Source organism: Cupressus sempervirens, chromosome 9, assembly GCF_028749045.1.
Source record: "Cupressus sempervirens isolate cs-2001-9-10 chromosome 9, ASM2874904v1, whole genome shotgun sequence".
NCBI classification, from domain to species: domain Eukaryota; kingdom Viridiplantae; phylum Streptophyta; class Pinopsida; order Cupressales; family Cupressaceae; genus Cupressus; species Cupressus sempervirens.
Genome location: NC_143126.1, coordinates 689,077,871 through 689,366,228, shown reverse-complemented (window position 1 = coordinate 689,366,228; position 288,358 = coordinate 689,077,871). Strand labels below are relative to the sequence as shown.

Below are 288,358 nucleotides of genomic sequence, written 5' to 3'. Positions count from 1 at the left end.
ATACATAAGTATATGAGGTTGAAACTATGAAAGAACCAAAATAATAAAAATCATTTGTATACTTTTATGAAAGTATGCCTACTGAAAGATGCTACAAATAAATAACAAGTTTCAGCAACTGTCGAGTCACACCCCATGAATGTTGAGTTACATTTAGGAACCAAGCTATATTCAGATACCAAGTTATAGAATGAAGTTGAAGCACATTCTAATTTTGAGATTAGTGTACATGAAAGAGATGTTTAACTACTTGATAGAGACGTACACAATGACTCTGAAGCTAAGAGACAAATAGAAGAAACTAGAGCTAAACCAAGATTGTCCAAATATGTGAAGAGACATCATCCTGCTACACAAATCATTGGAGATAAAGATGCTAAACCAATGACAAGAAATAGATTGAGAGATGATACATGTTTTTTGAGTATGAAGGAACCCAAATCATTGAGAGATGCATTAGAAGATGTAGACTAGAGTAAATCCATGGAAGAAGAGATTGAAGAAATTGAGAAAAAATATAGACATAGAGTCTAATTGCTAGACTAGAAGATAAAAATTTGATTGGCACTAAGTGGGTATTTAGAAACAAGCTAGATGAAAATGGTGAAGTGACAAGAAATAAAGCAAGATTAGTTTGCAAGGGATGTGCACAAGAGGAAGGAATTGACTATGGAGATACATTTCCTCTTATTGCTAGGTTAGAAGGAGTAAGAGCTCTACTTTCTTATTCTGCATACAAAGATTTCAAAGTTTATCAAATGGATGTTAAATCTACATTTCTAAATGGCATATCAAAGGAAGAAGTTTACATAGAATATCAAAAATATTTTGTTGATGTTAACCATAAGAATATGGTATGTAGACAACACAAAGCTCCATATAGTTTGAAACAAGCACCAAGAGCATGGTATGAGAGACTTCATAACTATCTTGTGAAGATGGGATTTGAAAGGACTGATGATAACATCAATTTATTCATGAAGATAGAGAAAGGTAATGGTATTTTGTTATCTAATTTTTTTGTTGATGATATCATATTTGGAGGTCAAGATGCTTTATGTAAAGATTTTGCAAATCAAATGAAGCTAGAATTTGATGCATCTTTTTTTTGGAGAGATCAATTTTTTTGTTGGTTTTCAAGTATATTAGATGAAATATGGTATATACATCACTCAATCAAAGTATGTGAAAGAAATATTGAAGAATTTTGGATTGGAGGATTCCAAACTAGTAAGCACACCTATGGTGATAAGACACAAGTTGTCAAAGAATGATGATTTAGCTGAGGTAAATCAAACATTGTATATGTCTATGATTGGAAAATTCCAATATGTAGAACATAGCAGACCTGACATTACATTATCTATAGGGATAGTTGGAAGATTCTCTACTAATCTTAGGGAAAATCACTTGATGGTTGTAAAGAGAATAATGAGATATCTAAAAGGAATACAAGACTTTTGTCTATACTATAAGAAGAATGAGAAATTTGAATTAAGAGCCTACACTAATGCTGATTGGGCTGAAACATTGATGATAGAAAGAGCACCAGTGGGGGAGCATTTTTCTTAGGAAAAAGCTTGGTTACATAGACTAGCAAGAAACAAAATTGTACTTCACAATCTACTACTAAAGCTAACTATGTTGCTGCTATTGTAAATTGTACAAACATTGTATGGATCAAATATCTACTCAAAGGTATGAAGGAAGATATCATAGAATCAATGATACTTTATTGTGATAATACAAGTGCTATCAATATATCAAAGAATCCAGTGATGCACACAAAGCCTAAGGACATTGCAATCAATTATCATTACTTGAGAGAGTTAGTTCAAGATAAAGAGGTGAATATGGAACGTGTCAACACAAAAAAGAAAATTGCTAATATCTTCACGAAAGCATTACCTAAGGATGCTCATGAGTATCTAAGAGGTAAACTAGGGGCAATACCCCTATCAAAGGCTATCTAAGTAACAAGAGGAGTTCCTTGCATCAAACTTGTTCATGTTCATATATTACACATTGATGTAGAGGATCTTACTTTAGGAGTTGCCTAAAGTAATCAAAGAGATGAAACTTCAAATTAGTCACAAGTAAGGTAATAGAGGGAGAAAACTAAACAAATTGAAGAAGCTTATATATGTATGTTAAGATGAAAATTTTTTGGCATAAGTCTTTGGCATTGTTGTCAAAGAGGGATAGATTGACTAATCAAGAGGGAGAAAGTTACTAATCTTAAAGAGGTATAGATTCATTGGTTAGAAGGAGAAAGGAAAGATAATTGGAGAGATTTTCTGATCTAAGAGGGAGAGAATTGTTGAAGGAGATAATTGTTGATCAGGAAAACAAGGAGGGAGAAATTTTAAAGAGGGAGAAATCCTAACATCTGCCTAGTAAGAGGGAGATATAAGAAGAAACTCAGAGGAATTTATAAGAAAGAGTTTTGTAACCTAATCAGAAGATAAAAGTTGTTGATAGAGGGAGAGATTTCAATGCAAGGAATTATTTTCTTTTTGGTATTTTGATTGATCTTACTATTTTAACCTAGTTAGTTTGGTTGAGCAAGGTGTTTTCTATTTGGTTGATCATTTTGGTTTACCATCAATGCCAAAGAGGGAGATTGTTGATAACAGATTGAAGAATCTAATCAAAGAGGGAGACTGTAAAGGGAGATTGTTGAGAACATGCAAATATGACCAATATGCTTCAATCATTATTTTTTCATTGATGTCGAACCTGCTAGTTATGGGTGAGATAATTTCTTTTATGAATTAAGTAATATCACTTAGTTGATTGATGAAGAAGATTTGATCAAAATATGTAACAATAGCACCTAGAGGAAAGGTTGAGTGATGATTATGTGAAGGAGTACAAGAATCAATTAAGACAGTGATAACATGATGAATTGATAATCTACTTAAGGTTACAAAGGTTGGTTATACTAAAAAAAATTTAGAAGAATAAGTTACACAAAGTTTGTCTACCAAGCTTGATCAAGTTGATAGTAGGTGTAGAGAAAAGTCAGTGTAAGCTAAGCAAAAAATTAGATGGAGTCGAGTAAATTCTTATTCTAGTGTATGCCAAGCAGAATAGTGGATGCCAAGTAAAGTTTAGTTGATGCTAAGCACCAGTAAACTTTAGTTCATGCCAAGTGATTTTACAGAGGATGTCAAGCAATTTAGTATGTGTCAAGAATTAGAAGAAATATAGTGTTGAGCAGTTGCATTATTTAAAAGACCATGAATTTGATGTATCTAAGCTAACAAGTTTGATTTCTTGGATTATGTGAACTAGATGGAAGATAAGATTGATGAGCTAGAGGCACAAAATTCAAGGTAAACTATTTTTAGGTGAATTCAAAGAGGATTCAAGAAGAAGTCTCTAGAAGAGATATGGAATGTGGGGTAGATTCATTGTATCCTAACTAATCCATCCAACCCCTAAATTGAATGATGGAGAATGAGTGGCAAAAGATCTTAATTTCCTATTTATAGGAATGGTTGGTCATGAAGTAAGGTTGTCATGTGTGCAAACCTAAGGAGGTCAAGGAGACAAGGGTTTTGCTTCATCAAGTGACCTAAGAGAAGAGTCCACAATGACATGTTAAGAAAGAAGGCTTAAGAATATGAATACTTTAAGGGTGAACAAGCTACTAGAGCTGCAATGAGTCAAAGCCAAGCAAAATGGAGGACTGAAACAATGATCTATAATCTATAAATGAAGTTGTAAGTTATTGTTAGATCAAAGCCTTATTATTACTCTCTAAAAATTGTACCAGTCTAAGGTAAATCCTTTGGATTAAGGTTAACCTAACAATCATTTGTAAATCCTTTAAATGGGTGACATTTCAAGTGAATGGCCTAAAGTCATCTAAGAAGGCTCACTTATAACAGGGTGATTGAAATCCTTTAATAGGGTCACATTTAACTATGTGTATTATAACTTTTAATAGGGTTGGCCTTTCATAGGGCATCACTTTAGAAGAGTGACAAAGAGTAGCATGTTATTGGTGGGTTTTCCCATATAGGGTTTCCACATAAATTATTGTGTCAAGTGTGTTGATGAATCTTCTATGTTTCATGTTTACATTTCTGCAAGTAGATTTGATAGTAACCTACAAGATTTTAATGATTGCATAATCTTATGGATGCATGCATGAAGTTAAATGTTTTGTGGGTTCACTAAGCTATGAAAAGTTTTATTTATACATCTGGACCTTGGATAACTAATTCACCCCCCACCCCCCTAGTTATTCTAAAGTATTCTAACATTTTATGTCAAAGAGGGAGACTTTTGTATCTTAGAAGGAAAGTATTCAAATGATAGAATTTATAGTAAAGATGGAGAAATTGACAAAAATACACAACAAAGTGATGACAGATGTAAGACAGAATATTGATTTGGAAGCTACTGAGACAAATCCATACAAAATCATAGAGGGAGTTGGTATGGAAGAGAATCAAAATGCAACTAAGGATATTATCAAATTGCTCATACTATTATCACTGTATGTTGACATGTTGTGTTTCCACCAATTTCAAAGAGGGATATTGTTGGAAATAATTATTAAATTGTATGTTTCCATTGATGTTACACAAATTTTAGTATTAACTGAGCAATGAAGAACTTGTAGTATTAACCAAGCATATTTAGTATTAACTGAGCAGACATACAATGAAGGGCATTCGATGTTAGTTGAGTGGTCAAGCATCAAAGGAATTCTAGTATTAACTAAGTGGTTGGGCATCAAAGGACTTCTAGTGTTAACCAAGTGATCAATCATAGTATTGACCAAGTGTCAACAAATTACACATGTCTATTAATTAACTAATTGAGGCTGACTATTTGGATTTTTAATTGTTAGTTAAAAGTGTATTGAAGCCAACTTGACAAAGCTTAATATATATAAGAAAGGTCAAATAGTGAGGATAAGACAAGTAATAAAATATTGTGGAATAAGATGGAGTTTCGATTGAAGGGAACGATAGATTAGGATAGTGTGGAAGATAAACTACAAAGAATATTTTGACTAGTAAGAATCCAGAGGTCAAGCTAGAAAAAAGCTCTAAATCTGAAAAAGAATTGACTTCATTAATCAAATAAAATTATTTTATCTTCTAACCATTGTAGTAGTGAAGAAATCTCTTAATAGAGTTGACTTATCAATCATATTGTAAATCCTTTAACAAGGTGATATTTTAATATTGAAGTGTTTGAAGACCTCTAATCAGGCCACTCCTAACATGGTGATCTAAATCCTCTAACAAGGTCATACTTAATAGTATGTATTGTAACCTTTAATAGGGTTGCTCCTAATAGGGCTCACTTTAGAAAAGTGCAAAATATTGTAACTAGTTGCATAGTATCTTTCCCAAATTGGGTTTCCATGTTAAATATTCATTTCATCTATGTTCATGTTATTTTCTTTATGCTTTATGTTTTACAACTAAGTCACTAAAGGTTTAAATAGATTAGTATTCATAAGACTATTTTGTTAACTGAGTTAAAACAAATACTTAGATTTAACTAAGTTGGATAAAGAATTGTATTATCAGTGAAAATTTTGATTTAACATCTAGGGACAGGGAATTATTTTGGTGGTAACTGATTCACCCCTCCACTCTCAGTTACTCTCTTCATTTCCAACAATTTTGTATATGGATTTATGTATTTTTATATATATTTGCATCATTTATCTATGGATGTGTGTGTGTGTGTGTGTGTGTGTGTGTCTGTGTGTGTGTGTGTCTGTGTGTGTGTGTGTGTGTGTGTGTGTGTGTGTGTGTGTGTGTGTGTGTGTGTGTGTGTCATTTATCTACACATGGATATACATTTAATATATTATAGTATTGTTCAATTTATTGTGCATGTGCATATTGCATGTTTATATGGATATCATTCATTTTGACCATGTTTAGTAAATTCAATTCAAATGTACTAATTTGTGAAGAATATTTTATCTACCTTTTGTACAAAATATAATCCTATGTTTAATTTGAAATTTTATACTATGTTTAATTTGAAATGATGTTTAACTTATTGTCTATACTAGGACCCCTAATTTAGGCCTAGGAAAATGAGTGCCTTTTCAAATTAAACATATGAAATATTGACTATAAAATCTTGAAAACTCTAATAAGTCTCATAATATTTCCCTATTTAGACAAATCCATGGTCAATTTGGTCCTATGCACCCATCTACTAATGAAATCCCCAAATTTGGCTTAAGACCCTCACTAAACCTTAGCAAACTAGGGTATCTTCAATCTACTCATTCCTAATGTTTCTAGAACTCAAAAAAAATTTAAATAGAATCTATAAGGTATGAATTAAATGTTCCAAACATTAAATAGGGTCCTCCTTCAAGAATATTTCCTATTGCTATAACATACCCCTCAAAATGGCACTTAATGTACCTTAGGGGATGCTTTAAGACATAGTGGTCATGAATTTTATAGGGAATTTGTACTTAAAACATGGGTGTTAATAGTATTTAATCTCCCACCCATAGATAATGACACTGAAAATTGATGCCATGATCAACAATTTGAAAGTTACACAGTAATGCACCAATGAATTAAGGTACACTGAAAGCTTTAGCATTAGGAAAGATCGTTGTGCCAAATTCAAATAGAATTGGATCTCTCCAAATGAGATATGTTATTATATACCTTGACATCACCATCCTATAGCATTTGACAATTTATTGATAATCCTCACAACCTCTGAGTTATGACCCTCATAAGATCGATCTCCAAACACACTTAGTGCATCTTGGAGACACTTCAATGTAGGGTGGTCACAAAAGTTCTAGGCTCTCCATGGTCAAAAAAAGGGTGTCACTATAGTTCACCTGACTATATGAGGACTAAGGAAACTAAAAATTATATTCCATAATTAATGCTTTGAAGCTTAAGAAGTGATGCACCAATGAAGTGAGGTATACTGCAAGCTTTAGCATCAGGCGAGATTGGTGTGCTAAATTCAAAGAGAATATGATCTTTTTCAAATAAGAAAGGTCATTGTGGATGTCAACATCACTATCATATACCATTTTTTGGTTCACTAATAACCCTCATGAGCTCTGAGTTATGACCCTCAGAAGATTGATCTCCAAATGCACTTAGTGCATCTTAGAGACACTTCAATGCAGGGTGGTCACGAGTGTTCTAGGCTCTCAAAGGTTGAAACAAGAGTATCATTATGTTTCACCCATCCATCCAAAGCTAAAAAAACTAAAAATTTGAAACACAATCAATGTCTTTAAAGTTACACTTTGATGCACCAAATAAACTGAGGTGCATTGCAAGTTTTGACATCAAGAAAGATTTGTGTGCCAAATTCAAATAGAATGTGATCTCTCCAAACTGCAAGAGATTATTATAGATATCAACATTAACATCCTAGAGAATTTGAAAATTTATTGATAATCCTCACAAGCTCCAAGTTACTACCCTTGGAAGATCAATCTCCTAATGCACTTAGTGCATCTTGGAGAAACTTCAATGTAGGGTGGTCACAAATGTTATAGACTCTATGTGGTTGAAATAGGGTTGTTACTAGGGTTCACTCATCCATCTAGAGATAAAAAACTTGACAATTTGATGCCATGATAAATGGTTTGAAAGTTATACAGTGATGCACCAAAGAACTAAGGTACATTGCAAGTTTTGACATCAGGAAAGATCATTGTGTAAAATTCAAATGGAATTGGATCTCTCCAAACTGAGAGAGATTATTTTAGACCTCAACATCATTTTCCTATAGAATTTGATAGTTTATTGATAACCCTTATGAGCTCTATGGTATGACCCTCGGAAGTTTGATCTCCAAACACACTTAGTGCACTTAGATACTCCTCAATTGACAAGTTTTTACAATAATTATAATTTGTGTCAATATTACATCAATCACACTATCAAATTTGTAAAGATTACCAATATTAATTAGATGAATTTAAAACATCATTTTTAGCTCCCTCTATTGTATTTGTTCATTTTGAATTCTTAGACCACTTTGATTGTTAGAGAATATTTTGACAAAATATATTAAATCAATGAGTTCATATTTATAATATCTCATGTAGTTCATCATCATTACATCATCACAAAACTACCAAAAATCCTAGTGTCCCAAGTATAATATAATTATCTTCATTCCACTCCTTATTTGGTTTCTATCATCATGTGTTGCTACTCTTGATGATGTACAACTATATTCCAATATCATGCAAAATATCAGTATTATCTAGGCATAATAATAAGTAGATTAATAATGTAATATTCTTGTTATAAAATAAATAATAAAATTAAAATTTTGTAATAGGCTGATTGATTTAATATATCTTAGACCCATTTTTATTTTTGTTTCCATAGTTTGTGTCGTCGTTGGCTATCTTTGTACACCCTTGGAAAAGCTTCCCAATGGGTATTTAAGCATAGCATGTAGGAAGTCTGTAGGTATACATTCTCTATTATTTTCTCTATACTATGAATTCTTGTTGGGATTCTCTATTGTTAACCATTTCAAAAGTGAAAGATCTTCCCTATTTGGCTCGTGTAGTTTCAATGGGATTTAACCCTCACCCTATTTCATTGCCTGTACTACTTTTCTCGAATCTGGCAAATTGAAGCACCATCTTCTGGTTCAAATCTACATTTTTGTTTGGCATTGATTAATAATCTCGATTAGTAGTGTTGAAATATTCAAAATGGGAAGAGTACTTCTGAGAGGGGGGGGGTGAATCAGAAGTACTACACAAACAAAAGTACTACACTTTTGACCTTTTTAACTCCTTTAAAACAAATAACTAAAAATAAACTACATGCATGTAAACATATTAAATAAACATAAAGAAAACACATGCATCAACACACATTGCACCAAATTTGGTAACCCAAAAACCCTCTAGGAATAAGAAGGTAAAACTAAGGTGGGATGATACCCACAAAAATTATTGCAACATTAATTGTTTGACCACTTCTAATGGTCTGCCCTGTTAAAGGCTTTACACTGTGTAAATATGACTTGGTAAAAGGATTTAAAAACACTTTACATGAAGTTTTACCCTATTTAAGGATTTATTCACCTCTTCAAAGGATCTACAAAATATTTGTTAAGCTAACCTATCATCATAGGGTTTTCACTATCTAATACAATGACTAAAGAGTATTAGAAACCTTTTGACCTGATTGCTTACAATCTTCAATTATTGATTTTAGGCACTTGACTACCCATTTTGATGTGATCTTTGCTTACTCTGATATCTATTCATAGCCCTTGTTCAGTTTTGATCAATTGGATGTGTAATTGCTGCTCAATTCACTAAGTTTGTGATGCCCTTGTTGTTTTCCCTATTTTGCAATTTTTCTTATTTTCTTAGCAACTTCCTTTTTACTTCTCTTTAGCAACATAAAATCATGGGGTCTAAGCCTTCTTATAAAGACTTCATAGACTTAGGGTTAGGTATGGATCTACAATCCATATTGAATCTTGAATTCCTGCTCATTCCTTGCATTTTTTCATTAGTTGCATGCCTTCTCCATTTTTCTAATTGGTTGCATAATTTAATGCATAGAAAATATAAAAGCTTTTTTCTTATCCTTATTGTCCTTCTAAATCCTTTTATGTCAGCTCCAAAAATGGTTTACATCTAAGTTTGTAAGGGCAAAAACTCATATGTTGATTTTGTGTTACTCGGCACATACTGGACTACTGGTGCTCGACACATATACTATCCTGCTTTGCTCGACACCTATTGCATTTTGTCTTCCTCAATACATGTATGACTATGGTTCACTTGGCATATGAATCTTTCTGACCTTCTCGACATCAACTATGACTTGACACCTATATATCACTCGGTACTTATATAATGCTCGACACCTAAAGTCCCTCAACACCTGTTAGAATCCTAAATCAGCACATATTGTAGCTTGGCATACATAGTGTACTTGGCTTAAATATCAAAAGTTGTTAAGTGTATTGACACTCAAATGTCAAAACCATTCTAAGACCAACAATCTCCCCCTTTAACATGAGTGTCAAAAAAACTTAAATAAACATTATTCATCTATCCTTATGAGTACCTTGTCCACAAAATTTCAAAATTTATTCAAAATTTGTTCAAAATACCTTATAACTCCCCTTGAGCTAATTGTGCCTTGACATTCTTGCAACCAAAATTCTTGTGCTGATTGTGCCTAAAGTTCTTTGACTTTACCTTGTACCTATGTGCTAAGTTGTTTTGTTTACTCTGTCTATACTAGCTGATTTTGTTCATATCTCCCCCAAAACATTATATCTCCCTCATACACATTATGACTCATCTCCTCCCTTTTTGGCTATCTATAATTAATTCTTTTATTCTCCAAAAGAATGAATAAAATGTAATCAAAACTTAGTATTCTATAACTCCTCCAATATCCTTTTATTATTTCTCCCCCTTTTTGACACTGATGTCAAAGGGATCTAAGGAGTAATACCATATTTCACCAAAAATGTTCTATTTACCTCCATTATCATTTTCAGAGCTGCATCCCAATTCTCCAAAGCAATGTCTAGTGACTTGTGTTGGATAGCAGTCTTTGTAGCAAGATGTACAAGTCCATCTAATGTAGAAAGATTTAGATCTTTCTTTAAGATAGTTTTAGCATAGACTTGCTCTTTTTAGAGGACCTCCAAATGTGGGGTTATGGAGGATTGTATCTCCATTAGTTTGGCCTTTATATTGGCCTCTTCACTAGCTAATGTAACTAATTCTCTTTGAGTGTGGAGTGATTGGGAAAAATGCTTCTCACTTTGAGTTGGATCTCTTGGAATTTGCATGCTAGAAATCTTCAAATTTCTCTCCAAGCTCAATATCCTTTAACTTGTTTCTTGTGTGAAGTTGGAAAAATCACACAACTTTTTGTACAATGAGAAAATCTTCTCAAGTATAGCTTTGACCTTGTCAATTTTCTTGGCCAAATCTACTTGTTCAAGTGCTATACCACTTGATATTTTCTCATTCACCTTCCCCTAAAATTTCCTTTCAGACCATTCCATAAGTTTAACATTTGTTTCCTAGTCTACACTAGTCACCTAGTCAACTATATCAGATAGTTGTTCTATTATGGGTTTTGCTTTATCTGGTGACTGCAAGCTAAAGGCATCCATAAAGATGTCCTTAATTTTATGTAGTGCTTACTTGTGTTTATACTCTTTTTTGAGTGTTTCCTGCCTCTTCCTTCTGTTTAAAGCATCTTGTATTTTAGTGATTTGCTCCATTGTGATAGTTTTAGAGTCATATTCATGTATTACAATGTATTCATCTAGCTAATTAGGGTCTCCATAGTGAATTACCCTAGCCACTTGGGTTGAGCTTGAGCCTAGTGTGGAGATCTGCAAAGGAATGACTTCAGTGCTCAGCTTCTGAAGGGTTTTTGTAGGAGTGCCTATCTTTGGTAGTTCTACCAATGTTTAAATAGCAACCTATTCCTTTTCTTTTGATGGATCCTCCTTCTCATCATATTTCCTTTCTTTTATACTTGGCTTCTATGAAGTATCACCTTCTGCTATAGGTGGTGGAAGCATCAAAATTTTAGTGCTAGTAGCTATATAGGTGAAAGGTGGTTCCTTTGGTTTTACCTTTTCTCTTTGTGGTTCTCCTACTACCTTTTGTAGCTCATATACACTCACCAATATAGGGTTTGTGCATAACTATGCTTATAGAGTGGATTGCTAAAGGATCTTGGAGAGATCCTCTATAGTTAAGGGATTGATGTTCTGAGCTAAATTGTCAAGAATATCCTTGATAGTTATTGTGTCTGCAAGTGTGATGGTTGCATGAGGAGGGGTAGGAGGTGGAATTTTTGTGTCTTTCACACTCTATTCCTCTTCTTGCTACTATTTAGCTATTGCCATATCTTGTTCCTTTTTTGTTTCTTCCTCCTCACCTTTTTCTTTGTCCTCCTTAACTTTCTTATCTTCCTCCTCTTTCTTATTTTCTTCATCTTCTTTTGATGTTTCTTCCTCTTGCTTCTTTTCCTCTCCTTTCTTCTTTCTATTTTCTTTTCCTCTATCTTCTCCTTGGTACTAGCCTCTACCTTATTTGCTTCCTCTTCCTTTTCATCAATTATCTTTAAAATTGTTTTCCACAATTGTGTGGATTTATTTACTGCATCCTCAATCTTGTTTTGTAGGATGTTGAAGGCTCTATACTTAGGTGCAAATTTTCCACCATGTTTCTTATTGGCCTTTGTTATTTGACATCTTTTTGAGGTCGAACTTTACTTGAGCTAAGGTAGACTCTCTAATCTCCTTTTCCATTTTCAGACAATAATGCCATTTATTCTCAATTATCTCATATAGCTCTCTACGCATGGTATTGTCTAGCTCTAGGGGTGTATTCTTAAACTTAGCCATCATGGCATATACTAATTCCTCTATTCTATTTTTCTTTTCTCTATTTAGCTTATTGAGATCAATGTTTTTCAAGTCATTCAAATCTGTATTTCTAACATTTTCACAAATTTTGTCTATAGAAAATTTGGGAGGATGACTTACCACTCTAAATTGGCTGATATCTTCTGATTCTGTTCTTTCCTCATCATATATATCTAGCTATTCCAAATACTTTCTTCTCTTATTTAGTACTTCATCAGGCTATTTAGTGGCCTTCTTTTTTTCTTTTGTTGCCTCTTTGGCCTTTTGTGTGGATGTCCTTGTACTAGCTCTTGTTGCTAGTGCTAGCTTGGCTTGTGCAGGCTTAGTGACATTCTTGGGTTTGGGCCGAGCTGGAGGCTAAATTTTAGCCTTTCTTTTCTTTTTCTTAGGTAGTGTAGGTGTTTCCTTGGCTTCTTCTTCCTCAACACCTTCCTCCTTGTCTTCTCTTGAGCCCTAGGTCAGCTCTATTGGGCCTTGCCCTTGTTCTTCTTCTTCTTCACTTTCTCCTTCTACTTCTTCTTCTTCTTCACCACCTACTTCTCCTTCAATATTTTCTCTAAATTTATTATTTATATTATTTACTAATTTATCTTTCCTCTTAATAATAAAGGTTGTCTTTAATTCAATTTCAACCTTTGATTTGACAACATCATATGTGCCAAAGTGAGGAGCTTCCTTATCTATTTCTTCTACAAGAAATGTTTTGATTGCTGCTAAGGCTTCATCTATATCAAGCTCATATCCTAATGGCCTTAGCCATCTTACTCTTGGAATAGCTTCTTGGATGTAGGTATAATCAATGTCAACCAAAAAACATATGTCATTGATGTGTTTGTCCACTAGGGAAACTGGTATTCTCACCCTTTGATTCATGGATTTCTTAAAATCCTCAAAATATCTTGTCATTTGGGCCTCAAAGTTGTCACCCATCTAATCAATGAATTCATTGATTTGTGTAATTGCAGTTTTTTTGGGGTTCCAATTCATCTTTCTAATAGAAGAAAATTCTTCCATAACATAAAAGAATATACACATAAGAACTAAACCAAATTTGCATTGAGCACCTTTTGATCTCCTTATTGCTCCTAGGTTTTCATGTATTCGCTACAACATTAGTTTTGATAGGTCATATGTGTGATATTTCTTTACCAGTTTATAAGTTACGTCAATAGCTATACATATCACATTGTTCAATCTACTGGATTGATAGAATTTATGAGAAATCACTCTCACTACAAAATCTAGAAGAGGATCAATTATAGTATCAATAGTCATACCCCTCTTCTTCTATTTGGCTCTTGTATTGCTTTCAATGATCTCTTTTAAATCACTGTGCAAGGTCTTAGGCCAATCTAGGGTTGGGAAACCTGTAACCCTATGCACTATCCTTTTAGTAATCTTTACTAATCTTATTTCCAACCACAAACATCCATTGTGAATTTTGCTTAAAAAAATTTGTATCCATTCAGTTTTGAATCTTGTAGGTTAAACTAGGGCATTGATCAAACCCTTTTTCTTGACTATTTGGAATTCATCTTTAGAATTTCATTTTCACACAATTTTTCATAGGCTTGGAATATTTCAAGATCACATACTACTCTTATCCTATAGTTATAACACTTCCTCACATCTTGTACCATGACAAATTTTGGTGGAATGATGGATAATGTGCTAGCTGGATCATTTTTGTAGGTGACTTCATGGATTGGTCTAAATTTTGGTTGTTTTATCTCATTACTAACTAGCTAAACCTCATGACCTTCTTTTCCTTTGGGGTTTCTTGAACTAGAAGCCATTATACTGAACTAGGGTTTCAAATATGTTTAAAACTTCAACACTACATAGCTCAGCACTTGTTAAATACCTTAGATCATCGAAATTTATTCTAAATCACTAATGAGATCGATGCAAATGGCTTCAAAATTGTTCTATGATTGCCCCTACTCTTTTCTCATCTTTGCTCTATGTTTGAATGACATGTAAATGATTATAATTTGACCTTATATCTGTCAAAACCTAGCATTAAATGCTTAGTGTATACAATTGTAAACTTGGCACTTGAAGGTTTCACCATGGCTCGGCTCCCATTGTATTTTGTTTACTCAGCTTCCACAAGTTTTCTACTTCACTCAACTTTAATTATCTACTCAGTCATTATTAGAAACTTGGCATCCATTGGAGCTTTACTTGGCATCTGAGGATAGTTTAGCAAAAACTTCAATATTTGACTTGGCATCTTTGCTCATGCTAATTTCTCTTTTGCAGTATTTCTTTCTCTTTGAACTAATGTATGATATGGCTTTGTATATTAGTCCAATACACCTATTCTTGCTTAGTTGGATGAGATGTGATCACTTGACCTCTTGGGTGAAGTGATACCTCCATTTGATGTGTTGCACTCATCTTTCTTCTTCCAAGTTTTGTTCATTTTCCCTCTAATATGTTCAACATCAACCTTCTCTTTTCCTTTGTTGACTTCTATCTTGAGTGCTTTTGACTTTGTTTGGAAATTCCTACTGATACGACCAATCTTCAAGCAATTGAAACATGTAGTTTGACTTAACCATCTACTATAATTCCCTTTAAAATGTGTCCTTGTGCATTTTTTAGGAATGTGTCCATACTCCTGACAATAGTGATAGCTATACCTAGTGTTGTAATCCTAGTTGTAGTGATGACCATGGTTCTTTCCCTTTGTAGGCTGATTGGGTGCCCACATAAGCTTTGATATAGATTCAAATGCTCTATTTCCATACTTTTTGTAGTTGTAGCAATGTCCTTCAAATCTTGGTGTCCTTATGGTCTTGGTTTTACATTCTTGTGCTTGATATCCTTGTTTTTTGCACTCATGACAAAAGCTTGGATTTGTAGGCTTAACATGTTGATGACTATTCTTGATCCTACATACATTAGAGGTTTGTCCCCTCTTATCATAGAAATGACAAGTAGGTTTAGTGTTCATACCTTTGTTACTCATTTCTTCTATAATCTTGGATGACTCTCCTTGCTCAGTGCTGGTGTAACCAAGTCCTGAAGTATCATTGCTAGCCCTTGGTGATTTTAGTAATTGCTCAAAGTACTTGATAGCCTCATTAGGTTTTTTTAAGCTTTATGCTATCTCTTTCTCTCTTTTCAATTCATTTTGTAATTGCTCATTTTGCATTCTCAAGGTGGAAATCTCAATGTCTTTCATATTCAACTCATGATGTGCATTCATCATCTGACTTAAGGTATCCAGCTCCATGTTTGAGATTCTTTCAAACTCAATTGTCTTCTCCTCCATTCTATTGGTAAGATTTCTCTTATCATCTTCTATCATGATCTTTTCTTCAATAGCTTTCTTTTTTTGTTCAGTTACTTCACAAAGCATTATGGCTTGTGACTCTTTTTCAAGCTTGAGTAATCTATTTTCTTCAACTTGTGCTCTATTTTTCTCCATCAATTCAGCTATTGTTGTTAGGATTAAACTATAGATAGAAATAACAATTACATGCAAATATAACCAATAATAGAAAATAATAGATCACATAGAAAATAACACAAGACACCAAGATTTAACGTGGTTCACCCAATCCCTAGGCTATGTCCACCAAACAATCAATCTGATATTATTACGATCTAGTGATTATAACCTGATTACAATCTGTAATCCCTTATAGCTAAATACTATTGCAAGAACCAATTTTAAATTGCCACTATAAAACAACCCTAACCCTAAGCCCTTTTATGCAAGTATTAAACCAATTTAGGGTTACTACATGTCAGCCATAAATTGGTGAATATTAGCCATTACTTACGAATGGCGAATCTATGAATAAGTATGTACAGTACTTTCCTGATCAGTCACCACAAACTAACAATTATTGTATCAAATTCTTTGGAGTCTCCATTAGAAAACACTTGTGTGCTATCAATCTCCTTGTAATGTATGCCATTTTCAGTTATGGTTATATCCTTCCTTCTTTTGAAGGACTTTCTCAATTCCTCTCTTGCTTCCTTCAATTTGTGTAGAGCGAGGTGCACATTAATCATCTAATTGTCTATGATCTTCCCAACTTTGAAAACTTCCATCTTCAGATCTTTTCTCTAAGCTGTTAGGCTTCTCCTTGTGAGAATCTTGTGCTCTGATACCAATGTTGAAATATTCAAAATGGGAAGAGTACTTCTGAGGAGGGGTGGGGGGTGGTGAATCAGAAGTACTACACAATTATAAGTACTACACTTTTAACCTTTTTAACTCCTTCAAAACAAATAACTAAAAGTAAAATGTATGAATGTAAACATATTAAATAAACATAAAGTAAACACATGCATCAATACACATAACACCAGATTTGGTAACCCAAAAACCCTCAAAGAATAAGAAGGTAAAACTGGGGTGGGGATGATACCCACAAAAATCACTGCAACAATAATTGTTTGACCACTTCTGATGGTTTTCCCTGTGAAAGGCTTGCCCTATTAAAGGCTTTACACTCTATCAATAGTGACCTAGTTAAAGTATTTACAAGCACTTTACATGAAGTGTCACCCTGTTAAAGGATTTAGTCACCTCTTCAAAGGATCTACAAAATAGCTATTAAGCTAACTATCATCATAGGATTTTCACTATATAATACAATGACTAAAGAGTATTAGAAACCTTTTGACCTGATTTCTTACAATCTTTAATTGCTGATTTTAGGCACTTGACTACTCATTCTAATATGATCCTTTCTTGGTCTGATATTTGTTTGTAGCCCTTGTTTAGTTCTAATCAACTAGATGTATAATTGTTGCTCAATTCACTAAGTCTTTGATGCCCCTGGTTTTTTCCCTATTCTACAATTTTTCTTATTTGTTTAGCAACTTCCTTTTTACTTCTCTTTAGCAAGATAAAATCATGGGGTCTAAGCCTTCTTATAAAGACTTCATAGAATTAGGGTTAGGTATGGATCTACAGTCCATATTGAATCTTGAATTCTTGCTCATTCCTTGCATTTTTTTCATTGGTTGCATGCCTTCTCCATTTTTTTGATTGGTTGCATGTTGATTACATAGGAAATATAAAAGATTTGTTCTTATCCTTATCTTCCTTCGAAATCCTTTTATGTTGGCTCCAAAAATGGTTTACATTTGAGTTTGTGAGGGCACAAACTCATATGTTGATTTTGTGTTACTGGGCACATACTAGACTACTGGTGCTTGGCACATATACTATCCTACTTTGCTCAACACCTATTGCATTTTGTCTTTCTTAGGACATGTATGACTCTAGTTCACTCAGCATATGAAGCTTTTTAACTTTCTCAGCATCAACTATGACTTGGCACCTATATATCACTTGACACCTGTATAATGCTCGGCACCTAAAGTCACTCGGCTCCTGTTGGAATCCTAACTCGACACATGTTGTAGCTCAGCATACATAGTGTACATGGCTTCAATATAAAAAGTGGTTAAGTTTATTGACAGCCAAATGTCAAAACCATTCTAAGACCAAAAAGTAGTTTATGGTGTATAACAAGACTAGTCTCCCCTCCATACTCCATCTACAACTCACAACCTTCATACCATTTTCACATCACCTACCTGTACGACCCCTAGAACTCAGTCAAATCAGACTTCATCCAATTGTATGACATTCTTTTATAGACTTCATGGCCTTCCATACATCTATTGTATGGCCTCCACTACATATCCTACGGCTTCCACATAACATCCATACGGTTCCCCTCCCCTTCTACCATATGACCTTCATTTTATTCTCCCTACAATACTGTATGGACCCACCCTCTATTCATCGCACTTGGAAATCATACCATATGACCTACTAATTAACTCCACTTGTCTTACCATACAGCCATCACAGGGTTGGACAATATACCGTATAGCTACTATCTCTTGTCTCTTCACCCTTCAAGCAATGGGCTACACACACTAAACCACACGAAAGTCTTCCTACATTGTATGTACAGTGCCATTCATCTCCACCAATTGAAATTTGATCAAATGAAGGATAAAAATCCCCTACACAAAGAGCACATAGTGAAGCGGAATACTACAAGTAACCAAAACTCTATCATAAGTTAATTGAATTTAAACAACATATTAATTGTCTCACCAAATCATTATGAACAAAAGAACATTTGAAGTAAATACACCTAATCTAGTGCTCGTATAGGGTCTTCTCTTTGCTTGAGGGTCTCTAATGGGGCTTCATGATCAACATTACTAATAGTAATAATTTATTTAACTTTTGATATTGATGCTTCAACAACTTTAAATTTTCTGCTATAATGGTGTGTGAATATATGAAAAATGTTTTGTTCTTCTCATAGTCTTTGAATGGAGGAATTCCATTTTATCTAAGCATGTATGTTCATAGACATGTTCCAACAACAATTGAACCATTAGGATTTTTGAATCCATCATCATATGTAATCAATTTTGCTAGCTTTTTTCTACCTCTTACACAACATTCTAACCAATAATCTAATTTCTCACCATTCCCCTTTAGTGCAACCAATGCAAATACATGTATTGGCTAAAGAAGATATGATAGATGGTTGTACTCAACTGAACTTTCCATGTCATCATTTCTAATAGAGAGCATGAGAAACAATGGAATAAGATAATGTAGAACCCATATATCTACCCACTCAATCATCTCATAGTGATCTTAGTCACATTGAAAATAACTCAAACACGAGCAAGCTAGTTGTCATGTCCAAATGGTAAATGTACTACAATCAAAGCTCTAGAATGAATGCATTTTTGAAGAATCTCTAATAGTAGCACAATCCAATCCATCACCTATGGATCCCTCCTAAATCAGCCAAAAGGTCCTACACACTATTGAATCAAGAATTCCCCCCCTCTCCATGATAATGTTAAACTAAACCAATCAAATTTACAATGAGAATCGAGAAGCTCCACACCTAAAATTTTGAATTGCTCCTTAACTAGAGCTCTCTTCACACATGCCCTTTCTCTATCATGTTCCCCTTTCCCATGGCCAAACTAAAAAAAAAATCCAAATATGAGGCACAACCCTCTCTATGTGTATCCTACAAAACCAATCAAACATGCAAGCATTCTTGAATTGACCTGTGTAGTTATCTCACCAAATGATATGTCTATCCATAGAAACAACATGCTCTGTTAAATTAATTTTTGAAACAATGTTGCACAAACTCATCAGAGTGAGATCTATCATTCCTCATGTAAAAATGGTAGTCTCTAATTATCTTTTGATTCTCTTCTACACTATTAGGTGCATGTGTTGTTGGAAATCTGATTGAAAAAGCTCATTGTTGAAGATCAAAGAGGGAGATTGTTGTTAATAGAATGTTTTCAATCATTATTTTTTCATTAATGTCAAACCTGCTATTTGTAGGAATGCCATTTGCTTATAAGATACAAGTACTATCACTTAGTTGATTGATGAATAGGATTTGATCAACAAGATGTAACAAGAGTACCTAAAGGAAAGGTTGAGTTATGATGTTGTAATGAAGTGTAAGGATCAATTAAGACAATGGCTAAATGATGTACTAATAATATACTCAAAGATATAGAGGTTGGTCAACTTAGAAACATTGGAGGAAGAAGTTGTAACAAGATTGATTGTAAAGCTTGACCTAAGTTCATTAGTGGGTGTCGAGCAAGCTAGTTGAAGCCAAGAAAATTCTCATTTGGAGCTGAGTAATAGGAACTATAATGTGTGTCAAGTGATCTTTAAGTGCTAAGTGAAGTTCAGGTGCTGAGCATTAGAAAATCCTAGTTGGTATCAAGTGATCTTTAGGTGCCGAGCATCAGGAAAAATGCAGTTGATGTCGAGTAACACAGTATGTGTTGAGCACCAATATTTCAATGGTTTCAAGCTACTACATTATTTTAAATGACAAAGATTCACCAAATCTGAGCCAACAAAGTGGTTATCTTGAATTTTGTGAACTAGTTGGAGGATAAGGATGATGAGCTAGTGGCATAGAATTCTATGTAAACTATTTTTGGATGAATTCAAAAGGATTATTCAAAAAATTTCTAGAGGAAACAAAATATGGGTTAGAGAGAATGAATCCTACCTAATCCATATAAATTGAAATTAAAAAATGAAAGAATCGAGTGGGAAAAGGAACTCCAAGATTTCTATTTAAGGATTCATAGAACAAGAAGAAAATGTTGTTGATGTTGTTATTGCCGAAGTGCCAAATTGCAAAGTGGTTAGAAGGGTGTCAAGGAGAAGACATCTAGGAGAAGGAAGAGCACAGAAGCTCTACTTCTACAAGTGGTCAAGAAGAGATGATTGCACTGGTACATTAAGCATGAAGACTCAAGGAGACTAATCTTGAAAGGAGGGAAAGCTGTCAAGAGTTGTAGTGATTGAAGGCCAAGCAATGAGAAGAGCTAAAGAGTGATTTGAGATTTGCAAGTTCAATTGTATGTTGTAATCAAGTCAAAATTCTTAATTTTTACTTTCTAGCAATTGTATCAGTTAGGATGGAGGTAAAATCCTATGGAATTAGGTTGGTCTAACAACCATTTGTAAATCCTTTAATAGGGTGGCATTCCAAGTGAATGTTCTAAAGTCCTCTAACTAGGTCCACTTCTAACAGGGTGGTTAAATCCTCTAACACGGTCACATTTAGTAGTGTGTTGTAAGCCTTTAACAGGGAAGATCTTTCACAGGGCATTTTTTTAGAAGAGTGAGAATTGAGTAGCATGTTACTAGTGATTTTTCCCAAATTGGGTTTCCATGTAAATCACTTTGTTATGTGTTGATTTCTTATGTGTTATGTTTGCATGTTGATTTATAATGACTTGTTGATTAGAAAAGTTAATGCTTGGATGAATGTATGGTTGAATGGGCTCACTACACTTAGTGAAAAAGTTTGAATTGGACATTTGGACCTTGAATAACTGATTCACCCCCCCTCTCAGTTATTCTAAAGCATTTTTAGCAATTGGTATTAGAGCCATCTACTGATTTAGTTTCAAGGTACTAGAAGCAGGAAGATCAAGATTTCCAAGAGAGAAGTTCCCAAGCTCAACAAAGAAAACTTTGCTACATGGAAGAGTCTAATGAAATTGCACCTTGGATCAATAGGTGACTATGCACAAACCTCAATTGGAATAGAACATGTAAATCCAGTAGGACCTCTTACTGCAGATGATTTGAGCAAAAGGAAGGAGCACAATCAAGTAATGTTGGATATTGTCTCTGCACTTAGCTATGTAGAATATGATGATATCAAAGATTGTGATATTACATTCAAAATGTGGAAAGCTCTAATAGATATCTATGGAGGAGACCAGAATGTCTAGATAGCAAAGAGAGAAAACCTAAGAGGGAAGTTTGATGACATGAAAATGGAGGAAGGTGAAAATGATGCTCAATATGCTGCTAGAATAAAAGAAGTGGTAAGTGCAATAAGAAATCTAGGTGGTCAATTGGAAGAAGAAATTTTCATTAGAAAATACTTAAGAACTCTACTCCCTATTTATGCTATTAGAGCTTTAGCCATCCAAGAGCTAAGGTGTGTACAAGGAAATACACTAACCTTTAAAGGAATAGTGGGAAGACTTACCACATTTGAGTTATCCAATTTTGATAACTACAGATCTAAGAACCTTAAATATAATTTCAAGGCCAAGATGATTATAAAAGACACTGAGGAGGAGACATCAAGAAAGAAGAGAAGAAAAGAAAAACATGCATCAAGTGATAGTAGCACAGGTGAGGAAGATGTGAAATAGTTGGAAGCGCTACTAGCAAGAAGATTCCATAGAGGCAAAGGTAAATTCAAAGGTAAGATTGGTATCATATTTTTCAATTGTAATGAAGTAGGTCATATTGTTGCAAGATGCACACAGAAGAAGAACTAAAAAGAAGGAAACAAGTACAAGAACAAGAGAGAAGATTATAGCAAAGATTATAAGGAAAAAGGGAAAAGATGCTACATTGTTGAAGAAGATTCTAATGAGAATGATGATAATTAGTCTATTTTGCCATGAAGGATGAATCAAATAGAGATGAAGATGAAGCAATAGTATTGGTTACCTATGTGAACAAGAATGACAAGTGGATCATAGATAGTGGATGCTCACATCACATGATAGCAGATAAAAGTAAGTTTATTACCTTTACTCAATATGATGGAAATAGTGTTAGATTTTGTAATGATGCTCCATGTCAAATCAAAGGAAAAGGTTCTATTAAAATCACATAGAAAATTTCATGTGATAATGCATACTATGTTGAAGGATTGAACTACAACTTGTTGAGTGTATCATAGTTAGGCAATGTAGGTTGTAAAGTAGAATTTGGAAACAAAACTGCCAAGATCCATGACACTGATGAAAATCTGATAGAAAAAGGTGAACAAACTAGGAGTAATCTATATTACCTAGATATGGAAGATGAAACTTGTCTTATTGTTAAACTTGATGATGTATGGTTGTGGCATAAAAGACTGTTTAATGTTAATTTTGATAATTTGATTAGCATCAGCAAGAAGAAGAAGGTTAGAGGATTGCCCAAATTGAAGAAACTTGACAACATAATGTGCAAACAATGTCAACTAGGGAAGATGACTAAGTCTAGTTTTAAAAGAAAAACATACGCTTCCAAAGAAGTCCTAGAGTTAGTCCATATAGACTTATGTGGTCCAATAGAAGTACAAAGCTACCTACGAGACAAATACATAATGTTATTTGTAGACGACTATTCAAGGATGATGATTGTTATGTTTTTAAAGCACAAATCTGATGCATTTCAAATGTTTAAGTGGTATTTGGCCAGAGTTGAGAAGGAAATAGGAAAGAATTTGAAATGCCTAAGGTTAGACGAAGGAGGTGAGTTTACATCAAAAGATTTTGAGACATTCTACAATGACAAAGGCATCAAAAGACAAACATCAGCACCAAGGACTCCACCACGGAATGGTATTGCTGAAAGAAGGAATAGATCAGTGATTGATTGTGCTAGAACATTGATGATGGAGAAAAATGTTGCACTAAAGTACTAGAGAGAAGCTATAAGAATTATTGTTTATATCCTAAATAGAGTCCAAGTCAAGAAATGTGCAAATGCAACACCTTTTGAACTATGGTATGGTCATTCACCTAATGTAAAAAATTTCAAAGTCTTTGGTTGTAAATGCTATATTCTTAAAGATACTAGAAATGGAAAGTTTGATGCAAAAGGTGATGAAGGAATATTCCTTGGATACTCCACTATAAGCAAAGCATATAAGCATTTGAACACTAACACTAACAAGATTGTGGAGACTGCAAATGCAAATTTTGATGAGCATGCATAAGTTCAAGTTGATGAGTCCAACCAATCAGAGGATTATAGATTCTTTGTTTACTTCTATGAAGGAATGACTATTGAAGACAATGTTCTAAATCAAGTTGAGAATCAACAACAAATTTTAGTATTAGTCGAGTCATAGCCATTGAATGTTGAGCTACATTCAAAAGTTGAGCTACAAAATGTAGAAAATACACATTTTGATTCTAAAAATAGTATACATGAGAGGAATGATGAAATATCATATGGAGAAGAGAAAAATGACTATGAAGTTGAAGGATCAAACATGGAGAGAAGGACAGAACCAAGGTTACCCAAATATGTAAGAAGACGTCACCCTGCTAATCAAATCATTTGTGATAAGGATGCCAGACCAATGACAAGGAATAGACTAAGGAATGAATCATGTCTACTAAGCAAGGTTGAACCTAAAATAGTGAAGGATGTACTACAAGATGATGACTGGTATAAAGCTGTGGAAGAGGAGATAGATCAGATTGAGAACAAAACCTAGACCCTAGTTCCTTGACCAGCTGATAAGAATATAATTGGTACCAAATGGGTGTTTAGGAAAAAACTTGATGAGAATGGTGAGATAACAAGAAACAAAGCTAGACTAGTTTGCAAAGGCTATGCACAAGAAGAAGGACTAGATTATGGGGAAACATTTTCCCCTATTGCAAGAATGGAAGGAGTAAGGACACTACTTGCATATGCTACTTACAAGGTTTCAAAGTTTACCAAATGGATGTCAAGTGTACTTTTTAAAATGGTATACTGGAAGTGGAAGTCTACATTGAACAACCAAAGGGATTTTTTAATGACAAGAACAAGGATATGGTCTACAAACTGCACAAGGCACTTTATGGATTGAAGCAAGCACCTAGAGCATGGTATGAGAGACTACACAAATATCTTGTGAAAATAGGATTTGAGAGAAAAGATGACAAAAATAACTTGTATATCAAAGATGAAAAAGGTATAGATATTTTGATATTATAAATCTTTGTTGATGATATAATATTTGGAGGAAAAGATGCTCTATGCAAAGATTTTGCTTATCAAATGAAGCATGAGTTTGAGATGTCAATGTTTGGAGAAATCAAATTCTTTGTTGGATTGTAATTACATCAATTGAAGCATGAAATATTTTTTACCCAAAATAAATACATCAAGGAGATACTCAAAATATTTTGATTAGAATAGTCAAAACTAGTCAGCACACCAATGGAAATTGGACACAAGCTATCCAAGAATGATGAGTCTCCTAAAGTAAATCAAACATTGTATAGATCAATGATTGGAAAGTTGCAATATGTTTTACATAGTAGACCAAACATTACATTAGCTATTGGAATAGTGGCAAAAAAATTTGCAAATCCAAGAGAAAATCACTTAATGGTAGTGAAGAGAATATTGAGGTATCTAAAAGGAACTGATGACTTTGGTTTGTACTAAAAGAGGAGTGAAAATTTTGAGCTAAGACCTGACACTAATGTAGATTGGGGAGGTAACATTGATGATAGAAAAAGCACCAGTGGAGGAGCACTTTTCTTGGAAAAATATTGATTACACAGACCAACAAAAAGCAAAGGTGTACATCACCGTCCACTGCTGAAGTTGAATATGTTGTAGCTGCTATCAATTGCACCAATATTTTATGGATCAAACATTTGCTACAAGGTATGAAGGAAGAAGTAAATGAACCTATGATAATTTATTATGACAATACAAGTACTATCAATGTATCAAAGAACCCTATAATGCTTAGCATCAGGAAAAATGTGCCAATCATCAGGAAAAATGTGCCAATCATCAGGAAAAATGTAGTTTATGTTGAGTAACACAATATGTGTTGAGCACCAGTATTTCAATAGTGTCGAGCTGCTACATTATTTTAAATGACAAAGATTTTCCAAATCTGAGTTGGCAAAGTGGTTACCTTGAATTTTATGAACCAGTTGGAGGATAAGGATGATGAACTAGTGTCACAGAATTCTATGTAAACCATTTTTGGGCAAATTCAAAAGGACTATTCAAGAAGTTTCTAGAGAAAACAAAATATGGGTTAAATACAATGAATCCTACCTAATCCATAAGAATTGAAATTAAAAAATGGAAGAATTGAGTAGGAAAAGGAACTCCAAGATTTCTATTTAAGGAGTCATAGACCAAGAAGAAAATGTTGCTGATGTTGTTACTACTGAAGTCGTTAGAAGGATGTCAAGGAGAAGACATCTAGGAGAAGAAAGAGCACAGAGGATCTACTTCTACAAGTGGTCAAGAAGAGATGATTACACTGGTGCATTGAGCTTGAAGACTCAAGGAGACTAAGCTTGAAAGGAGGGAAAGCTATTAAGAGTTACAGTGATTGAAGGCCAGGCAATGAGAAGAGCTGAAGAGTGATATGAGATCTACAAGTTCAATTGTATGCTATAATTAGGTCAAAATCCCTAATTTTTACTCTCTAGCAATTATATCAGTTAGGATGGACTTAGCTTGGCCTAACATCCATTTGTAAATCCTTTAACAAGGTGGCATTCCAAGTTAATGTTCTAAAGTCCTCTAATCAGGCCTACTTCTAACAAGGTGGTTAAATCCTCTAACAAGGTAACATTTAATAGTGTGTTGTAAGCCTTTCATAGGGCATCACTTCATAAGAGTGAGAATTGAGTAGCATGTTACTGGTGGTTTTTCCCAAATTGAGTTTTCATGTAAATCATTGTGTTATGTGTTGATTTCTTATGTGTTATGCTTGCATGTTGATTTATAATAACTTGCTGATTAGAAAAGTTAATGCTTGGATGAATGTATGGTTGAATGGGCTCACTACACTTAGTGAAAAAGTTTGAATTGGACATTTGGACCTTGAATAACTGATTCACACCCCCCCCCCCCCTCTCTTAGTTATTCTAAAGCATTTCTAACATGTGTATATGTTATGTGGAGAAAAATTATAATCTAAATGGAGTTGCAATATTGAGATTGTGTCTCATTTTGGGTCTACAATGTATAGTTCTATGAAAAGTCAACAATTGATATAATAGTGACAATGAAAAAATTATCTTTATACATTATAAATTTTTGATCCAACCACTGAGACCTGTGACTATGGCTTGCATACCTCTAAAAAAGATTTTTCTTAAAAATTGAAATAAAATCAATCACACTTACTTCTTTTGCAACCAACTGAAATCTAGAGTCCTCATTTCCACTCTCCAATGTGTATTTCACTATTTCATATACCTCTTTTGTACCATTATCCTAACAAGATCTTGTTCATGCCCCTCATTGAAACACATTATAAATTAGATAAACCACCACATTATGAACACTTCTCATTTTTGTAAAAGAAATAACCATCAACTATAGGATATAAAAATTAATTTAGTAAGTCTCTTGATGATTTTGGAAGCCCACTAGCACTAGAACTCTCCAACATTTCATTACTAAGAAAATGTTAAGTAGAATGGATGGATCGTAATAGTTCATGGTGAATAGAAAACTCCATGTGATATTTGCAACTTGTATTTCAAGTTTTAAGTGGCACACAATAAAATGGTTGAAGGATCCAAAAGCCCTTTGTCATACATCCAATCTTTAATGTCTCTCACTGAATTGTCTAAACAACATAGTTTTACTTACCTCCAATTAAATTCAACATGTCCTTAGCATTTGGTGAGACTCTTGAGCTAGAGTGCCAAAATTTTGTAATTTCTTGCATCACATCATTGGTTAGATTCTTATTGAAACATGAAAATCTCCCACCATAAGCACATGTACCATTTTGAATAGGTTAATTAATTCTCTCTTATAGCAAGTGCTCTTCTCAAAGTATTATTATTTAGGTTCAAGTCAGCCCAAGTTTGTCTCATATATCTACCCTTTCTCAAATGATGACTTACCAAAGAGATTGTAATAACCCTTCAAGCATATCACTTTTCTTTCTCCTTGTTATTTTTCCAAATGCTATTGAGAGCATTGAAATGATTCTTCACAATAATAGAATTTCTTTCCATTTTTTTGTTGACATGAATGTTCAATCTGGCAAGCATAGGTCTCATCTTTTGCATCTTTAACAAGTGCACAAAAAGTTGATATTGCTCCACCACTATCTTGTTGCAAAAAAACCATCTCATATAGTTTTGAAGCCTATAACCAAATGACTTTTTTTATTTCTTCCCTTTAAAATTTCTTATAATGGTTTCATCAATTTCAATTAACCACTTTGGTGTTCTGGGAGGACCTTCATTTCAGTTATAATTAGGAGACATGTAGGGTTCTTGTGCATTTTCATTTTTCATATTTTCAATCTTGACATTAACTTTATCAATTGGTACAATTTCATTCTCCACATTTTCAATCCCAGTATTGTCATTATGAATTGATACATCTTCATTCTCCAACTAAACATATTCATTTTAAAACTTTATAATTTCACCTTCGATCAATACATTGTCAACTTGATTGATTTTTGACATACCTTGTCTCTTCCTTCCATGATTTTTCCTATCTCTTTCCCTATAGGCTTCAATATCTTCATTTGACACCTTCATTTAGTGTTTAGCATTTTGACAACTTTTTCTCCCCATTAAAAAAACAATTAGGGGCACCTTATTGAGTAATTTAGTCACCTTTTGAAACAATGTGCCCCAAACCCTTTTTTTATTTTTTTGGAACAACATTGTTGAAACTTGAGAAAAATATTTTTAAAATGCAATTGTCGGGTCTCTAATTATAGAGAATAATTTGGTAAAAGTTCATTAGTAAAATGGATCATGTACCCGATATAGGATTATATACTTGAAATATGCACATAAATAATGGAGGCAAATAAAGTGGGGACATTTTTTAGAGGGACCAATTTTTGTATGGGACATGTTTTACTATTATTATTTATATTATAATATATATTAGTATAAATAATATAATGCATTAGTATTTAGTATTAGTATAGTATAATATATATTAGTATTTGTTATATGTATTACTATTTAGTATCAGATTATTGTAATATAAATTTATATATATTATGATTATATATTATTTATATATTAGTATTTATTATATAATATTATATATCTTATAAGTATATATTAAATTTATATAAATTAGTATTTATTCTCTAGTAAATATTATATATTAATAATATTCACCTACTTACATGACAAGATGTGTTCCTAGGGGTGTAATGCATGTTGTGTTCCAATGGGTCAAAAGGGTCCTTAGGTTACCCTATGACCCCTTTTAACCATTCACATGACAACATGTCCTCCTAGGGGTGTTACGATACCTAAGGACATGCATGTTTTGTTCTAATGGGTTGAAAGTGGTAATAGGTTACCCTATTACCCCTTTTGACCATTCACATGACAATATGTGTTCGTAGGGGTGCTAGGACCCCTAGGGACATATATGTTGTGTTTGAATGGGTAATAAGGGGTTGTATCTTACCCTATGACGCCTTTCAAATATTCACATGTTAACATTCATTTTATTTTCAATGGATCATAAGGGGTTGTAGCTTACCTATGACCCCTCTCAACCATTCACATTACAACATGTGTTCCTAGCGGTCCTAGGACCCTTAGGGACATGCAAGTTTTTTTTCAATGGGTTGAAAGTGGTTGTAAGTTATCCTATAACCCTTTTCAACCTTCACATGACAACATGTGTGACATGTATGTTGTGTTCCAATGAGTTGAAAGGGTATGTAGGTTACCCTATGACCCCTTTCAACCATTTACATGACAATATGTATTCCTAGGGGTCCTAGGACCACCAAGGACATGCATATTGTGTTCCAATGGGTCAAAAGAGGTTGTAGGTTACCCTATGGCCAATTTAAACCATTCACATGACAACGTGTGTTCTTAGAGGTCCTAGGACCCCTAGAGACATGCATGTTCTATTTAGAAGTGTTGAAAGGGGACTTAGGTTACCCTATGACCCATTTTAACCATTCACATGATAACATGTGCTCATAGGGGTTCTAGGACCCCTAGTGACATGCATGTTGTGTTACAATGGGTTTAGAGGGGTGTAGGTTATCCTATAACCCATTTTGATCATTCACATGACAAAATGTGTTCTTAGGGGTCCTAGGACTCCTATTCCAATGGGTCAAAAGGGGTTGTAAGTTACCCTATGACCCCTTTCAACAATTAACATGACAACATGTGTTTCTAGGGGTCCTAGATCCCCAAGGGACATCCACATTTTGTTCCAATGGATCGAAAGGGCTTGTAGGTGTTAGCATGAATGCTAATGCTATGGGGGAGCATTGCAAAACATTGATATGATGTATTTATTACCATGTTTGTCATTGATGACAATATAGTAATAAGTTTGTAAAGATTGACAGAGTAGCAAACTATGGTTTTTGTATTAAGGAAAATATAGCACTTATTTTCTTATGCATAGTATCCAGTGCATACTATAGTATGTCTTTGTTACAAGGGTAAGTGTATAGAACCTGAATTGACACTATATAAAAGATATGCTTGATCCATAGAGAACCATATGGAAACAAAGTATTAGGAAAGTAGTCCTTATTGTATGATTGCTATAGTTCATTACAATTGTGGTGAAGGGTCACATAGTTAACTAGAGATAGTATACTAATCATTGATGATGTTAGAGAGTGTGCATGTATAGATTTTGCACATGTAAAAGTTTGTGTATAACTGTGAGCTGACAACATTAATTAAATGTTTATTTCATTTAATTAACATGTGGAAAGTTGACTCAAGGATTTATTATTTAGCATGGTATAAAGGAAAGATATTTTTTGTGTTTTACATTTAGTGAGTAGAGAAGACTTGCAAATTCTTGAGCAAAAAAGTGATACAAAAGCAGAGTGACCTACCTATACATATAAGTGACCTTAAGGGTTATTGTTACTAAGTATAGAGTTCTAGATTTGATTGCATAATCTGAAGGAGAAGGAGTCTAACATATTGGATAGAGGAAGAAGTAAAATCTTGTTACACATATATTATTCTAAAAGGAATAGTACTAAGGTCAATTGGATAGTGAGTTCATTGATCTAATCCTGAAGCTATTTGGACAATGGGTTCAGTTGCCTTCCACAACTCTTGACAAAGTTGGAATCTTGTAACAGGGATTCAAAGTCTCCTAACAAGGACTCTTTGTACTAAATGTTGTAATAGACTCCTAATAGGCTCTATCCTCTAACAAGGAATATTCATATTAGTACATCATTTTGTGGGCATCATTCCCACCAGGGTTTTCCCTTTGATCAAGGGTTTTCCTAGTCAACATATATGGTGGAATTGTTTATGAGCATCTCTTTATGGTTGTTGTTTACTTTGGTTGAATTTTCAAGATTGTTTAAGAGGATAAATGTTTTAAATTTTCATATAAATGATTTAACCCCCCCCCCCCCCCCCCCCCCACCAACCCCCTTCTCAGTTATATTGGTGAACTATGTTTCTAGCAATTGGTATTCTATTGTTTCTAACAATTGGTATTAGAGCCTTAGGTCCTTGAAGAAAAAGTTTAATAACTTTGGGAGATCCATGGCAAACATGTTAAAAAAGGAAAGTCTAAGATTTGATGGCACAAATTATGATAGTTGGAAGGATAAAATGAAAACTCATCTTTTGTGCATGATTCCAAGATGTTGGCTTATAACCAAGGCATCAAAAAATATTGCGGAACAAGACAATCTTGAAAGTTGTATCGAGGAGAAAATAGAGGTATTTATGTGCAACATAAGGGAAAGAGAAGAAATATTGTTAGTTCTACCTAAAAGTTAACATAGTCAAGTTAAACAACTCAAGACATCTCATGAAATTTGGAAAAATTTAGAAGCTAATTATGAGGGTGATACACATGCAAAAAAGAGTTAGATTACAAAATTTGGATTGCACATTGCAAGATGCTAGAATGATGGAAGATGAATATGTAAGAAGCTATACTGGAAAAATATCTAAGATTTTTGTAGGAATCACATCTCTTAGTCGAAAGAAATATGATCATGAAGTATTATGGAAGATCTTGAAAAGTCTGACACCACCTTTCAAGACAATAATACAAATGATTCAATTGATGATACCTTATACTACTAATTTCACCAAAGAAATATTGCTTGGTAGATTGGAAGCTATAGAATTTGATCTGAAACAATCTGGAGAATTAGCAAAAGTTGAGACAACATTTAGTGCATTAAATATTAAATCTCATCTAGAAACAAACATAAAAGTGCAAGGAGGCATTGCTAGCAGTAGCATGTCTATTGAGGAAAAGATCCAAGGAGTGGCTCTTCTTATGGAAAGATAAAAAGATGGTAAGAATATATTTAAATGTTGGACATGTAATGAATATGACCATTATGCATCTAAGTTTCCTAAAAGAGAAAGGAAGTATAAGGGAAGATTCAAATCTAGAAGACCTAGAAATTGTTTATATGCTAATGAAATAGAAGAAGAAGAAGAATCTAATCAAAACAAAAGTGAAGTTGAATTAGGATTCATAGCTATAAAGGAGGATGATCTTGATAGAGAGAGCAGAAAAGAAAGAGCACTGATTTCATAAGTTGAAATGAAATATTAGATCATTGATAGTGGTTGTTCACATCACATGACTAGTGATATGAGAAAATTTGTCAAATTCAGAAGTCATGATGGAGAAATTGTCCAAGTAGGGAACAATGTAGCCTATCACATTATAGAAATTGGATCTATCATAATTGATGGTAAAAAAAATAATGATGATGTTTATTTTGTTGATGGACTAATACATAACTTGTTAAGTGTTGGACAACTCATGGACAAAGGCTACCAATTATAGTTTGGTAATGACACATGCATCATCAAGGATACGAAAGGAAAATTGCTTACTACTGGCACAAGAACTAGAGGTAATGTATTTCAATTAAACACCACTGAAATAACATGTTTAGTAACTAAAGTTGATAACAGTTGGTTATGGCATAGAAAATTTTGTCCCATAAACTTTGATAACATTGTGAAAGCTAGTAATACACTTATTGTGAGAGATTTACCTAAGATCACTAAGCCCACTAACATTATTTGTAAGGAATGTATCTTGGCTAAGTAGAAGAAAATTTCATTTCCTATCAAGTAGTTTAGTACTACACAAAAGTTAGAATTGGTTCATACAGATTTGAGTGGTCCCACAAGAACAAGAGGATTCTATGGAGAGAGGTATTTTATGATTTTTGTTGATGATTTTACCAGAATGATGTGAGTAGCTTTTCTTAAAGAAAAATTAGAAGAATTTGAGAAATTTAGGATATTCAAAAACAATGTAGAGAATGAATTTGGATTTAAAATCAAGAGCTTAAAATCTAATAGAGTAGGATAATTCAATATCTACTATGAAGAACATGGAATCAGGAAACAATTATCTTCACCTCATTCACCTAAGCAGAATGGGATTGCTGAAAGAAGAAATGGATCAATTGTTGAAGCAGCAAGAGCTATGTTATTCAAGAATGATGTACCAAAGACTTTTTGGAGAGAAGAAATCAATACAGTAGTATACACACTAAACAGAGTATAGATTAGAAAAGACATGTAGAAAAAACCTTATGATTTATGGTATGGTTACTCACCATCAATCAAATATTTTACAATATTTGGAAGCAAATGCTACATCAAAAGAGATGATGATATTGATAAGTTTTATCCAAGGAGTGATGAAGGTATGTTTCTTAGCTATTCATTAAAAATTAAAGCTTATAAATGTTTCAACTATAGAAAAAAAATTATGGTAGAGTGTACAAATGTGAGAATAGATGAAAATTTTGGCACTAAAGAGAAGATGATGGATTATAACTCTAATGAAGATCATTATTCTAAGATGACCAATAGGTATAATGAATTATTTCTCAAGACAAAGAATGACTTGCATAATAATGTGCAAACTAAAGAAGTAAGAGAAGAACAGAGCATATTACCTAAAATAAGAGTTGAAGTAGTAACTCCTACACCAAATAAGAATGTGATAAGAAATAATCATGTTGATCAGATAATAGGAAGTAAAGAAAAAGGAGTAATGACAAGAAGCAAAATCAATGAAGAACTATGCCTAATATCTCAAGTAGAACCAAAAAGCGTAGATGAAGCAATCATGGATGATCATTGGATAAAAGAAATGGAGGAATAACTTCAAAAAATAATAAAAAATGACACAGGAATTAGTTCCTAGACCCAAGGAAAAAAATGTGATTGGCACAAAGTGGGTATTCAGAAATAAAATGAATGAACAAGGAGAAGTAATAAGAAACAAAGCAAGACTAGCATGCAAAGGCTACTCTCAACAAGAAGGAATTGACTATGAGGAAACATATGCACCTATAGCAAGAATGGAAGTAGTCAGAATGTTCTTGACATATGCAAAAAATAAAAATTTCAAAGTATATCAGATGGATGTTAAGTCAGCATTCTTGAATGGAGAACTTGAAGAAGAAGTTTATATTGAGCAACTAGAAGGTTTTCCTTTGATAGTATAGAAGGATATGATTTGTAGATTAAAGAAAGCCTTGTATGGATTAAAGCAAGCACCTAGAACTTGGTATGCAAGGTTGGATAAATACCTAACAAAACTTGGATTTGCCAAAGGAATAACAAATAGCAACATGTACTTGAAAAAAATAGAAAATGGTTTGTTGATAATCATTGTATTTGTTGATGATATCATTTTTGGAGGAAATGAAGAAGCCAATAACAAATTCTTAGAAGATATGAAGAATGAATTTGAGATGAGCATGATAGGAGAAATGAAATTTTTCTTAGGATTGCAAATTGTTCAAAACAAGGAAGGTATCTTTATTTCTCAGACCAAGTATTTGAAAGATTTGCTGAAAATATTTGGACTAGAAAATTGTAAACCTGTTGCAACTCCTATGGTAATTGGTCATGAGTTATCAAGAAAGGATGAGACACCTACTATTGAACAAAAGAAGTAAGATCTATGATTAGAGGATTGCAATATCTAACTCATAGTAGACTAGATATAGCTAATGTAGTTGGAATTGTGGCAAGATTTCAAGCTGATCCTAAAGAATATCACTACATAGTTGTAAAAGGATATTTAGATATCTAAGAGGGACATCTAATTATGGCATTTGGTATGAAAAAATTAATGATTTTACTCTTTGCACTTATATTGATTCTGATTGGGCTACAGATATGGATGATAGGAAAAGCACCAATGGAGGAGCATTCTTTCTTGGTGGAAGACTAGTTTCTTGGCTCAGCAAGAAAAAAGATTGTGCTTGACAAAGTACTACAGAGGCAAAGTATGTTGTAGTAGCAAATAACTCTAATCAAGTTATAATGATGAAGCAGATGATGGACATTGGAATTACATTCAAAGAACCTATTATTATTTAATGTTATAATATAGTAAGCATGTCTAAGAATACTATTTTTCATTCTATGACTAAGCACATCTCTATAAAGTATCATGTGTTGAGAGAGAATGTTTTAGAGAAAGAAATCATATTGAAATATATTAATACTAAGGAAAAAATTGTAGACATTTTCATAAAGGCCTTGCCAAAGGACACATTTGATTATCTAAAAAATATGCTTGGGGTTATACCCCTACCTGCTTCTGAATAGAAGATGCAAAAGTGCATCAGTCCAAGGTACATAGCACCATTGTTAGACTAGATTGAATGTTGATGCTTCCTCAATCGGGGAGTATTTGTGATGAACACAATCAACAAAGGACTCTTGGTAATTGGTAATTGTTATGCAATAGTTTCTTTAGACACTTGAGTTGTTTATGAATTTATATACAAAAGTTTTTAAGCAACAAATTGGCTTGTGCTCGTGCTGATAAATTATTGTATGTTGAAGAAATTGAACCATTTTTGTATTATCTTTGACATTGATGTCAATGGGGGAGAAAGTGACATGAAAAATATTCTATGTAGTTCAATTGAGAAGAAAGTATAGCATAATGATATTCTTGGAACTTAGAATTTTTTAATCTATGTTGCCATCAATGCCAAAGGGGGAGATTGTTAGCATGAATGCTAATTCTATGGGGGAGCATTGAAGAACATTGATATGATGTATTTATAACTATGTTTTTCATTGATGACAACATAGTAATAAGTTTGTAAAGATTGACAGAGCAGCAAATTGTGATTTTTATATTGAGGACAATATATCGCTTATCTACTTTTGCATAGTATCTAGTGCATACTACAATGTCTTTGTTACAAGGGTAAGTGCATAGAACCTAAATCAATAGTGTACAAAAGATATGATTGATTCATAGAGAACCATATGGAAACAAAGTATTAGGAAAGTAGTTCTTATTGTATGATTGCTATAGTTCATTACAATTGTAGTGAAGGGTTGCACAATTAACTGGAGATAGTATACTAACCATTGATGATGCCAGAGAGTGTGCATGTATAGAAGTCACACATGTGAAATTTTGTGTATAACTATGATCTAACAACATTAATTAAATGTATATTTCATTTAATTGATGTGTGGAAAGCTGACTCAAGGATTTATTATTGAGCATGGTATAAAGGAAAGATTTTTTCCATAGTTACATATAGTGAGTAGAGAAGACTTGTAAATTGTTGAGAAAAAAAGTGATACAAAAGAAGAGTGACTAACTATGCATGTAAGTGACCTTAAGGGTTATTGTTACCGAGTATAAAGTTCTAGACCTGATTGCATGATCTAAAGATGAAGGAGTCTGAACACTAGATAGAGGAAGAAGTAAAAGCTTGTTACACATCTATTATTCTAAAAGGAATAGTACCAAGGTCAATTGGATAGTGGGCTCATTGATTTGATCTTGAAGCTGTTTGGATAGTGGATTTAGCTACCTTCTACAACTCCTAAAAAAGTTGGAATCTCCTAACAAGGATTCAAAGTCTCCTAATAGGGTTCATCCTCTAACAAGGAATATTCATATTAGTACATCAGTTTGTGGGCATCATTTCCACTAGGGTTTTCCCTCTAATCAACGATTTTTCTAGTCTACATATCTAGTGTAATTGTTTATGAGCATCTCTTTATGGTTGTTGTTTACTTTAGTTGAATGGTCAAGATTGTTTAAGAGGATAAATGTTTTAAACTATCATATAATTGATTCATGCCGCCCTCCCCCAATTATATTGGTGGACTATTGTTTCTAATAGTAGGTTACTGTATGATCCCTTTCAACCATTCACATGACAACATGTGTTCCTAGGGGTCCTAGGTGATGCAAGAGCATCTAGTGGTGTAAGGGAAATCCTATTCACCCAAAAATATGCTTAGTGTTAGTTTCTATTTAAAGTGTTTTCACTTCTAGATACCCATTTGGGTCAAATAAAGATTCCAACTCTCATAGCTCCACTACTAATTTTTTGAGTTAGAGTTTTTGAGCACCTTGGGATATGTGCCAATGTAGAAAATAGGTAATTTTTTAATTGATCCATAATTATAATGAGTTAGAGGGTGTAATTTGGAGGGATGATTATACTTGTAATTTAAATCACTCTAGAAAAAGAATCAAGTTAAAAGGCTTTACAGTTTTAATATAGATATGCTCTGATACCACTGACAAAGGGCCACACCACCCTAAGCTAGTCCAGATCCACACTCTGGTAGAAACCTCCAAGATTTCAACTTGTGCTCGCAAGCCACCAAGCAACCTCCTTGTTTCTAAACTGTAGTCACTAGCTTTTTTCCAACTTTATCCAAGATCCAAGTGTAAACTGCCTCACATTCGGCGCTTTGTCTACACACTCACAAGTCCATCACAATCTTACTGTAAACTGCCTCACATTCGGTGTTTTGTCCACAGACTCAGGAAAACTCACTCTTCACTTCCTCCTTCTCTTTCACACCTTGAAGCCTTCACACTTTCCAACTTTCCTTCCAACGCTTCTCCTTCCCGAGCTTCTCCTGCTCAAGCTTGCACTTCTCAAGCTTCTACTTCTCAAGCTTCTCCTTGAGCTTCTCCAAGCTTGATTAGAAATGCTTATATGCCTTGCTTAAATAGGCACTTACCACCCCATGCATAACTTATCCACAAGCTTCTAGAATTCCTCCACAACCTTTTACAACTTCCACAACCTTCTACAATATCCACAACTTTCTACAATATTCATAACTTTCTAGAATTCTACCCACACACCTCGATAAATGGAATGAGAACCATTTATTTTTTATATTTTCTATTATGCCACCTATGCACCTTGAAAATAAAAATCCTCTTTTTCTTTCTTTTCTCCTTTTTAATTTTTTTTATTATTTCTCCTCTAATTTTTTTCACTTTCTCTCTCCTCCAAATTTTTTTTTTTTTTTTTTTCAAATTTTTGTTTTTTTTTTTCCAATAATTTTTCCATGCAAGATGCTCCCACATCAGACTCCCCCAGTAGATAGAAAAGTGTGTCCCACACTTTGAAACCAAAAGTAAGATCTACGACCATCTTCATTTTCACCAAAGGCTTCCACCTCAATAGGGACAACAAAACCACCATGCAAATCTTCCACACCAACATCTCAACCATCCAATCAACAAGCTCATGCCCAAGAACAAACTGAATGTAATGCTTCATTAACAAACTCCCATTCACATCAACAACTAGTGTGTCCATACCAGCAATAAAAAACTCCACATCAGCATCCACATGTACATTTCCATCAACACATGCCAAACTTTCAACACTAGCAACCTCATTGCTCACAAAAAGATGCTCTGCAATACATAACTCACCTCCAACAACTAGATCATCCATGACCAAGTGCTCTACAACATACAAGTAACCACCAGCATCAACTGGATCATCCATGACCAAGTGCTCTACAACATATAAGTCACCACCAGCATCAACTAGATCATCCATGACCAAATGCTCTGCAGTCTCCATGTCAGACTCAACCAACTGATCATCAAAACCAACCTCTATCCCAACATCAACAACATTAGGAATATCTTCAGCAACAACCTCTAGTTGCTCTGCAGGTTCTGCATCAGACTCCACAATCTGATCAACAAAACCATCCTCTTCCACCTGAACTTCTTAGCTTGATCAGCCAATCTAGCATCCAACTAAGAAATCATCTTAGAAAAATTCCTCTCCACTATATCATGGATTTTCGCAATCATCTTAGGGTCCAATCCTCTTGGAGCCATCTTCCAAGATCTTCGTAAACTCTCTACAACAAATCCTTCCCATGCTCCTTGTGACAACCAAATTGTTTGCAAGTCAGATCGTAACCTGCCACCTCGCACAAACAATCAGGAACCACATCACAAGTCTAGGACAATGGATCTGCAATCCACCAGCTCTCTATGATCATGCATCAACAAGTCCAGTCTTCCATCTCTACATCCATAAATCCATCTACATGTCCTCCCAAGGTCTTAGTGCAAACTACCTCAGCTTCGACGATCTATTTACACGCTCAGGAACTCCCACTCTGATAAACTTCACCCAACCAAGGTCCTGGTACAAATTGCCTCACACTTCGGTGATCTGCTTGTACACTCAGGAACTCCTGCTCTGATAAATTTCACCCAACCAAGGTCCTAGTACAAACTGCCTCACAAGTCGGCAATCTGCTTGTACACTCAAGATCTCCTGCTCTGATACCACTAATGTAGATACGCTCTGATACCACTGATGAAGGTACACTCTGATACCACTGACAAAGGGCCACACCACCCTAAGCTAGTCCAGATCCACACTCTGGTAGAAACCTCTAAAATCTCAACTTGTGCTCGCAAGCCACCAAGCAACCTCCTTGTTTCTAAACCGTAGTCACTAGCTTTTTTTCCAACTTTATCCAAGATCCAAGTGTAAACTACCTCACATTCGGTGCTCTATCTACACACTCACAAGTCCATCACAATCCTGCTGTAAACTACCTCACATTCAGCACTCTGTCCACAGACTCAGGAAAACTCACTCTTCACTTCCTCCTTCTCTTTCACACCTTGAAGCCTTCACACTTTCCAACTTTCCTTCCAATGCTTCTCCTTCCTAAGCTTCTCCTCCTCAAGCTTCCACTTCTCAAGCTTCTCCTTGAGCTTCTCCAAGCTTTATTAGAAATGCTCATATGCCTTGCTTAAATAGGCACTTAACACCCCATGCATGACTTATCCACAAGCTTCTAGAATTCCTCCACAACCTTTTACAACTTCCACAACCTTCTACAATATCCACAACTTTCTACAATATTCATAACTTTCTAGAATTCTACCCACACACCTCAATAAATGGAATGACAACCATTTATTTTTTATATTTTCTATTATGCCACCTACGCACCTCGAAAATAGAAATCCTCTTTTTCTTTCTTTTCTCCTTTTTAATTTTTTTTTATTATTTCTCCTCTAATTTTTGTCACTTTCTCTCTCCTGCAAATTTTTTTTTTTTTCAAATTTTTTTTTATTTTCCCCCAATAATTTTTCCATGCAAGATGCTCCTGCATCAAATTTGAAGGTTATTGCAGTTCTAAGTTTCTTGGAGACCTCCTAAGAGTGCTTCAAAGTCAAATTTGAGGTACTAAATGGCTTTGTACAGGACCAAAAAATGGGGGACAAGCAAAGCTATTTCATAGGGCTATAGAGTTCTTAGAGATATTTTTGGAAATGTAAACAATTCATTAATCGAAGTCCCAAATCAAAAGTTATGCCTCTTGAAAGTTGGACTACCATTTCTGGATTCTTCTAATTTTACACCGACTTCTAACATATTTTCTAGAACCTTCCATTTTGGTGGTGGATGCCAAATAGAATATTCTAAATTTTATTCCTAACCCTAAACCTAATTTGGGTTACTTAAGGTTACTTTTGGCATTGTAAAGGTAGTTTTTGGTGGAGTTTGGGAGAAGGTATTGTGAGAAGGGTTTTCTCTAGAATTTGATAACATTGTAAGCCCATAGGGCATGCCATGGAGTCTATTTTGGTTGTGTTGAATGTAGTAGCACAAAATTTTTGATAATAATATTCCTCTTTTCTTATTGCATTAATTTTTGTTTTGGGTTGTGTCCTCATCAAGTGGTATCAAAGCAGGTTTTCCTGAGTGTGTAGACAAAGCGCCGACTATGAGGCAGTTTGCACCAAGATTGTGTGGTTGTGGGTTTTGATACAAGAAGATGCCTCCATGAAGGGAGCATGGTGGAAGGGCTGAATTTATTTCTCCTAAGGTTAGAGCCCTCCAGAGATAAGGCCAAGCATTGTGGGAGGAGATCCATAGAGGGATGAATGTTGTCATAGGAGACAAAAGTGAGGAAGAAAATGAAGAAGGAAATATTGGGCAGGAAGGGGAAGGGGACATAGAAGTCCTAAACCAGGTAGAGAAGAGGCTTTTTAGGGCCATTTCCAAGCTTGGAAAAATACCTAAAATCAACATCTTCATGTTTTTAGGAAATCTAAACTCGGATGAGTTAATCAACTAGATTAATGAGTTGGAGGAATATTTTGAGTATGAGGATATCGGGGACCCTAATAGGGTTAAGTTTGAGAAGGCCAAAATGAAAGGCCATGCCAAAATCTAGTGGTAAGAGGTTCAGTTGGAAGAAATAGAATAGGAAAGGAGAAAATCACAAGATGGGATTGCATGGTGTACAAACTAAAGAAGCAGTTCATTCCTATTGATTACAAGCTTGATTTGTTCAAAAGGATGCAAGGGTTAAAGAAAGTGATAAAATTTGTCAAGGAATACATAAAGGAATATTACTGAGTCCTTATTAGGGCAAGGCATGCAAAAAAAAAATGAGGAGAAGGTTGTCTATTACCTTAGTGGGTTAAGACCTAGCATTCAAGAGGAGTTAAGCCTAGTTAGAATGACTAGAATTAAAGAGGCATAACAATTTTCCTTGCAAGTTGAGGAGAAGCTAAACAAAAATTTTTATGGAAGACAAAGAGGGCAAGGAGGACGGAGCGATGGCAGGTCATTTGGAGGCTGAAATGAGAACTAGAAGAAAAATGAAGATGTGAGTACTAGCAAAACTCAGAGAAATGAAGATTTCAACCACTCCCATGATCAAAACTTTGGAGATAAGAGAGGAAGAGGTAGAGGATGTGGATAAGGTTTAGGAAAAGGAGGCTTTTGTGGTACCTATTTTCATTGTAATGAAGAAGGTCATCATGCCTTCAAATTCTCTTAATGCCAAGGAAGGATAGATAAGAGATCTTATGATCAAGCAAGGGTTTCTCATGTGGATGATGATGCATAGTCATCACATTCAAAGGATTCAAAAAGATGAGAGGTTCTAGTTAATGAAAAGGTCTTACTAAGTGGTGAGACTAAACCTAGACAAAGGAGGAGTTTGTTTTGTACTAGGTGCAAGTGTGAGGGTAAATGTTGTGATGTGATTATTGACGATGGAAGCATTGACAACTTGTTGTCAGAGGAGATGGTCTCAAAGCTAAAGCTCAAGAGGGAGAAACACCCCCAACCCTATCGAATTGCTTGGGTGTAGGATGATCATAAGATCTTGGTTAGTGAGAAATACTTGGTAAAGTTCAAGATTGGGAGTTACCATGATGAGGCTCTCTATGACATCATTCCAATGGATGTCTACCATTTATTGTTGGGAATCATGGCAGTTTGATAGGAGTGCTATACATGATGGTCATGCAAGTACTTACTCTTTAAAAAAGGATGGAGTTTGCCACAAATTGAAGCCCTTGATAAAGGAGGGTGAAAAGGTATGCAATAATGCTAGGGTATGTCTTGTTGATGGAAGAAAATTTTTGGATGGCATGAAACATCAGCTTATGTGTTATGCTTTAAATCCTAGAAAAGATAAGGAAGGTAGTAGTGAAATTCCACTTGAAGTTTCAAGTCTATTAAGTGATTATGGATATTTCATCTCTAATAATTTTCTAGAAGGGTTGCCACCAATAATGAAAATCATTCATCAAATATATTTAGTCCCTAAAGCTAGTTTTCCTAACAAGGCTACTCATAGAATGATTTCTAATGAGACTAAGGCAATAAACAAACAAGTTTAGGAGCTATTGAGGAAAGGTTTGATTTGAGAGAGTCTAAGTCCATATGCAATACCTATAGTACTAGCACCAAAGAAGGATGGAGAGTGGAAAATGTGTATAGACTCTCGGGCCATAAATAGAATAACCATCAAGTATCGATATCCTTTGCCAAGAATGGATGATCTTATGGATTGTTTGAGTGGAGCTCAGTACTTCACAAAGATAGCTCTCAAGAGTGGTTATCACCACATATAGATAGAAGAGGGAGATGAGTGGAAGAGTACATTCAAGACCAAGGATGGTCTATATGAGTGGTTAGTCATGCCCTTTGGACTGACCAATGTGCCAAGCACCTTCATGCGGCTTATGAATGAGGTATTAAAGAATATTTTGGGAAAATTTGTTATTGTCTATCTGGATGATATTTTTATTTTCAGCGTGTCTTTGGATGAACATTTATTGCACATTCATAGTTTCCTTGAAAGGTTGAGGGAAGAGAAATTGTTGATTAATATGAAGACGTGTAGCTTTGTCAAAAGGGAGTTAGTCTATTTGGGGTTTTTTGTATCAGTTGAAGGTCTCAAAATAGACCTAAAGAGGGTGAAGGTCATCTTGGAATGGCCTACTCCAAGTTCTGCCACTAAGGTGAGGTCATTCCATGGTCTAGCTTATTTTTTTAAGAAGTTCATTAGGAATTTGAGTAGTATATGTGCACCCCTAACTAAAATAATGAGTTCAAGTGGACTATAGGAGCTGCAAGGAGTCTTGAATTTTTGAAGAAAAAGGTGATAGAGAAACCTATATTGGCACTTCTTGATTTCAACAAAGTGTTTCAAGTGGATTGTGATGCTAGTGGTAGTGCTATTCGGGTTGTGTTAAGCCAACAAGGTAAGCCTATTGCCTATTTTAGTGAAAAATTGAATGATGCAAATAAGAACTATTCCACTTATGATTAGGAGTTATATGCAATAGTTTAGGCCTTATAGAAATGGAAGCATTATTTGTTGCCAAATGAATTTTTTTCATATACTGATCACAAGGAATTATAGTACTTAAATAGCCAAGGTAAATTGAATTAGAGACATTTGAAATGGGTAGAGTTCATGCAAAGCTATACATTTGTATTGAAACATAGAAGCGATAGGTCTAATAGGGTTGCAGATGCATTAAGTCAGAGACAATTTTTGTTGACAGTAATGCAGGTTAAAGTGGTTGGGTTTGATGAACTCATGAATCTATACCCTAAGGACTTTGACTTTGTAAAGGCCTAGAAGGCTTGTAAAGAACCTATTACTCTAGATAGGATAAGGTGGCTAGATTACATGATTCAAGATGGTATGTTGTTCAAGGGAAGTCAATTGTGTATTCCAAGAAGTCTTTTGAGGGAGAACTTGATCAAGGAGAAGCACAGTGGAGGGATGGTAGGACACTTTGGTAGAGATAAGACCATTTCTATTATTAAAGAACATTATTTTTGGCCTCAATTATCACAAGATGTGAAGAAGTTTGTGCAAAGTTGTCAAGTATGTCAAATAGACAAAGGATTTAGTCAAATATTTGACTCTATCAGTGATTGCATGTTCCATTGAAGCCTTGGGAGGACATAAGTATGGATTTTTTTCTTCGATTGCCAAGGACACAAAGGGGTAATGACTCAATGTTTGTGGTGGTTGACAAATTCTCCAAGATGGCACATTTCATTCCATGCCACAAGACTTATGATGCAATGCATATTACAGATTTTTTTTTCAGAGAGGTGGTAAGGCTAGATGGTCTCCCAAAAAGTACTTTTTCTGACAAAGATACTAAATTTGTTGGGTATTTCTAGAGGACTTTGTGGAAGAAGCTGAAGATAGAATTGAAGTTTAGTTCTGCACATCATCCGTAGATTGATGGACAAATAGAAGTAGTAAATAGAAGTCTGGGCAATTTGCTGAGGTGTTTGGTAGGAGATAAGCCCAAGGGATGGGATTTGATTCTACCACAAGTAGAATTTTCTTACAATAATTTTTTGAATAGGAGTACTGGTAAATCACCATTCCAAATTGTGTATGGGAGTAATCCAAGGACTGCACTAGAGCTAAGGAGGATGGAGTAAGGGGAGAGGACAAGTGCTGAGGTAGATGACTTTGGTGAACATGTGAAGAATCTACATGAGGAGTTGTGAGCACATATTACCAAGATGAACCTACAATATAAGGCTAGAGCAGATCAAAAAAGGAGACATAAGGAGTTCTAGGTTGGGGATCTAGTTATGGTATACTTGAGGAAGGAAAAATTTCTAGTGGGTACCTACAACAAGCTGAAGATGAAGAAATTTGGCCCACTACAAAATTTTGAAGAAACATGATTCAGGGAATGCATATGAGGTGGAGCTACTAGATGGGATTCACATTTCTCCTATTTTTAATATTATAGACTTGAAAAAATATCATGATGATGGTGTAGATGAGGAGTTGATGCTAGAATCATGTCCAATTCCTACTTCTTTAAAGGAAGAGATTTAAGAAATTCTGGATAGTCATGTGGGTTGTAGTACCAAAAATAGACAATATGAAGAATACCTAGTGAAGTGGAAAGGATGACCAATAGAAGACTCAACTGGGATATCCACAATAGAGGTTGCCCATTTGGGTTTTCCTCTACTAGCTATAAAGTGACAGGGTCTATCATATCCCCATTTTAAGATAGAATTTTAATAATTACTAAATAATACAATATTATTAAATAAATAATAAAGTTATATTAAAATTAATACTAAAATATAAAACAAGAAAATATTATTTATTCAATCTATTATATTAATAAAATAATATTTAGTATGATATTTTAAATAACTAAAAAATAATAAAATTTCAATGAGTAAAGAAATAAAGAAAATTAAATACAAGAGACAATATTGTAGAAAATATGTTAACTTTCTAAATACAATTTAATAATAAATAAAATAAACACAAATAAGTAAGTAAATAAATAATATAACATAGAATAATATAAATTAACTAAATCTAATAAAAAGTCAAAAGATGTTTAACAAATAGACATGACTTCTTAAAATTAAGATATAAAAGAGGAGAGTTTATTTTAGAGAGCAGGAAAAAAAAGAGGAAGAGAAGAGAGGAGTTCAAAAAGGGAAAATGGAAGAGGGAAGTAATATGAAGAAAATAAGGAAGTGACTTTTTTAAAAAGTATCAATGATATTGAAATGATGTGTACCTTTTGAAAGGGTCATAATTATGAACAGTTGCGACTCTTCAAAAATATTGTGATTATAAAGTATTGAGATTTTTCCAAAGGATTTTAGTTATGAAGGTAAGAAAGGTATGTTTATGAATTATATTTGTTTAATTATGTTTATAAATTTATTTATGAACAATACTTGTGGATAATATTGTCTAAGCTCATGGGGTTAACACCATGGATATTAATATTACTCATAGCATGGAGCATATGAGATATTTAAGATCTCTATTGTCTGCCATGGTCGAGAATTAATGTTACTCATAGCATGGAGCATGCAAGATATTTAAGATCTCCATTGTCTGTCATGGCTGAGTGTCGATATCATAGCATGGAGCATGTGAGATATTTAAGATCTCCATAGTCCTCAATGGCTGATAATCGACCTACCAGAATATTTTGAAGTTGTCAACATATGCATGTGAGTAGCCTTATATAGAAGATGTCCATCCAAGAAGAATCTTAAGGGGTGCACTTCCTAGAAGACGGCAAGGTAGTTATGAGCTAGGAAGCCCGACTTGAAGATGTCCTTAAGATTGAGGTTAAATTAGAAGGTAGAGTAATATAGTTAGTTTTATTATTACTGTGACTCTAATATTTATTTTATAGGTATTACTTGTCCCTAACTAACCCTATTAGTGGGGGCATTACAAGGTCACTTTTCAATCTACCCTGGGTGTTTGATGCAGGAGCATCCAGTGGTGTAAGGGCAATCCTTTATCACCCAAAAATATGCTTAGTGTTAGTTTCTATTTTTTTTTTAAAATCATTTTTTGATACCCATTTTGGTTAGATAAAGATTCCAACTCTCATAGCTCCACTATTGATTTTTTGGGTTAGAGTTTTTGAGCACCTTGGGATATGTGCCAATGTAGAAAATACGTTATTTTGTAATTGAGCAATAATTATAATGAGTTAGAGGGTGTAAGTTGGAGGGATGATTATACTTTTAATTTAAATAACTCTAGAAAATTAATCATGTCAAAAGACTTTATAGTTTGAAAGTTATTGCACTTTTAAGTTGTATGGAGACCTCCGAAGAGTACTTGAAAGTCAAAATTGAGGTACTAAATGGCCTCGTACGGGCCCAAAAATGGAGGAAAAATGAAGATGATCCATAGGGCTATAGAGCACTTGGAGAGATTTCTAGAAATGTAAAAAATTTGTCAATTGATGTCCTAAATCAAAAGTTATGCCTCCCAAAAGTTGGACTACCATTTCTAGATTCTTCTAATTTTACACCGACTTCTGACATGTTTTCTAGAACCTTCCATTTTTGTGGTGGATGCCACATGGCATATCCTAAATTATATTCCTAACCCTAAACCTAATTCAAGTTACTTAACATCACTTTTGGCATTGTAAAGGTAGTTTTTGGTGGAGTTTGGAAGAAGGTACTGTGAGAAGGGTTTTCTCTAGAATTTGATAACATTGTAAACCCATAGGGCATGTCGTGGAGTCTATTTTTGTTGTACTAAAAGTAGTAGCATATCATTACTGATAATAATATTCCCCTTTTCTTGTTGCATTTATTTTTGTCTTGGGTTGTGTCCTCATCACTAGGACTCCTAGGGAAATGCATGTTGTGTTTCTAGGGGTCCTAGGGCTCCTACGGACATGCTTATTGTGTTCCAATTGGTTGATAGGGGTCATAGCTTACCCTTTTTTTGAGATAATGGGTGTCGCACAAATTGCATAATATTTTTATATTGTATTATTTTATTTTATTATGTAATGTTGCACCTAGATGGACATGCAACATGTAAAGATTCCCATGGGATATACTTGATGAGTTGTATTGTAACATTGTGATAATATTTCATGTAATTATTTAATATTGGGAAAAAGAATAAAATGCCCAATATTAAATGTGAGGTCAATGGGTTAGGTAGCACATGATTTATGTAATACAACTTGGTGGTTTTGTGAGACTTGCTACTATATAAGCAACCACAAGGGTAGTTGTTGTAGAGTGAGAAAAGAAAGAGTCGAGCAGGACAAGGCTTGTTAGATTAGCTAAGGGAGAATTTGTGAAGGTTGGAAGCATGGCATGGGATGTGTGGATTCATGCTTGTTCACATAGATTTCTTTGTGGTGGCTATGGCTTTGAAGGCTTCCATGGTTGTATTGCAATGGTATTTTTTGTTGAATAATACATGGTGATGGATGCTTTTAGAGGCTGGATTTTTTTTCCTCAATGAGGGTTTCTCAGGGTATATCTTGTGTCACAATTTTTGTGGGTATGTTGTCTATTCTCTTACATGTGAATTTTCCTTCCCTATTTATTTTAGATCTATTATGGGTTATGTGGAAATGGTTATATTATTCTCTATTGCAAGTTTCCTTACAAGTGGTATCAAAGCTATGCTTTTATTATTGTAACCCTAGATTGAATCCATGGGAATGCATAAGAGGATAAAAGAAAGGACAAGATATATGAGTTGTTAATTGCATATTTGAGGGTTTTGTGTTTGTTTTTATTATGGGATGTTGGTAGATTTTGGGCATGTAAAATTGTTGGACAAAAGGGTTTTTTGGATGTTTCATTTAAATGAGGGTTTTAGGAGGGAGCTTACAAAAATGACCTAGGTAAAAACAGACCTCGTCATTGAATCCAGGTTGACATTTTCATAAATTTTGATATATAATATGCCCTAGTTTAGAGGAAATCAAAGAGTTTTTTAGTTTTAGCCCATGATGGCCATCAAATTTAATCTCGTCCAAATTTTTGTCACCAAAAAAAATGCAGTGAAATTGGTTAAAAGATTGTCTTAGTAAAATGACCATAACTTTCTCTTAGGATATTGGATTTCAGACTTCTTATAGGCATTGGAAAGCTAATTCAAAGCACTGCAGCTTGATATAGGTTTAGTTCTATGATTTTGATATTTGGTTAGATTTTAAGATCCCTAAAGTCATATGTTATTTATTTTGAGCACAAATTAGGGCATAACTTGGGCATATGGAGTTAGATTTTGGACTTCAAGTAGTCAACGAAAAGCTCTTCACATTGGTTCAGATTTGGTGTAGGTTTGGCATGATTTATTTGGTCATATATTGATCTAAATAGTTTATAGATATATTTTGACTATGGTAACATTATGAGATTATGGCATTGAAGATTTAAGATTTGATGTCATTCTATACTCAGTTCATTATTCAGATTGGTCTCATAATGATATGTTTATTAGTATTTGGTTTGGATATGTATGATGACTTATTGGATCTACAAGTTTTGCAGTATTATAAGCAGTCTATACTTATAGGTTGCATTTATAGCTTCGTTATGGTTTGTCTTTGCCCATTGATCTTTCATTATTGATGCATATTCAGATTGGTGGCTTGGATTTGGGTTGTCTATGCCCTGAGCCACATGATTTGATAATTTTTTCTTTATGTAGAAGGGATGAGATGTTGTTATTAGGAACAATCATGGTGGAGGATTGTGGTTGACTATTTTATGCTTATAGGTTGGACATATTGAGAGTTAGTTGCTCGATTTATGGATGTGATCATGGTGTTATAGATTTTTGCATGACATGATTAGATATATAGGTACATCCTTGATGTTCATTGGTTTGGATTCCTAATTTGGTTATGGTGGTATATCTTCTCGGTTGAGGGTCATGGTTATTTGGTTTTCTTTTGAGAAGCTCATGATGTGCATTTTGAGTTCTTTGATGGTTTGATGCCTTGGTTGATTCTCATGGTTAGAGGATTGTTTTTCATCATGATGTCATGGATAGCTTGCATACATAGTTTAGTGGGAGCTTGTGATTGATGGGGTGATAGTATAGGATTAATTCCTAGTATGGTTTGTATCTTTTTAGTTTGGAGATCTTGGTTTCATTTGGTACTAACACTTTGGTTGTGTGAGTGTAGACCTAGAGGATCTTCATGTATGAGATGGATGTTATGATGCCATAGGTGACTTGGTACCATGGTTGAGTAGGAGTTCTTGGCATTGATATATTTATTGAGTGTTTGCAAATGTTGGAGGTTTGTCTTAGATCTTGTTGATGCAGAAGAATTTTTGACATTTCCATGGTGCACTTGCTATCTTCATGGTTTGTGAAGATGGTTAGATCTTAAGGACTCATTGAGTTCTTGGTTTTCTTCATGGTGTATGGAGATGATTACATCTTGAGGACTCACAAGTTTCTTGATAAGGTATGGTTTATGCTTTAAATTGACATGTTATCCTTGGTATGAGGATGGTTTCATTATTATGTCACAGTATACTCTTGATACGTGTTTAGAGTTTTGACATGTTATGTTCATGTGAAGCATGTTATCTCTTTGGTTGAGATGGTTAGATCATGTTGTCATGTTTATGTTCCTGAGGCCATGGTTGGAACTTTGAAATTGATCTTGATTTAGTTTCTAGGTATTGAGTACACTGATCATAAGTTGGATACTTCATGATAGTTCTATGTTGCATTTGGAGTTGGCATGGATTGATTGGTTATAGGTGTTCATGGGTACTTAGAGATGGTGGTGATGCTGATTTCTCTTGGATTAGAGAAGTATTTGTTAGGATGGTTGATGGTTTTAGCAGGAAGTCCGAGGGGCAGTCACCTAATATGGACTTGAGAGGAGATTTTTCTTAGATGAGTCTTAGTTTGAGACTTGGATATCTTGATGAGCATTCTCATTCCCCACTCTTGGTCTACTTGACAGTTTGCTACTTGAGAGGTATAGCCCGTTGTTTTTTCTCAAGTGCATTATATTTATGCTTGTCTTTCATGGATATGGATCTTGAGCTACATTACATGAGTTAGTTCTAGAGGGTTCATTTGAAAGATGGTTTAGCATTGGTTATCTCCCTATGAATATGTTGTTATGTTGGTTTGAGTTTGGGAGATGGTTTTATATTGGGCATATTCCTTAGTTTAGGAATGGTTTATGAGTTTGATCTTCTTATGAGAGGCTTATATCCATGATTAGTTATATGGTATGGTTTGGGTGTTTTTGAGGCTTCTTGTTGGGGTTTTGTATGGAGGAGATCATGCTTGCACAATTTATATCTAGAGGTTTGTGTAGAAGGATTTGATACAAGTTATGATTTGCATGGTTTCTCTGGTCTTGGTTATTTTCTTGGCTATTAAGTTTCACTTACATTGGATTTGGGATTTGTTAGATATTGTGATTACTAGTTTGTGATCATGTATGTCATGTGAGAGATGACATGGTTATTCCTTTATCTCTTTCCTCTGCTAGTTGTGGAGAATTTGGGATACTATTGGAGACTTGTTATACCTTTGGAGGTATGGGTAGTTGGATGGGTTTGGCACTTTCTGTAGGTGTTATTTCAGCTATGGATATTTTGACAACTACAGATATATGTTATTACCTTTGGATTAGGTTTTTTGTGCTTGGCATTTTATTTGGTACAAGATTTTATGATTTTCTATAGCAATAAGTTGGGTGGCTTTCTCTTTGGATGGCTTCTATGTATGTCCAATGGCAGTGGCATAATAGGATGTGAGATCATTCATGTTTGAGATGCTGGATACTTTGATTTTGTTGCAGGTACCTAGATAGAGCACTTGGTGTACTTTGATCCATGATGGTGGATGTGTTGGGAGGGATTGTTCCCTTATTCATTTATGTGGCTACGGATTGACCCTATGCAATGTATACAACAAGTGAGAGATTATTGAGATAATGGGTGTTGCACACATTGCATAATATTGTTATATTGTATTATTTTATTTTATTATGTAATGTTGCACCTAGATGGATGTGCAACATGTAAAGATTCCCATGGGATATACTTGATGAGTTGTATTGTAACATTGTCATAATATTTCATGTAATTATTTAATATTGGGGTAAAGAATTAAATGCCCAATATTAAATGTGGGGTCAGTGGGTTAGGTAGCACATGGTTTATGTAATACCACTTGGTGGTTTTGTGGGACTTGCTTCTATATAAGTAGCCACAAGGGTAGTTGTTGTAGAGTGAGAAAGGAAAGAGTTAAGTAGGACAAGGCTTGTCAGATTAGCCAAGGGAGCATTTGTGAAGGTTGGAAGCATGGCATGGGATGTGTAGATTCATGCTTGTTTAAATGGATTGCTTGATGGTGGCTATGGCTTTGAAGGCTTCCATGGTTGTATTGTAATGGTATTTTTTTATGAATAATACATGGTGATGGATGCTTTTAGAGGCTAGATTTTTTTTTCTCAATGAGGGTTTCCCAAAGTATATTTTGTCTCACAATTTTTGTGGGTATGTTGTCTATTCTCTTGTATGTGGATTTTTCTTCCCTATTTATTTTAGATCTATTATGGGTTATGTGGAAATGGTTATATTATTCTCTATTGCAAGTTTCCTTACACCTATGACCCCTTTCAACCATTCACATGTCAATATGTGATCCTAGCAGTCCTAGGACCCCTAGGGACATGCAGTTTATGTTCAAATGGGTCATAAGGGGTAACTTACCCTATGACCCCTTTTAGCCAATCACATGAAAACATGCATTCCTAGGGTTTTTAGACCCTTATAGACATGCATTTTGTGTTTTGATGGGTGGAAAGGGGTCATAGGTTACCCTATGACCCTCTTTCACCATTCACATGACAACATGTGTTCTGAGGGGTCGTAGAACCTCTAGGAACATGCATGTTGTGTTACAATGGGTTGAAAGGGGTCCTAGGTTACCCTATGACCCCTTTCAACCATTTACATGACAACATGTATTCTTAGGGGTTTGAAATTGCATGTTATGTTCCAATGGGTCAAAAAGGGTTGTAAGTTACCCTATGGCCCCTTCTGACCATTCACATGATAACATTTGTTCCTAGGGTTTCGAGGAACCTTATGGACATGAAAATTGTGTTCCAATGGGCCAAAAAGAATTTTAGGTTACCCTATGACCCCTTTTGACCACTCCTATGAAAAAATGTGTTCCTAGGGGTCCTAGGACCCCTAAGGTCATACATATTATGTTTTAATGAGTAGAAAGGGGTTGTAGGGGACATACTTATTGTATCTATTTTATATTTTATAATTATTATTATATATTAGTAATATTCACCTACTCACATGATAACATGTGTTCCTAGGGATCCCAAAACCCCTAAGGACATACATGTTGTGTACGAATGGGTTATAAGCAGTCATAGGTCACCCTATGACCCCTTTTGACCATTTACATGACAACATGTGTTCTTAGGGGTCCAAGGTCTCCTACAGGCATTCATGTTATGCTCTATTGGGTCAAAAGAGGTTGTAGGTTACCCTATGACCTCTTTTGACCATTCACATGACAACATGTGTTTTGACCCTAGGAACATGCTTGTTGTGTTATAATGGGTCAAAAGGGGTTGTAAGTTACATTATGATCCCTTTCAAACATTCACATGACAACATGACACATGATTACATATGACGACTTAGTTTGATCGAATATAATATAATATTAAATAAATTTATGTTTATTTAATAAAATATATTAGACTATATAGAAATTTCTAGTACAATGTTAATATATATTATAGTAGATATATTTAATAATATATTTACAATACTATATATATGTAGACAATATTTATAATACTATATTTAATATATAATACTATAGATAAGATAGAACACTATATAATAATATACAATATTATGATCCTAATATACTATGTAATTAAATTTAATACTATATATAATATTATTATTATAATATTTATTATATAATATATAATCATTAAAATACAAAATAATAATATTCATATATTATTATATCTTAAATATGAACACTAATCAAACATAATTGAATATGTTTAAAGAACTTTAGGTTTTAAATGTATAATGTGGTCTCAACTTTCTCAAATTTGAAATTTTAAGTTTTTCTGCCACTTTTTGGGCATTGGAAACTTGATCATGTACCCAAAAAAAATTGGTACTCAATTTGGTTTTGTATACAATTAGGCTTGGTATTTACCAAGCCTATTTGGTCATGTTGATCTCAGATTGGTTTTGACAAGTGAGTGTCAACACACTTAAACCATTTACTTAGTTCATGCCAAACTAGTAATACATGTCAAGAACAATATGTAAATGTTAGAGCATATTGAGTTGCAATGAGTACTGAGTCACTCATGTGCCGAGTCGCTTTAGTGTCGAGCAGATAGACCATGCTGAGTGAATTCAAGTGTCGAGTAAATAGTGGATGCCAAGTAGTATAGGTGTCGAGTCAGAAGAAGAAATACAATATATGCCGAGAATCAGTGACTTCATGTGTCGAGTAACACACTTTGGACATATTTTTTTGTTATGGCACAAAAAACTATGTAAACCATTTCTGAGCCAACTTAAGAATAGACTATGATCTTTTGGAGATAAGGATGAATCTATATGCAAATTCCCTATGCAATTACATGCAACCAATCAAAAAATGGGAAGGTTTAAGTAGAAAAATGGATGAATCTCAAACTTAGATTCATACCTAACCCTAAGCCACCAGAGTCCTCTTAAGGAGGATGAAGCCCTAAATTTTTAGCGAGTGTACAAGGGGTCAATGATTAAATTAGAAGAGTGAACAAGATAGTTTGCAGAGCATTCAAGGTGACTTAGATATAAGAGTGAATTGCAGAATTAGTTAAGTGAAGAATAGAGGATAGAGAAGGATATAGCATTGATACATCAGATCATGAAGGATCAATTAGAGATTTTGTAGAGGTGATCTATTATCAGGCAAGCAAGTGCCAACCGCAAAATATATGCTAAGATATTTTAACAGGTGATTTCAATTAAATCTCTTAATAGAGTAGTCCTAACAAGCTATATGAAATCCTTTAATAGGATGCTTACTTAATTGTAAGTTAAAGTCCTCTAACTAGGCACTCTTCTAACAGGGTGTCAAAATCCTCTAAAAAGGTGGGACTTAATAGTCTTTGTAAGCCTTTAATAGGGCATACCATGATTCATGATCAAACCATTGTAACCTTCATTGGATACACTTTCTTATTGGACTAGTGTAGATTTGTGGGTGTCATCCCCACCCCAATTTTACCTTCTCACCCGTAGGGTTTTTGGGTTATCATATCTGGTGTTATGCATGTTTGATTACATGTTTACATGATTGATGCATATTCTTTACATGTTATTTCAGTATATTAATGCATGTGAAATGGTGAAAGTTTTATGGGTCCAAGTTTAAAATCCTAATTCACCCCCCCTCCCCTTGCCTCAGAAGTTTACTTTCTTCCCACTTGTACTTCCAATAATTGATATCAGAGCCTTGTTCTCTAAAAGAGAAGCTTTGCAACTTAGAGGAACGATTTTGAAATAAAAGTCCACAAGTTGGGAAAGACCATTGTGAATCAAGAGATTGAAATACATCTCATATTACATCAACTAAATGAGGCAAGAGAGGAATTAAAGAAATCCTTGAAGAGGAGGAAAGAGATTGTTGTTGTAGAGAATATGACACTATACAAAGAAATAGACACTACCAAGATATTTGCAGATGGTAACTCCAATGAATTTGATGCGGTAGTTGCAAATCTAATGGAAAAGAATAGAACCCAAGCTAAGGAAATCAGAAATCTTGAGCTAGAGCAAGAATCACAAGCTATACTACTATGTGAGGTGACTAAATAGAAGAAGAAAGCCATGGAAGACAAAGCCATGATTGAAGAAGACAAAAGAATTATGGCAAATAGATTGGAAGAGAATTCAACAGAGTTAACCAAGATCTCCAACATGCAATTGGACACTCTAAGTCAAATTATGAATGTCAACTATGAACTGAATGTCAAGGATACTGAGATAACTACATTGAAGTTGTAGAATGAATAATTGAAAAATGACTTGAGAAGAGAAAAGGAATTTTTTGAAAGTTTCAACAAGCCAAATGAAGCCATCAAATACTTTGAGCAATTACTAAGATCTCCTAGATCCAACAAAGATACATTAGGATTGGGTTACATAAGCACTGAAGAAGGAAAATCATCCAAAGTTTCTGAAGAGAGGAACATCAAAGGTAAGAACTCCAAACCTACTTGTCATAATTGTGATAAGAAAGAACATACTGCTAATATGTGCAAGAACAAGAATACAAATCAGAATTTCAATCCTAAGAACATGACTCATTGTCATAAGTGCAACAAACAAGGTCATTAGGCACATGAATGTAGAACTAAGACCATTCAAAAAAAAAGATTTAAAGGATACTACTACACTGTTAGAAGTATGGACATAGAGCTTTTCAATGCAAATTCAAATCCATATGGTCATCAAACAAGCCATCAAAGGTAAGAAATAATGAAAACCTTTATAATTTGGATTATAATACAAGATATAGCTATCACTATTGTCAAGAATATGGACATGTCCCTTAGAATTTTTTTAAGACACACTTCAGTGGTAACTACAAAATGTGGTTGAGTCCAACTACATGTTTTAGTTGTTTGAATACTTGTCACATTGGTAAGTATTGTCCAATTAGGTCAAAGGCACCAAGTTGTGAATTTGATAAAGGTAAAGGCAAGGCAGATGTTGAACACATTAGAGATGAGATGAACAAGACATAGAAAAAGAAGAATGATTGTAGCACATCAAATGGAGAAGGGATCACTTCACCCAGTGGGTCAAGTGATCACAGCTCATCAAACTAAACAATCAAGAGGTATGTGGGACTGATATACAAGTGTTTAAGAATACATCAATTCCAAAAAGGAGACAGTATTGAAAAGACCACATTAGCATGAATAAAGATGCAAGATGTTGTTGTCAATTCAAGCTAAATATTTAAACTTTTCATGATTTTGCCAAGCATGAAATGTTTTATGTGTATGTTGAGTGGAATGCTAGTTGATGTTGAGCTACAAGACTATCTAGTTGATGTTAGACTTGTAGTAGCTATCGAGTGATTGTAATATCAATGGATGATGAGTGATTCCAAAAATGGTTGATGCTAAGCTTACATCTATACAAGAACTAAGCATTAATTGCAAGGTTTTCAAAGGATATATGATCATTTTTTGCTCATTGTTAACCTTTTTTATTTCAAGCAAGAGGGAGAAGAGTGAATGGAAATTCAAAATCTTATCCAAGGCACTTGCAGAGAATTTTATAGTGATCTCACACCAGTTCTTTGGATTTCACAAGTTGAGCTATGCGGTTTTACTTTGCATAAACCCTAGTTTGACAAATGGCATCTAGCTCAAAAAATGTAGAAAGGAAAGAGGTTTTGAATGTTCAGCTTGTTAGTGCCGATAGTGGCATGTTGTGATGGTTAAGTTTTTGTGTTGTTATCCTTGCCATCAAGATTCAAATCTAATGGGGATGATGTCCTCTATTTGTGGCCTCACTGGTTCATAGCTCTAGGTCAAATCATTTAACCTTCTTTTTGAAAAAAAATGTTTACCTTGTTAGTAATGAAGTTAAACAACCTGTATTTAAGGCCATTCATGACATAGCTTACAAACAAGATCCTTCTAGCGCTTTATCTATGATCCCACCAAATGTTATAATGGTGCAAGATGTAAGAAGATGTTATAATTGTAAAATTGGTAGCATTGGGGATTTAGAAATCAGAGAATCATATGATAGGTTATATGAAAATGGTATTCTAAAGGAAGAGTATAAAATCATTGAGAAGAAGGGCTTAACGCATACGCTAGATTTTCCTAGTATATTTAAGACTAAATGGATTAGAATTGTGTTGAGTCAAATACATGATGGATCTTTATGGCTGGAAAGTGGACCAATTAAAATTACCAAAAGAATAATTCATAGGGTTACTAGCTACCCAACCCTAGATCAGCCCAAGACTCTAAGGAGTTATTCCAAGGAAGTAATAGAGAAAAATGGAATAAAAGAGGCATGACAATAGATACTATTGCTGATCCATTTTTGAACTTTTTTGTAAGGGTAATTTCTCATCAATTCTATCAATCAAGTAGATTGAATAGTGTACCCTGCATTGTTGTAGATGTTGGATACAAAATTGTGAAGAAAGATCATATTTATGATTTGGCTGAGCTTCAACTCCAACAACTAATGGAAAATCTTGGAGCAATCAGGAAGACCAAGAGTACTCAATGTAAATTTGTTTCAATTCTAGTTTGCATATTCTTCTATGTACATAATACATTTCTCTCTTTTGGTATAGTAGGATGGAAGACAAATAGGTCAATTGCAGAAATAGATCAATGAATTCATTGAACAGATGGGAAAAAACATTGAGACACTGATGACTAGTTATTTTGAAGATTTCAAGAAATCAATGAAGCAAAGAATGAGGATACCTATTTCATTGGTTGAGAAAAATTATAATGATATATGTTTTCTAGTTGATTTTGATTACACTTTTGTACAAGCTGCCACACTAAGGGTTAGATGGTTAAGGCCACTTGGGTATGAGATTAATGTTGATGAAGCATCAGTAACCATCACAACACTCCTAGAAGAAGAAATTGACAAAAGTGCAAAGATATTTGGCAACTATGAAATGGTAAAATCAAATATTAACATGGAGTTGAAAACTACTTCCACACTCAAAAAGAAAGATAAACTAGTCAAGAAGCTGAAAGTGAAATTCGGAGAAGGTGCAAATGAGGAAGAAAATGAAGAAGATGAAGAGGATGAATAGGAGGAACAAGAACAAACTTAATCACCTCTTACATTAACTCAAGGCATGGGAGAGGATAAGGAAGAAGAGGAAACAAAAGGTGTCAAGTGAGAAGAAGTTGAGGAAGCACCCACTTATGTCAAGCCAAAGAAGAGAAAGACTAAGACACAACTAGTGGTAAAGGCAAAGAAAAATGTTAAACCAAGTCTAGCCAAGCCAAAAACACCTACCACCAGAGCAAGCACATGAGAAACAACACAGAAGGCCAAGGAGAAGTCCAAGAAAACTAAGAAAGGTGGCTAAATGAAAAAGAAGCAAATAAGAAAATATGTTACACAACCTAATTTAGATGAAGAAAGGATTGATCAGATGATATAAGCCAATTCAAAGTGGGTAAGTCACAACCCACTTTCTAATCTTGAAAATTTGTGTGAAAATGTCAAGAATAATGTAGATTTGTCTGGTTTAAAGCATATTGATTTTGAGAAACTTGAGAAAGAAGAAAAGAATCTAGTAGAAGAAGCCCTATATACAATGATGTCAAAATTTAAGACAACACCATTAGAATTTTCCAGCTCAGTACCCAAGAAACTATATGACATAGTTGAGCAAAAACGGCATTATTTTGTAAATTTGGAAAAATAAATAAGTGAAACCACTTTAGCCCAAGTAATGCCAGAACTAACAAAAGGGTAGATATCTAAGGCTAATAAGAAATATTTTGTTAGTTTACACCTAAATATAGAGCCTTTAGAATTCTTCAAAATAATATTGAAGATGTGGTAAAGAAATCAACCCAAATATGGAAACTTAGCTATGGGTTGACCACTGTTAAACAAGGAGAAGTTGATCCCTCTAAAGGTAAACTTGATGATGAAGAGGATGAAAATGATGATGATGATGACAAAGAAAAGGATGATAAGGAAGATTATATAGTGGGGGAAAAAATTTAAAAGCACTGATCATAACGCAACAACTGAACAACATCAAGATGAACAGAGTGTGTAGGATACACAAGTGTCAAGTGTCAGTCCCCCTTATGACATAGTCAAGTCTACTGAAACTATTATTGTTAAGTATGTCTCTAATCTTTCATCTCAAAACATCAATCCCTCAATTGCAAAAGACTTGAAGAAGATATTCGACCAATCTACACTACAAGCCAAGCTATGTGATAATCTAGTTTTGGTCAGTATAGATGAGCTCCAAAAATTAGTAAGTGATGTCACAGGGGACAAGGTGAATCCATTAGAACCACCTTCTATCATCCCTTTAGTTACTCAAGTACAACCTTTGACCCAAACAACAATAGATACATCTACTAAGGTTGATACATTTGTTAAAATTGACATAGTTTAGTAGAAGTAGACTACAAAAGAAGAAAAAGACATTACTATTGGACAAGAGGAAGCATGATAGATATATTCATTTGTACCTAAAGCACAAGGACAAGGTTCTAGTCATGTCATTGTAATAGACAAGAGAAAATTTGAAGTGAGTGTGCAAACACCTAAGGTAAAGGAGCAGGAAGCCATCCAAGCATTGGTAACTCTACCAATATCTAGCACTCCACCTAAATAAACTCTTCAGAAGCTAAGCATAGAAGCTATACCATTGCAAATCTCAATGCCAAGCCCTAGCTCTTCAAAAGTTGAAAATGTAATTCACTATGGAGATATCACTCTTGATGAAGAGATTGTTATACCTAAGTTTGATTATGATACAATGGCAATAGACCAAATAGGCATTTTTCAACAAGCCTTAGAGAAGAAAAATCATCAAGAAATGCTTAGGAGAGAACACAAGCAGAAGCAAGCACTTTAAGACATTAAAAACATCTTTCTGGATGCATTTAGTCTAGCAAATCTTAAAGAAACTAGCCACTACTAGAACAACTATCAAATATAGTGGAAAAGGTCAATAATGAAGACATTGATACTGATGCTAAACTCTTAGAATGGTTTGAAAAGAAATTCCAGAGAAAGGTAAATGAAAATATATCTGGTGATATAGCACTCACTCAAGTTGCATTGGAAACAAAGGTTGAGGATGTGAAGAAGGTACTTGAGAATATATTCTCATTGTACACCAAATTGTGGGACCCTACACTCTTCACCCAGAAACTAGACATCATATTCTAAGCTAGGAGAGAAATCTCAACATATCAAGTACAAGGTTACCTCATAACCCTGCTCATAGTGAGAAGCATTTTCATACATTGCTTCAGACACAAAGTCAATTAGATATGCTAATAGGAGAATAGGCTATCATAAGAACAAAATTGACATGTATAAGGAGTCCCTCACCCCACACATGGAAATACTACACAAGGAACTATGTTATTCTAAGACTCTACTGAAGAAAGAACCCAATCTTTCTACCTTAGATGGCCTAGTACACCGTGCTACAGAGCTTGCTATCTAGATTAAGTCGTTGGATGTTGCATGTGACAACTAGGGTGTAGCTCTTAAAATCATAATGGAAGTCCATAAATCATTTCTGGACAAACACACTATACATGTATAGCCCATTTGACATAAGTGTCAAAAAGGGGGAGAATAAATAACATTGGACATCAAGGGAGATATAAAGAAAGGGGGAGAAATATAGAAAGGAAGATAAAGCAAAGGAGCACATAGTATGAACAAAGGGGGAGTCTAGTAATAAAGTTATATCATTGGGGTGATATACATTTTTGAGATATTTTTGAGATTCATTTTTGGAAAGAAAAAGTAGTAAATAGATACATATATCAGCTATGACAAAGGATATCAAATGAAAGAGTATCAAAAATAGGACATTGAAGTTAGAAAGGGGCACAAATTTTTGGATACAAAATAGACACATTAACTTAGGAGGAGTTATTAATTTTGAGGTATATAGGTTATTGCAAAATTTTGAAGTTTTGTATTTAAGTCGAGCCATGGATATGTTATGCTCAAGAAGTTAAGTAGAATATTGTATATTTTAGCATTTTTGACACTCATGTCAAAGGGGGAGATTGTTGATCTTAGATTGGTTTTGACAAGTGAGTGTCAACACACTTAAACCATTTACTTAGTTCATACTAAACTAGTAATACATGCTGAGCACAACATGTAAATGTTAGACCATGTCAAGTTACAATGAGTGTTGAGTCACTCATGTGCTAAGTCACTCTAGTGCCAAGTAGATAGACCATACCAAGTGAATTCAAGTGCCAAGTAAATAGTGGATGTCGAGCAGTACAGGTGTTGAGTCAAAATAAAAAATGCAATATATGTCGAGCATCAATGACTTCATGTGCTGAGTAACATAGTTTGGACATATATGTTTGTAATGGTACAAACAACTATGTAAACCATTTTTTATCCGACTTAAGAATAGACTATGATCTTTTGGAGATAAGGATGAATCTATATGCAGATTCCCTATGAAATTACATGCAACCAATTAGAAAATGGGAAGGTTTAAGTGGAAAAATGGATAAATCTTAGCTGTATATTCATACCTAACCCTAAGACACTAGAATCTTCTTAAGGAGGATGAAGCCCTAAATTCTTAGTGAGTGTACAAGTAGTGAATGATCAAATTGGAAGAGTGAACAAGACAATTTGTAGAGCATTCAAGGTGACTTAGATGTAAGAGTGAATTGTAGAATTAGTTAAGTGAAGAACAGAGGATAGAGAAGGATATAGCATTGATACATTAGATTGTGAAGGATCAATCAGAGATTATGTAGAGGTGATCTATTATCAGGCAAGCAAGTGCCAACCATAGGATCTATGTTGAGACATTTTAACAAGTGATTTCATTTAAATCTCTTTTAACAGAGTAGTCATAATAGGCTATATGAAATTCTTTAATAGGGTGCTTACTTAATTGTAAGTTGAAGTCCTCTAACCAGGCACACTTCTAACAGGGTGTTGAAATCCTCTAACAAGGTGGGACTTAACAATCTTTGTAAGCCTTTAACAGGGCAGGCCTTTTACAGGGCAGACCATGATTCATGGTCAAACCATTTTAGCCTTCATTGGATACACTTTATTGCTGCAATAGTGAAGATCTTTGGGTGTCATCGCCACCCCAATTTTACCTTCTCACTTGGAGGGTTTCTAAGTAATCATATTTGGTGTTATGTGTGTGTTTGATTACAAGTTTACATGATTGATGCATATGCTTTACATGTTATTTTAGAATATTAATGCATGTGATGTATGAATGGTGAAAGTTTTATGGGTCCAAGTTTGAACTCCTGATTCACCCCCCTCCCTCAGAAATTTACTTTCTTCCCACTTGTAATTCCAATAGGTCAATTTAGAAAAAGTGTTTGAGCCATGTTTATTTGATGATTCTTTTTTCATCCAAATGTAATGAAATGAAAAGGGTTTGTTGTAAACACTCTCAAGATTCCATCGATATAATTTATGTCAAATTATGAGTTTGATAAGTATTTAATAGTTAATTTCTATAAAGATATCTATGAATTGTTAATTGGCATACCGATTGAAAAATGACTATAACTTTCAAATGGTATAACATTTTTGAAATAAAAAATTTGCATCACATTCTATGCTTTTCCTACTATAAGGAAAAAAAAAATTAAAAATTTTTGTAAAATTTTGAATTAATTAAGGTGGTCAAACATGAGAGTTGTTTATTTTGCAAATGTTATAGTAGAAAAAATCATAATTAATTATTATTTGGAATAAAAATACCCAAAAATATGCATCCCATCCAAGCATGAGTCTAATTCTTATATCTAGAATTATATTAAAAAATATTATCATTTTATTTTGATTAAGGTAGTCAAACATACATCTACTTTTAATTTTTGTCCTAAAATTTTCATAGTACTACATTAAAATACAAAATTTTGACCAATCAAATTATTATTTTTTAGATAAGGCCTAGTAGTTTACAAACTAAATTCAATTTCCTACAAATTCTTTTCATAAAATTTTTGATATAAAGTTCATAACTACTTCAAAATAATGTGTTAAGTTGACATAACCTTGATTTGCTAATTTTGCACTACCACTTAAGGCCATAGTTTGGTTGACAACAATCCTTCACATAACCTGATAGAATTTTAGGGGTTGACCCCACAATGGAATTTTAAAAAAAAAATTGTTACAAGTCATGTCTATACAACATCCCATGTTCAAACCCCTTTCTTGCAAAAATGAGATCATGTAATGATGGATTTGTTCATGGTGGAGACGTATATCATCGTTGTGTTCATGTCAACCTATGTTAGGAGTGATCACAGACTTTGTAGTTGATCTACGATGTAGTGTGATAGTTTTGCTAATGGCATGGTTTCCCTACTAGGGTTCTTTCTTGCAAGTCTTGATTGATGGTTTTGAGGATTAGTTCCTTCTAATTTTGGCCTCACTAGTTCATAGATCCAATCAAAAGAAAAATATTACCAATAACAAAAAATGATACAATTTAAGAAAATACAAATTATTATAATTCAAAATATTTTTATCATTCATTTTTAGAATTTTATAGTATTGTAGAGATTGTTTATGAGATTCAACTCAATGGAATATAAAATGAGTATTTAAAAGAGAGTTGATGTTATTTTAACTCTAATTGAGTAATCTAACTTCTCATAAATGATGAACTTTAATTTTCTTTTAAATCTTGTCTTCACCTATTTCTATATGAACTCATTTCAAATAGTGTTTTTCCTTTTTTTTGGTTCTATAACATTAAATTCTATTAATAGAAAAGATAGTTTTACATTCGAGAACCATCTAATGATAGTATGTGAAAACCATGGTTCTATCAAATCTTCAACATCAATACCCCACCCAAACCCCTCCTAGTTGCCCACCAAAAAAATCAAGGGAAGAACCCTTAAAGCACATAGGCCCCAAAAATAGCTAATCCCAAACATACTAGACCACACAAACATAATCAATACAATAATCTAGAAAGGTATAGTATGCACAACCAAAAATTAATGCCATAGAGGAGGCTTCAATTAGGTAGTAGCCTCCTTTCTTATAAATTTGGAGATGTAGCCATCATTATTCATAGTAGAAACCATCCCATGGCCCCATCCATGTAGATGATAGTTATAGATCAAGGAGTCATCCATACTGTAGACCAAAAATTCTTCACCATGAACCCTCTTTGAACCTTGGGCAAGATTTTCCTTTTCTTTTATGATCTCAGGAAGAATTTTCCTCCTAAGCATTGGTCTATCATCCTCACCAATAAGAGTTGTCAATCTTAAAGGTATGGATTTTCATTTAACTCTCCTATTCTTGACCGCACCCTTGGCTTTGTCGTAGTTTGTGATAAAGGATCACACTTTCTCCCATCCCACATGTGCCTTTGGAAGTGTGTCCCATGGTGGAGATGATAAAAAAATTATGAGGGGTTGAATTGGGGTGTCCCAACACCCACCATTTTCCAAGGGCCCTCTTTTATGTCTAATCCAACCCCCAAGATGGCTTATTCGATGATTTTTTCTAATCCTCCAAACCATTTCAGCTCCAAGCAAGCTTAAGCTATTTCTTTCACCTCCTCCTTGCTTGTTCTAACTATCAAGCCCATGACCAAGAATAGTGAGGCCTCCTCTACATTGAAACATGGCCTCCATCCAGCATCTAGGAACTCAAGCCCAAACATCATCCTAACTGCCTCCATGAATTTGACATCTTTGAATTTAAGTAAATTGCCCAATCATATGAATTGAATGTTCTTGTCAAATCCCAAGACTTACCCCTCTAATTTAAGTATAAATTTGCCTCCTTTTGACCTCCTAGATGTCTATCTTATTTTGAAAAGAAAAGAAGGCCTTTAGGCTCTAAATCATCTTCAGGGATTTTAGAAGTTTGAGCTCTGATGCCAGAAAATCATTAGGACCTTCACATGTGATTAAGGTAAATTATTTCCTAGCTGCCAAAGCACATGAACCTAATTTTGGAGGTTTCAAAAATGGTTGAAAATATTCAAAATATTATGCTTTTGAACCATGACCTCATCATCCCCATAATGTAATTCATTTTCTTACTGATCCCACCCCCATCCCTATAATTTATGTTATTAGGTTGTGTAGAGGGTCGATAGGCTATCCAAATCATGAGATGAGATCCTTTGAAAATCTTCAAAAATATTTGCATTATGTTCACATGCATCAAATTTTGATAGCTGATCAGAAATGATGTTGGCTTCCCTTAGGTCATGTGAAACTTTAAAGTCTTTGAACCCCTCCAAGAGGAATCATTTTTTGTTAATGTGTCTATCCAAGTGTCATTCCTTCAATTCCCCTTTCACGATGCCCCAAAAAATCACTTGTGAGTCACCTTTAGATGAATTTTATGCACCCCAAAATTCAACCCAAGCAAGGTTGCTTCAATTGTTGTAAGGCATTCTCCCTAGTTGTTAGTGTCGTCCACTATTTTTTTTGCTAACATTTCTACAATGCTTCCATCCTTACTTCTAACTACTTCCCTAACACCTAAGATTCTTGGGTTTCCTTTAGAAGCCTCATCAAAATTAATCATTATCCATCTAGTATATAGTGGTTTCTATTCAACATTTTCTTGATTGGAATTGAGGGGCTTAGCTCCCCCCTATCCCATTGCTAAGCCTAAATTCAATCAAAGTTCATTCCTTTTTTATCTAAGAACCCATCTAATTAAATGGGGCTCATTTTGGATTAGTTGTACAAGCCTCATTGGAGACTAGTTTAGAGATTAAATTTTTCATTCTGGATAGAAATGTGGTACTGTCTTCAGCCTTATTTTGGAAAGTTTTTCTATTTTGTTCATTCAAGAGTGCCCATAGAGTGGTGAAAGGAATGATGTTCCAAATCAGAACAAAGGTGGATACTTGGTTCTTTAGTGTCTATGATGCAAGTTAGTCCTTTAATCTATTAGGCATTGGGTCTTACCAGTTCATTTTTTTTTAATTCAACTACCATGCTTTTTGTGGATATTCATAGTGTAAAAGAGATGACCAATTGTCTCTTATGCCTTAGAGCATAGGGCACACCTAAAAGGACCAGAAAAATAAATTTTCATTAGTTTTTCTCCTGTTAGCACATGCCCATTTCTAGTTATCCATGTGAAGGCTCCACCCTTAGGCATACATGAAGTTTTCTAGCATAGATTTTTTTACCATTCAATGTCCCTCAGTATTGATGGGGATATCTAATTGTTTCACAAGAGCTCTTCTAGCTCTTCCTAAGACCTATCCTTGTGCCTTTTTAGGGTACTTTCTTTACCCCACTCTGAGATCACTACTAAGATCCCTATCCCTTTTACAACTCTCCACCAATTTCGAACTTCAAGCTATACCTTAATTCCTTCCTAGTGCACTCATGAGCACAATTAACCATTCTTCCTCCTAGACTATTCTTGGGACTAGGAATATGTTTCCTCTTTATTCATTGCTATGTTTCAATCATCCTTGATCCATCCTAATCGTTTCTCACTTGGATTTCTTATCGATTTCTTTCTTTGCTATTTTTAGGCCTTGTAGCCTTTTTGCCCTAATTAGGTCTCCTAGAAACTAGCTTTCTTGGTTTTCACACAAATTACCTTAACAAGCCACTAAACCAATTATGGATTCTTCCTACCACCTGTCAAGAAAAAAATATTTATTAGGTCTTAGATCCTAACACTATCCATACATTGGATTTCCTCCAAACCCCTATTTTCAAGGGTTTCTAAGGCATGTGAACCAATTCGAATTATTTTCTTTCAACAAGTGCATCATAGGTCTTCCCTACACTCCTCCTTTCTTGTACATATCCAAGACACATGTCCCTTCACTTTCACACTCTTAGATTGGCACATCCAATCCATTTAGCAAGCCCTCTTGCTATTGTTCTAAACAAACATCTAGGCAAAATGCCTCTGCACTCACCTAGGGCTTGGAATTAAAAAATAGTTTATCTACAACCCATGACTCAAAATCTTATGTTTAGACAATTTAAAAAGTCTCCTACTTGATTCCAAGAGGCCATGGAAGTTCAAACATAGGAAATCAAGTAGGATACATTTTTGCACAACTGGCTTTGAACCAAGTAGTGAATCAGTAAGACACAAGAATTTAACAAAATTATAACTAGCCTAAGAAATCAAAAAAACTAGTGCTACAAAAATTAAGAACACAAGAATTAATAAAATCTCAATGCATTAACTTAGTTCTTTCAATCCATTAATCACTGGTGATAAGGCTTTGTCATACAATTTTAGACTTTTCTTGCTCTTTCCAATTTCACAATCCATTCACTAACTATTAGATTAGGTTTAGAGTGGTCTTATATATATCACCCCCAAATGTCTAGACTCTTAGCTTTGGGTTTGGGCACCATTAAAGCCCTTTTCCAATTTTCAGGAAAAGTTGTCATGAGCAACTTTAACATCTTTTACAATTTTGCAAAACCATTCACCTCATTGGCTCAACTTGACTCCAAACCATTACTTAAGACCTTAAAACAACCAAAAAAATCAAAAACTACAAAATTATTCCACTTTGGGGTCTTGGTCAAAGTTGGACCCTTTGGTTGACTTTCTAGGACTTAAATGCCTAGGTCCTAAGAGATCACTCAAACCCCTTAACTCCACTCATCCCTAAGCTATCCACACACACACACAAATCAACTTGTGACTTCATAGCTTAGTCCTTTTTAATTGGTAGTTGGATAAGAAAACCAACAAGCCAAAAATGTATTGAATACCTTAAGGTGCTTTTGCACCATTCTCCCCCTGCAACAAACAAGTTAGGGAACCTGTGGTGTTAAGAACTCCTCACTGATTCCATGCTTCTTGAAGTCACTCTCAGCTATCTAGTTAGCCTCTAACTCTAGTTTATCTCTCCACTTCACCAAGTTTTCCATGTGTATCTTGTGCCTAGTTTTCTTTTTCACCCTAGAATCCAAAATCTTCTCAGTTTATGGCTTGATCTAATCAAGTACCTTGAGTTCCTCCATATCCCTATTCACTTCAGTACTATATTGTTCATCCTCCATCTTTGGTCCTTTTTATTTGATCAAATACTATTAAATATGGGAGAAATGGACATCTCCTTGGGTAGTTCCACCTTGTAGGAATTTGGTCCATATTTGGCCAACACCTTGCATGGTCCAATCCTTCTCATCCATAGCTTTCTTGGTATACCCTTCTGTAATCTAGCTTTGTTCAAGAATACCATCACTAAATCACCTACCTCAAGCTACATATCTCTTCTCCCTTCATCTCTCTTAGCTTTCAATTATTTTTTTCCTCCATTAGAGTTTTCTTTACCTACTCATGTACATCTCTCATTGACTGAGAAAAGTCATCAGCATGACCACTAATTCCTTCATAACCCTTCAAGTCTCTTGATCTCAATTACACCTCTTGGATGTGTTGCCCCACTTTTCACCATATACCAATTTTTCAAAGTGGAAAATAAACTAATGTCATTTTTTGTCAAAATCAGGTCAATAGGTCTTTCCTCTTTAGGTGCTGAGTTTCTTCATCAAGTTTTCATCTTTTCCCTTCTCTCGTGTCACATATAGCCTGGTTGGGTATTTCTTGATTGTCATGACTCTTAAGGGTAGTTTATAGCCATACTCAATGGAGATTCTCAAATTTTTCTATATCATTTGACTTTCTTGCAGCTCATTTGATCTAGAGATAGAGAAAATTGAATTGGCGAAAAATCAAGTTTTGGCTTCTCCTCGGCGGGTTTTCGCACCCCGAAGGAGAATTTTTGCAAAGACTGGAAAATGCTATTTGTAAGCTTTACTAAAGTAAAGTGAATCATATTATGGAAGGATCATTTAGATGATGTCATGATTTCATAATGAGAATCATTTTTAAGTCAAAAAAATGATCGAAATAGTGATTGGCAAAAAATCTGAAAAGAGCTTCTCCGTGGCGAGTTTCGAAGTCGAAAGTCAATTTTTCGCAAAGGTTTTTATAAAAGGGTAAAATGATGTAGTGGGTCCCACTCTTCATCGGTGAAGCTACTTTTATGTTTTTTGAAGGCTTTATATAAAAGGGGTTAAGACAAAGAAATAAAAGAAAGGCAGAAGCAAAAAATCAGAAATTGGCTTCTCCACTGCGAGTTTTCTACCCTCGAAGGCCATTTTCCACATTTGAGGAAAAATCATCCCTGCAAGCATGGTAAGTATGTGAATTGATTGTGGATTTTTTGGGGCAAGGAAATAGAAGCAAATCAATGAATTGATAGGGTTTTTGCAAGTAGAATTGAGTTAAGCATATTTTTCCCTAGGAAGTACTTCATTCTTGTTTTTTCGAAAGATGGGTGAAAATAGAAAGTAAACCAGTAATTAATGAAATTTACCATTGAGCCAATAGAAATAGTGAAAAGAAAAGGATAAATCCATTAGAACCCTTATATTCACCAATCCAATGGATTCACCCTTGAATTTGCTCATGTGGTGGGGTTTATGAAATTCAATGGGAAAATCTAGGGTTGTGCTATAAAGAGGGATGTAACAGATTTTCAAACTACCATTTTACTATTATACTATTGTATTGGATATTGCCTTCAGTAATTTTCAAAGTTACAAAGTTTTCTTCTTATATCCTTTGCGATTGTTTGAATTTTTTTTATCATACATTAAACAAGATGGCAACAAGATTCGCAGGTTTCGATGGATTGGGTGGAATTAAGTCGACGTGGTCGACTATCACAAATACTTCACTTCGTTCTACAATATGCAAAATTTTCAAAGGAGATTAAGAGCAGAGCCAGTTCATCCCATAACAAAGAAACTTCAAGGAATCGGATTAGTGGAAGCAGCTGGGTTTCCTATAGCGGTACAAGCCCCAGAGTTGATTTTGGAATGCATCAATCATTACAACTTGGATACAAAGAAGATTCTATTGCCCGACCAAATGGTCTTGATTTCAATTGATCGCCAAGTAGTAGTGAATTGTTTGCAGATTCCAGAATGGGAGGAGTTCTCTGATTTAATGATGGGAGAAGCTATGTTTGAATTCTCTTTGAAGAAGATGGTCTAGAGGAAGGAGATCATGCAGTCTTGGTTTCAAAGGCTAAGGGGAGCTAAGAGTAAAGTCCCTAAACCTCTTTTTAGTACAAACCTCAAACCAAAAATTGTTGACATTTTGGTTCTATTGCATTGACTCAAAGGTGAGGTAGAAGCCTTTAATTTTGTAGAGCAGTATTTCTTTTTGTTGCAAGTTATTTTCTTAGACACACAGTATATTGACTGGGTGTATGAGATCAGTGATCATCTTTCTAGGGCTCTTAGTGCAGCTAAGTTTTATAATTCATTTCATATGTCCTCTTTCCTGATATACATGTTATCTTCTCTTCAATTATGGCCAGGACTCCCTAGAATTGAGAATTTTCTTGATAATGTAAAAAGTTACAAGTTTTGTCTATGCTTGCAATTACAGAATAGTTATGCAGAATATATCTGGGTAAATGATGCATTCACCATGAGGATTTGTAGAGAGCTCCAAGGGTATCCAGAGCAGAGGTTTAGTCCAGAAGCGATGGCAGCCATTAGCCAATTTGGAAGTTATTTCATTCAGTTCTCATCATTTTCTTATTTGCATCTTACAATGTTTGATGGATTTCCACTGAAGTTTCCCAGGTATCCAGATGATATGATTGTGCTTGTGGAGATCGTGAGGCAAGCAATCCTAGTAAATGTGTTGAGCACCAGCCTGAAGAAGAAGGGTTATGAATTCCCTATAAAATTTGGATCATATAGTTGTGAGACCAGATCAGATGCAAAGAATATACTTAAAGCATTCAAAAGCAAATACAAATTGGAAGAGTATGAAGTAGTAAGGCCCATGTTTGATCCAAATGGATATGCCAGAGATGTGCTTCAAATTTGAAGTGTAATCAAACATGTGACAACCATGGAGGATTATTGGGCAGATTGTATGAATGAATTGGAGAGTCGAGATCATGCATTTGCTAGATTTGCAATTGATCAGGTAAAGACATATGGTATAAATTTAGATGTAGAAGGACTAGAAGATGATGGTCAAAATATGTACAGTAATACATATTTGACTAAGTTGAGGAATACTCCCATTAGTTTTGAACCATATGTTGACATAGAAGAAGACTTTGATGTCATGATGGCAAGAATTATCAAAAGGACTGGGAAGTGGGTTGAGTAGATAGCTAAGAAAGGCTGGAGCAAGAGCAAAACTACTCAAGCCTCTCCACCTACAGCTACTCTTGCTTCATCTAAAAGTGCCACACCTAGTGCTACTACCACAACTACTCAAGGACCAACCCAATCCACAGGAGGAGGTGATCAACTCTCAGAGAAGAATGTTCCAATAGTCCCAACCTGTCAAGGTGGATCACTACTAGCCATTGGAGCTCAAGCTGAAGCTGAAAAAGAAATGGAAGAGCAGAAAGATGGATCTCCTACTCTAGTCTCATCTCCACATGCCACTCTACCCCCATCTCCTCAGCCTTCTCCAACCACATCTCCTCATGGTACCCTTGTCTTATCCCCTCATCATAGCCCTACTTCATTTGTAAGTGCTCCTGTTCTAAAGCCCGTTGGTTCTCCCATTCAAATAGTAGAGATTGGAGATGATAAAAATAGTAGTAGTGAATCCATTGAGTCTGATGAAGTTGTAAAGAAAACTCAAGAAGAAGAGAAAGCTCCAAGTTCATCTTGGCTTCTTTCTCAAGATCTGAAGAACCTCTTTTCTGCAAGTACAGTGGCAATGACTCCAGTAAAGAAGAAAATCTTCAGCATTGAATCACTTGGGATAGCCTCCAAAGTGATTAGTACAGAGTCCTTGCTCGAGGATACTTTGGAGAAGAAGAGGAAAAGAAAAGATGAAAGTATTTCCTCAAAGGATGTTGTATCTCAAGCAGTGCACTCAGGATCTACCATAGTGAAAGCTAAAAAGAAAAAGACCTTGTCAATATTGGGACAAGATCCAGAAACAGGGCACTTAACTATGGAGGTAGAAAAACCAAACAAGGTAGGGAGAATTCATTATATGATGCCAAAGGACTTCACTTTGCATTCAATTGATCTTGGAGAGGTTAGACATGATACAAAAGTAGGCCTATGGAAATCAGGTAATGAGGTGATAGAAGAGCAACTGGAGAACCTCAAGTTGTCAAAGATCAGAATGAAAGCTGAAATGGAAGAGTTAAGAAGTTTTATCATGCAATTAGTTGTTCCATTGGAAACTATCACTAATGTGCTTGCTACTGAAAATCCTTCAACAGAAGAGGTAAAAGCTTTCATATCGCAGCTCCAGAAAGATAGGCATTTTGGCCAAATTGGAAAGGAATGGATCAAGAAACTCAATGTAGATGGAGTTTCCCTAATTGGCCAAATTGGAAATATTATCCTTTGACTAGAAATTGAAAAGGATAATATTACATCTAACAATAATATCTTGGCTGGAGAAAGGGTGAGGTGTATAGATTGCATTTCTCTCCAGGAGATGGTTATTTAGATGAAAGCAAAGGATGCAGTTGAAGCAAAGATTCTAAAGAAAGGAAATGAACCCCTAAATGAATGGCTCTAGAGTATGAAATTCAAGCTGGAAATGATTCAAGAAGCTGAGAAGGGACCTAGAGAAATATGGGACAAAGCAAAGAAGACCTAAGACAGAGCATTTGAGCTCATGCGAGGATTGCACACTAAGTCACAAACTAGTGGGCAAGGGAAATCCTTTATTAATGTAGAAGTGATGAAGAATAATTTCTCTACATATTTGAGTAATTTGTCTAGGATAGCTTCAAGCAGTCAAAACAGAGTGACAAAACTATAAACACTTGGCAGATGTGTGCACATGGCTGCTGAAGAAGTGACAAGTCAGCTGAATGAAGTAAAAGAACTAGCTCTAGAACATTCAAGGTGGCTTTTGAGATTCACCAACGTACAAGTACCCAATCATGAAGAATTGATTCTCATCATGGTGGCTGCTAAAACATATAGGACGAAAATTGAAAAGGGGAAGGAGTCCAAGTGATTCAGACTACCCCCTTTTTATTTTCTGTTGTAAATTTTGAAATCTTTTTTAATGTTTTGATATGATAAATTGGCATCTTGTCATTTGCCATCTAGAGAAGATGAACCAATTAATATTCCTATTGTAATGGTCATCTCTCAAATCCTATATGTATGAAATTCAATGATTAATGAAATGTCAGCAAAATTTTGGTGTGAAGTACTATTTGTTGCAGAGCCAATTGAATGGTATTTTATTTCAATCATTTTTCGCTCCAGTATGTGTTGTGATTAGTTAGTATTTCCTTTTTGTTTTACAGAGAACTAAGGAAGAACAGAGTTTCATTTCCCCTATTTTCCAGAATACAAATGAATGTAATAAGTATTGTTATAATTCATTTGATGAAAGGATTCTATTAGTTTTTCCCAATTTATCAATCTTAGTTTAGATTTGAATTTCAACTTAATCTAGTCTTATGCAAATAGATTTATGGATTCATAAGAGGTGTGGATACATGAATCTGTTTCAGTATTTGGAAGTCTTTCTTGCTTGAATGATGTTCTAGTTAGGCTTAATTTGGTTTGTCTCTTCTGCTCTCGGGTTAAAAGCATACCCTATATTGGTTTTAGCAATAAAACACAATTCCTTGAACATCATTCACATAGGGAGCTATACCTACCAATTTAGAGAGAATGGCTTTTCAACTGTTGTAAATAGATATTGTTTGTAACATTACTACTATCCACAAAACCAATAAAAAGGAATTCCAAAAACAAGTATAAAGTACGCAATTTTTTTTTTATATAACTCCTCTTATTACTAGTACAAGTACACAGATTTTGCCATTCTCAAACTGAAAGCCTCAAAATAAATGAAAACATCATCCAAATATGATTCCATAAAGATTTTAAAACATATTGAGTTTAGTACAATAATGAAGTACAATCTCATCCTTAAATGCCTATGTCTAAATATATACCCTACAAGCAAATGAATAATGATTCAGGAAGAACTTCATTAAGCATCTTTAGCTACTTGTAAACTCGAAGCACCTAGAAACACACAAGAAGCAACACAAAACAAAAGAGGGATTAGTACACACTGAGTTGAATAGCGTAATCCACCTGCATGCATGTTAGACCAAACATATACATAACCATAATGCAGATATATCCATTTTACTACAACATAGTGTAGTTCCAAAATTAATATGCAAGAAGTAACCCTTTACTTATTATTGCAAAATTAAACTCGCACTAAGAATAACATGTAAATGAAACATATATATATTGAGGTGTCATTGTTATGGCACTAAGATTTTGCATCCATGTATGGTATGCTCATAGTCGATGCATAACGGTATTCTCTATTATACTTTTCAATGACAGAATAGAGATATGCCTTGTTCTCCGTACTTAACCATATAGGTTTAAGTCATAGGTAAGGCCAATTATCTTTTAATATGTAATTAACCCACCCAATTCATTTTAAAGTTTTCACTAAATTAATTAACTGAATAGGATAAACCAAATTCAGCCACCCCGATATACGTTCATCACAGCTATTCCTATTAAAAAAACACATCAAACAAATGTTCTAAGAATGTACATGCTACAGATATAAATCAGTATTCAATATGATACTACATCCTTTAATCTATTTGAACACATCTTATTCTACCTATTCCAAAGATAAAATTTAGATTACTATAACAACAAAAACAAATACTATAATAATAAGAACTCATAAATACAATTAAACTAACACATTAATTTAATGATATTTACTAATCTTAATACTATACTATTTAACCCTGCTATCATAATAATCTACATTTAACCTATGAAACAACAAAATAGTAAGTTCAAAGTACAGCTGATACTTTTGCTTTGAAAATCAATTTCATCAACATATATCATAACTGGAACTTAATTTAAAATCAACTTTCCATTTTAATAGTGACCAAAGAACAGATCTGATACCCAATTAAAACAGAGTATAACTATTTAAGTAAAAACAATTCCATTTCATTTTAAACATAATGACTGTATTAAAATACTTCGAAATACCATATTAACATCACTGACAGTTTCTACATGATCAAATTCAATCAATGTTTCAATAGAGATCAACAATAAATTTTGCCATTCAAGATAACTATACAACTAAATCCCTAATGATTTCAGGTCTACCAGCAATATATATTTCCTCATAATAAAATATTCCCTGATTAAGCTATAACAGCATTATATAACATCACGAATCATTCAACAAATGATTGTTCATACAAAATCCATGAATTCACAAATTTTTACAAACTAATTACCAAAATGTCGATGCCAAAATATTTTAAAGTTTCATGATAACCATATGACAAAATGTTGATACCACAGTTTCCTATAGCTGTTTGACACCTTGACTATGTTCGACACAACACAACTACACATAGTCACTAATACACCATTCGACACATTTATTATACATTATCTAACAATAGCAACCCATATCTATTATTGTCTATCGAATATCTAATTTAATATTTTGTCTCTATTTGTTTTCCACAACCCAACAATGATCGAACCCGACTACTATAAAACTGTTTGAAAAAATGTTTAAATCGAGTATCAACTGCTAACTGATATCATAATCAAAATTTCATGACCCAATATCAATGCCATACCAATTTCCATTGAACAATATTAACTGCGAATCAATATAATGGTCAGCCAAAGTTTCCAAAGTCTGCTAAAGCCAACAAACAATATTATGCTCGAGCCTTAGTTTATGATACAATATCTACTGATAATCTTGCCTAAGAATAACCAATCGATACCCTAGCATAAAAGATATTACACTTACTATTGACTAAATAATCTGAGCCAAAACTTATGAATGTATATCATATTATAACTCTTACTATTTCAATCTAAATAAACAAGTTTAAATTCCATGATACTGTTTGATGAAAGGTCTCAGTTCTATACCAAGTGAATTAACATTATTAACGTCTCAAGCAAATTGTTTGACAAAATGCCTCAGTTCTTGACTATGACCATGAGCTCAAATTTAAAATGAACTCAAAACTGAGACCAAACCCTTCATATCTTAATTACACAAGAGAGATTTGATACATAGAAGCTCACAGAGTTCGATAGAAGGTTTTACAACATATCTATGTCATTATAAAATCCACCCACATACTAACTTTTCGTGAGCTTGAATATCTCACACAGATCAACTCTTAGGAAAGACACGAGTGTAAAAAGAAAAAACCATAACCAATTCGTATAAACTCAATGCAAGTATAACATATCTAAAAACTGCTTTTAACAAACAGGCCGAGTACTAAAACCCACAACATCAAACACAGAGAAGAACACACATACAGATCCTCAAGTTTATATAAAACTTGAAATGGAAAGACCTATTTTAAACAACAAATACACCCTACCCGCAACCAAACATGAATATTTATAGAGCTTGACACCTCCAAATGCCCAGACCTGCGAATACCCATACTTGGGTATCGATAGGTATGTATTGTTTTAAAACACAGATCTCCTGTTTCCTTCAACAACTAACACCACAGAATAGTAAAAGATGAGTTAAAAATGCCTCCTACCTCAGATTGCTGAAGGTGAAATGCACAACTTGAACTCTGCACTAAAACTTGTTGTCGAAGTCCAAAATGCAAAGTCCAAACCACACTTCCCAGCAATGAACACTGACCAACAGGAATGAAATTTGATAATGAAATTTTGCAAAGAAAACAATAGAATTTCCTGCTGTGTGAAATAAAACCCTATTTAGCCCCATAAGACAATATCTCCTTCCAACTAAAACCTTGCATACTATCGACCCTTTAGCAACCAATCACAAGTGGAATGCATACTCAAAACAAAAATGCCAAAATAGCATCATTTCTTCCACAAAGCCCAACTTGCAAGGATATGGTGACTGAGCACTTTAGTGCCATTAAAACCCCACTATCAAATGGCATTCAAGAGACTTAACTCTACAAAGAGTCGTGTATATGGCAGTTCACTATCACCGCCATGTATTTGGCAAGGTACAATGCATAAATATCCCTGAGTTTGCATTCGAAACCCATAAGGGTTTTAGGGAATTATAAACCTCAATTAAAATAACCAAAAACATTTGATATAAATAACATAAGCAATAAGTATATAAGATTAGCCATGGGTTTAAACCCTTCTCAAAATACAATAAAAATATATTCTAATACCATTAGGGTATTTAACCCTTTTAATACAAAAGAATATATGTTTGAAAATCAATCTAATTAAAATTCCATAAACATACTAAGATAAATAACCCCACTAATATCACAAATCAAGAGTTAATAAAACTAGGGTTAAATTCTCCATAATAATTTCAAATGAATGAATGCTCAGTAGATAAAACTATATACATATACAATGTAAAGTTCAGCCTCATGAAAACATTTGATACCCTAACATCATATATTCTTATATGCATGTTTTCAAACTGTAAAACTTAAATTTAATTAAGAAATTTAAACATTTAATCCTTCCAAGCAATCTAATTTATGCAACCAGAAATGTCAGGTATATAAAACCTCTCAATTAACATAATAAAATCATAAGTCGTCTGAAAAATCTAAATAGAGTAATTCTGATACTGAATACACACTCAACAAAAGTTTTATGTTCTACTAAACAGAATATAACCAAGTTCTGACTGAATAATCAACGTATCAAACTGAAAGAAACTAGATCATAGATAAGTCCTAAAAAGTAGAATAACCAGTAGAAGTGGTCAGGCATGACACCCTCCCCCACTAAGCTTTGACTTTCTCCTAGAATTCAGCAAATAAGTGCGGATGAGTTGTTCTCATCATTTCAATATCCTCCTAGGTAGCAAATGTTTCTTCATTGGGGTCCCATAGGACTTTTACCTGCCTTATTTCTCTTTCTCTTAAACTCATAGTTTTGCTTTGCGTAATCTGCACTGGTTCCAGCATGATTTGACCATCCAAAATTTGCTTATGCAATATCAGGAATATCAGGAATATACTTATGCAATACAGAAACATACTTATGCAATACGTGAGCAATATCAGGAATATACTTATGCAATATGTTTACATGAAAAACATTATGAATGTGTGAAAGACTTGGTGGCAAGGCAAGTTTTTAGGCAACAGGTCCAATCCGTTCCATAATTTCAAATGGACCTACAAATCGTGGTGCTAATTTGGACCCCTTTCCAAAGCGAATAGGACTTTTACATGCTCTAACTCGAAGAAACACTTTATCACCTACTAAGAATTGATGGTCAATCATATGCTTATCAGCATACTTCTTTTGTCTATCTTGAGCAGTAATAAGGTGTTCTGTGATCCTCTTAACCTATTGCTCCAAAACTAGCAACATATTAGGTCCTAGAAGAGTCCTGTCCTCCAAATTGTCCCAGCTGGGAGGTGTCCTACAAGGTCTACCATACAATGCTTGAAATGGTGCCATACATATGGAACTGTGATATCCATTGTTATACGCAAACTGTACCAAGTGTAGATACTCTTCCCATTTATTCTGTCTATCCATTACGTACATCCTAAGCATGTCTTCCAGAATCTGGTTGGCACGTTCAGTTTGTCCGTCTGTCTCTAGATGATAAGCTGAACTAAAATTCAGCTAAGTACCTAACTCTTGCTGCATGGATCTCCATAAAGATGAAGTAAACATTGGATCCCTATCAGAAATAATCTTTTTAGGAATTTTGTGTAACTTAACTATCTGTTCCATATAAACTTTGGCAACAGTTGCTGCATTATAGGATGATCTAACCGGAATAAAATGAGCAACCTTCAAAAATCAATCTACTACCACCATAATAGCATCATTCCTACGAGATGTAATAGGCAATCCAGTTATAAAATCTATAGAGATGGTGTCCCATTTTCATTCTGGAATACTTTGTGGCTGTAATAGTCTTGTAGGTTGCTGATGTTCAGCCTTAACTCGCTGACATTCCAAACAATGAGCCACAAAGTCTATTATGTCTCTCTTCATTTTAGGCCAATAATAATGTTGCTTAAGATCAGCATGCATTTTATTGACACCTGGATGAGCCGAATATGGTGCTTTGTGAGCCTCCAAGATAACTAGATTTCTCAAATCACCCAACTCAGGAATGTACACACTCCCTCTATACAGCAGAAAACCTTCAAGATTCACTAAATACCCCTCAAAATGTCCTTCCAAGATGTTGTCACTGTCCATAATAGCCTTAACATCCTGAAACCAATGATCTGTGAAAAGATTATGTAAGATCTTATCCTTAAGATCCATTGAAAGAATCAAAGAAGATAATTTATGTCACCTTCTGCTAAGTGCATCAGCAACCATGTTCTCCTTTCCTTACACATACTTAATCTCAAAGTCATATTCACACAGGAACTCCATCCATCTTCGCTGCCTAGCATTGAGGTCTGGTTGTGTGAAAAGATACTGAAGGCTTTGATGGTCAGAATGTAACTCAAAACATTGACCCAAAAGAAAATTCTGCCACTTAGTCAAAGCATGCATAATCGCAGCAAGTTTGAGATCATGAGTAGGGTAATTCACCTCATGACTCTTTAGCTTTCTAGATTCATAAGCAATAACACGTCCATCCTGAAACAACACTGCTCCTATGCCATCCAAAGATGCATCAGTACAAACCATGAACTCCGTAGTAGAATTTGGGACTGCCAGAACCGGTGCACTGGTCAAACATTCCTTAAGTTTCTGAAATGCTACCTCACACTCCTCTGTCCACACAAATTTCTTCCCTTTTCTTTGAAGAGATGTGATAGAATGTGCTATTTTGGAAAAATTTGACACAAATTTACGGTAATAGCTTGCTAAGCCCAGGAAACTTCGAACCTCAAAAACATTTGAAGGTGCTGGCCAATCTATAATAGCCCAAATTTTAGATGGATCTATAGAAATTCCATCCCCTGAAATGATATGTCCTAAGTAGGAAATCTCCGATTTGAATAATTCGCACTTTTTAGGATTGGCATACAGACTGTGCTTACGGAGACATTCTAAAACTTGCTCTAATTGTTGCTCATGCTCCTCAACAGAGTTAGAATACACCAAAATATCATCCAAAAAAACCACTATGAACTTGTCTAGGTAAGTTCTAAACACACCATTCATTAGGCTCATGAAGACAGAAGGTGCATTTGTCAACCCAAAAGGTACTACCGTGAATTCGTAGTGTCCATACCTGGTGCGAAAAGTTGTCTTATGAATGTCAGCTTCCTGGATTCTAAGTTGATGATACTTGAATTTCAGATCAATTTTTGAAAAGACTCAGGCACCCTTGACCTGGTCAAACAAGTCATCAATTCTAGGCAAAGGATACCTCTTCTTAATAGTGACCTTGTTTAACTGTCTATAATCGATACAAAGTCTTAAGGAGCTGTCTTTCTTCTTGACAAAGATCACAGGAGCATCCCAAGGTGAAACACTAGGATGAACCAAACCTTTCTCCAAAAGCTCTTCCAACTGAAAGTTAAGTTTGACCAGGTCTTGAGCTGTCATTCTGTATGGAGTCTTGGAAATTGATTCTGTTCTTGGCACTAAATCAATTCGAAAATCAATTTCTCTCCTTGAAGGTATTCTAGGAATCTCCTCAACAAAAACATCTGAAAAATTTTGCAAGGTTGGATGATCGAGAGAAGAACTTCTAACCGTAGAATCTTCTAAATCATTTACCAAAATGGCAAACAAATTGTAGCCTTTTCGAGCACACCTTGCCAATTGCTTGGCAAAAATTGTCCACAAAGAGATGGGTCTCTTGATTCCCACAATAACTCTAGCTAATCCAAGATCATCTACACAACTGATTTAATTATCCTTACAATCTATAACTACTTGATGTTGATCTAACCAATCCATCCCAAAAACTATGTCATACGATCCTAAAGGTATAACCCTAAGGTTCGCTGAAGTAGAAAAGGATTTCATATGAATCTTACAGTCAAGAGCAACAATATCAACATTCACCTTGGATCCTGACGCTAACTCCACTTGCCATCTGTCCCTTGCCCTAACCACAAAAATTCCACTATTTGCAACTAAAGTAGAAGAAATAAGTGAGTCTATAGCTCCAGAGTCAAATAAAATAGATACTTTCATACCTTGAGTATTACCCTGTGCTTCAATAACCGTGTTTTAGTGTTCAACTTGCTTATGATCCAGGGTTGCAAAGATATGGTGGTTCCTGGCAAAATCACCAATTGTCACTTCAAACCTAGTTGGCTTAGGTCCAACCTTCGGCTTATCCCAATTAGGACACTGAGACTGATAATGACCTATCTATCTGCAATGAAAACAATCAACAGATTTCTTGAATCCCAAGATTTGACCTGAAGGATTAGGAAATGGCTTATTACTCTGCACACTCTGAGGTGGTTGAAATGGTTTAGGCTGTTCTGAACCCTTGGAGTTCTTATTGAACTTTCTCTTCTTGAATTTCCCACCTAAAAATCCTAATTTTGAACTACCTTGTGGAGGCTTTTGATTCCTGCTGACATCCGGAGTAGGTGGATTCATGCTAGTTTTGTATGAAGCCCCATGATATCCAAACTTCATCTCAATCAGCTTTTCTCACTTCGAAGCTTCCTGCATAGTCAAAGGTCAAAAAGTTTTCACTTCCTCCCCAATCTTGGGCAAAAGTCCTCTGATGAAGTGTTGTATCATGGCCTTATCATTTTCAGCCCACCCAAAAAACTTCTTAAGCTCGTAGAACCTATGTTCATAAGCTTCCACTATAGAGCCAGACTATATAATTTGAAAGAACTCCTTAGCATGGGCCTGACGCCAATATTCTAACATGAACCTCTCCTTAAAACCCTCAACAAAGAGTTCCCAAGAACTAGAGAGATATCAATGCCCAGCTTCTCCAACTCCTGCTCCCATCGCAAGGAACCAAATCCTCTTAAATGCATAACTGTCCATCTTACTTTCACGTTACTCAAGTAATGGTGTAAGAAAAAGCATCACTCAATGTTTAGTAGCCAAGCTTCTGTCACTGTACCCTATTTCATACCATAAAATAACGGTCCTTTCATCTTGGAAAGATCCTTGAGCTGAGCTCTTGCCATTGGGTCTTCCTCTATAGGAAGGTTAATACCTTGCACAAGAGGTCTTCTATAATTCACTCCCCCACTAGGAATCTAGTTATTAGCCTCAATATTATCGAGACATTCCAGTATCCTCTGAAGTATCATAGCTTGATCTGCCTAATTATTTTTGTTGTTTCAAACCCCAGCATTCTGATCAAATTGATCATTCCCAGCAAAATTTTGGTGCCTAGGACCTCTACCATGGCCCCTGCCCTTGCCTCGACCTCTGCCAGCAAGGTTATCCTTAGGAATACCATGTCCTCAAATTCCTCTAGTGACAGGAGGCATGATAGCAACCTAAAAACAAAAATCTATTAATACACATCGATAACGGGTTAAACCCTATAACCCAAGAGTCCTGGTTATTCTAAACCAGGCTCTGATACCAAATGTAACACTACTACTATCCACAAAACCAATAAAAAGGATAAAGTACGCAATATTTTTTTTTATATATAACTCCTCTTATTACTAGTACAAGTACATAGATTGTGCCATTCTCAAACTGAAAACCTCAAAATACATGAAAACATCATCCAAATATGATTCCATAAAGATTCTAAAACATATTGAGTTCAGTACAATAATGAAGTACAATCTCATCCTTAAATGCCTATGTCCAAATATGGACCCTACAAGCAAATGAATAATGATTCAAGAAGAGCTTCATTAAGCATCTTTAGCTACTTGTAAACTCAAAGCACCTGGAAACACATAGGAAGCAACACAAAACAAAAGAGGGCTCAGTACACATTGAGTTGAATAGCATAATCGACCTGCATGCATGTTAGACCAAACATATACATAACCATAATGCAGATATCCATTTTACTACAACATAGTGTAGTTCCAAAATTAATACGCAAGAAGTAAACCTTTACTTATTATTGCAAAATTAAACTCGCACTAAGAATAACATGTAAATGAAACATATATATACTGAGGTATCATTGTTATGGCACTAAGATTCTGCATCCATGTATGGTATGCTCATAGTCAACGCATAATGGTATTCTCTATTATACTTGTCAATGATAGAATAGAGATATGCCTTGTTCTCTGTACTTAACCATATAGGTTTAAGTCATAGGTAAGGCCAATTATCTTTTAATATGCAATTAACCCACCCAATTCATTTTAAAGTTTTCACTGAATTAATTAACGGAATAGGATAAAACAAATTCAGCCACCCCGATATACGTTCATCACAACTATTCCTAATAAAAAACACATCAAACAAATGTTCTAAGAATGTACATGCTACAGATATAAATCAGTATTTAACATGATACTACATCCTTTAATCTATTTGAACACATCTTATTCTACCTATTCCAAAGATAAAATTTAGATTACTATAACAACAGAAACAAATACTATAATAATAAGAACTCATAAATACAATTAAAATTACACATTAATTTAACGATATTTACTAATCTTAATACTATACTATTTAACCCATCTGTCATAATAATCTACATTTAACCTATGAAACAACAAAGTAGTAAGATCAAAGTATAGCTAATACGTTTGCTTTGAAAATCAATTTCATCAACATATATCATAACTAAAACTTAATTTAAAATCAACTTTCCATTTTAATAGTGACCAAAGAACAGATCCGATACCAATTAAAATAGAGTATAACTATTTAAGTAAAAAGAATTCCATTTCATTTTAAACATAATGACTGTATTAAAATACTTCGAAATACCATATTAACACCACTGATAGTTTCTACATGATCAAATTCAATCAATGTTTCAACAGAGATCAACAATAAATTTTGTCATTCAAGATAACTATACAACTAAATCCCTGATGATTTCAGGTCTACCAGCAATATATATTTCCTCATAATAAAATATTCCATGATTAAGCTATAATAACATTATATAAAATCACGAATCATTCAACAAATGGTTGTTCATACAAAATCCATGAATTCCCAAATTTTAACAAACTAATTACCAAAATGTGGATGCCAAAATATTTTAAAGTTTCATGATAACCATATGACAAAATGTCGATACCACAGTTTCCTATAGTTGTTTGACACCTTGACTATGTTTGACACAACACAACTACGCATAGTCACTAATACACCATTCGACACATTTACTATACATTATCTAACAATAGCAACCCATATCTATTATTGTCTATCGAATATCTAATTTAATATTCTGTCTCTATTTGTTTTCCACAACCCAACAATGATCGAACCCAACTACTATAGAACTGTTTGACAAAATGTTTAAATCGAGTATCAACTGTTGAATGATATCATAATCAAAAGTTCATGACCCAATATCGATGCCATACCAATTTCCATTGAACAATATTAACTGTGAATCAATATAATGGTCAGCCAAAGTTTCCAAAGTCTGTTAAAGCCAACAAACAATATTATGCTTGAGCCTTAGTTTATGATAGAATATCTACTAATAATCTTGTCTAAGAATAACCAATTGATACCCTAGCATAAAAGATATTACACTTACTGTTGACTAAATAATCCGAGCCTAAACTTATGAACGTATATCATATTATAACTCTTACTATTTCAATCTAAATAAACAAGTTTAAATTCCATGATACTGTTCAATGAAAGGTCTCAGTTCTATACCAAGTGAATTAACATTATTAACATCTCAAGAACACCATTTGACAAAATGCCTCAGTTCTTGACTGTGACCATGAGCTCGAATTTAAAATGAACTCAAAATTGAGACCAAACCCTTCATGTCTTAATTACACAAGAAAGCTTTGATACATAGAAGCTCACAAAGTTTGATAGAAGGTTTTACAACATATATATATCATTATAAAATCCACCCACATACTAACTGTCGTGAGCTTGAATATCTCACACAGCTTGACTCTTAGGAAAGACATGGGTGTAAAAAGAAAAAACCATAACCCAATTCGTATAAACTCAATGCAAGTATAACATATCTAAAAAATACTTTTACCAAATAGGTCGAGTACTAAAACCCACAACATCAAACACAGAGAAAAAAACACATACAAATCCTCAAATTTATATAAAACTTGAAATGGAAAGACATATTTTAAACAACAGATACACCCTACCCACAACCAAACATGAATATTTACAGAGCTCGGCACCTCCAAATGCCCAGACCTGCGAATACCCATACTTGGGTATCGATAGGTATGTATTTTTTTAAAACACAGATCTCTTATTTCCTTCAACAACTAACACCATAGAATAGTAAAAGATGAGTTAGAAATGCCCCCTACCTCAGATTGTTGAAGGTGAAATGCACAACTCAAACTCTGCACTAAAACTTTCTTTCGAAGTCCAAAATGCAAAGTCCAAACCAATGAACACTTCCTAGCAATGAACACTAACCAACAGGAATGAAATTTGATAATGAAATTTTGTAGAGAAAACAATAGAATTTCTTGCTATGTGAAATAAAACCCTATTCAGCCCCATAAGACAATATCTCCTTCCAACTAAAACCCTGCATATTGCCAACCCTTCAGCAACCAATCACAGGTGGAATGCATACTCAGAACAAAAATGCCAAAATAGTGGCATTTCTTCCACAAAGCCCAACTTGCAAGGATATGGTGACTAAGAACTTCAGTGTCATTAAAACCCCACTATCAAATGGCATTCAAGAGACTTAACTCTGCAAAGAGCCATGTATACGGCAGTTCACTATCACCGCCATGTATTTGGCAAGGTACAATTCATAAATATCCCTGAGTTTGCATTCGAAACCCATAAGGGTTTTAGGGAATTATAAACCTCAATTAAAATAACCAAAAACATTTGATATAAATAACATAAGCAATAAGTATATAAGATTAGCCACGGGTTTAAACCCTTCTCAAAACACAATAAAAATATATTCTAATACCATTAGGGTATTTAACCCTTTTAATACAAAAGAATATATGTTTGAAAATCAATATAATTAAAATTTCATAAACATACTAAGATAAATAACCCCACTAATATCACAAATCAAGAGTTAATAAAACTAGGGTTAAATTCTTCGTAATAATTTCAAATGAATGAATGCTCAGCAGATAAAACTATATACATATACAATGTAAAGTTCAACCTCATGAAAACATTTGATACCCTAACATCATATATTCTTATATGCATGTTTTCAAACTATAAAACTTAAATTTAAATTAAGAACTTTAAATGTTTAATCCTTCCAAGCAATCTAATTTATGCAACCAAAAATGTTAGGTATATAAAACCTCTCAATTAACATAATAAAATCATAAGTCATCTGACAAATCTAAATAGAGTAATTCTGATACTGAATACACACTCAACAAAACTTTTATGTTCTACTAAACAGAATATAACCAAGTTCTGACTGAATAATCAACGTATCAAACTGAAAGAAACTAGATCACAGCTAAGTCTTAGAAAGCAGAATAACCACTAGAAGTGGTTAGGCATGACATTTTTCATCATTCAGGCATTAAGAGTCATATCTTCAGAAGAAAAAAGAGAAGGAAAAATCTATTTACCAACAGGATGTAACCCATATACCACTTCAAATGGACTTCTACCTGTAGTTTTGTTTGTACTGTCATTGTAAGAAAATTCTTCTTGAGGAATGACTTGCTCCCATCCATGTCCATACTCATTAGTCAAACACCTCAGCAAGTTACCAAGTACCTTGTTGACTACCCTTCTCTAACCATCTATTTGGGGATGGTAGGCAGATCTATGAGACAAGTTGGTTCCTAACCTCTTCCAGAAATGGCCCATAAACTTCACATCCCTATGTGCCACTATGCTCATGGGTAAGCCATGTATCCTAACTATCTCCTTTAAGAAAAGGTGGGCAATGTGACTAGCATCATGTGTTATTTTGCATGGAGTAAAATGACCCATCTTAATGAACCTGTCCACCACCACAAACACGTTGTCCAAACTAGTAGATGTTCTAGGTAGGCCTACTATAAAGTCCATGTTGATGCACTCCCAAGGCCTACTTGGGATGGGTAATAGTTGATAGACACCTACATTTGATGATGTCTCTTTTGCCTTCTAACAGACTCCACACTACTCCACATATCTCCTTACATATTTTTGCATCTTAGGCCAATAGTAGAACCTTTCTACTAAGTATAGGGTCTTGTTCAACCCAAAGTGTCCACTCAAACTCCCATTATGTTTTTCTTGACTAAGATTCTCCCTCATAGAGCCTCTTAGGACACACAATTGTTTTCCCTTGAATAGTAATCCACTCTACAATGTGTTGTCAACATATTCACTATGAAAATGGTTATCAAATTTAGTGCATATCTTATGGATCTCTGAGAAGTCTACATCCCCTTTGTAAAGGTCTTTGAATTCCTCAACTCTAATGCTCTACAACTAGATCTCTTGAACAATGAGGAATCTCCTGCTAGGTGCATCGACAAACTTGATATGCCTCAAACTCAACTTGTCTTGGTTGTTGATATAACTTAGGGCTTGGTTATCAGTATAAACCACAAACTCCTTAGGAAAAAGGTAACCTCTCCACTTTTTAAGGGATTTTACTAAAGCATATAGTTCTAAGTCATAGGATGAATAACTAGACTTGGCCTCATTCAACCTTTCACTAAAGAATTTCATTGGCCTACCTTCCTAACTCAGGACTACACCCACTACAATGTTACTTGCATCAAATTCTACTATGAATGGTTTATCAAAACTAGGCAATACTAGTATAGGTTGGGTAGCCACTTCCTTCTTCAATCTCTCAAAACCTAGATTAGCTTCCTTGATCCACACAAATTTTTTTTTGAGTCCTCCTTTTATGGTGTCAAGGACTGGTACAAAAATTTCACTGAATCTTCTTACAAACTTCCTGTAAAACTAAGCCAGCCCATGAAAACTTCTAACTTCAATCATTGTCCTAGGAGTAGGCCAACTTAAAATGGCTTCAACCTTGTTCTTGTCCATCTTCAATTTGCCTTGTGATACCTCAAATCCTAGATAGACTAGTTCTTACTTCATGAACTCACTCTTTTCAAGGTTTATGTTGAGCTTTTCCTCTTGGAGTTTCCTTCACACAAGTTCCAAGTGTTTCATGTGTTCTTCTTTGGTTTTACTAAAAATGAGAATACCATATAAGTAGACTACGAAAAAAACTCCTATGTAATCCTTTAGAACCTCATTCATTACCCTCAAAAAGGTACTAGGTGCTTTTGTAAGCCCAAATGGCATCACTAACCACTCATATAACCCCTCTATAGTCTTAAAAATTGATGTCCATTCATCTCCCTCTTTCATTCTAATCTGATAGTATCCACTTTTTAAATCAATCTTAGAGAAGTATTTAGCACTCCCTAAGCAATCCATTAAATCCTTTATTCTAGGAATAGGAAACCTATATCTAATAGTTGTCCTATTTATTTCCCTAGAATTAGTACACATTCTCCACTTACCTCATTTTTTAGGAGCCAACACCACTAGAGCAACACATGGTCTTATACTTTTCCTGATTAGACCTTGATCAAAAAGCTCTTGCACTTTCCTTGCTATCTCCTTATTATGTTCTAGTGTCATTTTGTATGCAACCTTGTTAGGCAATGATGCCCCTAGCACAAAATCAATTCAATGGATGATTGCTCTCTTTGGTGGCAATTTAGTTGGTGTACCTTCACAAATGATGTCCTTGAACTAACCTAGTAGTTGCTTCACCTTTTTTGGCATGGGTGATTGTTTAGGCACCTCCTCCTCCCTTGGTTTCACTAGTATGTCATAGCCAAATCCTTCCTTCTTTATATCCTTTAGGTACTCTTTTCCACTCATAGAGAGTGCATTGGATTCTACTTTCTCTACTACATCTTCTTCCATCAAAGACTAGATCTTATAACTTACTCAATTCTTCTTGAATGGGTTTTTATTCTTCTTACCATTGTGTACTGCCTCCCTGTCATATTGCCATGGTCTACCAAGAAAAAAATGGCATGCATCCATAGGTAGCACATCACAAAGTATCATATCTTAGTACTTCCCTATGGTGAGCTCAATCCATACTTGTTCATTAACCAATATGTTATGCCCCCTAGTCAATTAGGTGACTTTGTATGGACATTCATGGGGTATCTTAGTAAGTTTCAACTTCTGAACTACCTCCTTTGAAATGACATTATTAGTAAATCCTAAATCAATTATGACCCTACATACCTTGCCTAGTATCTTGCACTTGACCCTAAAAGAGCCCTTCTTTGCTTATGCTCATTTTTGGTAGGTTCTTTGATCAATATCCTCCTCAACATGGCATTCTCTCCTCTCTTTGAATCTAGGCTCACCTTTGACTTTTTTGGACAATCCTCTTCTTGGACATAGGCAATCTTTTTCTCTCTTTGTGAAGGTGATGGTTTATCAGGACACCTATAAGATGGGTGACCCAACTGCCCACAATTGTAACACTTCATGGAAGAAAGGTATGAAATTCGTCCAAATCCACCTGATCTTCCTCTTCCACTATTGTAAGAACTTCTACCCCTACCATATCCACCTCTATGATTGGACTTATGCCCTTTCTCTAAAAACTTGGATTCACCTTGGCCCTTATTTTCATTGCTTCTTCCACTTAAACCACCCCTTTGAGCACCTCTAGTGTCTCTACCTCTTCCTCTAGCCCTGATATTAGAATCTTGATTTTTTCTTGATTTTTTCTTCCACTTTAATAGCCATTTGATAACAACTATGAAGGGTAGTTAGTGTAAAGAGACTCAACTCTTCTTGAATGTTCCATCTAAGTCCATTTAGGTACCTTTCCACTTTAATGCTTTCAAGTTCTTGGACTCTAGATCTCAGGCTTAGTTTTTGGAACTCTTTTTGTATAAGAAGCTACATCTAGGTCTCTTTGTTTGAGATTTTTCCTCTTCTTATTAATTGGATGTCATAATCCTCAGGTAGGTAATTCTCTTTCACTTTGGCCACCATAGCTTTCCTGTTTGTTATTGGTTTCTTTCCTTCCTTCTCTATTTCTTCTTGCAAGAATTTCCACTAGTTTAGTTCTTGTCCTCTTAGCCTTGATTTGGCTATCTTGACCTTTTGAGGATTGCTATTCCATCACATTCAAAATGATTTTCCATACCCTCAATCCACTCCATAACCAACTCTACATCCATTCTTCCAGTAAATATAGGAATTCCTTCTAGTACTTTTCCACTTAGTGCCTTCATTGCTTTTAGAAAAGGTTCCTCTGCTAATGGAGGATTTTGTTCTAGCTTTGTTTTCTCTTGTACTTGATTCTTTCCATTGTCCTTATCCACTTCTAATTTCTCTTTCCTCTTGTCTACAAGTACATTGTGGTAAGTGGGTATAAGAGAGAGTTGAAATGTACATAAAGAACCCATAGAAGGAGGTATAATCAAAATTCCTCCAAGACTAATATGTGTAGGATTGACATTTAGTGTAAATATGACCATAATTTTTGGAGTTTAAGTAAGCATATTAAGAAATGGTGTTGGTATAGGAATGGAATAGTCATCATGATTAGTAGGATTGAAGATATTAAAAGCTTTGACACAACTTTGATTGACAAGATATTAACATTCATAATATGTGAGATTTCATACAATACATCTACACCATGTTCATCAATTTGAATCATCATCCTCAACCCTTCCAACAATGAGATTGCATCAATGTCTAACTTTTCTTAACTCATCCACCATTCAAATTTTGACAAATCATTGATGAAAAATTCTCGATTGGTTAGGAGATACTCATATTAGGAAGTTATACTCATCATAAGAAGTGTGTGTGAAGAATGGTTCTCAATAATGTTAAGTATTTCATGTTTAGGCTTAAAGGCTTAACCTTAATTCCCATGGAAAATATTAGTTGACTTGGGCTATGTGTCATTAGTATTTAAATGTCAAAAATCCATAAGTCTATAACTTCTTTTTATGTGGATACTAGATGTGAGGCTGAAGCTAAATAAGTAAAAGATGTCTAAACAACACAAATTCTTAATAAATTGGCCCTTTGAACATTGAATAAAATGAAACATATATTAAAGCAATTCATATCAATAAGATCAAATTATCCAAAATGGAACTAAGCAAAATGTAAGATACGTTGGATTCACCAAAATATGATGACGATGGGAATAAGTGAGAGCTAGTCTATGCATACAAACTAGGATTTTAAGACCTATTTTCCAATTAGCATTAAATTGGAAGGAGAATGATCCACTTGGCCTAAGACGTTGAGACACAAAGTGAATTTAGTGAAAATTACTACACAATTATGGAAGGTCAATGAAAGATCTAGTGTAAAATGAGAAAAAATAATGATTTTTTATGTTAAGGAAGTAGCGAAGTGGGAGATGAATTTGGGAAAAGATTTAGGAAGTAGATATTGTTACCAACATTTAGAATTAATTTTGGACAAGAGTAGAGATAATTTGTTGGAGAAATATTCTCCCAAGGCTAAATCAACTAGGGCAACCCACTCTCTATAGTTTCAAATGTAATAACTTGTAGACTGTAAATATTTGAATGTTTGATCTATATATATTATCTTCTGTGTACAACCTATTCTTGCAAATAGAATAGAAATAAATTATTGAGCAGAAAGGAATTTACATATTAGTTTTAGAATTAACCATGAAATTGGTACTTAATTACAATAAAAATAAAAGCATGTTGTTGTTTAACAAGGCTAGACCTCAAATTTATTTTATATATAGATAACTTTAACAAGTTTTAAATTATATATCAATGGATGCATATATAGTTTTAAAACATATATATATAGTGCACACACATGATATAGGCTTTTCCCAACTTTTTTTGTTCACTCAGTCACTCTATTTTGTTATTCTTCTATTTATTACTTTGGTTAATTTTATTATACCTTATTTGCTTGGTTAGTTGACATTGTCAAATTTTCAACTTAGTTTCTTGTTGTCTTTTTTTTCTGTTCCTTTATTTATTTATTCCCCCTCTTTTCTAACTTTTTTCTTCCTCCTCCTCACTTTGTATGATTACCTTATCCCTCTTTTATTCTTCGTGAGTGAGGCTTAGTCTACACATTTTACCATTCTATTTTTGCATTCTCTCATTATGATGATGGATCGCATAGTGTGGTCTGAAACATCGATGCTAAAAATTATATACATAATCAAATCCAGAAATAGATCATGTATTTCAAAAAAGGATTGTGGAAACCTGATAAAATTCATGTCGTATACCTTCATAGACCTTCTTTATATTTAAATGCTCATAAAGATGCTGATATTGAATTTTTGGAGTTGACTTTAGGAAAAGATCACAAATGTCATCATGAATGCATAGATCTAAAAATTACTCCTTGACTTCAATAATGTTGATGATTGATCTCTTTCTCTTGAAGACTTGAATGCTCAAAGGAAAAATTGAGTCGGTGGGCTCTTTTCAAAATAAAAGAGGATAACAGTTTTAATACCTCATCGAGCATTTTTGGGTGTTGAGTTTGGAGCAATATAACACAATTTTAAAGTTTTTGTTTCTACAAGCTTATAACTAAGAAATTTAAATTTGGGCCTAGATAGGTAGGAGTGGATCACTTGAGGTGACCTACTCCCCCCAGTGTGAGCTCAAATTGAGACCTAAGGTCCAAAATTGGAGGATGCTAGGATTAAATTTGAGATAGAGATAAACCAATCATACTAGGCATGAGAGGCTAAGAATGCCAAATTAGGGCCTAGGCAAGTAATAAGTTGTATAGGGATGCAATTCATGATGCTACACTTTACTTCCAAATTTCCCAAAGACATGAAAGGAGAAGTTTGATCCACATACCCTAAACAAAAAGATGCTCAAATGGGCTAATGTTCTAGCTATCCATAAACCTCTTGATAGTTTATGGGTAACCCAATTGAAAGAAAAAGAGGGGAAAAATTGTATCAAACACCCTATGCATAAGAACAATGAAAATAATATGCTTATCACTTTCTAAATTTTCATAGCATAAGATACATATGTTAACAAAAATAAGTCCTCTCTTACTTAGATTATCATTGGCAAGCATATTGTTGTAGAAGCAACCTATTTTAAGGAAATATGTGATGTAAAGCCCTTAAGGGGTTACCTACTCATTCCTATCTAGAACCCACGTGTAAATAACACCCAAAAAAAAAAAAACAAAAAAAAGACCCTAAACCATAGTAGAACATCTTGGATTTAGTGAGTCCACTTGCCATGTTCACTGGTGAATGGTGATGACTATCAGTTAGCATAACAAGACTCTAAGTGTTTTCATTAATTTCCAGATGGTTGTAAATGATGGTGAGGTTACAAGTCAACCACTAGTAGAAGAGTGTATCATTTAACATGTGTATGATCACTTAGTTGAAGTCATGATAGGAAAATAAGCAAAGAAAATAGTGAATCATGGAACAAGGTTGAAGAGTCACTTATGATGTGACAAGACAAAAGGATAGTTAGAGAGTGATGTAATAGACATATCATAGAGATGTACAAGAAAAGATAGAGTTATTCTTAGATCATTCGTTTAGATTCATTTCATACCATAGGATCTATTTATAAGATCTTAACCAAGAAATCTTCAGAAGTAAGCTTTATAAATCCTCTCACAAGGTACCTCCTAAAAGGAGTGTTTTTAAATCCTCTAAGGAGATTTAACAATCTTTTTCAATCCTCACAAGTTATGTACATTCCTAAAATCAGAAAGACCAGTTGTGGCCTTTAACATGACAACCTTTTACATGCATTAAAAGGCTAGTGGGTATATTACTCTCACTATGGATTTCATCCTTTCAACGAGGGTTTCCACATATAAAATCCTTGTGTTATTGATTTATGTGTATATTTGTGAGCTTGCATGGTTCTATAGAATAGCAACTATTTTTTATCGCTACTTAAAATGCTGGTGTCAAAGATTATACAATTTGGATCACACACGACCATTTTAAAAGTGTGTATCGGTTCAACCCCTCTCCTCCACCCCCCCTCTTGGTACTAGTTTGGGACAAAAATTGGTATCAAAGCACAAACCCAAGAAGTAACTAGTATAAAAAATTGAGGGAAGATCCAATGGAAGCCTTTAAATTGTAGAAAAAGTTCAATGAATCTTTTGACACTATTAAGGATTTTAAGGATAAGAAGAGAGATTCATTAAGAAAGAGGAAGAAGCCCAATGAGGTTCAAGAACTCATTGAAAAAATTGAGAAGTAGAGTAGATCAACATAATATAATGAAATCATAACTAATCTCATGACCGACAATGAGAGACTGAAGCAAACAATTACACAAATGAAGAAAGAAAAGGAAGAGTAAGAAACAAGAATGAGAAATGAAAAAAAGGAATAAGATAGGGTCATTCTAACCAAAGATTAAGTTGAAGAGGCATTGAGAATACCCATAGAGGGTAAGAGAATAGCTAAGGAGAAGAGAAAAGATGCACAAATGGTGCAGATGGGAGAGGAGCACTATCATCATCACAAAGAGAATCTCACACAACTGACTGAACAAGTGCTCAAGTTGACTAAGGAGCTAAAGAGCACAAGTGAGGAATGAAAAGATGAGGAAGTTCATTAAGAGCTCAGAGGAAATAGATAAACAATCGCGAGCTTAGAGGAGAGACAAAAGCACCACTAGTATTGGCTACAAAGATGACTGAAAGATTGAAGCTATCATCTAGGGAAAAAGAACATACATGAAAGAAGTAAGGAAGTAAAACACCTAAAGGTAAGAACCCTGGAAAGCCTACCTGCTATTGTTGTGGTAAGATAGGTCATACTTCAAAAGTATGTTGGTTCAAATAGGAATTACTTGGTGTTTAGTGCAACTTTAATGGATACTATCACAATTATCACCGTTACGGTCACACAATACAAGAGTGCACATCTCATGTTAATGAGAAAAGAATATATGGATATTGTTACTATTGTAACAAGTATGGACATAAGGATGAGGATTTATATTTAGAGAAGGATCAAAAAGTCCCATATGAAGAGACCTGTTTTCCACGTCGATGTGCTTAACTTTGGAAATTAAGGCCACCTTGCATCCTATTACAAGATGAAAGTAGGTCAAAGAAGAAACACTAGTCCTTGGAGAGGCACTAGAATGACATGCTTTAGATGTCACAAAATTGGACATCTCGCCAAAGATTACAAGAGTAGAGGCAGTCCAAATAGTAAGTCTCCTAATAGAAAAAGGGAGAGTAAGGTTGTAGAAAAAAAATACGTCGAGAAGGAATTCACCAAAAGATGGTCTAAGAAGAGCAAAGAAGTAGAGGTAGATACACCTACGACGTTTGTAATCTCATCAATTAATGGTGAGACCTTGAAGATTAACTAAGCTAACTTATAGCTTGAGCGGTTATGTAAGTAAAGGAAAATATTACACGATCCTCAAATCTAAACCAATAAATCACCCAAAGGCATGCCAAAGGTTGTTGAGTGTTAAGTACATTGGCAAACTTGCACCACCTGTAGCTAACAAAAGAAAAGACATCAACATGATCATTGCTCAATAAATCACAAGAATAATAATATGGGTTAAGTGATAGGTAAAACTCTTGTTACCGTTGTGACTCCAACATTACAAGTATAGGTCGTAAATAGAAGCATAATGTACCATTTATCACTTTGCAAACTTGAAATCTCTCAAGGTTTCAAATTTTCAAAACCCTATCTTTCAGAACTAGTTGTTGCAAAGTTTTTAGTGTTGAACTATGCAAGAAGATAAAGGTGCAAGGAACCATTTACTTCACAAACAACTATAACAAGCCATGAAACAACTAATAGAGGAAGATCAAATCAAATGGCTAAAGAAATAAGTAAAGTGATGTTGGTCAACTGGAGGATCACTGAACATGCTAAGTATAAGGGTATTGTGTTAAAGGGAGATGAAATAGAAGAAGAAGGTGCATTGTCATCACTCCTAGTTGATGTTATTCTCACTGAAGATGTTAGCGGGTATCTGGATGACCAAATACAAGAAATGAGCAACAAGGTGATTCACAAGTTGTATGAAATATTTTACATAGCAGGGGTTTTAAAGGGAAGAACATAAGCGTCTGGAGAAGTCCACCCTACACCAATCCATAAACATTTTGAACTTCTTTCATGAGGAATGGGTGAGAGTTGTGTTCAGAAAGGTTTGTGATCAATACATGTGTTTGGAAAACCCATATAAAATTATGAAGGAAGTTATACAAAGAATAATAGGATTTAGATCTATTAGAAGAGAGATAACCATGATGTTAATCCTGACAAGGAAGGTTGCAAACCTCATAGAAGGACATCATGATGGAAGGGCATGCACAATGAATTACATGATGAATCCTGAAGTAAGATTCATGGCTATACCAACTAGATACATAATATACTATTTGATAAATGAAAAATAACATCCCCAATAGTGCATCATACGAAGCCCATCAAATCATATACTAACAAGTTATACTTGACTTAAGAAAATGGCTTCACAAGAAAATCATGGAAAGTATAGGTAAGATCAAGAAAACAAAAATCAAGTTCTTAAGTTTGGTTCAATATTAATGTGCATGTTCTTCTACTTTAAAGTAGAATTCCAATTGTTCCTACCCTTCAAGTGGCTAGAGGAGCAACCAATTACAACACATATAAACAAAATGTATAGAAAACCTAGAGCAAAGGTAACACCATTCTATGAGAGTATTTCAAGATCTTTTAGCATGAAATGCACAAGAAGGAAAAGATTATGCCAGTTTGGTCGAGGAATACAAAAGTAACATATGCTCTATAGAAAACACAAACAAGTGTATTTTGCAAGCCATGCAACCAAGGACTCAATGGTTGACACCATTTTAGTATGAGGTGAATGAAGAATTGGCTAGACCAGACATTGAGTGGTTATTAGCTATGCTAGAAAATCCAATTCTACCTAGGTTTGGAACTTGCACAGAGAGATGTGAGACAAAGTTCTGAAGTGAAAAGAGGCAAAGGAAACATCACCAAAGATGGTGACATAAAGTCAAGTAACAAGGTCATCCAAATTCATAGAACTTGAAGAGATGGATGATGAAGAAATGGAGACTGAACTTATAGGAGAATCCCCACCAAAGACTCAGTCTCGGATAGCCAAGAAGGAATCTTCACTAGCACCACAGGAGCAAGGGTCATCAAAGATAGACATTGACATTGAGGTAGTGAAGATAGAAAGGAAAGGTATGAGGAAACCATCCTCACTCTCTTTAGATGATATTCTAGATGTCATAATGGAAAACAATAGCTATGCTATATTGAAAAATGGAATTTTTAAGTTCAATAAAGAGAACAAGGTGAAATTGTAAAAGTGGTATTGGCAAGCATAAAAACTACTACTAAGAGGTCAAAAGTAAACTTCCTAATGAGCTAGGAGAAACAGTGTTTGAGAAATGGAGAATAAGCATGCAAAATTTTGTAAATATGCTCTAAGATACTCTATCCAAAATGAGACCTAAACTAGAGAAAATAAGTAGCAGGACATTGATAGAGGTATACAAGAAAAACTTAAATATGCAAAAGAATATATCAAGGACAATCACTAGTCAATTGGAAAAAGCCCATGATAGTGTAGTAAAGAATGAGAAGGGATTTCCAATGAGATATACAAGTTCATTGTAAAGAACAAGAAAGGAGTCACAAGGGCACAAATAGAATTACAAGCAAAAAACACAACTAAAAAGGTTGAGGCTAAAAAAAGTAAGGATGGGCAAGGAAAGGGAAAAGAAACTAACAATGTAGGACCAATTGAAGTTTTAACCAATCATGTAAGACAACAAGTGCCACAAGAGGTGGGCACCACAGAGAAGTCCAAATCACCAATAAAATCTAGTCAACAAAAACAAGCTAAAACATTGAGAAAAAGTTCCTTGAGCCACTAGTGCAAAAAATTGCACCTAATATTCAATCTCTAGATTCTAAACAAGAAATTAATATTCCACCAATTGCATAGGAAACAACATCTATAAAAAAATTCCCAAAAGGTTTGGTAACTGAATAAAAAGATGATTCTCCTATCATCATGACTCAATCAGAGATTGAGAAAACCATCAGAGTGGCTACAAAAGTAGTTGAATCATCTCCACATATGGAATAGGAGCTAGAAAAGGAGAAGCCATCATATCCAACCCAGGTCTCGGTTAGGGAAGAGGCACCACAGAAGCATAAAGCTCTTAAAAAGAAGGAAAGTGAACTAAAGGAATCATTAGCAAAAGAAAAGTTTAACTCAATAATAGAGGAAGTGCACCGTAAAAAGGTAGGGTTACCTATGAGAGAAGTGACAATATCAAGATCCAAGATGTCTGAAAGAAAAACACTCAAATAGATAAGTATAAGAAGTAAGTCAAGTATAAAAGGATGAAGGACAACTTTTTGAGTGTAATACAGAGATTGAAGTAGAGAAGAACTCACTTGAGTAAATAAAATGAGCCTTCTAGAGCTCAAGGAGTACTCAATACTAATCGAGAAGTGTGAAATACTTAAGGTAACAAGTAAAAGAAAACAAAGGGCTAAAACACTAGTCAAGACCAGAGACATAATCATAGAGCTAGCTTCAAAGGCCACCTATGCTCCTAACACTGATTTAATTGCACATCTTACAAATTTGGTTGACAACATCGATGAACAGATCAAAGACATTGAATCAATAGCAAAAAATAAATTTAAAGAAAAGAGAAGTGAGAAGCTTGTAAACCTCTTCAAGCTTAGAAAAGTGACAATGATACTGTAGGAGATAAATAATGAAATGATCGAGGCACTTAAGGACACAAAACCTATTCTACAAAAGGTGTCTGATCCAAGCTTGTTTACAAATGATTTAGAGAAGACAATACATAAAGATCAATAAGAGCTTCAATAGATGAAGAGGACATGCAATGCAGTGACAGATTCAAGTACAACATATGCAACTAGTTAAGACTCAGGGAACCCTTGACCAAATTCAAAGAATAAAGGTTGAACAAGAAATGTGGACTCTAAAGCTCTTTGAGCTTCAAAGCATAATACCATCTTTGGTAGGTATCATTCAAGGGTACATCAAAGATACAGACGCACTCATCACCAAGCCACTAGTTAGTACACTAGATGGGATCAAAGAACATTTGGACATTATTTGAATTTCAAGACCATTACTCTCACCAACCTAAAAGCATCATGGACATTAAGGATCTCATTGTATGTATATTTTAATTCATTTTTATAACTTTACTTTTCACTTACTAATTTTTTGTTTGTTTCAAGATACCTTCTCAATACATATGTATATGATGTTAAGAGGCATGTCTTCATAGGGACATGTCTCTTTAATTCTTATTAGTTATCAATAAACATTTTCTTATTATCATGATTAAGAATATGATAATAAATTACACACACACACACACACTATATATATATATATATATATATATATATATATATATATATATATATATATATATATATATATATATATATATATATATATATATATATATATATATATATATATATATATATATATATATATATATCTTCAATGAGTTTTTTCTAACTGAAACTACACCAACATTAAAACACTCTCTCTTAGTTAAGAAGGATAAACACATGGGTAAATATTATGCCATTGGTAATATTTAGAAAATAATACATCAAGAAAGTCTTTGATCAAACTTCTAATATATGATATTACATAAGTTAACATGAGTATTGGCCTCTATTAGAACATCAATTAAATGATATTCACCAAGTACTCAATATGATAATGGCTTATCATAATATCAAGGCAAGATATTCTCCAAATACCTATCATATATCTATACAAAAAACTTATAGAGTGTCACTTTGATGACATCTAACACTTAGTTGTTAATTTACAAGATAAGGCCTTTCATGATCTATTTCAACATTTACACAAAATGTATATCGTGATTTAAAGGTATTGTAAGATCGTTACCTCCCAATAACTTGTACAAATACAAGTAATGATCATTCAAAAGTTGTCCCTTTCTCATGATGTAGACAAGGGGCAGGTGCATAGACATATGTCATCAAAGCTTACATGAAGTCACTATGACTATTGTCATGTGGTTTTGTCATGGCATCAACCATAAACCATATCAGAGAATGATATTTCAGCTCAAACTTTTCTCTCATAGACAAGAATTTATTACAAGAGGGTGTCAAAATCTCCCTCTAAGTTTGATGTTGTCCTTGTGACCTTTTGGCATCAAATTGTAGCATGCTTGCCTACTTCGACCCTGATAGCATAAGACCTTCCAACCTACATATATGAAATTGTATCCCATGAATCATGGTCCTTTAATTGTTATAGTTTTTTATCATAAGAGAATCCATCTTGACATGGTCTACTCCCTCTAAATCAATATGACCATGATCGTCAAAATTTTGACTAAAGCATATCATCTATTTGCTATCTCTCTTTGTCCAAGATTGCCTCTAATGATCTATTAGACTCCCTCTTGATATAGAAGGTTACTTCACAATCTAAATCATCACTTTATGCAACATGATCATCAAATGACTAATGAATTCTAGATCAAAACTTCTTTGGAGCTACTATCATAAGATTGAGTCCTGAACAATATTGATAGCATACCTTAATGTTTTAATCTTCTTTTCCTGCAAGAACATCCCCATAGACAAAAGAAAAGATCAAGGAAAATAGCTCTTTTATAGTATGTATGGAAATACAAATAAAAGAAAAACTACAAAGTATAAAAATATAATACTCAAGAGAAATATTTATTTTCACATGAAGGTCCATAGACATTAAATCAAATAATGCCTTCTAATGATGTTTCAAGTGGGAATGAAACATTGGTTATTATCACCCCCCAACCCCACAATGTGAAATTCCCACTCTTATACTGACTATCCAATTTTGCATCACATTGAGTATGGTAGACTTCATCTCTAGCATAGTTGGAAATAGATGACTAGAGTAAATGTCATGTGTCCATAAATTGATTATTAATTCTCATAGCTGCCTTAAAAATCTTCTTTTATATTCTATTGTCCTGGTATATGTGCTTACTCATTTATCCACACACAAAATTCATATCCCCTTAGCAAATCTCCATAACAAATCAAACATAGCAATATGTATCTTGAAAATAGTGTTATCTGTATCAATCCTTTCTAAATTGACACTTCAAGGAAAATGCCAATACCATGGCATATCACTATCCATATCGGATAGTAATTACTCATTCCATAATTTTTAATTGATCATGAGAGTTCAATACATCATTGCAAATGCCTTGTGCGAAGAGACTTCAAATGCATAGCATAGATGATCTAATCAACATCGAAACCATCATTACTCATTGCTTGCATAGGTTTCATCCCAAGTATGAGATTGTGATAAGGGTTGCAATCATTATTTGAATCTGTCCAAAAAAATCAGACTCATCATCAGTGATATACATTTGTAGCAGAGTCACATTGGTATTGGAAATCACATAGATCATTGGTGGTTAATATGTTCAGTGTTAATGTACTTTAAATGAATAGTCTTACAAGTATACATCTATGGTTTAGGCATTTGCATAAAGAACTTCATCTCACTGCATGTAGTTTCTTAACAGTCGTTGCATCTTCCTTGACCATTCCTTTTGGTTAAATAATTTATTAGTTACATTTGACCAATGATTAGAATCATTGTTAAATTATAATCTTAGAGTCTTTCGAACCTTGAGAGAGATGGTATTAGCATTTGTATATGTGGTCATATGAAGTTGTTATTCCATATTTTAATAATAAAAGAGAGACTAACTTATCCTTATTGTTGTCTTGATTCATTCACTAATGAAGTTGCTTGAATAATTGACAGGATATTTAAATTTTTGAAGAGTTTGTCATTTCTAAGGACTTGATAGTGCACCTGTACTATCAATATAAATCACTGCTTAAGATTTAATCATCACCACCAGTCATATTGACCCAAGTGTTGCTTATTTGCCTTGTCAGTTTACTCTAAAATTTTGTCATTCTATGTTTGTCATTGTTTGCATTAGGCACATGAGATGTGCAATGATGTGAACTATTACATCATTGCAAATGTAAGACAAAAATCTATTCCTTAATTTCTTCATATTATATATTTGTTGGCCCCACACAACATTCTTCATATATCACTTTCCAATGTGAAAGTTACATATTTTATATTATCGTTAACCTCTTCCTTATGTTGTCATTTCTTTGTTTGGGATGTGAAATTATGACTTCCAAATGTGTACATCACCCTTGGTGGGCTAAATAAAGGTTCTGCTTGAATGGAAAATACTATAATTGTTTTGAAATGATCTTCTAAGAATTCTTGTGCTAGTTTGTTGCATCATGAATCACTACTTCTATGTTATTAGAATTCAGTCCTTTCTTTAATCATTCTCCCCACTTTTATTTCTCTTACCTTTCCTTCTATTTTTGTTACCATCATTGTGCCTTTATTTTCCTTTTCCTATGCTCAAAGTTTCTCTCATTCTCCCCCTGTGTTTGTGCTTCTCCTTTTATTCTTTCATCTATTTATTGATTCTTTTGTCTATTTCATTTTCCCATTCTTGTCTCTTTCGTTCATTCTCATTCTTCTTTTTTCATTCTCTTTTATTCTCCCCCCTTGTGTCATCAATGACAAAGGGTTCATTCTCTTTTATTCTCCCCCTTTTTTCATCAATGACAAAGGGTTACAATATGTCAAATATTTATGTCTATTGGCATTGTGCACTTGCAAGGTGTTACACACACACACACACACACACACACACACACACACACATATACATGTGTGTGTGTGTGTGTGTGTGTGTGTGTGTGTGTGTGAGATTTATTATGATATGCTTAATGATGATAATAAGAAAATGTTATTGATAACTAATAAGAATCAAGGAGACATGTCTCTACAGAGACATGTCTTTTAACATCATATACATATGCATTGAGAAAGTAACTTGAAACACACCAAAAATCAATAAGAGTAAAGTAAAGTTATAACAACATATATATATATATATATATTGTGTGTGTGTGTGTGTGTGTAATTTATTATGATATGCTTAATGATAATGATAAGAAAATGTTATTGATAACTAATAAGAATCAAAGAGACATGTCTCTACAGAGATATGTCTTTTAACATCATATACATATGCATTGAGAAGGTAACTTGAAACACATCAAAAATCAATAAAAGTAAAGTTTTATGTGTGTGTGTGTGTGTGTGTGTGTGTGTGTGTGTGTGTGTGTGTGTGTGTGTGTGTGTAATGAGCTCCTTGACATGGTATCAGAGTAGGTTCTCCTACTAGCCTATGAGATTTAGAAGGGCTGAAATTGTGAAGCCTATCTGTAAAGACAAATTTGCAAGTAACAGAAGGATATTGTATCTGAGAAGAGATTATTTTATCCTGGATATTGATCAAGAGGCCAAAATTATTTGTTGGAAGTTATGTTACAAAATCTATAAGCCGAAATTTCAAAATCAAGTTGTATGTTTTGGAAATTAAGTTTCAATAATTACACCTACTTTAAGAATATAAGATGATATTGTTGTGGGTGTCTATGAGTTTGATGCATAACCGATAAAGTAATGTCTAAGAAATAATTTGCTTCTTAAGTTTGAGAAATATATTTGGCAGTCCAACCCACTATTTAGGTGTGAGAAATTTTTAAGCCAAGGAATAACATGTAAACTTGTAAAACTTCAGATGAGGTGAATTGATATTATATTTTTTGTGGTTACATTGAGTGATTGTAAGATTCAAATGTAATGGATTAAATATTTCCTTATGGGCCCGAGAAACTGAAGGTTCCATCATCAAAATATTCAAGATAAATATATGGTTGCTCATGCTTGAAGAATATCATTGTTTTTGTTTGAGCACTTATGTGGTTAGCGTGTTGAGAAGTCAAATTTTGGACTGGACAAATTATCATTGAACATTGGGAACATATTATGGGGAAAAAAAAAATTATTCAAGCCTCCCCATTGGTCAAACTTCATTCGGAATAATATATATGTATGTTTTTCATACCACTAAAGGTTGGTTGCAATAAATGTAGTTATTTTCACATATTGAACATGCACTAGTGGGGAATAAATCTTCTATGATGTTTCATTTGTTGTCAAGAAAATGAAGAAATCATAATAGTGCGCATTTATCGAGAGTATGAAAAGAGACGAGGAAGAGGAGATTGTGTCATGGGGGAGTCCCAATGATTTTTTACTAAGTCCACACAAGTGTAAGAATCTTCTACTGGTATAGTTGAAGGAATAAAGAAGTAAAGTTGAAGGACAAAGGTTCTCATGAAACAATCCAAGGATGGTTGAAGGTTTTCCACCAATGTAAAAGGGAGAGATTGTTGAACTTAATAAGTCCACTTGGCATGATAACTAGTGAATGGTGATGACTATCAGTTAACATCACAAGACTTTTGAGTGTTGTCATTGATTGACAACTTGTTGGAAAAGATGGAGAGGTTTCAAGTCAACCATTGGTAGAAGAGTGTATCGATTAACATTTGTATGGTGACTTAGTCAAAGTTACCCTTTCAAAGCAAGAAATGAATCGAGGAACAATCTTGAAGAGTCACTGATGATGTGACAAGACAAAAGGATAGTCAGAGAGAGCTATGTGAAAAGCATCTAGGTTGAAGCAGTTGATGGATGCAAGGACGATTGCTAGATGTAGGTTCATAGAAAAATTGGTAAGCCTACTAGTCTAGACCCTCCTAGCAAGTATCATGGGTATTATGTGACCAACCCAAGTATGCAATTCAAAATTTGAATGCATCAACTTTGAGCAGGATTTCTTTTTGGGTTATGGTGCCTAGAGGTTGAAGAGTGTATAATGAAACTTATAATTCATTTTAGAATTTGTTGTTCACATTGTGAGTGCAAGCCAGTGAAGAAGATCATAGTTACAGAAAAGAGAAACGAATAGAAAACCAATTGTTGAGGGCATATAGAAAGAGGTGAGTCAGTGAAGTACACAAAGCAAGCAAAAGAAATGAAGAAAAACACAATCTTCAAAGAGATATCACAAAGATCTACAAGGCAAGATAGTGTTGTTCTTAGATCATTCATTTAGATTGCTTTCTTACCATTGCCTCTATTTGTAAGATCCTAATCAAGTAGCTTTTGTAGTAAGCTTCATAAACCCTCTCACAAGGTACCTCCTAGAAGGAGTGTTTGTAAATCCTCTAACCAGGTATTTTTAACAAACTTTTGTAATCCTCATAGGTTATGTACATCCTTAACAAAATGTGTTCTTAGAAAGAATGGTCTAGCCTTTAATAGGGCAACCTTTTACATGCATTAAAAGGCTAGTGGGTATATTACTCCTACCATGGTTTTCATCCTCTCGTCAAAGGTTTCCACGTAAAAAATGCATGTGTTGTTGATGTGTGCATTTATTTTTGAACTTGCATGGCTTTATAGTGTAGCATTTATTGTTTTGTTGTTGCTTAGAATGTTGGTGTCAAAGGTTATACAATTTGGAGCACACACAACTAGTTTAAAATTTTGTACTGATTCACCACCCCTTTGAGTATCAACTTGGGACAACAGAGCATTGTAATACTACTCATGGTTTTTTTTAATTATGGTTTTTAGTATCACTTTGTATGATGGATTATAGTGAAAAGGCCATATTGTAGAATTTTGACGCTCAAAAAAATATTGTGATTGTTCTCATGAAGCCAATGCCTATGAATAAGTTCTCTTAGTGCAAGATGATCATTAGCCTCAATTCTTGTGCTTAGTTTTTGGTAATTCCTATCGATACATCTGTAATACATAATTTGAACCAGGGAAGCATTACAATAAATGTGTCATTTGTCTTCCAATACTATGTGTATTATATATATTTCCAACACTCTTGGAAGGTGTACTTAGACACCTAAGATATTATTGGAGAAACAAATTGTGATTTAAATTCGACTAATATTCTTGACATTTGTTGGCATGTGCAATCATGAAGGTGGAGCACAATTATGGTAGTTACAATTGGCTTTGACATAATTAAGGATACTTTCCTCATTATTGGAGGCAAGAAGAAGAAATAGATGATCTTTTTATAATGGAGGAAGCCCACACTAGTTAATGAACTCCAAAATGGAGCATTAGACTTAAGGATGAATAATCAAAGGCATTTGTCAAATATATTTTTTATGGTTATAGTTTCTATTTAGGACTCATTCATTGAGCCCATATGACACCCATGTGAAGTTGTTAATTTGATTTACTATTCTCAAAGATAATGTCTACAATGGACAAGGTATTTGTATGACATGATGGTTTTAGCATACATTATTTCAATTAAACCATTTATAATTTTGGCCTCTCTTTACTTATGTATCATAGGCATGAGATAATAGTTGTATGATCATTTTGTTTACGTACACAAATGTTGTCAAAGCACAGACTATTAATGTGTTGACATTATATTTGAAACATCAATGTAAAAACTATCAAATGGATCCAAAAACACTATCTAATAACATAATATAAGGAAAAAAAGTGAAAACAAAGCTTTTAGCCTTAGAGATCAATTGGGTGTTACCTATATTATGGCTCTTGCATGCAATGGTAAAAACGGCTCATATGATTTGAATTAGCTCGCAACATTTGTAAATGGTTCCCTAATGGTGGAAATAATAGGATTTTTTGTATGTGTCGCCTTCACGACTCTCCAGTAAATCAAATCTCTATGATTAGTTGTCCTGGTGTTGATCTCAAGTATTTTTACGTACCTAAGGTACACAATATTTAGGCCCCTCATCTCCAAATTGAAGGAGGTTTCTCATGGAAGTTTGTGTTTGATCCTTCATATTTATATGTCTTGTCCTCTCTTGCCTCCTTTCCTAATAATAATGTTGTCCACAATCCCTCCCTCATATCTCATCCTAACAAAATTCCATTGGATTTTGCCTCTTACCATTATTTGTTTCATCAACGCCCACCTCATTTTTTTCCAAGTTGTCTCTCACATTATCTAAAATCAGAGGTGTTACTTGCTAGGGGTGTTACTTCCTAGGTTCATCTACCCTATGAAATTGCCTCTCAATCTCAAAACAATGGAAGGATCTTAGTTGACAGGAAATTCAAGATGACTCTTTTGTTTGATCTTCTCAAATCACAAGTCTTAGAGCTTTTAGGAAAGCCCTAATTTGTAAGTTTTGGCACTGGACCCCTCCTCTTTCCAATCGCTTTCCCTAATGTAACTCTTCATGGTCTAATGTTAATGAGGTTGTGTATATTGATAATGTGCATGGATATTTCACGGTAGTATTTTCAAAAAGGAAAGAGTGAGACCATGTGCACAAAAGAAAATATTAGTTCATGGCTAGTTTTGGCTTGCAAAATCATCTCTGGATTCCTAAATTTAATCTTGTAGCCAACTCTACTGACTTTTCCCCTTTTTTATTATCTCTTCCATCAACCCCATTGGAATTTAAGGACCTAAAGGTGGTTGAAACTTTGGCCAATTAAGATGGTATCTTCTTAAAACATGACTTGAGAACTTTTAAGAAGCTAGATCTCTCTATCAAGTTTTGTGCCTTACTTGACCTAAGAAAACCTCTCCCCAAGAAGTTAGTAGTATCTACTTTGTGTGGGGTATGGAACTAGAACATGGTGATAGACAATCTTATCCTAGTTCACATGAATATTCATAAATTGGAATTTGTTGCCTTAGATAGTGATGAAACTTTTGGGCCAAAAGTAGTAGTATGTAAAGACTTGTTTTCTCAAGAAGCTCTTTGTTTGATTGTAGTTGATAACTCAACAAAGACCCCCTCTAAGATCCCTAATGCAAATCAAGTGATTTCAAATATTCACCCTCCCATGGTGTTGCTTGAATTAAGTGTTACGCTTAAGCAAGACATGATTGTTTTAAAATGTGAGGAAAGGCAGAACACCCTCCACAAGATTTTCTTAGATTTTGATATTCACATGACTAGCCAATTATTAGCAACTTCAGGCCCAATATTGTTAGTTGTGCATTGCACTTTCCTCCCCACTTGTTTCATTATATGTCACAAGTTGATTTGGGGATTAAAGTGGTCATCACATCTTCTTAGTGCAAATAGCTTCAGCACAACATTGTTGATAAGCCATCCTCAAATATGCTTGAGCAAAATGCCATAGGTAATGAGGCTCAAATTCAAATAGTAGACCAAGGAAGCGTTATAAATTTAATAACTTCAATGGAGACAAGGAGAGTTTAAGGTCACAATACCTCTCGAACCTAGAATTCTCATTTCAAATGAAGAATCGAGTTGTACAAGGATTATTTGAGTTACACAAAGCTTAATATTTTGGTGCACAAAGCAATAGTCTCATTGTGTTCTATTATGAAATCCCAAGTCTCCTACTCACACCAAATGTCTTTTATTCCTCATGTTTCTTCACTGACGGATTCTCAAACCAGGTTTAGAGAAATATGACTTTCTTGACTGGGTTGAAGAACCTACCCTCTTTATTCAAGGCTCATGTAAGCAATATGTCACATGTTCCATCTTGTAGACCCATTTGATGAGAAACTCTTCTAATTTGTTAGTTCAAGTTCTTTTTGGAGAGTTGCCTTTATTTTGGTTTCCATTTTCTTTGGAGCCATTGGCTTTGAGCTTCCCTTTAGCCCAAAATTGCCTAGGTACATATCCTGTGAAGTTGTCCTAAAGCTAACCCCTTTTTTTTTCGGTTGGTCAAAGCCTTTTTGTTTAATTAAGTCCTGAACCATTCAACTTCCTAAATTATCGAACCTCCTTGAACTTTTGAACCCACTTGAACCTTCTAAACCACTTTGAACTTAGTTCAAACCAGTTCGAAACGGTTCGACACTTCAAGAGTGTTCATTTGAAAGAGAATAGGTGGGACCCGATACAAGCAAGTGGAAGAGTTGAAGGAAGTTGGACATTGTGAATATGAGAGTAGACCCCACACACATCCCACTGATACAAGCAAAAGAAAAGACAATGCATGGATTAATGATAAAAAGGGCAATTATGATGGAGTTTGGTTTGTTTGAAATCATTAAATGGAAACTACCTATAAAACAAGGCTCAAGAAATTGAGGAAATTATGCATCTGTCAAAATAATGTTGATGGGGTAAAAAGAAAAAAGGGTAAAGGGATGTTTATTTATGGCAATTACTGCGAAGAGTCTTGTCCTACTGAATTGTCAAACAAGTAAATATTGTCAAAATCCAACCCTCCATGTTAATTAAGTATTCACATTCTTTAAACGAACTCATCCCCAATGGTAAGTCCATTTTTATTTTGTATACTAGCTATAGAGAACACAAGATAGAGGGTTCAGGAGGTTCAAAGGAGCTACTTACTATAGGTTCAAGGTAATCTTCTAGCATTTCTTCAATTCAAGTTTCTAGTTCTCAACAAACTCCTCTTTGGGCTTAGTTGAGCATTGTGATTTTCTTCAAGAATTGGAAAAAATGAAATCATCTCTGCATTTTTTTGGGAACAGTGTTAGCATGGATTGCAAGGGTCCCTTGTTAACCGATACAGATTTAAGGGGGGTCAATATAGATGTTGTTTGTGATGAAATTCAATCAAATGTGGAGGTTTAATTCATGGGGGAAATCATGGATAGGGGGGATATTACAAGTTGTAGCTTTTCCCCAGGCTGCTATCAGCTCTCACCTAGTTGAGGAATGCGCCAACCACTATGAAATTAGGTCTCAATGCATTACGATAAATGACGAGAACATTTTTCTTTCAGTAAACCAAGATACAATCACCTCTGTGTTCAAGATACCACATGAAACATTTGTTGATTTTACCCCTACCCAATCCTATGCCAAGTTCAATGAGAATTCTAAAAAGAATCATTCTTTCATAGCCCACCATTGGACTAAGAAATTCAACAAGGGTGGTTCACAACTTCTGAAAAGTTTGAATAAGGATCACATGAAGTCCCACATTCATAATTTGGTGGTCCTGTTACACAGAGTCAAAGGTTCACCAGAAACATACCTCTTTGAGGACTGAATGTATCATTTCATTGATATTATATCAAGATTGGCCTGAAATTATAGCAATTTCTATGAGAGATCAATTGAAGCTAATACAAATCATTAAAAAATATTTATTTATGTCTTCAGACCTCATCTATTTTCTAGCCTGCACTCAATATCATTCCATTGCTACATGAACCTTGGAACAACAAGGTCTTCATATATAATTATTGTCCTTCCCTGCATAAGAGCCAAGTGTTGACTGGCTATGGAAAGGTTCATGATGTTTTCCTTGGTAAACTATGTTTTAAACTGGCAGGTAAAGGGGGAGAAAGGGTCTCTCTAGAAGCCTTACAATTCATACAAGTATACAGTAGTCTATTCATCTAGTTTCTCAGGTTCACATTCCTTAGGGTGGGAGGATTTGACGAATAACCTTTAAGGTTGCCCAGATTTTCTCTGGATTGTTTTATTCTAGCCGAAGTTTGTCATCAACTTGTAGCTGTAAGAATAAAGTTTTTACCTGAAGATAAATACGATAGTTTGTTTCCAATAAGAATTGGCAATCTTTCATGTAGAAATCTAGAGGATGTTATAAATATTGGAATTGATTCGTGTGCCTTTGATTTCGAAGTCTATCAGGCTAGACAAGGGTTCGATAATAAAGGATTTGTTGGAACAATCCTAGAAGTGGGAGATCATTTCTCACCTATACCCCACTTAGAAGATTATTGGGAGTATTGCTTGAACGAAAGAGAAGTTCAAAGGAGGAGCCACTACAAGATGGTATTATCATAGGTTTTGGCCTTTAAGTTAAAACTGAACCTCAAGGGAGTTCAAGAAGATGGTTCAGGGATCATTGAACCCGAATACCTTAAACAACAAGATCATACCCTACCTCCTATTGATTGGTCTAAACCTGAAATAGATGACATAATGCAAAGAACTAGTGGTGTTATTAAACACACCAAAGCATGGCTTCAACATAAGAGGAAAGAAGGAACATCTCGATCTTAAACTGAAGATACAATCCAAGAATCTCCTTCTTCCTTTAGTGCTAACATTGTCTTTTCCACTGATCTTACAAGTAGCAAAAAGAGTTCGGAGACAATGGTCGTCGAACCGGTCCTAAATCAACATGTTGTACAAAGGACAAGGTCAAAGACCAGGTTCAAGAAACAAGGCAACATGGTGACCTAGGAACAAACCCAAATGGATCTCAATGTGGATCAAGGACATGATGAATGTTCAATAGATAATGAACAAGAAGTTAAAGTCACTATGGATAGTGTTTCACAGGTTTTGGCTTCATTGAGCACACCCATAAAAGACCGAATAGGAACCTAACCTTCCTCATTGGTGCCAAATTGGTCTACTAACTCAATGAGCAAGAAAATAAGTTTGGTTTCAGTCTCTGTACCTATGAGAGAGATGGTGAAGAAATATGTTGCTAAAGCCCTGAAGCCCAAAAGAATTAAAAATTCTACTCACTCAATAACAAATACCAATATAGGGGAAGTGACAACAAAAGTTGCCTTGTATAAGCCCAAAGATACTTTCGTAGATTTGAAAGCTCGGGATTTTGAGATAACACGAGTAGGCCTAGGAGTATTAAACAGGGAAACTAAAGAGCACAGGTTAAGTAAATCCACTCAGCATATGTTAATTCAATCCTAGAAGGATGCAAAAGAAAAGAGAGAATTGAATCAAGTAATCAATATGATGGCAGAGTATATTGATTCCTTGGATGGTTTTGGTGTTTTACCTCTGGTTCAAGCACCTCAAACCTTTGATCCCATGTCACTTGACAACAAAGGTTGTTAAACCAAATTCAACGTGGCAAAGTTGTGGTAGTGGCTAGAGATGAATGGGTAGATGGTGTAATCCAAAAAGGTAAAGAATTCATTCAACAATGTGCAATAATTTTTAATGAGGATGATGTTGTGCTAAATGAAGTACGAATGCAAATGCCCACCTAGGAAATGGAGGAAGGTAAGTGATCAGTTGTGGTTATACAGATTTCAGACGTAGAACACTATGGTGTGGAAAGTTCTTAACCAAGAACCCTCTCAAAATATTAGATCCCAACACACTATATGTGATGAAAAGAAACATGAGTTGGAAATGTTCAATCTATAGGTCTATTATTACCAATGTTCAAAGTATTGAAATTGAAATCAAATGCATGTATATCAAGTTTACTAGAGATATGCAGATAATAAGTCCTAATAGTGTGATTCAATTTGATAAAGGTAACTCTGATATTGAACCTTTATTCAAGTCCTTTAAGGCCGATTTGAAGGCGACCAAAGAAATAGTTAATCTTACACCTACAGATCTTACAAAGGTAGTACAAATTGAGGCTGATTTGAAGGTGACCAAAGAAATAGTTAATCTTACAAAGGTAGCACAAATTGAGTCCATGTTGACTCTTTGTATGGATCACTTGCTAGAATATACAAGATAACTCAATATAATGAAATGGGATCGAGACATGTGGAAGGCGCAATTGTTGCGCCTAAGGACTACCAATTCAAGTGCACTTCATGAGTTCATAAGTGTCTACTACAGGTGAAAATTGATGCATACTACGGGTGGCGACGAGGAGCAAATTGGGAATGAAGGTCATGATTCTCCGACTTAATGAGTTTCTTCATATAAATTTTTTAAGTACTTTTGAATTTAGGGAACACATGTCCCATGTTGAACTTTTATATTCTAATAACTACTTTTGTTAACTGTCGAGGAATTGGGCTTTTATGGAGACCCCCTATAAAATTAAATTGTTTAAGGTAGATTTGAAAGACTTTAAAGAGGTTAGAAGATAAAGGAAGGAAAGACATGATGGTTTTTGCTCTTTGTTAGTATATGTTGAATGTTATCTTTCTGACAATGATATTAGGATTGAATTAAGATCTAGTATGTGGAAGATCATTTGTGATTGAACTGAGAATCAATACAAGATTGATATGAATCTACGTGTTCAAGATTAAGTTGAAGAAAGTTACTTTGTAAATGTTTTTTTTTTTTAATCTCTAATTGATTTTGATCTTTGTTAATCAACGGTTATCTTATTTGAATATTACTATTATCTTCTGACAAATCTCTAAATTTTTGAACACTTGAAGAACTTTGTATCTTCTTGTTTGGTTACCCTTCCTAATAATCATTTATCAATGACTATTTATCTAAGAATGAGTTGTGTCACCTATTATTGTTTTCTAGTTAAAAACAAGGTTGTGTGTTTACTTTGCATATCCAACGGGGGAGTTGTACCTCAAAAGAATTCAAAGGGAAGGTAGTTATTGGACCTACCCAACTATTGTGAACTTTGATGTCTTCAATATAAGGATGAAGATAGAGTCAATAAAGAATTATTAGTATGAAGACAAATATGTTCACCAACATACTCCCAAGGAAAAGGGAGAACCAGTAGACCTACAAACAAGATAGTCAAAGATGAAATCACATAAAGTATTATGGCTACTTAAGACAAAATCAGCTTGCAGAGAGCAAAGCACTCCTCATGAAAGCTACGCAAAATTCCCCTAACAAAGTCTATCTCATCAAATCACAAAGTGAGGCAAGCGGAGAAGATGTCATTCCACTCCAAGAAACAAAATTTGTAGAAGCAAAACCCCCTCAACCATTTGTCCAGTGGAAGAATTGGAAATATATTGCTGCCCCATCTATTGGAGCTTCTAGGGGGTTGGCAATATAGTGGAAAGATAAATTTATCAAGATGAAAACGGTTGCAACTAAGGCAAATTGGAAGCAAATTCAAGTTGAATACTTCAATGTTTATTTCCATTTGTTCAATGTGCATGGTCCTAGCTACAGTTGAAAAAAAGATGATTTGAGACTCTTTAACAGTAGCACATGCCTCTTCTCCAAATATCACAACCATTCTCGGGAGAACTTTAATGCCATTTTATCCCTGCAAGATAACAAGGGTGGCATAATTACACTATGAATATATTCTTAGAATTCAAGGAGTTTGTTTCAAACAAGAAGTTGGTGGATTGCATCCCATCCAACAAACAACTTACTTTGACCAACAAGAGACAACTTTATGCATATTGCTATGAGGATTGATAAAATCTTTGTTTGTCCTAACTTGATGACAAAATATGGTCATTGCATGACTCAAATTATTGCTTCACAAGATCTGACCATTTTCCTCTTCAAGCTACATTAACATCTACTGCTCCACTAAAGAAACCAAAAGCTTTTTTCAAGTTTGAACAATTGTGTTTTAGGGAAAGTCATGGTGGAAAAGTATGCTTGTGCATGAAACTTTAATATAACAAAATACAAATTAAAGAGTGGAATAGAAAAGTTTTCAAAACAAATTTTAGCTGCAAAATCTAGTAATATTCCATATCTAGTAACATATGAAGACAACGATGCCCTATCAAAACCCCTCTCTCTTGATGAAATCAAATCAGTAATCTTCTCTTCAAGTCTTGATAAGGCTCCAAAACAATATGGTCTTACACCTCTTTTTCTACCAAAAGTGTTGGAACTTTGTTGGTCGGATGTTTGGGCAACAATGTAAGAATCAAGGAAAAGTGTTGTTATGCTCAAGCAATTTAACACTACATTTATTGCACTCATTCCAAAGAAAAATGCTCCAAAAACATTTGTAGATTTTGGGCAATTTCAATTTGTTATACAATTTACAAAATATTTTCAAAAGCTATAGCAAGAAGATTAGCTAAGGTGGTCCCCAAAATTATAGCAGAGGAACAAGGGAGTATCGTTCTTGGTGAGGAGACATCTTTTAGAGCACTAGTAGCTCATGAAGCTCTCCATACCATCAAGTAGCATAAACTACAAACTATAATTTTCGAACTAGATATGCTTAAGCCATATGATAGGATAAATTAGAAAATCTTATAAGTACTCGTCAAATTCAGATTTCATCTTACGTGGTGTAATTGGATACTAGCTTATATAACCCTTGTCATAGTTTTGTTCTTATCAATGGGCAGTTGTGTGGTTGCTTCTCCTCTCAAGGAGTTAGGCAAGGTGATCCTTTGTCTCCATATTTGTTCATCATACTCATTGAGACACTTAGCCGCTCCATCGCAACAAATCATAATGAAAACATGTGGAGAGGTATCAATTTTCCTTGATCCTGAATTAATGTCGCACATTCTATTTTTGGATGATACCATTTTGTATGAGGAAGCACCCATGATGGAAGCCCAGGTTATAAAACAAACATTGGAATTATTTTCAAATTTTGGGGGAAAAATCAATGTTGAAAAATCCAAAATCTTCTTTCAGAACTGCCCCTTCTAATTTCAACAAGCATTTCAGATTACCTTAGTTTCAAACGAGAACCCCTTCCAAGCATATATCTAGGCATGCAATGAAATCCTTCACTAGATCATTTCATCATGGAAAAACTCTTGGTTATCCCTTCAGGGTAGAATTCCCATGATCAAAACAGTATTGGCCAGCATTCCAAATTATATAATGTCAGATCTCCTTCCGTCAAAAGGAATTTTGTCCTCTATAAAAACAAAGTTAAAAAGCTTCTTGTGGAAAGGAAACAGATACCCTAAGGAAAACATACATCTCCTAGCATGGGACAACAATGTTTGCACACCAAAGAATCTAGAGGATTCAGAGATCCATAACATGGAATGCAAAAATAAATCCCTTGGTGCTAAACTAATCTGGAAATTGTATTCCAACCATAACTTTAAATGAACAGCCCTTTTGAAAAGTAAATATATAGATTTTCAGGATCAGGAAAGGATATTTATTGATCTTGATCCTCCTGCAAGGTTGCATATGTGCAACTTTATGAGTAGATGCAGAGAGGTGTCTCCCTCATCTGAATTATTTATGATGGTAAAATAGCAGAGTTCTGTGAGGATTCTTGGAATAGTTTTTTCTCCCTTAAATAAAATAGAATCCCTCTCTTGGGCCAAGGAAGTTTCGAAGATCTTTGGGGATCAAAAGTCAAAAATTACTTTTTTATTGAAAATTGCAATGGGGTGAGAAATGCTACCTAGAAAGGTCTTTCGCCACTACCATTCCTGAAGATCAGAAAACCAGTCTTGCCAATATTCTAAACCAAAGGATTGTCTACTTCAAAGATACTCAGGTCTGACTTATTTGTTCCCCTTTAGCCTCCAGTAATTATATAGTAAAACAAGGATATAGATCAGTAGCAACTCTAATCCCATTCCAAGATCAAATAAGTTAACCTTAGGTTGGTCAGAGGAAGTTTTCCCTAAAGCATGCTCCTTCACTTGGTTACTTTGAGGGGCAAAATACTTGAGAGTGACAGACTTGCTTCTCTTAGGATTGTTATGACTTCAATTGTGTTCCACGTGGTGCTCAACTTGAATTAGTAAATCATTTGTTCATCTTTTGTATTAGGAAATGTTTTCTTATTCTTTAGTCAATCTCTACAATGATGTTCTTCTAATCATGTCCTCATGGTTCTGATGGTAGTGGGACAGCTTATCTCTACAGTAGTACAGAGCTAAACGGGATTCAAATTGTGATAGTCTCTTTTAAAAGAATTGGTATTGGATTTTTGTCTTCATCCTCTTTCACTGTATAACATAATCAATGGTTTTGATTGTTTTCAAAACTGGATTTCATGTTGACATTTGCTTCAGCGAACACGGTTGGCAGGTCTCCTGAGGTTTTTGGTGGTTTAATTTGTGGAGCTGCTAAAATATTGTCAGATGACTTTCAATTTTCAGTGTCAAGGCAGGTAAAGTAGCCAATTTTCTGTCCATTCAATCAGCAACATATCTGCAATACGAGTTTTATGTTGGTTAAAGAGTACATTGTCGGTCTGTGCAGGACCTTAAAATTCCATACTTCATCAATTGGAATCTTCATAAATCCTTGTTGTCTGTGGGGTTGGTTGGAGATAAGACTCAGTTCTTTCATTGTAATTTGTAAGTCATCAGCCCTGGTTTTTAATGTACGTTTTTCCTCCTTGTCTCAGTGTTCTTGCAGGTTGCTGTCAGTGTTAAGTGGATACATTTATTTGTTTTCTCTAGTGTGTGTGATGTGCTTGCCGTATCGATTTTTTCCAGCAGGCTTTTCCAAGCTTTCCACTAGTTGCCTGTTCCCACCTAATCGGTCCTACCAGATGGTCACATGCAAATATTATGCGATGATCTCTCTTTGCATTATACAGTATGGAGTTTGAGCTATTTCTTCAGCTCTTGTTTTGCACGTTCTTGGTCTGGAGACAACTTTATCCTCAGCTCCTTTCTCTCATTCATGCTGTTGTGTTTCTGTCATTGATTCACCGTGGTCTAGTTCTATTGTAGCTTCCATTTGCTTTGCTGGCTGTTGTCCTCCTCTCTAGATTAGATGCTCAGTCCTCGCTTCTGTTAGGGGTGCCTGCAATCTACAGTGTGCTCAATGAATAACACTCATGGTATTACATGTGAGTGTCTCGAATTATTATTGGAAGAACAATGTTTTAGGTTCTCAACTGAGGATGTTGAGCTCAAACAAGCAGTCATGTACCTAGTTCAGCATAATGTAGTTGGAGCTCATATGCATGATAAAGTATATAGGCTCCTTTTCTCTGCCCTCCTTCAGACAGTTGGCCATCGATATTGGGTTGTTGCAGTTGGGAACCAGATTGTTGTGCCTCAGAAATGGGGGCAAGTGTTTCAAGGGATCAAAGCTATCAATCCAGAAGAAATATTTGGCAGACTTGAGTGCATCTTCGAGCTAAACAAGGAGGGGTGTGAAGAGAAGATGGTGCTGGCCAGTGATATTTTCAAGTCATGCGTTCTGTGTGATGTCTTTGCACCCATGAACATCCTTCTTGGGAATAAATACACTTTCTTTCATCTGCAGAGAAGTATGTGCTGTAGGACTACTTTCTTGGTCTTGCACTCTTCATCATCAAGTTTGAAGATCTTTAATTATTGGTGGTGTGACATCAGCTTGCCATATGCTGTTTTTTCCATTTCCTTTCATGTGCTCATGCTCTGTTTGTTCTGCTGTATTTTCATCTCATTCTCTTGTTTGGACTGAGTTCTCCAGGGATTTGCATGTGTTGAGGATTGGTGGATAGTATTCCACCTGTATATTTCCCTCCACTGCATTCTTCCTTGTTAAATCAGTGTACTCTGTCATTACTCTATTTCTATATGTTCTACTTGTATTTTTCCTTTATCTAATATATTATACACCTACTATGTTTTACCCAAAAAAAAAAACTGTATGTCAACTACTGCCATTGATATACTAAAGGTTGCATTATTTTGCTTCGTATGTTCATATGAAGGATGAACTACATATTTATAAAACTCGTAATCTCACCATAATAAGCATGCCATTTTATATATTTTTGCAACTTATCCACTCATAAAAAATATGAATAGAGTGACCCCTTACAACAAACTCTTAGAAATCATTTGACCACATAAAAGGTACCATTCTAAACAGCACATAAACTTTGAATGAGAAACATCAGGAAAAGCCTTGTGGCATATAAATCTCAAAGAAATAAAGATTAAAGAACCGTGGAATCAGAACACCCATGATCACAAAAATAAAGCACTTCACTAACAGGTAATATAAATTAAACTTATCATGAGTTTCATGCATGTTCCAGTTACACATCATGAAGGTTGTTAGATGTAATGAACTTTGGCCAAGAAATTGGAACTCTTTTGTTAATTAGTAAATTTGATGTGGTCGGTGCACTGCATTTCTTTCATTGACAAAGATAAAGATTCATTGCTCTCAATGTGGCCATTTACTTGAACCTCGAGAGAATTTCCCCCTATCCACCAGGAGAGATGCATCATTGGACTCATGCCAAACCAGCTCCATCTGTTAAAAATAATTTTGTTTCACAGGTTAATAATAACAATTCCGTCATATAAAACCTCATTTTATCAAGTACACTTTCAAGGCGACGGAAACAGACCTGTCCAACTAACACTGTGTCACCTTCCTTGACTCCACGTTCTCTAAGAGCTTTATCAACCCCACAGGCCTCAAGAACATGTTGGAACCTCCGAATAGATTCAAAATACCTAACATAACAGGTAGTTAGTGAAGCCAGTTCATTTGTTTGACACACTCAAGTCACAGATGATATGAATAGTTAAGGACAAAATTGAAGTGCTTGCATTATACCATATTCCAATAAGTTGTATATCAAGCAAAATAACTCAGTGATGTGAATAGACTAACATATACAAGTATAGATCATTGATTTTTGAAACCTCTGAGCATTGTCTATGATTTCCACATACCCATTATTTTATAAGAAATTCAAAGGCAAATATAAAGTCACATTAAGAACTTGAGAGAACAAATCGGTGTATTGAAGGCACCAACATGTTTCTTTGCACTGTCAACAGATTATTATTTCATATAACATTTAATTATTCTCCATGTTTCTTTCATCTAAACATTTACTGATATTGTGATAAGATCCTCGATGGCTGACACCCATCATATAGAGGCATCATATGGGGCATGAAAGAAATAATACTAGCCTCATTAAAAGCCATTCTTTTCTTTCAGCAAGTAAATTAGGTAGTCATGCTTGCACATTCAATTCTCATCAGTGTTCATTTTTACATTATATACATATAATTTAAGATCCTGCAGTTAGATGCCTAGAAAAAATAACTCGTGTATTGTAATATGACAACATAAGCATATGAAGTACAAACCTTAAGCATTCATCTAGAGATTTCATGCTTCAATTTTTCACAAAGAGAATAGAACATCATATTTTAAAAAAATTAGTGTTGCAATGTTTGAATGCCTAGAAAAAGAGCAAAAAACAGGTATACATACTTTCCAATTAGTATGCTTTAAGATGCTGATGACTAAGGCTTTTTGGATGAGATGAATTATAGCACTACCAGTACGAGAAAAGAATAGCAATATTTATATGCAAGCTCTGTAATATTCACAAGCCTTTCCTATTCATGCCACTTTATTAACCCAGGTATAATTGTGTCCACCATCAATCAATGCAAGGTTGGTGAGGAAGCCGCAATAGGGCACCCAAAACATTTCATCCAAGTCCAAGAGTGTGTCCTTGCACACCTTGGCCCCATGTGGCGGAGACTTTGGACATCCAGCATGGCGTGATCTACTAAGGAGGCTCCATCTCTGCTCTCCCTCTTGCACTCCCTTACTAACCTTGTCACAATTGTTTGCACCAAGAGATGCAATATTATATATTATTCCCTCTATTAAGCATGCATATCAAATATATGCTCATGCATACCACAAAGGAACAAGAATGCCACTACCTGCAACAAATAGTAATCTTGGATTGGATCTATGGCCTGATCACTCATATATTATGAATTGATCCAGTCTATATAAACACGAATGCATTTCCTTCCTGCCTTGTCCGCGTTGTGGTCTGTACCATTTTATATCTCAATGTCTTTCTGAAGAGGGACAACCCTTGGGAAGTTGCTAATCTTTCAGGAATAGACATGCCTCTTCAGACCCAATCACTACCTTGGCTTATTCCTTAATTGCTCTTTAGGTGCCTTTACATAATTTAATCACATTGATTTCTGATTAACACTTGATATAAATGTTGTTTATCTTTATAATAATCGATGATAATCTAAGTTGCCTACACAAATAATTAAATCTCTGCCTTCATATTGATTGCTACCATTCGTTAACTCCCTGCTCTTTTATTTAGAATAATCGCTGCCTTCATGATGCCCTTGGGAAATCACACCTTACTTCTTAAATACACATCCTCCGTATTATTCAAGGGAGGTAGCCTTACTGAAAATGGGTTAATTTTAATTAAACACCAACAGGTTAGCTGCCATGGATAATATAAACTCAAACAGACTCCTTATAAATATTTCCTAGGGAATAGATATTAAATGAGCTGTGACCTGTTTTGTATAAGTCATGCCTTCATGGCAGGGCATGACATTTGCCCAGGGATGCACCCCCTGTTTCTCAAAACAGGGACACAGGAACAGGGACATAATATCTACCCACCATACCAGTTTTTTTTAATGTGTGCATTGCAATGTCCCCTGGTTGAAGTGGGGCCAAGCTAGCCCAGGAACATCCTCATGTCCCCCACAGGAAAAGAAAGTTCAGTCAAGTGAATACAAACATAAAATTTGCTCCCAAAAATAAAATTGCTCGTCTCAAAAAGAAGCAGGCTAAGCAGGTTTGTCCAGTTCTTCATCTAACAAAATCCCAGTCAAACATTAATTGAATCAGTTTTAGCAATAACAGTACCATTATTTTATTATTAATAGTAATAGTGAAAGAGCGTATAGGGTCCGCATTCATATATCAATGAACTAAGGCTGTGTTATGTGCCAAATATGGAAGTGAGGTTGTTACATGCCAAATATGGAAGTAGTCTTATTATCGTGACTATGTACTAATGTCATACAGCAAGTTAAGTTCTATGATTACCAAAGGAACAATATAAATAAAATAATACCATAGAAAACACTCGATAATGTCAAAATATTACTTTATTGATTGTACCAAAGTATTACATTACCAACAATATCAGCATGCCCTTCATTGTTCAAGACAACCCTTACATGTAGCACTTGTGTTGGTTAAGAATACCAACCATTGTGACTCTTCAGCGCATCTTATTTCTTAACAAGTCTACTGATTGTTTACTAATTAGTTATTATTAACCCACAGGCTGGCAAGGGAAGCTTTCCAGCCATTAGTTTGGTTCCCCACTCTCCAGATCTGCTGATTGAATACAACAGAGTAGTTGATTGCAATTCCTTAAATATGGATTAGCATTGAACAATAAAAAGGGATGAAGCAAAGCATTGGACAGGCTCTCCTCACCTTTCTTTTCTTTGAACTAATGATAACATTCACTTATGAGATACATTGCCTATTTAATTTATTTACATAAGTTTTTATATTAATTAATATTTACCCTATTCATAATTTTGAGAAAGGTGTAATATGTAGATACATTGAAAATATGTCCACCTACAGACATTGCAATATAAAAAGGCACAAAAAATATACAACTGTTTTTCTTTATCTTGCCGCAGAAAATTAAGTGCATGTATTTGCTCATTCTGCCTCGCAAAAAAAAGAAACGAGTAAAAATTCATTGCTTGTGAATGCACTCTTATAAGTATAAAAAGAGTTAAATTTTCAGATATTTTAAAAATGTATCTACAGGGGAAAACTGCAGGTCCATTAGGGCAACAGACAAAAACATTAGAAAAATCCAAAGTTGCCGAAGCGCGAACAAGAATGGGTATGCAGGTATGAAACGCTGGTATGGCAGAGATTTTTGTAGGGGGTTGGCTACGTTTTTGGCACATTCATATATGTGTGTCTACATATGTGTGTGTATACATATATACACATATGTATGTATGTATGTATGTGTATGTGTTTGTGTGTGTGTGTGTGTGTGAATGCATGTATGTATCAATATATGCAGCTTAAAAATAGAATTAAGTTTAGAATGTCATATACCTATACATATGCTAAAAAAACCATTATAGATTTCAAATTTTGAAACATATTATTCTAATTTAAATTCAGGTTTCTGTATCAAGAACAATGTTACAAGCCTCGGACTTGGCTCAAACTCGGCAAACCCCAATCGGGCTCAAGCTCGGACTTAAACTCGGCAATTAAAAACCCATGAAATTCAAGGATTTTTAAGGATTTTAAGTTTTTTCATGCATCATATAGCAAATTAACATCAAATACACAATAACTGAGATAAATAGAAGCTACTTTGCACACATACACAACTTTTCATAGATCACAAAAGTATAAATGCGATTTTTTTAAAGAAATTACTTAAAGTTAAACTGAATAAAATAATAGAAATATAGTATCACTGTTAAACGTCTATAATACTCATGGAATATGCAATCCAATGAATCAAAAGTTCAAAATATATATCAAAATAAAGGCTCATAGTAGCCTATGTCCTCCTACGAGTACGCCTAAGATAGGTCATGGAAGACTCTAGAGCCATCCTCTCTCCTTGTGTGTGAGGTTGAACCTCAGTGGCATTCTCATCATGATCATCCTCCTCATCTTCATACTCATCCACATAATCCTCATCATCGGATCCATCACTCTCAGCCTCAGGGTCTTGCGCTGGGTCTCCCCGTGCTCTAGCCTCCTCCACAACCATCGCCACTACCTCTACTTCTCGATCCACCTAATCAACCCACTCTAAGTCTTCATCGGTAAAGATAGGATCATCAACTTCCAACTTCAATTTGACCTCAAATAGCCAAGACAGGTTGTGGGAGATAACACTACTGAAGGCATGTTGAATATTGAAATTTAGCTAAGCCTGGAATTTTTTACAAACCCCCAAAATCTAGAATCTGCATTTTTAACTCCTATGCAGCTGAAACCTATCTCAAACATCTAGACAGTATTTATACAAATATAACTTAAAGTATAAGAAAGAAAATATACTTAAATGTTATATTTGTATAAATCCTCCTACCCCTAAGCTGAAAATTTTATTATTTTCGTTGGCTGACGGTAAAGTCCAACCAACAGGACTTGCTGAGTCTGTCGAGCCCATGGAAACTCACCCAGGGCTCGGCTGAGTCCGTGCCAAGAGGCCACCAGCCTTGAGAAGGTTGTCTTGCCTCGGAACTCGCAGAGTCTTTGAAGGACTCGTCGAGTCCTGTGACACTGATCAAGAAGATCAAGCCAGAATCTCATGGTAGATAAGTTCAGAGTTCAGAGTTTTCCAATCAGCAGTCTAGGTCTTAAAAATATCTATAAGAACAAACTAGAACATTAAATATTTTCGCATTTGAAAATACAAATCCCAGATGTGTAACCACAGGTGATTTGTTTCAGATTTAGATTCTAGTACATTTCATACCTGCAAACATCCAGAAAAGTCTCACGATTCAGCAACCTAGGAAAAATCATGACAGGTTTGCCTGAGTTCATCCCTCACCCATAGTACTTTCCAGTCCCCTAAAGGGACCACCTACAAGCTAAACCCTAATCCATGTCCAAGCCAAATTGGGCTCAGAAATGTGTATATGTATGTATGTATGTATGTATTTTTTATTATGATCTTTTCTATGTTTAACCTTTGTGTGTAATTAGTTAAGAATATTTGGATACACCGAATTCAATATGTTGAAGTGGAACAATTTTTGTTTAAAAATGGTAAATAATATATTATCATTGATAGGGATCAAGTCCCACAATCATACCAAAGGCATGCAATGAAGTTTTAGTATTCATAAGAGAGAGAAAATTATATACTGCATTTATAAGCACCAAAGAGAGTCCAAAATCAAAGCAAGACAAACAACACCTGCAGTGTTGTTTGGTTTTCACAATGCATGCAATTCATATTGTTGCATTTTGCAATTTCTTAACTTGTTACTGTGTGTGCCTACTTCTCTATACACATGCAAACAAATTCCTTATATACAGTCTGTTCTTATGCAAGTACAACCACTTTCTCAATATGGGTAAACATTTTTTCCAAAAAAATTGAGTCAATTGGAGGCTTCCTCTTTACCATTATGCCAAAGCACATTTATTTGGGCTTACAGAAGACTCGTAACTGGGCAAATATGGAAAGGAAACCAAGTCATATTTTGGAAACACAATTGATGTGCTAATCCTCTCCTCTTCACTCAGATGTATAAAGATTTACAACAAGAACTCTCAAACAGAGGATATGTTATGATAGCTGATTATAATAAGACTAAATCAACAAGGGCTCACTCCTTATAATACGACTAAGCTGGGCAGCATAATATGATTAAGTTCAGGTGCAACAACTCAGAGAAATACAGAATATCTATGTTACGAGTTCACCCTCCTGAACCTGCAGGTTCATGTCTGAACCAGCCTGGATAAGGAACTGGGTTTGGTTCACAAGAATTCCCTCTAGAGTTGAATGTATTATGTTTTCTTATTTTTCAGAAAATAAAATATATCCAACAAACAATACAATAACTGATACTACTTACATTCGCCCACCTCTCTGCACATACCTTGATGTTCCCTAGCATTGGTGAGTGCCTGCAACAAACCTGTTACAGCCCTGTACCATTGAGTATCTCAAAAGGATTTTGATCCTCATGAGATGCTAATTTGAAGGAGTCTAGAGCTTTCGTCTGAGACATTATCAAGTTTGTTTGTACTATAATGAGCAATTGCATTTCTTTCCTCTCCCAACTCTATCTATACAATCCCCTAAGTCCAGCAATTCACAATTAATAGATACTAATTCCTTTATTAAGGCTATTTAAGTAAAACTGCCAGAACATACCTCTCCATAATCTCTGACAATTAACCACCCAATTACTATTCCATTCACTGATGGGTACTACAACTAGGTTCAGTCAATGGTAGTTAGGTCCACCACTGGTTGTGACTAACTAAAACTAGATGGGTATATAACTGAAAAAAACAGACAACGCTATCTGGGAAATAGTTTGCCGTATTCCATCTGAATGGTGAAGACTTTGTCCTAAATCTGGCTTAACTGACAGGACCTTCATTACCTAACTACTTGTTGGCAAAAATTCCATTCAGTTGAATTTATCAGATTAAAAAGGAAATTTACCAGTCCTTCCTCCTAGAACTTTATTGCCTTAATGCAAACACAGCTGAGTAATCTAGATGTCAGCCACTCCCCAACAAAAATCATACAACACTTTGTACTATGCCTAATGGTGTTATCTCATCTTTAGCCTGACAGGTTTTGTTCTTCATTGCATCAGGGACATGTTTGCCCAAAATGCTCAAGCACAATCCATCAAGTGGATGAGTTCTAGTCTTGGTTTCAAAGTTTTTATCTTGTGCAAGTGCCACTATGGTAGGAGGGTTGTGCAAGCTCTGTGATAAGGAATGCCAAATTGAATATGTCAATCCATCAATGCTATGGTAGCAATAGCAGCAGCTGAACAAGGAGCTAAGCATTAAATGCTTGAAAGAAAGTAGTATGAGATTACTCACTGCACGCTTCGATAAATAAATAATTTCATCCAATTTGCATAAGCCACACGGGCCTCAAGGGAGAAATGGTGCAGGAAGTGTTGAATAGAACATCATAAGTCATTAATAGTGCACAAAGGTGGTGATGACCTTTTAATAAGAAACCAGCATTCCTCTGACTATGTGCATACAGTTTGGAGTCCTTGATATTAGCATGGTACGCCTTTCTAACAAAAGGAGAAGCTAAATGATCCACAATGGTGAATCTTGACTCAGAAGGAGTAGACCTTGCTTTATTTATTCCCGAGTAATAAAGAATTTGTAGCAAAAATCATTAGTATCATCTTATAAGAAGGTTATACGTCAAAGAGAGTACCTAGAAGATCAAGTTGACTCCCCAAGATCTAGGTTATACTAACTCAAACTGAGTGTACCATGTCAAGATGGTGTATACTCAAAGTACAAAAGCTTTCATCAAAGTTATGATGGAAAAATAAGTATCTATTGTACTTGAGCTCTTCTTTTACCTTATGTCTATAATATCTTTCATTTGTATTTTTATATATAAGAAGAATATATGCCTTGATTTTTTTCTTTTCTAAAAGAATGTTCTTGTAGGAAAGAATTTTGGATTCAGAGGGAGTCTAAAATCTCATCAAGGCAACCTTGAATAAGGAGCTCGAAAGATTTAATATCCAATGGGAGTATTGAAAATCTAAAGTGAGCAACCATCTAATGGGCCTACCTTTATAAACATCATGGTGTGGAAGCATTTCTCAGCATCAGTTTGTACTTGTAATAACAGAAAAAAATCTTCCAGCGCAAATTTTCTATGATAGCAAATGATTTTATGGTGTTTTAAATCACTAGAGGACTACTGGAAAATCTTGAATAGATTCAAGATTGTGTTGTGAAAGAGACATTTCAATGTCTATAAATCACAACTTGGAAATTAGAAAGCAGATATTCTTATCAAACCTCTCTGAGAGTGATCATCTCAGGAAAGATCCAGGTATGATTGAATTGTTTTGTATTCTTATAATTTATATTATTGTTAGGATATTGATTGTTATGGGGCTTCACCATTTGTGTTTGTTATTTAAGAGGTGATGATCTCTAAAATAATGAACACTTGTATAAAGACATTATAAGAGGTGATGATCTCTAAGATAATGTTTTGACTAGTAGAGAACTATTGGCAGATTTGGATGAATTTAAGATCATGTTGTGATAGAGGCATTTCTATGTCTATGAATCACAACTTGGGTAAAGGGAGAATTTAATTATTCTCAAGTTCAGGTAATACTTCATATCACAAGCCTTGTCAAACACCCTGTGTTACAAGCCTAGGTGATTTGATAGTTTGTATTACGAATGATGCTTAGTGATTTGATCACAAGCTCCGGTGATAACTTATATTACAAGATTTGTAATATGATGGGTTTTCAGGTATCATTTGTATAATGATACATCATGCTTGAAATTCAGAAAGGTATAGAGTGTATATCTATGCTTAGTCATCTCGATTGATGTTGCTAGATATGTCTCTATCACTTATCAAGTTAAGAAGTGTTAATTCCTTGTAACTTTGGCAAGACAAGTGTTCTGATTTTCAGATCTGTCTGATCTGGATGCATGAGTTCCCTTAAGTATTGGTCACTAGAACATATTGTCCCCTCTAGACAGTTCGGCATTTTCCTTATGGCTTTTATAAGCCTTCTTATTTGCTAATGTGGTTAGTTAGTTACTAATCATTAGTAACTCTTGGAATGGGCACCAATCTTGAGGAAACAATTATGTTGTTAAATAGGCCAAACTAGAAAGGGACATGTCCATTCAGTAGATTTTACTGTAAGATCCAGATGAGTTTTAAATCATATTGTGACATTGACATTGCTATGTTCATGGGTCACAAATTGGATAAAGGAAGAATCTTAGAATTCTCCAAGTTTATCTTGTATTCTAGTAGATCTTAAATTCAAGATCTAGTTGTGATTTAGAAATACCAGTTTCTATGAGTCACAACATGTGTCTTATCACTAGTAGCAGTGATTTGTCATATCACAGGCTTAGTAATATGACTTTGTATCATGTGATCTATGATACTACATACTAAGAAGAGATAGACAAATATAAAGTATTAATTCTTGCTTAAACATCTGTACTGATGTTGCTAGATATGATATCTCTCTATAGGATTATCAGGTTAAGAGGGAGTGTTAAGAATTTAACCTTAATAATCCTCAGGTCTAATGGTGCAGATCGTACCTGACTCTTCTCCCTATATAAACTCAATGAATGGCATTTGTAATTATTTATACATGCTCTATAGGTGCCGGTGATCTAGAAGTAATTGGTTTTAGTTTGGTTAGATCTAACTAACAATTGTCTTATGGTCGCCGACTTAGGGATATTTAATTACTTGTTATATGCCAAGGGTTATGTCCCTTAAGGGACATACCCTCTAAAGAGGATATATAGCCGGGTTATGATTGCAGTTTGGAGACACACAGAAAACTTATAGTCTGATCTCCAAGCAGTCGTATTCCCACGGGTTCCAAGAAGAAGTTTATATCATTCAAGTTTGTGATTACAATTCGGATCTGTAGTTGTCATTTATATCTGCCCATATATATCTGAACATAGAGTTTGAATCAAGGTTAATTCTAAGTCCAACTAAGTTCTGATCTTAAAGTCTGATTTATATCTCAGAATCTGCAGAACTGTACACCAGTCTGCCACCTTTCCAGAGCTCATGTGCCTTTCTTGTCAAAGCTGCACAAGGAGGCATGATTGACTACTAACCCATGTCCACTGGAGGATAATTATGTGGAGTTTGGTGAATCGATAAGGAAGCCCAACTGTTCAACATAATGCCTAAAGATGTGTCTTACATGGCATGAGATAAATATAAATTGTGCACTCTGCAATCTCCCTCATTCTGTAATTGCTATCTTCAAGCCACCTTAGTTTGTTAGGTAGGCGCAAAGGGACTTAGTGGCCAAGCTTCGAAAGTCACAGACCTGTACTATAATGTGCAGCTGTATTGAATTGAGGATTACAGAACATTATTAGAATGCATGTTCCACAATGCGCACAGGATATTTTGAAAAGAAAGCAGTGTATCTCCAAGCAAGGAACTCTTGAGGAATAGATGAGTTGGCTGCAATAATCAAAGAAAAAGGCTGTGATAGCTGTGTAACACCACATTGTTTTCTTGTGCTCGCATAGAAAGCAGGTTCAAATATTGCAGTTGTTTGAAGAATGCCGGTACAGAAGGTTTGGAAATACAGACAATGTGTTGGAGATTGTAGCTGCAGTAGAGATCTTTATATCTGGGCATTAATACTGTTATGGTCACCTTCAGCTGAAGAGGATATTTATTGTAATATTAAATATAAAGTAATATGGATTACAACATGCGTTGAGGCATGGAAATACGAAAAGTTGTATTTGAAAATAAAGAGTCATGTTTTGGGAATTTGAAGAGACCTTTGGTTGTAATGTAAAGAGTCTCTCTTGTGTTATATATATCACTTCAAGCAAAAGGCAATGTACATTTGAACATTTTTATGATCAATAAAGTTATATTTTGTTGTGTGGCTGGGTCTTTCCTTTCACTTTAGAAGGGTTTTCCCAGGGTACTTCTGGTGTATTTTGTTTCTGTTATGTTCTCTTTATAGTTGTTTATCTTTTATTTCTGGGCAATTATCAACATGGTATCAGAGCCAGGCTTGATATTAGCAATAAGAAGAAATGTTGAGTTTTATAAGCTTTTGAAATAAATCTTATTTGTTTATAAGTTCACATTCAGAAAATCAAAATCAAATCAAACAAGGAAGCTGCCACTCTACACGTAGAGGAATATCATAATATTCCAGTGACCTAGCCAACTGATGAGAAATAGTTTGTCATAGTTTTTCCATTGGGCCTCAAATACATGATTTTAAAAGTGAAAAATATGTCAACCAACAGACCTTTTGTGTGACTTGCTTGGGGTAGTGTACCTAGCTGTTCTGTACTCTGAAAATTTGTCAACTAGCACTTGTCTCTTTTTGGGAGAGCATGTTGGGATTTTATTGTATACATTTCACTAGCGAGCTCCCACTATGAATACTTGCATTGTAATGAATGGTAGTCCAATGGGCAATCAAAATGTGTACCTTCCATTGCTGACATGGATATCTTTGAAAGAATTGTAGCAGCACCCAAATTCTTAAGATAAAAATTATTAATAGAAGAGGAATCAACTCAGCATCCTTCATGGATCCATGCCCATCAACAAGGCTACCTTATTTACTATTCTCGTGTGGCAACTGTTCCATCTTTTCAATGGTTGAAACTTGACAAAGGTATTTATGAACACTACTGGTAACCATTACAGTACATCATTCAAATATTGAATCTTTGCATTCAACATGCAGTGCGGATTTCTTCTGTTTCAACTCTCTTGTTTTGTCATTCTAGCCTCTTTCATTTTTAGACCTCTTTCTAAATATATCCAAATAAATGTTAAAATTACTGAGCCATGAAGTCTTCCAAATTCTTCAATATTTCATATGGAGTATTTTTAACTACTCTGACAGATCTGTATTTTGCATGCTGCTCCATTGCTGCGACTAGCATTCCCATAGTTCAAACATTCTATATTGGCTTCTCTGAATTTCCATTAGTGTGTAGAACGATATCTTTTTTTCTCAAACTACCCAGGTCCCAAAATACCCTCCATGATTCACTGGCCAGCACGGATCACAGCTCTAATATAACAGAACTAATTACAGACAAAGGTAAATCTAGACAAGATCCTCACAATAACTAGTTCACCTTTGTATTAATTACTGTGGTGTACTATAGCAATATTAAAAAAGATCTTTTCTATTATAGTCACCCATCTCTCTGCATATTCCTTGACATTGCCTACTACTGTTAAGTACCCAATTCCTGTATGTAAAGCCTCCTCAAAAACTGAATGCTATACTGCTGTAGTACTGAAAATTGGCACATCTCACAACTCCACCCAATACCTTCAAATAAAGGTCATACACCAGAAGTGTTACAAGAGGGGGCAAAAACTTGAACTACAGATTTCTAGAGTTTGGGGTTCACGTCCATTGCCCAATACAATATAGAACTCTTTAAATTTCTCTGTGACCCTAACTCGAGACAGCTAACAGATCATAAAATGGAAGGAAAGCCATTACCTCTCATTGAACTTCATCAAATGTAACATTACATATCGCAACAGCTCAAACAATCGGTTGTGCAAGGTGGTCTTTAAGGCAATCTATGCCTCCTCTCACATAAATTCCACGATAGTAGCATATAACCATTCCTGGTTATGTACCTGATGCATCATGTTTTCAAGTAGGTTCCTTGAGCTTCACTTATCTTGCTATTGCAATGAGTTGATTTCAATGGGTAAGAGTTCCTCATATACAAACTGTTTTCCTTCTCATTAAAGTAAGGAACTACATATTCCAAAATCTGATTTTTTATATAACAGAGTTCATGAAATCTACAACTCCAGAATTAAAAATTTTGAGAAACCATAATAGATTTCTAAGGAACAACAGAAATGTGTTAAAAAAATGGGAAGAATATAAATATTGATTCACACAAACCTAACAAAATGAATTTATACTTGTGTTGTCAACTTTATATGAATACTCTAACAAACAACATAGCCAACTACATTGTAGCGGTGATTTCCCTTAAAGTGTGCAAAGAAAATTTTCAGCATGCATGGCTCACAAGACAGATTAGTGTTAAAAGGAATATCAGAAGCTTACTCCCAATTAGTCATTTGTGTAAACCGCTGTAGACCAGCTCCAAAAACGCACCATGTTTCGCTCTCATTATCATAAGTAATTTCGTAGTCCTCAAGAGGAGCACTTCGTTTTTTTGTAATCATTTCTGCAATGTTATTGATGACAACTCCATCTGCCATAGAAGACATTTAAATCAAAGACTAAGAAATCTGAGATGGAGAGAAATTCTTTATGTACAGAAGACAAATGGTAGAAAAGTTAAAACATTTGCAGGAATGTGATCAAAATCTAAGCCACATAATTCATTGCATCCCTGCCATGTGCAAACATTAAGAAGATCAAATATGTGAAAATACATCTATGATAACAAAATGTTACGAACATGTCAAGACATGTACTCTGCACTGTACTTGTAATTGGTAATTTAAATTTTAATACATGGTCAAAAAATAGTCACCAAAATTTATTTACTTGTAATCACTACTAATTTTACAGACCACGTGGAATGAAATATACAGGCATGTCTTATCATAAAAAAAAATTAATAGAAAGACCATGCAATGACAATCAGCTCACACGTGTTTTTATTCATTTCTCAATATCAAGATCACAGTTTTATCAAGAGCTAGAGGGAATAAACTGTTTATAAGATCTATACTGAAGGAAGTGAATTTCTACATGCACAAAATAAGAATAAGGCATTTGTACAAAAAGACCTTGAATACAAATTTATTCTATTATAGCAAAGGAAATAGGAAAGAAAGATTATTCTGTATATTAGTACCCAAAGCAGGATACATTGTAATGCCTTCTGTATCTATATATTTTCAACTGATGATTTTCCACTTCTTTCATTTCATTTCATTCATCACATCCTAAGATTCAATTGTATAGTTTTTGACCCAACTTTCATGGGTAGTGGTTCACAATAATCCATCTCTCATGAGAATGAATGGAGCACTTAGCACTCATTGCATCTACACAATGCTCATGGGGGTGCAGCAACGGGCCTTCCCAAGAGATCAACCTTCTAATATTGCTCCAACTCAAGTGCACTTAACCATGTTGTTTCCTCCAAGTTTTAACCCACATTGCTTGCTACTCCATTTGCAAACCTTTAGCAAGTGGTGTCCCTTATGAATATTCATAATAGAGCCCCTTCATCTCATCAATTGATAAGTAGAAGGTATTTTCCACAATGAGTCAAATTGTGATATTGCTATCAGGATTCAATTGTCTATTTTTCAAGCGAAGCTCACTGATCCATGTTTCATGAGTAGAGGTTCACAAGAACCCATCTCTCGTGTGAATGACTGAAACAGTTAGAAGTTAGCACTCATTCCATCTGGATGATGCTCACAGGGGTTCATAAGGAACAACACTTGTTGAAGGTTTTGCACAGAGTTTATTATTGTGATGAACTGTAATGTAAGGTTCATAAGGCACAAGACTTGCTGAAGATTTCCCAAATAGGGTAGCAAGCTAAGTGGGTTTAACCTTGGAAGAAACCCCATGGCTAAGTGAGCTTCAGTTGAAGCGATACTAAGAAGGGCGACCACCGAGAAAGCCCTGATGCTTCACCCCTATGAGCATCACAAAAGATGCAATGAGTGCTAAGTGTTCCATTCATTGTCATGAGAGAGGGGTTCTTGTGAACCACTACAAATGAAACATCGGTCAATGAGTTTGACTTGAAAACTACACAGTTGAGTCCTAATAACAATATCACAATTTGGCTTCCTGTGGAAAATGCCTCCTACTTATCAATCATCTCATCCTATCGAATGATAGTTTAATCTCTGCATTTCAACTTATGAAGGATTAATAACCATCCATGAGAAAGAAAAAAGGACAAAAATCATAGCAATGTTCACAAATAACCAATATAGCTCATACAGATGTGCATTATCAAATATAAATGAGTGCTAGGGGGAAAAGATCCTATGCCATGAAAAGTGACTAAATACTTTGGGATGGAGCAAGTCCCACCACCTCTTGAGATTTGTTTTTTGGTATCGACACATTTAATGAGTGTGCACCTTCAGCCAGCCAAGAGGAAACCTCAAGCCATGTGACGCCCAATGCAAAAGATGGTCGTATTGAATGATGAAGGATTATCCAACCCATTAAAAAACTTCAACAGGGTAATCCAACAAACATTGAGCAACTTTCCAGAAATCCAAGCAACCTGAATGTATGCCAAGTAAATATTCTATCTACTATATTGATGACCTCCTTTAAAACATGAAGGTGAAGAAAGACACCTAGATCTAAAGTCTACCCATGTGGAGGATGCCAATCAATAGAGATGTTAAGAGAGTGAAGAAGCAAACTGATCTCCAAATACCAACAATGGTGAGAACTGGTGAAACCCAATATATACCCTCTAACAAAAAAAGTGCTAAGTAGATGTTCCTCTCATGACCTTGAGCATTCAAGGACTCCAAGTCAACATACAATGAAAGCCTAGAGATACCCTAAGACATAATGATCAGGTGACAAACTTTGCATGGTAAATAGTAAATACGCTGAAACACTGTCTATTTGCCATGAATCATATGTTGATGCAAGGAAATTTGGACCATCTCTATACAAGCCCAATAGAACAACCCAAGTTAGGGGCCTGAACCACAGAGCCATACTCATACAGAGGGTATATATTTAAGGAATGCCCTGGATATATATTTAAAACACTAGCGCTACAAGAACAAAAGTGGACCATATCATTTTACAACGACACAATTAGGGAAAGCTTCAGCTGCAAGGTGATTAAGTGAAAGTGACTGTCAAACAAATCTAAGACATGGCTATTTCCATAGGCTCTCTGTTGGGCAAATAAAGTAAATAAAGTGCATCAAAAATTGTTTAAAGATGAAAATAAACTCCAAATTAAATATGATGTGTTTGCTAATAATATAAAAGAGTGCACAGTCAAGATTTAAATACCTCACACTTCGTTCTACTTAAGTATGTGTCTCAAATAATGAAGACATTAATCTAAAATAGTAAATATAAAGATAATAGAATTAAAGAGGTCATGCACAAGAAAAGAAACTAACCCTGAGTATTGTTTTCAATTGATGCAACCTGTTTCTTTAGAAGTTTGTATGCTGCATAAACCACCTCCATAGTACCACTTGTTGTTGCTGCACTCATGCACAATGGAGTGATTCCCCGCTGTTGCATATTTTTCTTAAATTGTTTCCACTGTTCAGCTGCTTCTGGAATATCCATCTTGTTATAGGCAACTACATATGGCTTACATGCAAGCTCTGGGCTAAAAAGATCAAGTTCCAGACGGACAGCATCAAACTCGTATTCAGGTTGTTGGCTTGTGCCATCAACAACATGCACCTGCCCAGAATAGCACGAGAAGTTTAAGTTACACTTGTTATGCCTAATTCACTCCTCTAGAATGTTACTTGCAGTACTATCTTTTTGGTATGTTCATTCTGTATAATTATGCAATCAAAATAAAATATCCACAAAATTGCAGTTGCAGTGACCACTATACAAATCCTCGTAGGAAGACTGAAAACACAATATAATGCAGTTTTAGTGGCCACCGTACAAGTCCTTTGGCCCAAAAACATTGTACATAAAGTGGTGTCAGAACATGAAACAGTAGTTATAATTGTTATTATGTCCAACATCTTTTTCACAGGACTGTTGCAAAGAACGCAAATTGGAAGTACCAAAAACACTATTGGACTACAAAGAAGTACTCAAAACTCTCTCGGAGTCCAATAACCTTTTAATAAGGTAAAAAGGTGAAGACTTGGCAAAAATCATGAAGGTTTTATTCACGACTGGTGCTATTGTAAGATGGTTTTGGAACCAAAGTTGGACCCCGACAAAGGCAGTCCAACTAATTTGAAGTAAAGTGATGATGCGACTCCCAAAACATTGTGCATTTATGACAGAAAGCCGAAGTTTGGGAATTGAGTGTAGACCTTAATGGAGTATATATTCTCCTTGCACATAAAAGAAAACCACTTGCAAAGATCGAGCTGAGGATTGGGGTGAAACCCTAAGCATAGCAATTTTCTAAGTTTTATAACGATCATCACACCCATCACTGCATAAAAGGAATAAGCACCAACAGTCTCTACTGTATCATTATTTAGTAGAATTGTCTTGCCAAGGGTTTTAGATAGAAAAAGAAACTCCTTGTCAGTTTTATTATATGTATAAGCCCAATCCGAGATGAAATTCAAGTACTTGGGTTGTGAATACTTGAATGATCTATACAGTGCTCTACCAGAGGTAGGTGACAAACAGTTAGGATGCAGTGATTGAGACAACTTTTGGAGAAGGATAAAAAGTCCTTCCAACATCCCATCACTTAGTGGTTGGTAAAGAGTGGGCTAATGGAAGCTGCAGCAATCCAAATAGCAATTTACTGCACTGACTTGATCATGGAGTGTATTCAAAGGTACAACTCACAAACAAGGCAAATCGAAACACATGATGATAAAGTCCTCCTTGCTCTAGATAGAGCTGCCATGCATACATGTTTCACTTGCTGAATTGAGAAATCTATGCCTTTAGGGACTCTGTCCTATCCCAAACTGAATTCAGCATGAAAAGGGGCTATTATAGAAGAATTATAGCAAAGATATGGTTTGTCATGCCTAGAAGAGGACAGTCTTAACTCCCTAGGATTATTCAAAAGTCACATTTGAAAGGGGAGAACGTGGATAATCAATGCACAAGTTCATGGAAATGGCAATTCCTTCAACCTAGACAAATGGATGTTTTCCTTCCTGCAGGTCATTTGTGTTGGTGATCAATACCTAAATTGAACTGAAATGATTACTGGCAAGATACATAAGGTGATTTCTCACCTCTTTGAGTAAACCTTTCTATACAGCCTCCTATTTGATATATGTCCAAGCTTCTACGAGATGTTGAGTGGGACTCCACCATGTAGAGGAGTTTGATGACAAAATTGATATTTTTTATTTTTACCCAAAACTACAATTGCACAGAAGTTATGCTTATTTTAGAAGGGTAAATGATGCATTCGCCATGCAATTAGCCCGAGTATTACAAAAGATTTAGAGATAAAAAGGTTTATCTCTGGAGGTAATCAGTCTTGTTGATATTCACAGCAGCTATTTCATTCAATATCCTCAGTTCACATACCTTAGCATTAGGGGCTATGACAGTTTCCCTAAAAAGCTGCCCAAATACATGATGAGTTTGTTTTGATTGAAGTTTGTAGACAGATAAGTGAAGTCAATAAATGCTTCTCAGACCAGCATACAGCTACCAATGGAATTAGGGCTTTGTAAATACAAAGGCCAATTCGAAGCATTAAATAGCATTTTGATAGTAAGAATTATATTCAAAATAATGTGAAATTTTGAATATAGGCTCACCTTTCCACCATATACCTATCAGCCGACTGGATGGTTCCGGTGGTGTTCTTGTAGCCGACGGAATGATTGTCGTCGGTGTTCGGCGGTGTTTCTGTAGCCGACAGGGTGATGTCCGGCGGTGTTTCTGTATTCTGTAGCCGACGTCGTCGGTAAATAGTTTGTAGCGGATAGAATATTTGTGGCCGACGGACTCCTTCAGGAAGGTTCGGCGGTAGTATTTATATCCCGTTTCGGATCATTGTAATGCATCTTGTGATATGATATGCTCTGTATGTAATGTCTGGCATATGCAAAAAGAATATAATTCTGATGTTCATGTTTTGCTGTCTATATGCGTTGATTTCTTTACCAGTATGGTAAACATTTGGCGCCGTTGCCTTATGAATCCAGAAGGTGGGAGGAATGAAGATTAATGCCAAATCAGCTTAACAAAGATCGGAATAAGGTCAAGGAAAAAGATGGAACCTGTACTACGCAAGAGAATTTAATTCTGGCACAGCAAGCCGAACGCCGACGGAGATTTCAGAAGATTGCCGACAGAAACCGAAGCGCGGAACAATTGTTGGAGGAGACTCGGCAGCGGGTGGAATTGGTGGAAGAAGCACGGGAGGAGTTCTTGAATTTGTGTTCGCCGAGGGAGGAAAACTCAGACGGAAGAGCATCAACTCACACGGCTCGCAGTGCCGAGGGAGCACGAGCGTAGAGTGACCTCTTCGTCCGAGATAGACTTCCGCAGGAAACTTCAGAGGATCCTTCTTCTTCACCAAAGTTCACAGATATCGACACCTCCGGTGCAGGAGTTCAGACTGCCGGTGTGGGAGTGCAGACCACCGGTGTGGAAGTTCAGACTGTCGTTGTGGGAGTGCCGACCGCCGATGTGGGAGTGCCGACCTCCAGTGTGAGAGTGTAGACCTCCAGGACCCAAAGAAAAGCTGCCAAAGTTTGAGGGCGATGGTACAGCCGACCCCATCCGACATTGTAAGACATGTGAGACAATCTGGCGGGCAAACGGAATCACAAATGCCAACAAATGGGTCAGGCAATTTCTAGCAACCCTACAGGGTGTGGCGATTGACTGGTTTTCGGATACGGATCCATAAAAGCTGAATACTTGGGCTAAAATTAAAAAGGAGTTCTTGGCGGAGTTTAAACTCTTGCGGAATGATAATGAAATCGTAGCGGAACTTTTCAATACCAAGCAGGGGAAGCACGAAACTGTCCGTGTTTATGCCAGGAGATTAAAAGACTTAATAAACAAAATGGAAAGCAAGTCGGCGGACGGATTGCAAAAAAGATGGTTCGTGGACGGCCTATGATCGAAATTGCGGAGGAAAATGAAAATTGTCCCACCGTCATCATATGTGGATGCGTATAACAGAGCACTGGACCTTGAAAGTGAGCAGAAGACAAAAAAGAAGAAAACTAGCTCCTCTGATTCGGATGACGACGAGCCTAACGGAGATGATAGTAGCGACGATGAAGAAGGATATGGTTCGCATGATGAAGGAGTTTAAAAACATGCAGAAGGAGCCAAAAGGCAGTGAGCTGTGGTGCACAGAGTGTAAGACAGACGGGCATACTAAAGGATCGTGTCCCAAGAACCAATTCTGTGACATTTGTCAGATCATGGGCCATTCGACAAAGGAGTGCCTCTTTAACATGAAGACAAGAGGATCTCCGCAGGTGTTTCTCACACAGGAGGCTTCCCTGTTGGGTAGTAGCGAAAACACGAATACCGTCGGTGCTACATCCGAAGGATACAGGAATAATAGCAGAGGGCAAAATGACAACAATACAAATAATAACAATGATAATGGGAGCCGAAGTCGAACTCAGTATGATGCAAATGGACGGCCGATTGTTCAATGCCGAGCATGTAATTTGTGGGGTCATTTTGCGTGGGATTGTACAGCGGCAAACACACCGAAATTATTATGCAGATGGTGCGGACCCGGCGATCACGAAGATTCCAAGTGTCCAAGGCTGGAGTAAACTTGATCACTGTTGGCACGGATGTAGAGGAGGTTCTGGCAATTACACAGAGGCAAGCGGAGGAAAAAAGAATATTGGGGGAAATGCAAGCGGAAATTGGAAAGGCATCGTCGGCGAGGACATCTCAGTTGAAGGACATCACCGGCACCTTGGCAAGGAACTTCGCACAAAACATTGTACGACAGATCTTACAAACGGAGATACCGGTCAAGATAAGTGACCTCCTTCTCACAATGCCCCAGTTACGGACGGCCATTTTGAATCATACACCATTTCCCAAAGCAACGGAGGACACAGGAAAGGACAGTACGGAAGTGATGACAACAGATCCGATGTTGCTCGCACTCACCTCCGGACGGCATCCGACGGTCGTTGAGATGGGGATTTTGGGAAATGTTTTGACAGAGACAATTGTTGACGGAGGGTTCGGCGTGAATGTCTTACCGGAGGATACCTGGAAGAAGTTGGGGAAGCCGACGCTGTGGCCACCTACATTCCAGTTGCTCACGGCGAACCAACACGGAATCAAACCGTTGGGAATCTTGAGGGCACAACCGGTAGCCATTGGTACGCAACCATTTTTATTGGATTTTGTGGTCATTCCATTGAAAAGAAAAGGATATGATGCTATTCTGGGACGGGATTGGTTGGTGCAAGCAAAAGTAAAACATGATTGGAAACGAAATACCCTATCAATGGAGCGCGGAGGTAGAAGATTCACAATTGACCTGCATACACAAATAGTCGGTGAGGAGGCAGCATCGTTAAATTCAAAAAGTGACGGCGAAAGTGATGACGAAGGAAAGAGGAGAATGGAACCAGACGAAGGAGTATTGAGACTTGACGGAGGATCGAATGACGATGACTTGGACTCGATGAATGGCCTGTTCCACTGGTAGATAGAAGACTACGAACTGTTTCCGAGTTGCAATATTTTAACGGTCGACGAACGTGACAAAACACAGGAAAATGAATGTGCGGAGGAATGCAGGGAAGCGGAAGAAGGAAAAGCTACCATAGTTGAAGCTAAGGGGAAGAACATACAGTGTGAACACAGAAAAACGAAAGATCCCACTGTCCGGTACATGGTGAATGGACCGCGCGGAAAGAAAAGGTTACACCGCAACATAAAATTAGTGGAAGGGCACCGACAGCAAGGAAATAATCCAGTTGCGCGACGATTGCAGGCACAGTGGGCGACGAAGGTGGCACAGAACAGACGTAAGGCATACGACGGTCGGAATGAAATCAAAGTGAAAAAGTTTAAGGCCAGATGGCTTGGACCATATCAAATCCGGGAGGTCGGCAACAATCGAGTGGTAAAGTTGGGAACATTGGACGGGCAAGAGGTACCTCACGCAGTCAACGAATCCTACCATGCCAAGAAGATGCCGTCACCGTCACAGAATGATCAGATGATTCCCTTGTCGTCATTGTTGCAGAATGGCGACGTCTGGAGGCAAAATTGAGGTGTTGTCTTTTAATTTTATTTTATTTTTGTCAAAAAAAAAAAAAAAAAAAGAGGACCCCGTGGACAGAATTTTTCTGCGGGTCAAAAAAGTCCTGCGGGCAGAGTCTGTCCACGGGTCGAAAGAGGACCCCGCGGACAGAGTCTGTCCGCGGGTCAAAAGAGGACCCCGCGGGCAACAGCTTGTTCGCGAGCGAAGACAAAGGCCCCGCGGGCGTGAAAGGGAATGGCCCCACGAACAGTCTGTCCGCGGGTTGATAAAAGCCCCGCGGGCAGCCTATCCGTGGGCATAAAACTTCTAAGTTCCTCCGCTAGAAAGGCCGCAGGTACAAAACATTTCCGCCAGACTTCATTCCCTCCTCCAACCAGATTTCTCCGCGAGGAGACAGAGACATAAAGAAGAGTGCTTGTTCTGCCAGAAGGAGAAGCTCAGGGTTTTGTGAGGAGTGGGAAAATATGGCATATTTAGTTTGGGCGCTTTTGAGTTTAGCGACAGCACAGTAAAATTGCAAGAGCCAAGATGGAATCTGTGTAGGGAAGGAGAAGAATTTCTGTGTGCAGAGGGATTTATGGTGGATTGTAGAGGAAGTAGTTAAAAAAAAAAAAAACGACAGATTCAAGTTGTTCAAAATGAGTTACAGATGGCCAAACGGAAGGGGACGCATCAGTGGTTGCCAGAAAGAGTGTAGAGTCGGCAGAAAATGGCAGAAATGGTGTGTTCCGTGCAGTTTTGTGTGGGTTTCAAAGTGCTAATTTGGTCTTGGCGGCGAGGGGCGCTGCCCCTCGACCCCGCTCTGTACTGCGACAGGGAGCGCACCCGGGGCGCTTCCCTAGGACCCTGCGGGGGCGTTGCCCCCTGGACCCCCAGTCGTTGCGAATATTAGTCGTGGGAGTCTAACCAATTGAGAAGAGTTGAAGTTGCTGCAAGCATGGACTTTCTGTGTACCAGAGGCACTAGGAGTAGGTGTTGGCCGGGAGGCTGTCTTGGTGGATGCGTAGAGAGCTCGGGAGGAGCTAATCATCCAGTTGGAGGCAGTGCAGCGACACTTGGCTCAGGGTACCGAGGAATTGAAAACAAAGAAAGCAGCACGGGTGGCTATCAAGGTCAGCTTGAGGAGACAGTATTGTGTTAGCAGAGGCTACAGATGTAACGGGATGAATGTGGAAGTGATGTGACAGAAGCAGATTTTTCTTGTTGTAGTCACTCTGATAATATATTTTGTTTATTAATTTGTCTTAGATATTTTGTAATTGTCGTCCGGAGATGACTTTTCTTTTTGGGGGGGATGGTGTCAGCCGACTGGATGGTTCCGGCAGTGTTTCTGTAGCCAACGGAATGATTGTCGTCGGTGTTCGGCGATGTTTCTGTAGCCGACAGGGTGATGTCCAGCAGTGTTTCTATATTCTGTAGCTGACGTCAGTAAATAGTTTGTAGCGGATAAAATATTTGTGGCCAACGGACTCCTTCAGGAAGGTTCGGCAGTAGTATTTATATCCCGTCTCGGATCATTGTAATGCATCTTGTGATATGATATGCTTTGTATGTAATGTCTGGCATATGTGAATAAGAATATAATTCTATTGTTCATGTTTTGCTGTCTATATGCGTTGATTTCTTTACCAGTACGGTAAACAATACCTTGGTTGGAAGACTTCAGGGCAGATTGCCTATGTAGTCAGAATAAAGTAACTATTATGTTTAGTACTTGTTAAAGCTAGTTGGGCTGGGTAGTTAGGTGGTGAGGAAATGCGTCGGTTGGTTTCCAACTAACCAACCCTTCTATAAATGTTTGGAACATTGGTAATGTACTCATGTTGGTTTTTGGTATTAATAAAGAAATCATTTCCTCGCCTACTGGTATTGTGGTATGAATGGTATGTTTTAGGTTTTACTCTTAGTTGCCGATTTGTGACAAGAATCCGATTCGGGCACGGAATCGGATCCATGGATTCGGGGATTTTTTATTTTCCCAATTATGATTCGTGGAGGATTCGTGCATGTGTGTGTGTGTGTGTGTGTGTGTGTGTGTGTGTGTGTGTACTAAAAAATAAGAGAAATATACATAATTCTAAAACTAAATCATTTCATAGTATGCATCTATGAATCTAGTATACTTGATCAATGACATTGATAATTAATCTATTTTCGTGATTATAAAGAAAATCAACACATTCATGATTATAGATAGTAAATAAACTTGCATTGTGATTTAGAGGGTCGTTTTTAGGGTTTAGAGCCTTTAGAAAAAAAAAAAAAAAATTAAAAAATGAGGTTGGGCCCACTTTTTTGCAATTTTTTTTTGACCCTGCCGCAGATTCACGCGGATCCACGCGTGGATCCTCGAGGATCCGAGCAGGATCCGTAATCCTGCCTGTGGATCCGCGCACCGTGGATCCTTACGGATCCACAGGCAAGATTACGAATCCTGCCCGGAGATCCATATGCGGATTCGGATCCGAATCGGACCCGAATCCGGATCAGAGGGTAAATGCACCAATCCGGTAACTAGGGTTTTACTTCATATGCATCAATTGGACTATTTTGTGTATCTGTGAAATAGTGTGATATTTATACTCTACATTTTTGGCGCCGTTGCCGGAGATTGGATGAAATTAAGCCTCCAGCAAATTAAGGATTTTTGGTTGGGATGGGATATTGCCAAGATTGTTGATGATGGGACAGACCTGTTGGACCCCTTATATGCAGCTACAGTCCAAATACAGCACTTGACCCCTATTGATTGCAATGAATTGGAAAATGATGATCTATCTGCTAAAATTGCAGAAGTATTGAGCAACCCAAGTTTGGGTTGCTAAGAAGAAAACAGAGAGTTCTAAAACCAATAACCCACAAAGAAGGAAAGTGATAGAATGAGGTAATTCCAATACCACAAGAAACCTCCATTTGCTTCTCCTACCACTTCTTCAACACAACAAACAATGGCCTCTGGAGGGGACAACAACCCCTTGGGAAGACATGCGAAGGAGGCTCCAAATCCAATACGAGAGAAGATTAGCAGTTAGTGGTAGAGGAGATGAGTCGTAGAGGAATGATGCAGATAATCTCATGATCCCCATTTAGAAAACCCTAACCAAGAAACTCATCTTGTAAAGTCTTTGGAAAGATGAAATCACAATAATGAAGCCAAAGATCATCACGGCCACTATATGGATGACACACCAAAACCATGCCGGTATAAAATTTCATGAGTATCAATAATCATTATAAGACTGATTAATAATGGTAGTTTGAGTAGTCAATAGAAGTCAAAGATGAACTATGTAGGCATATCGTCGCCCATAAAGGGAGAAACAGATGATACTTGCAACAGCAATTCGTTATTAACTTCAATGAAGTGTTAAGAGAAATAGCCAACAATAATTTACGCCTTATCATAAATGATTCAAGTGATACCACTAAACATCATCAATGGCTAGAGTGTCCAAGAAAAGCATTTTGTATGAGTGAGATACAATATTAATATCAGAAAATTTTGAGATGTAAACTTGGCGCCAAGTATCCCATTTTCATTGATTACTACAAAGTAATCATAACCATGGATATCACCACCCTCGAAAAAGGATATCGAGTCATTATGCACGATAACTATTCTCTTGTGTGACTCTCAAGTTCAAGGTCAAATTGTTACTTTAGACATTCCTAAAAGAGCAACCAAAGTACATATCTAATGAGGATCTATACAAAATCATAAAATTGTTTAAGTAAACTACCAATCGGCAAGGGTCAACATGCAAGGCGATTAATGAAAAGTGAAATTAACTTAGAGGAGGCCATCACTAAAAGGTGTGACTAAAGAAACCAGGTAGAAGGATGTGATTTACATATGGAAACAAGATGCAATCTAGAGACATGCATCTTTATAATGCTAATCATTCCCACCAGAAAAGATATATAAGGATGGACAAACAGGTTTTGTAGGGCACCATCGGTAGAAGCAGGTATACAAAAAAGGAAAGAAAGGAAATAATCTTAGACTATGGATATCTGGTACTAGTATCATCTAAATACAAATATTAGATATAGGTGCTTGATGATTATTATTGTTGAGGATTTGTATATTAAAATTATGAGTAATTATATATTTATAGACATTTCTATATATAAAAATAAATGAATGTATATATAATTTCACATTTATATTATTAAACATATAAAATTGAGTAATTATAAATGTGAAATTATATATACATTCATTTATTTTTATATATAGAGATGTCTATAAATATATAATTACTCATAATTTTAATATACAAATCCTCAACAATAATAATCATCAAAGCACCTATATCTAATATTTGTATTTAGATGATACTAGTACCAGATATCCATAGTCTAAGATTATTTCCTTTCTTTCCTTTTTTGTATACCTACTTCTACCGATGGTGCCCTACAAAACCTGTTTGTCCATCCTTATATATCTTTTCTGGTGGGAATGATTAGCATTATAAAGATGCATGTCTCTAGATTGCATCCTTATGCCAAAGGGGACAAAGTGGACTGCCTTTACGCTTAGGAAGGACAGGCTTCTAGGGCACCTGATGCAGAGGTAAATGGAAGCAATGAACTCACAATCCAAATCCTTTCTAGGCTACTAGCAAGGTGAAATCAAGCAAGGTCTCCATTCTTGAACAAGGGTTAACTTGTGAGACTAGTTCCACCTTTGAACCCACTATGGACCCTCCAAAACCTTTGGTCAACTCTAAACAATAACTGGCATATGGGATTTTTAGCTTCCCAATACTTTGGACAAATTTAGTTAGGAAAGGCTATTTGAGAATTGGGTTGACCTAAAGAGTTTTTAAGGCACAACTCTGAAAACTCCCAAAGAACTCTCCAAACTAATTAGTGTTTGAGATACCTTTTTGGGGCCTCCACAAAACTCCAAAGTTTCAGGCTCAGAGTATTACATATGGGGTTGAAACAACTACTAGTCCAATTAGGACATTAGGCTTAATTAGGTCTCAAATTCTAAGCAACTACTAAAAATTTGGTCTAACTATTCAAACCAACACTTACAGAAGGTCTATCCCAACTCAAAAACAACATTTCACCACACTCTTTCCACCCAACCACTAAAAGTGGAGCTCAACCATTCAATTTGCACAATTCAGGAAGCCGGTCACATAAAGATTTCCGGATAGGGCTTGCTTGTTCTCTTCCATCCCAATAGATCCCAGCATGAAACCAAATGGAAATGAAAGATCATTCTCTCTACTTGTAAGTCCTAAGAGGCCATAATTTTCTTACAATGGGAAGTCAAGCAAACGGCCACATTTCTTCAACACCCTGGCAAAAGAAGGGTTTCAGACCTTGTCACAAAAATTTGACTAATTAAACAAGTAAGCCTCAACTAAATTCACTCAAAGTTGTAGTGCAAGAAGCAAACACGTGTCTTTACTCACTCCAATCATTAAAACTCATTCACCAATCCGTACACCCTTCTAACAGAACAAATTGCAGACTGATTGCAGGAAAATACTCTGAAATCTTATTGCAAAAGCACCACAAATGTTGCATACATCATCCTAACTCCTTGTCAATTGACTAACATATCCTATTTCAGTCCCTTACAACTTCCCAAGTTGTCCCTTGCACTTCCATGGCTGTTGGACAAAGATGACTGTTCAACTTCCAAAACTTGTAAAGTTGCAAAATGACAACTTTTACATTTTTGCAAGCAACTTTGGCAATTTTGCATTTAGTCTTGCAACTTCCTAAACTTACAAAAATGACCTAAGGACTACTACTAGGACTCAAAGGAGTCTAATGGCCCCTTTGATCAAGGTTGACCAGCACTCATGGGTCTTACAATACATGTCTTATTCATGACAATTTTCTAATCCTATTACACCTTTTATATTGAATGGCATTCTAATGAGTTTCTTTGCTTAGTTTTCATGTTTTTTGGGTTGCCCCTCCATCAACACCTTATCGTGAATCTTCCTCACATTCCCTACCATGGAAAATGAATGTTCAATCACTAGAAGAAAATTAGGAATGGCAAAATTAAGGAGAACGGCAATATGACCCCATACAAGGTAGTCCACCCACCTCATATTTATGGCAAGGGCCACATGAGGCCAAGGGGGGGAAATGTATCCATTTTTGGTCTTGGAGTAGGAGGTTTCTAAAGCACCTGATCAAGTCACCCTATCTTATCAACTTTGTGGTTGGATTATCTTCAAGTTAGCTTCAACATGTATTGAATTGATTTACATTTATATGAAATTGAATTATGGCATTATATGAATCCTAAATGTGTTGTGTGGAGATGACATATCTAAAGAAACCCTACATGTAATAAACCCAAACCTTAATTTTGGTGTTATTGTGATTTTAGGGTAGACTTCTAGGGCAAGATAGAAAAAGGGCATTACAAGTGGTCTTAGAGCATCTTAACTGCAAATCTTTGAGGGTCTAATGAAAGAGGGCAAGATCTTAACTGCCCTTTTTAATATTGTTCAAGTTATATTACTAAACATCATCAATGGGTAGAGTATCGAGGATAGGCATTTTGTATGAGTGATGTACAATATTAAAATTAGAAGGTTTTTTTATGTAAACTCGATGTCGACTATCCCATTTTCATTGATTACTATGAATTAATAATAACCATGGATATCGCTACCTTCAAAGAAGGATATCGAGTCATTATGCACAATGACTATTATCGTGTGCGACTCCGGGGTTCGAGATCAAATTAGTATTATAGCCACTACAAGAAAAAGAAACCAAATTATGTATCTATAAAGTACCTGTATAAATCATAAAATTGTTTGATTAACTACCAATAGGTGGTGGTCAACATACAAGGCAATTAACGAAAAATGTGATTATCTTAACAGAAGCCATTACTAAAAGGTGCAACTAAGGAAATCACATAGAAGGGTGCAATATCCATAGGGAAAAGGGATGCAATCTAGGGACACGCATCTCTCTAACACTACCCTTTCCCATTGAATAAGATATATGAGAATAGAAAAACACATTTCCTATGACACCATAGCAAAAGTAGGGAAACATGAAAGGAAAGAAGGGGGAAAATCTTAGAATATGGATATTTGGTACTAGTATCATCTGAATACAAATATAAGAATTAAATGCTTTGATGATTATTATTGCTTGGGATTTGTATATTAAAATTATTGAGTAATTATATATTTATAGACATCTCTAGACATAAAAATAAATAACTATATGTGTGTGTCTATCTATCTATCTATATATATATATCAGTGTTACATGGGGACTCGCACCCCCCTCCCAAACCTTGGAGTACCCATCCCCGAGACGTCCCCACACCAGGTACTTGCGTACAAGTACCCCAACCTCCACCACTCTGCAACCATGTTGCCGCTAGTATGGGGACTTGGATTTCTATTTGACTTTTGTTTTTTGAATGTTACTATTGGGTATGTAATATGTTACTATGTTGAATGTTCAATCGATCTAGTTCATGTTGCAATTTGGCTATGTTCAAGTATTTTAATTTGGTATGTTCTACTGAAACATCATTTCATAACAAGCATTTCAAATTCTATATGTATACTATACAACACTCCTCCCTGCCCCATCCTCCCCTTGCCACCGTCCTCTGCGTCAACTTGCCTCTTGGCGCTCAAAATTGTAGCCCTAATTTTGAGCACCATTGAGAAATTTTGTCTATAAATTGGTGAGATTGTATCCGGCTGTACCTTTCCGCCCCATGAGGTGTTTAATGTTTCTAACACCCTCCATTCAGTGCGTCTAAGTGTTCCATGAAGTTAAACTGACATTTCGAATCATTTCGTGAAGTCTTGTTTCGAGCATTTGTTAAATCTACATTCACTTGTGTCAAACAGCGACAGGAGCCTATGTTTGCAACAAAATATCTTGCACCCAGAAATGTTTCATGATGCGCCACTTTGGGAGTGTCTAGTGTCCATACCTGAGAACCTATGTTTTAGATTTCGAGTCGTTTCGAGTCCGTTTGACTAGGTTTTGAATCCCTCAAAGCTGGTAGTTTACTGTTTTCATGCTGATGCACATTGCACATAATTCTGGGAGGCCCTGTTTGACATATTATAATTTTGACCCAGTTGACCAAAATGTTGAAATTCCTTTTGCATTGCATTTTAGACGTCAGAGACTTGTTATGTTTCAAGTTTTAGCTTATGACAAATCCGTTTGATCATTTTTCAAACGCAATTCCAAACACATTTTCTATCTTTTTACTGGTGTCATAAAATGCAGATTGATTGGAACCCCTGTTCGTGACGTTATAACTTGATATCCGTAATTGCCTAGATCGAATGGATTGTACCATTGTGTTGTCCTCTGAAAATACTTCAAGTGTGCTAGTTTGCAAGTTTTGACAAATCCATTTGCATACTTTTCTAGGTCAATTCCATTTGCAAAAATTGTTTTTCTGCCATTATTTCCAGACCGCAAATCCAAGTAGCCCACTTTGATTGCTCACCAAATGTGTCCTGTTATTCGTCATTAGCCCAAATCCCAAATTTATACTCTCCTCGTGACTGAACCAACACCCCAGTTTTTGTCTTCCCAAGTGTCGGTTTACCCAGTTTTCCAAGCCAAATCCGAACCCAATTCATTGTTTTCTGACATGTTTACTTATAGGTAATTTTGAGAGGTCAACTTTGGCGGTCAATATCTTTTGACCCCGAATTCGTCATGAGACGAGATTCGACAGGGTGAAAGTATGTGGTACAGAAGGTCAGTGGGTCAGATTTTAGGGCTTGGTCAGAGGTTTGGATCAGTTTTTAAGGCTAGTCAAAGGACCTCTTGACGCAAAATTGACAGTTTGCAAAAAGATGCGAAATGAGCTTCAAATTCATTTTCAGTGGTTGAATTTCTTTCAATTTAGTTCAATAAGGTTGATGGATCAGTTTGAGGCTTCAGTTACTTGGGAACGAAAATTTTTTTAGCCGGATCCACTTTGGGATCCGACTGAGTTCACAGGCTTAATAAAGTAGTATAAGTTTCAAATATGTTTAAAAGGCAGAGTGATTGTCTTAACAAGAGAGCATGAGTTTGATAAGAGTATATCAATATGTTGGACACCAAAGACTTTTGTTGTATCTTGAGTCTTAAGTCAAACCTTTGCAGTGAAATCCAAAACCATTGACATTAGAATATGAAGGATATCTTATGATCTAAATGTGAAAGGTAATCTGTTAGAATTTGTGTTACAGTGGACTAGTGTATTTGAAAGTTTTGAAAGAAATGCATTACCTCATAGTTATATATGAAGTATCATGGGCATTCACATGTGGACACTTCATTATTGGACGATGTTAGGCAAGAGGACTTGGATTTCACTTGTAACATTTTGATTCATCGGAAATCGGGTGTAGGTAAGAGTGCCACAAACAATTCTATTTTGATGAATCTAAATCTAAAACTAATGCATTTCAACCAGCAACAGGGAAGGTTAGGGAGATACTAGGAACCATTCATAACATTAAAGTCAAGGTTGTTGATACGCCCGGTCTCATGCCTCATGCTAATCAGCGTAGAATTGAAAATATTATTTTGTCAATTAAAAATTTGTCAAGAAAAAGCTGCCAATAAAAGAGGAGCACGCTGGAAGACATTAGCAGAGCCCACATGAGAGGAATATGCAATGAAGCAACCTGCAGCACATTATAAAGAAAGAAGCCGCTGGGAAATTGTAATTAGTCCACGCCAAGCGTGGGGAAGAGCCACGTTTTTTTGAAACAGGAAGCCGCAGTTTGTAAGTCTAAGGAGACCCTGTGCAAACAGAGAAAGCTCCACGCCTTGCAGGTGTAACCCACACCAAATACACAAAGGAGCAGCAGACCAGTAACATGAAGCTCACACAAATTAAAAAGAGAATATCCAGCAAAGTCAAATTGAATGAGGAGTCTGTGGTTTCAAAAGAAGAAGCCATTATAAATAAAGGGGGCTCCACACAACAACACAATGAAAGCTGACCGGGATATAGGAAGACGTCCATCAGCAATGGCTGCGGCATGAGAAGTAATAAGGACGTGGAAGGCATGTTAAAGGTGAAAAAGACAAGAACCAACGCATGTAAAAGGAGGCTCAGCAATGTAAAAAGAAATCCACACTCAACAAATGGCATTCAAATGAAAGACTATGCATTGATAAAGGAGAGCCTCATTGGCATTCAAAATTTTGCAGACCCTACACAAGAAATTCGAACAGCCAAGCATTAAAAGAGCTCATGGCATTAAAAAAGGGGGGGAGCACCCTGTGCAAAAAAGATAAATGGAGATCCAACCCGCAAGTCAAGGATAACCAGCGGACTGGAGGAGTCAAAAATCTAGAGGAATCTCCACGCCCAGCTGCAGTCCAAGTCGTTTTAAGCAGGAAGGGGAGGCGTTTTAGTAGCAAGCCCATGCAAGGCATGGAGTAGGGGCACCAAATGAAAACCCACACACAAGCATATTGTCACAGAGAGGCCACGCATTCAAAGAGCAATCATTGCAAGAAGAAGCCATCAGACTGCAGGGAAGCCACCAAAGCAAAGTAGTGAAACACAATCAAAGCTGTCTCAGTCCAAGATAAGGATGATGACATGTAGGAAGAAACCTGCCAGCGGCATGAAAGAACAAAGTTGCAGGTACAATAAGAGGCAGTGTGCGCCAAAGGAAGAAATGGTTTGAAACAAATATCCCACATTTGTGAGGAGGGAGGATCTTGTATTTTTTACAAATGCATAGTGTCTAAGAAGACACCGCTTTTAGAAGGCAACGCTTGCATGGTGGACCCGACCTTGATGGTGTCAGTTGGGGGGTAATACAAGGCAAAATTTTGAATGAATCTGCAAGCGCAATGATGTGGTGCCACAAATCCAGATGCAACGAGATGAGGCCACATGGCGAGATCGATGGTGGGCGCATGCCCACAAAAAAAAAGTGCTCGACCGATAAACAATGCAGAATTGCGAGATTGCGACACGTGGTGACGAGTCCCAGCTGATGATGAGGTGGCGTGAAAGGAGCAGTTCGAGGCGGATAAACAGGATGCTGCCACGTGGCAGATCAAGCGGTCTGGGCAATTCCGCAAAACCAACATGCCCGAGAGATATGTAATGCAGGTAAGCGGGCTACCGCCACGTAGCAGCGGGCCCGCCGATGATGACGTGGTGATGTGGCGGTGCAACCAAAGTGGTGACATGGAGGTTCAATAGTGATTGAGCAGCCAATGTGAGACTGCCACGTGGCGGAGCTTGTGAACAAATAAGATGGTGCCACGTGGCACTCAATGAGCAATGAATTGGCAGGTGTTGGACCAAATCGGGTGCTGCCACATGGCAACCTGGTCAGACCAGGTTTGACCTAGGTCCAAGGTTGAGAAAAAATAAAATATTCTTTAAAGAAAATAATTTTTAATTATTTTTCTCACAAAATGTCTTTTCAAAAGCGTGCACGTTCAAAACTTTTTTTTTTTAAATTCCAAAGGTCATTTTCTAAAGTTTAGACTTTAGGACTTTTTAAATCTTTGAATTTTAAGGTGAGGTCACAGATCCATGCAGAGGGGGTATTTTCGAACTGAGATTCAAGGGGTTTCTGATAGGCGAACATAGCAGTATTATATATCGCCAGAATCGGGAGAATCTGAATTTTTCGATTATACAGTTAGTTTCTACACAGAATGCCATTGGTTCACGCTACAGGAGGTTTTTCTCCAGATTCCTATTGTGCAACTGTATTCAGGTGAGGAAGTTCAAAATTGATTCTTGACAGGGTAATGACTTGTATGTGGTTAAAAGGCAGTGAAAATGCAGTTGGGGTCGAAATTAATCAAATTCACTCAGTAAAAACTCAATTTTACTGGCATTTCATGAAGTTTTTAGATATTTTGATGACTCAACAAGTTTTCATCATTTCAACAAAGATATTTGCAAATCAGTAACAGAAAAATGATGAAACCAAATCAAATCAGAATGGGAGAAGGGAGAAAGAAGTTATTCAGTTGTAGAAGATTGAATTTCAAGTGGACAAGTGTCAGTTGCATAACAGATCCGGGAATTCATCTTCTTCCTATATCTTTCTTTCTTTCATCCATGGTAGAGGTTCCAATTTTTGGAGAAAAAACCACTCACTGCTGTGATACCAGGTTTTGGTTCCAGTTTTTGATGTGTTCCCAATACTATGATGCCACATATCTTTCAGCATAATTCTCTTGTATGAACAGCAGTAGGAAGGATAATACAGCAAGTTCTGATATGTTAGGTGTTTTTCAGTGTTTTCATTTCATGCATATGACTATATAATTTCAAGGAAATTAATACAAAGAACAGTAGGTTGAGTTTCATCTTGAATCTTGTCTCCCTTATCAGTGATCTTCGACGTTTTATAATCTTTGAACAAAGAGCTTAGGTTGTAGTTGCAGTCCCTTAAGGCTGTATGTTATTTCATTATTGCTTATAACTCAAGGGGTTATGTAAATGCTTCAGCGAAATTAACAAGGTTGCAAGTTTACTGATGGGGATATCATGTAAGAATGAGGTTTAGATTAAGCACAAATGTCTATTTGCAAGGTAAATAGATAGATCAGATATCTGAATATATAAATAAATATCAGATATCCATATGTATTTATTTGATTCATGGATTTGCCCAATGGATTAGGCACTGGTCAGTTAGGGGACCATTAAGTCTTACTGCTACATATCTGAGGTTTTGTTGAATTCAACATTATTAATCAAACGTTCTTTCCCTTTCATGTTGAAGGACTTAAAGGATTAACCCTCACTCAACTTATGTGATTCACAAATTTGCATTTAGCTATTGTATATCTCTGTTATTGCATGAATTACTAGGAGATATAAGGGGTTTTCATCTGCTTAATAGATTCAGTATATGCTTTGATAACTGTTACCATATAAAGAATCTACAGGTCCACCCGCCTAGGTCTTGCAGAGCCTGAAGAAGAAGGGTCTAGCCTTATAGTTGGCCCAAGACTGCAGTCAAGTGTATCCATCATAGGAATTTGCTAGCCTTAGATGCATCTATCTAGTTTCTTGGTCATTTTCAAAACTGTTAAATCAGGAGCCAACACCGCCATCCCGAAAATGAGACCCATTTTCCACCCATCCCAAAAACTCATTTCGACATCTCGCCGTACCCCAGTACCAAGGTAACATTGATATATATATATATGAATTTCATTATTATATTATTAAATAAATGAATAATAACTTAATATGAATTCCATTAACATATTATGATACATATATTATTAGTGGCATAGTGTTATTTATATTTGCCGTAATTAACCATGGTGAGGAAAGTCTACACTACTGCAATCATGAACACGTGTATTTTTATTTATCACAAAACAATATAGTCGAAACCTGCATGCAGTAGTCTCCTCTGAAGAAATCTATGTACAAAAATATATGCTTACAATAATCTATATCCAGCTGATATTGCATAGCACGCACGCATGCACACACACACACACACACATATAATTTGAGTTTACAAAGATAGCATAGAACAGAAAGGTTCTGTTTTGCTTACAGCCAAGAAAGATTGGGGTACGAACAACCTTATTTGCTGGCCACAAATCAGAAACTGTTTCATTACAACAGTGATAAAAATAGAAGATAATGTGATTTCTCCCTACTAGCGTTTCCTACATCATAGCTTATTCTCCAATCCATGATTCCTATATTTGGTTAGTTCAACTACTTGCGGTACTTGAAATGTTTGATGGAGAGTGTAATTGAGCTGGAAATGAATCAGCAAAATATCCACATGGCCAAAGTCGGAATTGAATAATAAGGTAGTGTCGCAGCTAAAAAACCTACTGTAGAGACTTGACCATCATGGTGGCAGATGTGGATACATGCAGCCAAACAGAGGAGATATTTTCCTTGATAAAACACATAAGAACATGACCCAATTGTGATGGACTAAAGTACATGTGGTAAAAAGAAATAAAGTATAGAATGATAGGAAGACTCCTGCCAAACGAGTGACAGGAAGTCTACATGCCACAAGAGAACATTTGTGTAATGTCCCCAATTTGTTGGCATTAGAGTTTCAGGGATTAGCCTATAATTGTGATCCTCGTAAGCTAATTATTGTGGATAGAGGGTCTTCTGTGGCAGTGGCTTGGCTTGGAGGGTCTTATCTTCTCCACATTTCACTAAGCTACAAGTTGATCTTCGTTTGGCTCAAATTAGACTTTGTTTGAGCTTAGTTTTGTGTAATTACTATTTGTGGTAAGATGGTGTTGATTGAGATGGACCCTTTCTATTTTTGGAAAGTGCATTTGGTCACATGGAGAAATAATAGCTTCTTGAGTGAAGTTACATTTTGGCAACAAAAGGGAATTTGGAGGTTATAAATACAAGCTCGTTTCATTGGGAAATGCACACTTGAAGATATATTTTCTTTTATTGCCTTTGTGGCTTTTTTGAGTCTGATATTTTGAGGCCCTTGCTGAAGTATAGGGTTAATTCTGAGAAGTGGCAATTCATAGCTGAGGTATTGTGAATTAGATTTCTGAGGATTATTAATCTTCCATTTATGTGTTACTGTTGCTTTGGAAGAAGTCTTTGTGCTGGGTGTTGTGGGGGATTAAATTCTGAAAATTGTGAAGCTTGAGATTGTTGGAGTCTTCCTACTGTATGACCTGTGGCTGGAAGTCATCTGTTGTGGGAAATTTAATTACATAACCCCCTGCAAGTTGTAAGTGTTTGATCTGAATGTATTGTGAGGAGGTTTGTTGTGCATATCAATGTGATTAGGAATTAGAGGCTGATACAAATCACATTTGATACCTGTGTTTTATAGACTGAAATTTTAATCTGAATTTGTGAATGCTAAATTTGCATTTGGTTGCTATATTTCTGCATGTTGTTGGCATCTATTACAACCTTGTCCTAGAGCATACAGCTTCTATTCTTGATGACAAGATGAAGGGTTTTAATCTCTGATTACTAGGCAAAAATATCCCTGTGGCTTGGCGTTTGAGTTTGCTATTGTTTGGCGACCAAACCGCCTGTAGCTTGCCAGTAGAGATCCCGCACTTCGTGGTGGCTACATTTGCAAAAGACTGTTGCTGCAATTTTTACTGGTGTTGATGTTTCTTGTATGGGCATGGGTTGTATTAGGAGACCCTAATATATAACAGCTAAGTGTTATTCATCTCACAATCATGGCATCTCATTTTCAGTATACAGAATGTTGAGGATCTCATTTGGGTACATTTACGAGAAAATCATTGTGGTTCCATATTCACGGGTCTGCAGCTGCATTCTGGGCAAGTCGTCAACATCATACAGGCCTGCGATTTCTATTGTAGATTGGGCCACGACCTTGCTTGACTGTCATACTAAGGCGAGTGGCAAATCATAGTTGGCAGGGTGATAATCAGAATTGGAGGAGGCCATGAAATGATCTAAATCAGCAACTTACAGTCTGGAGTTCTACGTTGATCATTCTAGAAGCCTTCAAATTATAATCAAGTTCTTTGGTTGATGCAAGTTTGTTTTAAATTGTAGAATAATATTCTCTAAAATTATGGAAGTGTGTTATTTTGCAATATTGTTCCTTGTCTACCATTTATTTTTGAAAAAGAATTTGAAAGTATATATTTTATTAAAAATCAGAAAATCGTTAAACATACAAAATATCAGTTTGTGCATCAATATAATAGTTTGGGCCAGGTTGGGGTCTTTACAGTGGTATCAAAGCGGTTTCCTGCCAGCCTGTAGGAATTGGGCTCAGTTATTATTTTTCTCCGTGCTTACTTCTGAGATTGTCAGATTATTTTTGTGATTGGTATAGTGACATGGATGGTGACAGGAGATTCATTCCAAGTAGATATTATACTCACAGAGGACGTACTTCTCTGCCTAGGGATGGAGAATCTGAGATAGGGTATTGTAAAACAGTTGGATGATGCAATTGTTGGCATGAGTCCCCAGGATTATGCATTCGATGGTGATGCGATGATAGTGGGAGTAGGAGCATGCGATGATACAATCATATCGGCATTGGCGGCTACTTATGCGCCGATTGAACCATCTATGGAGGAATTTAGCGATATGCATGCAGTTGTTGATGTGTGTCCTGATGATGGCACACATGTTGATAATTATGAGTTTTCATCAACTGCAGATTCGGTTCAGTTTTATATTGCGGCAGTTAGTGTTGTTCTTGTGTCCATATATTTTGATGTGGCTACACCTATTGTTGATAGAGTTGGCATGAGTGCATATGGTTCGCCTGTAGCTACATCTTTTTCAACGCATGTTGGTGATGATCACAATTCCAGTCCAATATACATTATGTGGGTGGATACAGGGAAGAAGAGGTTGCATAGATCTTCTACAGAATTGCCATCTGATAACATTCTGACTTCTACATCATTAGCACAAGTTTTGGGTGCTATGCTACAGGACATGTTGATGTTCCTGATGATATTGGCATACAGCTGGTTCAGTGTTGACGAGGATGCCATGTACTTCTTCATTTGGGATCCAAGTGGAGGTTGGAGTTCACTATGTTGCCGGATTGCTTGAGGTCAAGCAATCTCGGGGAGGGAGGACTGTAATGTCCCCAATTTTGTCCGCGTCACAGTTTCACAGATTAGCCTATTATTGTGATCCTCGTAGGTTAATTATTGTGGATAGAGGATCTTTTGTGGCAGTGCCTTGGCTTGGGAGGGTCTTATCTTCTCCACATCTCAGTAAGCTACAAGTTGGTCTTCATTTGACTCATATCAGACTTCATTTGGGCTTAGTTTTGTGCACTTACTATTTGTGGTAAGCTGTTGTTGATCAAGATGGACCCTTTCTATTTTTGGAAAGTGCATTTGGTCACAAGGAAAAATAATAGCTTCTTGAGTGAAGTTACATTTTGGCAACAAAAGAGAATTTGGAGGTTATAAATACAAGCTCATTTCATTGGGAAAAGCACGCTTGAAGATATATTTGCTTTTATTGCCTTTGTGGCTTTTCTGAGTTTGATATTTTGAGGCCCTTGCTGAAGTATATGGGTTAAATCTGAGAAGTGGCAATTCACAGCTGAGGTATTGTGAATTAGATTTCTGAGGATTATTAATCTTCCATTTCTGTGTTACTGTTGCTTTGGAAGAAGTCTTTGTGCTGGGTGTTGTGGGGGATTAAATTCTGAAAATTGTGAAGCTTGAGATTGTTGGAGTCTTCCTACTGTATGAGCTGCGGTTGGAAGTCATCTATTGTGGGAAATGTAATTACATAACCGACTGCAAGTTGTAAGTGTTTGATCTGAATGTATTGTGAGTTCTGTTGTGCATATCGATGTGATTAGGAATTAGAGGCTGATACAAATCACATTTGATACCTGCGTTTTATAGACTGAAAGTTAACTTGGATTTGTGACTGCTAAATTTGCATTTGGGTGCTATATTTCTGCATGTTGTTGGCGTCTATTACAGCCTTGTCCTGGAGCATACAGCTTCTGTTCTTGACGACAGGCTGAAGGGTTTTAATCTCTGATTACTGGGCAGAAATATCCGTGTCTTGGTGTTCGAGTTTGCTGCTGTTTGGCGACCAAACTGCCTGTAGCTTGCCAATAGAGATCCTGCACTTCATGGCGGCTACATTTGCAGCTGACTGTTGCTGCAACTTTTACTGGTGTTGATGTTTCTTGTATGGGTATGGGTTGTATTAGGAGACCCTGATATATAACTGCTGAGCGTTATTCATCTCACAATCATGGCGTCTCACTTCCAGTATACAGAATTTTGAGGATCTCATTTGGGTACATTTACGAGAAAATCATTGTGGTTTCATATTCACAGATCTGCAGCTGCATTCTGGGCAAGCCGTCAGCATCATACAGGCCTGCAATTTCTATTGTAGATTGGGCCACGACCTTGCTTCACTGTCATACTAAGGCAAGTGGCAAATCATAGTTGGCTGTGTGATAATCAGAATTGGAGGAGGCCACAAAATGATCTAAATCAGCAACTTACAGTCTGGAGTTCTGCATTGATCATTCTAGAAGCCTTCAAATTATAATCAGGTTCTTTGGTTGTTGGAAGTTTGTTTTAAATTGTGGAATCATTGTTAGTTCAATACTCTCTTTCGCAAAAATATTCTGTAAAATTCTGGAAGTGTGTTATTTTGCAATATTGTTCCTTGTCTACCATTTATTTCTGAAAAAGAATTTCAGAGTACCTATTTTATTAAAAATCAGAAAATCATTAAACATACAAAATATCAGTTTGTCCATCAATATAACAGTTTGGGAAAGATTGGGGTCTTTACAATTTGTTAGTAAAAAATCAATAATTATTTTCCATAATTTAATCCAAAAACTATATTAAATATCCCTTTGATCATATGTAACATAAAATCATAAAATGATAAGGTATATAATAGGCTCAAATATAACATAAAATGAGACATCAATGGCTCTCATCACTAGGTAGCCCACCTCATATGTATGGCAAGGGCTACATAAGACCAAGGGGGAAGAATGTATCCGCTCTTAGGCCTACGGTAGGAGGATTCTAGGGCAAGTCACCCTATCTTGTAAACTCTATGGTTGGATCATCCTCAAATCAGCTCCAATGTATGTTGAATTGATTTATACTTATATGAAATCGAATCATGACATTATATGAATCTTAAATGTGTTATGCGAGGATGACGTAACTAAAGAAACCCTATATGTGATAAACACCTAACCCTAATTTTGGTGTAATTGTGATTTTAGGGTAGAATTCTAGGGCAAGGTAGAAAAGGAACATTACAAGCGCTATCAAAGCATCTGTCCTTCTATCTTGTGAGAGGTGGTTCATGCAAACTAGCCAAAGGGCTCTTAAGATAATTAGGAAGAGAAAAAAGTTTACAACCACAATGAGCAAAGAATTGAGCATTTATTGAACACACTACCCAAACCACTAAAGCCCTTATGGACCAAAATGAGAGGAACAAAAGAAATAATCAAATCCTCCTTCAAGCCATTCAAAGCATGAGTAACAATGGATGAGATACTAATTCCAATCATTCTGCAAATAACAATAATGGTCCTCCTAGGGTACCAGATTCTAGAGTCACGAAGCAATCTTTTCTACCCAGGGAGGAACAATTGAGAAAGACAAATGCACCCCCAATGAATAATAGTGATGAGATTGCAAAGGCATATTCTAGAATTGATCTAGAACTTAGGAAGGATATCTCATTTATAGATTATTGTGATGCTAAAATGAAAGCTTACGGTAATAAGAAAAGATAAAGACCTAACAAAAAAAAGTGAATAAAATGACCCTTCCAAACATTGAAGACTAAAGAAAATTAACAGCACATTCACGGGGACAAAAGTTAAACATCTATCTCTTACATCACAAATTTTGCCTACTTTAAAAATGTTCATATAGTCATTAAGGTTTCATGTGAAGTTAGTTGACAAGTAAAATTAATTATGATCAAGTGAAATCATAAGATGGTTAATCGTTATAATTTCATGTGAAGATAACATGTAAGTTAATCGTTGTGATGTTATTATATTGTTATCTTGAAATCATGAAAAGTTGGATACTCATTATAAATTCATAGGAAAGAAATGATGGTTAGCCGTTATGATGTTTTATGAATAATAACATATTATAGTAATTTTGATTTTTTTTGAGGAATATGATATTATCATGGAGAATTTCTTTTCTTGCAGGAGCACATCGAAGGAAGAGGGGGGGCATTGCCAGAAAGGAATTGGGCAAGGGACATTACTCCACCTATTAATCGACAGGTATGAATTCTAACCACCAAGGCTAAGGGCTAAAAGGCTAGGCAAGCAAGAGTAAACTAAGGACTACCATGAGCTACCCGGTCAACAAATATACATTATTAAAAAGATCACTGAGCCTTAAATTAAAATTGTGTTACCTTATAAATTGGATGATATCAAAGCTTCATGTGATATTGTCATGCCTTAATACAATAATACTATAGTATTTGCAGGTATATACACACACATACGTGCATATGTGTGAATTAGAATAAGATGTATGTATACGTACACTTGATATAAGATGTATACACTAAATACGTTGTTAAAATATCACGCATATATATATACGTGTGTACATACACAAGTATAGGTAGGTATGGTATGATATTATTATATTAAGATATTAGCATGAGTTAATATTATTCTTTGGCAATAGTTTTATTGTTTCAACTTGAGTGGCCATATTTCTATATCATTGCATTAGGCCTTACAATATTTCGGTGGTCATTTTAATATTTTTGTCACATTGAGCCGATGGCCTTTTAATTTTTTAACTCCTCGCCACCTTTACAATCTTGCTCATAACTAAGCATGCAACCGAGAAGGCAAAGATTTATGGAACTATAGTTCATTTGGAGAACAAAATTCTTACCCTCTGGCAGAGAAAATACCATGACCTATGATCAGAATTACTTCCTTTGATTCTTGCTTCACATTCTTCTTTGCGAGTTCCATACAGTATTCTAGCAAACGCATACCATCTTCCATCTCCATTCTACATTTAGATAGTGCTCCCGCCTTCTTCAATCGTTGCCTTGATCATATTCATTATTTTAGTGTCGAGCTTTCCTACATGAGAATGACAGTAACCGATTGATACTACTCTTGTTTTTCATAGCAATCAGGGATCGTGATTCCAGCATTTCCCCAGAACCATTCGAGCCTTTTCAAGGGACGACCTCCACTCGGGTCATGAAATTACCACTGCTTAACTTTATGTTTTTTTAAAGATATAGTGAGGTAGAGCTGAAGCTTGGTTTGGAAAGTAATAATATTGATGTTAGAATCCATCAAGATATGATCCAATGTCTTCTTTCTTTATCTATGATATTGCAAGAATGCTCTAGATTGCGAATAACTATGGCATTTCTCATACTCGATATTCTCTTTTTATAATCATGGATAACTGTAGTGCGAGCTTATACAGGGATATCTGATATATATTCCATGAGATAAAAGACTGCACCATTGTGAATCAAGAATAGATTTTTCCAGAATTATTTTTCTTTTATAATGCCAAGGCCTAGGCTAGGCAGATGCATTGGTTGTGATTACAAATGCTTATGCATCCACCCAGTGATTCATCCAGGAAGACTAACATGGTCGAGATGGAGGGTGTGAAATGACAATCATTGAATTATGGTTTATTCCCACATGATGAAAGAAAAAAAAATCAGTAACTTAAGAAAGTAATAAGAGATGTCTAAAGTCTATGTCAGCTCATGGTAGTCAATGGTATAAGTCTTGTTGTCAAGTCGAGCAGTGGGTAATTGAGTACATAGTGCCCTCACAAATCCTTGGCTACGGCAGGTTAGTGGCATGCTTGTTGTTGTGATCACTAAAGGTCAAGGTTGCTAACAGTTGCAAGATAGGTGTATGTAAGGTATCCTAAACCTAGCTGGTTGTTTAGCCGACACTCTTAACACCTAGATGCATAGTGGTGTCCCAAGCCTAATCCCAAGGTAGGGAGGGCCTTTCTCAGTAGAGATTGTGTGAGGATACTTTAGAGTCCACGGTTGGGAGGTTAAGCCTGTGGCAATGCTCCTCTCCTCCAATAGCCAAGGCTTGCACAACTCAAGGTTAAAGTCTATATGCAAGACATCTGAAATTCGAGTACTTTACATTTATTTTTCCGCATTTTCAATTATGTATTGTAGATGGATAATATGGTTAATATTAGTTTCTCTTTCTTTGGATTAAGTAGTTAAATCAGTCATTTCTTTACTTGAATATGTATAAATTGAGATGAAACAATAATCATGTATAGAGGAACTAAGGTCCTTATAACTATCTTTTATGTAACCTAGAAAGGAAATGATATTTTGTTATTTCTCATTCATTAAATTATTTTGAAAATTTAGCATGTTACACTATCTCTCCTAAAGTTCCATTACAGAAGATAACACAATTAAGTTTGTATGCTTCATTTAATAAGGGAAGCCCATGAATGGTGGCATCATGGTCTTATAACCCAAGGTCACCAGCAAATAATAAGTAAACAACGTATTCATACAAAAACTTATAAATAATTCGATAGGACACACTCACAATGGTACTTCAAATAATTAACCCAACTTAAGCAAGAAGCAGCAATGGAAAAGTTTGCCACCGAATTTGAAAGGTTAGAGGTTACAGTACTAGAAATCTCTAAAGAACCTCACACCTATTAGTAGAGGTTTGAAAGAATCAATAAGTGCTTTGGAGCCAATAAACTTAGAAGAGGCAATCCAAAAGGCACTACACTTTGATACACCCTCAACTAAAGGTAGATCCACAATACTTGCATCAAAAACAAACTCCAAGCATCTCCACTAAGAAGATAAACACTTTGAAGGAGATTTAACATGAAGGTTCTTTCCTACCTAAAAACGACCCAGAAGAACTAAGGTGAAAAAGTTTATGCTTTGATTGCAATAAGATATTGGAACTTGAACATAAGTGTGCCCACGAGAAAAAAAATATGCATAAAATTGTTTGATTAAGTAAACTAACAATAGGCAATGGTCAATATACAAGTTGATTAAAGAAAATTATGACTAACTTAGAGGTTGTTTCTAAAAGGCAAATGGTGCGACTAAGGAAACCGTGTAAAAGGGTGTGATTTGCATATGGAAAAGGGGCACAAGTTACTAACACGCATCTCTCTAATGTTACCCTTTCCCATCAAACAAGATATATAAGGATGGGCAAACACGTTTCCTAGGCACCATCGACAAAAGCAAAGTGACACAAAAGGAAAGAAAGGAACTAGCCTTAGACTATTGATATCCAGTACCAGTATCATCTAAATACAAATATTAGAAATAAGTGCTTTAATGATCATTATTGTTTGGGATTTGTATACAAAAATTATAATAAGTAATTATATATTTATAAACATCCCCACATATAAAAATATATATTGACAAATTAACATGTTTCATAATTCTATAATTAAATAAATAATAAATTATAACAAATTTCGTAAACATATTGTGATCTATTCATTATTGGTGGCATAAAATTATTATTTAAAATTGTCATAATTAACCATGGTGAGGAAAGTGAGGTAGTCATGATTGGGAGAACGGTGGTGACCTACCTTCTAAGTATGTCACCTCATGGTTGTGATCGAAGAATCCCCATGGAGCCAAAGAGGGACAATGGACTACCTTTGAGTTAGGAAGGATAGGCTTTTGGGGCACCTTATTGTGGATCTTCTTCACATTCCCTACTATGGTGAATGGGTGTTCAATCATTAGAGGCAAGTTAGGAATGGAAAAATGAAGGAGAACAATATGACTCCACACTAGGTAGCCCACCTCATATGTATGGCAAGGGCCACATGAGGCCAAGGGGGAACAATGTATGTGCTCTTGGGCCTAAGGTAGGAGGCTTCTGGGGCACATGATCAAGTCACCCTATCCTATCAACTCTATGGTTGGATCATCATTTGATTTACATTTCTATGAACCAGATTATGACATTATATGAATCCTAAGTGTGCGGGGATGACATAACTAAAGAAACCGTACATGTGATAAAACTAAACATAATTTTTTCGTAACTGTGATTTTAGGGCAAGATAGAAAAGGGAAATTACAAATAAGTACAAGGGGAAAGCCACAACCTATAATGTAAGAGCCTCAAACACAACAACTAGCCCAATCTAGACAAGGATAGATAGTGGTTTGTCTACCTCACCTTTTCCTTTTGAATTTGTAAGCACTATAATTTGTGCTGACATTGATGTCAACATCCAGTATGGCGTGAATGTCAACTTGCTAAGGAATGAATATTGTAGATAAGATGGAAGGGTGTTGAGAGTATGAAGAAGGTTGTTGAGATTATGATATTGATTGTAAAAGAAACCTTGAAGAGTTCACAAAAGATCCCAAAAGGATACTTTCACTAAAATTCAATAAATTTTAATTAAAATAATAGATTTTCCTGTGCTTTTCTTGTGGTCTTAGAGAATTAGACAGAAGTTGCAAATGTATTGTTTCTTCTTTTTTTTATTTTCCAGATATAAGCAAAACAATAATTAACAACAGCAGCAAATAATATAATATTCAGTCAACCAGAGAAGCTACAAATCGTACCATGCAAGATATGTAATCCATTTGCCAGCAAAGGTGTTTACAAACAAAGAATGATGACACCAGCTGCAAGAATGGATGAACCACGCACCAAAAGGGCAAAGATGGCTAACGTAAGCCAACCAACAAATCACGTGCCAATTGAAAGGCAGTCGTACGGCTGCTATAGTCACACCAAGGCAGCAAGAAGATCCCAACGTGCCAAACAAGACCCTCAACGTGTAATGCACAAGCACCCCCAAACGCTGAACCTAACTATCTTTGTCAACTATTGAAACAATACTGTAGAATGCTGCTGAAACTGTCTATTGGGGTTTGCATCCCAATAGCCAAGCTCTAGGGTTTGTGTCCCAGACCTCTAGAATCTCAAATATCAAGAATGAAGATGTAAAAGATAATGAAAGAATGAGCCAACATCTCCTTTTATCTCTCTCAAAGCCAGTCAAACCCTAAAGGGAGAATATGTCTTACCCTTTATTATAAACTGGCATCTTCACAATTAAAAGACCTTTATGTATAGGAAAAACACCCCTTTCCTCAAATAACATGACTCTAGGTGACTGAAGGTCTCCAGATGCTGAAAATAAGTTATTATAACTCAAGACCTTTCCAACAAGCTATAACACATAGGCATGGCTTACCAAATCAAGCCAAAATCCCCTTATTACTCCAATTAGCTATATAAATAGCTTTATTTTAATTTATTTAAATACAAACTTAGGAAATATTAAAATTATTTCCTTTTATTCAACTGGAAAGCCAAATTCAACTAGAAAGCCAAACCAACCAAAAAATCAGTGAACAAGTCCTGTCACCTGTCTATGACTGATGCCGGGCAATGTGGGCCAACTGGTAGTCCTGTCCCTAAAAACTAGGGATGCTCCAAGAAACTAGGGAATATACCATGTCACCCTGAAACTAAAACTGTATACTGGTCCCGAGGAGCCTCAAATCTGATCACTGCCACAACCTCCTAAATTTTAGGAAAATCCCTAAAATTAAGGAACCGCCCCCACTGGCTCTCAAACTAATTGTAGAACCAACTCTAGTCACTGAGTATCCAAAATGAGTCTCTATCCACCACTGCTAGCCTACAAGACTCTAATAATAGGTAAACTCTCATGACTCTACTAGTCAGACTAGAGAGGGGACATGACAGTCCTCCCCTCTCGAAGATGCTTGCCCACAAGCAACTTCAATGCTAGATGTTGCAAAATGGACTCACCCTCCCAGGTGGCATCCTCTATGGGTAGACCTCTCCAGCTCACCAAGCACTCCCACATCACCCTACTCCTCAATCATCTCTCCCTAACCTCTAGAATCTCCTCAGGGACCAAAATTAATTTACCCTCTTCATCCAAAGGAGGTAAATCGCGTGATTTTATAATATGTTGCCCCAGTGCCTTCTTCAGGCATGACACGTGGAGCACATTATGAACCCTACTATCTGGTGGTAACTAGATCTCATAGGCCACCTCTCCAACTCACCTGAGTACTCTGTAAGGTCCATAGAAACGAGGATTGAGCTTTTCAGCTCCTCCCTATTTAAGGGTGCTCTGTCTGTAACGTTGTAGACTAAGGAAAATCATGTCACCCACCTCAAATGCTCTCTCCTTCATGTACCAATCAGCGTACATCTTCTGCTGATTCTGAGCATGCTGCCAGTTCTCCCTAAGATATCTCATGATATCTTGGTTCTCTTGCAACCAATCCTGTGCTAAGGGAACTCTGTTGTCACTGTCACTCACTATGGTCTTGGGGAGACCATGGAGTCTAAATATCTCTCTAGAAACGACTCGGCCACCTGTGAAGCTGTGAAGTCCGCTGCAATAGGAAAGAAATGGGTATACTTAGTCAACCTGTCCACCACAACACAAATACAATCCTTCCCCTAAACTCGAGGAAGATCTGTAATGAAGTCCATAGATATCCATGTCCACTTTTGCTCTGCTATAGGCAGAGGCTACAACAATCCAGCTGGAAAAGTATGCTATGACTTGTTCTTTTGATAAGTCATGCATTCACGAATATGGCATAAGACATCATCCTTGAGACCCTTCCAAGAGAATCTCTCTTGTACCGCCCTATAGGTCTTACCATAACTCGAATGTCTTGTTGTAGGAGTATCATGGTAAGCATGCAACGTGCTCCTTCAACTGTGGTTTAGGAACAAAGTAGACCCTACCATTGTAGCAGATGACATCATCCACTACACTATATTTGTCATCTTGTGTCAATTCATCCATGATCTCACAAGCATGCTGATTTCGAAATACTCAACTAAAAGTTGAGCATTCCAATCTGCGGAAATCTCGCTCAATAAACATAGGGCAGCAATTGATGGCTTCCTGGAAAGTGCATCAACAACAGTATTGTTCTTCCACTTGATGAACTCTATGTCTACATGAAAGGCCCTGCCATCTTTAGGTGTAGGTGTTTTGGACTTCACAAAACATGTAGCCCAAAGTATGTCATCATGACGAATGATAGTCTCCAATCTACGGGAAGTACTTACTTAGGAACACCGTCTAAAGCCGCCCTCAAGATACTCTTCTTCCTTTCAAAAAGAAACTCCGGCTGCATGTAGTGGTGGTCAATGATGTATTGCCCAATACCCTGTAACCACTGCATGCCCAAAACTACATCATAATCCTCCAACGGTAGCATATAAAAATCATCTGTCAAAGTATAGTCACCCATCTGGATGCTATGCTGAGGAATCCTCCAAGTACATCTTAAAACAGCACTGTCTGCAACCTTCACTCCAAAACCAACAAACTCCTCAGACTGGAACCCACGCCTGTCAACTAGCTTCTGGTCAATAAAGTTGTGAGGGCACCTATGTCTACTAAGCTCATAACCCGTTGGCCTCTCAATATACCTTTCAAATGAAAGGCATGAAATCTGGGATAACTGGAGAAAGTAGCCTTAGTCACTTTAGCAGACGCCAAAGGCTCCGAAGTGTCTAGGTGTAACTGTAGGTGTTCCTACTCAACCTCCTCCGGACTATCCTCAGTATTAGTATTAGGTATCTCCTCATCGCCTATCTCAGATGTCACCTCTATCAAATGAACCTTGCTTTTACCAAGGCAACAATGTCCAAGCTCCCATGGCTCCTTACAGGAGAAGCATAGTTTCTTCCTCCTCAAGTCATGGTCCATCCTAGGTGGTGGGGTGTCCAGTCTAAATGTAACATCAATGGCCTCCTTGAGGATGGCTGGCCTGAATGCTCGTACTAGTCCCTTAAGCCTGTCTTGCAAACCCTCTATGAACAGCATCACACGACTATGAGACATGTCCGGAACCATGACTGCAATACGTTGGAACTCATTCACAAAAGACTCCACGTTCCCTATATGCCTTATATGTGACAACTCTCGGTAGTAAAGCTCTGTGTCTTTATGATCAAACCTAGCAATGAGTCGCTCAGTGAAGTCAATATAGGAGTGAACCATTGCGTGATCCTGGGTGACCAATCCATGGTGCCACCAATCATAGGCAACCCCGTCTAAATTCAAAACCGCAAACTGTATAGCCTCTCTCTCAGGCATAGGTCTCAATGATAAATAGATATCCAGCTTGTGCACCCAAGCTCGTGCACTCATATCACCCGTGCCATCATAGGTAGCCAGTGTGATCTTCCTAGTGGCTCTACTGAGGTCGTTGTCCTGTTGTGGTTTGTAGCCCCTGTCTTCTCTGAACCTAGTGTTATCCCTACGCTATGCACAATACTGTGGAAAAGGAAAAACATCCCTAGCCTCTGGGGGTAGGGCTCTCCACTCAACTGTAGCTGCCATGATTGAATCCTGGAATCCAACCTCAGGTGGCTCCACCTGTGCTAGCTACTCAACTTGCCCAAACTAAGGCAATAATGGCCTATCCAAAGTAGGAATATGTGGACATTTTTGCCTATGGGAATGAAGGGAGCTCTCTGCTGAGACATGGGATTGATGACTGTGTTGACTTCTCGCAACAGAAATCGACCTACTCCTTCCCTGTCTACCTCCACACCTATCCAATTCCATTCGCTCTAGAGTATTTTGTAATATGTCTAGTGTTTAGACTATACTGGACTGCGAAACAAACAGAGTTCTCATGAACTCTCTCTCCTCTACCTCTGTAGGCATGTCATCACCAGCAACACCCTATGCCTCACCCATAGCTGGTGTCTCTGTATTTCTGGCGGCCTCTACTCGCCACTGGTGTCTCCTACGCTCGTAAAACCTATGTATTTCTCCACTAGGATGCATAGAAGATAGATAAAAATAGATGCTAAATGCTAAAATGAATTATCAAACCCTTTTCTATAACCTGTTTGATAATTTCACTGAAACCCTACAAGCTGGCAAGATTCAGGCTCTGATACCACTGAAAGATCCCAAAAGGATCCTTTCAGTGAACTTCTGTAAATTTTAATTAAAATAATAGATTTTCCTGTGCTTTCCTTGTGGTCTTAGAGAATTAGACAGAAGTTGCAAAAAGATTGTTTCTTCTTTTTTTTTATTTTCCAAATATAAGTAAAACAATAATTAACAACAGCAACAAATAATATAATATTCAGTCAACCAGAATAACTACAAATCATACCAGGCAAGATATGTAATCAATATGCCAGCAAAGGTGTTTACAAACAAAGAATGATGATGCCAACTGCAAAAATGGACCAGCCACGCACCAAAAGGGTAGAGATGGCTAACATAAGCCAACCAACAAATCACATGCCAACTGAAAGGCATTCGTATGGCTGCTATAGTCATGCCAAGGCAGCAAGAAGATCCCAACGTGCAATGCACAAGCACCCCCAAACGTTGAACTTAAACATCTGTCATGTCACCACTTTAGCTCAGTCTAGCAGAGACATGTGAGTCAGCTTATTATGGGGTCTTGTAGGCTGACAGGGTTGGATAGAGACCCAGTATGGTTATTTAGTGTTGGGGACTTGGTGTTCTAGCAGTTATTGATCAGTTGGGAGACGTTCCTTGTTTTTAGGAGACAGTTCCTACATTTATGGGGTTCATTCCTACTTTTTAGAAGGTATGATCACGCACAGGGTTGGGTTTCCATGAGTTTGCTCTTTGGGTTTAGTTTCAGAGGGATAGAGCTTGTTTCCTAAATTTTAGGAGCATCCCTAGATTTTAGGGATGAGACTGCTAGTGGATCCTTGATTTCCGACTTCAGTCACAGACAGGTGACAAGATGATTTTATGGTTTGTGATGTTAGTTGGGCATTTTGTAGCTATTTGGGTTATATTTTTAATATTTCCTAAGTTAGGGTTTAATAATTAAATAAGGCTAAGTTAATAGCCATTTTGGAGTAATAAGGGGATTTTTGACCTCATTCGGATTCGTACCCCTTGGTGTGATAGCTCGTTGGAAAGGTCTTGAACTTTTCTAAATCTTTCTCTTTGGTCTCAGGGTGATTCAGTGAACGGATTTATTTCTATGGAGAAAAAGGGTCATTTTTAGTAACATTGCCACTTAAAAATAAGACTTAAATCACTTTTGTAACCCAACGCCTTTTTGAGTCACTTTAGGGTTCGATTTGCTTTGGAAGGGGTTATAAGGAGATGGAGGCGCCATTCCTCATACATCTTATGCATTTTAAAACTTGTTTACAAATTTGCTCTGCTTGGGCGATTTTATTCTGGGATGCAAACCCCAGGGTATTTACTGGCTGGGACGTAACCCTCAGCAGTATTGGGTCTTGGAATTTTCAATGGTATCAGCTCTCATCAGGGAAGGAGGACGCCATTTCAGCTTGGGCCTGCAGTATTGTTTAGCTGGGCACGATTATTGGTACATGGGAAAGTGAGCCTTGCAGCAGTAGCTGCCATTTGCAGCACTTTGAGATATAGAGACTCAGTTAATCAGCAGCTAACGTATGCATGTTCATAGCCCTTTTCCATCAGCCAGTTTTGGAGTCATTGTTAGGGAAAATGTATTGGATCCTTTATTTGGCTCTATAATTCAGAGATCTGCCTGGTACGATTTGTATCAACTCTGATTTTACTGCATATTGTTATTCATTTTCAGACTCTTTTCATATCATTTGTTCCTTCTCATTTCTATGTTGAATAATCATCAAAAACGCAAAAACAAACAAACTCTTCTGCATTTCCGTCTAGTTCTGCAAGAAAACTTTAATAAATAGGAAAAACAAAATTAAAAGAAAAAAATCAATAAAGCTACAATAGATTAGCAGCAAAGATCCATCAGGGATCTTTCACAATCTTTGTCAACTATTGAAACAATATTGTAGAATGCTGCTGAAAACATCTATTAGGGTTTGTGTCCCAATAGCCAGGCTCAAGGGTTTGCATCCCAGGCCTCTAAAATCGCTCCTCAAAGAAAAATCGCAAATATCAAGAATGAAGATGTAAACGATAATGAAAGAATGAACGAACATCTCCTTTTATCTCCCTCTCAAATCCAATCAAACCCTAAAGAGAGAACATGCCTTTCCCTTTATTATAAAATGACATCTAAATTAAAAGGCCTTTATGTATAGGAAAAACACCCATTGCCTCAAATAACATAACTATAGGTGCCTAAAGGTCTCCAGATGATGAAAATAAGTTATAATAATTCAAGACCTTTCCAATGAGGTATAACACATAGACATGCCTGACCAGATGAAGCCAAAATCCCCTTATTACTCCAATTAGCTATATAAATAGCTTTATTTTAATTTATTTTAATGCAATCTTAAGAATATTAAAATTATTTCATTTTATTCAACTTCAAAGCCAGATTCAACTAGAAAGCCAAACCAACCAAATAATCAATGAACAGGTCCTATCACCTGCCTGTGACTGATGTCGGGCAATGTGAGCCAACTGGCAGTCCCATCCCTAAAAACTATGGATGCTCCTAGAAACTAGGGAATATACCCTGTCACCCTGAAACTAAAACCGTATAATGGTCTCGAGGAGCCTCAAATCTGATCACTGCCACAACCTCCTAAATTTTAGGAAAATCCCTAAAATGAAGGAACTACCCTGACTAGCTCTCAAACTGACTATAGAACCAACTATGGTCAGTGAGCATCCAGTATGAGTCTCTATCCACCAATGCTAGCCTACGTGACTCCAAAATAGGCCAGCGCTCATGACTCTGCTAGTCAGACTAGAAAGGGGACATGATAGGTTATTGAGGTTGTGATATTGAAAAAGATTTGAAGGGGTTGAGACTATGACTTTGACTGAAGAAGAAAATTTGACTAATGATTTAGGAAGTTTGTGACTCATCTAGAAGATAGAAGTACAACAGACAAGAACATGTAAGAAAGAGTATTTGAAGATCTTATGGGAGAATGCTTTGAGACAACGACTACTTGTGGCTCTAGACTAAATAACTAATGACTGTGAATATTGCACAATCACGTGTACAAATCCCCAACTGATTATTTGAAAAAGATATGATGTGTTGTTTTGCTGACAATAAAGCTAGCTGTCATGATGGTTTCGATAGGCTTGGAGAATGGCTTGATTTGATTATTATTGGTCCGGATATAAGTTGAGTGTTAAAATATTTAAGAGATTTTACCATGGTGTTTCATGCTTCAAATTGCACTATTTGCTTCAGAGAGTGTTTTGGGGCCGACCAGTAACATGTTTTTAATGCATTCTTACACGATACCTTTTAGACCAACTTTGGAGGAGGTTGTGATGCATATGGATGGATTTTATAATTTGAAGAACTTTTATGAGTTTGGGTCCTCTTTAGTCCTAGAGAGGACTGCATTGAGAATTTTTACTTAAGATGACTGAATTTGTATTAATAATGCTTATATTTTTATGCTTGGCATTGTTGATATTTCCAATGGACAAATCTCTATATACTTTGGCAAAAAGGATGAGATGTGTATGATTTATGTGAGGTGATTGCAAAGATTGTATAATTCAAGTGAGAAGGTGATATTGTGTGAAGAAGGCAGAACTAAGGTGCATATTGTTGAATGGTACAAGAAGGTTACTACAACAAATTAGGAGATTCAATTTTTCATTTATTGTTGGAACAATGAGTTTGTTTTTAAAATCTATATTAATTGTTTTATTGAGGGTAGGTGAAATCATTGGTTGTGTACCTAAACTAGAGGGGACAGTGAAATCATTGACCTAAAACATTGTAATTAGGCATTTGCACAGTGAGTACATTTCTCACCATGGTTTTCCCCATCCTGGGTTTTCCATGAAAAATTGTTGTTCATGTGTATGGATTCATTGATTTATTTTTTATGGTTGAATTATTAGATTAAGATTTGTAACAAATTTGTTAAGTTTTTTAATGGGCTAATTCCACCCCCATCCCCCAACACCTTATAATGATCAAAAGATTCAAATGAAAACTCAATTTATGATTAAAATCATATCCTTTCAAGAAGCATTTGTCATAAAAAAATATGTTAAGTTCTTCGTGCATTTCATTCCTGACTTTTGATTTAAAACGTCTTCCTTTTCTTGTCTAGGATTGAGGAATGCAAGAGGCATACAAGTTGTTTCAAGTTCAAGTTTAAGGCGACTTGGCAAAAGCAAGGCAAGTTCAAGATCAAGGAGGTAGACAAATCAAGATGCAACACTAGATTCTCACTTCGAGATGTAAATTAAAAAGAAAGTTGTACAAAATAGTGTAGACCTCCACAAACTGATAAGGTTATCATAATCTTGGAAATCCAAAATCAACGAGAAGGAATTCTAACTATCACAAGGTCACGATGTAAAAACAAGGACAATTTTAAGAACAATTCCAAGAGAGAATTTCCAAAAAGATGAAGGATGAATACCATAAATGAAGATGAAGAAATTTGGGAATATAAGCAATCACGATCAATGAATAGCCTAATAATGTTGAGTATCAAGGGGTATTGCTAGAGGTGCAAACACTTCATTATCATGATGAAGAAGTGGAGTTGAAACAAAGATTACAAGATATAGGTGTTGAGGTAGCGCCCATTCATCTTCAACCAATCAATTTATTCCAAGTCAACATGTCCAAAGTTCATCCAATCAAATGCAACCACAAGTGAATATGTGGAAAGCATTTAATATATTATCACAATGAATTTTCTCATTGGTTCATCCTTAAAAAGGATATATATTCAAAGATTTGTAATCATTTCAATGTATGGCATCAAATGATTGTAATCACTGGTTGTAATTAACTATAATTAAGGTTTGCTTGGAATTATCTTGCCCATTGATTTCAAATCAATATTAGCCCTTCATTGCAATTGAGAGGTCTATAAAATGCTTGGCCTTCGCATTTGTATAAGAGTTAATCAATCAATTAGTACATGGTAGAATGGAGTACACTAGGAGACAAGATATTGTTGTCAATATTATGTCAAAGTTAATATACAACTTTCATTAAGGATATATTGTGTTCTCGTGTGTTTCCTCTACATGATATTGTTGTCATTATTATGTCAAAGTTAATATACAACTTTCATTGAGGATATGTTGTGTTCTTGTGTGTTGCTTCTACATTTTGCATGGTTTTGACTTCTCTAAATTTAGTTGAAGTTCATTAAATGAAATGGAGAAATGTGAAGATGTATGATGAATTATGTGTTCATACCTTTCGTTACATGTTGAAACTCCCAATGTAAGGTTAGTTTGAACTTAATCAAGTACTAAGATTGATTGAGATGGTTCATTTGGATTGCACCAATATTAGGTATTTGGATGAATGTTGGCAATCTCAAAAAACTTTCATTAGCTTTAGTGATTGCTTCAACTTTGTGTAGTTGTTTCATTTGGAAAAGAAAAGCTTGGTTATAATAATTCACACATCTGGAAATCATCCATTCATATCATTATCCTTAGGAATAGCTTATATATCTTGAAACCCTTGATCTCTTTTGTCATTTATTTTAAGTTAGTATTTCACGTTCCGGCAACTTTGAGGGAGAAGAATTGGTAAAGTCCAAGAAATATAGTCTAAGTCTCATTGTGATCACCAAAACAAACCAGTGTTCCATGGGGACTCACACCCCCCTCCCAAACCTTAGAGTACCCATTCGCAAGACGTCCCAGCATCGGGTACTCAGGTACCCCAGTACCCCCACCTCCCCCTTTCCGCAACCATACTGCCGCTAGTATGGGGACTTGGATTTCTATTTGAATTTTATTTTTTGAATGTTACTATTGGGTATGTAATATGTTACTATGTTGAATGTTCAATGGTTCTAGTACATGTTGCAATTTGGCTATGTTCAAGTATTTTAATTTGGTATGTTTTACTGAAACATCATTTCATAACAAGCATTTCAAGTTCTATATGTATACCATACAACACTCATCCTTGCCCCATCCTCCCCTTGCCACAGTCCCCTAGCCATCCCAAAAATGAGGCCCATTTTCCCCCCGTCCTAGAAACTCATTCTGACGTCCCGCTGTCCTGACGTACCCCAGTACTAGGGTAACATTGAAAAGAACACATCATATTTCCTAAGTTATATGCAACATAAACTCACTTGTTCACATTGTATACTTAGGGTTGCTTTATTTTCTCACACATTTGTTGCATTGTTTGGAGTTTGAAGTTTCCTTGTTCAAGAAAGAATAGGATACTTATTATTTTATTTTGCATGTTGGAGTGATCACAAAACACATATCAATTAATAGGAGTGCCTGTTCAAACACTAGGTTTCTTGATTAGTCAATGTAAATAATTGTTTCATCAAACTAAGTGTCCACTCCAGTAAGTTGTAAGCTTAACCTGGAGCTTTACTTTGATTCCTCATCTAGTTCTCGTAGATATATTGCAACACACTTGTTTATTTAAAGGGCACATTTGTGATACATATGGAGTCTCTTTTATAAAATTCTATTGAAAGCGTAATGTATTTCCTATCAGATTTTATGAGAAGCCAGTTGCAGGTTTGAGAGTTCAATACTGTGTATTTACTATCTGCTATTCACATTTTCAGCCATGTATTATACTTTGTCAATTAACATAATCAGAAAATTGTTTTGATTTAAGCTTTTGTGTTTTACATTACCCAGTTTTAAGAAAATATTTTTTGAGCACAAAATCTGCTTAGAAAAAAGGAAAATTCGCAAACTCTGTCACTTAGTCTGGCTATTCCAGTCTCTCTAAGGCGAAAAATAGAAATGCAAGAGCAAAGGTTCCTCCTACCTAAGTTTGACCTCTTCAAGGCCTTCTTTAGGGTCAAGAGCTTGTTCATAGTCCTAGGTCGTGGCTTTTAGTGGAAGTTGCAAACATGATGACGTGGATAATCATTTAGATTTTCCAATAGCTAGAAACGGCTAGTTTATCTGTGTTGTGACCCATATGATGATTCAGACCCTTTCATTTTTCATAGCTTTTAAATACCTTACCTAAATGTTGCTAGAATTTCTACTAACTACTTAATTCAACTCTGTTTTGCTCTCATTTCTATCAGAAACCTCCATTACTAGCCAATTGCAATCAAATTCCGATAAGAATGTTCATCCTACTTTCCCACGGATCATTTTACAAGTAAGATAGGAAAGGGATACAAGGGGTCATTATTACAAATCTTCCTAAATTGCAGCTCTTTTTCTTTGATGCTATTTAACAGAAAAAGGCATACTTTGATTGAGGTAGGTCACCTTAGGACATGCTTTTCTCAGAGTCGGCTACAAGACTTCCTTCCCATGCGAAAAAAAAGTTTCCTTTAAAGCTACTAGCCAAGTTATTTATATGTAATGTCCCCACCTTTTGATTAGATTCAAAAGTTGTAACCTGCAACCATTTGTCAGTACAATATCGAAAAATTGTATTTAAAAAATACTAGCAACATTAGATTTTACTAAATACTAATCTAAACACTACCCAAGTTACCCATCCTAATCCTTCGGGAGAAATCCTTTCTCCAATCACCTAACCCTCTGGTGAGAACTACGTCTCGATTAGGTAATTGTCATAGAAAGAGCTTCTCCCTTAGGCCTCTTTGGGATCTCTAGTAACACTACTTGGTAGAGATCCCACCTCTACCAAGTCTCTTATCTCTGACAGATGCATATGTTTGACCACTACAATATACATTGCCTCTAATAGATCCTCTATAGATCCCTCTTTGGATTCCAATTTGGAAATCTGACATTCAATTTAGAATGCCCTCTAGTCTCTGACTTGTCCACTATATAATGGTCTTATAATACTTGTTCTCTTAGAAAGGAAATGGTTATAGCATCTATGTTGCACTCGATTATTTATTATCTCTATTTTATTATAACTCTCTCTCTCTTTCACTTTTGGGATTCAACTCTCCTCATAATAGTCACTCCTCAAGGTATGAAACTCCTACTAAGACTCCTAGCATATTACTTGTCGAAATTCATAATTGTCCTTTCTTTGGCAACTCAACGTTCAGTCCTCTAGGGAATTTATTACCTCTGTCCCTTTATCATAAGTGTTGCTTGCTCATTTGGTGATTCCTTTCACGTGGACAATTGTCTGGTGGTTCCTTTCTCATGATTGACCAGTCGCCTGTTATTCCCTCTAATCATTTTTTGTATTTATGTGTCGATATGATATCTGTAGATCTTTTATTCTACATCATTCGATGATTCGGTCCTTCCTTGCGATTGGCGGGTGTAAGAGAAGTATGTCTACTCTCACCATGTCTTTTTGATGGTTGTGATACTTGGGATGTGATTTGATCTGCTGGAGATAAACACGTCCTCTTTATTATTCGATAGTATTTCAACCGATTTCCTTATCATGTGTGTTGATGTCCTTGGACTTTCTTCTCTTCATTCGATTGGCAGATGTATTTTGATTGTTCTTCAAGGTGTCCACTTGCGTTCTAATTTAGGCTCCCACTGGTATGTATTTCATTCTTACCTATCTCTTCCCCTTCTTACCTTGATTGATAATCAAATGTCTTGGCTGTGATCGGGTGTGAGAGTTTGATTTGCGTCTGTCAGAGTATCTGTGCCGCTATATTTATAAGGTTTGGTGTCTATCAGACTTTCTTATCCCACTAATTGGAGGTGGGTGTCACTCTATCGTCTTGCCAAGAAGGTGAAACATCTGCCTTCACTATTTATTCTAGCCTTTGCCCGTGAATGCCCGGTTGTACAGTCTTATGTCTTGTTTTCTGTATATTCCTTAGTTATATTGTTTTGCCTTGGAATTGTCTTATTGTTTTCTCGTAATACTTGAATAGGGGTTGTGTTCCTTCGTCAATTTATTTTCTTCATCTATTCTGATGTCCACCTCCTCCCCCAAAAAAAACTCGGGATCCTCCTTTGCCTTTATACCTCTTGAATGTGAATGGATGTGTTGTTTGGAGTATATGATAAGTTCTCAGATTATTATTTGTTTGGTGTAATAAGACTCTATTCAATTATATTTAAAAGGATAGAAAAGTCATTTATGATATAATTAATATATTATAATATAATAATAATATAAAATATGTTATATCTTATTGATATTTATTTGTTGTAAGCTTTTATTATATTGTAATTAAATAATTATAATATAATAATATATTCTATATTATCTACTTGGGAATAAAAGAAAAAATTGTTCCTCATTTATTTAGTAAATTACATATATATGCTTATTTTGGGGTTATTACATTATATGTTTATCTCTTCATATACAAATAAATTTAACAATGTAGCTTAATTAGTTCAATACGTGTTGGATGTTTTTCTTTGTAAGTTTTTAAGTTTTTATTGCATTTTAGCTTAGGTTTGTTTCCCTTGCTTTAGTAAAATACTGAAATAGATTCGATCAGGCTAATCTTAATCAAAGTGATGCAATCATGCAAACTGACCTTCACCAATCACTACCACACAGCATCTTAGTTTTTCAATCAAAAGGCCTAAATTATTTCAACAGATAAATCTGATAACTTCACAGATTTTGCCTGTGATTTTCCAAATTGATTGCCAACAATTTATTCTTCTCCAAAACAAAATAAATTCAACTCAGTCCAATATCCCTAGTAGTGACTGTGTTTACCACACTTAACACATGAAGGTGAAAGATAGCAAGGTCAGTGAGCAATGCAAGACAGGTCAAAACAAGCTTTGCATCATGACACCTACAGGAGCAGAAATCATTACCATCAGAAAAGAGTCTATAGGATACCGTGTTCTGAAACTGATGTCACTTACACTGCCATCCCAGGACTCCAAAAATGCATGTTAAACATAGAATTCAACAGTACTATTTTTACATATTGGATTACATAAATATGCCTATTTATCAAATGCCTCATGTAGACCAATTAGCCAAGAAAAAAGAAGAAATGGAACACCGCAAATTCTTATTACTAGAAGATAAATGGCCATATAACAAGCTAGCACAAAAGACATGGAAACCTTTCAAAATAATTAGCACATTTACCAGGACATGACATCTTTCAGTGTGCCGCAAAAACTCATGACCCAAGCCAAAACCACGATGTGCACCTTCAAGAAGCCCAGGTAAATCTGCTACAACCATAGTGGCATCATAATCCAGTGACACTACACCAAGATTGGGCAATAATGTTGTAAATGGGTAATTTGCAATAGCTGGCTGAGCTGCACTTATGGCACTGAGTAAAGTGCTTTTGCCGGCATTTGGGATCCCCACAATTCCCACATCAGCAACAAGCTTTAGTTCCAAATCCAACCACCTGGTGAAAAGACTAGCTGCAACTTCAATGACCAGGAAAAACCATTTGCCAAATACCCATGTGACCAGTGCCAAATATGAAAAGAAATCATCACCAAGAAGTACAAAGATAAAAGTAACTTCTTAGCTTCTCTTTGTCAGTTCTTCTTATGTATAAAAATTAGGAAGGAATTATAAAACTGCATTGGAAGCTAATGTCATCTATTATGGTAACTTCAATTAAAAGATAGAAAACTGTCTGTGCACTCAGAAAATTTAAGTTTACCAATTGTTTTGTCATTCATCTCAGCATAAAAGCTGCATGCTACTAACAACAAATCAAGAACTAATAAATTTATTTATTTTCATAGTAAAAAATATCAAATTTGATTCAAAAGTAACATCCTAAATGATTTTTTACAAAATGAGCTATTCCAGTATGCCTCTAAGGTAATCAATAATTTATTATATACTCATATTGAAATAAAGTGATAACTATTGGCAAGCAATAATAGAATAGAGAAGATACTACAGAAAATCTGTTAATAAACTAGCTACATGCAGACAAATACTAGAGCATAACCTATTTAGTATTTACCAACGTTAGAGAACGTGAAAGCCAATAATAAGAAAGGTAGAGCATCGTTTAAAATTATGAAGCTTTAAAGCCAGTGGATTGTACATGTTTTGGTAAATAATAAGAATGTATTAAATGAATGATCAAATGATTGTTTATAGGAGTACAAAACCGACGTTGCTATGAAGAAACAAGTGTAAATTAGAAACTATCTAATATTTTGTAATGTCCCCTCTTTAGCAATTGTCAGCTATGTTGCCGCTAGCCTACTTTTGCATGGTCCTGAGGGCTAGCAAGGAGTTCAGAGGGATCTTGGAGTGATTTGGCCTAGTCATTCCTAGTTTGAGGCCAATTGGAGTTTGTTTGTGGGGTCTTTGGATGGAATTACTATTTATAGTAAGTTGACTAGGCATCAGAGTTGGCATATTTCTAATGATTGGACTTGAAGCTTCACATCGAGAGCTTTCTGACAAGCTATTGCTTGCTTCATTTTAAGTCTGATTGATATATTATTTTAATGCCTGAAGTTTATTAAAGTAGCATTTAAATTAAATGTTAAAATGATAAAGTCTTACTTTAACATTATTCATGTTGGGTTGTGTGTTTGAGAGGGGACGCTCAAGGGAGACATAAGATGTTATTTTATATTATTCTATTTTCAAACACTATCTCACATTGCTTGTGAAAAGTGGGTCAACCCTTATCAAGTGGAAATAAAGGGAGAGTTGGTGGCCATTGTTTAGCAGGTTGAATATGAGAAGAAAATTAATGTGCGAGTTGCAATTCCGGTCTTGGCATTAGAGGACGTCTATCCTCTCTTCTGACATTCTAGACATCATTCCCTTGGGGTTTGGCCTTTGGAATCTGTTGTCATCAGCTTCATTATCAAGCAGATTGGGCGCTTTTCTAGCTACAGGCAGATTTAATGTTTTTCTCATATCTTCTTCATTACTCATCCGATGCTTATGCTACTTTGAGGGAATGATTTTATGAAGATATTGGACTGTTTGAAAGACAAAATACTGTTGCAGCATTGTTCATGCGGCACTATTCACACGGTTACTATTCATTTGGCACTATTCATATCACTGTAGTAGCAGGTTTAAATAACATGTGTTGGAGCCTTATGTCAATAATATTAGAGCAATTAGTGAGTTGATAATCTGCCATTTATTTGATTTTATTAAATTCTGAAAATAACATCTTATTAGCAGTAATACAATTTCCAATCTGCATATTACCATACTTTCTTTTTGTTCATGTTGTGTGATTTTCAATTCCATGCAAGCAAACAATATAAACGCCCCATATCCGAAGTCATAAGGGGTTAAATTAGTAAGTGAAGGAATAAGGAGTTGGACGCAAATTGTTTGACAAAATTCCTATCAGCAGTTGTTTTAGTTTTTGGGCATTTAAGGGTAGTGCCCATTACATATTTACATTAGTTACAATATTGAAAATTAAATAATAAATAATAAAGATATTATTCAAATACCCACCCTTAATGGTCATTCTATCAACTACGCCAAGTTGCCTCCTGAATTTTTCAAACTTGTCTGGGCTCAGAGACTTGGTGAGAATATCTATTGTCTAATCTGCAATTGGAACATAACGCAACTGACCTGATCCATCTTCAACCAGCTGCCAAATGAAATGACAACAAACAACAAGAAGGTTGGTTCTCTTGTGGAAGACTGGATTCTTGGCCAGTTTGAGCAACCCTTGATTGTCACAGTAAAGGGGAGTAAGATCTGTTTGAGACATCTGCATGTTTGAAAACATACTCCAAAGCCAAAATGCCTCACCAGTTGCCTTAACTATTCATCAATACTCATCTTTTGTCAAGGAAAGAGCCACTGTCTGCTACTTCTTGCTAGTCTATGTGATTGCACCAAATCCCAAACTGAAAACATACTTAGATGTTGATTTTTTGTATTCAATGGAACTTACTCAATTTGAGTCTATGAAATCAATAAGTTTGGGATCATGACTTCTGTTGTACAAAAGACCAAAATCACAAGTGCCCTTCACATAACACAGTGTGAATTTTGCTGCTCCAAATCAACCTTGGGGCTGCCAGAAGCGTGAAATGTAGCTCACTGCATAACTGAGATCAGGCATAAGTAGCAGTAAGGTAGATGGAACTACCCACCAATTGTCTGAATGATTATTCGTTTACCACTAAATCGTATTGGGTTGTCAACTTCGACCCTTTCTCCATATCTTCGTATGCAAGTTTGCAATCTACCATCCAAAACTTGTCCAACAGACTGTAGGTATACATAGACTAAGATAAGAAGATGCTACCTTCAGTCTGTCAAACTTCAACACTAAGTGCAGAAAGCCCAAGTCTATCATGTCAAAAGATGACACAAACTTCACTTGATCTGATCGATCAAAAATGTCAACTACCAGTTATAGTCAAGTCATCAACATAGACAACAAGAAAAAGAATATCGCCACCACTATTTTTGACATACAAATTAGAATCAAATGGACTCTTTTGAAAGCTATTATCTATTAAGTACTTCTCAATTTTGATGTACCAAGCTCGAGAAACTTGTTCCAAGCCATAGAATGCTATCACCAATTTGCACATGTGATGTTCTTTTCTAGCAACCTTGAAACCAAGAGGCTGCATCATTTAGACTTCTTCCTGCAACTCACTGTTGAGGAAGGCACTCTAAACATTCATCTGATGAACTTTCCAACCAAATCAAGTTGCTAAGGCAAGGACAATCGTATGGTACTCATTTTGGTTATAGGAGCCAATGCTTTTTTTTTGAAAACCCCTAGCAAAGATATGAATTTTATACTTGTCAAGGGCTCTATCAACTTTGTACTTGACTTTATACACTCATTTGTAGCTAATGGGCTTCTTCCCTAGAGGACGATCAGAAAGAATCCAAGTTCATCTGAAGACTATGATGTTCAACTTCCATAGACTTTTCCCAATCAAGAATCCTTTGAGCCTCAATATATGTTTGAGGCTCAAAATTATTATGAATGTTGGCCATGAGAACAAAGTTGATATGGCGATGGAACGACCGATCCAATCAGACACTACAAAACATGCGAAACAATTTGGAGGGCAAATGGCATAACAAATACAAATGAATGGGTCTAACAATTCCCGGCAACCCTAGGGGGGTAGCAATTGATTGGTTTGCCGATATGGATCCCCAAAAATTAACCAATTGGGACAACACTAAAAAGGAATTTATCACCGAATTTCAATTGTTGCGCGACAACAATGAGATCGTAGTTGAGATATACAACACAAAACAGGGGAAAAATGAAATAGTTTGATTATATGCCAAAAAATTAAAAGACTTAATAAACAAGATGGAAAGTAAGCCAGCAGATGGGCTGCAAAATAGATGGTTCGTTGAAGGACTACGTCCGAAGTTACGGAAGAAAATGAAGATTGTTCTACCATCGTCATACACTAAAGCATACAATCGGGCAATGAACTTAGAAAGTGAGCAAAAAACAAAAAAGAAGAAGAGTAGCTCATCCGAGTCAGATGACGATGCGTCTTCTAAAGAAGAGAGCAACGATGACGAAAAGGGCAGCAAGAAGGTCCGAGCTCTCCAGAAGGATATGATTTGAATGATAAAGGAATTTAAGAACATGCAAAAAGAGACAAAGGAAAATGATCTATGGTGCACAGAATGTAAGACAAAAGGTCACGCGAAGGGATCCTGTCCAAAGAACCAGTTTTGCGAGATATGCTAGATCATGGGACATTCCACAAAAGAATGCCCCTTCAATATGAAAACAAGAGGACCTCAACAAGTGCTCCCGACCCAGGAGGCTTCCGCGTCAAGAGGGAGCGGAAACACCAGTAATGAGGGTGCCACGTCAGGAGGGTACAGAAATAATAGGCGAAGGCAAAACAACAACAATGCCAACAATAATAATGGGAGCCGTAGCCGAATTCAGTATGATGCGAACTGCCAACCGATGGTTCAGTGCCGAGCATGCAATTTGTGGGGCCATTTTGCTCAAAACTGTACAACGGCAAACGCACCAAAGTTGTTATGCAGATTGTGCGGTCCGGGAGATCATGAAGATGCCAAGTGCCCGAAATCAGGAGTCAATTTGATTACCATCGGAACGGACGAAGAGGAGGTTCTAGAAATCACACAAAAACAAGCAAAACTGTACCCTGACCCGATGGAAGAAAAGAAGAGATTGGAGGAAGCGCAGGCGAAAATTGAAAAAGCAACGCAGGCAAAGAAAGCACACTTGAAGGAAACTACCGGTACCTCAGCAAGAAACTACGCGGAACAAAACATCATACGGCAGATATTACAAACTGAAGTACTAATTAAAATAAATGATCTGCTGCTCACAATGCCTCAACTCCGATCTGCACTCACAAACATCGATCTAGCTGCTAAACTACCAGGAGAACACGGAAGGGAGAAGGAAAGTGGAGCAAGTACAGCAGATAGAAGGGAGAAGGAAAGTGGCACAAGTGTAGAGGATCCAATGCTGCTAGCCCTCTCATCCAGACGACATTCGGCAGTTGTCGAGATGGGAATTCTGGGAACTGTTCTAACAGACACAATTATGGACAGAGGTTCAAGGGTAAACGTCCTACCAGAAGATACCTGGAAGAAGTTGGGACAGTCGATGTGGTGGCCACCTACATTCTAGTTGCTCACGACAGACCAGCACGGGATCAAACCGTTGGGAGTCCTAATGGCACAGCCAGTAACTATTGGAACACAATCGTTCCTGCTGGACTTCGTCGTCATTCCGCTGAAGAGGAGAGGATATGACGCCATTCTGGGCCGAGGATGGCTTGTACAAGCAAAGGTTAAGCATGACTGAAAGAAGAATACACTATCAATGGAGTGCAAAGGACGGAAGTTCATTGTTGATTTACACACAAATGGTGGGCGAGGAAGCCGTATCATTTGATTCCGAAGAAGACGATGAAGGAAAGCAGCGATTGGAACCCAATGAGAAAGGAGTCCTACAGTTGGAAGGTGGATCAACGGACAATGATTTGGATTCGGTGAATGGCCTTTTCCACTGGTAGAGGGAGGATTACGAGCTCTTTCCGACCTGTAATATGTTAAGGGTCGACGAAGGTGAGAAAGAAGAGGGAAATGAATGTCTGAAAAAATACAGAGAAGCGGAAGAAGGAAAGGCAGTTACGGCTGAAGCTGAAGGGAACATATAGTACGAACCTAGAAAAAGGAAAGATCCCACCGTATGGAACATAGTGAACGGACCGCGCGAAAAGAAAATGTTACGTCGAACCACGAATATAGTAGAAAGGAGCCAGCAACAAGGAAAACACATCATACGGTCCACACAGGAAACAAAGAGGAAGGGTTTAATAAAAGCTTCAACAATACAGAGTGAAGGTTCTAAAATCAAGAATACAGTTATTGACAGCAAGGAGTGGCAGCCGACGGAATTCAAAGTACCGAGTGTCGAGAACAAACTGGGTGATATGGAAAACCTAAGGAAGAGATTGTGTAACTTAAATGAACTTCGATGATTGTAGGCACAAAGGGTCACAGAGGTGACACGGAATAGGCACAAAGCGTGGCATGATAAACACCTGAAATTGAACAAGTTCCAACCAGGACAACGGGTGTTGAAGTATGACGGACGGAACAAAATCAAACTAGGCAAGTTTAAAGTCAAGTGGGTCGGGCCATACCAGATTCGGGAAGTAGGCGACAACAGAGCGATAAAGTTGTGGACATTAGACAGACAAGAAATACCAAAGGTAGTCAACGGCTCAAAGCTCAAGATGTACCATGCCAGAACGACCTCCTTGTCGTCGGAAAAGGATGAAGCTCGAAGGGAGAATTGATTTTGTGAATTTGAAAAGAAAGAGAAAGAGAGAGAGAGAGAGACAGTCATCGTACGGCTCACCCTAAAGATTGCACCTTGCATTCTTCATTTTTTAATTTTTTTTTTGGAGATTGAATAATGTACTAGTGCCCTTCAAAGGCTCAAGATTGGGCCTTTGGCTTTGCGGTGGAATAGTGTGATCTTTGAAGCCTTGAAGATTGTGCTTTTGCTTTACTTTGTGGAGGAATAGTGTTCTTCTACGTGCGCCTTACAGATTTTGTGCTTTTGCTTTGCTTTCTGGAGGAATAGTGTTCTCCAAGCCTTGGGTTGGTTTGTGGATGAATCGTGCTCTTCAAGGCCTAAAGGTTGTGCTTTCGCTTTACAAGCTTTTGTAGTGGACGAGTTGGAAGTTTGTGCTTTGGTCTCTTGGAGGAATAGTGCTCTTCAAAAGTTGTCGAGTTTTTGCTTTACGAATAGGCTTTGCAGTGGACGAGGAGGAAGACACTTCTAATTCCCTAATAGGCACCGTATAGTAACTTAAGATGACCTAATAGGTACCGTATGGTGGTTTCATTAGCCGTACAGCCTTTTTTTAAAAAGTCCTCATGCCTGTATGGATTTGAAGAGTACATGGTATGTCTGCTACTGTACAAATTTGGAGGTTAAGTTTATGTTTTCTACCATACGGATTCAAAGGTTATGTTTTCTATTTATTGCCATACGGATTTACAAGTTAAGTGTTCTGGTTGCTGTTATATGGATTTGAAGGTCAAAAACTCTGGTTGGGCACCATACAACAAAGTGGAGATCATGCAAGGTTTAAGATATTTAAATTATCATCATACGGGTTCCTATTGTTGCATTCGTATGGCGACTTATTGAAGGAATGTTTGATGCATCCATACTGCTTCTTCTAGTAGCCTGATATCTGTATAGGCCCTGTAGTCAAGAAACAACAAAAAAATATACATCAACACAGTACGACAATTGCAGACAAAGGAGTGACGATAGGGAGCAAATAGAAACCCATACGGCTAGAAGAAAGGTGGAAACAAATCCTATACGGCTAGAAGGAAGCAGTCAGAAGAAAAGGAACAAAAAAAAAACGACAGATTGAAACAGTTCAGAATGAGCAACGCATGATGCCAAAGGGAAGGGAAAGACATAAACAGGTAGTAAAACATAAGTTGTTGCTAGAAAGAGTGTGAGTTCAAAATTAAAAAGCAAAAATGGTGTGTTCCATGGAGTTCTATGTGACTTTGAGAGTGTTAATTTGGTCTTGGCGGCATCGTGAGCCCCAGGACCCCACGGGGGCACTGCCTCTCGACCCCTCTGGGGGCGATGCCCCGTAGACCCCAAGTCGGTGCAATTATCAGTCGTGGGAAGTGTGACCAGTTGATGAGACCTACAACTGCTGGAGGCATAGAGTGTTTGTGTACCAGGGGTGGAAAGATTAGCGGAGCAAGCCTTTCGAGAGGGGTGATATGCTTTGAGGCACTTGGAGTAGGTGTTGGACGTGAAGTTGTCTTGGTGGATGCATAGAGAGCTCGAAAGGAGCTAATCATCCAGTTGAAGGCAGTACAGCGACACTTGGCTCAGGGTACCCAAGAGTTGGAAGCAGAGAAAGTAGCACGGGTGGCTATCAAGGTGTTAGTGAACAGTTTTTCCCATAAATGTTCATATATCAAAATAGAGAAAAGAATGTAAACTAACAAATAAATTCCTATCTAAGGAACTTAGGAATTCTCTGCTTAAAATTTCTTCAATAGAAACAGGCGCAGCTACCTTTATTGCAGTGAAAGTTTTAACCAAATAAATTCAACAGAATAACTTTCCAAGAATGTAATCTGTTGGAGGTGTTGAAACAACTTATTTCATCTCATCAATATGAAACAAACTTTAATGCAAAAGAACCACTCGATTTTAATTATCAAAATGATCCACATAACTGAAAATTAAATCATCGAGCAGGCAAATTTCATAAACCAATTTCTCACAGAATTTCCAAATTTAGAGTTGACAATTTCAAAAATCAATAACAGGCGCAGCTAAAAGCTTAAATAGTATCTATAGAAATACCAAAAAAAAATAAGCAGATAATAGTATCCACTTACAAAGCTTTCAACCCAAAATCAAACTGTAGAGTTTCATGTATCTGCTGAAATTCTGAAATGTTACTTCTAAACTGGAAATAAAACCATAAACAAAAGTAGTTTTGTCTATCGGTCTGCTGGAGAAATTCTAACCCCTTAAACAATACTAACTATTACATTTATAGGCATGGGGCTGGACTCAAGCCAAAATTACCCCGCCAAGAGTTAATTGTCTTTTTGAAATAACTGATAACTGAAATTGCAAGAAAACAAAACGGCAAAGAAACTGTAGCTAAGCAATTCTTGATCAAGTTGCGCTGTCTCCACCAACCACACCTTTCGCCATCTTCCACATTTCGTAGGCAGTTGAAAAGGCGGAAATAACGAATTGATGTGGAAGACCAATGTAGGCGAGCCGTTGCTTCCAAATTTCTTTCATCTTCTTCAGTTCAGCAGCCTTTTCCTCGTGCATTTCCAAGTGCTTCAGATTGATAATCAACATAGCTTCGATGTGCGCCACGTTGGAGAAATCCTGCTTAGATGGTGTCTTCTTGTCCTGCCATTCTTGAAACTTCTTTTGGACTTCTTTGATTATCTCGTCTGATTGGGCAACGGAGTCATCTTCTCTTTCCATGAACTGTTTTACAAACCACTTAAGGTCATTTTGAATAATCTGATGTATAACCTTAAGTTCTTGTAATGCTTCTTTGATTTCAGATACCCCTTGTGCCAATGCTTCATTCTGCCATTCAATGCAATCTTTGATGACGTACAGGACTTTTTCATTAAGACTAGCTACAGGGTATTCAGCTTGAAATTTCTGCAAACCGAATTCTTGCACATCCTCTAGCGATATTACCACTTTTGCCCAGTTATTCCTCTCCTTTTTGTATCCTTCATTACTTACCTCCACTTTTTTGACAATGTTTGATATCTCCTTTGAAGCATGATCTAAATGTCCAATGTGTTTTACGGTGTTAAGCAGACTACCTTGGCTACTGCTTTCCACTTATGCAGATTCTCCAATGATTGCTGATTGGTCGCGGAGGATGCATCAATAATGGTTGACATCTCACAGATTGGCTTTGCTTCAAGATGCAAGATAGTGTTAATGTACTGCGCCATATTCTTTATTGTTTCCTTCATTTCTTGCTTATCTTGCCCATCTTTCCATACTCTGTGCGCGATCTTTTTGTTAGAAACTTCAAAGAATTCCATATCTACTTCACAGTTTCCTTTTCCCAAATCAACTTTTGTTATTTGGAAATCTTGAGGCACTACAGAATCACGAGAGCTTCCATCAGGTGGTGTAGCTATCTCTGCTGCCCATCGACTTGAACTTTTGTCAAAATTGATTCTTGCTTCAGTCCTTGCTTTTTTTACTTTGGGTGCCTTACCAAGGCACTTACTGACCAGATCGTCAATAGGCATAGATATTGGGACTATACTTCTCTTCTTCTCCATTGATGTCTCCAGCCATTTAGGAGTAGTTTGATCCTTTATGGTAGCAGGGGAACATTTAACTAAGGGGAGATTACTTTCCTGATTCTCGGTAGCCATTGGAAAATTCTGGGATTCAGGTACATTATCCGCCATAGATAGGTCTTCTGCTGTCTCCAAGTCCACGGTTATGGTGTTCTTACTTTTGACGGCTAATGCCTTCTTCGTGCTTGAGCGGGTTACTCTCCTTCCTTTTGGAGTTTCTTCTTGAACTTGAAGTTGAAGTGTTTCCGGAACTGCTTCAAGTTCAACTTCAAGTGGACCTACAACAGAATCAGGGACACTTTGATTAGTTTGCTTATGGGCAGTCTTTTTATCTCTGCTTCTTGAAGACTTCTCAGAAAAGCTTGGAGTAGCCACTGCCTTTGATTTTATCCATTTGGCAGTTCTAACTATTACATCTTTAGTACGGGCATATACATCATTTTCTTCCCTTTTCTCCCAATCGATCTCAAGGATAGGCATGCATTCAATCTGGTCCATGTAAAATTGATCAAGTACATCTTCAGAATCATCATCTTTCAACCCATAGGTATCTAACTCCGCATTAAACATGACGACCTGCTTAATGGTCAAGCGTGACCATAGCCTCTTCATCACTTCAAATTCATTATGACAGTTCGCCCGAAATCCTCTAATTGCGGGGAATGAAAGAGAGAGGCCGCATTTTTGACATTGTTTCTAATAAAGCCGGTGTAGTCAAAATCTAACCAAGAGGTGAGAGACTTAAGACATAAGCGGGTAATGATTTTGCTAACAATATGGCTTCTTTCAAACTGGGGCATCTATAATGTCCAATTTCAATTGGGAAGAATACTGAAGAAGATTTTTTGGATATTTGAAAGAACTCAACAAGAGAAGCAAACTACCTACACATCTCTGACAACACTATAGAATCTTAACAATAGCGTGGTAATTTCAAAGGTTCACCAGGAAAACCACCTACTCTGATATATGTAAATCTGGGAAATTGAATGAAATAACAACCATAAATTTGCACGATTTGCATGGCTTCTTCTGACATCCTATCATTTTCTCGACCTCGTAGTTCAAACACCAATTTCCCCAAAAAACATCATTGACCTTCTTAAACTCTTTGCATGCTGTGTCTTCTTGGAGATCTCTGTAATATTGGTAGATAGGCATGTCATCTACCCAAGGTATATGTGGAAGATAGTCCCAATCTTTAGATGCCGCTAGGGTGTAAATCAAATAAGAGGACAAGAAAAACGGACCACAGTTGGTAACATCTATCAAGCCCTTATGCAAGGTCTCTGCCATTAGGTCTGACCAATCAATGAATTTGACACCTTCAACTATCTTCTGTACGAAGAAGTACATCCAAGACTCCTAGTGGAAAGCATGTTCATTTCCCTTAATTCTATTCAGCAGGAGTACAATGTCTGCAATTTCCTTGATGAAATGCTCGATGGTCAATGGTTTAGGTAACCTAGAACCTCCCTCTACGGGCTTCAAGAGCCAGGACTGAGGAATCTTAGTGTCGTAGCTAGTTTTGTTTGCAGCATACAGGTGCTCAGCTTCTTCGAACGTCCATGGCTCGTAGGGTTCTTTATGAGGGATCCTGAGGGCGGAATTGACACTGGTTCTGTTGATTTTGACAACAACTTCCCCCGAGGCTTTCTTAATGCATCTTGAAAAAGGGTCATAATAGTTTGCACATTCGAGGACGAGTTCTGGGTATGGAATTGCAGCGGGAAAGGCGGCGGCTTCTAATAAACCACTATCAACTAGTCTTTGGTAGATGGGACTCGACTGGGTGTTTTTGATTCTTTCAACAACCTCAGATAAATTTTTATTAACCAAAAACGTATCACGAATTTCGGGCAAGGAACTGAGCAATGGCGGCTTCTCTAACTTGGGCATTTTTGGCCGGAAAAGTGTCATGATCGCTATAAAAAACAAGTCAACAGGACACGGCTTGAAATACTTTCAAAACAAAGCAAAGCACAATCAAAATGCAAAGGGGAATGGAGATGCACTTACAGTTTGGCAAAGACACAGCCCGAAATTCGCCTTTCTTACCCAAAAGCGCCGAGATTTCTCTGGAGAAGATGAGATGAGTGGAAAAGGGTAAAATGCATGTATTTAAGGAATGATTTGCACAGAGGATCGCAAGACAGATTTAGCAAGTAAATGCCATCATTACTCGTTCGTGTGACATTCATTGGAAAAGGCACCGCGGGTGTTCTGTTTTAAATACCCTGTTAAACCTGCACGTATTTTCCCATAACAAGTAATCATGAAATGACATTGTTAATACTCCATCAGATCTTGCCAGACTCGAACACGTACTGCCTTAAATTTCTCCGCTTATGACTTTAGATGCTTTGGGAAAATATTATGCTAGGACCCACCTTTGAATGGCTTGGCAATCTTTGATCTGCATACAAAAATATTTAGCGGGCAAAGCCAACACTGAACTTGAAGTTGAAGTTTTGCGTGATCGGGCTTCAACTTCAACTTTGACTCCAAGTTTACAAAGGTCGACTCGAGAAAACAAAGTGCGCTTATCACATGGCAGGCTAACGAGACCTTGAACCTGAAGTTGAAGTAAACTATAACTTCAAGTTCAACTTCAACGAGAAGACTTGGGACCGAAACATGCTAGGATGCGACAAAAATTATAAGCTCTAACAATCGGCTCCTGTTGGGGCATGAGACTAAAAGGATCATGGATGAACACCCAAGGACTTAGGACTGCAGACCGACTCAAAAGATGACGACACAACACACAGAACGAAACAAGAAAGGAAACAAAAGCCAAAAGGGTGGTATTTACAATGAGGCGAGAAACAGACTCAAAAATGGTACAGCTTGAGATCCTGTCCATTGAAGGACAGGGGAAGTTCATCTCCATTAAGATACTGCAGCTTGAAGGCATTGGAACCTAGTTCTTCAGATATTACAAACGGGCCTTTCCATAAACTTTCAAATTTAGAATGAGCTCCTTTGGGTTCTCCCCTCTTATCCCATAACAGTACTTGATCTCCTTTCATGAATTTCCGAGGCCTTGCCTTTTGATCGAAGATCCTTTTAACTCTTGCCTGATGGTGGGTGATGTGATCCACTAACTCCCTTCTTTCTTCCTCAATTCTTTAGAGGTACAATATTCTCTTTTCGATGGAAGATTGAAACACTTCATCTTCAATTGCTTTTTGCAAATTCAATGTAGCCAATTCTAAAGGCAAAGACAATTGTGCTTCAACTCCGTATACCAACTCAAAAGGTGTCATACCTATGGCTCTTTTGGGAGAAGTTCTGTCGGCCCATACAGCTTCATACAATCTTTTGTGCCAATCCCTTCCTTTTTCATCCACCAATTTTTTCATAATATTAACTAAGTTTTTATTCGTGGATTCTGCCTGCCTATTGCCTTGAGGGAAGTAATTTGAAGAGTGAGACAACTGGACACCATGATTGTAGCAATACAATTGAATTTCCCTGGATGAAAAATTCTGTGCATTATCTGTCACTATTTTACTTGGAGTACCAAAACGGGTCAAAATGTTTTCTGTCAAGAATCTGCACACTTCTTGCGAGGTTGTTACTTTAACAGGAACTGCTTCTACCCACTTAGTGAAATAATCTACAGCAATGAGTATGTGTGTATGTCCCGCACTTGAAACTGGATTAATGGGTCCTATAAAATCCAACCCCACTGTTGAAATGGTTCTTCTATGATTACTGGTTTCAAAGGCAGGGCAGCTAACTGTGGTTTCCCAGTAAACAATTGACACTTTTCACAATTTCTAACCCAATGGTAAGCAGCCTTAAACATACCTGGCCAATAGTAACCACTTCTCAGGATTTTAAATGCTGTCACTGTTGATGAAAAATGACCCCCACAGGCTCCATCATGGAAGGTTCTCAATAACTTGTCCTGCTGATCAGTATCAACACATCTCAAAAACATACCATCTAGGCCTCTTTTGTATAAGATATCATCAATTATAACAAACTTAGCTGCTCTGAGTTGCAGGGTATGCCGATCTTTCCCTTTCAGATGATCAGGACATCTTCCGTATGTCAAGAAATAAGCAATATCCGAATACCATTCATCTTTAAGACCTACAAACAAGCAAGTGTGATACGATTCTTCTTTCTCACTTTCTGCAATGAGCTTACACAAACCCTGCCCTCGGATCAATTTAGTCGGTCGGATATCTAAGTCAAATTCTTGGACTTTTGCTACCCACGTTGCTCGATTGTTGACTGCCACATCTTGCTACGTGAGAATACTCTTGACAGCAATGGATGGTACATACACTATAGAATGAGAGTGCAAAATATAGTACCTGAAGTACTATACTGCTTTTACAACAGCAAAAGCTTGTTTTTCAGATAGAGAATAGTTGAGCTCATGTTTCTTCAGAGGTACACTCATAAAAGAGATAGGCATCTCTTCCCCTTGGTCATTCTTTTGAAGCAAAATGCCGGACATGGTATGCTCAGATGCATAACAATATATTATAAAGTCCTTTTTGAAATCAGGATGAAATAAGGATGGAGCTTTAGCAATAGCTTCTTTTACCTCTTTGAATGCTTTTGATGCTGGTTCATCCCATTTGAAACTTTGCTTCTCACTAAGTAACTTAGCCATAGGTTGAACAACTTTTGCAAAATCCGGCACGAATTTTCTCAGGAAATTGATCTGTCCGAAGAAGGATTTGACACCATTTCTATTGACAGGGAGGCATAATTGTTGAATGGCTTTCACTCTCTCTGGGTCAATTTTGATTCCTTCTTTTGAGACCATGTGTCCAAGTAACTTTCCTTCAGTCACAGCAAAAATTGATTTCTTGGGGTTTAATGAAATTCCGTGGTCTCTACATTTCTGGAGCACTTTCCTCAAGTCTTTCAGGTGTTTCTTCTGCCTCCTAGAAAACACTGTCATATCATCAAGGTATACTGTGATACATCTGTCCAATAAGTTACCAAAGGTTGAACTCATAGCTTGTTGGAAAGTGGCACCAACATTTATTAAGACAAAAGGCATTCTTTTGTAAGCAAAGGTTCCCCATGGTGTTGTAAACGTTGTTTTGTGTTGATCCTCTTCAGCAACTTCTATCTGATTGTAACCTGAGAAGCCATCTAGGAAGGACATCATTTCTGAACCAGCAACTGTTTGAAGGATTTGATCCATTATTAGTAAAGCGAAGTTATCTTTCTAAATTGCTTGATTAAGGTTTCTGAAATCAACACAAATCCTTATTTCTCCGTTTTTCTTTCTGACTGGCACTATGTTTGCCACCCATGTGGAATGATGAATTGGGAAAATAATGCGAGCTTTAAGCATCTTGTCTGTTTCTCTGAATATTGCATCAGAAACCTTTGGATTATACGTTCTCAATTTTTGCCTAAAGGGAGAAGTTCCTGGTTTCAGAGTAATATGGTGCTTGTATTTACCATTTCTAAAAGTCTTCAAATCATCATAAGACCAAGCAAAGATATCTATATATTCTGATAGGAGCTTTATAAATCTAGCTTTCTCACTTTCATCACAACAGGTTCCCAAATTAATGATTTTGGGATTATGCTTATCACCTAGATTCACCTTCTCATAATCAGGATTTGGATCTTCTCTAGATGTTAAATCCTGAGCTAGGAAGGTATCTTTCCTATCAAAAAGCTTTTCAAGTTCGACTAAACCTTTAGGTATAACATTCCCTTTTAATTGTAACACATCACTTTCATTAGGTGGATCAAGACAAAATTCTCTGCATTCCACATTTGAACCTTCAAAATAGTTCATAGAGAACTTCTCAACATTCTACAAGAAAGCATTAATATGAGCATCATCTTTAAATACTTGCCAAGAGTTATTATTATCAGGGACACTTGGTCTGTGAATGATTTCCACTGAATATTTCTTGTTCATGAAATCAAAATGGGGAATTAACAAAGAAGCTGATACTGCCAAAGAGTCTGCCCTATCATTCAGTTCCCGGGGAATTGCTTCAATTCCAAAAGCATCTAAATCTTCGATTTCGTCCCATACTCGATTTCTATAATGCTTGAGCCTCGAGTTTTTGACTGAAAATATGCCTTTAACCTGTTTCACTATCAACTCGGCATCTCCCCTCGCTTTTAATAACTTGATGTTCAATCTTTTTGCTTCTTCTATGCCTAAAAGTAGGGCCTCATACTCAGCTGTATTGTTAGTATTTTCAAAGGCGAGCTTATAAGAAAAAGGGAATTTCTAATCATCAGGGGATATGAGAACTACACCAGCTCCAGATCCATTCGAAGAACAACTTCCATCAAACTCGAGAGTCCATAGCAGATCTTTGCCCAACGGCTTCTCACCTGTTTTCTCATCTTCAGACAAAATTAAATAGTTAGCAAAACCTGTCTCTTGATAAAGGATTTGAGATTTGGGGTCATCAGATGGGAAGACTGTATATTTGGATTTTGCTTCAGGTAATAGGGTTACTTTCTCTTTCCCAATAGGTACAACAGCTTGAGAGCAATCCATCTTAACTTCCCCTCCTAGGTCTCGACAGAAAGTCCGACTAAGAAGCATGCCATAGCTTGTGGGGATATCTGCTACCAAAATGGTGAGTTTAATTCTTTTCTCAGGGTAAGCAGCTAATGCCACTTGGGCATCTTTTATTTGACCCACCAAGGGTACCTGTTTTGAATCCATGGAATAACATTTGCCAAATGTTTTGGTTAAAGGAAGGTCTAAAGCTTTTGCTACTGCTGCTGGCATTATGTTATCAGAAGCCCCTGAATCTATAATGCAGTTACTCAACTTAAAGCCATGTAGAAAGAGAGAAACATAAAATGGATCAGGCTTGTGGTTATAAGAAGGTTTAGGACTGATGGGGTCTAGTTGAACTACCTCTTCCTGGCTATGAGATTTTTGTGTTTCTGTTTTCTTACCTTTTGAGGATTCCTTCTTTTGTTGAGCAACTGTTTCATTGCCTTCTGATACTTTGACTTCATGGATTTGTTTGGCTACTTTGTCAGGAGACGACTGATTGACATATTCAATCAGCTTATTAAGTTCACCAGGATTCATTCTTAAATATTCTGCAGGAGAAATTTGTATCCTTGATGTCTTACAAAACTCAACAATGTCAAATGTGGAATCTGAATCAGCAACCTTCTTTAGGATTTGAGGAACAGTTGTTACAATAGGTGATGACTTACCTTCACTTTCTCTTTTCTCCCTTTGATCCTTGGCCAGTGTAGGATTTGATTTATTCTTATCATGAGTTTCAGCCGCTCCAGTCCTTTGCCCTCGGGTCAAGACTGAACAGGAAGCCTCTTCTAAGGTTAATAAGATGTCATGACCTCTGTCAAAATCAGATTCATACTCAAGGTAATAATTTACAGAGTCGCCAGGTTCCTCAGAAGATTCTTCTTCTATTATTACATTAGTGCAAGCCACTTTTTCTGCTTCAAGCTGTTGATATCTAATATTTTCAGGGCAGGAAGTTCCCTCATGATCATTGGTGAGATGAAAAACACACACGTTTTTGCTAGGTGGAGCTTCAATCTGTAATCTTTGTTGACTTGAGGGTAAAGTAAGTTGCTTTCCCTGAAAACTACTTTGGCCTAGATATTTTCTTGGGATATCTTGGTATGGAGTGTTCATTTTAGGAAGTTGTTTCTTGAGAGTCATCACATCATTGATTAGCTTTTGAACCAATGGGTTTGATTTTTCTGAGGAAGGTGATTGAGTTTTAGAACCTTGCATTTCTTTCTTCCATTTTCCTGCAGCTAAAAGATCATCTTCTAGTTCAACGGCTAGTCTCTGAGCTGCCTCAACATCTGCTACTCTGTTTCTCCTCAAATGAAAACTGATGTCCGAAGGCATTGCATTAACAAAGAATCCTTTACGGTTTTCATCATTGGGTCTCTTGGTAGCAGGAATTTTATGAATTATCTTATTGAATTTTGCTACAAAATCTCTCATGGGCTCCTGTACCTACTTTTTCAATTTAGCTGAAGTAACAAAGTATGTTCATCATCAGAGGATTTAAATCTATCTTCGAAAGCGGTACGCATATGATTCCAGTCAGTAATAGAACCTTGAGGTAGATGATGAAACAAGTCTGCCGCATCATCAATCAAAGTCTGCACAAATAATCTCACAGCTACATCTTCATGTGCCACAGCAAGGACAGCACATGAGGTATTAAAGGCATTAAGGTGCTCATCAGTTGATTTCTTTCCATCACCATAAAACTTGGGCAACACATCTCTAGCACCTTTAGGAAGTGGATGAAGATTACCTCCAAGAGCCAAGGGGCCCACTTGTGCACCCCAAGGGTTAGCAGCCATCCTAGGGAAAACGAGGTTCAAAGGCTGGATGAATTAAGGCTTGAAGGTTTATAGCTCTAGGGGTAGATTTCCTAGGAGAAGTTGGCCTACTTTTACTCTTAATAGACTTCTTTCGCTTCTGGGAGAGATCAGGGGCAAAATTGAGGTTTTTTACAAACTCATAAGACTCATCAATGAACCCCTTCCTTTCTTCACTTCGAGAATACCTTTTGCTAGCCAGCTTATCACTATATAGATAATTATGCAATACTCAGAATGGCCCTGGGACCAGTCTATCCACTATTGCTTCTTCATTAGCAATAGGTACACCCCTAATGAGTTCGGCCCTTTCTTCTTCCCTTTCAAGCACTTGATTAACTTGTGTAAATTGCTCTAGGCTTGTTCTGAGTTTCCAAGCTTGTGCACTTAAGTCGGAAATGATATCTTCTTGTGTGTTATCAAACCCTAAGCCTGGTTGAAGTACTAGGAAAACTTCATGATGCGGTAAAACCATTTTATCGTTCCCCAGCAAAGTCGCCAAAAACTGGTCACTAACACAAGGTCAGCTTGATTAAGGAAATAGTATTGTGTTAGCAGAGGCTATAGATGCAACTAGAGGCTATAGATGCAACGTGGTTTGGAGACCAGTTTGGTACAGGCACGAAATGAATGTGAAAGTGGTGTGACGGAAACAGATCTATTCTATTGTAGTAGTCAATTAATGTACTCTGTTTTGTTAAATCTGTCTCGGATATTTTGTAATTGTCATCTGGAGACGAATTTTTTCTTTTGGGGGGGATGATGTCATCGGTAGATATTGTGTAGCCGACGGGTCCCTTTGGGAAGGTTATTATTATGTAGCCGACAGGTCCCTTTGGGAAGGTTATTATTATGTAGCCGACAGGTCCCTTCAGAAAGGTTATTATTATATAGCCGATGGGTCCCTTTGGGAAGGTTATTGTTATGTAGCCGACAGGTCCCTTCGAGAAGGTTATTGTTATGTAGCTAACGGGTCCCTTCGGAAAGGTCCTTGTTATGTAGCCGACGGACCCCTTTGGGAAGGTTATTCGAAAAGTATATGTACACCATCCGAGATGGATTGTAATCATCATCTTCATCATAAGCATAATGTAATGTCTTTAGCATATGCGAATAGTACAAGGAGTACTGTTGTTCTTGTTCATTGTCTGTATGCATTAATCCATTTACCCCATACGGTAAACACTATCCTCGATGAGCTCATCAGAAAAAAGATCACTGATGGTTTTAACTCACCATTTAGGCTACAAAGTAGAAGAATCAACATAAGATGCAAGAGGAATCACTGGAACAAGATATGGAACAGGTTCAACAAAAAGAGAATCCAAAGGAAAATTCAGGTAGTGCATCATCAAATCAAGAGTTTGCATCATCCACCCCCTTTTGGGAACCAAATGGAAGACGAACACCCAAATCGACACCTTTCAAAGGTTGAACCTTAGAATTTTGCATAGGCGAGGAAATATGAAAAGGCCCTCATTTTCCATTGAAGATAAAATCACAATTGTAGATAAGACAATCAAGGTCTACTTCAGTCAGTCATCAAGCCTAGTGTTTGTAACAATAACCTATTAACATAAGTTTTCGACTCTTGGAATCCAACTTGGAGTGTTGGGCATCTAGAAACAAACATATGCTTAAAAGACAAAGACCTTTAGATGATAGATCCTACGTATGCAACCAATACAAGCTTCCTTAGGAATCTTCCTGTTAACAACCTGTGTGGGAGACTAATTAACGAGATAGACTGCAGTGAATATTGCTTCTAGCCAATACTTCTTAGGAACACTATCATGTTCCATCATTGACCTGGCCATTTTAGTTATAGTGCGGCTTTGACATTCAACAACACCATTTTGTTGAAGAGTGGAAGTTGTTGTTAACTGGCATTTGATGTCATGTGTACCACGGAAGTTGGAGAAAGCATTAGATCATAACTCCCCACATTATCTAACCTAAGAGTGACTATGGGACAGCCAAACTCTGTTACTACTATAGCTTTAAACTTCTGAAATACAATAAACGCATTTGCTTTCTACCTAAGAAGGTACCCCACATTTTATGACTAAAATCTTTAACAAAAAGAAAAAACAATCTAGCACCAATAGCAAATAATGTATTTGTTGGACCACACACATCACAATGAACCAATTGCAATACCTTTGAGTCTCGTCATGAGTCACCATCCTTGAATGGTGTCCTATGTTGCTTCCCAGTTTGACAAGCTCTACATACTCGATGTTGTTGAGTTTAAATATCAGGTAAGCCAAGAACTAGATCCTCGCGAACAAGCTAAGCAAGAAAGTGAATGTTCAAGTGACCATAATGTTAATGCCAAAGACTGTTGATGGAAGATGATTTAGTTGCAAAGGCATACTAAACAGAATTGCCCAAATCAATGACTCTGTATAGAGCATGATGCTCAACAGCCACACTAGTGCAAGTCACACGATCAAACACTTGTGTGAACCAAAAACCACATCAAGCTAAGGAGAATGCCACATAAGGTGGCTTACTAAGAGAAGATATAGTTTGATACCAAGCATGTAATAAACATTGAAGAATATGAGATTCCTCTAACCAAATTATATCTAAGCGGTGCCTTTGTCGACAATAGTATACTATTCTCCTCCAAAAATGACTAAATCGGTGAAAGGTAAGAAGTCAACAAGCCAATCATGTCAATGAGTGAGATGTTGAGAAGTACCAAAGTCTATGTACCAAGCAGAAGACTTCACATGATCTGAGGGTGTTTTGCAATTAAAGTATTAAATATAAATGATTTTTTCTGTGTGTGTTCTATGACATTGGCCTAAGGCTAAGACCGTCCCTGCTTAGATTGTTCATAAGAAAGCTAATTCTGATAACCTTTATCAAGTAACCAAATTTGTGGCAACAGTTACAATGAACTTTGTTCTTCTTCAAGCTATCTAAGGCTGACTGGAACATTTCTGCTGGGCTGATTGAGATTGGCCTTTATCCATGTGAAAGGATTTGGCTGAGAAGGCTTATTCTAAGGAGGATTAAGTGGCATTGCTACCAAACTAGTGTTTCCAACACTGTCGTTGTAGAAGTTTGGTGCACAAGTCTGAAACCTATAACTCAATAGTAGTTACAATAATATTGAGCAAGTGAAGTGCTCATAGGATTGGAGTAGACTATTCAAGGTTATGACTACGATATCCTCTTCCTTCATTTTTCAACCAATAGGCTCTAGCTGATCTTAAATGTCATTTATCTTTGCCAAATGCTCTTGGGAGGACATAAACTTATCATGATAAAAATAAGTTGGTTCTTGAAGAAGAATGTCTAGCTCTTATTTGATGTCTCACGGAGATCCTTCAAAATAGTCCAAGTCTTTGCAATTGTCTTGTCTAATGGCACTTGTGGCAATTGATAATCGGTAACTAAAAGCTTGATAAGCATGACCGCTTCTTGGTTGTGCTCACCAAACTTATCATGATCTTCTCCAAGTTGGGTAGGACAACACTCTTTACCCAAAACGAGCTCATCAAGGCAATGATACTTGAAGATAGTCATCATCTGCTACTTCCAGGTCTTGTAATTTTTCGGATTAAATCAATGTATGCAACATTATGTTGGTCAAAGACGCCATCTACATGTTTGAAAACAAGAAATTCTAAATAGACAACAAATAAGTTAAAGAACTTGGGTCAAGTATACATGCACAAACAAAAGCAGGTTGGCACAAATCCAAATGTACAGATTTTTCACAGACCCAAAAAAATTGACACAGACCTAGAAATCTTTGCAAAAGACAAATAAAGAATATGTAGGTAGGTAAAATTATTTTCCGCCGAAAAATTTAGAGGGTTTTGTAAAAAACCCAGCCGACTAGAAAAGGTCTACAAACACCATAGATAAGAAAACACAACCAAACAATTGTGCAATTTTCCAAATTGAAAAGCATGGGCCATAGAGACAAAAAAACTCGCCGAAAAAACATAGCATTTTTTAAGAAAACGCAAAAAAATAACAGGTTGAATCCATGAGAGAAGTTGTGTAATAACCCTAGCTGGTTATAACTTCAAACTACATCAATTATTCAAATGTTTCACAATTCGTCAAACACTTGGCAAGTGAACTCAAAACTCAAGCAAATGAACTGGCGATGGATAGATGCACATAACTATATATAATACCAATATGAGAATTGATTCTCCACTCTTTCAATAATTTGATACATTCACAAATTGATTGGAAATTGATATCAGAATATTGGCAAAAAATTAACGAGCAACTCTCCGCTTTATTAAATGCCTTAGCACAATTTCATTTATTGGACATGACACAATAGTGTTGCAGGTAGCCACAATAAATTTGGAAATGAAATATATAATAACTAACCAGCTTCCTCTTCAAATGCAGCTTGGAATCTAATGCCAGGATGGACGCCAATCTCTTCAAATTCTAATCTTAGCACAACCAAATGAATCGCAGCCTCCCAATTCTACAAATCTGAAACTTGTCTAGCCGAACGCTGCCTGTAGACTTCAATAATCAGCCAATCCCTTCGAACAGAAAATGCAAGTACAAATTTAATAACTTTTCTCAATGCTAGTGAAATTCTTCAACACAGAACTCTCCTTAGCTACAGTAAAACAATAGGAGAAATGGCCAATTGTATAACTCAACACAATTGCCAATGCCAACTCAGAACAAAATCTCAGATTTGAATCTAAAATACTTCAGCTGTAGATCTAATGGAACAACATAGAATTTAGAAGAAACCAATCTCCATTATACTTCAGCAATGGAACAAAAACCTCATATCAAACCCTTATAACTCAGTAAGGGATTTAAAAATCAGAACCTTAGAGAAGGCCACAAAGGTAACAAAAGCAAATTAATATTCAAGCATGCTTTTCCTAACAAATGGGCTTGTATTTATAACCTCCAAATTCCCTTTTGTTGCCAAAATGTAACTTCACTCAAGAAGTTTCACCACACAACATTAATTAGAAGTTTCCATTAGATTCTCTCACTTGACTTGGCTTAACTAATTAATAGATTGCTCTTTCCAATGATAACTCAACCTTCAACTTAAGTGAAATTATAAAGTTAAATTATAACTTTATAATAAGTCATTTCATTATTTAATAATAATTTGGCCACTAAAAATATAATAACTCCCAAAATACTCATCATTTAAATATGTCGCCTGAAATAGGAGTCATACCTATTATTTCTCAATGTGACCAAATGCACTTTCCAAAAATAAGAAAGGTCCATTTCGTTCAACACCAACTTACCACGAATAGTAAGTACACAAAACTAAGCCCAAACAAAGTCCAATATGAGCCAAATGAAGACTAGCCTATAGCTTACTGAATTGTGGAGAAGACAAGACCCTACCAAGCCAAGCCACTGCCTCAAAAGACCCTCTATCCACAATAGTTAGCCTACAAGGATCACAATAATAGGCTAATCTCACAAACTCTAATGCTGGCAAAAATGGAGACATTACAAGTTGTTGCATGCCGAGGTTCTAAAAACGAGCAGAAAACCAATAAAAGGATTAAAAAATTGCATTCGTTTTCTAGAAATGGAGGCAGTTCTGCAAAATGCAGCTGGAGAAAGAAATCTCGTAGCTGTAAAAATTGGAAAAGAGAGTTCTTCCATCACAGAATAATGTTGTTCAAAGCCACAGACGGCCTCAACGACCATCAATAGTGGCCACAACCAAAAAAACGTCAACCCGAAACAGCAAAAAAAACATGAAAACGTGTTTTCTAAAGGTTGCATTTTTGTTTTAAAAAATAGCTGTCAAGCAGAATGAAATAACGGCATGTTAGGGTTTTTATAGACTGCCCACAAATTGCAGGATGGAAGTTCTCCAGAAAAAACCAAGAAGAAAAACCTCAATCAGAATAAATTGTTTTTCCGATGAGGTTTAAAAATTTTCATTTGAAAATTTTAGAAAAAATTAATTTTCTTTCCTGCTTTGATACTATGTTTTGGTAAATAATATGAATGAGTTAAATGAACGACAAAACGATCATTTATAGAAGTACAAAGACGACATTTCTATAAACAAACAAACGTAAATTAGAAACTATCTAATATTTACATAGGTTAGAATATTGACCATTAAATAATAAATAATGAAGATAATATGAAAGATATTGGTCTAATAGTACAGACATTTACTTAGCTTCAATTCTGGTTTATTGTGAAACTCTAATGTAATCACTAATCTATTATTTACTGCCTATAGATATTCGAACGAAGAAAATACTGTTAGCAAGCAATAATAGAATTCAGAAAATAGTATAAGAAACTCAGAGTAAACTTGCTACATGTGAAATCATACTAGAGCATAACCTATTTACTAAAGTTAGAGTAGGTGAAAGCCGATGATAAGTAGGGCACAGCACAGTTTCAAATTAAGGGATTCTGAAGTCAGTGGTTTGCACAGGTATTTATTCAGTTTCAATTTTGTTTTAATGCAAAAATCTTGATATTGTTTTAGAATAAACCATAAAGTTGATGCTCTATATGATCAACTAGAAGAGCACGATGCCCCAAAACAAACTACAAAATACTATGATTTGAAGTTTACAAAGCATCATTTTTTTGGACAATGATCAACTAGGACAGCAGGATGCCCCAAAACAAACAGCAAAATACTATGATTTGAAGTTTACAAAGCATCATTTTTTTGGACAAACGATAAAAACCCTAAAACAAAACCTTACAAAAAATGCCACAACAACTCCCCAAATTACAGAAGCCAGAAACATTTTTTGAGGAGAAAAATTGATCAAAAACCAAACACGGTTTTTGAGGTGAAAACTCAATCAAAACCAAACAAACCTAGACCAAAGAATATGATAAGTAGGGCACAGCACAGTTTCAAATTAAGGAATTCGGAAGTCAATGGTTTGTACAAGTATTTATTCAGTTTCAATTTTGTTTTAATGCAAAAATCTTGATATTGTTTTAGAATAAACTATAAAGTTGATACTCTATATGATCAACTAGAAGAGCACGATGCCCCAAAACAAACTGCAAAATACTATGATTTGAAGTTTACAAAGCATCATTTTTTTGGACAAATGGTAAAAACCCTAAAACAGGGACACCTTACAGAAAATGCCATGTGAACTCAAACTACAGAAGCCAAAAACATTTTTTAAGGAGAAAAATTTGTCAAAACCAAACACGATTTTTGAGGTGAAAACTCGATCAAACCCAAACAAACCTAGACCAAAGAATATGAAACAAAAAAATTTTGAGGAAAAAATTGTTAAAACCCAACACATAATTTTTGAGGACAAATTATTAAAACCCTCCCATAAGAGAATCATACACAAACCGGCTCCCACTTCAATACCATGAAATTGTTAGAAAAATGTTGAATAATTGAATTTAAAATGCACTCTTAAAGAGAGTTTAAAGATACTAATAATAACGTAGTTTAAAAATAAACTAAATTAAGAAAAACTAAAAATAAGTCTAAATGACCATTAACTAAGGTTCTAGAATAATGAGCTAAAAATAGCAAGAAACTACGATACTAAAAATATTCTAATGCCCTCGAGATTGGATAATCTGAAAGTTGCTCCATAACAGCTCATATATATGCATTGTAAAAATAAAAGATATCATCTGATTACTGTTTGACAGTTACTAATCTGAAAGCATTGTTACTGATCTAACAGTTTGATAATTGGTTTTTTGTTGAGCTGTGCAAATATATTGACCTGGTGAATTTTAGGGTATAAATCAGTTTTTGGTTCAGATTTGCTATTAGTTCAGTCTAGTGTACAAGCAAAAAAAAATTGACCTTCAGTATGTGAACACGGGTAAAAAGTTTTTCACTTGGGTACGTGGGTTTGGATGTACCTGTCTACATAGATAACATTTAGAGAAATATATAGAATTGTAAAAGTAAATACATTTTATAGTATGATACTTCATCATTGATCATTGCAAATGACAAAATGGTACTGATAAAGATAAATATTAAATGCCAATTGATAGTTACAAATTTAATATTTATCTTTATCAAATGAAATTTAATAGTGAAAATTTTAGCTGTCCAAGTTCATAATTCTGGTCTCCACTCCCACAGCCCGTCATTGTAATCGAATTTCTTATACGATATGAGATCTCGCTAATTAGCAGGGTTTGGAAGTGGAGGCCCTAATGGATTTGAGGGGTAGCAACGATAAGCTACACAAGGTGTTAGAGGTGAGAAAAACCCAATAATAGCAAACAGAGAAAAATGATCTTTGTATTGGGCAAATATGCTTTTAGGGGCACTTTAGCGTCTTGGGATGCAAAACAAGTCAAAAAGTGTATTTTAGTTTGTTGGTACTCAGTGCCTTTGGCTATGTACCTACGTGTACCAGACTACCAGGTATGTACCTGAGGCATCCCTGAGTGAACTCATACCCAGGCATACCTGAGTGAACTCGTAACCAACCATACCCGGTATTGATGTGGGACACTTTAAGCGCATACTCAGTAACTAAAATAAAAAAGACTACTATTGCAATATAAATAGAAGACTTACTGGCATGAGCAAACTTCAACAATGGTGGTGATCTCTACATAGAGATGTCTTGCTACAAAACTACTCTGGCATGCCTTTCAGGTGAAGCACCTCCATATAATCATCCAAGCACATCAAGAAATGACGAGACTAAGCGAAGAAGATAAATAGATCTACTTTGGATATCTGAGAAGTCATTGATCACAGGCGGATAATATTAAAATGAGTCAGCCATTAAGGACAAACTGGTTCTGCAAATGATACTAAATTCAAGGCAGAAACTGTCATTTGTTATTACCAGTCCTTTTATAAGAATTTGCTTGGGTCAAACTATATTGAACAAAACCTCAAACCCTCTCATGTAATTATAATTTCAATCTTCTATTTTCTGCTCAACATAGAAGGAATGCACTGGGTAATGGTGCATCAACCTGCAAGCATCATATTTTGTACTAGGGCATCATATTTCTCTATCTGGTTCCTCCAAATTGACAATTTGTAACATAGTCAAAATTGCCACCATTCCTCCATAGCTACATATCAGAAATTGTCAACTCTAGAAGGAAGATAGATTCTCAGTAGTTATTTTTGTGCACTGGGGCCTTTTTTTAATTACGAAGTGCTTTATCATCATAAAATAAGTTGCATTTATTTAGTATCAGTATTATTGAAAAGGTATAGTGGTAGACATGTCTCCTGAGACCTAGGACATTTTATTATTCCAGGGCCTACAACAAGCAAAAAATACTTCATGCATCACAATACATTGTCGAAGGAGACCAAAAAGACAAAAATGATATGTTTAGATTGTAAGGGGTATGATAAGGTCTTCCATGAGCAAAAATGATGCAATAAGACCTTTGAAGGTCAATTGACATAATGATTAGGGCTGGGAAGTTATGTTGTTCAATTAGGTCTAAAAGTTGTCAAAGATGCAAAATTGTCATCTTAGGGTCAAATGTAGTGGACTGGCCAAGACCTGTTGTGTTATAGTTCGTTACCTAGGATACTCGTATACTTTATTGAAAGTCCCTTCTCTTTTCCAATTGTTGCTTGGAGGATTGTGTGTAAAACTTAGAGGGCTACCCTTAATTCAATTATGATTATTATTTCAATGATTTGCAACACACAAAAGTATCTTACATATATGCAGCATAACTGGTAAGAAATGGGAATTGAACTTCCACAAACACAAAAACACTATGACTTAATTTGTTTATTAGAACAGTCCTCCAATTCCTATGAACCAGTTTCTAGAAATTAAATGCGAATAATAAGCAACTGCTACCTAGGTCACTTGCAGGTAATTCCTGCGGTAGCAATTCTCTCTGCTCCACACGTTACCCATTGAATGTGCCAAGGCAAGGTCAGCTAGGCTAACTCATGGCATATTGTGATGCATGTGCTACTCATCGGATTTCCAATCCCCAATGTCAATCAACAAGTAGTGCTTACCCACTCCCAAGTGAGAACACCTACATAGATGTGCATTCCATTTCACTGCCAAACTACAACTCTGTCGACTTCCCGAACTTATAATCCCAAACCGCTTCTTTGTCTCCCAATCTATAACGTGGTAGGATTCAAACTATCATTCATAACACTTGAAGTTGTTTGCATGGAACCTCAAGACCTTCCAAAGATGGCGTCAAGGTTGCTAGCATGCAGGGTTGTCCCACACACCCTTGTATTGCATTTGAGATTTCCTTATTCTAAATTCTATCTTTGTTACTTCTTTCCTCATTTTTCCGAAAACATTCCCCCCTTTTCTAATCGAATGGCCTCTTTCATTCCATTCTCAACCATTCGCATTCTGCTAGAATCCAACGAACGCCTAGAAGCAACGCTCAAAGGCTAATATTCGCATATGTGGTTCCCTTCAACGTGTCATGCCCACTTATTCCAGCGATGAACCTCCAGTATTCGTCTATTTTTACTTGCCTTCCACATAGGGAGTTGACTAGCGACCACACATCACCTACTTTGTCTATTCTAGCGCCTCCAACACTAGTCTTCTAGTATGCCACTTATCCCTTATCTCGTCCCCAAATTAGCCTTCTCAGGACGTAATTCTAAAGGCTAGCACTTCAACTATAATGTCTTATGTAGGGGACATTAAAGTCCGAACCCCTTGAATTTGCTTGTCCTCAAGCAGATTAAGTTCTAAAAGCTGAAGTAGCTCCTCGCGTTCCTAAGTTGCAACCTCATTGGGTAGATTTTTCCATTATACCAAATATTCCCTGATGGTTCTATTGTGAAGCACCCGCTCCCTTGTTTCTAAAATGGCCTTGGGAATCAATACCAATTTCCCTTCATCATCAAGTGGAGGTAACTCTGTTGAAGGTATCACATTTTTCCCAATTGCCCTTTTAAGGCAAGACACATGGAACACAATATGTACCTTGTTGTCTGTTGGTAATTCCAACTCATAAGCCACTTCTCCAACCCGCTTGATCACCTTAAAGTGGCCATAATAACGAGGCTTCAGCTTCTCCGCTCCACTCCTCTTAAGAGAGGATTGCCTATAGGGTTGCAAAGGACTGCCTATAGGGTTGCAACATGAGATACACCATGTCTCCCACCTCAAACGAACGCTCTACCCTGTGCTGGTCTACATACTGCTTTTGCTGGTTTTGAGCCTTAAGCATATTATCATTTCATGATGTCTTGGGTCTCTTGTAACCACTCCTTCAACCTGGGTGTTTGGTTGTCACTGGAGTAAATCTAATAAATTTGGCATATCATAACCATAGAGGGCCATGAAAGATGTCATTTGTATGGACATGTGGTGTGTTGTGTTATAGCAATATTCACCAATGTGTAACCATTTCACGCATCCCTTCCATTGTCCGGCAATATAATTACGTAAATAGCCTTGAAGCCATTTATTCACTATCTCTGTTTGACCGTCAATTTGAGGATGATAACTAGTGCTCGAGGTGAGTCAGTATCACATAATCTAAAGAGTTCCTGCCAGAACAAGCTCATGAACCTAATGTCCCAGTCACTAACAATCGTTCGTGGTAACCAATGTAATCTAAAAATTTCCCTAAAAAATATTTCAGCCACCTGAACCGTTGTGAGTGGATGGAATAGCTAAAAGTGAGCAAACTTGGTTAACCGATCCACCACTACGTAAATGAAATATCTACCCTGCACCCTAGGTAAGCCTATGATGAAATCCATTGATATGTTGTCCCACTTCCACTCAAGAATGAGTAAGGACTGCAATAATCCACCACGATAGGAGTTTTCACACTTATTTTACTCGCAAACTGCACACTCCCTCACATGTTGCAAAACATCCATCTTGAGTTCTTTCCAAGCAATCCGCTCTCTCACCTGCCAGTACGTCTTAAAGTATCTCTAGTGTCCTATCATAGGTGAGTCATGAAAGGCTCTAAGGATCCTTCGTTTAATCGTAGAACAGGGTACTAACCATATATTGTTCTTATACATGATCAATCCATTCAAAACCGTATACTTCTCATCCTGGATAGCACCATCTATGATGCCTACAGCCCAATCATCTCTAGCATAATCCTCCATAATCAATTCTCTCCAATCGTCCAATAGTCCCCCACACAAGTGTGGTCTACGAGATAATGCATCAGCAACTATGTTTTTCTTCGCTTTGACAAAAACTATATCAAAGTCATATGCTTGTAGCTTGCTGACCCACTTTTGTTGCCTATCATTCAACTCTTGTTGCCCAAGGAAATGTTTCAAACTGTTATGATCTGTCTTGACCGTAAACTTGTTGCCAACCAACTACTGTCTAAATTCAGTCAAGGCATGCATGATGGCCAACATTTTTTTGTCGTAAATATTGTAACTCCACTCAATGCCCCTCGACTTCCTGCTCTTATAAGTTATTAGGTGTATATCCTACATCAACACTGCTCCTACCTCCTCTCCTGAAGCATCACAATGTAACTCGAAGGGCTTAGTAAAATCAAGAGTCGCCAACACTAAGCAAGAGCTCATCAACTGCTTGAACCTATCAAAGCATGCGGAGACCTATTTGTCCACTCAAAAGCATCTTTCTAAGTCAGGTCTTTAAGAGGAGTTGCCACTTGTGAATAACTCTTCACAAAGTGCTAGTAAAAAACACACAATCCCATGAATCCTTGGGGGTGTGAAAGGTTCTTGGGTGAAGGCCAACCCATAATAGCACGAATATTCTCCAGATCCACTCGGACGCCCTCTACACTGATGATGTGTCCAAGATATAGTAACTCTGTCATGCCAAACTCGCACTTTGACATTTTTGCATATAACGACTCCCTCTCCAAGATGCTCAAAACAATGTCGAAGTGTTGCAAGTGCTCCTCCCATGTCCTATTGTAAATGAGTATATCATCAACGAAGATCAATACAACTCTCCTCAACTAGTCCCTAAATGTCGTATTCATACATGATTGGAAAGTCGTTGGCGCATTGGTCGATCCAAAAAAGGCATAACCAAGAACTTGAAATGCCCATAATGGCACTTGAAAGCAATCTTCTCTACATCCTCATCCTGGACTCTAATCTGATAGTAGTCAGATCTCAAATCAATCTTCGAGAAGTAGCATGCACCATGCAACTCATCGATCCTAGGTATGTAGTACCTGTTCTTAATGGTGCACTTATTAAGCTCCCTATGGTCAATGCACATCCGAAATGTCTCATCCTTCTTCTTAGCTAATACCACTGTTGAAGTAAAGGGACTATTACTAGGCCTAATGTGACCCATCTCCAGAAGCTCCTTAATTGTTGTCTCTATCTCATCCTCGTACCTCTTCGGATGCCTGTAAGGTGTAATAATGACCGGTTTGGCTCCCTCTAGCTGAATCACATGCTACATACCCTTGTCTGGTGATCTCCTTGTTGGTATATCAACAAACACTTTAGAGTGTTTGGTCAGTAAGTCCTGAACCTGCGGTGGGTACTCATGCTTCTGCTACATACTCTCCTCTAGCATCAACACAACTCTTGCTACCCATTGCACCTAATCATGTTGAATCAGCCTCTCCATGTGTCTTAACAATATCACCTTGAGTCCCTTATCTGTAAGAGCTCTAATCACCAATTTCCTACCCTAATGCTCAAACTTCAGATCCATCCTATCCAAGTTGAAGGTGAACTCATGTAGAGTCTTCATCCAAGTCATGCCCAAAATACAATCATAATCACTCATGGGAACCAAACAAAACCTGCCTGTCATATCATAATCTCCCATACGAAGCAGCATATCCTTCACTACCAAGGAGCTGAAAAGTTGATGTCCACTAGTCACCATGACTCTAAAACCTCTATGCACATTTGTCTAGAGTCTCAGTCTATCAACAAGTGTCTTGGATATAAAATTATGTGTAGCACCTGTATCTACCAAAGTAATCACTCGTTGCCCCTAAATAGTACTCCTCACATGAAAGGTAATAGCTTGTTCATCACTTGATAAGCTGGTTGTAACTCTCCCCTCAACCGCCTCTTCATCTGTAAACTCACCTCCCTTGTTGTCTTCACCTTCTAAATGGCTGTCATCTCCTCCTAATAATGATTCTTAAACTGAAAAATATTCAATGTTGGCTGCCTTAGCTTTGAGAGAGCATTTGTGGGACAGATCCCATGGCTCCATATAATGAAAACATAACTTTTTCCTCCTAAGTTCATTGAGCTGATCGCTGTCCAACCTTTTAGTTTCAGCTCTTGGAAGTTGTTCTTTGTTGAAATGCTTCTTATCTTTGTCTTTTTTTGGAGTGGAACCCTCATAATAAAATTTGTCCCTAGATGTAGATGGCTCCATGTCTCTTGCCTTCTTATAAGCCTGCTACAACGTAGTTGGACTAAGCCCTTTGATCCATCCTCTCAATGGCTCTGTAAGGTCCTGCATAAAGAGCATTAAGAGCCTACTAGGTGCTATATCCGGCACTAGGGCTGCCAGTCTTTGAAATTCAGCTATGTAATTATCAACACTTGTCCATTGTTTCAACTATGATAACTCTTTAAGAGCAGCTCGGGATCCTTGTTATCAAACGTTTCAATCAATGTTTCCATGAAGTCAATGTATGAAGTAATTTGGTTATACCCCAAGCATTCGTGTGCAAATCCCTCTAGATGTAAAGCTGCAAATTTAATGGCATCCTTTTCTGGCATAGGATTCAGCTGAAAATACATTTCTAGCTTTTGCACCCAAGCCCTTGCAATCATCTTACCTATTACATCATAAGGAGGGAGGGAAAATTTGTTATCTTCCTGAAAAACTCAGCATGCTGCCCTCTATTGCCTATCCTTGGCATGTGTCTCATCCTTAAGTCCATGTAATCATGTAGAGTAATGGATGCTTGAAACTTGTCTGCTTCTGCTGCTCATTCTCTCATCAATTGGCCTTGTACATCCTGTATTTGCAACGCTCGCCCCTTCTAAACTTGAATTCTAGGAGGAAAGTTTGGAATGCTTGGTCTCAAGCAAGTAGCCCTTGCTGGTCTCGGTATTCTATCAAAATTATCAGCCACCTGTATTCCTCCATTTGGTCCATTTCGGTCAACCTGCTGATCTATATTATTTGCTGCATTACCCCTGCCATTGTTACCCATATTTTGTCCTCCGTTGACTCCCCCATTCTCATTTCCAGCACCATCAACCCCATTGTGTAGAAAGCCCAACTGGCTTGTCAAATACAATACTAGGGAAAAATATAAGTCAATCGTAATTCTCTTACTGTGCAACCCCTTCAACTTTATTGTGCATAATCAAATAGAGGATAAGAATCAATTTACGAATGTCAACAAACACAATGTGATTGGACTCGCAGGCAAATTATTCTTTGGTTTGAGTTTTGAGTGAAAATATGTAAAGGAAACAGTTCTGAAATATAATCAGCTTGCTGCCATATAGCCAATTCTGGAATAATAATCAGATTTGCATTTTGATATATCAACATTTATTGCTGCATCTATACTGAAATTAAAAGCGAATATGAAGCATGGTGATTGCCGTAACAATATTAAATAATTACTATTGAGAAAGAAAACCTGATTCTCTAAGTAATGATGTACAATCTTCAGCAAGAGCCTCTTCTTTGCTTCACACACCAATGTTCATACAGCTGTTTGCTTAAAACGCAGGTCTGTGGTGATAGCGCTGCTTGATACAAGTCATTCGCAGGTTCAAATATCACCACTAGGTGACACTAATGATAGTGTCTCAGTTAGACTGCCAGCTGCTGTAGTAAAGGCATACTCTACAGGTCGAAAGGACCAGATTGAACCCTCAAAATCACAGGCCTGTTCACAGGGTTGTTTGCCATCCATCCTCCAGTAATGCAGTGTTCTGGAAGCCTGGTAAACCACGTTCAGATACAGGCTCTTTGCACGCTGTAAACAATACTACTTAGGCATTTTTAATCAAGGATTTGCAATGTCTGAAATCAACAATGTTGACTGCCCAACTTCCAATGATAATTATTATCAATCTACAGCTCAAAATACCAGTGCAATCCCACATAATGATAATCACTTGAATTATTAAATTCTTCCTCATGCAATAACTTCTCAGCCACATTAGAAACAGTACGAGAAGGCAATAATAAATCTCAGAAATTTAATCCACAAAACCTCAGCTATAGATTAAATGCACAACTCAGAAATTCAAACCCTTGTACTTCAGCAAGGGTACAAACTCAGAAACTCCTCGGGAATGTCACCAAGACAACAAAAACAAATAAGATAATCAAATGCCTTTCCCATCAAATGGCCTCATATTTATAATCTTCAAAATGCCACAAGTTTTCCAAATGAACTTCACTTAAGAAGCTTCCTCCACACAAACATTAAAATATAATAGTATGTCATTATTATATAATTTATTAATTGTTTTTGGCTCCAAAAATGTCCTTTTCCACCATAACATAATATTCTAATTTATCACACACAAGACCATTGTTTCTTGTTCCAAGATTTAATACTTTTCGTCCCGGTTCCAACAAGCTATGATACTAAGGCGACCAACATACAACACCAACAAACATAGCAACCTCAACGTATTTAGATAAATAATAAGAATAATTTACTCGTCTTGAGAAAACAACTAAAGAAGCATTAGAATCGAAATCTGACAACACCAAAGTGATCCTAATGATGAAAGATGTATTACGAGATAATTGGTAAATACTTGCTTGTTAATAACAGAGACCGAAAGGTCAATTTATACAAAAGAATGAGACGATGTTTCCTTAGGAAACGATCGTAAAGAATAGAAACATTATATTCCAGAGAAAGAAAATAACGAAAGCAAACTAAAGCTAAAGATATTTACAAGATAACCATTAACTAATAATAGACATCTTATCTATTATTGTAATACCCTCCCTTAATGGTTAATCTATCTAACACACCAAGCTGTCCTCGGAATTTGACAAACTTATCAGGACCAAGAGGCTTGGTGAGAATGTCTGCAGTCTGATCTGTGGTAGGAACATACTGCAGATCTATAGTCCCGTCTTCAACCAGCTGTCGTATGTAATGACAATGAACATCCACATGCTTGGTTCGTTCATGAAAGACTGGATTCCGTGCTAACTTGATAACGCCTTCGTTATCAACAAACAGAGTAGTCGGTCCTGCTGGTGACATCTGCATATCCCCAAGGATCCGACGAAGCCAGACAGCTTCACATCATGCCTTAACAGTCCCTCTGTATTCAGCCTCTGTAGAAGAGAGAGAAACTGCCTGCTGCTTCCTACTGGTCCATGTGACTGCACCGGATCCCAAACTGAACACATATCCAGATGTTGACTTTTTATCATCAACAAAACCTGCCCAATCTAAATCTGTGAACCCACTAAGTTTAGGATTAGAACTCCGAGAATACAGAAGTCCATAATCAGAAGTGCCCTTCACATAACGAAGCACACGCTTTGCTGCCATCCAATGATCAGCCTTAGGAGCTGTCATAAAGCGTGAAATATAGCTGACTGCGAAGCTGATATCAGGCCTAGTAGCAGATAGGTAGATGAGGCTGCCTACTAGTTGCCTATACGTAGTATCATCAATGGAAGGAGAATCAGACTTGGCTAATAACTTGAGACCTTTCTCCATAGGTGTAGATGCAGGTTTGCAATCCTGCATTCAGAATTTGTCTAACAAGGCCCTGGCATATTTGGACTGAGAGATGAATATACCAGAAGACTGTTGCCAAACTTCAACACCTAAGCAATAATGCATGAGCCCAAGGTCAGTCATATCAAAAGACTGGCATAAGTGTTATTTGATTCCCTGAATCAAAGATGTTGAACTGCCAGTGATGATCAGATCATCCACATAGATAACCAGAAGGATGATGTCACTATCAGTAGTCTTGATGTACAGATTTGAGTCTGAAGAACTCCTCTTGAAGCCTTGATCACTGAGCTACATATCAATCTTGATGTACCATGCCCGAGGGGCCTGCTTCAAACCATAGAGAGCTTTTACCAATCTGAGAACCTGATGTTCTTTACCAGCAACCTTGAAACCAGGAAGCTGCGTCATGTAGACCTCTTCATGGAGATCACCATTCAGGAAAGCACTCTTTACGTCCATCTGATGGACCTTCCAACCAAACTGTGCTGCCATGGCTAGGACTAATCTGATGGTGCTCATCTTTGCAGTAGGAGCAAAGGTCTCCTCATAATCAATGACCTAACGCTGAGAAAAGCCCTTTGCCACTAAACGAGCTTTGTACTTATCCAAAGTACCATCTGATTTGTATTTGATTTTGTAGACCCATTTGCAGCTAATGGGTTTCTTCCCTGGGGGAAGATCAGAAAGGACCCAAGTGTTGTTCTTTAGCAAGCTCTGGTGTTCAGATTGCATGGCCTGTTCCCACTCTGGAATTCCTTTAGCCTCGGAATATGTTTGAGGTTCAAACACACTGTGAATGTTGGCCATAAGAGCAAAGTTAACAGAATCTGTAGTTTTTCTCTTTTTCCGAGCAGTTCTCCCATCAATGAGCTCGTCATCATGAAGATCAGCAAGTGTCTTAGCCCACCACTTAGGCCGGAGAGGAGAATGACCAACAGTAGTACTAGGAGATGCTTGATCAACAAGATCCTCATCAGAAGAATCTGGATCAAACTCAGGTGAAGCATCTTCAAAACGAGGTGATCCTGCAGGAGAAGCCGGAGGTGTTTGTACAGGTATCACTAGCAGGACTGGAGCTGTAGGAGCTACTGGAGCCCTCCCATCAGGTGGACCTAATGGAAGCCGAACTCCCAAATCATGAACCTGCATAGGCTGGTCTGCTAGATCAGGAACAGGAGAAACAGGCATAAATGGTCCTCGCCGCTCATCAAAGACTACATCGCAGCTGTATATGAGACGAGATGTCTCAACATCAATAAGGCGGTAGGCTTTGTGAAGATTGCTATATCCAGCAAGCATCAGTTTCTAACTCTTGGCATCCAACTTGGTGCGTGAAGCATCAGGGATCCAAACAAAAGCAAGAGAGCCAAAAACCTTCAGGTGACTGATTCTGGGCTTGCGACCTGACCAGGCCTCTTCCGAAGTTTTACCTTTGACCGCCACTATGGGTGACCGGTTCAACAGATAAACTGCAGTGTTAACTGCTTCTGCCCAAAAACTCTTCGGAACATGTCTGTGTTCGAGCATGGAACGAGCCATCTCGGTGATTGTCCTGTTCCGACGTTCAACTACACTGTTCTGTTGTGGCGTGTGGGGTGTGGTGAACTGGCGTTGGATGCCATGTGTATCCAAGAAGCTAGAGAAAACATTAGAACAAAATTCCCCCCCATTGTTTGATCTAAGAGTAATAATAGATTTCCCAGACTCTTTTTCAACTAAGGGTTTAAACTTCTGAAATACAGTAAATGCATCGGATTTCTTTTTAAGGAAATACACCCACATTTTTCTACTAAAATCATCTACAAACAACAAAAAATACCTGTACCAAGAACAGAAGGAGTGGCCATAGGGCCGCAGATATCAGCATGAACAAGTTGAAGTACTTGAGAAGCTCGCCAAGAATCGCCATTGGGGAAAGGTGTGCGATGTTGTTTCCCAGCCTAACATGCGTCACAAACTCCAAAGTGTCGGGTTTGAATCTTTGGCAAACCAAGAACAAGCTCATCCCGAGCAAGTTGTGAGAGATAATGCACATTTAAGTGCCCATATCGCTGATGCCAAAGTGTGCTAATGGAAGATCGCCGAGCAGCCATAGCTAAGTCCTGAGAATTACCAGAATCAGTAAGTCTGAAAAGACCATGATCCTCAAGACCAACTGCAACAGTAGACTTAGTCGCCCGATCAATGATGGTGCACTGATGTGAACTGAAGGTGACTGCCAAGTGTGGAGAATGTCGCAGCAACTGACTAACCGAGAGTAGATTTAGTTCCATCCCTGGAACGTAGTACACATCAAGGAATATGAGCTTCCTCCCAACAAACTGAATTTGAATGTTGCCTTTACCAACAACCGTGTACTCTTCTCCACCACCAAAGATAACAGAATCTGAATAAGGCTGGTAGTCAATAAACCAGTCTCTGCGGTGAATGAAATGTTGAGAGGCACCTGAATCAATGTACCAGGCAGATGACTGCACATGATCTACGGGTCTTTTAGCCATGACCAGTGTGCTCAGTCTGCCTGCTCAGTGTGCTCTGCACTGTTCGCTTTGGGTTGCGAACCTGATTGCTTAGACTGGGCAGCTAAGCGTTTCCGACATGCAACCTTCATGTGACCATACTTGTAGCAGTAGTTGCATTGAATGTTCTTCTTTTTGGTACCATCGGATGCTGGAGCAGAAGACTTTTGCTGAGATGGTTGCTGAAACTTTCCCTTATCCTTCTGAAAGGATTTCGCAGCAAAGGCTTGCTCAGTGGAGGTGGAACTGGAGCTGCTACCGAACTGTTGTTTCCACCGATCTTGCTGAAGTAGCAGGGTGCAGAGATCAGTGAACTTTAGATCAACACCAGTAGATGTGATGTTGAGAGTCTCGATAAAATGCTCATAGGAATTTGGTAAACTCCGAAGAGTGATTACCACAATATCCTCTTCCTCCATCTTGCGACCGATCGCAAGTAACTGATCACGGATTTCCTGAATCCGATTCAAGTGTGCCTGGAGCGAGGTGCACTCATCCATGACAATAGAAAACAGAGTGTTTTTCAAAAAGAAAGCTCTGCTCTTGTCGGAAGTCTCGTGAAGACCTTTGAGATGTGTCCAGATTTCGGCCGCTGTCTTGCCGGATGGAATCTGAGAAAGCTGGTCATCAGCTACGGATAGTTTGAGAAGCATTACTGCCTCTCGATTGTTCAGATCCCATGTATCTTGATCAGGACCCGGAGAAGTCGAACGCTGCTTAACACCCAGAACAAGTTGATCGGTGTTTCAATATTCGAAGATTGCGATGATGCGCTGCTTCCAGGTTCCATAATTGCGACCATTGAATTTGGAATTATGCTCGAGCAGAATATTTGTCGGAGATGCCATGGCACGTTTTTCAATGAAAAACTGTGAAAATCTGTGAAGGCACATTCTTCGAGGCAAAAATACGGAAGACCCAGAAGAATTAGAGAATGATCCAGAAGAGAGCTCGAAAAACCCAGAAGGAATTTGCTGTCGTTTTTTGAATCCGCTGGCTCGAAAATTGAGGCACAAAAATCGAGGCACCCAGAAAAAACGGACGACAACCCAGTTGAGCTCTCGAAAAACCCACCAAGAATCTGCAAACAAAAAAAAAATTCGACCCCAAAAATTAGGGTTTCGAAAAAACGGTTGGCAGCCAGGGAGGTCGGATTTGCAGAAAAAAATGTTGATTTTTGTGGAAAAAAAAAAAGACAGATCTGTTTCCCAGATCGCGACTTCCGACTGAGACGACGCTAGACACAGAGTGTGACCTCCAAACGGTGGCGGATGTGGCAGGAGCAGGCATTTTTTTTTTTTTTTTTTAAAACGCAAAGCCGTGAGTTCGAGTTTGCAGTCAAAAAAAATCTCACAGGTTGTAGAGTTAAATGTCAACCAGTCGCAAGTACAGGCCACGGATTTTCAAATGTTTTGTAGTAAACGGGTCTCTTTGAAAAAAACGAGAGTTGCAGATGAAATTCTTCCCGCGATTTGCAGACTTTGCAAGGAAAAAACTCCAAAAAAGAAACCTAGCTGCACGGATGAATTTCTCAAAAATCAGAAACCCTAGATGGGCTTGTTTGAGAAAAACCTTAGGAATTATTTCAAAAAAATTTAGCAAATAATTTCGAATGAAATTATAATTTTTTCAAAAAAATTCAAGTATTGGCTTTGATACCATATTACGAGGTAATTGGTAAATACTTGCTTGTTAATAACAGAGACCGAAAGGTCAATTTATACAAAAGAATGAGACAATGTTTCCTTAGGAAACGATCGTAAAGAATAGAAACATTCTATTCCAAAGAAAGCAAAAAACGAAAGCAAACTAAAGCTAAAGATATTTACAAGATAACCATTAACTAATAATAGACGTCTTATCTATTATTGTAACAAGATGATGAATGAACTTCATGGGGTGACTTACTATAAATAAACGCTCCCTTGAAGATTCTTGGAGCCGAAACCAAAAGCCCGAAATTAAAACTGAGAGCATCACTCAAATCTTCTAACTCAACTGAGCTCATCGGAACCAACAGATGAACTTACTATAAATAGCAAGTCCCTCAAACGAAGTCAAAACACACCATAGGTTGTTGGAAAGCCTATAACCACACCACTGAGACCCTCAAATCCCACTGTCAGCTCTCATGAGGATCGCGATTGTGAACTGACCTAGCCAACTGCAAGAACTTGCTAAAAATGGGGACATTACACATTGTGATTTGCTGCAGTATTGTCATCCATGTTCAGATTTAACCCCATTTGCCTTGCCATCATTCACATCGTGAGTTCCATTTGCTACTCTTGTCATTGCACTCTTTGTTCAACCAACACATTCCCTTGGTCAATGGTTTCTATCAATTGTCTGAACATGCATGCCTCATTGTCCTCTACATTTCTTTCACCCATATTTTCGAATATAACTTCCTCAGAATCTGTATCATTGGTTTCTATTTCCACCTGCAACAAAATTTCACTCTCAGACGCTTGGTCACTTTAGCTCCTAACCTGCAATGCTGGTGTATTCTGTAGGTGGTAATTTGCTCTATTCATTCTCCAAAACATTGTTACAACCAATTTATAACGAACTCCATAGGCTGGAGAATCAACTAGGCTCTGATATCACTATAGTGGGCTGGCCCAGATCTGCTGTTATAGTTTGTTACCTAGGATACCCAGATACTTTATTAAAAGTTCCTTCTCTTTCCCACTTGTTGCTTGGAGGATTGTGTGTAAAACTTAGAGGGCTACCATTAATTCAGTTATGATTATTATTCAAATGATTTGCAATACACAACAGTATCTTACATATATGCAGCATAACTGGTAAGAAATGGGAATTGAACTTCCACAGACACAAAAACACACTGACTTAATTTGTTTATTAGAACAGTCCTCCAATTCCTACAAACTGGTTTCTATAAATTGAATGCCAATAATGAACAACTGTTACCTAGGTCATTTGTGGATGGTTCTTGCAGTACCAATACTCTTTGCTCCACATGTTACCCACTGAATGTGCCAAGGCAAGGTCAAATGGGCTAAATCACAGTATGCTATCGTGATGCCTGTGCGACTCATTGGATTTCCATTCCCCAGTGTCAATCAGCAAGCAGCACTTACTCACTCCCGAGTGAGAACACCTACGTAGATGTGCATTCCATTTCATTGCTAAACTGCAACTCCGCCAACTTCCCAGACTTATAATCCCAAACACCACTTCTATGTCTCCCAATCAATAACGTGGTAGGATGTGAACTATCATTCATAACTGTTGAAGTTGTTCGCATGGAACCTCAAGACCTTCCAGAGATGGTGTCAAGGTTGTTAGCATGCAAGGTTGTCGTCCCACACACCCTCGTATTTCATCTGTAATTTCCTCATTCTAAATTCTCTCTCTGTTCCTTCCTTCCTCCTTTTTTCCAAAAACATTCCCCCCTTTTCTATTCGAATGGCCTGACTTTCACTCCATTCACAACCGTTCACATTCTGGTAGAATCCAACCAATGCCCAGAAGTAACGCTCAAAGGCTAATATTAGCGTATGTGGTTCCCTTCAATGTGTTATGCCCACTTATTCCAGCAATGAACCTCTAGCGTCAGTTTGCTTTTACTTGCCTTCCACATAGGCAGCTGACTGGCAATGACACATCACCTACTTTGTCTTATCCAGCGCCTCCAACACTAATCTTTTAGTATGCCACTTGTCCCTTATCTTGTGCCCAAATTAGCCTTCTCAGGACGTAATTCTAAAGGCTAGCACTTCAACTACAATGTCTTATGTGGGGGACATTACATCAAATGGGTCAAACATGTGACATCTAAGGCAAATTCCATTTTGTGAGTAATATTTGATGTAATAACACCAAACGTAATCATTTTGGGTTGGTAGCATGGCTAAAAGGAAAAAGTTGTTAACAACATTTAGCTAGCAGGTAGTTTGGATTCAAAAATCAGTTTGGGGTGGTCGGATAGATGCCCTAGAGAATTTCTTTGAATATGTGGAAATCAGTGAGGAGAAGAAGGTAAAATTTGTATTAAAAAAAAAGTTGAGAGGCACTGCTCTGACATGGTGGACTAGTGAGCACGTGCTGAGCAAGCAGAAAGGGAGGCTAGAGGGGGAACAAAGGTCACACTTCATGGAAAAGAATGGTGGCCATGATCAAAGATCAGTTTCTCCATTCAGATTATGCAATAATTGAGACAAAATCTGAAACAAAAAGATTTGGATGTGATGACATATTTTAAACAAGTTGAGTATCAGAGGAGTAGAAGATGAAGAGGAAAAGGTGGCAAGATACTTCAATGGATTAATGAGATAGGGTTGAATGTCCCTAAGACATTAGGGGAATGTTTGCATTTAGCAATCATAGCAGAGGAAAGGGTGAAGAGAAAACAAGAACGGCAAGGTGGTGATAGAGGAAATGCAAGTAGAGGAAGGGGTTCTAGAACAGGCTTTGAAATCCAAGGGCAGGGAGATAACAAGGGCGGAGAATCAAATACATATCAGAAAGGGGATTATAGAGGAGGAGGAAGGTTTGGATCAGGCAGAGGATCAGAGGCATTTACTCGTAGATGCTACAATTGTAATGAAGTAGGGAACCCATCCTTTAAGTGTCCTGAAAAGATTACAAGTTTTGAGAAGAGAGTCCAGTCAGTCCAAGAAGAAGAAGATGATATCAGATCTGCAAACTCAGATAGGAGAGACATTAATGTTTAGAAGGACACCATTGGAGTACCAAGAAATACCAAATGTTTCAATTTTCAGAACCAGCTGCAAAAGCAAAGGCAAGGTGTGTAGAATGGTAATAGATTCTTGGTTCACAAGATTATTTGGTTTAACAAGAAATGGTGGACAAGTTACAGGTAGAGAGAAAACCACATCCACATCCTTACAGAACTTCTTGGGTAAGTGATACACATTTCTTTTGATTAGAGAACAAGGCTATGTTGATTTTTCAATCGGTGAGTACAATGATAGGGTTTTGTGTGATATTGTAGCCATGGACTGTAGCCACATCTTACTAGGAGTGCCATGGCAATACACAAGAAGGGCAATGCATAACGGTTTCATAAAATACTTACTGCTAGAAGGAATGGTGAGGTCTTTATGTAGGACACTCTGAAGGATGATATAGTTTTTCATTCAAGGATTATTATCATGGGAAAGGAGTTGTTGGATGTAAATATTCCAAGGATGCAGGAACCAAGGACAAGTGTAAACCAGTCATTGAACAATATGTCAGACAGCAAGATAGCATTGGTGGCAGAGATCAGAAGTGGGTGAATGCAAAGATCTCAGTGCATGGTCTGAAACAAAGTAGTTATGTGGTTGATGGACAGAACAGTGTGATGGTAGGGGATATGAGTGTCCCTTGAATAGTGGTATAATTCTTCCTATGTCCAAAGGAGAGTGAAAGGGAAAATGTTCCGATAAATAGGGTGGTGATGGCTCTCGATGGCAAATGAAGGCACATGGCAAAGACCAGATGGTGAATTTTTGAGGACTAATGTTATGCAAAGTTTTGATACAGACCACAGGCGGAAGAAGGATACAAAGACCCATAAAGAGTTGTTATTGCAACAGATGCATGATGGAGTTAGCAAAGATTCTTCTTGTCATGGCCAAGGTTGCAGGGGACAATCAAGGAGGATGCATGGAGCCAGAGGAAGACCCCTCTGCAGTAAATTCTCTAGTGACAAGAGAACATTTGTAGGAGGGGAGTATGGTGCAGGAGCACCTAAGGGTCCAAGGAGACCACCAAGACAAAATTGATATGTTTAGATTGTTTGGGGTATGTTAAGGTCTTTTATGACCAGAAATGATGTAATAAGACCTTTGAAGGTCAACTATTGTAATGATTAGGGCTCGGACGTTAAGTTGCTCGATTAGGTCTAAAAGTTGTCAAATATGCAAAGTTGTCAACTTAGGGTCAAATGGATCAAATATGTGAGACCTAAGGCAAATTTCATATTTTGAGTCATATTTGATGTAATAACACCAACTGTAATCATTTTGCATTTGGTAAGATGGCTAAAAGGGCAAATCAGAGAACAATTGCAAAAATGCAAGAAAATTTCTAAGTTACCAATTTTTGTCCTGATGCTGATGCGGGTGCGGGATTCTGACACGAGGATGTGCGAATTTTTTATTTATTTATTTTGGATGCATTTGGGTGTGTCTATCTATCTATCTATCTATCTATCTATATATATACTATAATTTTTATTATTATATGCAAAGAAATGAAAGAAATATACAAAAATAAACCATTCCATAGCATGATACTTCACCATTGATAGTTCAACTTCAAACTTCACAAACACAAAGTGACAAATGTACAAATTGAAATAAAAAGGAGCAAAAGAAGAATTAAAAAAACTAATTAAACACATGCAAAATAGTCACTTAAGTGACTTTGGGCATCCAAAAGGCCTTTTATATGCACGGGTGCTGTCCGGATGCACCCAGTTGCTCTCTGGGTGCTCCCAGGAAGCACATCCTGGGACTGTGGGTGCTCTCTGGATGCTCTTCAGTGCATCCTCAGAGCACCCACAGTCGCAGGATGTGCTTCCTGGGCACACCCATGCAGAACCAGGACAGATCCACGCACCTACACACACCAGCACCACCACCCAGCATTAACCAGAGAGCACTGGTATCTAAGGAAAAATTGCCGAGCAACTTTTCAAAGTTGTTGACAACTTTTTGCTAACAGGTAGTTTGGATTCAAAAATCAGTTTGGGGTGGTTGGTATCGGTTGTCAGGGTCTGAATCATATTTAAACATGCATGTATGCACCCAAAAGCGTGGTGGAGTGATCTGGTTGTAAGACAAAAGTGTTTGGCAATAAGAATACACAGTTTTCTGGAATTCTGAGACAAAACTGATTACTGTGTGATTGTGTTTTTCCTTTCCGAATCAATTGTGGACTGGTAATGCATTGGATATGTTAGTATAATGTTTTAATGTTCATTTTTCATTAATTTTGAAGTTCATTTGATCCACATTTACCAATCCTTATTGTCTGATCTGAAAACTGCTGTGACAGTTTGGGGAAAGTTTGATGGGTCAATATGGATAATTGACCCATTCCACTTTTTGTTTCCACTGTCGCTTGTGGAATGGGTCTAGGCGATGTAATATAACCTATACTAACAGTTACGATGCAGGGAAGACATGATTGAATAAAATGGACACCCTAGGGCAAGAATTTGCAAAGTGATATAGTGCAATTCAAGGTGCCTTGTATTGGACTCGGAGAAAACTCTGAATGAAGGGGTGCTTATGTGATCGAATATGTTTAGTGGGATGTTACAGATGGTGTTGGATCATTTGGTTGAGTCTAGAAGTGATCTGAGATAAGAGTTTGAAGAAGCCCTAGTTTAGAGGCTTAAGAGTGAGGGTTTGGTGTTCGAGTGTTTATATAAGCATGGCCTCTTCTTAAACCTTGAAAATTTGTTATTTTGCATCCTAACTCAAGACTGTTTGAGGATGTAGAGTCTTGGTGAGAAGTATTTATAAGGGTTGCTTTATAAAAGTGGTCCAATAGGCATAGTTGTGTGGGCAGCAGGGTATTGGATCTGATAGTTGGTCCAAAACAACCTATCCTGAGATTCAAGTATGTCGTGTAACTTACAAAGGGGTGTCTGAAACCATAGTTTGTTTATCAAGTCTTTTGACAAAGATTTGAGTTATTGTTGAATTACCCAATCTGGAGGGCTAGAGGAATTAGGCCTGAAGAGGACAGTCTGTGTCTTGGAGTTAGAACATTGGAATTGGGGCCTGTAGAACCTTGTGTCATGTTGATATAAGTAAATCAAGATCTTTAAATGTGTTTGAATAAGCCATTGGGGTCAGAATCCAAATTTGAGTGCATGGGTCAAGCCTAGTGAAGAGTGAAAGATTAAAGACCTAGTTGTTGAGAGAGTGGGGTTTAGTCTTGATAGAGGTTTCAAGCCTGATGGAGAACCTAAAGTGAGATGACACGAGACTCACATCACGTGGTCTGCCACTTGCCATCTCTAAATGTATCTCCCACTGTTTCTTGCACCAGCACCCTTGAATTACTCGAAGTTTAATACAATTGCTTCCTGACATTAAAGTTCTGAAATGAATAAATACACTATATATAACAAATGTCTCCGCCTAACCCTTTTTTTGACAAAATGTTGTCCCAATTCCAATCCTTGTCTCGCATACACGAGAGGTCATCCACCTCCAAGTGACCATGGTCCCAACCTGGCAAGCAAGGCAATTTGGTATACAAGAGCCTACTTGAGAGAACCTAGAAGCCTTTCACTTTACCTTATATATTTTCAAAATTCTGTACTCGAAGAATTTGAATTGCATGATCAATCCCCACAGTAAACCTGTACTTTGTTAATCCAACATCACATGAAACAATTTTTGTGCGAACAAGGAGACTTTTCATTTTATCTTATATGTTCTTTTAAATTTGTACATCTTTGTCATCTGAAATGGAATGATTCAGGTGTAGAGGTGAGCCACAGTTAACGGTACCTAAGGAAACTTCACAAACCACAGTTTCTCTCCCTGAAAAGCAAATTCACAATTACAGATGATAGGGAAATCTTTTGAGACCTGCTAGCATGTCTATTCCAACAGTTATGTCTTGAAACACATGGAAATATTAGCACTAGCAACATGGTAGAGAATTTTTACATCTCTTAAAAAGACAAAGCATTACTCACATGAAAAGATTCTCCAGACTCGAGATATAACAGGTCTTAGTAAATTTGAACAGCAACTCAAACACCCTCCTCGTCATTAAATACCTCTATCTCCGCACCAAATAGGAGCATGTGTGAGCTCCTCGGAACTGCCAACTGTTTGAAGACATGGGACAGAGGTTGAGTTGAGCGAGGACAGAAAAGAGCTTCCCCACTCTATATGGGCAGATTGCAGATATATCCATGCCCCAAGAGGGAAAAATATAGCTCTGTATGTACTTGTAATGTCTTACAGTGTCTATTATATTATAAATTGCAGTTTTCTACGTTTGCCTCTGATTACCATCATTATGATCGTTAATCCAAGGTTGGGGAGATTTATGACAATTAAACTCCACATAATGTATATTTTCCCAGTACAAATGTTGTTTTCATATCAGCCACATAAAGAATAATAGGTTTGCTTACCGACTCTGTTGACTATAATTTACAGAGGAATGGCTCCGACATAACTGAGCCTTCCAAATCCGCCACACACTCCTCTAAATATTTTGTTATTACCATTAAAAGAGCTGAAATGTGTACAGGTAAGAAAAACTGGGAGAGTTACTTACAATTCTGCCCCCTCTTCGCCATTCTCAGAAATCTGAGGCGCCTTGTTCCGTCCTGACTTGAAAGATGCATTACCCCGACCGCCTCGTCCACCGGGCAAAATCATAACCCGCTGCCCGGGAGCGGTGAGCTCTAGCAATACATCGCCATCACTTCCCTCGCCGGCGTCTCTTACAATCGTTCCGGGCGCGACCTTAACAACAGCATCCTTCCCCTTGGCACCGTCCTGGGACTTACCCTGGCCATGGCTGCCACTCCCAGCCCTAAAATGCACAGTTTTCCTAAACGGCAGTAGTGAATTCATGGAACCATCGACCTCCATATACACATTACCGCCCCTGCCACCATTTCCACCGGAGGGTCCGCCGAATGGCACATATTTTTCTCGCCTAAAGGCAACCACTCCGTCACCCCCGTCCCCCGCCTTGACGTATATTTTCGCCCTGTCAAAGCACCGCATTACAGCGGGCACTCCCTTTTCGCTAACTTCGGGCAAATCTTCTCCATTTCCAGTCTCATCAAATTCATCACTAAAACTAGTGTTAGGGGTTTCGCTTAAATCAGGATCAGGGTCTAGATTAGAATCAGCATTTCCAAAGAAGCTCTCGGGGAGCGGCCCGTGAATTCTTTCAAGCTCTGCGAGCTCCTCCTCCGCTTCTCGGAGCAATTCAGCCTCTGAAGCAAAATCCTCGTCGACGACATTCTCGTCCTTGTCATCATTACTAGAATGATGAAATTCAAGAAAATCATCGGGAGTAACAAGGCGGTGCAGGGGTTTTGCGGCATCTTTACGGGACTCTAACCATAATTGCTCTGCTTCAATTTGTGCAGCGTCACCATCTCTTGGAGGAAGAGCTGTATATGTGGTAGCTAAACTGCCGGCTCCGAACAAAATGACGTCTTTGCTGTGAGAAATGGGTCCGCTTGCATTTGCAAATTTCGACTTGGTTTTGGATTTGGTTTTGGTATTTATTTTTGTTTTACCTGGTTTCGTTCTTGAAGTGGTGAAGTTTTTGGCTGGTCTTTTGCCAGCGTATACTGCAAGTGCTGGAGATGAATAAGAAGTGTTTAGAAGAGAAAAGGAATCGAACATGGCTGAGGAGGGTTGACGAATCAGAGCAGCATTTACAGCTGCAAACATGGGGGCATCGAAATGTTTCGGAGCGTCTCTTCTCAGGAGGCATTTTGTCTGCTTCGCCACCTTATCCGAAACCGAGAAAGGACCCCTCTGACGTTTGGGAATTTTGCTTGATAATTATTTTAATCCTGGTCATCTGCTTAAAACAATCTAAAATTTACCGTTTCGGTCTTCTTCTTTTTAAATTCTTGAGATAATTTTTTGTTATAAATGAATGTAAGAACTGATTTTGTTTGAGGTAAATTTACGAGCCTTTTTGAGGAGTGATATATTTAATGGGATGGAAAAATGACATAATTAACAAGGGACGCAAAGCGTTTAGAAGAAAATAATATGTATTTTATGCAATAATAAAATGTATAAAGTCTCAAAAATAATATATTGCATTTTGTGTATAAATAAATAAAAGTTCTACAAAACAACAAATCAATTTGTCAATCAATATATTTTTATGAATGATTTCAAATATAATATAGATGAAAAGTTTATAGTTGTAAAAAAATTGAATAACAAATTATTTTTATTGGACAAACAAATAAAGCTAAATATATTTTTATGAATTATTAGTTCTTTCAAATATAATATAGATGAAAATTTTATAGTTGCAAAAAGTAATGGAAAAATAAATTAATTTCATTGGACAAACAAATAAAGAAAAAAGCCTACTGTACCACAAAACAACCATTCAAATTGTCAATAAATATATTATGTTGAATTATTTTAAAGAAAACTTTATAGCTCAAAAAGTAATTGAATAATAAAGAGTTCTTATTGGACAAACAAATTAAAAAGTAAAATGCATTGAATGCTATTGTTTAATGCAGTAGGAACTAATAATGAGGTTTTGATCAAAGGAATAGACTTCAACATGACATAAAATATAATAGTTTTAATTTCAAAAAATGAAAATAAATAAAAATAGAACTTTGAGAATACATGACTAAATGTGAAATCTTAAATTAATAGTATGGAAGAGCAAGGAACATTAACCGAGCAACATGTTTAGATTACGTGTGGATATTATTTCTAAAGACAATTCTAACAATTTTATTTTAGATTGACTACAAAAATTGCTATGAAAATTTGAGAGAAACTTATCATTGAAAAATAACATATTATTGGTAAGCTAGAATTTGCATATCCATGCAAATTCTCAGGTACTCTTGTTCTCATTTTGGAAGATGATCTATATATCATATGCAATGCAAATGATGTTGAGTTTGACTCATTCCTTTAGCCTTTGTCTCTCCCTACACACACATGAATTTGACATATTTAGCCCCAACTCATCAACATATGTATTGTAAATAGTTGGATACTTCTCAATTAATTACATAAATATTCATACATCAACCCTAGTATAGTTCATATCAACCTAAATCAAGTAGTTTATCCTCCTAAGATTATTTTTATGCCCATGAACTCAACCATATAGATGTAGACTTGACCTGGTAATATTTAAATTTAAAAATTAGATCTCAACTCTATTATGCTTTTTCTTTGTGTTGATTAAGTACACATTTTTTTTAAATGTGATGATATGTGTTAGTATTTATGACATTTGGTTAAGTTTTATCATCCAAAGATCTTATCCTCTATATTGTATTCACATAATTTTACATTAAATCACTTTAATTAGGATTAAGCTTTCAATACAATTGTAAATACATTTTTTCTTTAAATATTAAAAAAGAGATAAAAATGTGAATATAAGTCAAGAAAATAATAAAGGGAAACTCTATATTGAGTAGGTTCAAATATAGATATAAAGAACAAATCCAAAACCTAAACTTAGACTTGAAAAGTTGATATCAAATAAAGTATAAATTCAATAGGTAGTTGTGTCAGATGTACTTTCCACAAATAGCTAGTCACGAGTTTAGGTTTATAGAATTAAGGTTAGACTATGAGTTTACACAATTCTTGATATGATAGTTAAGGATATGAAGGTTAGTATTAGGGTAAGTATTTAAGGTTATAGTTTAGCAATTAGGAATAAGGATTACCATTAAGAGTTGGGGGTTAGGATTTAACATCTTGTATTTAGCAATATGGGTAGGAATAGTGTTATGATATGGGTTTACATCGTTGTTAGAATTATGTTTAAGGTTAGAGTTTGTATTAGGGTTAGCACTTAGGATAAGGATATATTGTTAGGATTATAAATTTTTAAACCATACTTTATCATTTAGCATTAATAATAACAATAACTTTAATTTTAACCTTAATTTAAGAACCCTATAATCATAATTTATAATTTCTATTATACATATTTAAATAAAATATTATTTAGTAACTAAAGTAAAAAATTTACTTTGTAAGATATGACAATATTTTAGTTATAATAAAATAAAATAAAAATTAATATAGATTTTTTTTTTAAATATTCTTTTTTTTTACATCAAGTCAAAAATATTCTATAAATTTGTTGGTAAACAGATTTGTCACTGTAGAAATTTGCCCAACAAAATCTATGTGGCAAACTGTTCACAACAGTTGGATAGGCCTTTGATGTCTAGCTTTCCTATTCGTTTAGAGGGGCAACTCTCTCGTGAGATGAAATTTTTGATTTTTCAATAAAGATGGATTGAACTTAGAATATAAAAAGGAAACCACTGAGAGCACATGCACCACACGACTTTAATGTTTCCATAAAAATAATGTAAATTGTTAACGAAAGCAATCACGAACTACGCTTGAGAACTATCACTAACATGATGTTAATTCAACGATTCACGAATACTCACACTATACCATGAAAATGATCATATGATGAATCAAAACTTCAACAATTCAGATTCATTAGAAAGAGAATGCTAAATGTACTTCCTTTATTTCTTTGCACCAAGAAAGTAAGAAATAACTGATTACAAGAACAACAATCGTACACACTTTCCAAAAATTGCATTGTTATCAGAGCATAAGTGTTCCCTGTCTCCAAGTCCAAAAAGTCCCTTATTACATTGAGTTTTAGGAATTTATAGCTATTCTAGAATAACTAACCTTTTGGGTTCATAACTACTCCAAAAGTTAGAGTTTGGGCTACCCCGAAGAGTTCGTAACCAACTCTAACTTTCAATGCTTAACTACAGTTAGAAAAGGTTAAGACATTGGCCAAAACCAAAGTTAATTATAAAGTTGACCCTTTCTACAAAATATATACATAAAAACTCAAGACAACCTTGCACTTCTAACTTTTAACTATGATCACTGATGTTTCCTGAGCTTGCTCTTTGATCTGTAGGTGTTGTGAGTAGCTAAGTCAAGTTTGCCTTGTACACTCTAAATGATTTGATGACCTAAGCCAAAGTTTTGTTTTTAATGATGATTAAACTCTACATCTTCAGTTTGCATAGCTCATGTCTCTTTCTAATTTCATCCAACTCTATGACATAACCTGGCAAGTTTTGAGTACAGAAGTCCAATGTCGCCGAGAGACTGCTCAATCTTGTCATAATACTAGCATCTGAACTTTGTTTACTACCAAGTTCAGTGATGATTTTTGCTTCTATGTATTCCAAAATGGAAGATATGTCTAGATTTTGAGTGTGTTCACTAATAGGAATACCTTCTGCAATCATCAGTATATCCCCGAGGGCTTTCTTTTTTAGTAACATGTAGGAGTTCAAGAATTTCTCTCCTTCACCCAATTGTTGCTTCATGCTATCATTCTTCTATATGATGTTTTCCAGCCATATATTAATTTGCTCTTCTTCTCCAGTGTTGATTAACTTCAGTGATTTGACTATATTGTTGTCCATTCCTTTAATCTCTACTAAATTAGCATAAATTTCTCTCCAGACTGTTTGTTATTCCTTGAGAGTTATTAACTCTTTTTGAATACTTTGTTGTATATGATCCGCTTTGGAAAATGCAACCTTAACATCTTGAAATAAGCTTAATGCTCGTTCTTTCATGCTTTTTACCCATGCTTTCACCATCTTGCTATAAGTTTGGCATTCTCCTATGTCTTGAATGGTTTCTTCATCAAACATCTTCTTGGGATCTCCTGTGATTTCTATAGATGACCTAGGATCCAGAAAGGAATCACTGACCATCAATCGGATGCATGAAGAAAGTGCTCCAACTTGACACTTGAGTTGATTCTTAGCTCGCTTATCTCTCCTTGACTATTCCATTAGGACAACAACTGACACTTGGAAATTGTGTTCTCTTCCCTCACGGATAATCTAGCCTAAATCCACTTTTGTGATGCTAAAATCATATTCATTTGCCTCATTTATGTCCTTCTTTGTAACTAGTTGTACAATTCCAACAAATAAGTTTCCCGAGGTAGGATTCACTGCTAGTATGGAATCCATTCTAGTCTTCTTTATCTTTGCACCTTTATGCATTAGATCAGCTACGATATCCAGATTTGGTGCTTCTAATTGAATCATCATTTTTGTCTTTCTCTCTAAACTTTTTTGTAACCAAGATGTTGAAATACTAGTAGATGGGCCGATTACTAAAGGAACCTGTAGGACTGTAGATGATAAATTCAAGTTATGTACATTTTCTACAACTAACTCTGCTTGGGTTGCTTCTATGCTTTCAGGAGACAATGAGTGTGCAAGAGATGTTATGGATTGAATCATCTCATCTACAAATGATGGTAAAGTGTTCATTTCGAGAGCTTCATTTATCATCTGTTGAATTGGTTTTAAAGTCTTCTCCTCAGGTTTTGATCTCTTCTTCTTGGTGATTGCATTGAGTTCACATGCTAAAACTAGATCAACTCCTTTATCTGGATCTTCACCATCACCTCCTCCTTGTGTGCTATGTAAAGAGCCCAAGGAAGTAGGGATAGAAGATGGAATGGCCGAAACTGTTGTGCCTTCCTGAGGATTATTATTATTCTTTACACTGCCTCTTCCTATTGATTTAGTAGCAGTGACTTCTTTGACTTTATTCTTTAACCAGTTTTCAGTTTGTTGAATCACAAAGAAGGTTCTTTCCTTCAGGTCTTTCAATTCTGGCAGAGACCAATTAATATATGGCAATTCTAATAATTGTATCTGCTCAAAGAAGAAAGGATCAATCAAGTTTGAACCGTCTTCTGTTATGCCTCTCACATCCCATCCCATTTTGTAATCAATAATTTTTTGTACTATGAATCTCATCCAGTCCCTTCTTCTCACTTTGAAGTCATTTTCACAATTTGCCCAATAATCTTCCATTGTAGGGAAATGGAGATAGCTAGGTCCAAGTGTCAAGTTATTTTTAACATACCCGCTGCCATCAAATGGGAAGTGACTGTGGAAAGAGTGTAAAGTTATGTTCACCATGGATCTCTCGATATTTTGAGCATCCGAAGAGGAAAGACAACTATAGTGTCCAATGCTAATTGGGAAATGAATTGATGTTTTGTTCCTGCACTTTTTGTTTACCTGGCCAATTTTCCTACAAACTTCTGAAAGTACCAACCTATCATCTACGAAGCGAGGCAACATGAGAGGACAATCTTGAAAACCTCTAATGCGGATGTAAGTGAATCAAGGGTACTGTATGAAGAAACTACCATAAATACTTTGAGACTAGCTGCTTCAAGAGAAATTTAAATTCCTATATCTCCCTATAGCTCCTTCACAGTGAGCATAGAAAAAGCATCATTCACCTTGCAAAAGTGTGCATTGCTCTGTTTTAACTGCAACTGAGGGTAATAATTATAAATTTGTGTGGTTAAGTTATACTCCCCATAATGGTTAAGACCAAGCCATGACTTCATACTAACGATTGCGTACATTAGGTACGAGGACATACTAATCATTTCTCCCCAATCTATAAATTGTTTTCCAGTGGTGATGGTATTAATGTACAAGACCATCCAATCTTGAAAATCTTTAGATGTCTAGTTTCCCACCACTCTATTGAGAAGAATTATCATATCAAAAATGTCTTCATTAAAGATATTCCTGCATAACACTCTGGGGAACTGTGACTATCCTCGACTGGGTTGATCCAGCCAACTCCTAGTAATGACATTCATACATGTTTTCTTATTTTGATGGAAGTACCCTTGGGCACTTTCTTTAGAGATTTCTATGAATTCTTCTCTTACTGGCAATCTAAACGTGATGGAGATATATACTAGATCTAGCCTTGCCACAACATTACCTCCTAAGGTCTTGATGTCCCTGGAATTCTAATCATGTGCCTTGATACATTCTAAACCCAATTCTACACATTGAACTGCAAGTGGGTGTCCTCCTGCATGGGCTAGACCACTTTCCAATGTTCAATGTGCCAGGGGTGATTTATCTTCTCTGCTCATCATTTTCTAGAAGTTTGCAACTTCCATATGTCCCATCTTTGTGTCTGATATTTCAAAAAGCGTGCTTTTTTAATATCACCAGAGGCTCTTTACCTTAGAATTTATACCTCATAGTATCACTTACCAAGTACTTTGATCAACACTCCTTCAGTCAAATTTCAAAATTCGAGGCACACGGATTCACTTAAAGTGTCATACCAATCAGCACACTTGCCTTTCCCTTTCCGACTCAAATTCACTACTTGATTCGAAAAACCATTTCAACTGATGTTGTCTTGTTTTCGAAGATTCTTAGGCATATACAGGCCTTTGATCAATTGATTTTCTTGTTTCCTTATTTAGCATTCACATTATAAAAAAACTAATGCAGTAATGACCTATTGTTGAAGCATTTTATCAAAAAAATTAGTGGCTCTGTTAGATTAATGTGGGCACTTTTAGATTCATCATTCTGTCAAACAGTTTGTAGGCTTTTTCATCAACAATTAATCCATGATACATGGGCATGCCACAAGCTCTTTCATTTTGCCTGTGGTTCCTTATTCTGAGGATTTGAGATACATAATCCAACTTCTAATATAATATCAATATAATGATGCCCTTAGTTTACTATGTAGGTAGAAAGGGAATCATGATGGAGACCTGTTGCATGTGTTTCATAGGATCATGCTTGCATAAAAGAGGTCACATCTGCCTTGAGGTGATGCGAGGTTATGCCAAGTTTGCTCCATACGAAGTTCACTTATAATCCCTTGCCAAACGACTATGTGAGTGACTTGCTATGAGCATGCAAAGTAGAAGTTGCCACTTTTTCTCTCTCCTCAAGGCTGAATCTGAGGTATGATAATCTTCGTTGGTCATGCTCTACAGTTTTGTCAAAAAAAAATATTACAACTATTTAAGGTTACCACCTTTCCATTAGTGAAGCCAATGATTATAGAACCCTGGCAAGGCCCATTGCTTTGATGATCTGTAGCCCACGTCATAGCTAAAGGAATAAGGATTGTTTTCAACACAAGTCATGTGCCTTAATTAGTGACCAACGACCATTCTTGCTACTACACTGCTTAAGACCAGCCTTTGAATAGAATAATGCATTTGTCTTGCGTATGGTATTATTCCAAACAACTCACGTGCTCCCATTAGCTATCATGACTAGAGAAATGATAGCTAATTCACATATGATTCCATGTTCCCACATTTTCCAATGTATGTGCTAACTTAAAGATTTTTGTCAAACATTCATGCGCCTTGGTTAGTGGTCAAATTGAGGATGTAGAGCTTGGATTAAACAGCTCTTGTTCCTAGTTTATGTTTTTATCAAAGTTGTAGATATGCAAGGAGGGCCTTTAATTAGATGGTTCACGTGCTTGGTGATGCATGTGGCTTTTATTAACTTGAGAATATTTAATTAAATAGTTCATATGCCTTGTCTTGCATGCCCCTCTCACCATATTATTTGTATATTGCCAATACACCAAGCAATTCATGAGCTACGCCTGTACTTTTATTAGTTGTCACAATAGGAAAGATGAAGGTCAATTTGTCAAACAATTCATTACCGAGAGTGCATTCTTTGTCAATTACAACTTTACATACCACGTTACCTTCCATGTGCAATGATTATTATACCTCACTCATTTCTCAATATGATAATCATCTGTCATCGCCTTAGTGTTTACAACCTACCCACATTTTCATCTTCAGTACTTTGTTAAACAATAAATGTGCATATTTCATCTCCTCACAAGAGAGTGTGAGTGCTACCATGAGATTGAGTTTGATGTCGAATCCTTTGAGATGGCCAAATGATGTCTATATAAATTGTGAGGATGGTCTTTCCTACAGATAAAACCAGTCTTCAAGATCATAACTGTGAATTTGATTTCCAGTCGGTGGTTGCTTTAAAGTTGGAGTTTGGGTTGGAAAGTTTGGGTTAGGATTAGGTTTAAAAGTTTGAGTACGTAGAGAGAGAGTATTTTAGTACATGGAGAGAGAAGATTGTGAATGAGAGAAGGCAAAATCGAACCCGTACTTCTCATTAAAAGTTTGAGTACGTAGAGAGAGATAGTATGGGGAGAGAAAATATTTGAGGAAAGAATGAATCTCAAACTCAAACTCAAACCCAAACCCTGAACTTCTCTCTAGAAGTTGGAGTATGTAAAGAGAGAAAATATTGGAATGGGGGAAAATAATTAGTTTTTTTTTTTTTTTCTCTCCATCTCTCTATTAGTTAACACAATTTTCTCTCTACCCCTCTCTCATAAAATTATCTGGGCAACAATTGGCTCTATCTGGGGACGAGGACTATGCAAAATGTTGGATGAACCTAGAGTTAAGAAAGAGCAGTGCTTTATCACAAGGGCTATAGAGTCACCCCAAAAGGAGATAAATCCAAGAAAAAGAGGCTAAGCACAACAAAATTGGGAACACAACCAAAGAGAAAAGAAAGGAAAGCACAACAAAAACTCCTAACTAAGATATGTACAATGTTGCAAACTACACACCTTACTGATGATAATGCTTCAGATGTTGCCCATTGTAAGGTAAGGGCAGCTGAGTACCACTGAGGTATGATAAGATGAAGGAATTTTGTCCACATACCTCTTCAATCTAGAATGGGCCTCTCCATAAGGAGTCAAACTTTCCATGTAGACCTTTTGGCTCTCTACACTTGTCCCAAAGTAAGACAAGATCACCTTCTTGGAAGACCCTTTGTTTAGCTTTCTTATCAAATAACTTTTTAACTCAGGATTGAAGTTCTCGTATCCTATCCACAATCACTTATCTTTTCGCTTCCAACTTGGTCAAATATAATATTCTCTTTTCAAGACCATCTCTAAATGCATGGTTTTCAATAGCATTATGTAACTTCAAAGTAGACAATTCCAGAGGAAGTGGGAAAACTGCTTCAGTGCCATATAGGGTTTCAAAGAGAGATAACCATGTTGCTCTCTTCTTAGTAGTATGATATGCCCAAAGCGCATCATACAAGTGTTTGTGCCAAGACCTCTAATTAACATCTATCAATTTTTGCACAATGGTCATAATATTTTTATTGCTCGATTTTGCTTGACCATTTCCTTGTGCAAAATAATTTGAGGAGTGAGAGAGAATGATTCCATATTGATAGAAAACGGTTGATATCTCCTAGGAAGAGAAGTTTGTAGCATTATCGGTAACAATCTTGGTAGGAACCCCAAACCTAACCAAAATGTTTTGCTTGATGAAATTGTACACCACCTCTGAAGTTATTTGCTTGACCAGAATGGCTTCTACCCACTTGGTAAAATAACCAGTAGCCATTAAAATGTGAGTATGTCCAAGAGTGGATGAAGAATGGATAGGACCGATAAAGTCCAGACCCCATTGTTGAAAGGGTTCTTCGATCACTACTGGTTTCAAGGGTAGTGCTGCTAATTGGACTCTTCCTTTGAAATATTGACAATAGTCACCCTTCTTGACCCATTCTTCTGCATCTTTGAACATTCCAAGCCAATAGAAATAGTTTCTCAGGATTTTATAAGCCGTTACCAATGTTGAGTAATGACCTCCACTTGCTTCATTATGAAACAATTGAAGCAATTCCTTCCTTTGCTCAAAATCTACACATCTTAGGAAGGTACCATCTATTCCCTTCTTGTACAAAATTTCACCCTAGATAATGTACTTCGTAGATTTCAGTTTTAAGGTCCTCTTTTCTTTGGGTGATAAATGAGCTGGGCATTCTCCATATGTCAAAAAATAGGCAATATTGGAAAACTAGTCATCAACATTACCAATGAATAAAACTAATGGAATTTCTTTCTCTATCTCTTCTTCATATCTGGAAGATCCTTCCACAATAGCTTTACACAAACCTTTTCCTTTGACAAGCTTCGTAGGTTTGATATCAAGATCATATCCGTGTACTTTAGCTATCCAGGAGGCCCCTTTGTTCACACTAATCTCCTATTGTGTTAGAAGAGTTTTTACCTCCAAATCAGGAACAAATGCTTTGGAGTGAGAGTTCAAGATGTAAAACCTAAACTGTTTCACTACTTTGACTAGAGCATATGCATTTTTCTCAATCAAAGAATATTTCAATTCATGCTTCTTAAGAGGGATACTCATGAATGCTATTGAGACCTCGACATTTTCTTTGTCAGGTTGGGTAAGTATAGCAGATAAAGTGTTCTTAGATGCATAATAATACAAATGAAAATCTGTAGAAAAATCTGGATAAGAAAGGGTAGGGGCATTAGCAATCACAATCTTGATTTGTTCAAAAGAAGCTTTACCTTCCTTTGTCCATTTAAAATGTGTATTCCCTTTCATCATATCTACAATTGACTTTGTGATCTCAGAGAAGTCTGGTACAAACCTCCTTATGAAGTTTATTTGCCCAAAGAAAGACCTGACCCCTGGTTTACTCATGGGAAGTGATAACTATTAGATATATTTCACCCTTTCAGGGTCTATTCGAATACCCTTCTTGGAAACCAAATGTCCAAGTAGTTTTCCTACTGTCACTCCAAATATAGACTTCTTAGGATTCAACGAGATGCCATGGGTTCGACATTGATGCAAGACAGATTCTAGATGATGTACATGGTCTCTTATATGTTTGGAAAACACTATAAGATCATCAAGATACATGAAAATGATCTTGTTCTTGAGATCTAAAAATGAATAATCCATTGCCCGTTGAAAAGTGGCTCCAACATTTATCAAACCAAAAGGCATATGATTGTAGGCAAACATACCCCATGGAGTGGTAAAAGTTGTTTTATGTTCATCCTTCGGTGCAACACTGATTTGATTATAACTAGAGAAACCATCTAGCATTGACATGAGCTCAGAACTAGATACCAGTAGTAAAATATGATCCATGATAGGGGGCACATCATTATCCTTAAGTGACACTTGATTCAAGTTTCGAAAGTCGACACATATTCTTATCTCACCATTCTTCTTCCTGACTAGGACGATATTGGCTACCCATGTTGAATGGTGGATAGGATAGATAATTCTTGCTTTAAGCATTTTATCAACTTCATTGAATATAGCCTCAACGACCTTCGAATTGAATTGCCTTTGTTTTTGCTAGAAGGGAGTTGAACTAGGTTTCAAAGGAATCTGATGTTTAAATTTTCCATTCACAAATTCCTTTAGATCTTCATAACCCCAAGCAAAAATGTCTTGATAAGCTTTCAACAAATTCATGAATTCTTCTTTCTCTTCTGATGACAATTCTTTTCCTATTAGGACCATCTTTGGGATTTCTTCAGAACCAATGTTTGCCTTCTCATAACCCAAAGAATTAGAAGATTTAGTATCTTCGACTTTCTCTTTTCTCTTATCTTCCCTATCAAAAAGACTCTCAAGGGTGACTAATCCTCTTGGAATAACATTACCTTGCAATTGAATAATCTCAGGATTATCTCCTCGTGTTCCATCATGATTGTGTGATCCTTCAAAATTTAAATCTGAAAATGAAGGCCTTCCCTCAAGAAATGTAATGATTTGCTCATCATCATCAAAAACTTGCTAGTGTCGATCATTATTAGGCACACTGGGTCTATGAATTATCTCTATTGTGTAAACATCTCTATTGAAATTGGGATGAGGAATAAGGAGACAGGCAGAGACTGCAAGACAATCTGCTTTGGAATTTTGTTCACAAGGGATAGCAGATAAAGAAAAAACATCAAAATGTTCAATCTCATCCCACACTCTATTTCTATATGCCTTCAGTTTCACATTCTTTGTTTGATATTGTCTTCGTACCTGGTTAACTAATTATGCATCTCCTGATACCTTGAGTTGTTTGATCCCATTTTCTCTTGCATACTTGAGGCTAAGTAGAAGAGCTTCATATTCTACGGTATTATTAGTGGTTTCAAAAGCTAACTTATAAGATTTCAAAAATTTCTCTCCTTTCGGTGATATCAACACTATCCCAACACCTGAACCAGAAGAAGAAGAACTTTCATCAAACTCCATTGACCATAATTCATGGGTTGTATCAGGCATAAGAGGCTTAGTTACATCTTCTTCAATAGATGTCATCATATATGTCCCATGTCCAGTATTAGCATAAAATATTTCAGCTCTTGGATCATCTGATTTCAAGACCGTATATTTAGCTTTAGGTTCAGGATTGAGTTTAACCTTTTTATCTCCAATCAGGATAAGGGCATGAAACATGTCCACCTTGATTTCACCACCGAGATCTTGACAAAAAATTATGCTCAATAGCATCCCATAAGTGGTTGGGATATCAGCGACCAAGATATTCAATTTTAACTTCTTTTCAGGATGTGTTGCAAGTGCTACTTGAGCATATTTTAACTGGCCAACTAGCAAAACTTGTTTCACCTCCATAGAATACACCCTTTCCTGATGGTTTTTTTAATGAGAGGCCTAGGGCATGGACCACCTTTGAAGGCATAACATTATCGGATGCACCAGAATCAATGATACAACTACTTAACTTGCATCCAGCTATATAGAGAGAAACATAGAATGGGTCAGGTTTTTCTGACAAAGATGCTGCAACAAATGAAATTCTTTCTCAGTCATGAACCCTTGCAAATTATCTTCCTCTTCTAAAGAAACTCCCCACTCATGGTTGATAGTGATCTTAGGTGAACCTTTACCTTTACCAACACATTGAATCAACCTTTCTAATTGATGTGGGTTGGCTTTTAGGTAGTCCAACTGAGAAATTTGTACTTTGGTCTTCCTATAATGATCAATAAAATCAAAAGAGTCTTCAAAAATGGGAGAGGTTTTACCTTTATCTGTCTCCTTAGCTTGTGAAGGCTCTTCTGGAGTATGCTTACAAGATAGAATTCTCTTAGCAGTCTCATTAGAAGCTTTCTCCTTCGCTTCTTTACTCCACTTCTCTTCTAATTTCTATCTCCAATTTGGTGTAGTTGCATTGCAATAATGATTGTTAATATCTTCAGCTTTCTCATCATTAGATTCATATTCTAGAAATTTTATGGAAGAGGTCCCAACAGTAGGTTCTGTTACATCTTTAGGAGCCACATATTCTTCTATTTTCTCTTCTGTCAAATGCATTTGAATGAATCTGGCCATCTCGGGATAGCTTGCACCATCATGATTTGTCGTTAGGTGAAAATCACACATAACAGTTTGTTTACTGGATGATGCAGGATGCTCAATGGTTAATCTTGGTGTAGGCTAGGGTAGCCATTTAGATTGTCTATTTTGCTGATATGGCATATAATTCCTTCTTGAATATCTTGATACAAGGGCAAAGGATTGTAGGGCAACTTCTTTTTGATTTGTAACACGTCATTACCAATTTTTGATATAAAGGGTCAATGGTAGTGACAAGAGCTTGCTAACCTTTTCCCTTTTGTAGATCACGACTCCATTTTCTTAAACTAAGAAATTTGTCCTCCACCTTGATAGCCAAGGTTTGTGCAGCAGCCAAATTAGGGGGTCTCGCCCTTCATATTTGAAAGCTTACATCAGAAGGTTGAGCACTAATGAAGAAAGTCATCTAATTTTCTTCAGTGGGTCTTTTGTTGACATGAATTTGATTTACCGTTTGATTAAAATGAGCAATGAATTCTTGCATTGGCTCATGAATTTCTTTCTTCATTTGAGTCAACTGAGAAAGGAGCAAATGTTCATCTTCAGTGATTTTAAATCTCCTCTCGAAAGCTCGAATCAAGGTTTCCCATGAAGTCACTGATCCAATTGGCAGCTGACCAAACCATTCAACTGCGGCTTCTGTGAGTGTTTCAACAAAAAGACGAACATAAACATCTTCATGTTGAATTGCAAGAACTCTGCTCGTTGTAAAAAATGCATTGATGTGTTGATCAGTGGTAACTTTTCTGTCCCCAAAAAACTGAGGAAGAATTTTTTGGGAGCTGACGAGCATGTCATGTAATTGGTTCCCTAAAGCTAATGGACCAATAGTAGCTCCCCATGGGATCAGTGGTTGTGGTGCTTATTGTGCCATAGTTGGGAGAATGATGTTCAAAGGCTGCAAAATTATAGCTAGAGGTATAAGGGTACCTGGAAAAATCAAAGCTTGAAAGGCTGCAGGAGAAATAGTAGCCTTGGGTAGTGAAGATGATCTATTGACAGACTTAACCTTCTTCTTCTTCGTAGGAGTAACTGGCTTGAAATCTAACTTTCGAAGGGCTCCAAAATCCTCATCTAGCAGACCCTTTTGTCTCTCTACTCTAGTGTATGGTTTGTCAGCTAGCTTATTGGTTATTATTTATTTGCCCTTGGATATGACCAAGATTCTACCTATCTCTCCTTGGGATAACTACTATTCTTTCAATGACTACAACGTCCTGACTAATAGGAGCTCTTCGCAAGATTTCCATACACTCTTCTTCTTCTTCTTGAACTTGATTTACTTGATGATATTGCTGTGCACTTCGTCTCCACCTCCAAGCTAGGTTGTTCAAGTCTGAAATGATATCCTGCTGGGTGTCCTAGAAGCCAAGATTTGGTTGGAAAACAGGAAAAATGTTCTCATGTGGTAGCACCATTGTGCTTCATTGCAAGCGACTATCAATCTTTTCTCATTCAGTCTCCCCAAAGGAGTCACCAAAAATATATTGGTAAACATATTTGTCACTATAGAAATTTGCCTAACAAAATGTATGTGGCAAACTATTCACAACTGTTGGATAGGCCTTTGATATCTAGCCTTTCTCTGTGTTTAGAGGATCAACTCCCTCGTGAGATGAAATTTTTGATTTTTCAATAAAGATGGATTGAACTTAGAAAATAAAAAGGAAACCACTGAGAGTGCATGCACCACACGACTTCAATGTTTCCATAAAAACAATGCAAACTATTAATGAAAGCAATCAAGAACTATGCTTGAGAACTATCACTGACATGCTTCTAATTCAATGATTCACAAATACTCACACCATACCATGAAAATACTCATATGATGAATCAACACTTCAATAATTCAGATTCATTAGAAAGAGAATGTCAAATGTACTTTCTTTATTTCTTTGCACCAAGAAAGTAAGAAATAACTAATTAAAAGAACAACAATTGTACACATTTTCCAAAATTTGCTTTGTTATTCCCTGTCTCCAAGTCCAAAAAGTCCCTTATTACTTTGATTTTTAAGAATTTATAGCTATTCTAGAATAACTAACCTTTTGGGTTCATAACTACTCAAAAATTTAGAGTTTGGGCTACCCCAAAGAGTTCGTAACTACCTCTAACTTTCAATGCTTAACTATAGTTAGAAAAGGTTAAGACATTGACCAAAACCAAAGTTAATTCTAAAGTTGACCCTTTTTACAAAATACATAAATAAAAACCTGAGACAACCTTGCACTTCTAACTTTTAACTATGATCACTGATGTTTCCTGATCTTGCTCTCGGATCTATAGGTGCTATGAGTAGTTGAGTCAAGTTTACTTTGTACGCTGTAAATGATTTGATGACCTGAGCCAAAGTTTTGTTTTTAATGATGATTAAACTCTGCATCTTCAGCTTGCATAGCTCATGTCTCTTTCTAATTTCATCCAACTTTATGACATAACCTGGCAAGTTTTGAGTACAAGAGTCCAATGCCGCTAAGAGACTGCTCAATCTTGTCATAATACTAGCATCTGAACTTTGTTCACTGCCAAGTTTGGTGCTGATTTTTGCCTCTATATATTCCAAAATGGAAGATATGTCTAGATTTTGAGTGTGTTCACTAATAGGAATACCTTCTACAATCATCTGTATATCCCCCAGGGCTTTCTTTTTTAGTAACTTGCAGGAGTTCAAGAATCGCTCTCCTTCACCCAATTGTTGATTCATGTTATCATTCTTCCATCTAATATTTTCTAGCCATATATCAATTTGCTCTTCTTCTCCAGTGCTCATTAACTTCAATGATTTGACTATATTGTTGTCCATTCCTTTAATCTCTACTAAATTAGCATCAATTTCTCTCTAGAATGTTTGTTGTTCCTTGAGAGTTATCAGCTCTTTTTGAATACTTTATTGTATATGATCCACTTTGGCAAATGCAACCTAAACATCTTGAAATAAGCTTGATGCTCATTTTTTCATGCCTTTTACCCATGCTTTCACCATCTTGCCATAAGTTTGGCATTCTCCTATGTCTTGAATGGTTTCTTCATCAAACATGTTCTTGGGATCTCCTATGATTTCTATAGATGAGCTAGGATCTGAAAAGGAATCACCTATCATCAATTGGATGCATGAAGAAAGTGCTTGAACTTGACACTTGATTTGATTCTTAGCTTGCTTATCTCTCCTTGACTGTTCCATTAGGACATTATCTGACACTTGGAAATTGTGTTCTCTTCCCTCACAGGTAATTTGGCCTAGATCCACTTTAGTGATGCTGAAATTAGATTCATTTGCCTCATTTATGTCCTTCTCTGTAACTAGTTATGCAATTCCAACAAATAAGTTTCCCGAGGTAGGATTAACTGCCAGTCTGGAATCCATTCTAGTCTTCTTTATCATTACATCTTTATGCATTAGATCGGCTATGACATCCAGATTTGGTGCTTCGAATTGAATCATCCTTTTCTTCTTTCTCTCTAAACTTTGTTGTAACCAAGATGTTGAAATACTGGTAGATGGGCTGATTACTGAAGGAACCTGTAGGACTATAGATGATAAATCCAAGTTATGTACATTTTCTACAACTGGCTCCACTTGGGTTGCTTCTATGCTTTCGGGAGATAATGGGCATGTAGGAGATGTTATGGATTGACTCATCTCATCTACAAATGATGGTAAAGTATTTATTTCGAGAGCTTCATCTATCATCTGTTGAATTAGTTTTAAAGTCTTCTCCTTGTGTTTTGATCTCTTCTTCCTGGCGACTGCATTGAGTTCGCATGCTAAAACTAGATCAACTCCTTTATCTAGATCTTCACCATCACCTCCTTTTGTGTACTATGTAAAGAGCCCGAGGAAGTAGGGATAGAAGATGGAATGGCTGAAACTAATGTACCTTCCCGAGGATTATTATTATTCTTTACACTGCCTCTTCCTATTGATTTAGTAGCGGTGACTTCTTTGACTTTATTCTTTAAATAGTTTTCAGTTTGTTGAAAAACAAAGAAGGTTCTTTCCTTTAGGTCTTTCAATTCTGGCAGAGACCAATCAATATATGGCAATTCTAGTAATTGTATCCACTCAAAGAAGAAAGGATCAATTGAGTCTAAACCATCTTTTGTTATGCCTATCACATCCCATCCCATTTTGTAATCAATAATTTATTGTACTGTGAATCTCATCCAGTCCCTTCTTCTCACTTCGAAGTCATTTTCACAGTTTTCCCAATAATCTTCTATTGTAGGGAAATGGAGATAGCCGCGTCCAAGTGCCAAGTTGTTTTTAACATACCCACTGCCTTCAAATGGGAAGCGACCATGGAAAGAGTGTAAAGTTATGTTCACCATGGATCTCTCGATATTTTGAGCATCTAAAGAGGAAAGAAGCCTGTAGTGTCCAATGCCGATTGGGAAAGGAATTGATCTTTTGTTCTTGCAGTTTTTGTTTACCTAGCCAATTTTCTTGCAAACTCCTGAAAGTACCAACCTATCATCTATGAAGCGAGGCAACATGAGAGGACAATCTTGAAAACCTTCAGTGTAGATGTGAATGAATTGAGGATACTGTATGAAGAAGCTACCATAAATACTGATGAGACTGGCTACTTTAGGAGAAATTCAAAGTCCTATATCTCCTTGTAGCTCCCTAACAGTGAGCATAGATAAAGCATCATTCACCCTACAAAAGTGTGCATTGCTCTATTCTAACTGCAACTAAGGGTAATAATTATAAATTTGCATGGTTAAGTTATATTCCCCATAAGGGTTAAGACCAAGCCATGACTTCATACTAACGATTGCGTACATTAGGTACAAGGACATGTAAAACCCTTGACTTGCATTGAATCCTATTAACTAGTGATGAAGGGCATCGTTAATAATTTCTCCCCAATCTATAAATTATTTTCTAGTGGTGATGGTATTAATGTACAAGAACATCCAATCCTGAAAATCTTCAGCAGTCTGATTTCCCACCACTCTATTGAGAAGAATTATCATATCAAAACTGTCTTCATTAAAGATATTCCTATGTAACACTCTAGGCAACTGTGAGTGTCCTCATCTGGGTTGATCCAACCAACTCCTAGCAATGGCATTCAGACATGTTTTCTTATTTTGATGGAAGTACCCTTGGGCACCTTCTTTAGAGATTTATGTGAATTCTTCTCTTACTGGAAATCTGTACGTGATGGAGATAGATACTGGATCTAGCCTCGCCATGACATTACCTCCTAAGGTCTTTATGTCCCTAGAATTCCGATCATATGCCTTGATACATTCTAAAGTCAATTCTACACATTGAACTGCAAGTGGGTGTCCTCCTACATGGGCTAGACCATTTTCCAATGTTCGATGTGCTAGGGGTGATTTATCTTCTCTGTTCATCATTTTCCAGAAGTCTGCAACTTCCATATGTCTCGTCTTTGTGTCTGATATTTCAGGAAGCATGCTTTTTAATATCATAGGGGGCTCTTTACCTTAGAATTTATACCTCATAGTATCACTCACCAAGTACTTTTATCAACACTCCTTTAGTCAAATTTTAGACTTCAAGGCACATGGATTCACTTAAAGTGTCATACCAATCAGCTCACTTGCCTTTCCCTCTCCGACTCAAATTCACTAGTTGATTCAAAAAACCATTTCAACTGATGTTGTCTTCTTTTCAAAAATTCTTAGGCATATGCAGGCCTTTGATCAATTGATTTTCTTGTTTCCTTATTCAACATTCACATTAGAATAAAACTAATGTAGTAATGACCTGTTGTTGAATCATTTTATCAAACAAGTCAGTGGCTCTGTTAGATGAATGTGGATGATTTCAGATTCGACATTCTGTCAAACAATTGGCAGGCATTTTCATCAACAATTAATCCATGATACATGGGTATGCCACAAGCTCTTTCATTCTACCTATGGTTCCTTATTCTGAGGATTTGAGATACATAATCCAACTTCTAATATAATATCAATATAATGATGCCCTCAGTTTACTGCGCAGTTAGAAAGGGAATGATGATGGAGATCTGCTACATGTGTTTTGTAGGATCATGCCTGCACAAAGGAGGTCACATCCGCCTTGAGGTGATGCCAAGTTTTCTCCATATGAAGTTCACTTATAATCCCTTCCCAAATGACTGTGTGAGTGACTTGCTATGAGCATGCAAAGTAGAAGTTGCCACCTTTTCTCTCTCCTCGAGGCTGAATCTAAGGTATGATAATCTTTCGTGGTCACGCTCTAAAATTTTGTCAAAACATAATATTGCAACTATTTAAGGTTACCACCTTTCCATTAGTGAAGCCAATGATTATCGAACCTTGGCAAGGCCCATTGCTTCGGTGATCTGTAGCCCACGTCACAGTTGAAGGAATAAGGATAGTTTTCAACACAAGTCATGTGCCTTAATTAGTGACCGACCACCATTCTTGTTGTTGTGCTGCTTAAGACCATCCTTTGAATGGAATAGTGCAATTGTCTTGCGTATGGTATTATTCCAAACAACTCATGTGCTCCCATTAGCTATCGTGACTGGAGAAATGACAGCTAATTCACATATGATTCTATGTTCTCATATTTTCTAGTGTATGCGCTAGCTTAAAGATTTCTGTCAAAAATTCATGCACCTTGGTTAGTGGTCAAACTGAGCATGTAGAGCTTGGATTAAACAACTCTCATGCTTGGTCTATGTTTTATCAAAGCTGCAGATCTACAAGGAGGACCTTTAATTAGATGGTTCGCGTGCCTAGTGATGCATGTGGCTTTTATTGACTTGAGAATATCTAATTAAATAGTTCATATGCCTTGTTGCCCCCCTCACCATATTATTTGTATATTGCCAATAAACCAAGCAGTTCACAAACTATGCCTGTTCTTTTATTAGCTATCACAATATGAGAGATGAAGGACAATTTGTCAAACAATTCATTGCCAAGAGTGCATTCTTTGTCAATTACAACTTTACATGCCACATTACCTTCCATGTGCAATGATTATTATTCCTCACTCATTTCTCAATATGCTAATCATCTTCAACACTTTTTTAAACAATAAATTTGCATATTTCATCTCCTCACAAGAGAGTGTGAGTCCTACCATGAGATTGAGTTTGATGCCGAATCCTTTGAGATGGCCAAATGATGCCTATATAATTTGTGAGGATGATCTTTCCTACGGATAAAACTAGTCTTCAAGATTATATCCATGAATTTGATTTCCAATCGGTGGTTGTATTAAAGTTGGAGTTTGGGTTGGAAAGTTCAGGTTAGGATTAGGTTTAAAAGTTGGAGTATGTAGAGAGAGAGTACTTTAGTACGTGGAGAGAGAAGATTGTGAATGAGAGAAGGCAAACCTAAACCTATACTTCTCTCTAAAAGTTTGAGTACGTAGAGAGATAGTACGGGGAGAGAGAAAATTGTTGAGGAGAGAATGAAACTCAAACTCAAACTCAAACTAAAATCTCGAACTCTCTAGAAGTTGTAGTACGTAGAGAGAGAAAATATTGAAATAGTGGAAAATAATTAGTTTTTTTTTTTTCTCTCCATCTCTATTAGTGAACACAATTTTCTCTCTCCCCCTCTCTCATAAAATTATTCGGGCAACAAAATTAAACTTGATTCTATTTTCAAAAAGAATTAAAATGAGTTATCACCTTTTTATAATTACTTTAAAAACTTAATTTTTAATTTCAACAAAATCTTTCTAAATTTTATTTGAAATCTATGTGGATTTTCTTTAAAATATTTATCTAATAAATTTAAAATTTAAATCTTGATCATTATAGAATATTTCTGTATTTCAACTATAATATTTTTTTATTTTTTTAAAGAAGTTACCAATGATTCTGAAATAATTTTTAAAACTAAAACCTAGATTTCAATAAAATATATCTATATTATTGTTAATATTTAAGAAACATTACTTATGAAGTTTTTTAACGAAATTTTGCTATTCTATCATTCAATTTATTTTTCAAATTTTATATGAAGTTAGGTTGTATTCTTTTGATTTTTAAATGAAACATAAATTAGTTTTTAGATAAATTAATTTTTAAATTTATAATTGACAAATATAAAAATAGATAATTAAAGATTTTTTTTATTAAATATCGATTTATGAAAAATAAAGCCCTCTTCTTCTATTCAACATTTACAACTTTGTTATAAAATAAAATTTCCATTTTAAGCTTTGCTTTATGTTTTTCTTCATTTACTTCCATTTTAAAAAAAAAAATATTAGCAAAGTTTTTGATAAGTAGTTGAGTCAAATCATTTTCAATTTCAAAACCTATATTGAAATTTTTAGATTTCAATATAGCTAATAATGTCAATTGGTATGGTACAATTTTCCTATATTTTCTTTGAAGAACCTTCTTTATCTTTCAAAATAATTATTAAACAGGATATATATACCTCTAGGATTTTGAAAGACATCAACATAGAATTTAAAAAGATATGAATACCTCTAGTTTCTTCATTCCAAACTAGAAATCAGTATACCTCAACAATGTCAACATATACAAATAGAAGAAAAATGGCCACATTTCAAAGATAAATTTGTAGAGAATAATATTAGAAAATTAAGAATAAAAAATTATGATTTTAAATAAATTAATGATTGTTCTTTATAACGTTTACAATTGGAATAGTATGTTTAAATGATTTTCATATTTCATTTAATTTTGTCAAAAGTATTTTCATAATGGATATTGATATTTTCATAAGCAACACATTCTATGATATAGAGTCATTCCATCTCTATTATATACTCTTGTTATAGAATATGTAAGTTCCTCTTCTTAGACACCTTTGGACCTTTTCCACTGACATGTCTAACACTTGAAATGATGTGATCCTATCTCAATTGTACAACTAGCAACTTTATTTTTTCCTTTAGTAACTACCCCTAAATAAATTATCCTCCCATGATCAAAAGTTGGATTAAACTCTTTGATGTAGTATGGTTTTTTTTCATTTGATATGATTAGTTCACATGGCTATCTCAAATTTTTTCGTCATAAAATATTTTATTTCCTCGCTGGTATTAGGACACTCATGCACTTGATGTTCTAATTGCTCAATGATTCAAGAGCATCCAGCAACATTAAGGCAATTGTGCATCACCCAAAAACATGTCTAGTGATTTGATGTTTTTGCATTTGTAGATACCCATTTATGTAAATTAGAGATTTCAACTCTCAGATTACCACTACTACTTTTCTTGGTCATTTTTCAAATTTTCAAACCAAAGTGAAAATTTAGGAAAAAAGAGATATTTTATAAGAGGTCATAATTATAAAGAATTGGAGGGTGTGAGTTCAGGAGAAGGTGGTAATTAAAATGTTAAGCATTTTGGAAAATGAATCATGTCAAAAAGTTTCACCTTTTGAAAGTTATTATAGTTTTAAGTTTCTAAAGACTTAAAAAACCTTTGAAATCTGATTTGAGGCAATAAATGGTCTTGTACGACCTTGAGAAATTAGAAATGAATTTAGGTGGTCCATATTGTTGTAGAGCACTCAAGGAGCTTTTCGATGGTAGAAATGGTTTGTTAATTGGAGTAACCAAGAACAAAACTTATGCCTCCTCAAAGTTAAACCACTTTTTCTAGAACTTTCTATTTTCCCACGTACTTATAATTTATATTTCAGATCCTCTGCTTTGGCACTCAATCACCAAATTTCAAAATGTAACTTTCATTCTTGGCTCCAAAACTAAAATAGGTCATTTAAGGCCCATCTTGGAGGTAGAAAGTCAGTTTTAGAAGAAGGTATTGTGAGAAGAGTTTTTCTCTAGAATCTAATATCGTTGTAACCCATAGGGCATACAATAGGGTTTGTTTTTTATCATAATGAATGTAATAGCTTCTAAATTTAGATAATAGAAATTGTCTTTAGTGTTGTGTTCATTTGTATCTCGATTTGTGCCCTCATCACTGAAGGATTTGATCAATACAAATCCACAAAGCCCTCAAACACCTACATGTAAAAAACCTATCATAGAAGAAAAAGACGAGAGGAGGCAAGGGTTTTGCTCTGAAAATTATTTAAATTTATTCTCAGAAATGAATGAGGTAAAAGATAATTACAAAAGATCAATCCTTATAAAAGGAGATCAAAACCCGAAAGGGTAACTTAAAACGTTACAAAAAGGTAACCTAAAAGGTAAAAGCTATTTAATAATTACTAAATAATTATTAAAAAAAGATGCAAAAGGTACATAAAGTAAAATCTTAAGAAGGGAGTAAAGAAAATTTAATAAATTAAATTAAATTAACGCTTTACTCTAACACCTCTCATTAAGATGAGCAATAATGCAGCTATAAACAATGTAGAAAGAACAAGGCAACTGCAATGCAATGCTAAAAGCAAACTTGGGTCCCGGCAATAAGGCTTGATGAGGTACCCAATCACAACTAAATCTCTATGAAACAAAGAAATAGAGAAAACCCAGTGGGAAAAAATCTACTCGAAAAAGAGATAGCAATAAAAAGAAGGAAGGAAGGACTCATCACTGAGACCCCCCAAGGAAAAATTCCTTCAACCCAAGCATAGAATGCAGCTGCAGATACTACAAGGATGCAAAAGGTTTAGTGAAGATTTCTACAACCTACTCAGTGGTAGGAATGCACTCCAAGCTCAAGGTGTCATCTTGAATAAGATGCCTGATGACGTGCATGTGAAGCTTGATGTGCTTGGTCCACTGATGCTCAATTAGGTTGCATGAAATGTGTATAGCACTTTGATTGTCACACCAAAGAAAGGTGGGACTGTTAGGAGAAAATCCAAACTTTGTCATCAACTGTCGAAGCCACAAAACCACCTGACTAGCCAATACAATTGCCCTGTATTCTACCTCTGTAGATGATAATGCATGAGCATGCTGCTCCTTGCAAGACCATGTGATAGGACCAAAACCAAGATAGAATACAAAACCAGAAGTAGACTTGCAATCATCAATATCACCAACCTAATCTAAATCTGTGAAACCAACAATGCGAGGATCCCTTGATGTGTAGTGAATGCCATAACATGTTGTACCTCTAATATACCTCAAGATATGTTTGGAAGCTTGCTAATGACTCTCGTGAGGCTCATGGGAGAATCAAGAGACAAGTCCAACCACAAAGGAAATATTAGGACATGTGTCTGTCAAGTACAACAAACTACCCACAAGTTGTCTGTATAGAGTGGAATCTATTGTAGGAGTAGAGCAAGTGGTAGATAAAACATTACTTGATTGAAAACGTGTGGGGTTAGGCTTGCAATCAAGTATGCTGAATCTATGAAGCATATCAAGAGCATACTTCTGTTGGAGTATGGCTATCCCATCTGAAGACTGAACAACCTGTAGGCCCAAAAAATAGTGCAAAAGTCGAAGATCTGACATCTTAAATTGCTCTCTCAATGGTTGTTGAACACCTTGTATCATGGAGACTGAGCTTTCTATGATGATGAGGTCATCAACATAAAGCACAAGTATCAATAAGCCAGCCCCATGATGTTGAATGTAAACTATAGGATCGAAATGAAACCAAGTGAACTATGAAGCAAGCAAGAAGGAATCCATCTTCTCATACCAAGCCCTAGGGGCATGTTTGAGACCATATAAAGACCTTCAAAGCTGACATACCAATGAAGAGTCCTACACAAAACCATGAGGCTGCTCCATATATATATCTCCTCATGAAGGTTTCCATGCATAAAAGCACTCTTTACATCCATCTGAAAAAAAATTCATCCCTTTGAAGCTGCTAGAGAGAGTACAAGGCAAATATAATTCATCTTGGCAACAAGGGAAAATCTCTCAAAGTAATCAATACCCTCAACCTATGAAAAACCCTTTGAAACAAGACATGCCTTATACCTATCAATAGAACCATCTGTAAAATACTTAGTATGGTACACCCGATGGTATCTAACCAAATTTCTTCCTTTTAGAAGAGGACAAAGATCTCATGTGTGGTTCTTCATCAAAGAAGAGTACTCCTCATCTATAGCCCTATCCCACTCTGAGTGTCCTGTCGCTTATGAAAAACTCTAAGGATCATCTAAAATGACATGACTGAAAAGGCCACTACCTGCAATCTAAGCACGAGTGTGATGAGCATCTATAGGACCACCTACCAATGGTCCAGTTGCATCAATAGTATTACGAGCTCACTTGGGAACTCACGAAACATTTGGTGGAGGTGGTGAAGGGGGATCAATATCAAGATCTTCCTCAGAGGATGCATAATCTTGTAGAGGAGTAGAGGAAGTACTTGGTAGTGAGGAAGAAGCTGAAGATGGAGGATCCATTAGAGGATAACGCTCATCAAACTGAACATCTCGCCGAAACAAGACATTTCTTGAATCAGGATCAAACAACCTATACACCTTCACATCCTCATAGTAGCCAACAAAAATGAGTGGTCGACTCTTCTTCTCCATGGCTTTCCATTAAGCATCTGGAATAAATGCCCAAGCCTCACTACCAAAAATGCAGAAAGTAGAAACATCAAGCTTGACATGAGTCCATGCTCCCTCAAGAGTCAAGTGTCACAATGCCTTGTGAGGCATCTGATTTTGAATATAGTTGGCACAATTGATATCCTTAGCCCAAAATGAAGAACTCGTAGCATGAGACTATACCATATAATTGGCCATCTCCTGTAATGTCCTGTTCTTTCTCTCTGTAACCCCATTTTGTTGAGGTGTATAGGGAACAAAGAACTGATGTTGTAAACCATGTTTAGTGCAAAAATCTTTGAAAGACTAATTCACATATTCCCCCCCATTATCAATGCATATACGCCTGACTGAAAGACTAGACTGCTTCTCCACAAATGCCTTAAAAATTTGAAATGAATCAAAGACATCAGACTTGTACTTCAAAAAGTACAATCATGTACATCTAGAGAAGTCATCTATGAAGGTAAGCACATATCAAGCACCTGAAAAAGATGGAGTGGGAAATGACATAAGATCACTATGTACCAACTCCAATGGTGCCTTAGCACGTGTGGATCTACTTGTCAGAAAATGATCTCTATGATGTTTGTCAAGTGCACAACCTTGACACACACTGTTAGTATAAGAGATCTGAGATAACCCAATCACTAGCTCCTGTGTACTCATTTACTATAGATATTTGTAGTTTACATGGCCAAAATTCTCATGCCAAAGCTTGCTCATTGTGTATGCATGAGCAATGAAACAACTGTTGAATTAGAGCTCTTAAGGCCATCAAATTGATATAAGCGAGACTAAAAATCAACACCACCTGTAGCAATAACCAAGTCATGATCCTGGAGGTCTTGAATAACTACATCATGTGGTAAGAACTCAACTATATTTCCAAAGCCCGAATGACAAATTTGAAAGATAGACAAGAGGTTTGTAGAAATGGCTAGAACCAAGAGAGCATCCTATAGTGAACCACCTTCTAAAGAGATAGTTCTTAAACCTGTGACTGAAAGCTAAGAAGAATCACCAACTACAATCTATTTAGTAACACTCTGAGAAAGTGAGGTAACCAAATCAAGTGAGTGTGTCATATGATGGGAAGCTCTGAAATCAAGAATCCAAGAAGCTATAGAAGACAATGCTCATGCAAAAAGAGCATGTCCTTTCCTTGTAGGTGGAGGTGGAGGTGGAGGCTACGAAGAAGCAATACTGAAATATTGCATGGCCTTCTCTAATGCCTCAAGATGTTTCCAATACTTGGATTAAACTGGATGTCCTTCCTTGCCACAAAAACTACAAGGTTCACCTATTTACTTCTTAGTCTTGGAGGAAGACTCACTGGACTTAGAAGTGTTACCCTTCTGAGAGGGCTTCCAAGCATCTGATTTGGGAGAAGGCTTAGAGGAACTCTGATTGCCTTTTGAATCTAACTTATGCTTTGATTTTTGCTTCAGCTTTCCTATAGATGTATGAGTTACCAATGCCTTTGTCTTAGAACTAGTCACAGTATCCAATTGTGTAAGCTTTGACTACTCTCTAGTCAAGAGATCACAAAAGACCTCAAAAGTAGGTATAGCAAATCTATTCCCCAAAGCATGTTTAGTGGAATAGATTGTGAAGCAAATATCTAAAAATTCCCTCAAAGCTTAGAGAGAATCAAATAGATGCACTCAGCATCAGTGTTCATCTTTCCACAACCCTACAACACGGATCTCTATTAATTAAACTTCATCAAGAAGTCATCAATAGTTGGAAAGGAATCTGACACAAGTGATGTAAACTCTGCCTCTATTTGAAGTGCCTTGAACTCATTCATAGTACCAAATAAGCCATGAAGCTTGGTCCACATTGCCAGAGGAGTACTGCATCCATCCAAATGAAACTGTAGACTATCTAATACCTGTAATGCAATCAATCTGATTACCTCATCCAGTTTGTTTTGATGTTGCATGATCTCATGAGGTCTCTAAAAATAGGCTACACGACATCTAAACATGACCACAACCCTTTTGACTGGAGAAGCCAAGTCATCGAGGTCTTCCAAGTGTGGTAATTGTGAGGGGTCAGAATTTCTAGAGAAGAAGTGGTCTCGACCATTCTTTTAGAAAGGGGTTTTCAAGTTTTTTGATATACTGATATAATAACATAAAATAATATATAAAATGCCCCCCGTAATGCAATAAATTGAACCCCAGCTTACAAATAGATTGTGTAAATGAGAGAAGAGAAAAAAAGGTTCAGATATGAATAAAAAATTCCTAGTCTAGAATACTGGTGAAATGACAGAGTATCTAGAAAGTGCTCAAGAAGAGCTTTCTGACATTTTTTTCAAAATAGAAAATGGAGCTATAATGAAGAAGTTATGCCCCCTGGAAGATGGAAGTCATCAAAATAATTCAAGCACCAAAATAGGTATCAATCTAGAAAAAAAATCCCAAAAATTTCTATTCCATTGTCTTCGTCTCGGAACCAACTTTCTGACACTTATTTTGGATTGAAAAAAAGACCTCCGTATGCTCAAGATATCTCAAAAAAAGATAGGCCCCCCATAAATGATTGAAAAATATTTTAGTTAAATAATAATAATAATAAATTAAAAAAACAAAAAAAAACACCACCGCTTAGGCGGAGTGGTGATTGGGTTGAGTTGTCGGTGAAGGTAGTGGGCTAGAGCGGTGGGTAGGCCGAAGTGGTGTGGTGAATCGGAGGTGGTAGGTTAGTGGTGGCAAGGGTTTCAACAAGGCAAAAGGAGACCATCACTGGGATTTTTGATGACACGGCTCAAAATCTAGCTCTGTGGCTCAAAATCTAGCTCTATGGCTCAAAATCCACCTTTGTGTGCCAGAAAATGGCTCTGCAGGCTGGGACATGGCTCTGCGGGCTGATTTTTTTTTTAAATTACCTCAAGACATGTGTAGGAGGTCGTATGACCTTTTGGGAAAAATGCTCTTGTGTCCTAGATCAATTTTGTCCAAAATGGAAAAACTTTATATGGAAATAGGGGTTTTGACGCCTTTTGGATCCATTCGTGAAGTCTGTTTGGCCTCAAACTGCTTTGAAAATCAGTGACTCCCCTATTTGCACAAGAAATACCTAAAAAATTCTAGATCTATTATGTCAAACCCTTGTTCTCCTTTTTCTCCAAATCATGAACAAGCTATAGCAAATATGGCTCTCATACCATGAAGGATTTGATTAATACAAATCCACAAAGCCTTTGAACACTTGCATGTAAGAAACCTATCACAGAAGAAAAGGATGAGAGGAGGCAAGGGTTTTGCTCTAAAAATTATGCAAATGTACTCTCATAAATGAAAGAGATAAAAGATAATTACAAAAGATCAATCCTTATAAAAGGAGATCGAAACCCGAAAGGGTAACCTAAAAAGTTACAAAAAGGTAAAAGTTATTTAATAATTACTAATCAACTATTAAATAGAGATGCAAAAGGTGCATAAAGTAAAATCTTAAGAAGGAAATAAAGCAAATTTAATAAATGAAATTAAATTAATGCTTTACTCTAACAACCACTTGACTATTCTTTGTTTTGTTTCATCCATGTTTGCTTACTATAATCAAATCTCTCTACCTAGCTATTTTGGGTCAGCATTGGTTACCCATGTTTTCAATTTTTTTAAAATAACTTATTGAATAGGTTATTACTAAAACCTCCAACACAAAATTACTTGCTTCCACCAATTTTTTTTTTATATGGGACTAAGGTTTTGACTTTGATTGTTTGTAATTAGATGCTTTTAAATTCTCCCTAATTGTCACTAAATGTGCTTTGACATGGTGTCACCCCAAACTTCACAATTATAGGGGACCAACAAACCAAAAAAAAAATCATGGTTTTCTAGTCCTAAAGTTCAACTTGTGTACACCTATTTTGGAGAACGTATGATACTTTCCATCCTCCCTATATTCTTTTTTTTGTATAAGTTTCCCAATTGAGCATATAGTGGAAATCTATACCTATACTTCTCTATTCTCTCACTATTTATAACGGGTTGCCATAAAAAAGAAAAGTAATTTGTTTGTCTATCCTCTTTAAAGAGAAAATCATGATTTTGGTTCGTTAATATTCAATTACATCTTAACCTCTTGAAAAATGTGTTATAGAGTCCTTAAATGTGATAGAAGTCATCCTTCCTTAATGTAAATATCACTACCAAAGCATTCAAACATTCCTTCACTTGTTTTGATCTTAACTCTGACCTTCTCGTAGAGTTTATTCATTGTCACTTTAAAAATGTCTAGAATATTCAATTCTTACATTTTGTTCCCTAGTTGTTCTCTAGGTACCATGTCAGAGGCTTTCTTAAAGTCCACAAGAAAGTAGTAAGCTTCTTCACCATGATTTTCACAAAATAATTCTAGGATTTGCCTAAGGGTTATGCATCAATCAATGGTAGAATGACTAGGTCTAAAATTTGCTTTAAAAAAAAAAAAAATTTCCTTCACCTTATGCCTTTATACTAATTCTACATTCCATCATGCTTCCAAAAAAAATTCCAAGAAGAGCGATGACGATAATAGTGTGGTAGTTTTTTTTTTCTTAAAGAGGGGTAAACGCTTTGACCTAGAGCTATAAACCAGTGAGGCCACAAACGGGGGACCTCATCCCCATTAGATTTGAACCTTGATGGCAAGGATAACAACTCAACAACTTAACCATCACAACATGCCACTATTGGCATAATAGTGTGGTAGTTAGATGGGTTATTTGTTGATATTTTTCACTAATGTCATTTATTGGTTTGGTATTTTTTTTTAGGTTTATCAGTTGATGTGACATAATGTGTTGATAGTTATTGTTATCGACACAAGTTTTGGTCTATGCAAATGGTACTACAATTTTTGAAAGGCACTATTCAGTATAGCGTAGAATATCTCTTGGTATATATTTGACATTTTGTGTAATGTGCTCAATTGTATGTATGTATCACTTCTTATATATATATAAGAAGTGATACCAAAACGTATAACAATAATAATGATGATGATAAAATAACATGTGATATGATAGCGATTTGTTGATGTATACAATCTTTTATATATATATATATATATATATTTAAAAGAAGTGATACCAACACATATGACAATAATAACGATGATGATAAAATGACATGTGATATGATAGTGATTTGTTGATGTATATTATCTTGTGAACTCATATTTTTATGATAGCAGTATAGTTTTGTGTTTTTATAGAAGAACTTTGTACCTCAACAAGAACTATATTCATGCATATCCAAATGCAATTATAACAATTCAATTTTGTATTTAATATTCTACCAATAAGTCACCTCTTAGATGTGATTGTTGGATTTTGTATTTTGGGCAATGAGCCCCTCCATTTATCTATTATGTATTCAATTACTTAATACTTGAGGGCTAACTTTGTGATTTTTCCCATATTGGATTTCCATGATACAACTTTGGTACTCTATGGTGTTATGGTTTTTAGCTATTGCTTGTTTTCATTATGCAATTATAAAATTATCTCATGTGGAAAACTAATCAAAAGTTTCATTAAATTTGGAGGAATATTGATTCACCCCTCCCCTCTCAATATTTTGGATGTTCAATACTTGGTATTAAGGCTAGATCCTTTAAAAGATTTTAACGACTCAAAGGAGATTCAAAGGATTGAACATATTGTATAGTGGAAAATGGTGATAAATGAAAGGTCACCACTTCACACATATATCTAAGGGGCCCTAAAGTGTAATATCTTTAGGGACTAAGAATCTGATTAGCAAAACCCAATTGGATGAAGGAATGCTAATTCATAATCTAGTACAAAATAATGTGTTTCTAGAATCCTTTCCATTTAATGCAAGGATAGAAATGTGATGTATAGAGGTAAGTGAAGTGTTTATGCAATGTAAAGGAAAGAAAACACTGATGTAATGATAGACAACAAGATGTCAGATCTAGTGAATCAAAGTAAGTGCTATGAAATAATGAGGATGAAAATCTACTCACATTGAGGGCTAGTAGAGGAAGAGACTTTAGATCTAAATAAATACTATCCAACTGCACTAAGACTAGAGATAAATAAGGATACGAAAACTTGAAGGCTAGAGCTTTCTGTTATCAAAATCTGAGTATTGTAGGAATAGGTCAAACCCATTTCACCCTATATTGATGTACAATGAAGGTAGTTTGACCTATAACTAAGAAGGTTGAATCTAAAGATCTCAAAACTATGATTGATACCACACTTCTAGATCTACAAATATAGATCTAAAACTCGATGAATTTGCACTTGCACACAAAAAAATGAGAAATTGTTTGGGGAAACAAGGTTTCTCTGGTCAAGCCCACATTTAGGAATTAACCTTGAATTGAAATATAAGAAAATGGTATTATGTAGTATAGATTAAACAACAATGAAGTATATCATACCATCTAAATTCAATTGAGCTTAGTATGTGATAAAATTTGTTGATGTAATAGCTTTGACTGGACAAAAAATCCAAAAGAAAATAATGTAACACAAAACCACATGTAGTAGGTGTTGTAATTCACCTCAATGTTGAATTGAAGAAGAGAAGAAAAAGACCTGAATGGATGAATGCAAATCTTCTCCCTTAATGGTGAATTCCTTGTCTCCTATGAAGAAAGAAACTAGATCTATAGAAGGAAATGTGTGAGTGCTTATGATGATGGATGAATGAGTGCTTTCTTGCTTGAACTCCTTGATTTTACAATAGCTTTCTTGTAGGTATGTTCGTTGCATAAGATGAGATATGAAATGAAGAGAGGAATCCTTTTTTATAGTGATTTTGGTGTCCAAATTCATGAAGAGAGTATTTAATGTTAGCCAAAATGAAAAGGCCAAGCATGGATAAATATATGAATAAATATGATTATAGAACTAAGCAAACACGAGCCTAGGGAAAATAGAAAAATACTTTGCATCAAAGTATTACTCAGAAATTTGTCATGGGAAACATGTGAACACCAAAAGAAAAATTGATGGCAAAGCACAACTACAACTCTGTGGCTTGCAAGAAGGATAAAAATAAGCAAAGTCTCAAGGAAATACAAAGTGAATTTGGCATTTATTCATATCTATCTAAGACAACCCCTATATGTGTAGAAACCTATTTGTTTGTGATACATCTTATAAATGAAACCCTTGAGAGAACATATCCCAAGAATATGTTGCTTTTTACAAGAGATAATGATGTGTCCGAATTTTCTAGATATCAAATTAAAAAGGCTAAATCCTTCAAGATAGATAAAAGATCATATGGAGAAGAGAAATGGATTGATCATGTATTTGGTATGAGTTGTTAATAAAGAAGTAGGTTGAAATAATAATTTCTAAATGAAAAAATATATCTACAATACTATTAATAAAACTTTTCATGAAAATTTAAAGAAACAAATCTATCACATACTACAATACTACAAGAAAACCTTGAATCAACTTTTGAAAGTTACACATTTCAGATATTCCATATAAGATTATGGTTCATAACAAAGACAATATTTTCATAAATAAAAAGATGATACATGTTCAACAATCATAACAGTTCATACATGACGACAAAGGTAATAACACATAAGCATAAGTTGTTCAAAACTCACATAAGAAATGAACAGTCTTGATCAAAAAATTAATTTCCATATGCATATTATTAGGAAGAAGAAAGTTTTTAATTGGAGAATCAATACACCCTCTAGAAAAAAACTCAAACCTTTGAATAAGGGGCTTTCGAAAAGAGCCCAACAATTTCAATGGGAAGATTCTCGATTATAGTCTTAGAAAGTAAAACAAAAAGAAAAACAACCTTAGTAATAAAATTCAATGCAATATACTTAGCTGCAGAAATACAATGATTACTAAATTAACCCAAACTACCAAAGGAAAAATATGATATAATATAAGAACCACAAAATGGGATGAATATGAAAACCCTAGTTGACAAAAACATATGAAGTATATGTAAGATAAAGTATTGTTGTCCAATTAATGGCACAATCTTTACAATCAATCAAACCCTAACCTAGGGATCCAATTAAATCACTATATTCATAGAAAACTAGAATTTTAGGAAAAATAGGTAGATAATAGAAATTTAATGAAAAAATTCTTTGATCATGGATGTATAACTTAGATGGATGGAGCATTTCTTAGGAGGTCAGAAATGAGGATTATGGTAAGGAGAAAACTACTATATCTTTCAGCTCCAAGGGTAGGAAAATGGTCTGGAGGAACTTTGAGTCTCAAACTGCAAAAATGGGCACTATTAGAGAGACTATCCAACCTAAGGTCTTAGAGGGAAATGATGGTAAAATCCATTTGGAGGAACTTATTGATCTGAAAATGGTGGTTCTTAGCAACAATGCTAGGGAGGTGGGGATAAATCTCCTCAATAATGCTTGCAACAACATGGTGGATAACTTCCGCTCAATCAAGTGGATTTTCTACGAAACTGAAGAGTTAAAGAACATGGTGTAGGGGTTGTAAAGTAAGGATGGTGATGCAGGGTCTGATAAAATTAACATTCTGGAAACTAGGGTTACTGAGATGGATAAGAGATTGGATAGGATGGAGTGCACTCTTCACAGTTCTGCTAACTAGAACCTGAATATTATCAAAGGCTTAAATGATAATATCAAACAAATGCAAGTGATGATGGAGGTTAGTACAGATGGGAAAGTTGACATCAATTAGGAATATAGGATCCTAAAGCAAATGTCGACCCCCTGGATGAAAGCCTGAGCTATAAAGCAAGATCAAACAAGAAGAAGAGGGACAATGAGGACACTAAAGATGACAATTAGCTAATGACTGAAGCAACATAGATCATGGAAAAGTTGGAGCTCAAGACAACTAAGTTGGTCAAAGAAAAAGTGTCGTGATTTGTTCTCCTAGCTTTTTTGTTTTTTCCCTTGGTTTTTAGTTTGGATGGGCTTGCCTGCTCCTTTAGAGACTACTTTTTTCTTAGGACTAGTTAGTGGCCTTCCTTGGCCTATAGTTTTTTACTATTCTGCTTTATGTTATGGACTTTAATTCTGTATTATCTTGTTTACTGTGGGGTTTCAGGCACCCATTAAAATATGTTTTACTTAATCAAAAACTTAGATGGATGGAGCATTGATAAATTTGTCAAGTATTAATCTCCCCAAAAATTGAATTTAAATATAAAGATTTATTAAAATAAAAAATAGAAATTCATATAGCTACAAAAGTGCTCCCAAAATAGATCCTTTGTTGCAACTTTTCTCCTCATCATACACCCTAAATCTATTGCTATTACTATTAGTCTCTTCTACCAAAGAATGTATATAAAGAATTTTGTCCTTTTTTCTCTATACAAAAGCAAGGACATAATAGGAATTCCAAAAATAAGCATCTTTTCTTCACTTGGGAGGATGCCCATTGCTATTATGTCCTCAAATCTCCCACAAAAACTAACTAGTCCTATTATAAAAGTTTTCTTTCAAACCAAGGACCCCTTGTAGTATACAAATTTTGGATTGGGGCCATAGTACACATTTGTAAAACTTTCAGAGATCATATTAGTTCAAAACATAACAAATTCAGCCTAAAATTTGTCAACAATCAACCAAAAAAACAAACTAAAAAAGATTAACATGACACATATCTATTTCATTTATTTACATTTAATGATATTAATGATACTCTCCATTTTGTATTAAATACAATAACAATGATAATGATGGTTGTGTTTTTAGTTTTTTCACAAATGAAGTGTTTCAAAAGTTCTCAAATTCAATTAGAGAATTAAAAATATTATTGCATCTAATGAATGCAATAATTACCTACCCATAGTAGAAAGTAAAGATGAGTGAGTGATAATTGACTTTTATAATATTGATTAAAAACCATCATGGACTATTGGCAATTTATAGGAGAATAAGATCACACCTAGTGGCCCATATTTTTAATGACATATAAATATAAGTTGCAATATGACAACTTTTATATTTATAAAGGAAGGACACCATGAAAACTTCATGTTCACTGTGATCGATATGAAAATAATGAAGGAAGAAAATGTAAGTCTATGATCACAACCATCTAGGAAAGGGAACATCATAGGAAGAAGACAAGACCAAAAGCCACCAAGAGAATACATCCTTAGAATCTATGACTATTAGTCAAGTAAGTAATGAGGCACGTAGTACATATACTCACTAATCAACTTGTCCGAGTTAGAATATAAAGGAAGGACATTGTGATAACTTCATGTTGAATGTGATCGATATTAAAAGAAGGAAGGAAGACAATGTAAGTCTATGGTCACAACCATCTAGGAAAGGGAATAACCTACGAAGAAGACAAGACCAAAAGCCACGAAGAGCATACATCCTTAGAATCGATGACTATCAGTCAAGTAAGTAATGAGGTATGTAGTACATATCCTTACTAATCGACTTGTCTAATATAAAGTGGATAATATTTTAAAAACAAAGTGATTAACATTATAAAGTAAATAACAATACAGTAAAAAGGAATAATATAAACTAATTATAAAATATGGAGATTCCATAAATATGAATTATGATTGCCTATAAAATTTAATTAAAAAATATTAAATCCCAGAGACTTGAAGCAAACATGCAGATTATTAGTTATAATAGATTAATTTTATTAAAGCCAAGACAAAGGAATCTAATACCTCTTTTAATGCTTTCATGGGGTATGGAGTTTGTGAGGGGAGAGGAGGACTAATTTGGTCACAAGTTGGGAGGGTCTCACTATAGATAAATACCTTGAGAGAGCCCACTTGTAGAATTTTTTGTGTCTCATCATTCTAATTATTCCATCCTATATGTTGGGCTTAGTATGTAATGTCCCCTTTTTTAGCATTCATAGCATGATGTTGTCGTTAGCCTATTTCCCCGCGGTCTCATAGGCTAACTAGGACATTAAAGGGACTTAGAGGCCATTTGGCCTAGATAGTTTCAGTTGCAGGTCTTTTTGAGGGGTTTTGAGGCAACTTTGGGCATACTTACTATTTATAGTAAGTCATCTTGGGCATGGACAAACATCCAGTGGCAACGATATGTCGATGGTAATTGTTTAAAATTGACAAGAAGACTTGTTTATCACTGATAAGATTTGTTATGCATTGATAAAGCTATTTTATAAAGTTAAATTTAAATATTTAACTTTATTAATGCATAGACTATAGTTGTGGAAAATATTTAAATTAGAAGAGTCCCCTTTATTTTATAACAAATTGGAGACATAAGTTACATAAAGGGAGTTATGTTTTATCCCACATTGAGAAAACGAAGGATGGAGCTCTTGTGAGAACACTATAAAAGAAATGGAAGAGCTTCTTTTATGCATGGTTGGAAATATCAAAGAAATTGGGGAATTTGCTGAAGATTATGTCTCAATAGTTTGGAGGATGAAATCCCTTCAAGCTAGAAATCTTGACGCCATTGAAAGATATGGTCTTGAGATTCAACATAGTAGCAATCCAAAAAAGCAGATATGAAAAAGCAGTCCGAAAAAGCAAAATCGAAAAAGCAGATATGAAAAAGTAGTCTGAAAAAGTAGAACCGAAAAAGTAGGCCGAAAAAGCAGTTTGAAAAAAGGAAAGCAGAAGGGGCAGCATTGAAGGAAATTATTATAGCCATCTACAACCAGGTTCTTTGTTAGTATTTCTTTTTAGGGTGTTATAAGTTTCAGGTGTAAGTGTACATTGTACCAACATTATCATTTGGTAATCCATGTAAATGCCAAAGTCTTGGCCATATTTCATGAGCATTGTATTAGAAATTTCATTGCAAATTAAGAAGATAATATTTGTTGGTGTCATTTAAGCAATTCAATATCATTATTTATCAGCTAGTTAGTTTGCACACCAACTGTTTGTAAAAATGCCAGTTAGCTGTAGGTGTACATTTCTCATGCTTAGATCATATATATGCACTGTATATTGTCAAAATTAGTAGCACACTCATGTTAGGCCATTCTGTAGTCCATTTGGAGTCTTCTAGCACAAGATTTTCATTGATGCAAATTGAAAAAGAGTCATTTTAAGCTAGCTGAAATACTATATCAGTCATATGTCCCTTGCATGTGAATTGTTTGATGAAATTCCTTGAGCTTTCATCAACATTTTTTGAGAGTAGATTTGAGGAGGGTCTTTACAGTGGTATCAGAGCTTGCTTGCAAAGTGTTTGATGAAATTTCAAACAACTGAAGTATAAAGATTTTTGGTGTTTGAAGAAGTTATAACCTATTGGGGTTATTACAGTGGTATCAGAGCTATAAGTCCTGCCATCCTGTAGAGGTCTTATAGGGAATTTGGAATAGCCAGATAGAGAGAAAAATGTTTGACAAAATGAATGTTGGTCCAGATCAGGGAAAGGAAAGATTCCTACAATTATTAGACACCTTAGCACAGGGAAAGTGATCAGTAGAGCAAAGAGCATAGGAACAGAGTCAAAGATTTGAGCTTATGATGCAGATGATGGCTCGTCAAATGGGGTCGAATGCTAATGTGGTTGGAGGAAATAATTAGAATGCTAATAATCAAGATGGGGCACATAATGGAGGCAAAAAAATTGAGAAAAATTTCAATCATGCACCCTAGCAAACTAGGACAGTGAGTTCGAGGCCCATGGTTCCAACAATTCCTCCTAGAGCTCTAGAGCAGCCCGTACCAGAGCCCCAGATCACTGATATATAGGACCAATTGAGGAGAGATTGGGAAGTTGGAGGTCCAGATTTTATAGCTGCAATTACCCTTAGGGAGTATATAGATGTGCGGATGAAGCATATGCCATGTGGACATGACAGGAACCAGAGCTATGAGCTACAAAAGAAAGTAGGGAAACTTCAGTTACCATATTATGATGGCTCGGGGAAGTCTACAGCAAGAGCTTGGGTTCAAAAGCTTGACACATATTTTCAAATGAACCCTATGCCTAAGGAAGAAGCTATTAAGTACGCAACAATTCACCTGGATGGGTTAGCACACGAGTGGTGGCATCATGGTATGGTCACTATGGGTCATGCACACATTACCTCCTATGTGGAGTTTAAGGAGAGACTGATTAAACATTTTGATAGGCCTAAGGATCATACCTTCCCTATGACAGGCAGAAAATTCTATGAGGAGTTTAACAGACATGCTGATTCAATACAGAGAGACATTAGCACATCTTCAGGTAATGGTTTATCTACATCATCTTCATAGGTAGAAGGGGTTACAGATGTGCAGGTTGAGCCAGAAGGTGATATCACAGGCACACCAGATTGTGCGATTGACATAGATAGTGATTCCAGTACAGTTGGGTTGGATGAAGTTACAACAGTTGAGGATACCATCATGTTTGAGGATAGTACAGTTGATCAGAAAGTGAGCATTCAGGACTTTGCAGAAAATGAGTATCAAGCATCACTAATACATTAGAGGTCAATTTGCGACGGTTGGAAAAGGTAATGTGTTTTTGGCTTTTTTTTTTTTTTTTCAATTTTAACCCGATGCCATCGCAATTGCGACGTCAGGCATCACAATTGCGATGGCCGTGAGATATAAGAGAAAAAAAAAATTGAAAACCCTCATTTGAAAGAAATCGCGCGAGAGATCACAGGGTTCTTCCGAAAATGAAAGGCAGGAGATCACTTCAGCAGAAAGGAAAAGAGGGGCATTAAGCGAAGCAAACTTGACGCATTGAAAGGGCTGGGCACAGACCTGCATCGGCAAGGTGCAAAACAAACAAATAGACATTCACCTTATGGCAATTTTTAATTTTTTTCCCTTTCCCAAGTTTGATCTTGTAGATTGACTAATTTAAGTTCATTTTACTTTTTTTTGTTCTTCCTTTGGAGGGAAAATGGGAAATGCTAGTTTAAATGTCAAAATTCCAGTAAGGAAATTTTTCATCACACATATTCCTTTGTTTTTCTTTACCTCAGTCTAAGTCTCGGTTCCTCCTTGCTTGCGGGCTCCCGCAATCTCCCACTCTACTATCGAAGTTTTCTACTACCTTCTACTATCTAATTACCACTATCGGGTTTCATACCCGCTCTCCATTCTTCCATTCTCGAGCTCCCTCTATCGGGTTTCTCCCCTCATTACACATCAGCTTCTGCATATTAAATCTCCCAAAAATACTCTTACCGGCCTCCAAAACTGGTAGAGTATCAACCAATTTTAAGAACAACCTCTCACTCCATCGTTATTGGGCTCAGCCTCACATGCACCACTATGTCTCCCTTCCAAGTCGGGCTTTCACTTTTTTGCTATCCTGACATTTCTCAACCATTTTTCACAGTGATAGGATGAAAATTGATTGTAAATCAGAGTAGATACAATTTAGACATGTCCTTCAGAATTACATAATCATGAACGTTGGCAATTAGTGATTAATCAAAAAATCACATTTTTTGGCTTCATCAACACATTCCTTGCAGCATCATATGAAGTTCCTTACACAATTGGCAAATGTGGGCTTAGCAAAAACTTTGGTAAATTAAAAATTGCTTAAGTTTATTTAAAAACAACTTTGTGTTATACATAACAATTTTTTTGCTATCCAATATTTTACTTGATGTTGTTTCTAGAAGAGATTGTATATGTTTTTTGAATCACAATGTTTCAGATCTCACTCTATGATCTATCATCTAGATGTTAGAGAGCAGAAGGTTGCTGTGCTTGCTGGCATGTTTTGGCATGAGGGAGCAAGTACCAAAGTGTTGGGCCTATCATTCTTGCAGAGGGTGCTCCTGAGCTTCCCATTTCTACAAATGGTGTAACACTTGTTTAATTGCATGTTTAGTTTGGCATGCAGATGAGCATGTGTAATATTTTTCTTGTAGATCTATTTATTTTTCTTGTAGGGAGACATAGCATAATAAAAGGAAATATGGTTAAAAGTATTTGTTCAGAGCTCATTTTCAAATTGTTTGAAAGATCACTCAAGTCATTCTTTAAATGTATGGATTTGTGGTTTTTTCTGTCAATGCAAATCATGCTGTTGTTAGTAGGCTTAATTCCTTTTGATTACTATCTATGGCATTTTTTCATCTTCTTCACAGGGGCAGGAAAAGCCATACAAAAAGTTTCAAGCAGTCAACGTAGCTTCTGTTATTGCTCAACTAGTTAACAATATACCAAACAAATGCATCATTTATCCATCTGTATATTTTTACTATTTTTCTTAAGTTGACAATGCTTCCTTTTGAATCTATTTATGTTAAAGCAGGATGTATCAGCATTGACTGTAGTAGAAAAACAAGTTACACAGATGGAAACTTGCATTGTTGCACTTACAGCTGACATTTGACACTTGGAGTTGATATGCACGTTTACATGAAATGCTGAAGTAAGATGCATATCAAATATATTGTCATGAGTATTTCATGCCAAATTATGGGCTCTCTTGTTAAATGAGCATACACAGTTTAAATGGTATACTCTTACAAACTATTAGCTCTTTTGTTGCTCGCTTACCTAATTTCCCTACAGCTACGAGTAGAAATTAACATTAAATATTTGACATATTATTAGTGTTGATCTTCTTAAGTTGGACACTGATTTCAACCCATTCTGATTGATTTGTACAGATTCTTATAACCAGTTCCATATATTTAATTACATTTAGACACTATCTTTTAATGCTTTATTTCAGTGTGCTACATATTCTATTTCATATTTGTGATATATGATGAAAGTATTATAACATATGGAGGAACAGTGCATGAGTGGCGTGGCCAATTGAAATGGTTTTAGTTTCAATTTTACACCATTTGATACAAATAATCAGTTTACCAATCCACCCCTAGGTTCATTCCATTTGCAATAAAATCTTCATTACATAGAAAATGTTCACAAAATCTATGTCAATGCTCACACATCTTCTTGGACTTACGCAAATCTATGTCAATCCTCACACATTTTCTTGGACTTACGCAGGAACTATGCTGCCCTGCAGCTCTTGTTAAATATGTTATCAACTTGACTTTTCTATTAAAGGCTCTCATGCTGAATTGAAAGCCAGGTAAAGAAAAAGATATTATACACTATTTTGTTGGTACCTTGTGCAGCACAACAAACTTGTTCTTACTATAAGAAAATTTTCTTTTCTTTTGTTTCATTGCAGATCTTCTGCTTGCATGGAGGTCTCTCCCCATCATTGGACACACTTGATAACATTCGAGCTTTGGATCGCATACAGGAAGTGCGTCTATACACATAAGTATAAAATTCTTCTTTTCCCGCAACACATATAACAACAATTTTAAGTGCTTGCAAGGTATATACTTATGAATAAATATTACATCCTGATTTAAATGTATGAAAACAATTTTCATTCCTTTTAAGCTTCATTCATCTCGAGGTGCAATTCACAAACTCAAGAATAGTGGCTTTTGTTCTTCAGGATACCTTTAGGGGAAGAGTATGTGAATGCCCCCTCGTATTTGGAGTCTAGTTTAGAGGAGATGGCTATTTACACTGCTAAGGTTTGTTGAATCTAATTCTGAATAACATTGCTTGCTATTGTTGAATCTAATCTAATGTATATTTTAACTAGACTTGTAGCTTATATGTTTTGAAATTTTTGTTAGGCCTTGTAGTTTGTATAATTTGATTGCTGGAGAGCTTCTATAGCTAAGAAAGAAGGCCGTTGCACGAGTTATAGCCGTGCGCTCGGGTATGAAAATTGTTTTTTTTAAAATTCTAATGTATATTTTAACTAGACTTTTAGCTTATATGTTTTGAAATTGCTTTTAGTGGCTTAATGTTGTAAGGTCTCTTGAAATAAGACCTTCAGGCGGTTGGTCAAAGTTTTACAAATAATCTTAGGAATAAAGTCAAAGAAAGTATTTTTAAAATATTAAAGTATTTAGCTAGGTCTAAGAAGATTTGTGTAATTTCAACAGTTTTTCTTAGTTTTTGAAAGTTGTAGACCAAAGTTTTGATAGCCCGATTTTTGCTTCCTGCAAAGAACGATCATGTTAGATAATATAAGTGAAGAACAAAACAGGGAGACAATCGCTAGATTGTGGTCTAACTTGAAAAGAAAAGGTGATGGAAAATGTTATTGTCCTTGCAATATTTGTAAGGGCTTAAACCGTAGAAGACTGCTAATCAAAACAGTTAAGAGACATTGTAGGGAGAATGGTCACATTGAAGGGGGGCATGACTATTATCCACTGGTAAGTCGTTCATTATATCATTTTAACAATTTATATACATATGAAATCACTTGATGATGAGTTGATGATCATGGTTTATTTATGTTAATCAATTTTATATAGGTTGATCTTCCCAGGGAAGTACATGATATGAACCACAACAATCTGAAGAATATGGTTTTCGAAGTAGAGGAACATGGAGGTGCAAATATCCAAGGTGAAGATAATGATCCCATGGAAGATGACGATCATGCGCTAGAAAACACAATTGAAGAGGATGGTATAAATACATTGATCCATGACACATCTAGTCCAAGCGTATCTGATCATGATGATGATGATAGCCTCGATGTACCTCTACTTTAGAAGGCATATGAGCCCCTATACAAAGACTCCCAAACAACTCTTCTCTCTACTGTATTGTTGTTGTTGAACTTGAAGGTTATGAATGGTTTATCCAACATAACAATGTCACGTATGTTAAGGTATGTCATATGTGTCTTTATAGTTAACAAAGGGTGAATAATGTACCACTAATATTGTTTATATTAACAACTTATATTTTTTGTTGTAGATTGATAGGCGAGTTTCTGTTACCATCATCAAATATTCTACCTTGCTCATATCGAGAATTAACTGCTGTTATGAAAGATATTGGAATGGAGTATGAAGCAATACATGCTTGTCCCAATGATCATATTATATATTATAAAGAACATGAATTTGCAACACAATGCCCTGTATGTCATACGAGTAGATATCGAACATATCGACTAACAAAAAAGGTGCCTCAAAAGGTTCTTCGTTACATCCCCATTATTCCATGGATGCAACAATTATTCAGGTGTAGTAGCTTGGCTCAATTTATGGATTATCATGCACACAATAGAAGTCGAGATGACATTATTTGAATCCCTGTGGATGGTTCGGCATTTATGCACATAGAGGAAAAGCGGCAACACTTCAAAGAAGAACCTCGTAATCTTAGGTTTTCATTGGCAACAGACGGTGTCAATCCATTTGGAGAGATGAGATCTGTTTATTCGGTGTGGCCTATTTTTGTTATCAACAATAACATTCCTCCGTGGATGTCAATAAAGAGGGAGCACATTATGTTGGCAATGATTGTTCCAGGTATCTTATCATTTGATAGTTATTAATTTACACGTACTTACAAATCTTGCAGTAAAACGGTCACAATAACTATGTAATGTTACTGTTCATTCAAGTAGGTAAATATCAAGTAAAAGATATGAATGTATATATTGAGCCTCTTATCGACGAGTTGGTGGAGTTATGGAACGGTGTCACTATGTATGACGTGTCTAGACCAATACGAAAAAGACAATTTCAATTCCATGCAATACTTGCATGGACAATACATGATGCCCCAGGGCTAACACATTTTTGTGGTATGTTATAGTGAATTCAAGTTGCACACAATAATTCTAATTATAAAAATCAACATATTTAATAATCCAATTACATCATTATCTTGTAGGTCTTCAAACAAAGGGAAAATTTGCATGTCCAGTTTGTGGTCCAAAGATGAAATCTCGTCATTCAAAAAGTTTAGGAAAGCAGGTGTTTGATGAGTGTAGACACTTCCTCCACAGGAATCATAAGTATTGAAGTACGAAAAAGCATCTTTTCAATGGGAAAGAAGAGACTACATCAAAGCCACGAAGAATGACACCTCGCCTATGGAAGTTGGAATATAATAGAATTAATCGTCGAGGTAATGCCGTTCCACCTAATGGTTTATGTTTGTAATTTATATATTTCTATTGTGATTTTTGTTGACTAATTGTGTAATTGATGATCGTGAGGGTCGTCAAGGCAATACTGACAACCTTCCAAAGGGACTAAAAAGCTATCCCAGACAATTTAGTAGGTTGCCCTACTACGAGCACTTACAAATTGTGCATTTGTTTGATACTATGCATATTGGAAAGAATATAACAGAGACATTGTGGAAAATATTGGATGGAAGGCGTGACAAAGAAAAAATTGTCAAAATTTGTAATGACATACATGAATCCAATCATGCATTGAAAAATTTCATTCACTCAAATAGCAACAGAGATCAGATTAATATAAGTGCCCTTCCATGGTTATTAACGGAGCAACAAAGTGATGCCATAAAAGAAGTCATACGAAAAATTTGATTTCCCACAGGATTTTCTGCGAACATAAACAATCTCATATCAAAAAAAAGTGAATTTGGGCCAGGGCTCAAAACGCATGATTGACATACTTTCGTCAAGGTAAGTTATGTTCTTCTATATTTACAATATATTCATAAACTACGTGAATTGATTGTTATGTTATGTTAGAAAACAATGAAATGACTGGTTTATAATTACTGCAGTACGTGCTTCCTCTATCTCTCCCAGAGCACTTCAACAATAACATCAAACAAGTGATATACGATCTTGGAAAATATATGAGGTAAGCAGTAATATCTGTTCAATTTGTTGTATATATTTATTATATTCATGATTTTTTTTTCTTGCTATGTAATCTATTGTATATTATTTTGTAAAGTCTCATATCTATATATTTTTTGTGACTTGAATCTCTTAATGTAAGTGGTTGTCATCTAAAGAAATCCATAAAGAAGATATAAACTATTGGAAGAGAAGAATTCCTCATTTACTGTGTGAAATGCAAAAGTTTCTACCACCAAATTTTTTCAATGCACAAGAACACTACCTCATACACCTAGTTGAGGAGATTGAATTGTGTGGACCTGTACACACTAGGTCAATGTGGATGGTTGAGAGGCATTTGAAATCTTTGAAGGCTTTGGTTCGACAAAGAGCACATCCTGAGGGTTCTATGGTAGAGGGATATATGGTATACCAGACTATGGTGTACATTACTGAATATCTTCCTAAGTTTGCATCAAATATCCATGTAGATCGCATTTGGGATCTCGAGCCTTTTAAAAAATTAGAAGGGGAGTACTTGATGGGGAAAGGTACATTGAGGAAAGTGAGAGGTAATAAATTATAAGATGTTATTGTAATAAATTATTTCTTAATCTTCAAAATAAATCGGTTGTAAGTTGTCTATTTTTTTTTGTACAGGTGCTCGAGAGTGGGATGCACTACATTTGTATATTGCAAACAATCTTGATTGGATGACGGTATGGATTGAACGATGTCAACATTTTGGTTGCACATTAACATCGGAAGGTGTATCTTCATTGGTTAAAGAAGCTCATTGTAATGGAGATTCCAATGTTACGCAAAGGGAAATAGATTTAGCACGTGGTTCAAGAGATTTCCAGGTACGTACAAATTTATTAATCACCCGTATGTTTATCAACTCACGATACAATAATTTTGATATGTTTCACATATTATTGCAGGTTAAACACCACAAGGCTATGTTCTGTAATGGTCAAAAATTTTGCGTCAAAATGTTGGATGACACGAAGAAAACTTGTGATTCAGGAATAACTGCAGTCTTTCAAGTGACTAATATTTCATCTAGAAACGACTTACATCCTCAAGAGTCTGAAAATCGATACTATGGCATTTTGGATGAGATAATTGAGTGTGACTTTAGTTCCTTCAAATTAGTACTCTTCGTTGTCAAATGGTACAGGCTACGACTTAATCCAAATGATCTTGATAGAACTGTTATTGAACATGATAATGGATTTACAATGGTTAATACAAGGTCGTTTGAGCCAGTTGGGGATGAGCCTTATGTTCTTCCAAGCCAATGTGAGTAGGTATTTTACTCAGAGGTTCCACATAAATCGGGTTGGTCATTTGTTGTTAGACATGAACCGAGAGGAAGGCCAATAAAGTATAATGCGATGGAAGAAGAAGATATCGAAGAAGTAGAAGATGATGTAGATGGTGATCACGATCGACAGTTATTGGATGATGTTCCTGACACAAATTTTCATGAAGAAGAAGAAGAAGGAGATGATGACGATGATGTTGCTACTGATGATGATGATGAAGATGATGTTGATGTTGATGTTGATGATGATGTTGATGATGATGACAACGACGACAATGACGACGATGATGATGGCGAGGAGGATGATGATGACGACGATGATGATGATGATGATGAGGATGATGATGATGATGATGATGATGATGATGATGATGACGAGGAGGAGGATGATGATGATGGAATTTAGAGGTATGCCATCAATCCTTAATCTATTTAATATTCATTTCTTGATAGAAATATATTTGTCTTATATATATGGTTACATAGTTTATTCATTATCTATATAAAAGCTACAAGTTTCAACTACAAATAGAATACTGCTAATCTAAATTAACTATTAATCTAAATTAATTAAATAAAACTATTTAAAACACATATTGATGCGTGAATGTATTGAGCCTTATTTTCTTTCAGGTCAAAAGCATTTGTAAGTGTTTAGTTTAGAAAAGGGAATTCATTAAATATCTATAAAAGGGAGTTGTACCTAGAATAAAATTCATAGAGAAAACATAATATAAGTGCTTACCCAATTTGTTGGTTAATAATTCAAGTATCTCTAACATTTCATTTTAGAATAGGAATAACATTGTATCAGTATGTTGATTTACAGACTAAAACTAGAAAACTTATTTCAGTACATGTATTTGGATCTATGGGATTTACACGGTAAGTAAAAAGAAACCAGTAATCCATTTTAAAATTATTATAATGGGTTTTGGAAGAAATTACAGTTATCTTAATTAATATAAAATATCTAACTGAATTTCAAAATGTTATGCAAGTGGCTTTAGTCTAGGTGTTTCCTCCACCTCCACACACATCAAACAACTTCAAATAGCATGTCCCCAAGGTGACTAAGCCCTCAACTCATCAGCTGATACAAAAACCTAGTTTTAGCCCTTCACTAGGCCTACTTCCCTAGTAGGCTTATAATGTGAGCCTGATTTAAGTGTTTTATTGTGTACCTTTTAATGTTTTTAATTTTTATGTGATGCTAATGATGGATGTGATTATGATTATGATGTGATTATGCTCACGATAATTGAATTAAATTTTCCGAAAATTGAACCCCTTTCAGGAGCATCCCGCACAGTCTCATGGATCGACAGGTATAAGTCAATACTCCTTATAGATAGTCTATTTAATACACTTATCAATATTAAGATTGATGTCTTCTAAGATCTCTCCCATTTGCAGGTACCAACGAATAGGTATTTGTCAGAAGTGTCTTCCTCGAGTGAGGGAAATATAGGAATAGAAGAGGAAAGTGAGACATGCAGTTTATCTAGAACAGGGAGATTAACTAGAGGTCAAAGGACTAGAAGGAAATTCAATAAACGCATGAAATTTTTCCTTACTCAAGGGGGGTCATGTTCTTATGATGATGAGACAGAAGGCGACATTGAGGTGCCCTTGAGGTACCAACATCTACAGAAACATTGGGTACCCAAGGAACTTCCTCCAATAAACACTGATTTTTGTGTTAACGAGAGGATATATTGCATAGCACCATCATCACTACATGGTTTGGGCCTATTTTCTATGGACGGCATAAAGGTGTCTTACAACAAAGTTTCTGAATTGATGGAGTATGTTGGACCATGTTACGATTACAAAAGTTGGATGCATATTGTTAAATATAAAAAAAGTATGCGTAGGTATGCCCTCTCAGCAAATTATATACAACAACAAGACAATAATCAAAGTAAAAGTGTGGCTATATACATTGATGGAAGGCCAAAAGCAACAGGGAATATTGTGGGTTTTATAAATAGTACACGATCTGGGTCAACTATAAAGCAACCCAATTGCATATTTGAGGCACGCGAGGGAAATCGTGTATTCATCTGTGCGATAAAATCAATACGTGCAGGGGAAGAGCTTCTTATTGATTACAATTTGAACCACATAGATACAAACGAGGCTACTATCATGGGGGTGGTACATACTATTAAACCAACTTCTAATCAATGACTCCAACATACCATTTAGTCAATAAATTTTTGGCTAACATTTTTATACTTCATCTTTGAAACAGGGGCACAATATGGAGCAATCGCCCGGAGGGGATGCTGACGATGCTCCCGACTCATCTACACATGAGCAGGTAAAACTCATTTGTAATTGTGCAAACTAGATAGAAGCAAAATGTTATTTTTTTAATGTTGTTTTCTTTATTGTTTTGGAGTAATTTTGATAATACTAATACTATTGTTGTCACAGAGGGCTAATGGTCGAAGGGAGGGAAAGGAACCTGCAGTCCCTCAGCAGGCCCCCCCTGAGGAGGACCCTTTCTATATCGATTTAACAGAGACTGATGACCCAATCGGTTTGATTAAAATTAATTTAAAGAAAATTAGCAAAGAAATTCTACGTTTGGCAACCATAAAGCCTATGACTCAACAAATAAAAGATAGGGCATCTGAATTGTTGCACACCTCTGAGTCCTTAAAAGTAAGTATTAATGAAATTTTTAATTATAACAAGAGTTCAATAATGGTTTTTATGTTATGCTCTTTTATGGCATTAATTAAAATATGGATGCGTTGTCTTTACAGAGTTTTTTGCTTGATTTCGAGCCCTGTTCCCATGATGAGGGTGCTGTAGGTGGTTTAAGTAGATCGCATGTTCCATTCCCCACTTCTATTTTCCACTGAATATATATAGGAATGATCATAATCATTGACAATACATGCTCGAACAATCCTTTTTTTTTAATGCTCTAACAATCTTGTCCATGCTAGTCCACGCGTTCTATATTTATGCATGCTCTAACAATTTTATTCTTCAGCTTCACATCAATTGAATCCTACGATGACGCCGCCTCCATCCAGGACAACCACAAATCTCTTTTCGACTGCTGAGTCAGCAACACGCAGCTTACATGCATCGACTGTTGCACCATCTACTGGTACACAAATCCCTCTTTTTCTCTCTTATGACAGCAACAAACAGTTTCTTTTTTACAACTTTATAACATCAATTATCATTTGTTCTTTTTTACTTCGATCGTGACAAAGACTTATGAAACTTATGAAACTTTTTGCAATAGGACCTGCAACATCATTTCCTGGATGTTCCTATGTTCCTAGTACGGGAACGGTGAAGGATGTCACATTGATCGTCAGCGACGATGAAGGCATTCCATTAAAAGTAGCCAAAGTTCTAGGTACTTTAAAGTTATTATTATTCTATAGTGATATAATAGTAATTTAGTTTTTGATCACTCTTCATCGACTAATGATCCCATGATTGTTTTGTAGGGAATGATCTTTTTTGGAGAAAACTTGGTGATGAGTGTTTGCGAATATTTGGGCCCACCATGCATACCTGGTGGAGCATCATATCCTAACTAAAACCCCAAACCACTATTTTGATTTCATATCATTGCTATAATAGTTTTCCTTTTCGTCCATTTCTTGAACTATATTAAAGGTAGCTTCACTTCATTTATGAGTCTAACATGTTTTTTTTTACTTAAAAGGTGGAATCACCAACGCAAACTATTGAAGGATGATCTTATAGAGAGCATGACCCAACTCTTTGGACCTCGTGCATTCGAGAGAAACAAGCTCCTTGAAAAATCTGGTTTATGTTTGAAGTATATTAGGGACCAGTACTGAAAAAATTTATGGGATAACCCCAGGTATGAGCGTCCGCCCTATGTTCCTGAGGCTGAGTGGCAAGCTCTGATTTTGGATGGAAAGTATAAAGCTGACAAGAAAAATAATATTACACTAGTGGAGAGTACAACAAGGTATGTGATACTGTTGAGAATCTAATTATGTACTAATTAACCTCCATATTTATACTATCTAACATATTTCAAACTTTTCATATATTGCCTGACACATCAAAGGCAACAAAGGCAAGACTAGAAAAGCACGAGACACACAAGTTCGGCTCTGGTGGTTTTTCGAAACTTCAAGCAAGAGTTGTAAGTATTAGTAAATGAAAAATTGTATCAAATTTTTTATATAATGTGAAGGGAAATGCTAGGACTCCCTTATTTAGCTCATCAATTATAAATAGGTCAATAGAATATAATAACAGTAGTGGATTTTCATATTCAATATAAACAATTCAACAATTGAAGTCAAGACTCTACAATCTAGATTAGTGAAGAAAACTTGTGATTCACTAATATGACATTATTTAAAATCTCACCCTTGACTAAATTTTCCTCCAATAGTTGAGAATAAAGGCAGTGATTGAAAGAATGAGGGAATGCAGCAGCACTTGCAGCCATTTTTATTTCCAAAGAGCTGAACTAACTCTTACCCAACTTAAGAATTTGGAGAAAATATGTTGGTACAAGCAAAGCATACAAACACGCAACATTTATATAGTAGATTGCTCCATCAAAACTGCTTGATTTTTCTTCTATTATATTGTGATGGATATAGATGATTTGCTGTTGATATTTTAACTACCCTCCATTGGTTGATGAAACAATGCAAGTAAAATTCACCATACCACGCAAAAATGCAGGGCTCAGAGTTCAAGAGATGCCTCACAGAAGACGATAAGAGAATTGGCTTCCAACAAGGCTATAGAGCCGTGGCTGAATGGCTACGAGCTAAAATTAGTGTGGAAGGTTCTAATATTGATGCATCTGAGCCACAGGTAAATAAGCTAAATGAAATTTATTTCAAATTGAATACTTTACCAATTAGTCTATTTGATGTTAAGTTCCAATATAAAGTGAGTATATCTGTTTTAAGCAAGCAATGATAACAATGCGTAGGATGTTGGAATGCAGCCTGACAATCCTTCTACACAATCTATGGATGTCGAAGGTTCGCATGATGTGCATCCTAGTGGTGGAGGTATACATTTTCTATTAAATTTTTTATATGTAATTGCAATTGGTGTTTGGATTAACGTAACATTTTGTATAGCAGCTGTAGAGGATCGAGGGGTCGATGTTCATGACTGTGTTGACGTTGAGTCTAGACAAAATGATGTGGTCAGATCAGGTAAAGAGACACAGTTATGTTATTTAAAATAATTAAATACTTGTAACAATTATAATAAATTATTTTTAATTTAACTCTTTTATTTGTTATTGCAGAGGACCCCCCTTTGCAACAGCATAGGAATTTGAGATCATCAAGAACAGAGAACAGAACAACTGATGAGGGGGGAATTGATGATGACACTGATGCTCCTCTTAGAGCTTACATAGAAAAAAGAAATAGAAAGAAAAAAAAGAAATGATTGTCACTACATACCTTAATTGATAATGACTGTATTTTATGTCTCAATGAATTTAATTATGTGCTAATGAATGTTCATGAATTATGTGTTAATGCAGAATATTGATGAATGTTGCATGTTAATGAATCTAATGTGTTAATGAATCTAATGTGTTAATGAATGTTATCATGTGATATTGATTGAATGTTACATTTTATTAATGGTTGAAAGAATGAATGAATGTTAGATGTTAACGAGGAATGTAGAGTGATGTTAGGGGGAGGGGGTTGGGGTCAAATGAGCTTCCACCTTCATGTGGTTGGCCCTGTTTAGTAGAGAATATTAAACTATTCTCGAAACAAAGTGAAGCTCAATAAGATACTTGTTATTACCTTTTTAAAAAAAATTGTGTGCTTTAGCCTTGACTTTTGAGCATGACATTAACCTTTTAAAAACTCCATGGTTAAGAACATTATGGCAAGCCCTAGGCTCATAACATTGTCTCTATCCATACCTTAATCAATCTGCAAGCTCAATTTAGGATGCAATTTTCTAAAGTCTGCCCAACTAAACTTCCCAAGAAGACCACCCCGCTGAAAGGGATGAGACTTTTCTAACAAATGTGTGTACTATATGCCTAAGGAGGAATAAGGTTTTACCAATGGAAGCCCTCTCAACACATACAATAATATTCTGCTCCTCCCCACCAATCACAGCAGTGAATGGATCCATTCTTGTGGTCTAAGATCTATAAGGCGGGGTGTAATTTATTTTTGGCTGGTATGCCCACATTCTTTGGCAGATGCTCAAATTAAACAACAATTGTTTTCAACATCATCAATGGCTACTTCCACGTCAGTTTGGTCCCATCTCCTGGCAATAAGAACTATTTCATCAAAACCCCAAATCTTACATGGACATTGTATTTTTATTCTGCCATATTTTGTGCAGCTTAATCCCCGATTCCTTCACTTGCCACACAAATTGTGCCAATAAGGGCCTGGTTTTCTTTGGCTGTTTCTACATTGATATTGGTTGGTTTCTGTGACATGTCAGCATAAATGTGGGCAACCAATACACTATTTATTTTGGGAGGATGTAAGATGCTACATGCCTATCAACCCCAAATACTACAAAATACATTTAATTTATAAATAACAATGTGCATGGTTGGGGTTAACGAGTAGTTCATCCATGTGCTTGGTTCTGATTTGATGAAAACTAAATCTCTTAATAACCTGCCTCAAAAAACAATTTGGCAATTGAGATTGGATATTAAAAACCACATAGCTGGCTATTTGGATGGTTTGCTTGTAACTATGTAATTAATGCATTGGATTCCGGTTGGATCAGAATTTTGCTAATACCCATTTTGTCTGAATTGTTAAGGTAGCTCTTCCACAATAATTTTTTTCTGCTTTAGATAACTTGCATTTCATTGCAGGTTTCTGCGGTGTATTGATTGGAAAGTAATAGTGGCTCATTTCAAAAAATTATCAAATTTGTGGGATACTCAGCTTCAGAACCTGCACAAACATACTCATGTTAAATATTTTTATGGATCTATCCAAAGAGTTCTCTTAGAGATTGCAAGTTCTTGCAATCCATACTACTAAACGGAATTGCTTCTGCGAAGATTGTGCAACAAGTGGATTTAAAGAACTAATAAAATTTAGAATAGATAAGTGTGATTGCTGTCGTTTGGAAAGAATGCATGTTTTCTGCTTCTCAATAACTTTGCTTACATTGTTCTTTGTTACCTCTTACAGGAACTGGGATGACGGTAGGAGAGGTGGACAACAGTGTTTGGAGTTCTCTTTGGTGATTTAGGTAAAATGCCATTATGCGATTCCATGCTCTATGGTGTTCTGATTTGGTTTGATAGCTTCTTCTGTTGTGAAATTTGGATTTTTAGCCTTCTTCCCTGTTTAATACTGGTGTACAAAATTGTTATAGATTTGGAGTCTCAATTTTACTATTGAGTTTGTGTTCCTTATCTCTTCTGTGCTCTTTAACCTTGAGCAGTCAAATGATGAAAACATTAACAATATCCAGTTAGGGCTGTGTAATATTGTTCCATGCCTTCACTAGCCTAAATTTAGTTGTTGTAGGTATTGGTCTCTTGGATTGTTTAGTTCTACCAATCCACCCTTCTACATCGTTATTCTGCAGGATCCTTGAGGTTGTCAGCCTCTGAAAACTTATACCAAAACCATTCTGCCCTGAAATCCTCACGCTGCTTCTTGTGATGGTCGAGAAATTCAGTTTGCTTGTCTTTACTGGTGGCTGTGTTAGATTGCGTGACCTCCAAGCGAGCTGTTGTTTCACACTGGGGTCTTTCTGACGAGATCCATTAAAGTTCGGATAAATTACATCTACATAGGCGGGTGTATGAGCCACTTCATTGAACTTCATATTTTGCATTGCAAAATTTTCTTTAGGTGTTTTGTAATTAATTAGCATCTCATCATCTTATTCAAATTCCATTTTTATTCTTTAATTGTAACAAGCTCGATTTTACATATAATGATGTGTGTGTTCTGTTCTTCTGTTTAAGATAGTATGGTCCTGTAATTCACTAACTTCAATGTCTGATTCCTGTTACTATGATTTAATTTGACACTTGGTTATTGATATAAATTAAAGCAAGCTTGTATATATCTCTATTGGCACAACCCATGGAGCTTCATCCTCATACCAGTGATTCTTTAGCAAGCTACACCTTATGAGAATTACAATGTTATAGTAAAAAGTATAAATTCTAGAAGCATGGGTAGCAAAAAGGCGAGAATATATATTTCATTTAGCCACGTAATGGAGTCAGAAGATCGAGAGGATGTCGTTACCATCTCCAACACCAGCCGAGGGAGCAACAACAGGGCACTGACAAACAATATGTGTACTACCAACCTCCACGATAAGAAGAGCAAATGGAATGGAAGTTTCTCGGGGCACCATCCAATTGCTTGATATGACTCGTAGGCCCATTGATCTGACGCTTTGGGGCTTAGCAGCCGAGAAAGTGGGCAGTGAATTGCAACAAAGCTACTACTTGCAAGACACTATAGTTCTAGTGGTTAAGGGAGGCCGTGTTACTGAGTTCAATGGAAGGGTACTCAACACCATAGGTAATACACAACTGATGATCAATCTCCAAATTCCAGAGACAACGGAGTTAAAGTCATGGTTCGATGACAATGTTAAGGACAACCATGAGCCATCGATTAGCTACGCCCACAACCTCCTACAGTATTGAGAATGACAATTCATGACATACATGATCAAACTGTGTGTTATACTTGTGCTATAAAGTGCATCGTGAAAGCAACAATTATAGAGGTCAACACAGATAAGCTATCCTACCCGGCTTGCCCCAACCAAGTGGCAGGAAAGCAATGCAAGAAAAAGTTGTCTGAAAATGCAAATGAAGAATGGTACGGTAAAAATGCGACAAGCAATTTACGGAATGCAATTATAGCTACATGGTCCACCTATAATTGCAAGACCACACTGGGGAGCTATGGGCAACCGCATTTGATGAAGGAGCAATACAACTACTCGACATGACTGCGAACACATTGCTAGAGCTAGCAGCTAAAGATGATGCTTGTGGCGGGGCCGTTGTGGCAGCGACAGCAGTTGGCGTCACCACCACAGCGGCCCCGCCATATTGCTAACCACGAACGTCGCAATTGCGATGTCCGCACGCGCATTGTGACGAAATAAGCGTCGCGTGCATAGCGACACCATCGCAATTGATGATTTTGCATCGCAATTGCGACACATTTGCAAACATTGCGACGGCCAGCGGCGTTGACAGCAGCGCTACCGTACCGCTAGCACCGTCGCAAGTTTCCATGGACGTCGCAAGTGAGACACCCACGAAAGAACTGTAAAGGCTCCCACCTCAGCGAACCCGTGGGCAGATGCCGATGCCACCCCGTTGCAATGCATGGTGAAGACGTCGAAATTGCGACAGGAACCACATCCATTGCGACGAGAGCAATGATGGGTTAGAATGTTGAGCTTGTGACAGATAGGCATCAAAATTGCGACGTCCAAGAATAGACGTCGTAATTTGTGACTAAAAAATAATGACGTCTGCTGCCGTTGCAGTGGCGACACATTTGCATCGCAATTCCAACACTTGGCCATCGCAAATCGATGCCAAATGTATTAGTGCATAGTTGGATGCTTCTTCATATGAGATAGAGGCTAGTAGCTCTTTACTTGGTTTGGCAAGCCAGCTAAAGACAAGGGACAAGAATATTCTCACAGCTTTATCTCATCATGATAGGATACATGGATTGATTGAGAATCACATTTGGATGATTCAACTGTAGGAGAGACAGAAAGGAGTCACAAGAGGTTCTTCTTATGATGACTTACAACAGATCGAGGAAGATGAAGTGAAGGAGGAGAAGGAGGTTGATCGGCTTTTTCATGAGCTGGAGGATACTCGAAATTCCTTGGTGTGTACTCGATTGGCTCTCTAGGATTCTGAGAGACACGTGGACGAGCTTTGTCCTGAGGTGAGTTCAGTTAGAGAATTAGCGCGTATAGCAGGGACTCAGTTTTCTTTTACAGTCAGGTCACATGATGATGATATGAGTATGTCTAGCATTCACACTCTGGATTTAGAGATTGTAGACAGGTGTGTGAAGTCAGTTGGTATTGTTCACATTACTTAGGTGAGCAGTTTACTTGAATTGCCAGCTGGTTTCCGTTCATGGATTAGATGTTGGGATCCTTATCTTAGTACTTGGGATTGTTTTGACCAGAGATATCTATCATTCCTTGGTAGTAGTATCTGTTGCACCATCATGGACTTGATTAGTAGTTTGCCAGGTGTAGTTCTCATCCATGCCAACGACTTGTTTGATGCTGGAATTAGTTTTTACACACCTGTGTTGGGCATTGTTCATATATCCAGTCAACCATTCTTGTTGGAATGTGTTGATGATCTCTCAGATATGACAGAGTTTACAGAAGAGTCCCAGGATCTGAGTATTACAGATGATATCTATTCTGAGGTTACTCCTTTGGACAGTGTACCAGGGATAGAGTATAGGAGTTCGACCAGTCGGCACAATCATGTGTCTAGTCAGCTGAGAGTTGGTGAGCGAGACATTTCTATCGCTTGCGAGCATTTTGATGCTGCTCGTCAGTTGTTAGAATTTTATGGATGGGGTTCTCCTACTAGTGATGAACAGGGAGGAAATTATCTTTCCTTGACAAAGATCCACTCTTTATGGGAGGCTATCCGGATTTTGAGACAAAATTATATGCAGTTGGTAGCCGACAGAGATTATCTTATGGAGTGGGGGAGTACAACATACGATGCATTATTGGCCAAGGAAGATGAGGTGAGTGAGCTTACTCAGTAGCTCGAGGTGACTTTTGAGATTCTTGAGAGTACATAGTTGGCTTTCGAGGAGTCACAGTTTCATTTGGCTAAGGTGAGCATGGAGTTAGAGCGACTTCAGTCTTTACCAGATTCTGTACAATTAGGGACCGTGGTGTCTGGTGATCCGTAGATGTCCATGGTCAAGGTTGATAGAGGTAGTGGAGATGAAGATATATCTATCCATGACACTAGTATTGGCATATTTGGTCCATTTCCACTGGAGGCAGGTTCAACTGAGTTGGGCATTGCAGTTGAGCATTGTGATATGTTTGACTTGGAGGGCACAGAGACTAGTTATGTTGTTGTTGATTCTGCACTCTTGGCTATATCATCCTCTGACTTAGGTGATGATCAGTCATAGTTGGTTGTGTCACGTCTGCAGGATGAGTCTTTGATTGGGATTGGTCCTTTTTACCGGCATTATACTGTAGGATATGTTCATTGGTTTTCTTTTGATCCATGTGTTGAGGAGTTGATGGCAGACAAGTTTGGTTTGGGCTCTCGTTTTTGCTATCTACCGTGTAATGACTATTCACCATCAGTAGTGCATGGGTGTTATGGTTATGAGATAGTGACCGGTGATCTGCAGAGTTGTGATAATTGCAGTAGGTGTGCAGTGTGTGGATTCTCTGTATTTGGTGCAGTTTCATGCAGGAGTATTCATCGTTGTTGCAGAATTGTATTGTACATTCCACATAGGCTAGTGGGATGTGTTGATGGTATTTACTATGTTGGCAGTTTGGGTTATCTACTCTACTTGGGTTCTGATATTTCGAGAGCTTGTTTCTCATGGGTTCCTGACTTTGGAGTTTGGGTGAGTTGTATCCGCCAATTTGATTATGGATTCCTCTTGGTTAATTTTCAAAGGTTGTTGCAGGAGCCTATGTTGACTGACAGCAGTATAGTTCATGACTACATTTGAGATCCAGGTGGATTGATTGGGTTGTTGTTTGACCATTGCTTGGGGACAAGCAATTTTGGGAAGGGCGGACTGTAATGTCCCCTTTTTTAGCATTCATAGCATGATGTTGTCGTTAGCCTATTTCCCCACGGTCCCGTAGGCTAACCAGGACATTAAAGGGACTTAGAGGCCATTTGGCCTAGATAGTTTCAGTTGCAGGTCTTTCTGAGGGGTTTTGAGGCAACTTTGGGCATACTTACTATTTATAGTAAGTCATCTTGGGCATGGGCGGACATCTAGTGGCAATGATATGTCGATGGTAATTGTTTAAAATCGACACGAAGACTTGTTTATCACTGATAAGATTTGTTATGCATTAATAAAGCTATTTTATAAAGTTAAATTTAAATATTTAACTTTATTAATGCATAGACTATAGTTGTGGGAAATATTTAAATTAGAAGAGTCCCCTTTATTTTATAACAAATTGGAGACATAAGTTACATAAAGGGAGTTATGTTTTATCCCACATTGAGAAAATGAAGGATGGAGCTCTTGTGAGAACACTATATAAGAAATGGAAGGGCTTCTTTTATGCATGGTTGGAAATATCAAAGAAATTGGGGAATTTGCTGGAGATTATGTCTCAATAGTTTGGAGGACGAAATCCCTTCAAGCTGGAAATCTTGATGCCATTGAAAGATATGGTCTTGAGATTCAACATAGTAGCAATCCAAAAAAGCAGATATGAAAAAGCAGTCTAAAAAAGCGGAATCGAAAAAGCAGGCTAAAAAAGCGGATACGAAAAAGCAGTCCGAAAAAGTAGAACCGAAAAAGCAGTTCGAAAAAAGCAAAGTAGAAGGGGCAGCATTGAAGAAAATTATTACAACCATCTACAACCATGTTCTTTGTTAGTATTGCTTTTTAGGGTGTTATAAGTTTCAACTATAAGTGTGCATTGTACCAGCATTATCATTTGGTAATCCATGTAAATGCCAAAGTCTTGGCCATATTTCATGAGCATTGTATTAGAAATTTCATTGCAAATTAAGAAGATAATAGTTGCTGGTGTCATTTAAGCAATTCAATATCATTATTTATCAGCTAGTTAGTTTGCACACCAACTATTTGTAAAAATGCCAGTTGGCTGTA

At 36.2% G+C, this 288,358-nt stretch overlaps 1 protein-coding gene across 1 annotated transcript; it reads right to left on the bottom strand.

The window, feature by feature from the left end:
• Positions 1-119,133: 119,133 nt before the first annotated feature.
• On the bottom strand, positions 119,134-228,866 carry EMB269 (GTP1/OBG family protein). Its single transcript, XM_089801694.1, has 6 exons — positions 227,619-228,866; positions 179,605-179,878; positions 135,361-135,655; positions 132,323-132,473; positions 119,506-119,614; positions 119,134-119,408 (listed from the first exon to the last, which is right to left on the bottom strand). Exons 1-6 carry the CDS (start codon positions 228,755-228,757, stop codon positions 119,319-119,321), a joined length of 2,058 nt encoding a protein of 685 aa, XP_089657820.1. The 5' UTR covers positions 228,758-228,866; the 3' UTR covers positions 119,134-119,318.
• Positions 228,867-288,358: the final 59,492 nt, after the last annotated feature.

Coding starts and splice junctions, on each gene's coding strand:
- EMB269 (XM_089801694.1), bottom strand. CDS start 228,757: ATGTTTGCAGCTGTAAATGCTGCTCTGATTCGTCAACCCTCCTCAGCC. Junction 179,879..227,618: donor GGCGAAGAGGGGGCAGAATT/GTAAGTAACTCT, acceptor TCTTTTCACCAG/GTGGTTGGATTTGGAACTAA. Junction 135,656..179,604: donor CTGAAAGATGTCATGTCCTG/GTAAATGTGCTA, acceptor TATTCTGGGCAG/GTGCATGTTGTTGATGGCAC.